The sequence below is a fragment of the Phoxinus phoxinus genome, assembly GCF_949152265.1.
Source record: "Phoxinus phoxinus genome assembly, chromosome: 4".
Classification (NCBI taxonomy): domain Eukaryota; kingdom Metazoa; phylum Chordata; class Actinopteri; order Cypriniformes; family Leuciscidae; genus Phoxinus; species Phoxinus phoxinus.
This window is the reverse complement of record NC_136879.1, coordinates 38,603,599-38,891,956: the sequence shown is the minus strand read 5'-3', so window position 1 is coordinate 38,891,956 and position 288,358 is coordinate 38,603,599. Positions and strand designations below refer to the sequence as shown.

The 288,358-nt window shown below is 39.5% G+C and overlaps 12 protein-coding genes and 2 long non-coding RNA genes across 49 annotated transcripts in view; 9 read left to right on the top strand and 5 right to left on the bottom strand.

Moving 5' to 3' along the window:
- LOC306997034 (uncharacterized protein) overlaps window positions 1-28,579 on the bottom strand; it is a 56,029-nt gene extending 27,450 nt beyond the window's left edge. Inside the window, exons 1-2 of one of the 2 annotated variants that reach the window (XM_079610043.1) lie at window positions 28,331-28,579; window positions 25,228-27,818 (exon numbers count right to left, since the gene is read on the bottom strand). In XM_079610043.1, the coding sequence (XP_079466169.1) occupies window positions 26,812-27,818; window positions 28,331-28,415 (1,092 nt within the window). In that variant the 5' untranslated portion in view covers window positions 28,416-28,579 and the 3' untranslated portion in view covers window positions 25,228-26,811. Of the gene's footprint in view, window positions 1-25,227; window positions 27,819-28,330 lie in introns of those variants that run through there. The other variant, XM_079610042.1, reaches the window with a different exon arrangement.
- LOC306996627 (uncharacterized protein) lies at window positions 6,584-12,593 on the bottom strand. Of its 2 annotated transcripts, XR_013797130.1 has the most exons (4): window positions 12,445-12,593; window positions 12,156-12,267; window positions 8,138-8,386; window positions 6,584-7,881 (listed from the first exon to the last, which is right to left on the bottom strand). XR_013797130.1 is itself a non-coding variant. In XM_079609350.1 (2 exons), the coding sequence occupies exons 1-2, from the start codon at window positions 8,220-8,222 to the stop codon at window positions 6,860-6,862; spliced, it is 1,107 nt and encodes a 368-aa protein (XP_079465476.1). In that variant the 5' UTR covers window positions 8,223-8,386; the 3' UTR covers window positions 6,588-6,859. The 2 variants fall into 2 exon arrangements, 1 of the variants encoding a protein (XP_079465476.1); XM_079609350.1 differs by lacking the exons at window positions 12,156-12,267; window positions 12,445-12,593 and having other exon boundaries at window positions 6,588-7,881.
- LOC306996626 (uncharacterized protein) lies at window positions 15,486-23,106 on the bottom strand. Of its 2 annotated transcripts, XM_079609349.1 has the most exons (4): window positions 22,779-23,106; window positions 21,663-21,899; window positions 20,364-20,494; window positions 15,486-15,817 (listed from the first exon to the last, which is right to left on the bottom strand). In XM_079609349.1, the coding sequence occupies exons 2-4, from the start codon at window positions 21,745-21,747 to the stop codon at window positions 15,806-15,808; spliced, it is 228 nt and encodes a 75-aa protein (XP_079465475.1). In that variant the 5' UTR covers window positions 21,748-21,899; window positions 22,779-23,106; the 3' UTR covers window positions 15,486-15,805. The 2 variants fall into 2 exon arrangements, with proteins under 2 accessions (XP_079465475.1, XP_079465474.1); XM_079609348.1 differs by lacking the exon at window positions 15,486-15,817 and having other exon boundaries at window positions 19,332-20,494.
- Window positions 28,580-32,136: 3,557 nt separating the features above from the next.
- lamtor1 (late endosomal/lysosomal adaptor, MAPK and MTOR activator 1) lies at window positions 32,137-56,030 on the top strand. 4 transcript variants are annotated; one of them, XM_079610047.1, is made up of 5 exons: window positions 32,137-32,369; window positions 44,829-44,974; window positions 48,826-48,903; window positions 53,390-53,513; window positions 54,002-56,030. In XM_079610047.1, the coding sequence occupies exons 1-5, from the start codon at window positions 32,328-32,330 to the stop codon at window positions 54,092-54,094; spliced, it is 483 nt and encodes a 160-aa protein (XP_079466173.1). In that variant the 5' UTR covers window positions 32,137-32,327; the 3' UTR covers window positions 54,095-56,030. The 4 variants fall into 4 exon arrangements, with proteins under 4 accessions (XP_079466173.1, XP_079466174.1, XP_079466175.1 ...); XM_079610048.1 differs by having other exon boundaries at window positions 44,832-44,974; window positions 54,002-55,939; XM_079610049.1 differs by having other exon boundaries at window positions 32,138-32,369; window positions 44,841-44,974; window positions 54,002-55,934.
- On the bottom strand, window positions 55,928-60,537 carry lrrc51 (leucine rich repeat containing 51). The gene is made up of 4 exons (XM_079610045.1): window positions 60,201-60,537; window positions 59,192-59,397; window positions 58,941-59,089; window positions 55,928-56,404 (listed from the first exon to the last, which is right to left on the bottom strand). Exons 1-4 carry the CDS (start codon window positions 60,250-60,252, stop codon window positions 56,266-56,268), a joined length of 546 nt encoding a protein of 181 aa, XP_079466171.1. The 5' UTR covers window positions 60,253-60,537; the 3' UTR covers window positions 55,928-56,265.
- A 76-nt stretch (window positions 60,538-60,613) lies between these two features.
- numa1 (nuclear mitotic apparatus protein 1) lies at window positions 60,614-82,880 on the top strand. 2 transcript variants are annotated; one of them, XM_079610016.1, is made up of 24 exons: window positions 60,614-60,760; window positions 61,236-61,285; window positions 61,733-61,818; window positions 61,911-61,990; window positions 62,722-62,807; window positions 64,808-64,879; window positions 65,020-65,110; window positions 67,076-67,214; window positions 67,958-68,094; window positions 68,174-68,285; window positions 69,093-69,210; window positions 69,295-69,435; window positions 69,545-69,658; window positions 70,139-74,521; window positions 74,667-74,876; window positions 74,970-75,133; window positions 75,216-75,501; window positions 76,661-76,856; window positions 77,858-77,994; window positions 78,071-78,412; window positions 78,541-78,627; window positions 79,834-80,064; window positions 81,991-82,030; window positions 82,458-82,880. In XM_079610016.1, exons 2-23 carry the CDS (start codon window positions 61,244-61,246, stop codon window positions 82,000-82,002), a joined length of 7,266 nt encoding a protein of 2,421 aa, XP_079466142.1. In that variant the 5' UTR covers window positions 60,614-60,760; window positions 61,236-61,243; the 3' UTR covers window positions 82,003-82,030; window positions 82,458-82,880. The 2 variants fall into 2 exon arrangements, with proteins under 2 accessions (XP_079466142.1, XP_079466141.1); XM_079610015.1 differs by lacking the exon at window positions 81,991-82,030 and having other exon boundaries at window positions 82,458-82,658.
- Window positions 82,881-83,555: 675 nt separating this feature from the next.
- Window positions 83,556-103,032, top strand: LOC306997030 (nuclear mitotic apparatus protein 1). Of its 16 annotated transcripts, XM_079610023.1 has the most exons (22): window positions 83,557-83,615; window positions 83,710-83,784; window positions 84,364-84,413; window positions 84,497-84,582; window positions 84,990-85,069; window positions 85,798-85,883; window positions 87,638-87,706; window positions 87,789-87,879; window positions 89,576-89,729; window positions 91,155-91,288; window positions 91,369-91,480; window positions 94,150-94,267; window positions 94,356-94,496; window positions 94,595-94,708; window positions 97,758-98,021; window positions 98,136-98,492; window positions 98,571-98,654; window positions 99,805-99,852; window positions 100,927-100,995; window positions 101,508-101,690; window positions 102,762-102,812; window positions 102,892-103,028. In XM_079610023.1, exons 3-21 carry the CDS (start codon window positions 84,372-84,374, stop codon window positions 102,771-102,773), a joined length of 2,244 nt encoding a protein of 747 aa, XP_079466149.1. In that variant the 5' UTR covers window positions 83,557-83,615; window positions 83,710-83,784; window positions 84,364-84,371; the 3' UTR covers window positions 102,774-102,812; window positions 102,892-103,028. The 16 variants fall into 16 exon arrangements, with proteins under 16 accessions (XP_079466147.1, XP_079466157.1, XP_079466146.1 ...); XM_079610021.1 differs by lacking the exon at window positions 102,762-102,812 and having other exon boundaries at window positions 83,556-83,615; window positions 101,508-101,768; window positions 102,892-103,032; XM_079610031.1 differs by having other exon boundaries at window positions 83,556-83,615; window positions 97,758-98,492.
- Window positions 103,033-104,225: 1,193 nt separating this feature from the next.
- nlrc3l (NLR family, CARD domain containing 3-like) lies at window positions 104,226-120,637 on the top strand. 5 transcript variants are annotated; one of them, XM_079610033.1, is made up of 7 exons: window positions 104,226-104,416; window positions 104,518-104,584; window positions 105,812-105,919; window positions 106,779-106,919; window positions 106,996-107,287; window positions 113,611-113,857; window positions 118,293-120,637. In XM_079610033.1, exons 2-7 carry the CDS (start codon window positions 104,553-104,555, stop codon window positions 119,876-119,878), a joined length of 2,406 nt encoding a protein of 801 aa, XP_079466159.1. In that variant the 5' UTR covers window positions 104,226-104,416; window positions 104,518-104,552; the 3' UTR covers window positions 119,879-120,637. The 5 variants fall into 5 exon arrangements, with proteins under 5 accessions (XP_079466159.1, XP_079466163.1, XP_079466162.1 ...); XM_079610037.1 differs by having other exon boundaries at window positions 104,239-104,385; window positions 104,521-104,584; XM_079610036.1 differs by having other exon boundaries at window positions 104,239-104,385.
- Window positions 120,638-121,903: 1,266 nt separating this feature from the next.
- On the top strand, window positions 121,904-129,238 carry chordc1a (cysteine and histidine-rich domain (CHORD) containing 1a). The gene is given in 12 exon segments (XM_079610008.1): window positions 121,904-122,005; window positions 123,727-123,776; window positions 124,127-124,183; window positions 124,446-124,525; window positions 124,527-124,604; window positions 125,083-125,186; window positions 125,297-125,355; window positions 126,213-126,283; window positions 126,365-126,467; window positions 126,555-126,674; window positions 126,804-126,866; window positions 127,974-129,238. Coding segments are annotated over 12 exon segments (1,008 nt in total). The 5' UTR covers window positions 121,904-121,941; the 3' UTR covers window positions 128,133-129,238.
- A 6,779-nt stretch (window positions 129,239-136,017) lies between these two features.
- LOC306997003 (NACHT, LRR and PYD domains-containing protein 12-like) lies at window positions 136,018-231,859 on the top strand. Of its 4 annotated transcripts, XM_079609988.1 has the most exons (15): window positions 143,428-143,640; window positions 143,938-144,032; window positions 144,194-144,307; window positions 144,931-145,044; window positions 145,333-145,428; window positions 145,505-147,301; window positions 155,935-156,105; window positions 159,647-159,817; window positions 174,266-174,433; window positions 175,119-175,289; window positions 208,923-209,093; window positions 209,777-209,947; window positions 215,204-215,374; window positions 223,645-223,823; window positions 226,937-231,859. In XM_079609988.1, coding segments are annotated over exons 2-15 (3,546 nt in total). In that variant the 5' UTR covers window positions 143,428-143,640; window positions 143,938-143,982; the 3' UTR covers window positions 226,939-231,859. The 4 variants fall into 4 exon arrangements, with proteins under 4 accessions (XP_079466113.1, XP_079466114.1, XP_079466115.1 ...); XM_079609989.1 differs by lacking the exon at window positions 174,266-174,433; XM_079609987.1 differs by lacking the exons at window positions 143,428-143,640; window positions 208,923-209,093; window positions 209,777-209,947; ... (1 more) ...; window positions 223,645-223,823; window positions 226,937-231,859 and adding exons at window positions 136,018-136,045; window positions 142,553-142,614; window positions 201,576-203,554.
- Window positions 231,860-236,441: 4,582 nt separating this feature from the next.
- LOC306997025 lies at window positions 236,442-251,231 on the bottom strand. 5 transcript variants are annotated; one of them, XR_013797240.1, is made up of 8 exons: window positions 251,072-251,231; window positions 250,587-250,660; window positions 249,515-249,630; window positions 247,764-247,957; window positions 244,992-245,068; window positions 244,520-244,791; window positions 238,496-238,637; window positions 236,442-236,955 (listed from the first exon to the last, which is right to left on the bottom strand). It is a non-coding gene; the product is annotated as an uncharacterized lncRNA (long non-coding RNA). The 5 variants fall into 5 exon arrangements; XR_013797242.1 differs by lacking the exons at window positions 236,442-236,955; window positions 238,496-238,637; window positions 251,072-251,231 and adding exons at window positions 242,571-243,739; window positions 243,916-244,198; window positions 244,289-244,405 and having other exon boundaries at window positions 250,587-250,722; XR_013797241.1 differs by lacking the exon at window positions 251,072-251,231 and having other exon boundaries at window positions 250,587-250,722.
- Window positions 242,141-243,096, top strand: LOC306997027. Its single transcript, XR_013797246.1, has 4 exons — window positions 242,141-242,276; window positions 242,440-242,498; window positions 242,822-242,881; window positions 242,967-243,096. It is a non-coding gene; the product is annotated as an uncharacterized lncRNA (long non-coding RNA).
- Window positions 244,776-251,250, top strand: LOC306997018 (uncharacterized protein). 2 transcript variants are annotated; one of them, XM_079610006.1, is made up of 14 exons: window positions 244,776-244,924; window positions 245,012-245,090; window positions 245,205-245,316; window positions 245,412-245,537; window positions 245,657-245,704; window positions 245,783-245,836; window positions 245,954-245,995; window positions 246,100-246,174; window positions 246,544-246,600; window positions 246,847-246,924; window positions 247,161-247,351; window positions 247,792-247,951; window positions 249,545-249,648; window positions 251,103-251,250. In XM_079610006.1, the coding sequence occupies exons 2-14, from the start codon at window positions 245,013-245,015 to the stop codon at window positions 251,133-251,135; spliced, it is 1,158 nt and encodes a 385-aa protein (XP_079466132.1). In that variant the 5' UTR covers window positions 244,776-244,924; window position 245,012; the 3' UTR covers window positions 251,136-251,250. The 2 variants fall into 2 exon arrangements, with proteins under 2 accessions (XP_079466132.1, XP_079466133.1); XM_079610007.1 differs by having other exon boundaries at window positions 246,847-246,912; window positions 251,103-251,230.
- Window positions 251,251-266,459: 15,209 nt separating this feature from the next.
- On the top strand, window positions 266,460-288,040 carry LOC306997007 (NACHT, LRR and PYD domains-containing protein 3-like). Of its 2 annotated transcripts, XM_079609993.1 has the most exons (11): window positions 266,460-266,609; window positions 266,852-266,946; window positions 267,116-267,229; window positions 267,532-267,645; window positions 267,926-268,021; window positions 268,097-269,899; window positions 271,482-271,652; window positions 277,560-277,730; window positions 279,655-279,825; window positions 280,798-280,976; window positions 287,381-288,040. In XM_079609993.1, exons 2-11 carry the CDS (start codon window positions 266,897-266,899, stop codon window positions 287,392-287,394), a joined length of 2,883 nt encoding a protein of 960 aa, XP_079466119.1. In that variant the 5' UTR covers window positions 266,460-266,609; window positions 266,852-266,896; the 3' UTR covers window positions 287,395-288,040. The 2 variants fall into 2 exon arrangements, with proteins under 2 accessions (XP_079466119.1, XP_079466120.1); XM_079609994.1 differs by lacking the exon at window positions 271,482-271,652 and having other exon boundaries at window positions 266,592-266,609; window positions 287,381-288,038.
- The last annotated feature ends 318 nt before the right edge of the window (window positions 288,041-288,358 follow it).

Sequence of the window (288,358 nt, the reverse complement as noted above, 5' to 3'; positions counted from 1 at the left end):
AAATGTGGAGACCATAACTATGCATTTAGGTGAGTGGACAGAGGCAAATAATGAATGAACACAAAAAGAATGGTTGGATAAATCAAACAATTTATCGTCGTATAATTTAACCCATTGTACTGTATAAATGGACTGAGGTATGTTCACTGTCGTGTAAGCCACTATAAAAATAATTATAATAAGTAAATTTGTGTGGTGCAAGGTTTATGCAAACAACAAATAAAGGCATAAATAAACTTCTGACATCCTCTTATAGCAGGTAATCATGTTTTTTTATTTTTTTTTATTGTACGGAGCAACGGAGGATATAGATTCTTATGTTAGGGGGGTAACAGTTATAAGACCCGAGACCAGATATGATGAAAGAAGACCAGGAGCCGTGAAGTTCAATCAAAAGGATAAAAATTTACTGAAGAATAATTTGCAGTTTCATCGGTAGAGCGAGCGTCAAAGTCTCACGAGGAGGTCGCAAGCCAACTCTACCTTACACAAAAATAATACACCAATTATACCATTTTACAAGGGCAAGCATCGCATCATCATACATCTGATTGGCTAAGAGAACATAAAACCATAAACAATTTCACACATGTGAGCAGATAAAAGGTGCCTATTGCCATTAGTTAGGATAGCTGTCACCAATCCTTAGATTTAGGTCAGCGTTGACCTCACAAGTTAGAGGAGAGCGTCGATGAGGCTGAGCGTTGGGTCCCAAATGCCTACGTAGAAAGTCAAACACACACACACATAACATCGCCAAGGCCGAAGAGTGCTTGAGCTTCGTATTATCAGTTAGCCAAAACATAGCTCCTCAGGAAGAAAGGCAGAGAAATTGCATTGCTCTCAAGAGAAAAATATAATTTCACAAGCACAAAAGAATATAGAAATGATTATGTGATAATGCATATATTTGATTATTGATTTGTATAAAAGTAATGTAAGCATTCAAAAGGAATTAAATATATATATAAATGACTGAAGAGACAAGGGATTTTGACCAACCCTTCACTTAAATTATGGGAAAAAATATGTCATACATAATTTGAAAGATATTTATAATCTATAAATTGCAACAAACTTGTAATTAACACTAAAACTTAAAATTTTGAGTTATTCTTAGACATTTGAAATAGCAGTTTTAGCCATTAAGTCTCAGGAATATGTTTTTATTTCACATGGTTGTGAAATTCTATAGAGGTATAGAGGGTTAACTGAAATTATAAGATTTATGTTGTCCTCCTGGCCTGCAGGCAATTTCTGATGACACCAAGGCAGGCCCTAGTCAGTCAAGTGAGGATCTGCAGGAGGAGGGCAGCCACAGTAGAAAAAGACAGCATGAGGAAGGAGAGACAGTAGTTACAGACAGAAGAAGAAGGGACCGAACAACAAGGAGGGACAGGAGGCAACACAGAGAGAGAGGATGTTGACATGATAATGACATATACAAAGCCAAATCAACCTGACCCTAAAGTTTAGCAAAAACAAGTGATGAAAGACCGAAAATCATGGTATGAGAAGTATCCTTGCCTGCATGTTAGTATGGGTACAGGTGGTGTTCTGTGTTTTCATTGCTCTAAGTACTTCAAGACAGGGAAACCAGCACAAGCCAAGACTATAGACCCAGCTTTTGTCAGTACTGGATTTAAAAACTGGAAAAAAGCACTTGAAAATTTTTCCATACATGAGAAATCAGAGGGTCACAACATTGCTGTTACAACTGCTGCCAATGAAAACAGGCCAGTTATTACACAGTTGTTCCTGTGCTATAAACTATATAACTCATTCTGTGTTCATTAAATAGATCAAACGAGACAAGATGCTGTTTCTGTTTTATTTATCTTAATAACATGTATCATCAGAACAATTTAGTACACTAAAGTAAATATGAAAATTACATGAATATATCTAATTCTAGAAAGAACCAATTAGCACACAATTCCCAACCCCCCGACCCCCCCCCCCCCCGCCAAAAAAAGGATCTTTATTTACACTGTAACAATGTGTCCTAACCAGACATGATGCGATGAGATTCCAGCGACAAATTATTTGTCTGACCACACTAGACGCGACGCACTGCAAAATCAATCAAATCCCACAGTGTGTGGGCGGAGTCTCGCGGCAAGTGTGCAGAACCAGAGAGTAATCTTGACGGCAGTCACTAGAAAATGGATAAGTAGGCTACATAATCATATTCACAAATATTACACTATTCAAACATTATTAAAATACATGTTGTTTGTTCACAGTTTGAACGTTCTTGTCTCCAATTGTTTCATTTCAAGATCTGATGTGAATTATCCATTGTTGCTACAAAGCTGGAGCACTAAATGATAGGGAAAAATGGTGGAGTCGGAGGGACGAGGGTCTATGGTGGAGCCGGGGGGACGAGGGTCTATGGTGGAGTCGGAGGGACGAGGGTCTATGGTGGAGCCGGAGGGACGAGGGTCTATGGTGGAGCCGGAGGGACGAGGGTCTATGGTGGAGCCGGAGGGACGAGGGTCTATGGTGGAGCCGGAGGGACGAGGGTCTATGGTGGAGCCGGAGGGACGAGGGTCTATGGTGGAGCCGGAGGGACGAGGGTCTATGGTGGAGCCGGAGGGACGAGGGTCTATGGTGGAGCCGGAGGGACGAGGGTCTATGGTGGAGTCGGGGGGACGAGGGTCTATGGTGGAGCCGGAGGGACGAGGGTCTATGGTGGAGACGGAGGGACGAGGGTCTATGGTGGAGACGGAGGGACGAGGGTCTATGGTGGAGACGGAGGGACGAGGGTCTATGGTGGAGCCGAGGGTACGAGGGTCTATGGTGGAGCCGAGGGTACGAGGGTCTATGGTGGAGACGGAGGGACGAGGGTCTATGGTGGAGCCGAGGGTACGAGGGCCTATGGTCGAGACGGAGGGACAAAGGTCTATGGTGGAGCCGGAGGGACGAGGGTCTATGGTGGAGCCGGAGGGACGAGGGTCTATGGTGGAGCCGGAGGGACGAGGGTCTATGGTGGAGCCGGAGGGACGAGGGTCTATGGTGGAGCCGGAGGGACGAGGGTCTATGGTGGAGCCGGAGGGACGAGGGTCTATGGTGGAGCCGGAGGGACGAGGGTCTATGGTGGAGCCGGAGGGACGAGGGTCTATGGTGGAGCCGGAGGGACGAGGGTCTATGGTGGAGTCGGAGGGACGAGGGTCTATGGTGGAGTCGGAGGGACGAGGGTCTATGGAGGAGCCGGAGGGACGAGGGTCTATGGTGGAGACGGAGGGACGAGGGTCTATGGTGGAGCCGAGGGTACGAGGGTCTATGGTGGAGACGGAGGGACGAGGGTCTATGGTGGAGCCGAGGGTACGAGGGTCTATGGTGGAGACGGAGGGACGAGGGTCTATGGTGGAGCAGGAGGGACGAGGGTCTATGGTGGAGACGGAGGGACGAGGGTCTATGGTGGAGCAGGAGGGACGAGGGTCTATGGTGGAGACGGAGGGACGAGGGTCTATGGTGGAGCCGGAGGGACGAAGGTCTATGTTGGAGCCGGAGGGACGAAGGTCTATGGTGGAGCCGGAGGGACGAAGGTCTATGGTGGAGCCGGAGGGACGAAGGTCTATGGTGGAGCCGAGGGTGCGAGGAGCCACGGCGGCACCGACAGGTCGGCGGGCCAAGGTGAAGCGAAGGGATCAGCTCCATATTTTATCTCACAGTATTTACTATATGACATTAAAAAGCTAATTTTGCTCACTTGCAACATTTTTTTTACATGAGTGAGAAGGCTTGATAAACGTGTAAAACTCTTCTCATACTGAGTACCGTAGTACGGCTTCTCTCCAGTATGAAGTCGCTCATGTGATTTCAGGGTTCCAGACTTAGTAAAACTCTTGTTCAATTCACATATATTTGCATAGCGCTTTTCACAATACATATCCTTTCAAAGCAGCTTTACAGAAAATGCATTTGTTTAGATTACAATTTAGAGTGATCTGTTATCAGAGGTGACTGTGTCCAAGTTATGCATTTCAGAAATGTACATATACAAATCACGCAGTTAGCTAACAATGAATTCTTTGGAGCTGTTTCAGTCAATTAGCCTAGATGTTGTAAAGCTCTTCCCACAGTCACAACACACATGACCTTTCACTTGATTATGTGTTTTCTGGTGCTGTTTAAAACTGTTCAGTCGTGAAAAACTCTTTCCAGAGAGAGAACACACATAAGGCTTCTCGTCTGAACGAACTTTCAGACTGTGGAATTACAAATTGAAGAATCTGTTTAAGATCTGCCAATGTACAATCGTATGCCCTGTTACATAACATAACATAACATAACATGAAAAACTAAGGTAGAGTCCATTGAATTTAAAGGATAATTCCGGTATTTAACACCTTGAGTCTATATTGTAGTTTGTTTTGGATGAACAAGAGTGGTGGACAACATTTTTTTGACAATGGTTCCTCTCTCGAGTTTTTGATTATAAAAGAATTGGTCCATGGACCCATTTAACATTGGAGTCAATGGGCATGTCTGAAAATGTCATTAAAACAGCCAATAATGTTCGTTTACAAAACTGTGCAACTCACTGAGTGGTTAGTGGTGTTCGTTGATGTTCCAGAAACAAAAAGTGTTGCGAAATACAGTTTCTGTCGTGTTTTATTCGTCATTTTGTAAAATCCCATTGAATTCTGTTGAAGGACTGAGTGCTCGTTAATATAAATGCGCTACCGGAAACGGAAAGGGGGCTGTTTACATTTGGTCGATGTAGTCTTTTTGCTCGCTTCCGTTTCTCATAAGGCTAGCGAGCAGAGCAACTGTGCTCCGGGAGAGTAAGCGAAATAAACAAACAAAACCTTGAAAATATTGAAAGACGTGACCACTGACCAGTGCAATATGAAGTTGAACTCGACTGTGACCGTGAGTGTCCCGCGAGACATAAACATCGGTTATCGCCATCAAGTGGTCGGGAGTGTGCTAACGCTTCAGATTCAAATATTGAGCGGAAGTTACACGGTTGTGAAGTGTCTGAAAAAATAGTTCCACTATAGCAAAATAAACGGATTGGAATCATATATTGCGACGATATATTGTTTATAATCATCAATGAACACCACTAACCACTCGGTGAGTTTAACAGTTTTGTAAACGAACATTATTGGCTGTTTTAATTACATTTTCGGACATGCCCATTGACTCCAATGTTAAATGGGTCCATGGCCAATTCTATTATAGTCAAAAACTCGAGAGAGGAACCATTGTCAAAAAAATGTTGTTCATCCAAAACAAACTACAATATAGACTCAAGGTGTTAAATACCGGAATTATCCTTTAAGGTTCTGATGATGATATCAGCTGTTAAGCAAAGTTTCCAGCAAGAGATTTCTGCCAGTCCTGTAAATTAAATGAGTCAGATTACTTAGACTCTCACCCTTTGTCTTTAATGGCTCTTGGAGCACCTGTCCCAGTCTTTGAATAGTTATGCTAATTGGATTAGGATTGGTAACACTAGAGTCTATGGTGGGTTCCTAAACATGAATACTTCATTTGCATGCTGTGTTTAAGGTCATCACCCAGGTGCTTTGTCTCCATTTCTAAGCACTGCCCACTAAAAGTATATAAACTACAATGTACACGGCGTTAGACATGATGACTGCAGCTACCGACAGCTCGTGTTCTCAATAAACAATCCTGATGAAGGTACGACCAAGTCTCCTGGGGCCTCATTTATAAAACTGTGCGTAGGATACTTACTAAAAGTGTACGTGCGCCCGAAAGCCAAAAATGGCGTGCACAAAAAAATATTCAGACTTATAAAACCGTGCGTACGCCAGAACCTGCGCAGGATTCACTTTATAAATCCCACTCAGCGGAAGATTGTGCGCACATGTCTCCTCCTCGAGATAACCATATATGGAGCTTACAACGCCTAGTTTTACTATGCATATCCTCATCTGCATATCATTTGCATGTGATTATTCATTCACGTGATAACATGTTTAACGGTACAAGACATTAGGAAAATATGAAATCGATGTGCCGTCACATTACATTACATTCCACTGGCCAAATAGTATTTTGAATTGATTTATATTTGTAATGGAAACAGATCGACCTTGTTGTGCATTATATTTGCACAATCTGCTATTATCATGATAAGCAATTATCTCTGTAGTTAAAACATTAAAACACAGCATGCCTAAGGAAAAATGTTCAAAAGCATTGCATCCACAACAAATATTTAAAGGCTATTTATTGAATATAATATATGTATATATATATATATTTTTTTACTTTTCAGTAAATGTCATCATGTAGTTTAAGTGTTTAACTCCGTTAATGAGAATGGCATATTTAATTTAAATGTGTATATCAGAAATAAAACATAGTTTAAATCATTGTTTTATATAAACTGTAGCCTATTTATAATTAGGACTCATTATGAAGATTTACAGTTTTACTTCATCTGCCGTTAGATATGCGTCAGTTTCACTTAACGGCCCAACACGCTCGCTGGCGCGGACATTTAAGGTATGGATATTTGCTTCAAGTGATAGGCTTGGTGAGTGAAATTATATTTGTATTATCTTTCTGTATATGTATAATTTTATTTCGATTTTCTGTCTAAAAGTGACCAAAAAGACATTTAACTCCAGCTCACCATCGGTGTCGCCAAACTGCTCCGTCTCCAAAACGTTTGTACGCATGGGTCAGAGTTTGCGTGCAGGTGCGCACATTTTCCCATCAAGTTTGTTTTTATAAATCACAACTTATGCGTCGGAAGTGGCGTACGCCTCTTTCAGGGCCTGTTTTGTGTGTACGCAACGGTTATAAATGAGGCCCCAGGTCTTCGCTTTTGAGTTTCCTACAAGGTGTTGTTTTAGACTTGATGACAAATTTAAATTGGGTTTTTTTCAGTGTGAATAAACATATGCCTTTTTAAACCTGTTGCATCTTTGAAACTCTTCTCACACTGAGTGCAGTTGTACGGCTTCTCTCCAGTATGAATTCGCTCGTGTGATTTTAGGCGTCCCAACCGTTCGAAACTCTTGTCACAATATGAGCACTTGTGAGGTTTTTCTCCAGTATGAATCCTTTGGTGCTCTTTCAGTTGCTCAGATGTAGTAAAGCTCTTCCCACAGTCACAACACACATGATCTTTCACTCCATCATGTCTTTTCTGGTGCTGTTTAAAACTCTTCAGCCGTGGAAAACTCTTTCCACAGAGAGAACACACATAAGGCTTCTCGTCTGAATGAACTTTCATGTGTTCTTTTAGACTTGATGACAAAATAAAATCTTTCCCACAATGAACACAGTTATATGTTTTTTTTCCAGAGTGACGGAGCAGATGAACACTGAGAGTTGATGCTCGAGAAAAACTCTTTCCACACTGAGTGCATGTATACGGTTTCTCTCCAGTGTGAATTTTTTGGTGCCGTATCAGTTCACCAGATGTAGTAAAGCTCTTCCCACAGTCACAACACACATGATCTTTCACACCGGTGTGTGTTTTCTGGTGAAGTTTAAAACTGTCCAACCGTGAAAAACTCTTTCCACAGAAAGAACACAAATAAGGCTTCTCATCTGAATGAACTTTGAGGTGTGATTTTAGATTTGATGATGACTTAAAACCTTTCCCACACTGATCACAGTTAAACGGTTTTTCGACAGAGTGACGGCGCCGATGAACACTGAGACCTGATGCATCTTTGAAACTCTTCTCACACTGAGTGCATGGATACGGTTTCTCTCCAGTGTGAATTCTCATGTGTTTGTTAAGTTTTCCTTTCTTTTGGAAACTCTTTCCACACTGAGAGCAGGAGTGCAGCTTTTTGGCTTTTGTTCCTTGAGTTTTGAAGTCGCAGTGTTTCTTTACATCATTTAGTTTCTGTCCTTGCTCCTTAACTTCCAGCTGGTCTAAAATAAATGTATTATTAAGTTACAATCAGTTCAATGAGGTTACATGTGAGAATTAAAAACACTTAGCAAGCAGAAAACAAGACACCTGTCTGTATAAAGTATCATTAATGTGCAGAGTTCGGTTCTGTCATTTACTTGTTAATGCGATTAAATCTGGGTTATGATCATTTAGATGCATTTCTCTATCATTTGTCATTCATATTTCAGAACTACTAAAGCAGTCAACAATGAAGAATCAAGAATGGACACCAACCTATTTGTTCCTCAGTATCTTCATGTTTTATTCTGGATGGTTCTGGATCACTCATGTCTTCAATCTCCTCTTTAATAAACTCCATCTTTAACAGTCACACAGATTTCAGCTGCTACTCCTGGAGTTTGTCCTTCTCTTGTAGGATGATGGGAATATTCCCAGTATTTATTGGTGAATTGTTGTGGGAGGGGCTTCACTGCAGGTGTGAACTGTGATCACTGTGTGATACTGACGCCCACAGGACCAGATCTGGAAAAATTAAAGATAAGTTACTGAATTTATACTGGATTACTTTAACAGAAAACGCATATGGTGCCTTTAATGTAGTTCATTTATAGAGCATTTTGATGGTTACATATTAGTAGCATATAAAACAACTGTTGGTTGATCATTTTTATGTAACCCAGGATATAATAAGGATGAAACACAGCACATATTATATTATTCAATTAATATCTAAACTAATCAGAAATCTAACATAAGACGACAGAAATCAACCATTGATTAAGGGACTGAGATTGATGTTGTTAAAGCAGCTCTAGGTAACTTTTCAACCTTCATAATATATTTCTAAGTCTCTTGTGATGGTACATCGACTTACAATAAGTTGAATGACACGTCTGCCATAGCCTGACGGGGTCTGTAGCGTTTTTAATCGTACTTTTAAACTTCGGGTTTCGGGTAGTAACCGGCGAACAAAGAGAACTACAAAATTCGACTGCTTTACGGCATATACGTCACTTCCACTTCCTTAAAGTCGGACGTGCGAGCCAAACTAGCGTTTGTTTGCCAAATGTTATAGTCATGGCCGAAGCAGCACAGAAAAGCAAGAAAGCAAAGGTTTTGTCGGAGGAAAGCAAAAAGAGGAAACGAGAAATTATCAAATATCAAATGAAATCCTATGTCTAAACAGCATGTACAAGTTTGGTAGGGGCTACATTCTTGCAAGTAAATATATAAGATGTACAAAATCATATTTTAGGATACCTAACATGTCTGTTATATTTGTTTATGTGTCTTGCCTCAAGCTAATGCAAATCGATTTGTAAAATTTTCAGATTCATCTATGGTAGCTTGATATTATAATATTGACGATATATGGTTATTATCTACCACTCAAACATTGCATTGAAGTATCATATAGATTCAGTAAAACGGTAACCAATACACTAGGCTACTATAATGACGCTGGCTTGTAAACGTGAGCATCGCGATCATTTGTCGTTTGAAAAAAAAATAAAACCCATGAAATTATATTCATATGACATCCTGAAATATATGCCACTGTACCTGGGATGAAGACATTTCACACGCGACGCAAGCAGAACACCTGCATGTGAACTCCTCCTACAGTGTTCAGGGCCAGGCGCGTCGTTAGACATGAAGCCCCGGACGTTTTTTTTATAGCCCCAGATCTCAATTTTTTTTTTTTATTGATAATTATTATTTTTTAAATAATTTTGTATTTATTTAAAAAAAATTGACCAGGTCTTTTAATCTATCCTTCGGAATCAATCATGTATTAAAGACGATTAAAATGTGTTCAAGCAGATCAAAGTTACTATGGGGTGGTGATGGCGCAATGGATAAGACACATGCCTTTGGTGTGAGAGACCCGGATTCGAATCCACTGTGAGACACCAATGTGTCCCTGAGCAAGACACTTAAAGGTGGGGTATGTAATTCTCTTTTTTGGCCATTTTTTCAAAATTACTTAAAATCCTATTCCTAACCCACTTACAGCCACTGAGTTAGAAGCACTGCAATAAAAATTAAGCAATTTAATCATCTGTGGAACGGGCAGGACTCGAAAAACTCCAGCCAATCATTTCCAAGACCACCTAGAATCATTGGACAGTAAGTGTGTCAATCAAACGGTCGTACCATCCCCCCCTCCCCCCATCCATGTCCATGTTCTTTGAATGGGTGGAGTCAAAGGAAAGAAGGTAGGACCATTTGAGTTGTGTATTTTCAAAATCTGCCGGCCGTTTTGCAAATCACATACCCCACCTTTAACCCCTAGTTGCTCCAGAGGTGTGCGACCTCTGATATATAGCAATTGTAAGTCGCGAATAAATGTAAATACTATGGTTACAGCATGCTTGTATTTAGAGTGCGCACCAGAGGAGAGAGCCTGAAAGAGCCATCTGTTAACTTACAGCTATAGGGCTTGACTGTCATTGTTGTTTGTGGCTTCTGGTGGTAACTAGCTATTATGGACATTAGACACTTTTTAAAAAGTAAAATAAGGAGTCATGATGAACGATACGAGGCGGATGAGAGTTATACTACTGGCGCCATTCCCTCATCATTAAGCTCAGGTCTGTGAAGGCTCTTTAGCAAACCCTGGTCTAACTTATCTAGCCCTGTACTCAATGTGGTATTAATGCAGAACATGTATAAGTACGTGGGACCTTACAATTTTGCCTATAGCTAATCCATTTTGTGAGCCATATTCCGTTTCTCGTGAAGAATGTAGATGAAGTAACCTATTCAACTGATTTGTGTAAATTAACGTTAACGTTATTCCCCTCAGATGGATAGCTAGCTAGATATCAGGGGCCGTATTACAGGAAGAGTCTAAGATAGGATTTTCCCCAATTGGTATTACCGATGCAAATACTAAATAACTTTAGGAATCTTATCTTGCTTCATCCTATCTTATTTCAGGTTAGGAAATCCTAACGTCGCTAGCATCAACTTTTCTGTCTGATACCTATAGCAACCGATGTCACTTTTCTCATCTCGCGAGCTAAACGGCCTTTAATCGCTGTTTTGCCGCCATTTTTTTTAATGAAACATACACTGAAAATGGAGAATTAACAACAACTCAATCATTGTTTCATTCCTATCATTGAACTTCAAGTCAGATGACTATGCGTTCAGACAGGACGCGAATAGCGCGTCAGGCGCGAGTGATTTCTATGTTATGTCAATGCAAAGACGCGTACGCGCGTAAAAAATTCCCGCGGCGCGGTTGATTTGGTTAGTGCTATTTGTGCATTCATGCGTTTGACGAGCTGAAAAATCTGAACTTCTGCGTCTATTCGCGCCGCGTTAATCAATCAGGAGCCTGCTTGCTGCTGTCACGTGGTGAAGTGACACAGTTAGTGTTATATTATGTTTGGCCTCAATAAATTATTTTGTAATATGACTAAAATGCCTGGTGTGGTTCTAATGCACAACAAAGCAAATCTTTCACATAAAAACTAGATTTTAATATATGAGAGATAGGCTACTCATTTTGTATTGAATGCTATTTATTCCATATATACTCTAGATTATATGAAACATTATTATTTGAATGTAAAGACACAGTATATATATATATATATATATAGTTTTGTATTCATTTTTTTAAATATTATTTAATATTCATGTATTATTTATTTGTGTTTATGTGAATAGCTGTTACAGTTTTACAAATAAAGCATTCTATATTTTACCTATCATTTAAAATGCTACAAAAAATGCACCTGAATGCAGGAAATGAAGTGTTTAATGCCCAATGTTTCCTGGGGGAGGTCCCCCAGACCCCCCATTTATATTATTATTGCTTATTATGTGCCTATGCTATGAGTAGAAGAGTTACTAAAAGCGCAGAGTTACCAAAATTTGGTCAGATTCCAAAGCGCTCTTGATCAGAACCAAGGAGAGCGATCGCGGATAGGTCCGTCCTGCACCGAAACTTTTTAACAATGCTACAAAATATTTGAAGAACATCAAGCTATTAAAATCTATATAATGTATACGTACAGATAATATAACAGTATATTAGTCAGTAATTTTTATTTTGGTTTAACAGTGATTGGATAACGTTTTTAATTTAAGGCCCACCCACAATTGGTCTGGCCCATCCAAAACTGGAATCCTGGCGCCGTGCCTGGACTAGGCTACTATAATGAGGCTACATATAGATCAAAACTAATTTAATTCTCTGTACGTTACGTTACGCTACGAACAATGTTAGGCAACACAACAACATACATTCTTACATGATAAATATAACATCTCTGACCTGCAAACTGGAAATATACGACATCCGGAGAAAATATTCCACATTTGTCCTTCATTCACTTTCAGCTTCAAATGGTTAAAATTTCAGCGCTCGTCTCGTGTCTCTCGCGCTTCTATAGTAGTGAGAAAGAAAACACAAATCGGTAAAACAGAGGATTAACCAGTGTTTTCGCTATATACACTAGCCAAAGTAGTGTCTCGGCCCGCCGCTGCGCTTCAGAATCGGGTCGGGCAGACGCAGGCTGACACACAATAATAATCTACACCGGTCACCATTACTTTGTACCCACGTTCTCACTACACGCTGTTCTGTTGTCAATAAACACACGATGCCATCGACGTTTACACACTCTCTCTCTCTCTCTCTGTGTGTGTGTGCTACGACTCTTGAGTGACGCCGGGGTCCTATGAGGAGCTGGTAGCTGTCTCAATCGTGCCTGTAGGAGCGGTAACCATAGTGATAATATACCATCTATGACTGAGCTGAGTCGGTGATTTTCTGAACTGAAAAAAAATCGACTGTATAAACATAGACATGTATAAAGGCTAGATGGCTCAAGGCGGAGTCAGCTGTGTCGTCACTTTGGCGGCCATCTTAGGTCAGGAGACTGCGCTGCTGCTCCCTGCTGCTGTGGACGGAAGGTGAGTGACAAATGCTCGTAACTTGCTGAATTCTTGACGGATTTACAAACGGTTTGGTTTATTACAAACCTTATTAACGTGGCTATGATTTGTGCTGATGCCGATGTTTAAATTGTAGCTTCACGTTTTGAGAAACGCTTAACATTGCAGCGTAGATGTGTGTTTCATGGCATCCCTGACGTTTATGACACACCAAGCCGTTTGAAAATCGGTTGAAAATTGAGCAAAATATAGTTATTTCAGCACTACATGCACAATAGACTTTAATGTTATAACTGGACGAGCGGTCCTGTCCTAAGATGGCCGCCGTGTGACGTCGTCGGGTCCCATTGGCTCTCAGCGCCGGTAAGCCATCTAGCCTTTATACATGTCTATGTGTATAAATCAGGGGGGCAGTGTTCCGAAAGATATTGAAGCCGACCTGGGCGCCGCCATTGGCTAGCGGACCCCCACCTGCTGTTAGCATTCCATTGACTCCCATTCATTTTGGCGTCACTTTGACAGCGAATAACTTTACATCTGAGGCGTTTAAAGACACCGTTTGTCCATTGTTTATTTCTAAAGAAACACGAAAATGTATAAAAGGCTCCATTACCTTGTATCTTACGTTATGGCCCCGTAGAAGCAGTTTTTGTAAAAACAGGCTAACGATTGCGTCATACCCGCGCGACTCTGTCGCACAAGTCGAAAAATTACCGTATGGACAGGCAGAGAAGCTCGCAAGGAATCGGGAGGACGTGGAGGCATAAAGTCAAGGGAGAAGCCCATAGAGAGTGATAAAGTTGCTCCCGTTGCTAGCTCATGGACAGCAAATACCCACGCTCTCCGTCTCTGCGAGATTCGGAAGGGAATGATTCAGATTTCTCTCGGCACAGCTACTAGAAGACCTACAGGTTGCTCACGTCACATCTACGTCGTCAAGCTCAGTTTGAGCCTGCGCAGTTCGCCTTGCGATCAGGAAGTAAGTGCTTCTAATTGACTTCACTGCTCTCCGTTGAAACCTATGGGGTCGCTGTGTCCAGTTTATATACTGTCTATGGTATAAATGCCACTCGCTCCGTGCACAAAATGGCGACCGTTGACGTTCGAACCCTGAGTGTGCGGGCCAGTACTTCCGGTGAAAACTTCTGACATCAAGAGCGGGAGACAGCGAGAGCAAGAGACAACAGCGACCGAGTTCCATTACTAGAGAGATAATTTTTCACAATGAGTGTTTTTTAGGAATCAAGAGAGACGACTTGCCTTTCGGAGGGTAACACTTCATTGTTGTGTGCCGTTATGTACCGTTTCGTCACGTTACAACAAAGTCAGCTTTCATGCATCTGTTTCATTAATAATTATCGGTCTGGTGTTTATAAGCAGCGCATACAGTATTTTACTATGTGTAAAATATACACAAACTTATAGTACATTTTTGTGGTAGTGTTACCAACAGTTAAAAATGTAAATGTAAAATATGTGATGATACTGATCGAGTAAGTGAAAATATATAGGCTATGCAGAAATGAGAAAATAGTATTTATGGAGATAAATTGTAGCCTATCACAGGGCAAACATGTGAATGTGCACGGGGTATTTTATTTAACAACTTTAATCGTAGTTGTAATTATATTTACAGTTGTCATTGGGTATGCAGCATGAGTCCAATACAATCTTCTGTTCGTGAACAGTTGTATTTCATTCATTAATCTGACTATGCATCCGTGCATTTAATTGCCATTGGCTCGTGTGATAGTAATATGGATCTTGGTAGTATTTTAAGTTATATAATTGATTCTATAAACAACTATAAAAGGTAATTTTCGGCTTTCTCCGGCTCCCTGCACCGGGCATAATGCGAAACCGGAAGTGTCTAACCGCACACTCGCTGTTCAGAAATCCAAAATGGCGGCCACGTGCAACTAGTCCATGAAGAGACAAAAAACAATCACCTCGTTTTTTCAAAAACCAAACAATGTAAGTATCCTTTGCCTGTTGACTTTCCCAGATCATGTGGCAGATTAGATTTGTTAAGGGGAATAGCTAGTCTGACAATAATGGCAAGAAGGCTTCTGCACTTTGCAAACACAGCAAAATGTGGAGACCATAACTATGCATTTAGGTGAGTGGACAGAGGCAAATAATGAATAAACACAAAAAGAATGGTTGGATAAATCAAACAATTTATCGTCGTATAATTTAACCCATTGTACTGTATAAATTGACTGAGGTATGTTCACTGTCGTGTAAGCCACTATAAAAAATAATTATAATAAGTAAATTTGTGTGGTGCAAGGTTTATGCAAACAACAAATAAAGGCATAAATCAACTTTTGACATCCTCTTATTGTCAGGTTTGGTGCAGGATGCCGAAGACGAGGACACGGGTATTCGAATGCAGTTAGTTTATTAAATGAATAAACTCTCAGGAATAACAGAAAACAATCAAGGACTTCAGAACACACTACCTTATACTGACGACGACCAACAAACACTAAGGGAAAACACAGGGCTTAAAAGAACTGGGGTTAATGGGAAAATTAACAAGATGCAGGTGTCGGGAATTACTAATTAAACAGGGGAAACAGGGAAAAACTAACAGGACTAAACCAAAAATCACAAAGACAGGGGGAAACAAGATCACAACACAGAACAAAACACATTAACAATGTGACACTTATAGCAGGAAATCATGTTTTTTTTTTTTTTTTACGGAGCAACGGAGGATATAGATTCTTAAATTATGGGCTATGAAAAACATTTCTTAATATGTCATACATAATTTGAAAGATATTTATAATATATAAATTGCAACAAACTTGTAATTAACACTTAAACTTAAAATTTTGAGTTATTCTTAGACATTTGAAATAGCAGTTTTAGCCATTAAGTCTCAGGAATATGTTTTTATTTCACATGGTTGTGAAATTCTATAGAGGTACAAAGGGTTAACTGAAATTATAAGATTTAAAATGTTGTCCTCCTGGCCTGCAGGCAATTTCTGATGACACCAAGGCAGGCCCTAGTCAGTCAAGTGAGGATCTGCAGGAGGAGGGCAGCCACAGTAGAAAAAGACAGCATGAGGAAGGAGAGACAGTAGTTACAGACAGAAGAAGAAGGGACAGAACAACAAGGAGGGACAGGAGGAAACAAAGAGACAGAAGATGTTGACATGATAATGACATATACAAAGCCAAATCAACCTGACCCTAAAGTTTTGCAAAAACAAGTGATGAAAGACCGAAAATCATGGTATGAGAAGTATCCTTGCCTGCATGTTAGTATGGGTACAGGTGGTGTTCTGTGTTTTCATTGCTCTAAGTACTTCAAGACAGGGAAACCAGCACAAGCCAAGAGTATAGACCCAGCTTTTGTCAGTACTGGATTTAAAAACTGGAAAAAAGCACTTGAAAATTTTTCCATACATGAACAATCAGAGGGTCACAACATTGCTGTTACAACTGCTGCCAATGAAAACAGGCCAGTTACTACACAGTTGTTCCTGTGCTATAAACTATATAACTCATTCTGTGTTCATTAAATAGATCAAACGAGACAAGATGCTGTTTCTGTTTTATTTATCATAATAACATGTATCATCAGAACAATTTAGTACACTAAAGTAAATATGAAAATTACATTAATATATCTAATTCTAGAAAGAACTAATTAGCACACAATTAACCCCCCCCCCAAAAAAAACAACAACTTTATTTACACTGTAACAATGTGTCCTAACCAGACATGATGCGACAAATTATTTGTCTGACCACAAAATGCAAAATCAATCAAATCCCACAGTGTGTGGGTGGAGTCTCGCTGCAAGTGCCCAGAACCAGAGAGTAATCTTGACGGCACTCACTAGCAAATGGATAAGTAGGCTACATAATCATATTCACAAATATTACACTATTCAAACATTATTAAAATACATGTTGTTTGTTCACAGTTTGAACGTTCTTGTTTCCAATTGTTGCATTTCAAGATCTGAGGTGAATTATCCATTGTTGCTACAAAGCTGGAGCACTAAATGATAGGGGGAAAAAGCCAGAGAGACGAGGGTCTCTGGTGGAGCCAGAGTATAACTTTTAAGTCCGCGGCGCAGGCATGGTCTATGGTGGAGCAGGAGGGACGAAGGTCTCTGGTCGAGCCAGAGGGACGAGGGTCTCTGGTGGAGCCGGGGGGACGAGGGTCTATGGTGGAGCCGGAGGGACGAGGCTCTATGGTGGAGCAGGAGGGACGAAGGTCTATGGTGGAGCCGAGGGTACGAAGGTCTCTGGTGGAGCCGGAGGGACGAGGGTCTCTGGTGGAGCCGGAGGGACGAGGGTCTATGGTGGAGCCGGAGGGACGAGGGTCTATGGTGGAGCCGGAGGGACGAGGGTCTATGGTGGAGCCGGAGGGACGAGGGTCTATGGTGGAGCCGGAGGGACGAGGGTCTATGGTGGAGCCGGAGGGACGAGGGTCTCTGGTGGAGCCGGAGGGACGAGGGTCTATGTTGGAGCCGGAGGGACGAGGGTCTATGGTGGAGCCGGAGGGACGAGGGTCTATGGTGGAGCAGGAGGGACGAAGGTCTATGGTGGAGCCGGAGGGACGAAGGTCTATGGTGGAGCCGGAGGGACAAAGGTCTATGGTGGAGCCGAGGGTACGAAGGCCTATGGTGGAGCTGGATGGACAAAGGTCTATGGTGGAGCTGGATGGACAAAGGCCTATGGTGGAGCCAGAGGGACAAAGGTCTATGGTGGAGCCGGAGGGTGCGAGGAGCCACGGCGGCACCGACAGGTCGGCGGGCCAAGGTGAAGCGAAGGGATCAGCTCCATATTTTATCTCACAGTATTTACTATATGACATTAAAAAGCTAATTTTGCTCACTTGCAACATTTTTTTTACATGAGTGAGAAGGCTTGATAAACGTGTAAAACTCTTCTCACACTGAGTACCGTAGTACGGCTTCTCTCCAGTATGAAGTCGCTCATGTGATTTCAGGGTTCCAGACTTAGTAAAACTCTTGTTCAATTCACATATATTTGCATAGCGCTTTTCACAATACATATCCTTTCAAAGCAGCTTTACAGAAAATGCATTTGTTTAGATTACAATTTATAGTGATCTGTTATCAGAGGTGACTGTGTCCAAGTTATGCATTTCAGAAATGTACATATACAAATCACGCAGTTAGCTAACAATGAATTCTTTGGAGCTGTTTCAGTCAATTAGCCTAGATGCAGTAAAGCTCTTCCCACACTCACAACACACATGATCTCTCACTTCATCATGTGTTTTCTGGTGTAGTTTAAAACTCTTTAGCCATGAAAAACTCTTTCCACAGAGAGAACACACATAAGGCTTCTCATCTGAACGAACTTTCAGGCTGTGGAATTACAAATTTAAGAATGTGTTTAAGATCTCCCAATGTACAATCGTATGCCCTGTTACATTATGGCGCTTTTCCACTGCATGGTACGGTACGGTTCAGTACGGCACGGCACGCTTTTCCACTGCATGGTACGGTACGGCTCGGTTTGGTACGGCTCACTTATGGCGCATTTCCACTGCATGGTACGGTACGGCACGGCTCGATTTAAATGGTACCACCTCTGTTGAGGTTCCAAGCTTACCGTACCGATACTAAATGTGACGTGAAAACACTGCAGATCACTGATTGGTCAGACAGAATCGTCACTTCAGCGTCATTGTATTTGCGATACGAGACACTAAACCCGCTAGATTTAAATAGCCAGACAACAGCCAACGCAGTAGCACCTGTTTTTAGAGTATTTACTTGACAAAAGAAGTAAAAAAAAATCAAACAAGAAATGGCTGAATCGTGGTCAGTGGACGAGGTGCAGACGTTCCTCTCGTTGGTTGCCGAGGAGCGGATCCAGCGAGAGCTGGATGGGGCAATACGGAATGAAAAAGTGTTCCAAGAAGTAGCACAGCTCACAGCCGCACACGGCTACCACCGGACCTACAAACAGTGTAGGGAAGGAACAAATAAAAAAAAACTAAAAAGTGACTACCGAGCCAGTAGAGGCGGCAACTATTAACGATCAGTCCCACCAACTTTGAAGCGGTACTAACTGCAGTGGAAAAGCAACCGAGCTAAAGCGAACCGAACCGTACCGAGTCGAGTCGTACCACGCAGTGGAAAAGCGAAGCGAGCCGAACCGTTCCGCGCCGAGTCGAACCGTACCGAGCCGTACCATGCAGTGGAAAAGCGCCATTACATAACATGAAAAAATAAGGAAGAGTCCATTTAATTTAAGGTTCTGATGATGATATCAGCTGTTAAGCAAAGTTTCCAGCAAGAGATTCCTGCCAGTCCTGTAAGTTAAATGAGTCAGATTACTGAGACTCTCACCCTTTGTCTTTAATGGCTCTTGGAGCCCCTGTCCCAGTCTTTGAATAGTTATGCTAATTGGATTAGGATTGGTAACACTAGAGTCTATGGTGGGTTCCTAAACATGGATACTTCATTTGCATGCTTTGTTTAAGGTCGTCACCCAGGTGCTTTGTCTCCATTTCTAAGCACTGCCCACTAAAAGTATGTAAACTACAATGTACACATCGTTAGACTTGATGACTGCAGCTACCGACAGCTCGTGTTCTCAATAAACAATCCTGATGAAGGTAAGACCAACTCTCCTGGTCTTCGCTTCTGAGTTTCCTACAAGGTGTTGTTTTAGACTTGATGACAAATTGAAATAGTTTTTTCCCCAGTGTGAATAAACATATGCTTTTTTAAACCTGTTGCATCTTTGAAACTCTTCTCACACTGAGTACAGTTGTACGGCTTCTCTCCAGTATGAATTCGCTCATGTGATTTTAGGCGTACCAACCGAGCAAAACTCTTGTCACAATATGAGCACTTGTGAGGTTTATCTCCAGTATGCATTTGTTGGTGCTGTTTCAGTTGCTCAGATGTAGTAAAGCTCTTCCCACAGTCACAACACACATGATCTTTCACTCCATTATGTGTTTTCTGGTGTTGTTTAAAACTCTTCCGCCGTGGAAAACGCTTTCCACAGAGAGAACACACATAAGGCTTCTCGTCTGAATGAACTTTCATGTGTTCTTTTAGACTTGATGACAAAATAAAATCTTTACCACACTGATCACAGTTATATGTTTTTTTTCCAGAGTGACGGAGCAGATGAACACTGAGAGTTGATGCTCGAGAAAAACTCTTTCCACACTGAGTGCATGAATACGGTTTCTCTCCAGTGTGAACTCTTTGGTGCCGTTTCAGTTCACAGGACGCAGTAAAGCTCTTCCCACAGTCACAACACACATGATCTTTCACACCGGTGTGTATTTTCTGGTGAAGTTTAAAACTGTCCATGCGTGAAAAACTCTTTCCACAGAAAGAACACACATAAGGCTTCTCACCTGAATGAACTTTGAGGTGTTGCATTAGATTTGAAGATGAATTAAAACCTTTACCGCACTGATCACACTTGAATGGTTTTTCTCCAGAGTGAATGTGCAGATGTTTACTTAGATTTGATGTTTGAGAAAAACTCTTTCCACACTGAGTGCATGTAAACGGTTTCTCTCCAGTGTGAATTCTCATGTGTATCATAAGGCTTACTTTCTTTTGTAAACTCTTTCCACACTGAGAGCAGGAGTGCAGCTTTTTGGCTTTTGTTCCGTGAGTTTTGAAGTCGCAGTGTTTCTTTACATCATTTAGTTTCTGTCTTTGCTCCTTCACTTCCAGCTGGTCTAAAATAAACATATTAATCAGTTAGAATCAGTTCAATGAGGTTACATGTGAGAATTAAAAACACTTAGCAAGCAGAAAACAAGACACCTGTCTGTATAACGTATCTTTAAAGGGGTCATGACATGAGAAACCAAATTTGCCTTGATCTTTTGGTATATAAGAGGTCTTTGTACCATTAAAACGTCCTGCAAGTTTTATAGCTTAAGACGTCCTCCCCATTATAAACGAATCATTTATTTAATCAAGCTCTAAATACAGCTCGTTCTGGATCCATGGTAAGAAGTGACGTCACGGTACGAAGTGACGTACCAGCGTTTGCATATGACCGCCTCCAGCGTAAGGCAACTACGCTCATTTCGTATCATCGTCGCGCCCGCGCGCCTCACAAGTGTTCAGTCGACGGACAGCGAGTGGGTCTGTGTACAGGGAAATTACGATGCCACGCAGATGTGCTGTTCCTGGCTGTGGACAAACAACATCTTTGAATACGCTACGAAAGATCCAGTCGTCAGGGAAAAATGGATGCACTTTATTTTTTGCGGACGTCTCAGTAACGGCAGTGTTAGTTTAAGCGTTAGTTAATCCTTTTGAAGGATGACTGTTTTGAGAACAAATCCCAAAATGATGCTGGCTTTGCCAGAAAACTGTTGCTCAAAGATAAGTCCGTGCCGACTATTCTGGCCTCAACATCGACGACGCAAACTGTAAGTAATGTATTTAAAACTTTAAACTACTTTTTAAATACGCTGAATCCGCAAATGTTCTGGCTGGGGGCGTTAATAATTGATGCATAGGCACTGACGTTAGCCAATCATAACAGTGGGCGTTAACACTGAACTCTTAAAGGGGAAACACCCCCAAAACAGACTGTTTGAATCAGAGGATGAGAAACAGGGTGGGAAAAGGTCATAAATCACTACATTTTAAAAGTTTTTTGTAAAAAAAAACCTATAGTAATACTATAATTGCACCTAAGGGAACATAATAATAAAATTTAAAAAAACATGTCATGACCCCTTTAATGTGCAAAGTTCAGTTCTGTCGTTCACTTGTTAATGCGATTAAATCTGGGTTATGGTCATTTAGATGCATTTCTCTATCATTTGTCATCCATATTTCAGAGCTACTAAAGCAGTCAACAATGAAGAATCAAGAATGGACACCAACCTATTTGTTGCTCAGTATCTTCATGTTTTATTCTGGATGGTTCTGGATCCCTCATGTCTTCAGTCTCCTCTTTAATAAACTCCATCTTTAACAGTCACACAGATTTCAGCTGCTACTCCTGGAGTTTGTCGTCCTCTTGTAGGATGATGGGAATATTTCCAGTATTTATTGGTGAATTGTGGGAGGGGCTTCACTGCAGGTGTGAACTGTGTGATACTGACGCCCACAGGACCAGATCTGGAAAAATCAAAGATAAGTTACTGAATTTATACTGGATTACTTTAACAGTAAACACATATGGTGCCTTTAATGTAGTTCATTTATAGAGCATTTTGATGGTTACATATTAGTAGCATATAAAACAACTGTAGGTTGATCATTTTCATGTAACCCATGATGAGGATGAAATGGGGCACAGATTATATTATTTAATTAATATCTAAACTAATCAGAAATATAACATAAGACGACAGAAACCATTGATTAAGGGACTGAGAATGAAGGTCACAAAATGAAATAATCTAACACGACCATCAAAATGTGGATAACAAGTACTACAAGATTATGATCATTTAAATGTTTTTTTTTTTTGTTTTCAGATTAATTTAGCATATATTGCTCATTATTTAATTTAATTGATCATATATTGCAATTTTCGGTTGAACTAAGCTAAAGCTTTCTTAATTGGTGAATTGTTGTGAGGGACACCAGATCTGCCAAATCTGAGGTTACAGAGTTTATACTGAAGTACTTTAATAATTACACTTCTTAAATGAATTACCATGTGTGCTTGACTTAAGAATAATAGATAATTTTGATACGGTTATATGGTAGCATTTAAAACGGCTCTATATGAAGGTTGTTCATTTTTATGTGACTTGTATGTGATTTTATAAGGATGAAACAAGTCCCATGTTAAATTATTTAATTAATATATCAATTAAACAGGAATCTAACAAAGATAACAGAAATATTGTAATACACAATATGCCTTTATACATCAGACTACATAGCGAATAGAGGCTGATCAAAACTAATGATTTAATTATCTGTACGTTAGGCTACGAACAATGTACATTTAGGCAATTCTTACATTAGAAATATAACATCTCTCACCTGCAGATTGGAAATATACGACATCCGAAGAAAATATTCCACATTTGTCCTTCATCCACGATCGTTAACAGCGTCACTTTCAGCTTCAAATTGTTAAAGTTTCGGCGCTCGTCTCGTGTCTCTCGCGCTTCTATCTTTTATTGCATTAACAAGAACATTAACATAATATACACTTACAGGGGATCACAACGTGTTCGACTTTTACATTCATAGTAGCGTCAAAGGAAACAACAAAAAAAAAAAGAGAGAGAGAAGAAAGAAAACAAAACTATAGAGGAGAAGAAAGAAAACAAAACTATAGAGAGGCTCTCGCGCTTCTCTCTTCTGCGCATGCTCAGTGCGCGCGGTGTCTTTCTTAAAGGGGCCGCATTCAGTAAATCACATCAGATCTGTGTTGCTGGGCTCCAACATGTAGAAGAACAAAAGTCAGTCAATCTCCAATAATGCCACATGTTTCTTAAGGGACCGTTCGGAAATTATGGAATGGACCACCGGAGGAAAATAGTGTAGGGAGGGTCTTCATTTTTTGTTGAGGGGAGGGTCATCCAACTTTTTTTAGTCTAGGGGGAGGGTCACCCAAATTTTGTATTGTATTTTGTATTCATGATAGCGCCATATGTAGCGCCATATAGCTCTCTCAGTCTCGGCCCCCAATCGCTAGCAGATGGGTCTGACTCAACAAAAATCGTTTGACAGTGCGTCCGCGTGTACGCGCTCATAAAAAATGCATCATGTCAGAACAGAATGCCAATTAAATGTTTACCCGGCAAAGCTTTAAAGCACGTGGAAATTGTGAATAATTGTATAGGCTACAATTATAATGATATGACAGTCCCAATCATAGCTTTAAATGTTTTGTTGTTGCTGCTTGATCGCGCGTGCTGAAGCTGAAGAGAACGAGCACCGGGAAACTGAAGAACTTTTCTAGCAGGTTGTTTAAATCAACTGAATGCATAATATAATAATCAGATATTTATATTACATCAAACTTAAAATTACGACTTATATCTGCACAAAACGACGTGAATGCACAAGCGAACTTGACTGTGCTGGTCCGAATGTGTAATAATGTTCTGGATGCGCTATTCCCACAACAACGCGCTGAAACGGCAACAAAGCCCAGATAATTCACAACTTTTTATTACAATAGTGTTCTCATTATAATGGCATGTATATGACAGTCCCAATTATAGTTATAAATGTATTGCTGTTTGAGCTGCGCACGCTAAAGGATAAATCTCGGTCTAGAGCCGGAGGGACGAAGGTAATGGTCGAGCCGGAGGGACGAGAGTCTATGGTGAAGCCGGAGGGACAAGAGTCTATGGTGGAGCCGGAGGGACGAGGGTCTCTGATGGAGCCGGAAGGATGAAGGTCTATGGTAGTGCCGGAGGGACGAAGGTCTATGGTGGAGCCGGAGGGACAAAGGTCTATGGTGGAGCCGAGGGTACGAGGGTCTATGGTCGAGCCGGAGGGACGAAGGTCTATGGTGGAGTCGAGGGTGCGAGGGTCTATGGTCGAGCCGGAGGGACGAAGGTTAATGGTGGAGCCGGAGGGACGAAGGTCTATGGTGGAGTCGAGGGTGCGAGGGTCTATGGTCGAGCCGGAAGGATGAAGGTCTATGGTAGTGCCGGAGGGACGAAGGTCTATGGTGGAGCCGGAGGGACAAAGGTCTATGGTGGAGCCGAGGGTACGAGGGTCTATGGTCGAGCCGGAGGGACGAAGGTCTATGGTGGAGTCGAGGGTGCGAGGGTCTATGGTCGAGCCGGAGGGACGAAGGTTAATGGTGGAGCCGGAGGGACGAAGGTCTATGGTGGAGTCGAGGGTGCGAGGGTCTATGGTCGAGCCGGAAGGATGAAGGTCTATGGTAGTGCCGGAGGGACGAAGGTCTATGGTGGAGCCGGAGGGACGAAGGTCTATGGTGGAGCTGGAGGGTGCGAGGGTCTATGGTCGAGCCGGAGGGACGAAGGTCTATGGTGGAGCCGGAGGGACGAAGGTCTATGGTGGAGCAGGAGGGACAAAGGTCTATGGTGGAGCTGGAGGGACAAAGGTCTATGGTGGAGCTGGAGGGACAAAGGTCTATGGTGGAGCTGGAGGGACAAAGGTCTATGGTGGAGCCGGAGGGACGAGGGTCTATGGTGGAGCTGGAGGGACAAAGGTCTATGGTGGAGCCGAGGGTGCGAGGAGCCACGGCGGCGGCGGCGCCGACAGGTCGGCGGGCCAAGGTGAAGCGAAGGGATCAGCTCCATATTTTATCTCACAGTATTTACTATATGACATTAAAAAGCTTATTTTGCTCACTTGCAACATTTTTTTACATGAGTGAGAAGGCCTGATAAACGTGTAAAACTCTTCTCACACGGAGTACAGTAGCACGGATTCTCTCCAGTATGAAGCCGCTCATGTGATTTCAGGGTTCCAGACTTAGTAAAACTCTTGTCACAATTAAATTAAATTAAATTCACATTTATTTGCATAGCGCTTTTCACAATACATATCGTTTCAAAGCAGCTTTACAGAAAATGCATTTGTTTAGATTACAATTTAGAGTGATCTGTTATCAGAGGTGACTGTGTCCAAGTTATGTATTTCAGAAATGTACATATACAAATCACGCAGTTAGCTAACAATGAATTAAGGCAGAAACTCTGATTCTGCCGCAGAATCAATAAATTTGCTCATTGAAGTAATTATTACAAGCTGTTAACATAATGAATACAATGTAAAAAATATGAGCAATATGAGCACTTGTAAGGTCTTTCTCCAGTATGAATTCTTTGGAGCTGTTTCAGTCAATTAGCCTAGATGCAGTAAAGCTCTTCCCACAGTCACAACACACATGACCTTTCACTTGATTATGTGTTTTCTGGTGCGGTTTAAAACTCTTGATAAACTCTTTCCACAGAGAGAACACACATAAGGCCTCTCATCTGAACGAATTTTCAGGCTGTGGAATTAAAAATGTAAGAATCTGTTTAAGATCTGCCAATGTACAATCGTGTGCCCTGTTACATAACATATCATAACATAACATAAAAAACTAAGGTAGAGTCCATTGAATTTAGCATTTAAGGTGATGATGATATCAGCTGTTAAGCAAAGATTCCAGCAAGAGATTTCTGCCAGTCCTGTAAGTTAAAGGAGTCAGATTACTTTACAGGGACTCTAAGGTCGTCACCCAGGTGCTTTGTCTCCATTTCTAAGCACTGCCCTCTAAAAGTATATAAACTACAATGTACACTGCCTTACACCGTGTCCTAACTACACGCGACGCGACACCGCAATAAAAGGTATCTTTTCCATTTTAATCAGAGTTTTTGTCCTAACCAGCCGCGACGCGCCGATTCTATTTTAGAAACAGTTTTTATTTTTCTGCGACGTCGAGCTGGAACAACAAACGAAATAATAATCTCAGGTAGTGTTTATGTGCTTTATTTAATGTTAAAAGCGTGTAATGTAACTTTGAATATCATTTAGTGCTCCAGCTTTGTAGCTGTAAAAGCAACAATGGATCACCTCAGATCTTGAAATGAAACAAATGGAAACAAGAACGTTCAAACTGTGAAGAAACAAATGTATTATTTGACAAAGATTATTTTAGTAACTCAGTGGCCTATGTAATTGAATACTGTTTAAATGGTGTAATATTTGTGAATTTGATTATGTAGCTACTTATCCATTTTCGTGCGCGTGCCGTCAAGATTACTCTCTGGTGCCGTGCACTCGCCGCGAGACTCCGCCCACACGCTGTTTTGATTGGCTGTGGGTTTTGATTGATTTTTACGCATCTCGCAGTTGCGTCACGTCAAGTGTGGACAGACCAATTATTTGTCGCTAGATCTTATTGCATCGCGTCTGGTTAGGACACGCCGTTATGACCGCAGCTACCGACAGCTTGTGCTCTCAATAAAGAATCCGGATGAAGTTATGACCAAGTCTCCTGGTCTTCGCTTCTGAGTTTCCTACAAGGTGTTGTTTTAGACTTGATGACAAATTGAAATCTTTACCTCATTGATCACAGTTAAATAGTTTTTTTTCAAGTGTGAATAAACATATGCTTTTTTAAACCTGTTGCATCTTTGAAACTCTTCTCACACCGAGTACAGATATACGGCTTCTCTCCAGTATGAATTCGCTCATGTGATTTTAGGCGTACCAACCGAGCGAAACTCTTGTTACAAAATGAGCACTTGTGAGGTTTTTCTCCAGTATGAATTTGTTGGTGACGTTTCAGACAATCAGCTCTAGTAAATCTCTTCCCACATTCACAACACACATGATCTTTCACTTCATTATGTATTTTCTGGTGTTGTTTAAAACTCTTCAGCCGTGGAAAACTCTTTCCACAGAGAGAACACACATAAGGCTTCTCGTCTGAATGAACTTTCAGGTGGTCTTTAAGATCTGATGACAAAATAAAATCTTTACCACACTGAACACAGTTAAACGTTTTGTTTCCAGAGTGTCGGAGCAGATGAACACTGAGACCTGATGCTTGAGAAAAACTCTTTCCACACTGAGTGCATGAATACGGTTTCTCTCCAGTGTGAACTCTTTGGTGCCGTTTCAGTTCACAGGACGCAGTAAAGCTCTTCCCACAGTCACAACACACATGATCTTTCACACCGGTGTGTATTTTCTGGTGCAGTTTAAAACTGTCCATCCGTGAAAAACTCTTTCCACAGAAAGAACACAAGTGCGGCTTCTCACCTGAATGAACTTTGAGGTGTTGCATTAGATTTGAAGATGAATTAAAACCTTTCCCACACTGATCACACTTGAATGGTTTTTCTCCGGAGTGAATGTGCAGATGAATTCTTAAACCTGTTGCATCTCCGAAACTCTTTCCACACTGAGTGCATGTATACGGTTTCTCTCCAGTGTGAATTCTCATGTGTTTGTTAAGGTTTCCTTTATTCTGGAAACTCTTTCCACACTGAGAGCAGGAGTGCAGCTTTTTTACTTTTATTCCTTGAGTTTTGAAGTCGCAGTGTTTCTTCACATCGTTTAGTTTCTGTCTTTGCTCCGTCACTTCCAGCTGGACTAAAATAAATGTAATAATCAGTTAGAATCAGTTCAAACGAGGTTAAATGTGAAAATTAAAAACACATAGCAGAAAACAAGAAACCTATCTGTGTATTAAGTATCAGTGACACTTTACAATAAGGTTTCCTTGTTGTAGTTAACATGAACTAACAATGAATAATACTTCTAGTTACCTAGCTGGGGACTATTTTCAGGCGCTTTGTTAATTTTTTTGAGAGAGATGCTAACGGCCTAATCAGATTCAATTATCTATGCTAAGCTATGCTAAAAGTGCTACCGCCAGACCCGGAGATCGGCTGAATGGATTCAAAAACGGTCAAACTCAACTGTTTAACTCTAGGGGAGTTGGAAAATGAGGAAAGTGGAAAAGTGGAGTGCTCCTTTAATACGATTGAAACTGGGTTATGATTATTCAGATGCAATTCACAATCATTTTTCATCTATATACTAATTATTATTTCACAGCCACCAAAGCAGCCAACAATAAAGAATCAAGAATGGACACCAACCTATTTGTTCCTCAGTATCTTCATGTTTTATTCTGGATGGTTCTGGATCCCTCATGTCTTCAATCTCCTCTTTAATAAACTCCATCTTTAACAGTCACACAGATTTCAGCGGCTACTCCTGGAGTTTGTCCTTCTCTTGTAGGATGATGGGAATATTCCCAGTATTTATTGGTGAATTATTGTGGGAGGGGCTTCACTGCAGGTGTGAACTGTGATCACTGTGTGATACTGACGCCCACAGGACCAGATCTGGAATAATCAAAGATAAGTTACTGAATTTATACAGTAAACACATATGGTGCCTTTAATGTAGTTGTTCAAATATAGAGCATTTTGATGGTTACATATTAGTAGCATAAAAAAAAGCTCTAGGTTGTGTATTTTTATGTAACCCAGGATATAATAATGAAACAGGGCACAGGTTATATTATTCAATTAATATTTAAACTAATCTGAAATCTAACATTAGATGACAGAAATCCACTTAATTAACAATATGTACAGACTGAATAGAGGGGGTGTCGGGGGTATAACTTATTTATTTATTTATTAAATAAATACTTAACTTATAAGTAACAATTCTTCTAAAAATTGTGAAATAATTAAAAAAAAAGTTCTGATATTAGAACAAACATGTTTAGATCACAAAGTTGTTTTGAATCAAAGTCAATGTCTGGTAACATCATAAACTGTAAAATGACAATTTAAAAAAACTTTACAGTTGTTACCAAATAAAAAGTTATTAACAAAAAGGATAACCCTCACATTTGAGCCTATTAAATTATTATGTATGTAATGTTAATTAACTTAAAGGCAGACAGGCTGAATGAAAATGCAAATTCACTCTCTGGCAGAAGCTGGCTTTATGGAAAAGCAGAAATACAGCGGTTAATCCTGAACACAAGCAGCGCTGCGCTTATAAACAATATTATCAGGCATTACTGAGGAAAAATAAAAGAAGATTGAAACTTTTATAAAGACAGTAATTTCTCTTCAGATATACATTCAAATAAAAACTCATCAGATCTGCACTAATCATGAATGGCCGATTTCAGTGTCAGAAAGAGAGTTTGCAGGTTTGGTTTCTGTTGCCTTTAATAGTATTTTAGTCTTGTACTTGAGGGGTAAAACATTAAAAACACACATTGATAGGTGATTAACACATAAAGTGATGATCCTGTAGTTTGTCAGACACTAATGACGAGCTTGATGTGCCAATTTACAGAAGATCTCAGACATCACCATAATGATTAATGAATGAGGTGAAAACAGGGACTATTGAACGAGATAAAGAGGCTTCTCAGAAGCTCAACCGTTATTACTTTCATAAATTACTTTGAGAATACAAATGTACAAATATTTGTCTTGCCAATAATGTACTTGAAATGTGACTATGTTTTAATTCTCTGTACGTTACACTACGAACAATGTACATTTATACAACACAAACATCAATTCTTACATGATAAATACATATCTGACCTGCAGACTGGAAATATACGACATCCGGAGAAAATATTCCACATTTGTACTTCATTCACGATCGAAAGTTTCAGCGCTCGTCTCGTCTCTCGTGTGTATCTTGTTTCTTCTCTTCTGCGCATGCTCAGTGCGCGCGGTGTCATCTTTCTTAAAGGGGCCGCTTTCAGTAAATCACATATCCGCTCTGTAACTTATGAAGCAAGTGTTTTAGTTATACTATTCTAAACTATATTCTCCAGCTTTCTCCTCAGATGAGTCTTATTTTATATAAAAAAAATTGTGCTAAAATCCAGAACAATATTCCACGTACTGAAGACTCTTTTAAACGTTTTATCTGATTCAGATCTTAGGATTGAAGAATTGGATTCAGTGGAGAAGATGCCTTTAAAGTTTAAACAAATCCCCAGGGAAAGATGCCCTCACTAATAAAAAAAAAATTTCTGGGGGGGATTTGAGAAATATGTTATTCAGTGCCCTAAAAGAATGTATTGAAAATAAAGAGTTGATGAAAAAGAGTTGAAAGTGAAGGCTTGATTAATTTGATTCCCAAAGCTGATAAATATAAAAGAGTCTTAGACAATCTGAGGCCTATTACTTTGCTTAACATCAAAAATTCTGGGGCCATCGCTGCTAGGCTGAAAAAAGGATATTTCTACTATAATTAGTGGGACACAATCAGTGTTTCAGAATTTTATTCAATCCATAATAATATTAGATTGTTTTTAGATTTACTCGATTAGTGATGTGGTTCAATGGAGTGGGTTTCTTATTTTTATTTAATTTTATTTTAAAAACATTTTACAAAGCATTTGATGTCGTTGAGCATCCCTTTATTTTGAAAACCTTGCAGCATTTTTGGTTTTGGAGTAAGATTCATAAATTTAAATATAAATTGATCCGTATAGGCTGGCTCTGCACAAGATTTACCATTATTATCTACAATGGTTGCAGAGCTATCAAGATAGAAACGACATTTTGTAATCCTAAGGCTCCCCAAAACTGAGACAGCTCTCCTTAGACGTTTGCGATTAAAAAATGTACAAATAAAGTAATTAGAAATTAAATTTTACAGGCTTATTACCCAAACCCTATATTAGGCGGGAATACATTTTGATACAGTTTAAATAAAAAAAGGAATAAATTATCTGTCTAATAATTAATTAGTGAACTTCAACATTTTAAATGAGATTTATCCTACTAAAAAAGTTTTTTTTTTTTTTTTTTACAAATATTGAAAATTTCGAGCATATTTTCTTTTTGTTGTGATATGGTGCAACCATTTTGGAGAGATGTGCAGAACTGAGGTTGAACCCCCCTTTCTGGTTTGTTACTGGCTATGCTATAAGCCTGATCAAGTGTTATATTCAAGTAATATAAAGTACATCCTGTTATGAAGCAAATACACTATCATAATAATTTATAATACACAATCACATAATAATTAATAATATATTAAGATTTAATACATAATCATATATTCTATTCAACTTCACTCAATTTCAGTTGCAGTATTGTTTTTTGCAATACGTATTATAAAGTAGCTGAACTTTATTACACAAAAGCTAACACAACTATTTAACCATGAAACAACAATTACATATTGCAGTAACCTCAAAACACAAACCCATCTCCATATGCTCTAATGACAAAATTAAGATGGAAGAGTAGTGTGTTTATAGTATTTTCAGTCATGTAAACCTGAGGGATAAAACATTTTTAAAATACATAATTAAGTAATTATCACATAAAGAGATGATCTTTTTTTTTTGTCTGTTTACACCAATACAATTTGCATAGACATTAATTAAATAATCTGGTAAACAGGGAGAGAGCGGTGTGACTTTATATTGTGTCGCATTTAATTATGCCACCATATTAAATATGGTACTTTTGGTAAAGTTACTTTATAATCCCATAATCATCCCACAACGTTTTAGTTTTACTATAATTAGTAGAACTGCAAACATTGCTACAGTAAATATATATAAATATATAAATATATGAAAATAGTTAGATAGGGAGCTAAACTTTTACTAAGCCAATATGTTTGTTCTTATTATAAGCCAATATGTTAATTATAATTACGTTAATATATTATGAATAACGTTATATTTGTCAACATTTTCTTCCAACAAAAGTGTTTTACAAAATATCACGCCTGAAATTAAGCCAACGAGAAACAATCGCGTAGGAGGACTTTTTTTGTTGTTTAATTTAGAAACTAATAATAAGAGTAAAACACTGAAACCTCTTACGACGCCTTTATTTATTTATTTTTTATCAGTCTGTTAAACGAACATAACGGCTCTGCTCGGTCACGCGACGGGCGGAAATGACGTGCCAGGGGTAGTTGTGTGAAAACGGAAGTAACGTGACACGACTGGGAGTGCTGTCATGTGATGGTCCCTGCGTTTGCAACGAACCTCTCTACACAGCCAACAAACAAAATACTAAAAACCGCTCGGGGGACGAAAAACGCACTCAGAAAAGAGACTGAACCCGCTGAACGTGTATCATGGGGTGCTGTTTCAGCAGCGATAGCGAAACGTCGGACCAGGTAGAGGAGATTTGATCAAAATACACATATAACGGCTATAAAATACTGCTGAATGTGGCGTTTGTGTTCCTAAAACAATAACACACATCACACATTTGTCATTACTGGTGTGTGTTTGTAGCTCTGGCCACACGAACAGGCCAATACTGTGTGTGTGTGTGTTTCAAAACTACACCAAACTTATTACTCTAATGCCATTTGATTGTTTTTCTATTCAGAGTTATTGGCTTCACTGCTGGATCCGTTATGATTAGATATTATGAAATGTCATAAACTGAGAGTATGTGTGCATCTGACCCCTAGATCTGACATGTGATCATGTATGAGGAAATTATGTTTTCAAGGTTCCCAATGTCATGGAAAGTGTGTGATATTAATATCAGTGGGTTTTCATATCCAGGCCTGGAAATATATAGCCTGGTAATACCAGACTCTGCTACTTCACTTTGCTTCGTAGACAGAGTCTGGAATGGCATAATAGAGAAGTGTTTTCTCTCTCGCTAGGGGGCGATTGTCTGAAGTTTAAAATCATTGGTTACCCGTAAACCAATCAGATAAGTTTAGTTAGGACGTATGTTATGCGCCTGTACAGCCGCATCGAACCACAGACATCATGCATCGAACTCAAATCTATGATCGAACTTACACTGTAAACCTGCTGTAAACGCATGATGATGCGAGCGAAATACCGGAGTGAACATGGCTGTAAACGACTTTTGCAGATTATGCGTCGTTAATCTACGCATCCACGGTACAATCACGGCCTCTAAATTTATTTTTGACAGAGTGAAACAAGAAAATATTTGTAGCCAACACAAACACAGCCAGTGCCGCTGCTAGCCATTTCAGTGTCCTAAGCATAACTCCTTTATGATGCCCTCTACCCCGAGAAGCTTCATGAGGCACACACACTCTTGCTCTCTCTCCCTCTCTGCCGTGCACGCGCTACGCGGTTTGGAGCCAAGGGGGTAATCCATCCGCCGGAAACTGAAGCCTCCGCGGGCGCCGCCATTGTAGCAGAACATCACCTGCTGTTAGCACTGCATTGACTCCCATTCATTTTTGCGTCACTTTGACAGCGAATAACTTTACATCTGAGGCGTCCAAAGACTCCATTTGTCCATCATTTATTTCTAAAGAAACTCGACAATGTATAAAAGGCTTCATTACCTTGTATCTTACGTTATGGCCCCGTAGAAGCCGTTTTTGTAAAAATAGGCTAACGATTGCGTCATAACTCACGCGACTCTCTGTCGCACTGTAGAGAAATTACCGTATAGACCGGCGGAGAAGCTCGCAGGCAATCGGGAGGACGTGGAGGCATTAAGTCCGATAAAGTGAAGGGAGTAGCCCACAGAGAGTGATAAAGTTGATCCTGCTGCTAGCTCATGGACAGCTAATGCTCACGCTCTCCGTCTCTGCGAGATTCGGAAGGGAATGATTCAGATTTCTCTCCGCACAGCTACTAGAAGACTGACAGCTGTCAGACACGTTGCTCACATGTTCAAGCTCAGTTTGAGCCTGCGCAGTTCGCCTGGCGATCAGGAAGTGAGTGCTTTAAATGGGCTTCACTTTTCTCCGTTGAAGTCTATGGGGTCGCTGTGTCCATCTTATATACTGTCTATGTTTGGAGCACAGTCAGTGTCTTGCGGGCACGCTCGCTCTAGATTCCGGAGATTTTAACTAATTCACGGGCATCAGAGAGCCGCTATCAATATGCGGGAGACTCCCGGAACGCTATTTTTTTTGGTGCCTCCTCAGCTCTTGGTTCCCTACGCACAGCGCGTGGTGGGAGCGGCGGCACTGGTTCTCCATAACAGAGCGAATTGCATCCCGTGTCTCGTTTCGGTTTTCGATTTCTCTGACCTACAATGTAAAACTCGGCGCTTAGCGTCTACGTCACGGCTCTCAGCCCGCCCTCTGTTCGTTGATTGGCCCGGCCGTCCGAAGGCCGGTGGAAAACTGAAAGATAGGCCGCTGTCTCAGACTGAATACAGGAGCGAAATGAAAGTAGCGGAAGTAGGAAGTCTGACGTAGTCAGGCTAGGAAATATATGTAATTATTGAGAAAATGTCATAGAGTACATTGAAAAAAATGTGATTCATGATTTTGAAAAGTTTAATACAAATTCATTCTAAATATTATTATTATAATTTTCTCTAAATTCTCATATTTTAACCATGTATTATTATTATATCAAACGTTTAAAACATTATTTATAAATGGTTTGTACTCTTGCACCACACTGTATTTTTTGTACTTCCTTTTAAGCCATAAAATACTTAATAGACTTGTTTTTTTTAGCCAAATCTCTATAAAATGATCTTTATCAGTGGTGTAAAGTATTTGAGTAACTGTAATTAGTGTTAACTAATAATAACTGTATCTTTTTTGGCTTCTTCTTTGTGGTTTTACTGAGTGTAGCGCCCCCTTTAGCGTGTCTTAGCTATTTTATTGAAGTGCGCTTCGCAAAATTCCTACTTCGCAAAAGATCTCTCTTTCTGTTATTAATTAATTAATGCACCAATGTAAATTACTAGCTTCTCACTATATGTCCACTTTTATTCCTACTTAAATGACTATACTACTATAAGTATAATATTACTTTGACTGGAAAGGAATTATTATGTTAATTTAACACAACTGATTACATCCACTCTAAACCAAATTATTATACGCTAAATTATATTATTTACTTTCAATATAATCACCCGTATAAATATATAACCCCCAAAATATAAAGACAATCTTCACAGGAAATAGTTATGAACTATTTACTTAAAGAAAATATAAAATATGTACAAATATACAATTAGATTCAAATAAACAAATTCAAATAATCACAATTTTCTATCACATTCAATTCCCCAAATTAAACCAATTTAAATTATAAATCTAATGCCGGCAAGTGACTAGATGGCCATCAAAATGAATAAACAAAATGAATACCCCGATAGTCAAATGAATACCCGTGGCAGCAGTGGCGGAACTAGAATTTTATACATGGGGTGGCCAGGGGGTGGCCACTGCTTCTTTCGGGGGTGTACACACACACACACACACACACACACACACACACACACACACACACACACACACACACACACACACACACACACACACACACACAGTAATCAGAGGTATTTGTGTCCTCTTTTGATACATCTATGTATAACACAAGAACCATTAGTGTATAATCACAATATAAATACCACAGCCATCAACAAGAACACACATGAACCAACATTTTAAAGGTCCAAACCTGTATGAACTTCTTCTGCGGAACACAAAAGAAGATATTTTAAAGCGTGCTGGTAACCACACAGTTTTGGTTCCCATCAACATCCATAGTATAGAAAGAAAAAATACTATGGAAGTCAAAGAGAACCCAAAACTATTTGGTTACCAACATGCTTTAAAATATCTTCTTTTGGGGTGAACTAACTTTTTAATTTGACAAAATCATCTCAACTTAAATTCCTGAATTGAGTGTGTGATTGACTGCCTGTGTCTGGGCTCTGAGCGGTTGGTGGTCCTGAAGTCTGACCACACTGACTCTGACTAGCCTCAGTATAGGGAGCTGCTCTGGGGTCCAGTGGTGATACAAGGGCTGGGGTCTGTTTGTTTCTTTAAAAAGAACTGATATCTCTCCCTTTCTTTTCATGTTTAATTGATCCTGTGCAAAAATATGACAGCCTATGGTTACATCTAATCATCCAATTACCAATTTTTGTTATCTTAACTCTTTCCCGCCACCATTAAATATAAAATAAAAAAAATTTAAAAAAATTGTCAGCCACCACCAGCGATGTTTGTCATTTTCACAATTTCATGGCACCCCATGATGTTGTTGTATGAATATCTGAACATGCAATATATCTAAAGAAAAACAGACCCTATGCTTTTAAATAAAATAATCAGTTTTATTCTAGCTTTGTGCATCCTTTTTTATCAACTTAAATGTTGGGAAGTTTCATTAAAAAAGCAACATGAGCAAAAGCTGAGATTTTTATTTATTTATTTATTTATATAAAAGACTACATCCAGATCAGATTCAGAATGATGATCAAAACACGGATGAGTAGATCGAGTCCATCAACGCCCCCAAAACTTCAGTCCTATAGTGATCACATTACGATATCGCTAGTTTCTGCTTCTTTGCCTGTGTTTTGATATGGAGGTAGGCTAACGTTCAGGAGATGTGTAATAGTGCCCCATACCTTATAACAGTGAAAACACAGAAAGCCATAAACTCGTCAATGGCGGGGAGAGAGTAATTTAAATTACACTCATAACATTAAAATCAACTACCAGTCTAAGTTACCAATTTGATCATTGCTAGCACTATTCTGAATTGAAGTAACTTAACTGAGCTAATCGATTTCAACCAAATCTTAACTCGCTGAACACTGACAGCTGTAACCTACTTCCCCACAATATCTAAACATTTGTATAACTTACTGTAACCTAACGTACACACGGCATGGTAAATTATATGCGTGTATTACTTGCACAGGTGTATGCGTACGGATTGTTAAATTGCGAACCGATCTCTCTCTAGTCTGATCAATTGGTAGCCTATTGCAGCCTTACTCACACAGCGTCTCATAAAATGTATTCAGAGCAAACAACCCTGACGTTAAACCTTAAAAACGTACTTCAAATATGATTTTTTCTTATTCTTCGGTATCTGCAAACATCTTCTCTCGTCCTCTGAATACGAAATATTTTGTCCGTTTGAAAACTGCGCGCGCTGCGTAACGTAAAAAAAAAAAAAAAAAAAAACGAATACAATTTTGGGGTGGCACCCGGGGTGGCCAATCGGATGTCAGGGGTGTCCACTGCGTGGCAGGCCTGTTGTGTAGCTTGAGATCGTTGAGACCTAAAACACAATGGTCGCTTCACGCCTCGGTGCAACAAACAAAATAAAACTCACGCGTCCGAACTGATGAGTCACCGTGTCGTCTTTCAGCGCTCCGGAACACGATGCTTCCAATGCTCAACAGCCCGAAAGAGTCCCTCCGAACCTTCACAGTCTTTTCCTCGAGGATTAGGCTTTTCAGGCGATGCACTCAACACAGCAACCGAGCAGGCTACTCGCTGGCAAAGTCTGTTTTGCTCGTGCGTGGTAACTAGCCGTCCACACTTTCTCCTCGGTGCGCGAACTATAACCGCAAAATCCACGACATGCACTATCACACTGTAACTTATTTAAGTGTCTGTAACTCACTCTCCACGCAGTATACAATGTCACTTATCATAAAACATTTAACTCAGTGTTTTACCAACTTTTAGCTCGTATCTCTCACAGCACAATCTTCACATGTCTCTCCATCTCATTTGTTCATCCTTTTTTCCTCATCACCTCTCACCCCGCTCCTGATTGGACACTCTCACGGGTAAGTGCATTTTCAAACAAACTTAATATATTAACACATGTAAACATAATATAAACACTTGTAGAACAGTTAAATATATATTACAATGAAAATAACCAAAATAAAATATTGGCTTATGGAAATATTATTTTTTCCATAGGGCTACATCCTCCCCTTACTAAATGTCTACATGTCCTCATACAACATAACACATAACCCACATAGGCGATGTAGATAGATTAACTTAACTTTTGTTTCTAAGTAGAACTATCAGTTCCTACTTATAACTAAGTGGAAACTTTGGTTTTGCCTATAGTAATAGTTACTCCTCTATGAACTATAGTAATAGGTTGCTCACTGGCTTTTCCAGGTTCATCATAGGTTAATCTCAACACTGGTTTTATTCTTCTCTTCTCAGTTACTCTGGTGCTAGGTACTCTATTAACTTCTGTCCTAGAGCTCAGACTCTCTCCAGGTACTTTAACAGAATTTCTTCCAGCATCCATGTCCATTTCGGAATCATCTGTATCCACATCTCTCTCTGCTTCTTGACTTTCATCATCATCATCTCTTTCGTCAGAATCCAGTTCTTCCGCTGATTGCACAGTATCAGGTTCTCTGTCCTCTTCATACTGCGAACGTACTGAGATTCCATCACGAGTTTCTCTCCTCTTCAGTAGACACTCCCCATACTCCATGTATGGTCTACTGACATATTCATACTCCACTTCAGATGATGAATCAGTTACCTCTGGTATTTCTTCTCTTTGATTCACGTTCTTTTGTCTTTGTCTTGTTCTGCTTGAACGTGTTCTAGGTCTCACGTGGGTTTCTTCACACCCTTGTTCCACTGGAATCCTCACCGATTGTCCAATTGGTAAGATATGATCTCGATGAATGGTTCTCTCCCTACCTCTTCCTTCCTCAGGTTTCACCCGGAATACAGGTAAGTTCGGCATTTGTCCAACCACTACATGAGGTATAGAACTCCAACGGCTTTCCAACTTATGTTTCCCTTTGAGTCCTAGAATTTTCAACAGAACTCTGTCTCCTTCCGGAATTTTCTGAAACTTGACCTTCTGATCATAGGCTCTCTTGTTCCTCAGATGAGTCTTGTCTGCAGCTTGACCAGCCAGTTTATATGCTCTTTGTAAATCACGTTTCAGACAGTCAACATACTGCAAATGTTTTCTTTCGTCGTGCTTTCCATTGTGGTGATATGGGTGAATCGCCAAACTGGATCAGATGAGGGTCTAACTCTGCTGGTACAGTCACTGTTTCAGTTTCAACCTTCATGGATGGACTGACTGGATCAGCGTGACACAGTTGACCTAAGACAGTTCCAACTGGAATGACGGTGTCTCTTAGAGACTCATTTTGGATAAGTACAGTGAGGTGACCATCCACGGCAGTGCCATGTACCACCATAGGCTGCAGCAGTACTCCTGCTGGTAATGGCGTAGCGGGTGATGCATCCACCATCAACATGTCTTTACCCAGCGGTTAGTGAGCCTGGGCCCATCCATTTCACAGATGCCACTTCACCCTCATCTCTCTCTGTGATTGGTGTGTCTGTGCGAACATGGGAGTTCTTGGTTCTTATGCCAAGGGTCTGTGCAAGGTCTACTCCTGTGGTCTCTCGGCAGAGCATAGACAATCGCTGGAACAGATTGGCATTGGTGCCTAGAATCACAGGTGTCTTTTCAGGGCTTTTGGAACTTGGACAAATCAGAGCAAGGACGGAGAGTGTCTCCTTTGCGCCCGTGACCTTCTCTGGAAACTCCATTTCCACTACTACATATCCCAAGTAAGGGTAACTTGTGTCACTCAGCCCCCATATCGCCAACCCTGACACTGGCTGAATTGGGATATCAGATAAGTGGTGTTTGTACCAGGTCTCGAAGATAATAGTGATTTGAGAGCCACTATCCAGAAGTGCTTCACAGTACTGGCCATTAATCTTTACTGGTATGATTGAACAGGGGCCGATCAATCCTTGAAATACCTTTTCCAAGGGTGATAACTTCACTCTTCTTAGCTGAACATTCTGTGTGACGACCTCCTGCCGTTTCCAACGATGGATCACTCTGTTTAGCTCTCTTTAGAGCGTGTATCAGCTTTTGTATCACTTTGGCCTGATTCTCTGCGTTTTGGCATTTGACAGAGTAATGGCCGCTCTCACCACAGCGATAACAGAAATTTCCATCTGAGTCGTTATAGGATTGTCTTCTACTATCACTAGATACTTGTCTCGATGACTCCACTCGAGCTACTGAAATAGGGGATTCAGAGTTCTTAAGTTTCTGGTCTGTCAGTTGCTTTTGTAGGTCGTTCACCTGTTTTCTCAACAACGCTACTTCAGTCTCGTTACTTATCTCTGAAGTGTGCATCTTTGTCATAGCCTTAGGTCTTTTGCGGTCTGCTACTACCTGGCTAGGCAAAGTACTCATGGCAGTGAACATGGACTTGAGTTCTTGAATTTCTGTTCTCAATCGCTCGACATCATCCTGCCTACTCTCTGTAGTCGGATTTGTGTGGACACTTCGGACAGAGGTGTTCAACTTCATCCTTGATGACTCATATTCTTCTTCACTCCTTATCTCACTCAGCAGTTCCAAGAATGATGGAGGGTTTTCCTTTCTCTCTCGGAGTTTAAGCTGAACAAGCATCATATCTGCGTGGATAGCTCCTCTTAGCAGCTGCTCCACTCGGGCACGGTCAGTACGACTTGTGGGTAAACCTCCCCGACGAACTACTTTGGTCAATGACAGTTCTATGCGTCTTAGAAAGTCAGACATCTTCTCCTTTGGCTGCTGCTGTAGCAATCTAAAGGCAAAATACAGGTCTTCGCCAGTCTCAGCAGAACCAAAAGCACCCTCGAGGGCTTCTAAGCACCGAGCAGGACTAACCTCTGGATCAGCAGTCCGCACAGCCTTTACAACAGCGAGAGCAGGACCTTTCAGACTTTCCATGATGCGTCGTCGTTTCTCCTTATTTGAACACTCGCTCTCCTCGACCATTAGGTGTGCATGTTCCAACCAATGTTCAAGAGACTCTTCTCCCACTGGCGTCGGCACAGTTCGAGAACACTCTCAGTCGACGGTAACTGCTGTTTTCCCCTGACGGTGTCCCTATCTTGGTAAGCAAATCACCTACTGCACGAATAATAGACTCAGCCGAGCCACTCTCTTGTGTTTCCTCCAACAAGCTCTTTAACGGGCTAGGAGGAGCATGACTTTCAGAAGCAACGACAATCCTCCAATTTTTCGTTTTACCTTCGGGCAACAACTCAGGAGGGACTTTGGTGGGATCCACCATCTCTTTGGACTCGCATAGCACTCTGTGGCTATCCAGCTTCAGACTGATTGTCCGTCCCCTCACTCGTACTCGCCCTAATGCTTTTATGGCTCCTAGAGCGTCTTCGACCTGGGCATTTGTAACATCTTCTGGTATCAGTACCATGAGAGCATGGGCATCATCCAATTCTTCTCTTCTGCACCTGTCTTTGAGCTCTTGGACTAACTCAACTGCACTACACTTAGCTTCCATTTTCTATACGTTTTTTTTATTTTTTTTATAGCTTCTCAGTAATTAGTGTTTAATTTCTCTGAATGCTAACAAACTTCTCTCTAATTGCTAACTGTATTAGCGAAACTCACTAATTAATTACTTGCATTAATTAATTATCCCGGACGAGCCCCCATTTTATGTAGCGCCCCCTTTAGCGTGTCTTAGCTATTTTATTGAAGTGCGCGTCCCGAATTCCTACTTCGCAAAAGATCTCTCTTTCTGTTATTAATTAATTAATGCACCAATGTAAATTACTAGCTTCTCACTATATGTCCACTTTTATTCCTACTTAAATTACTATACTACTATAAGTATAATATTACTTTGACTGGAAAGGAATTATTATGTTAATTTAACACAACTGATTACATCCACTCTAAACCAAATTATTATACGCTAAATTATATTATTTACTTTCAATATAATCACCCGTATAAATATATAACCCCCAAAATATAAAGACAATCTTCACAGGAAATAGTTATGAACTATTTACTTAAAGAAAATATAAAATATGTACAAATATACAATTAGATTCAAATAAACAAATTCAAATAATCACAATTTTCAATCACATTCAATTCCCCAAATTAAACCAATTTAAATTATAAATCTAATGCCGGCAAGTGACTAGATGGCCATCAAAATGAATAAACAAAATGAATACCCCGATAGTCAAATGAATACCCGTGGCAGGCCTGTTGTGTAGCTTGAGATCGTTGAGACCTAAAGCACAATGGTCGCTTCACGCCTCGGCGCAACAAACAAAATAAAACTCAAGCGTTCGAACTGATGAGTCACCGTGTCGTCCTTCAGCGCTCCGGAACACGATGCTTCCAATGCTCAACAGCCCGAAAGAGTCCCTCCGAACCTTCACAGTCTTTTCCTCGAGGATTAGGCTTTTCAGGCGATGCACTCAACACAGCAACCGAGCAGGCTACTCGCTGGCAAAGTCTGTTTTGTGCGTGGTAACTAGCCGTCCACACTTTCTCCTCGGTGCGATTCGCGAACTATAACCGCAAAATCCACGACATGCACTATCACACTGTAACTTATTTAAGTGTCTGTAACTCACTCTCCGCGCAGTATACAATGTCACTTATCATAAAACATTTAACTCAGTGTTTTACCAACTTTTAGCTCATATCTCTCACAGCACAATCTTCACATGTCTCTCCATCTCATTTTTGTTCATCCTTTTTTCCTCATCACCTCTCACCCCACTCCTGATTGGACACTCTCACGGGTAAGTGCATTTTCAAACAAACTTAATATATTAACACATGTAAACATAATATAAACACTTGTAGAACAGTTAAATATATATTACAATGAAAATAACCAAAATAAAATATTGGCTTATGGAAATACTATTTTTTCCATAGGGCTACATGAGTATAAATATATTATTTAAATTGTACTCTCTACTTGACTACATTTTTTAAATAATTATATGTACTATTTCAATTACATTTGTAATGAGTAATGCTTTAACTTGGTACATTTTTAATGGCACCTAACTTTTTCTGCAGCAGTTTATTTCTGCTATAAAGAAGGAATATAATAATAATAATACGTTTTATTTATAGGTGCCTTTCATGGCACTTAAGGACACCTTACAAAATCCATAAAGTAATCCCATTAAACAATAAAACCAGTACAGTGTATCTGATATCTCCATCTACAGGGCATTGAAGGTACGAGATCATGTGTGTTTTGTACTTTCTTATCCAAACTTGTCAACAAAGCTACTTTACACGAGTGCGAGTGCATTAGCAGGTCGTTTCTGAATCACAGGCTTTCCATATATGAGATGAGGCCGAAGCCAGCTTGTCCAGTGCAAGTAGCGGCTTTGACTATTTCATTTTACATATCTGTCATATGGACGAGACCTTTTTGAAGGATGTTGTATTTTATGCCATTTTTTAGGCACTTGAGCTTAACTGAGATTGAGTGTTTGTTGGCGTTTAAGAGGCTGTTGTGTCGACCTGACCTTGATTTATTGTAATTTTTAGGTTTTATTTTTATTTATTTTATAAAATAAACATGATTGCTCTCCTCACAAACCAACATTTTCTTGATTTTCACTGGTATGTCTCTCAGGTGTTGATGAATAGTGCATCTGAGCCTACATTCAGTATGAGAAAAATACTTAAAGGTATAGTGAAAGATTTTCCCGAATTTTAGAGAAGAACCGCCCTCTCCACTTTTGAAAAAAATGCACATGTGCAACACTCGACCTGCTCCCGAGAGGGAACGCCTATTAAACGTGTGCACGAGAGAGCGTGCACGAGCCTAGTTCTCCTCGTGCACGCTCTGTTTATAAGTTGCTGTCGGCATTTATTTACTTACTATACTGATCGATTGAGTGAGGACTCGACATTATCTGCAATGGAGAAGTAGCTTGTTGCATTTGTGTAATAAATACTATGGTGAACACATTGGAATTATCAAAAATGAACACACGGTTTTATAACATTTCAGCGTGATACCTTTTACCTTTTGGTCACAAGACTAACTTAATTTTGACAAACTGAGATGTTTACTGTGTCTGCGCGGTGCGTGACTTGTGCCAGGGCTATCATCGCTAATCTTAGCTTACATTAACTTTTACTAGCAGTAATTTTAAATGGACTTCTCCAAATAGCATGCCCAACTGTACCTGTTGAGTAGAAACTTCGCGACTGAGGCATCAGTGAAGCCCAACCTGTGCTTCTAGCGCACGCCAGCGTGTGAAATATTCTCCCAAAAACACTCTGGTCTTGTTTCTTTCTTCAGAGGCCTTTCTCTTCTTGTCATACAATTCGTAGAAACTTTTTCTCTTGCAACCTTTAGACATTTTGAAAAAAAAAAACCCGGTGAGAACGGCGAGCTTCAATGAATGGCTGAAACCGTAGCTCACCACATATACACCTGAAAGTGCGCATGCGCAGAAAGCGAAAACTACCTAGCGACGAGCACGTACGACGGCCTTACGTAAACATATCACATTAATGATTGACAACTAGGAGGACCAATAGTCTTGATGATCCACCCGGAAAGAGACAATCTTCCACTATACCTTTAGTACTGTTAATATATCAGGTGCTTAAAGACATTTTCTAAAGTCTTAACGATTTACTGAGATCGGTGACTTGTAATGAGTCATTTCTGCTGTAAGGTAGATCTGTACTTTTACTTAAGTATGGTGTTCAGGTACTCTTTATACATGATTCACTAACAGTTGGGAAAAGCAGTGGAAATGCTTTCTCTGTATAAATCACTTCTGTGCCGGTTCGAGTTTGGTCAGGTGATGCAAGTTTGTAAGTAGTTGGAGAGTCTGGGAATATGATGGAGGAAGTCATTTAGCTGACATTGTTCTCCAGAGCAACTTACACTTACATTTATGACGGGTTCAGTCCACCTGAAGCAACCTGGGGTTAAAGTCAGTGGTCAGAAGGCAGTGTTGCCTTCTTAAAAATGTGTGCCGGTGGTCTTTCAGTGATTTTGACCTCTTGACCCTTTTGTGCAGAAGAATGACGAGGTGAGGCCATTGATTCCTGACCCAAACCTGGACCGAAAACCCACCAATGGCTCTGAGCGAAACGCAGACAGCCTGACGTCCAACCGCACAGACGAGCAGGCCTTGCTCACGGGCATCCTGCAGCGCACAGCCCTGTACGGCACACTGCACACTGTCCTCATGTAGCACACACTGCACACTGCCCTCATGTAGCACACACTGCACACTGTCCTCATGTAGCACACACTGCACACTGTCCTCATGTAGCACACACTGCACACTGTCCTCATGTAGCACACACTGCACACTGTCCTCATGTAGCACACACTGCACACTGTCCTCATGTAGCACACACTGCACACTGTCCTCATGTAGCACACACTGCACACTGTCCTCATGTAGCACACACTGCACACTGTCCTCATGTAGCACACACTGCACACTGTCCTCATGTAGCACACACTGCACACTGTCCTCATGTAGCACACACTGCACACTGTCCTCATGTAGCACACACTGCACACTGTCCTCATGTAGCACACACTGCACACTGTCCTCATGTAGCACACACTGCACACTGTCCTCATGTAGCACACACTGCACACTGTCCTCATGTAGCACACACTGCACACTGTCCTCATGTAGCACACACTGCACACTGTCCTCATGTAGCACACACTGCACACAGTCCTCATGTAGCACACACTGCACACTGTCCTCATGTAGCACACACTGCACACTGTCCTCATGTAGCACACACTGCACACTGTCCTCATGTAGCACACACTGCACACTGTCCTCATGTAGCACACACTGCACACTGTCCTCATGTAGCACACACTGCACACTGTCCTCATGTAGCACACACTGCACACTGTCCTCATGTAGCACACACTGCACACTGCCCTCATGTAGCACACACTGCACACTGTCCTCATGTAGCACACACTGCACACTGTCCTCATGTAGCACACACTGCACACTGTCCTCATGTAGCACACACTGCACACTGTCCTCATGTAGCACACACTGCACACTGTCCTCATGTAGCACACACTGCACACTGTCCTCATGTAGCACACACTGCACACAGTCCTCATGTAGCACACACTGCACACTGTCCTCATGTAGCACACACTGCACACTGTCCTCATGTAGCACACACTGCACACTGTCCTCATGTAGCACACACTGCACACTGTCCTCATGTAGCACACACTGCACACTGTCCTCATGTAGCACACACTGCACACTGTCCTCATGTAGCACACACTGCACACTGTCCTCATGTAGCACACACTGCACACTGTCCTCATGTAGCACACACTGCACACTGTCCTCATGTAGCACACACTGCACACTGTCCTCATGTAGCACACACTGCACACTGTCCTCATGTAGCACACACTGCACACAGTCCTCATGTAGCACACACTGCACACTGTCCTCATGTAGCACACACTGCACACTGTCCTCATGTAGCACACACTGCACACTGTCCTCATGTAGCACACACTGCACACTGTCCTCATGTAGCACACACTGCACACTGTCCTCATGTAGCACACACTGCACACTGTCCTCATGTAGCACACACTGCACACTGTCCTCATGTAGCACACACTGCACACTGTCCTCATGTAGCACACACTGCACACTGTCCTCATGTAGCACACACTGCACACTGTCCTCATGTAGCACACACTGCACACTGTCCTCATGTAGCACACACTGCACACTGTCCTCATGTAGCACACACTGCACACTGTCCTCATGTAGCACACACTGCACACTGTCCTCATGTAGCACACACTGCACACAGTCCTCATGTAGCACACACTGCACACTGTCCTCATGTAGCACACACTGCACACTGTCCTCATGTAGCACACACTGCACACTGTCCTCATGTAGCACACACTGCACACTGTCCTCATGTAGCACACACTGCACACTGTCCTCATGTAGCACACACTGCACACTGTCCTCATGTAGCACACACTGCACACTGTCCTCATGTAGCACACACTGCACACTGTCCTCATGTAGCACACACTGCAAAACAGGCTTTTCTTACTTAGTATTTTTAGCAGGGCTGTAATCAACCAAAGAAAATCTTGAAGTCCTGAAATTTTCAAATAAAAATGACGTTAGGAAAAAACCCCCGTTAAATTAATTAGCTGCGCACCGTGAGCAGTACTTGGTAGCCTTGTTGTCCGCCTAAATGAATTATGCAGAAACATAAAAAACTAGTAGGCTATTCCAGTATATTAAATCGGTTTTGACCTAATTGTTTTGCACTGAAATGAGTCTGACACACGAGTCTGTCGGCTCTGACAGCGTATAGACTATTAGACTATTAACTTAAAGCTTTTACTCTTAAACACAAAAGGCACGTCCACTTTAATAAAAAAAGAATATTTATTAAACCAACCAGATCAAGAGCAGAAATGAAATAAAGTGCATAACTGAAAAATAAAGCATAGGCTCAAAACTAATACAAACAGTGGGCACAGCGCATTGCGCATTAGGCTCCAATCCTTTTTCCCTTTTTCTTTAAAGAAAAATGCTGCCACACTGCCGATGTCTTTGTTGACATGGACTGACTATGAATTAAACGCTCTCAATTAAATAAATAATATTCAGCAAACCTTCTAGTGGCCTACTACTTTCTTCAATCTGTCTCTCTTCTCCGGTGAGTTGGGCTAATCCAAAAGAAGTGAAAACAAGAGGGGTGTTCTGAAGACAGACTGTTACCTGTGAAACAGGGGTGCTCTGAAAACACCCCCATTAGCAATTAGTGCTTTCCACCTGATGAAATAAACGCGGCAAAACTAATGAAATGAACGCGGCAAAAAATCGACCAATCAGAATTTTGGTCGAGCCAGAACGTATCGAACAACAATCGACTAATCAACTGGGAGATTACAGCCCTAATTTTTAGAGATGCACCGATTGATCAGCTGGTGACCGGAATTGGCTGATTTTCAGGTGATCAGCCATGATGTCAGTCTGATATATGCCGATTTTATGCCGGTCAAATGCTCTCAGGCGCCGCATGATTAACATCGCGCAACATCAGCATCACACGTGCACACAGACCACATGTAGGAAACCTCGTGAAGTACGGCCGTTTCACACCGCAAGCGTCAGCGGCGTGTATTTTTTCCGCCGTGCATGTTAATCAATGAGCGCATTCACGCCGCGAGCAGGAGCAGAGGGTTCGGCGCGAGTCTATTTCTGCTGCGCTGCTCACGCTCAATTAAAGTGAAATCACACTTTTGATGGACAAAATAAATATGATTTCACTCAAAAAGTGCTTAAAATGCACAGAATTTGCATTTCTAGTGTGTTTTAACAAGAACTGGAGTAGGCTAGAAAATGAAGATTCAAAAAAAAATTATAGCAAATTTACCCATTTAAACTTTTTATTATTCAGTTTGGGTAAAAGTATATGGTGTTTTAGAATTTTTTTTTATAGAAAATACATATTTGTGTGTGCTGTAAAGTGGTTAGGAAAAATGAAATCGGTATCGCTGGTCAAACTCAATGAAAAATCGGAATCGGTGCATCTCTAGTATTTTTGTCTTGTTTCCAGTCCAAATATCTAAATATTCTTAAAGCATGATGCATTTACTAAAGTAGTAAAAGGCCATACGATATTATGTCTTGTTTTCTAGGGAAATAAATCAAGAGAGTTGTTGCTTAAAACAAGCAAAATGATCTGCCATTGGGGTAAGAAAAATAATCTGAATTCAAACAGAAACAATCGGAAACCCCATTGGTAGATAGTTTTGCTTGTTTTGAGCAACAACTCTCTTAATTTTGATTTACTTCCCTAGAAAACAAGACATAATATCGTATGGCCTTTTACTATTTTAGTAAATGCATCTTGCTTTAAGAATATTTCGATATTTGGACTGGAAACAAGACAAAAATACTCAGTGCACAGTTTTCTGCGATTAGGGCTGTTGGTCGATGAAAACTTTCTTTTTCTCTTGGGCAGGAACATAATCGACGTGTCGGCGGTGGATTCTCAAGGCATGGAGCAACATGAATACATGGACAAAGCGAGACAGTACAGGTGTGTTTGCTGTTCTGAAATGCCATTGATATACAGTAGACCTCACGTTTCTCTTTCTTTGAGGTTTTTATACGGATAAAAAAATACGCAAGATGGTTTATTTTAATTTTTTATTACGATGTACTAACAGTGTTCAGGTTTGTTTGTTGCCTAAATAACCATGCAACGCTAGATGTGGAACATCTTTTTGGTAAATTTTTTTAATATGTCCACTTTAGATATTCTATTATAGAGCCCGACCGATATATCGGCAGGCCGATATTATCGGCCGATATTAGGCATTTTCCAAACTATCGGTATCGGCATTTATAATGGCCGATAAATGAATATTTCAAAAAACAAAATCGGACGAAACAGCCTTCAGGGATATTACAGGCACACACGCGCGCGGTCTCTTGCTCTCTCTCCCTCTCTGCTCTGCCGTGCACGCGCTACACGGTTTGGAAGCACAGTCTCGTGGGCGCGCTCGCTCTAGATTCCGGAGATTTTAACTAATTCGCGGGCATCAGTGAGCCGCTATCAATATGCGGGAGAGTCCCGGAACTTCCGGGAGGCTATTTTTTTGGTGCTCCCTCAGCTCTTGATGCCTTACGGACAGCGCGTGATGCGCGTGGTGGGAGCTGCGGTACTGGTTAAGTGAGTTCATGGTGAGTTGGTCACGAAACATATACATTCATTGCTTGAATAACAATTAAAATAACATCCCCATCAGTTGTCTTAACTCAAATAAGCATGACAAAATTTGTGACTATCATGTCCAGTTTTGCTGCTGTTAAATAAGCAGAGAGTGAAGCGGAATTAGCTAGTAACGTTACGTTGTTACAGTGTAGTTGACTGACTGTCCTTTAAACTTTTGACAATGTGACTGAAATATTTCTTTAATAGCGTGACAGTTATAGCAATGAGACGTATCATCTCTCCTTGGTCTGTTATATTGAAAATGTATGTTTTACAATTTGCAGTATGACGTTATCCATTGCTAAATTATGGCACATCATAGACTAGCTAATGCCACTATCAGTGGAAGACCGCTAACGTTACGAGCTTGGAAACCACAACGAACTTATTCTGCCTAAATAAAGTAATGATTAATGTATTTATAACTAGCATATCTCTAGTTAGAGGCCCTGCATTGTAAAATGTAAGTTGGACTTGCGAGGAGTGAACATTTAGACATAGAGAAAAAGTATCAAACGTAGCTTGTGCATAAAAGTTAGCTTTTCTTTTACACGTGTGTGAAATCCAATGACGCCAAGTGTGCGTTGCAGACTGTCATTCAGCCGCAGCATTAACGAGTCACATAATGGATTTAGATCGCTAAATAGTAGGTTTTAGAAGGCAGGCAGCAACTGATGATTGAAAATGGTTTGATGTAGCTTGATGGAAAGAATTTAAAAAGTGCAGGTAAAGGGATAAGCAAGCTGACATTGTAGTATACCGGAATATAAGACAAGGTTTTTTGTCCTAAAAATAGGTTGAAAAATGTTTGTTTTTTATAAGTTACTTTGCAACTACATGCAGTCATTAAGTATTAGTAGACTGTCTGCTTAATATCTGCTAACACTTTAATTTATTGTTCCCACAACAGATTATCAGTGACTATAAGTCAGACTATATAAGTTTAAGTACTGACTATAAGTAACTTTGCAAGTACATGTCAACTTATCCTACTAACTCGAACCCTAACAGTCTACTAATACTCTAATGAGAGTTAGTTGACTCGTAGTTACATTTACAGGTGAAACTTTAAAAATTTTAATATGGTGCAAAAGTTCATTTATTTCAGTAATTCATCTTAAAAGGTGACACTAATATATTATATAGACTCATTACATGCAAAGTGAGATATTTCAAGCCTTTATTTGTTATAATTTTGATGATTATGGCTTACAGCTTATGAAAACCCCAAATTCAAAATTAGATTATTGTGAAAAGGTTTTCATAAGCTGTAAGCCATAATCGTCAACATTATAACAAATAAAGGCTTGAAATATCTCACTTTGCATGTAATGAGTCTATATAATATATTAGTTTCACCTTTTAAGTTGAATTACTGAAATAAATTAAAAGTAAGTTTTAACCTGTATAGTTCGTAGAAAATCTAAAGTGGACTATCGAAATAAAGTGTAACCAACTTTCTTAAGGCGAGACACGGCAGGCAAAAACATTGTTTTTTTTTCACTGGTCAATTTTGAGATTTTGGGCTATTTGTCTTCAATAACATGTCTTCTTTCAGACTTGTGGTGAAAAAAAGTCCAAAATACACATGTAGGTCTTTATTTTACTACACTTTGTCTATTTGCGTCTGTAGATTTATCCGAAATTCAACAAAAGTTGGCGTTCTTAATCAACGCGCTGCTCCGCGATCTCTGTGTTCTTCCTTTAATCACGCACATCGTTGGAAAGCTCTCTCTCTTCTGTACAATGCTGTCGGATCCAAATATGGTCATTTCCTTTTAATCAGCAACCAATCGTGAAAGTATAATGGGCATTTAACCCTAAAAGCGAAATCTCATTGGCTGATGTCAAGTTCTGACACCGTGATTGGTTCAGATGCATCACGTGACGCGCTCTGACGTTTAGATGTGTGTTTTTGACTGTTTTTCTGCTCAGTTGAAGGCCATAAATGCTGTGTTTATACGTTTTGATGTGATTTAGGTGGTTTGTATTGTTGTTGCTAATGATTTGATAAGATATTGTGTCAGTAAATATTTGTTTCCACTAAAAAAGTATGATTTTTTACATTACAAATCTTTAAATGCCTTTTTCTCAAAATGAGTTTTTTGTCATTCTCCAGTAGAAACATCTCAGCCTATGTAGCAGCCATGTACACCAAACTTTCCAGTTATACACTTAGCAGTATTATGAAGATATGTTCAGAGGGATTTGTTAATAAATCATTCCTGGCCTGATTTATGTGACATTTTAATAAAAAAATTATGAGGAAAATCGATTTTTTAAGGCTATGGACAGTATATTTTGATTTCCTAGGTAATGAAAGCATATATCCTGAAATCCCTCTGAACATCTTTTTTCATCTTGTGTGTAATCAAAATGAAAAAAGAATTTTGCACCTGGCTTTATCATATGTTCAGATCTATCTACCGAAATTATATGCAAAATTGCACATATTTAATGAGATAATGCCTAATTTGCATAATTAAACATACAAATTTCAAAAACTTGAAATACATTTTTTTTATGAACTTGTGTAAGTAATCAACTGAGGAAGTTTCATGGTGATATCTATTATTTTAAAATTGTACCCTATTCACCTGTAGTGTCTCGCCTTAACAACATCAGTATTTTAGGTTCAAATTTAAACGAATTACAAGGTTAGTTCTCCCAAAACAAATTCTGTCATTAATTACTCATCATTATGTCGAATTAAACCTGTAAAACTTTCGTTCATCTTCAGAACACAAATGAAGATATTTTTGATGAAATCTGAGAGCTTTCTGACCCTGCACCTGTATGCGTCGTGGTTCTCTCGTGAATGCGCGTTGGAGATTTAAAATTTTGTAAATAAAGTGGTGAATAATGTTTTTTTGCACAAACAAAGCACTCGTGTCGCTTCATAAAATAAAGGTTAAACCCCTGGAGTCACATGGATTACTTTAATGATGTCTTCTTTACTACCTTTCTGGGGCTTGAAAGTGTCAGTTGTGTAGCTGTCAATGGAGGCACAGAAAGCTCTCAGATTTCATCATAAATATCTTCATTTGTGTTCTTGAAGATGAACGAAAGTCTTACGGGTTTGGAACGACATGAGAGTGAGAGTAATTACCGTATTTTCCGTACTATAAGTCGCTCTGTAGTATAAGTCGCATCAGTCAAAAATGCGTAATGAAGAGGAAAAAAACATTTATAAGTTGCATTTATATTTAGAAATATATTTCACAAAATCCAAGACCAAGAACAGATATTTTATCTGGAAAGGCAAGTTACTCAACTACACAGTAGCACACAGAACAACAGGCTGAATAGGTGTCCGGTATGTTAGCGTAACACATTAACAGTTATTCAGCGACACAATAGCATAAAGAACATATACCTGGAAGGCTGAATAAGCTAAACTAACATTAGCCAGCGAGTCCACAAGTTACCGGTAAGCAAGTTCACCAAGCTCTCGATCTCATTCCTCAACACTGAATCCATTGAGTTCTTCCTCGGTGTCGCTTCTGAACAACTCCGCTAACTAGAGTGCCCTCTCGCGGCTGTAGACGGTAATGTTTTCTCTTGGTTCATCTCAGTATGAAGTAATTTTTATATATAAGTCGCACCGGAATATAAGTCGCAGGACCAGCAAAACTATGAATAAAAGTGCGACTTATAGTCCAGAAAATACGGTAATGACAGAATTTTTGGGTGAACCGATCCTTTAACAAGGGAAAGTTCTGTAACTGTTCACCATTTGTTAAAGTGTCCTGTGTAGTGCATGTTTAAATGTGTGTATTGAGCTGAATGATGTGTGTTTATGTTAAAGCACCAAGCTGGAGGTGTTGAGCAGAACGCTGTCCCAGAAGAAGCCGGTTCCTCTCCCGTCATTGACCAGCCAGCCTCACCAGGTGCTCGCCGCTGACCTGGTGCCCTACGCAGACGTACAGCAGGTCAGATTCACGTTACTAAATCACCCTATGACTGACATAAAAATGCTTAACTTGTAAGGCTAGTCTTAGCGGTTTATGCAACCGGAGGCGTATACAAATATTGCAAAGACATTCCTTGGGAGGCACTTCAGTGTCACATGATCCTTCATAAATCATTTTAATATGCTGATTTGCTGCTCAAGAAACATTTCTGATTATTATCAATGATGAAAACCATTCATATTTTTGTGGAAACGAGAATATATTTTTGTTCCGGATTCTTAAATTAATCAAAAGAACAGTATTTATTTGAAATGGAAATCTTTTGTAACATTATAAATGTCTTTTGCGCAAATTTTTTGATCAATGTAATGCATCCCTGCTAAATAAACCTCTACAGGGTCACAGTACTGTATTTATAATCACAGTAGTGTATATAAATGAATAATTTAAGAACATTAATGCACTGGACATGTTTTGTTTGATTTATTGCGCTCTTTCCTCCTCAGGTCTCTAAGATCGCGGCGTACGCCTACAGCGCAATCTCACAAATCAAAGTAGACGCCAAGGAAGAGCTGGTGGTGCAGTTTGCTATACCGTGATTCTCAAGAATGGACCCTGTCCTTCCCCACACTCTCTGTTTCTGTCTCTCTTTCTGGCCCTGTTCACTCCTCTGTTCTCCTTCCAAAACTTCTTGATATGCAGACGCCCATGTCTTTGTTCCTCTGAATGTCCTGCAGATAAATATAATTCACCCCAACCCAGAGCTCTTTGTGTAAATCCGTCACCCGAGACCCTTCAGGGCCACAGCACAGACCTGAAAGGGATCCCAGCGGGTTCTGTGACGAGTTGCATTTGATCAGTTACCGCTAGATCTCCAGGTGTGTTCATGCATTAATCAAACCTTTTCCAACAGAAATGTCAAACTCGACAGTCGTGTCAAGCTGCTACATATCTTAGTTTTGTTTGTTGTTGTTTTTTTCAGTTGGGTTAGACATTGTTAAACCCGAGTAGCACATCCAGACTTCACAATTACACTTGTACTAGTTTTACTCAGTTCGGCTGGGTCGTCTTAACACACATGCTGTGGGGTTCAGCATCATTCTGCACGTTAATTCATTCGGATTCTGGAATCACTGTGGTTTAGAGTTCATTATTAAATCCCATAAATGTATGCACTGTGTTTCAAGATTTGGGATGCGGATGAATATGGGCAACATGCATAAATAATACCTCGGTCTAACCAGAGTAACACACACGTAACCCTTTTACTTTTTATATTTGAAATCTTTATTGGAAGCAGAACGCCCTTGTTTTGTGTGAATGCTTGAAAGTCAATCAAATTGATTCCCGGCTGGTTTAGATTTGAGTCTATTACTGTTACCTACTCAAAGTATGGGATGTCCTGCAACTTTACACCTTGTTAATTCACATTTTTAACTAGTCGGCATCATTTTTCCTCCATTTGCCATGTCGTGGCGGAGTGTAAATATAACAGAACAAGTGACGTGCCGCACCACGCCATGCCATATCAATAACACTGGTTCATATGCGGCGAGATTTTGAATCCTTTAAAGCGGCTCTGCTGTGACTGGAGAGAAAGCAGGAAGAGTTTATTTTACTGTCAGGCGGTCATATCGTAAACTACGAGCGCTGGTTGAACCGAGCCAGGGCAGTGAGGCCCGTCTAACAAATAAACATACTGTCAAATCAGAGAGTTACGGATGGGGCGGTGGGTTTGAATGGTTGCGGTGGGACGGTAGTTTGTAAATGAAGTCAATGCCTTTAATGTACAAAGTGTAAAATGATTCACGAAGAATGATTGGCGGGAAGCGTAAACGGCTCTACGGCGCCCCCTGGCTTTATTATGCCTTAGTTGTAAGGCTTCTCGATCAGTGGCTTGTTTTTAGCTAAGCAAACAGGGACACTTTTACCTTGCCCGTTCCACTTTTAATGTAATAAAAACAATTAAAAATATATATTATGAAGTTGCTTTAACATAGTCAAACTGTTTTTTTTTCCTTCTGTTGTGCCGAAAAACGAGGAAAGCACTAGTGAACTGCCATTCTTTCCTGACCGAGTTTGAAATGCCACACAGTACTACGTTTGTGTAATTATTTATTTTTGATTTTATGTATTTTTGCACGCATACAGACCGTGTGGCACCATTGGCTCTCTAGATCGTCGCAAGGCACATTTCTCTTTCTTTGAGGTTTTTAAAGGGATAAAATACGCTGCAAGACTCAAGATGGTTTCTTTTTATTATATTTTTTTGTTGCAGTGAACTAATAAGTGTTCAAGTTTGTTTGTTATCCTAAATGTGGAATACTACCTGATTTACAGAGATCTCGTTTCTTAGGCTAGTACCAAAAATTTAATCTCAATATTCTGTTAATACTGTTTTGTTGAATGAAATTATGCATTAAAGACTTTCAAAATTGTAAAGTGTTATTTTATTGTATGGAATGTGCAGACATACATCGGTGGCGAGTACAGTGAGAATATTTAGTTCATTCATTGTCGTGCATGCAACACTTCTAGATTGCTTTAGTGGACGTTTCTGTTGCTTAAAATGTTTCACCACTTATCCATCTGGCTTCAGCAACAACTAATGAAGAAACATTCTAGTTGACTAAAGTAACTCCAGCAACCATTATACGGTTATGGTAAAGGCAACTTAACTGTAGTAGATCAAACCGTTGCTAATAAACATTGTTTATTAGACATAAAGCCAAGCCATCTGTAACATGACCGGGTGTCGGATGAGGGAGGCTCAGTCCACTTTGCTTTGACTCGTGGATTTGCGTGGGTTTCTGCTCTTTTGCCAAACTGAAGTCAACGTTCGTTCCTGTTTGGTCACTGCACTGAAATCAATCATCTTCACATGAGGAAGGGTGGCGATCAAATGTGACCTAGGAAGAGAGGCAGAAAAGCAACTTAGTGGAATAATCATTGCTCTAATACAGAACATTTGTCTGTGATTTTACACACAATTCTGAGCAATTCAACACTTCATAACAGAGAAATTGGTAACACGTGACTTTACAATAAGGTCCTGTTTGTTAACTACCTTTGTTAAAGCAACACTAAATAATTTTTTTTACCTTAAAATAATGTTTTAAAAAATTGTATCAGTGGTTCATCAAGTCGTAACATGGTGAAACACACTTCTGGATTTGCTTTGCGGTCCTATATCTGCTATAACCGCACTGCAAGTTTGCCAGATCGGATCGCGTTTCTGTAGTTCAAATGAGACATAAGAAAACTACAAATTTGGCTTGCTTTGTCAAGCGTTACTAAAGTCATTATTTTGTTTTTCTTCGTTTCTGATGTCACAATAATACTTTTGTTTGTTAACTACCTTTTGTTAAAGGGTCTGTGTGTAGAACTCAGAAGCCCTTGTTATTAGCGACACCGGTGGCCGTTAAGTGAACTGCATTCAGCAACTTAATGCTCGACTGGTGCAGTCACTTTGTAGGCCAATCGACAGTTAGCATCACGCTGGTTTCCTCGACACAAACCCATAGGATTTTCCCATAGGCAGTTGGATTATCGCTAAAAAACAAGCTCTGTGATTAACAAAAGTTTAAATGATACTTTCACGTTTTGTCCATCAAGATAATTATCACAGATGAACACAACTTTTATGAATTTTGAAGCTAAATGCAGTCGCCTGAAGTAAAAAGCTAAAGGTAGGCTATAAACGAACTACACAGCGGTCTCACGAATTTGACCCCAAAAGCAAGATTTTAATAGTTTCAAAGCACCTTCATAATTAAATTTTTCATTAATTAACGGAAGTACAACAAATAAATCCATGATGTATAAATATTTTGTTTTCACATTACAGTAATCTGTACGGTAACATACTTTCAATGCAAAAACTCTTAACGGTGCATAAAATAGGCTTTGTTGTGCAAAATATATGGTCTTCTTTCTTTCTATTTGGTTGTGAGGTGAGACCAGACCTGGACATGTCCTTGATTATAGACCATTGGCTGGGAAAGGTCCTAACACATGCACATGCCGCGTGTGTATCAGAACTATATGTGATTACTGTTGCTGTGCACAGGACAGCAGAGGTTTGTAACTGGATCCTAACCGCAGTTTTAGCACCTGTTGTACAGAGATCCACAGTGGAAACTCACAGAGTTCAGATACGGCAGGATGTGTTTACATTACTGCATGAACACTGTGCGGAGGCAAAAATTATAGTTATGTTATCAACTCGCCATCAGTCATGTCATACTGCTTTCTTTCTTTTGAGTTGCACAGAACAAAATAAGTCAAAATGAGGACAAAAAGAGTGAAAAATTAGGACATAATTGTTAATTTTTGGAAACTCTTCTGCTCCCTGAATTGCACAGGGCCTAAAATGAACACTCGCCAAATTGGCAAGTATGAAACGGTGTCACTCGCCAGTTGGCCGGTAACATTTTTATGAATTCTAACAATGCATGAAAGTTACAAATGTGAACGACGCTCGGGACAGTCGATGGGCTGGCACTGCATCATCACGAGAGTTTAAGCTTTGACAATTTAAATATTCAAGCCCAAGAAGACGCGGAAGGAGCTAATTTCATTACTCGCGCGCTGCACTGTGTGTAAAGTTTTGTGCGCGCACCCATCCAAAGCGCTTGCTCAGAAAGTGCGTCTCAGACAGCGTGTGAATACTAAACTAATCACAGCGTGTGAATACTAAAGCGTGTGTGACAATTTCACACAAAATTATGTAAAAAATAGCGAGTATACTAGTAAACATAGTCGGTTATGTCTTAAGTGAACGTAAACGTAAACTGAACGCATGTGTATCGGTATATTAGATCCGTGCATTCGCTCTCAAAGTGACAGCAGCCTAATATTCCTTCTGCTGCCTGTGTTTTTAATGTTGGACAAAGAAAAAAATCACTGTGTTCTTGACTGAATAACCTTTGTAACTTTAATAAACATTCATTAATAAGAATGTTTAATTTATACAGTGCAGACTATGCAGTGCTATCTTACATTTGATCACTTTATTACATTTCTGTCACTGAAAACTACTGTTAGGCCTAAAAACCTGAAAAACACTTGTATTTTTACAATATTGTGTTTATTTTTGCTTTTGCTTGTAATATGATTATTTGTTCTTATTTTATTACTGACTGTTTACTTGTCTTTAATAATGTTTTTAATTTATATTAGTTAGGCTAGTAGTTTTAGCTGTGGTATCAAAATTGGAGTAGAGAATTGTGAATTTGCAAAGGTGTCTAAAATGTTGGTGTCATTACTGCCTGTGTTTACAAAACAGTTTGTAACCTGTAAAAATAAATAATAATATGCCCAGACAGTACATTTCCTTTTCGCCACACCTGCCAGTGGCCGATACAAAGTCACCGGCCATTGGCAGGTGTGACAAAAAGTTAGTTTTAGGCCCTGATTGTGTATCTAACTGCCCTTTGACCTTACCTGTAGTCAGGCTCGGTCACTATGGGGTTGCCGTGCAGAGTAATGGTATTGAGGGACGGCAGCACAGTAAGTTTATCCACTTCCGACAACTTACAAATACGATTTCCATGGAGATACAACAAACGTAACTCTTTAAGTTGAGTGAGGACCTGACGGAAAGAGAGAGAATGACATGTCAATGTAGATCCTCTAGTATACAGTGCATAATCTGCACAAACTCTTCTGCTAGACACAGGTGGTGAAGTGCGTACTGGGTTGATGTGTTCAATCTCATTGAAGGAGAGGTCGAGCCAGGCCAGACGGTTCGGCTCGGCAAACAGAGCAGAGACTATGTCCGTCAGACCCGACAAGTCTGAGATGAAGTTGTTGTTGAGTCTGAGCGTCCGGCTGAGGAACTTCTGCTCCGAGTCGCGCTTTAGGCGAAGAGCGCCTGGATTCGGCACATCAGAAAGAATGTCTGAAGAAAAAGAGATGGAAAGAAAGAAAGTTAATAGTGCTTTAGAGGAAAAGCAACGCACTGCAATCAATAATTGTGCACATAGATACAGACTGATAATAATTTGTGTATAAATGTCTTTTCTGAGGAAATTTTTTATAAATTACTTTAACCTCTTCACATTTCCATATGTTTTTGGAAGAAGTCTCTTCTGCTCCCCAAGGCTGCATTGATTTGATCCAAAAACAGTAATATTGTGAAATATTATTACAATTTAAAATAACTTTTCTATTTGAATACATTTATTCTAGTGATCAAATCTGTATTTTCATCATCATTACTCCAGTCCTGTGTCACGTGATCCTTCACAAATCATTCTAATATGATGATTTGCTGCTCAAGTAACATTTCTGATTACAATTAGGCTAATGCTAAAAACAATTGTCCACTTTTTTCCCCCTCAGGATTCTTTGATGAATAGAAAGTTCAAAAGAACAGCAATGTTTTTTGTTCAAGGTTAACATATTTTGCAAGGTTATAGGCCTATATAGCCTATATATGTATATAATGTTATAAGTGTATAATTATGTTTTTAAACTAATCAGTCAAAACCGCTCTGACCGATTCTGTGAACCGGTTGAACCGATTCATTGGAAAGATTCGACTCATTTGAAGGACTCGTTAAAGTATTCTATTCTATTTTGTTTCACTCGAAAACGTTTCGGGGAAATAAAATGCGTTTCTAATGTTGAAAATGAATTCTGACCTAAAAATGAAGAAGCAAAAACTTTCAACAAATATATAAAATTACTGTAGAAACACACCTGGAATTGTGTTGAGCTCCTTAAAAGAAAAGTCCACTGGAGATCCAAACATGTTCAAACCCCAGTCTTCAGAAAACAAGATCAAAATCTACAAATACCAATCAGATGGAAGAGTACAAACACTGATTGATCTTGAAACGAAGTTTAAGTGCATGAAGCAAAAAAAAGAAGATGGATTTACATAGAGTTACAATTAAAATGTAAACACATAATAAACGAATCTTTTTTTAATCCAAATTGTCGTAATTTTAGGTGTTCTTTAACTATAGAAAGTTAGGGTCACGCCAGCATGGGCGGACCACAACAAAGTTACCAAGGAAACAACGCGCATAGCATTGGATTCTGGGAGATGTATTTCATTTTTAAACGGAGACTTTTGAAAGACTTCCTACAAGGGCGTTGCGGAAGAAGCTGCGCTTTCATTGGCTACTTTGATTTGCGTCATCACGCGATGACCAATAGCTGTTCAGATACAGTTCTACGTTGTGAGTTTTGAATTTGAAAATGTTTCAGTGAAGGATTCAATGTGCGTCTTTGCTTCGACTTAGCCCGAAATCACGGTAAAACACATAATTCATTCATATATAAGTATATTCAGCATTTTGGTTGTTTTATGAGGACAGTATTTCTGCCATGGTCGATGTGTTGTTTAAACATTGGTAATGTTAGCGGGCAAAACGCTGCAGAGTAAACAAACAAACAAAGCAAAACCTTACGTTACTGGTTGAACATAATTATACTGTAATGCCAATTATATTTGCGTTTATTTGCACTGCATGTCATATTAAGGCTGTTTATGTGCACTAAAGTTTACGGATATGTATCATAGGTTTGAGTTTTGTTTATTATGATTAAAATGATCAAATGTCATGCTATATCCTTGAAGAAATGTTATCTTTGTGCTGTTTTAGTATCTGTTATACAGTAGTAACTTATATTTAACAACAACAGTGTAAACATCAAGCACGCACACTTCGTAATCTGCATGACATCTTGCTGGTTTAATTGCATCAAAGGATTTCAAATGTTTAATAGAGTCCACCATGAAGTTCAACAGGACCAAGGCGGGACCGCTTTTGATATGGGTAAGACAGTTCCCCAATTTTAATGCATTTTGACACAAATGTCTTTCTTTTGGATTTCATACAGAATTATAAGTAATATTTTTGTTTACAATTGATTTATTTTAGGTAAATAAATAAAAACTCACAAAGTATTGCTTAAATTCTACTGTGTGTGTCATCCACAGATGTACAGAACTTACATTATTGTATATCAATTTGTTTTCTTTATGAATGATGATGAATAATGACAGATAGCAACATGGTGTCGGCCCAGATCCGGGCCACATCTGGCACATGTGGATTCCACGCATACCAGATGTGGACCGACATTATGTTGCTGTCTGGGTAGTTATTTGAATCTATTGCCATGTTTAACGTTGTAATGTCTGTTTTATAGTTTTAACAACTCAAATGTTTCCTCTGTAAAGTTTCAAGAGATCTTAATATTGACGGTTGTCCTTTTGACAGATGAATGCCATGTTTCCTGAGAAGCCAATCTGGGAGTTTGTTCATATGAGAGATGGGATCCGACTCCTGGAGATCTTCGGCAAACTGTGAGTTGTCATTTTGAGATGGTCATATGGAAATGCCACGATAACTTTGCAACATAATTTGCCTCTGACTAATGCCTCATCCATTACTGTAGAAACGGCGAGGACAACATTGAGGTTTTAAAGACTTTATCCCTGGATGAGAAATTGAAAATCATCTTCAGTTATGTGCATGGTGAGTTTCAAATCTGTGCTTGTGTCTTTCTTTTTATAATTTCATGCTTGTACCACATCTGTAGTTTTGATTCATTTGTCGTAGACGTTATGAAATTAATGAGACATTTTTTTTTGTAGTAGTGACATTATGCTCTAATGCCAGTATTTGTATCAAAATGTTGGTTAACGCAGAAAATACTTTTACTTGTCACTCGTTTAAATATAAAAATGTGCTTGTGGTACGGCACTTACATTTAAAGTAACTTGGGCTGTTTAAATTTTGAAATCTCAACATCGGTCATAACTACGGGTGAAACTCAAAAAATGTGAATATAGTGCAAAGGTTCATTTATTTCAGTAATTCAACTTAAAAGGTGAAACTAATATATTATATATACTCATTACATTCAAAGTGAGATATTTCAAGCCTTCATTAGTTTTGATGATTATGGCTTACAGTTTATGAAAACCAATAAATAACTTTATAACAAATAAAGGCTTGAAATATCTCACTTTGCATGTAATGAGTCTATATAATATATTAGTTTCACCTTTTAAGTTGAATTATTGAAATAAATGAACTTTTGCACCATATTCACATTTTTCTATTTTCACCTGCATGTGCACAAATGTTTTTTCTTCTTCTTTCATTTATTTAAAATTAATTTAAAAAAAAAAATCAAGCATTTTTTGCATTTAGAATTTAAGGTAAGAACTCCTTGTTTAAAACTTTCTCTTTTCCATATGCAGATGAATTTAACCTCACCAAAAGACAAAGTTTCCTCATCTTGCAGAAACTCACTCAAGGGACTGACGTGGAGCTCCAGCTTGCCAAGGTATGTGTGCTCTAAATCAGGAGGTTTTAAACTAACTACATATGAAAGACCATTAAAATGTATAATTATAGTAAATAGATGATGATAAATTAAAGCTGCAGTCCGTCGTTTTTCCTCTTTGTCGCCATCTCTGTTCGAAATCTGCAATTGCAGTTATTCGCGGAATTATTAACTGTGCGTGGGTAGTAAATCGGCATGAAACAGCGCGGATGAACACAATGTATTGAGGAGAACCTGTCGCGTCGCTGTGGATACTGTACTGTCATCAGCAATGTCAGAGTATACCTTTTGAAAGTGTCAACATTAGAATTTTCATCGGTAAATGTCATCTGAACAAGTAAGTAACATTCACTTTTGTTCTGACCAAATTCGGGGGGTGGGGGGAAGCATTGCAGTAGGCTATAGCATGCTGATTAAATCAAACGATTGCTTATATCACGTCAAAACGTGAAAAATATTTTTTTTCTGAAGTCCGAAGTCTTTGGGTTTTACAACTGGTGAATCTCCAGTTGTCACTGGTGATTGTCGCTTTAAACTTTCGGGATCCGCCATACTAAGTGCTAAGCTAAATCTCCACCTCCATCATCCACACACGCTATAATAGCCGACTAGCCGGGGACTCCTTCTCTATGTGTACAGAAGTGACGTAATGACGCAAAGACATGCTCGAAATTCCCGCGGAAATCCACCAGTACCACTGGAATTAAAATCATTATTACAAGCTTACCGTTTTGAATCGAGGTAAGGCAAGCAGATCGTTTTGAACACTGTCTGGTTACGTTTTTTTTCAAAAATTTATTTTTTGATATTTTTAAACCCAAAAAAGTGCCGGACTGCAGCTTTAATTAAAACAAATATTAGATATTGATTAAAATATTATCTAATTAAAGTAAGTAAACAATTACAATTAGATTATGATGAATACTACATCTAACAATACTGTACTATAGTCTGTAGAAGAAAAGACCTAATAAAATGTCTCTATTATGTTATTTTAAAGCCTCCTAATTTCAATAGATTTACATGGATCCAAGGTAAAAAAAAAAACATGTTAGTTTTCTCATAATATACATTGTACATCACCTAATTTCTCAAAGAGTCTGAAAATGGTTTGTTTGAAGACTCAGTCTCTAAACTCCTCCTATCTGAGGGCCTGCTCTGCTCTGATTGGTCAGATGGCTCGGTCTGTTGTGATTGGTCTACTGCTTGCAGCACACGTCGGGAAACGAAACGGCCATCACCATAACTGAACTTTAGCTTCGGATCTTCCTCAGCACTTATATACACAGTGATACAAACAGTCACGATGGTGTCGGTTTTATTGTATCAATTCCTGCGCGAGTCCTCATCTTTTGAAGTTTCGAAACTACAGTCTCAGCTACAACTAAAGTATTTGAGGGCGGGGCGTAGTACACATTGTTCACAGGCGTGAACACCATGGCATTGAAGACCATAGGCTGGAATTGTGCAAATTTGTTACATGGGTTTTGTAACAGGAAGTGAGACTGGAAGACAATAACTTTATCTGTTGTGCACTTTGATCTTTAAAACTTTGCAGACATATTATATTATTCACTGCATTAAAGAGCATATTAGGGGCACTTTAATAGAAACTATAGTCTGTATTATGCCAATTTAAATTAGTCTTTATACATGAAAATATATAGCTGTCTTTTTAAATTTTTGGATGGGACCCCTTGCATGAGAATGATCATATTTGATGGTCTGTAGCATCTAAAATATTGAGATCTTTTATGAATATATCATAGTGGTCTGCATAACAAAAAAGAAATCCAGCTATAATGTGCTCACTTTTAAAGGGGGCGTATTTTAAAAGTACATTATTTTGTTTATTGGAATACGTTAGCATGTTTTAATGTCCATTATATAATGTCCCCTTCTTCTGAAAATTATAGATGGAAGGCGTGTAAAATAGTTCTGGGGTAAATTGTTCCTTTAATGATATGCTGGTTAAATGTTGTGCTTGTATTTGTGCACAGGTGATGCTTCTGCTTTGTTACTGCAGTTTTAAAAAGGGCAACTTATTACCCTTGGTTTCAAGAACAGAGTTGGTGAGTCTTCAACGGCCGCTGGATGCTTCGCTCTACGTAGCTCTATATCTAAAATATTGAATGTTCTGGCTCATTTTGAAAGTGTCACTCTTTAACGAAGCTCTTTTGTGTGTGTCTCTTTCTCTGTCTGTCTGTGTCAGCCGGAGATTACATCCATATTTCGTTTTGTTAAAGACGGCGCTGATGGTTTGTCTTTAGACGAAGGCTTAGATCAGTTTCTAGAGCAAGACGGTAAGTAGCCACGTGATTACGTGATTTAACACATTATCATTATTCAGCATTATTGACTGTGCATCAGTGTTTTCAATAGAGATATGGATAATGCTTAAGTAAATGAAGGCAAGGCACTACATTTGGGCTTTTTTTTTTCTTCTTCATAACATTTAGTTTCACACTAGTGGAAAGGAAACATCCAAAATACACACGTGTTTATTTTAATGCACTTTATCTAACTTACTTGTATCTGTAGATTTCAATTACAATACATATCTTTAAAGGCTTTTTTCTCATTCATGGAGTCAGAAATCTCCACTTCAGCGGCTTTATTTACAGGTGAAACTCGAAAAATGAGAATATGGTGCAAAAGTTCATTTATTTCAGTAATTCAACTTAAAAGGTGAAACTAATATATTAAATAGACTCATTACCTGCAAAGTGAGATTTCAAGCCTTTATTTGTTATAACTTTGATTATGGTTATGAAAACCTTTTCACAATATTCTAATTTTGAATTTGAAGTTTTCATAAGCTGTAAGCCATAATCATCAAAGTTATAACAAATAAAGGCTTGAAATATCTCACTTTGCATGTAATGAGTCTTTATAATATATTAGTTTCACATTTTAAGTTGAATTACTGAAATAAATTAAGAGTTTCACCTCTACACCAAAATGTACAGTTGTATTCCTACAGAGGGGTTTATTCATACATCATTACCCTCATTTTATTTTATTTTATTGTGAATTTTTTCACAAAAATACTGCTGTTGACAGTATTTTCTGATTTGAGTGATAAAAAAGATCAAAATCCCCACAGTAAAAACTAAGGGTGTCACGATTTCGATTTTAAATCGAAATCGATCGAAATTAAGTCACAATCTCGATCATCGAATTAAAAAATGGAATCGACGATGCTGCCAGCTGCCACGCCCCCATGTCACGTTCGGTCGGCTTGTCAAGCGGAAAAAAACACGCGTGTTGAAATGCTGCGAGTCAACCTCCTCTGGGGGCCGCACACCCGACGAGAAGCGCCGCGTCTATGACAACTCGAGGCATCACACACACCGGACGAGAAGCGCCGCGTCGCGTCTATGACAACTCGAGGTATCGCACACCGGATGCTCGCACTTTCTCTACTTCAGCACCGGATGCGCGCACTTCAGCACAGTGTGAAGTCACGAGACAAATAAATGTATATAAAACGTATTAATTTAAAATAAATTAAATATAAAACTATGTAAATGGCGCTCTGTGGCGCGGCAGGATTAATTTTGAACAAGGTCCTGAGCCGTTGCTTGGCGCCGCGGACAGACGCCGAATGGCGCCGCCGGTAGCCTATGTGTGTGTGTGTGTGTGTACACTCAGAGAATAAAGTGTTAGAATTTTAAAGACGTGGCTCTGCGCGACGCATAGATTTATCTGTTAAACTGTTTGTTTGTTTGTTTTGTTGTGAACTTGAATGTCATCTTCTGTGAAGAAGGGGTTACAAAGGAGAAACTATCGCAGGTTATTTTGCTTAAGTTTCCAATTGACTGAAGATATAAGTTATTGTTACATTGTGTTCTTAATAAAAGTTTTAAATTTGACATTTGGTCTAAAAATGGCATAGCAACCTGTGCTTTAAAAAAAAAAAAAAGTAAAAACCGAGAATCGAATCGAACTGTGACCTTAGAATCGAAAATTTAATCGAATCGAGGATTTGCAGAATCGTGACACCCCTAGTAAAAACCTTTAACTTTTATGTCAACAAAAGGAATCTTAAACCTGGCTTTATCCAGTGTTTGGATTTCTGTTCTGGAAATTATGACAATTGGTGCATATCTAATTAGATAATGCCTAATTTGCATACTTAAACATAACATTTCTGATAATCTGTAATACAAAAAAGAGATCATTCTTAATGTGATCATTCAAATGGAAAATATATCTGTAATATTCACACTGAATGTAATCCTTGCTTATCGATGATCTGTCTCTAGCGGTTGTGAACTCCAGCGGCGGGAGCAGCGGCAGCTCGTTATTGTACACTGACGATGAGTCTCCGTACTTCAGCCGCTTCCAACGGCTTCCCAGAGTTCAGTTTCAAGAGCTTTGCACAGTGGCTTCCAGCTCAGACAGGTCAGTGCCTTTTGTGCGGATCCCATGGACAAGGACAAAGCGGCTTCTTAACTAAAACAATCCAAAATGTTAAATGAGTCACAGCTTCAGAAAGTTATAACTGTATTATCAACTGATGCTGACAAGCAAGCAAGTACTTATTGAAAATACTTTTTGTTTACAATAAAAACAATAAGTTCAGTACAAGTTAATCTCAATCAACACATTTGTGGCATCATGTTTATTTCCATTTTTTTTACCTCCCATGTTATCATGGTTTTATTGTGTAAAATGGCTCACTAACCGTATCTATGCAAAAGTTAAAACTTTTTTGCCATGACAGCACAATGCCATAAATCCAAAAACCCTAAACCGACTATAAAAATTAGTTCACAGCTCAACGAATTCACACATTATAACAGAATAATTTATGTATGTGATTTTAGAAATTTAAAAACTTAATTTTCTGATTTTAAATCCTCCAAAAATGGGTCCCATTCGCTTCCATTAAAGGTGCCTTCCTTTTTAAGAAAATGAGGGACGAGTCAAAACTATTTTTTTATGGTAATAAACATTACACAACAAATGTCGTAGATTAAGCTTAACTCAATGACAGAATAGTTCTTTAAGCATCAAATATGTACTGAGTTGTTGCATTTCCCTTTCATAAAAATATTGTTTGATGTCGGAAACTTAGGATTTGAAAATGCTAATTTACTGAATGATAAACGCCCAAATAATCCCCATGCATCCCTGATCTCCAGCTCTCCAGTGCCGGATGTAATGAGCACGCCACATTTCCAGCTGAAGAGACTCCGGAAAGAGTTGGCACATGAGGGAGATGTGAGAGACGAGCTGGAGAAAGAACTGACCGATCAGATCAACGTCATCTCAGAGAAAGGTATCCTATATGCCGTCTGGAGGGAATGAAGTAAACTGGTGTGAATTTGGTTTAATTTCTCTCTCTCTTTTGCACACAGAGGGTCTGATAGTCCAGCTGCAGCACAGGGTGGACCGAATGCTGAGAGAACAACGAGAACTGGAGAAAGACCATAAAGCTGCTCTTCTGGAGCTGCAGGAGAAGAATGAGAGGTGAGACGCAAGGAGGGGAAGGTGGACGATGGCCCTGTTCACACCTGGTATTAAGATGCGTTTTTGTCGATCGAATCACAGGTAGACGAGGGAGACACATTCCCGTTTACATCTGGTGTTTTAATCCGTATCTTTTGTCCTTTTTTGACCACTTCTGTCCTGATTTATTCGAGTTGAGGGTCTATGTAGTGTAAATATATGGGTTTTTATGGATGATATTAGCTCACGCAATTTACATAGGAAAACGCGACCGTAGACGACGGAAAAACATCAGCTTTTGTTTCTGCTCTGATAGACGCAAGAGTTCGCCAAACGCTGTGTGTTAGAAATCAGGAATAGTGAGAGAACATTGTGCTTGATACGTTTTTTAGTTTTTTAAACCAACTTGTGTCTCCAGCCGACAAAGTTTAAACCCCGTCTGACTAGCGCTCTTCCCATAATGTTTACGAGGCAGGTCAGCAGGCGGAGAGTAGACGGTCTTTTGTGGCTGTTTGAACACATTCGATCACATGAGCGTTTACAATATTTACCCCGGGTCGGGTACAATATTTTCTTTCTTTTTTTTGCGGTCCGAGTTGCGGGCGGGTTAGTTGAAATTGTCGGTCGGGTGCGGGTTGTTTATACATTGACCTGCACATCACTGTCGCCCACCCTTAATAATACCAGGTGTAAACGGGCCGCAAGCATGTCTGTATTGGCTAAAAAAGGTTAATAAATACTATGAAATATATTGCTAGTTCATGTTAGTTAATGCATTCGCTAATTCTAAGAAATAAGACTCATTGTAAAGCTGTTTTTCTTGTACAGTCTTCTCCGCAGAGTGCACGAAGTTGTGAAGCAGTGCCATGATTTAAAAACCGAAAACTCTCTGAAGGACAAAAAGATTGATGAACTAGCAGAGGAGAACCAAACTTTTGCTGCTCAGGTGAGAATTTTATTTTCCCCCCCCTTCCTTTCTGTCTTGCTAACCTGTTTAAAACTAATTTCTTCATCACACTGGACTCATCAGGTGCGAAACACATTCGCTCAGCTGGCGAGAGCCGAGGAGGAAGTTACAAAACTCACGTTGGCTCATGAATCATCTCTGGCTGAGTGGAGGAGCAGAAAGGAGTTTCTCGAGCACGAGTTGAACGAGGCCGTCACACACAGGGTAGATCATTTCAGTTAAATTCATCATGTTGTGTTTTTTTGCTTTGTACTCTCCCTGACTGGTATTTATTCATCTGTATTGTTTTCTTCCTCCTGTTCTCCTCGTTCAGGAGTGTCTGAGTGAGCAAGTGCAGATCCTTCAGGGAAAGATCTCCGTTCTGGAGGATGAACTCCTGAAAGCTCAATCTCAGGAGAGAGGAGAGGTTTTGGGACCCATCATGGAGGTGAGATATTTTGTCTTTCTGTCATAATAATGTTTACACAGGGTTATATTTTGTTTTCTGATGGAAAGATTGTTCATAATTTGATCAGTAAGTCTAAAATGTTATGTTCAACGAGCTTACAAACAGATTGCGGTTCAGGTCTTTTGTATGTGCTTTGCTAAATATTTAGCTGTTTTATTCAAGATGCCTTCAAAGGAGCTACTAAATATTAGCATGACTGAGGTCCATCACATATGCAGATTGATATCTAATTTTTTATTATTATAATTTATCATGATGATACACAACATTATCTTTAATCTAAAATAATCAGGGTTAATCAGAGTCTAAAGCTCATATTTCATTCTCTCTTAATACATGCATTGACTGTTAAAAGGAAAATATTGTAAGAAACAACTATTTAGTTCTTACTGAGCTGAAAACATCTTCATAGAATTGACCAAATGTTGACTAACATTAATCTCTTTTTGTTTTTCTCAGTGGGAAAAGCTTAAACAGGAGCTGGCAGATCTGACTCTTAAACTCGCTGAGCTTCAGGACACAATTTCCCGTCTTGAGAAGGAGAAGACGGAAGTTGAGGCTTTGCTGGCTGAGGAGAGAGCCTCTTTTGAAAAGGAAACCAGAAGACTACAGATGGTTGTGTTCGATCTGGAGCAGTCAGTCAACAGCATCCGTTTGGAGAGAGAAACACTGGAGGAGGCATTACGGAGTCAGAAAGAAATGCTCACTGCGCAGATATCAGCTCTGGAAAGTGATGTTTCTCGTCTGCAGCAAGTGGAAGTGCAGCTGACAGCAGAGATCAAAATCTCTGCGGACCTCCGCCAACAGAGAGAAGAGCTGGAGGGGAAGGTTGTTTCTTTAGACAAGATGGTTCATGCTCTGCATGCTGAGATCCAGGGTTTGAAAGTGGAGAGAGCATCACAGCAGGATGCCCTGAATGCCCTGATTGTTGAGTTGCAAAGCACCAAGAACACAGTTCAGGAATATGAGAAAAAGCTGGAAGAGCATCAAAAAGTGGTAACAGAGAATATTTCGTTGAAAAAGGAGGCATGCACATTGGAGCAGGAGCTTGATGAGCATCTGCAGGTCATTGGAGACCTTCAGGGGCAAATAAATGTTCTCAGACAGGAGAAAACTGAAGGAGAGAACCAGGTTCTGGAACTGTCCGAGCAGATTTCCCTAAAAGATGAAGAAATCAGAAATCTGAGGAACGAGTATAACTCTGTTGACCACGAGCTGAAGCTTGTGAAGGAACAAAATATTGAAATAAACGAATTGATCAAATCAAATCGCAAAGAGCATGAGGAGACTGTTAAAAAACTTCAGCAAGAGCTTCACTCTGCTTCTTCAGCCGCATCAGAAAAACAAGAGGAAATGCTGGTTCTGTCAGCAGAGGTAACCTCTCTTAAAGAGCAGATCTGCCGTTACAGTGAACATGAAGTGCAGAAACAACAAGAAATGTCTTTTTTAGAGACCCAACACAACTCTCTTCTGAACCAGCTGGCTGAGGCGACAGCTACAGCTTCACATAAAGATTCTGAGCTTCTCTTGCTTCAAAATGAGATTCACCAACAAGAAAGCCTTAGAAATAAGGCTCAGGAGCTTGAGACTGCCAAGCGTGAGGAACTTGAGAGAACAGTGAGTGAACTTCAAGCTAAAATCCTACATGTCTCCACTCTTGCCTCTGAGAGAGATGCTCAAGTAATTTCTCTTCAAAATGGGATGAAAGATCAAGAATTGAGTGCCAAGCAGGCTGAAGATGATCTCCGTAGAGAGCTAGAGGAGAAGGTTGGCAACCTACAAGGAGAATTAGATGCGCTCAGTCGTTGTACTGCAGACAAAGACAATCAGCTGGGCTCTTTAGATCAAAAGCTGAAGGAGATGGAAGGGCTTTTCCTTCAAAAGGAGAAAGATGTCCTGGAGATGCATCAGGCAAAGGAGGATCTGGAGAAGAGGCTTGTTGATGAGAAACAACAACTGGAGGAGTACCAGCAGAAATGGGAGATTGTGATAAAGGAAAGGGACCACCTGTCAATTGAAGTAACATCTCTCAGTGATCAAATCTGCAGTTACCAAGACACTGAAGTGCAGAAGCAACAAGAGATGTCTGTTTTAGAGGTAGAATGCAACCAGTTAAAAGAAAACATGGCTGCCCTTGAGAAGAAGTTATTAGAGGACACAACTACAGCTTCACAGAAAAATTCTGAGCTTCTCTTGCTTCAAAATGAGCTTCACCAACAAGAAAGTATTAGAGAAAAGGCCCAGGAGCTTGAGACTGCCAAGCGTGAGGAACTTGAGAGAACGGTGAGTGAACTTCAAGCTAAAATCCTACAAGTCTCCACTCTTGCCTCTGAGAGGGAGGCTTCTCTTCAAAACGAGTTGAAGGATCAATTGAGTGCCAAACAGGCTGAAGATGATCTCCGCACACAGCTAGAGGAGAAGGTAGAAACCCTACAAGGAGAACTAGATGCGGCCAATCGTTGTGCTGCAGACAAAGACAATCTGCTGGGGTCTTTAGATCAAAAGCTGAAGGAGATGGAAGGGCTTTTCCTTCAAAAGGAGAAAGATGTCCTGGAATTGCATCAGGCAAAGGAAGATCTGGAGAAGAGGATTGATGAGCTTGTTGTTGAAAAACAACAACAACTGGAGGAATACCAGCAGAATTTGGAGACCGTAAGGAGGGAAAAAGATCACATGTCAACTGAAGTAGCCTCTCTCAATGATAAGATGTGCAGTTACCAGGACACTGAAGTGCAAAAGCAACAGGAGATGTCTGTTTTAGAGGTAGAATGCAACCTGTTAAAAGAAAACATGGCTGCCCTTGAAAAGAAGTTGGTAGATGAGACAACTACAGCTTCACAAAAAAATTCTGAGCTTCTTTTGCTTCAAAATGAGCTTCACCAACAAGAAAGTATTAAAGAAAAGGCTCAGGAGCTTGAGACTGCCAAGCGTGAAGAACTTGAGAGAACAGTGAGTGAACTTCAAGCTAAAATCCTAGAGGTCTCCACTTTTGCCTCGGAGAGGGAGGCTTCTCTTCAAAGTGAGTTGAAGGATCAATTGAGTGCCAAACAGTCTGAAGATGATCTCCGCAGAGAGCTAGAGGAGAAGGTTGGCACCATGCAAGGAGAACTAGATTCGGTCAATCGTTGTGCTGCAGACAAAGACAATCTGCTGGGCTTTTTAGATCAAAAGCTGAAGGAAATGGAAGGGCTTTTCCTTCAAAAGGAGAAAGATGTCCTGGAGATGCATCAGGCAAAGGAGGATCTGGAGAAGAGGCTTGTTGATGAGAAACAACAACTGGTGGAGTACCAGCAGAAATGGGAGATTGTGATAAAGGAAAGGGACCACCTGTCAATTGAAGTAACATCTCTCAGTGATCAAATCTGCAGTTACCAGGACACTGAAGTGCAGAAGCAACAAGAGATGTCTGTTTTAGAGGTAGAATACAACCAGTTAAAAGAAAACATGGCTGCCCTTGAGAAGAAGTTATTAGAGGACACAACTACCGCTTCACAGAAAGATTCTGAGCTTCTCTTGCTTCAAAATGAGCTTCACCAACAAGAAAGTATTAGAGAAAAGGCTCAGGAGCTTGAGACTGCCAAGCGTGAGGAACTTGAGAGAACGGTGAGTGAACTTCAAGCTAAAATCCAACATGTCTCCACTCTTGCCTCTGAGAGGGAGGCTTCTCATCAAAATGAGTTCGAAGATCAGTTGAGGGCCAAACAGGCTGAAGATGATCTCCGCACACAGCTAGAGGAGAAGGTAGAAACCCTTCAGCGACAATTGGAAACAGCCGCTCTTGACGTAACAGACAAAGACCAACTTCTGCAGACTTTGTATCAGAAGCTGAATCAGATGGAACTGCTGTGCCAACAAAAGGAGAAAGATGTCCTTGATATTCATCAGGTAAAGGAGGACTTCGAGAAGAGGATTGATGAGCTTGTTGTTGAGAAACAACAACTGGAGGGAAACCAGCAGAATTTGGAGATGGTGAGGAAAGAAAGAGAGCATCTGTCAACCGAAGTAACATCTCTCAATGATAAAATCCGCAGTTACCAGGAAAGTGAAGTGCAGAAGCAACAGGAGATGTCTCTTTTGGAGGGTAAACACAGCACATTAATGGAGAACTTGGCTGCTCTTAAGACGCAAGTGACAGAGCTGACAAAAGCAGCTTCTCAGAAGGAATCTGAGCTTCTGTTGCTTCAAAAGGAGTCTTGCGAACAAGAGAAACTTCGAGAAAAGGCTCAGGACCTCGAGAAGGACGTAAGTGATCTTCAAGCTAAAATACAGGAGGTCTCCACTCTCACCTCTGAGAGGGAAGCTCAGATAAGTTCTCTTCAAAATGAAATGAATGATCAACAATTAAAGGCCAAACAGTCTGAAGATGATCTCCGCACTACGCTTGAAGAGAAGGTTGAAACACTACAGAGACAACTAGACACTGCCAGTTGTGAGGTCACTGACAAAAAACATATTTTGGAGTCTTTGGATCAAAAGCTAAGGCAGATGGAAGTGCTGTGCCAACAAAAGGAAAGAGTTATCATTGAGATGCATCAGGCAAAGGAGGAATTGGAGAAGAGAATGGTTGAACTTCATGCCGACAAACAACAACTGGATGGCTACCAGCAGAATTTGGAGATGCTGAGGCAAGAAAGGAGCCATTTGACTTCTCTCAACCAGTCTCTCCAGAGGGAGTGTGACGCCTCCCAGAAGATTCGAGCTGAGCTAGAGTTGAAGGTTGAGGAGAAAAACGGTTCAATCCTTGCTCTTAAAAAGACTTCCCGACAGTGGGAGGAACAGAATCAGGAACTCCTGGAACAGCTGAAGACAAAGTCAGAAACAGTAGAGCACTACAAATCACAGGTCTGTGTTGAGTTAGATCTTACATGTTTCTTTCATGCATTTTGATGTTTTGAAGAATCCTCATTGCACAACTGAATTTTGCTCCAGTTTGACATCACCTGCCCTTGTTTAAAAACTCAATGGCTGTCTTATGTTTCTTCCTCAGGTGGAGAAAGCCAAGAATCACTACAACGGTAAAAAGCAGCTGCTGGTGGAGGCTCAGGAACTGAACAAAAATGTTGAGCAATCACTTGAGGCCAGTAAGAGGGAAGTTAAAGCTCTGGAGGTTGAACTGAAGCTAGCACGCATGGAGCTAGACCAGGCAAACGCCAAAGAGAAGAACCTTGCGGCCAAAGTGAAAAACTTGGAGGCACAAGTTAGTTTACATTCTTAATGTTGCAATAATGTGAAAATGAAACGGGTTAGAGTTTCTTGTTGAATTTCATGCTTGATTGTGTGTTGGTCTCAGGTTGACTTTGCTGATCGGCAACTGCGAGAGCATGGGAAGACGACTGATGACATTGAGCACATGAGACATAGAGATAGTCAGTACATCAGAGTCCCAGAGAAACGTCAGGACACCAGCACCGACAGCTTGGAGTTTGAGCTGAACGATTCGCTCAACCCTGACCGGTAGCTAAACCAGCACAATTGTACAGGTTTCTCACATGGTATTCCAGGTAACTCATGCAGTGTCATTGTCCTCTTTTCCCAGTCGTTCAGCAGTACCGGGTGAATCCAGCACTCCGCTAGTACGCAGTTCTGACCGCTTGGCTGCTAAACGCCGTGCCTTGGGGGCCGAATCCCTGGAGACTCTCTACTTCACGCCAATGGGTCAACAGGGCAACAAGCGTAAAGCAGATCACAACAATGCCTTTGAACGCAAACTAGAGTCCAGCATCACTTCCATTGGCGATCTTGTGGTTGACTCCGCAAAGAAGTTGACCGCTTCGGCTCGCAGGCGACGCACTACACAAGTTATCAACATCACACTTGCTAAGGTAGAAAATGCACAAATGTCTTCTTGCTTTCTACACTTCATTGGGTTAAGAAAAGTTGAGTTGGCTATCATAATGTCAGTTCCACCTTCAACATTAAAGAGCCAATCAGTAAAATCACTGTTGGGTCTTTTCATAAAACTTTGACTGGACCAACACGATACATACAGTTTTTAGCATAATTTTCTCACATTACTGCAGAGGCTGTTGCTCACGGTTAGGGCTGCACGTGCATTGGTTGGACCAACCTGAAATATCCACTTTTTTAATTCTATATGTGCGCAAGAAACTGGATTTGAGATGTTTTACGTCAGATGTTATTTCTGATTTTAAATGTTATTTAGTTGTACGTTTGGCAAGCAGATTTAGCTATTTCCAAATAGAGAGCCTAAGTCCCGCCCCTCCGATTCCGGCTCATGGTACCTTATTTTGGAAAAAATATGTATGGTAGTCAATGGTGAGAGACAACTTATCTTTATATATAACTGTGCCCTGAATTACACATATGATGTTTATCAATTTAAAAGATAATTATGAAAGTCAAGAAAGTCGCAGTTTGTCATAAAACAGAAGAGTAACATTTAGTTTTATGTGGAAATCGCTCAATGAACTACATCTCTCGTCTCGCACTATACGTCACCGTTGCTCGTGTGTGTGCAGTCTCGTACAAAACACTCAGGCATGACGGCGTAACGTTACGATTATAACGTAAGACTATAGAAAAAATGACAGACATTAGCTTCAGTAAAGTTAGCTTCAGTAAAGTTAGCTTCAGTAAAGTTAACTTCAGTAAAGTTAGCTTCATTCATTGAGAGAAAAGGTATGACGTCACATGTGCGCCTTTTGGGTTTGTAGTCTTTGTAATGACGTATTTTCACAGTCTTACACCTCAACAGTTTTACATCAAACTGCGACTTTCTCGACTTTAAAATGTATCTTTTAAATTGACAAACATCATATGTGTAATTCAGGGCACAATTCAAACGAGATCAAAATATTTGTTGTCTCTCGCCATTGACTACCATACAATATTTTTCCGAAGTAAGGTCCCATGGTGGTCCACCGGAAGGGGAGGGACTTAGGCTCACTTAATATTACTCTTCATGGCTTCTTGGGTTGCAAAGGTTATAAAGAGTTTATTGTTTTATTCTTACTTGTTTAGAAAACACCAGGAAGCGCTGAAGGTGAGGAGTCGTTTTCTAGTCTGCACTCTGCCCGATCTCAGCCCAACTTGGCAGTCCATCACTCACGACCGTTCTCCATGGACCTCTCAGAGGAAAGTTTATCAAAAGCAGACACCCTTCAAAATCTGCCTGGATATCGCAGAAGTGCCGTGCATACCATCGCCCCACCAAGAGGTGAAATGTTGTCCTTAGACCTCATTGCTTTTAGCTACTTTGCACAATACTTTAGATTAGGGCTGCACGATTAATAAAAATAAAAATTGCGATTTGGCGTAATGAGATTATCAAATTGCATTGAAAGTATGTGCTGCGTGTTTGAAGCGCGTGCGTCACTGTGTTCATTTACACGTGAGCAGCTCACTGTGTTTTCACTGGCTCAGAGAGGTTTGGTTCACAGTAAAAGTATCTTCACACAAACTCATCTCTGCATATCTGCTTTGAGTTACAGTCGCTTATAACGTGCATTTGCGAACACAACATGCGCCAAACATCTTCTCATACTTGTAATGAGAAGTGCTTATAAACTGGCTTTAAATACTTTAAAGGAAAAAGTTTGATGGTTTAATATTTGAAAAAGAAAGACAGCCATAAATATTAATACTGTAATTTTGTAGTTGTAATGTAAATTTTATTTTATTATGTACTTGTTTTTTATTTTCTAATGAAATATTACAATAGTGATATTTCTTATTTTGCTTTTTTTTTTTTGTAAATTAATCAAAATATATATTTTATAGTCATATTTATTATTTTGATTAATTTACAAAAAAAATAAGCAAAATTGTTCTGTTCTTGAATCATTAATTGTATATATTCTTTATCGCATTCTAAAGCACAACTTTTATAATAAAAATGGCTGTACTGTAAAATATTATATTTTATTAAATACTCTTTAGTTTAAACTGAAATGTTACAATAATAATATTTAATTTTTTATAAATTGTATTATTAATGATATAATACAATCATTTTTGTCATTATTTTTATTTTATTGTCATATTGATAATACAAATTTTGGGCCAAATTGTGCAGCTCTAAAAAGAAGCAAAGTAAACCTGGAGTTTTTTTTATTGCATTTTAAATCAGTCACAATTTTTTATCAGGGAAGCTACCAATTTGCACCACCAGATCATGCAGTCATACATAAGAACTAACATATTTTGTGTGTTGTGTAGCCACCAGTACGTTCTGTATCGGAGAGGAGAATGAACCCGAACATGCTTCTGATGATTGGATGCGGATCGCCGAACTGCAGGCACGAAACAAAGTCTGTCTGCCTCACCTGAAGAGCAGCTACCCGTTGGAGTCCAGGGTAAGCTTGTATTAGTTAGCTTTAGCTGCGTTGTTTGTATAAAACTAGAGCCAAACGTATTGTTCTGCCTCCGTAGCCGAGTCTCGGACCCTCGTTCACCGTAACCGACGATGACCTGCGCATGGGTGACCCGGATGAGACGATCCGACGTGCTTCCATGGCTCCGGGTCAAATACTAGAGACCTTGAACTCTCGCCGCTTCTCTCTTGCGCCCGGAGCAAGTTCGACCCAGGGTCCTGCGGTCTCCCAGCCTCAGCGCGCCACCATGTTGCCGGGTCAGATCCGGTCCAGCACTGCTGCTCATCGGTCCTCTCAGCTCACAAAAACAAGCTCACACCTGCGTGCTTCAGAAAATAAACGCAGCCCGTTGGCTCCCAAACGCCCTGGATCCCAACTGCAAGGCCCAGACACCCCTGAGGTACGAGAGATCGATATGCAGGGGCAAATGTTTAATCCCACTTGATGAATGTTTAAGTATTTTCTTTTGTATGAGAAACCTTACTTAAAATGTAAGACTGTTGGTTACAGATGTTGTTGTTTCCACAGGCGAAGAAATTGGCAAGTTGCTTCCCGCGACCAATGACACCTAAAGGCAGGTTCGGCAACAGTCAAAACAGACCTCCAAACTCTCCGGTGAAGTACTTTTGTTGAACACTTGTGGTTGTTACTAACCTAGACTTTATTTCAGGACAAAATTGCTGTTAAATATCTCCAGAATTGAGATAAATAGCTATTTGGACACACTGCTACTAGTGGTTTATAAAGTAGTGTGTTCAAAATGTAAATATGAAGCTTTATTGTAGAGTTTGTGGTTGGCGTTATTATAATCAGCTTTATTTTAAAACAATAGGAATATATTAGGCCAACTTTGAAAGATAATTTGCCATGTGTTCCCTTAAAACGGGTTTTTAAAACAGCAGCTAAAACGTTGCTGCATAAAGGCTACAACGGTTGTCTAATGTATGTACTTTATTTTTTGTGGTAATGTTTAATTTCGTGTTGTAAAGCAAAATGAGGAAGTATATTATATTTCAGACCTTATTTAAAAAAGAATATATATACAATAGTGGCCAAAAGTGATGTAGGGTAATTAAAAACAAATATATTTGCCAGACAAGTTTGATTAAACCAAAATATGAGGAAAATATTTTGTTTTAAATATGAGGGAAGAACAAAACACTAAACTTGACAATTATTTGGCAAAAATCTACAGCTAGATGTTTTATTTTACTATGCAAATAAGAAATGCCTAGAAACACATACACTTACTAAATCTTAGTCAGTTATTAATATTTCATTGGTTTTCTAATTTTCTCACGTTTGCATGACAGCCTGGCCAAAAGTAATATCCGCACAATTTGGCATGTTTCATTGCGTTATCACAGATACATAAAATTGGCTCAAAGTGAACTACGCAATATGCTATTAAAAAAAAAAAAGAATATATATATATGTATTTTTTTAATTATTTTTTTTTATTGTCAATTTTCCTAGGCTGAACATTACTTTTGGCCGCTACTGTATATAATAAAGACCCAACACCTCAAATAGTAGCATTTTAGACATTTAAATAAATAAAATAATAATGTGAATTATTTTGATTATTTCATAATACGCCTTTTACGAAAATAAAGTTGGATTGATTATTCAATATTATGCCTTTTTGTAATATTATTACAGTAGTGCTATTCTACAAACAAACTCATTAAAAACTGAAACATGTCCCTCACAAATGCTAAATGTTTTTTGGTTCTCAGCTGTCCTCGTTTAGATGGCTAAGTTAAAGGGTTTGTTTTACACAGTACTAATATGTCTGTTTGCTGTCACTTTCACCTGTAGGCCGAGCGAAGGCAATCTGTGGTGTTCACCGTTGTAAACACCCCGAAGAACAGCAGTCGAGGTGACAGCAGGCTTCAGCGCGGCCTCAACAAGCTGCGTAACAGCGCCCGCAAGTCTCCCGGCGTGGCCAGCCGTGCCCTGCGTTCAGCGGTGAGCGCCCGGTCTCCTCTGGACTCCACACTCAGGAAGTCTCCCAGAAACAAGTCCCCCAAATCATCCAACGCCAAAAAGGTACAATAAACACTTCTGTTTAAGAAAACGCTCTCTCTGTAGACATGAACCCAAGACCATGTACAGTAGTCAACATTTGAAGTGGATCAAAAAACTTCATCAAAGTTGTTCTAAGACAAGAACGGGTATTGTTGAAAATTCATGTATAACTTTGATGAAAGGTTTTATCCACTTCAGATGTTGACTACTGTAGTTATTATCTGGTGTGAGGATCCAGGGCACATGGTTATTTATAATTAGTGATGCATTGAAAGTTCTGCGGACGAAAAATTGATTTTCAGTTTCTGCCGAAACAGTTTTAGAAGATCAAAATAATCGACCGAAACGATTGTTTAATTGATCACACGTGGATAGGCTGGGTTGGCAATATTGATTTCTCGTTTTTAATGGATTTTCAGTTTGATCAACTGCAAACAGCACAGACTAAAAGATCTTGGTTCATGTATGAGGGGAAATCTTTACTAAACATGATGTAATGTAGCGCAATAGTCACAGTAAGCTTTGTGCTTAGTTACTTTTGCTATGAAACACTGTCTGATGTTTCAAATTCTGTCAATTTTCTCACAAAATTCAAACAATAAACAGATCATCCTTCTCTTTATATACAGGTGAAACTCAAAAAATTTTAATATGGTGCAAAAGTTCATTTATTTCAGTAATTCAACTAAAAAGGTGAAACTAATATATTATATATAGACTCATTACATGCAAAGTGAGATATTTCAAGCCTTTATGTGTTATAATGTGTTATAAAGAATATTGTGAAAAGGTTTTCATAAGCTGCAAGCCATAATCATCAAAATTATAACAAATAAAGGCGTGAAATATCTCACTTTGCATGTAATGAGTCTTTATAATATATTAGTTTCAACTTTTTAGTTGAATTACTGAAATAAATGAACTTTTGCACCATATTCAAATTTTTCGAGTTTCACCTGCAGTTATAGCACCAAGTTAAGTCAATTTATTTATAGAGCACAACATAAACAAAACATTTGTTGATCCAAAGTGCTTTACAGACGGTCAATCTTATATATTGTTAAAAACAAACTAATAAAAGAACATTTCTACGTACATGTACACAGTGTACCATACACAGCGTCACTCAAATGCAATAGTATAAAAGTGAGTCTTTAAACTAGATTTAAAAACGTTGAGCGATGGAGAAGCCCTGATATTAAAGGTTTAGGTGCAGCAACCGCGAAAGCTCTGTCGCCTTTGGATTTGCAACGTGAACGAGGGACTGATAAAAGAAGCTGGTTACAGGATCTTAATGACCTAGAGGTTGTATATGGCTGGATAAGTTCACAGAGATAATCCGGGGCTGATTTAAACCAAATAAGCATGAATGAACATCTGAAGTTATGTTGAAAGATACACTACAACTTACTAAAATTAGTATCTTTTACTAAACTAGTATCATGTTTTATGCAATCGCTCGATCAGTGTTTTAACTGCGGGAAGATGTCAATAAAACCGCTTGTAAACCGTGTCGTGTTGTGTTTTATTTACCTCAGAAAAACTATTATCATTTTTTTAGTTGGCTAGAAAAATAACTAGTGAGGAGAGGAGCATACTGATACTTATATGCACTATTGCATATTTTTACTTAACCTGTTTTCTTTTTTTTAATGTATGTCTGGAAAAGTATGTAAAAAAAAAAAGTTTTTATTGCAATCGTTTAATGTTTACATTTCAAAAATGAATTGGAGTACAAATAAAAAAGTTTAAGTTTTAAGTGCTATTTAAATAACTGCAACTTTTAGTGTTGATTTATTAAATAAATGTGATTTAATTGGTTATTCAATAAATAATAACTTTCGGTGCATCACTAAATATAATGCATAGGAAAGTGTTTTATTTCTTTATATTCCAATATTAATGTTTATAAATTGCAGGTGTGTTGAAGTATTTGTGTCTGTTTAGGGAATCCAGTGAGTCGCTGCGCTGATCTAAGTATTGAACTGTATGTGTCGACTGTAATATCCCTGTAAGCCTGCGGGTGTCTTTCCTCTGGGCTTGTTTCACTCTCGCTCTGCTGGTCATGTGCTCAAACACACTGTGGCTTCGGGAGCTTGGTGGCCGCTGTGATCTCATTTTATGTCATGAAATTTAGAAATATGGTTTAGTTAATTACGTAAATGCTCAACTTTACATGTTTTTAATGTCATTTTAATGATTTTTTAAATTTTTTATTTGTTTTTTTTACTTGCTTTTGAACAAATCATGGTGGTGGTGTCTCTGCTTTTCTGATCATTTCACCAGATGTTGGTGTTATTCAGTTGCTCTCTGTCCAGTTCTATTCTAGAGTAAGAGTTTTTCACTTGCAATATCTATAATGCAATCTCTCTCTCTCTCTCTCTCTCTCTCTCTCTCTCTCTCTCTCCCCACAGATGAGGTTCAGGATTAAGGTGTAAATTTGAGGATTCAACACATGCCAATGATTCCCTTTTCTTCTCTTCTCTTTGCAAATAAGTTATTTTCATTATGGGATGCAGTGATCTTAATTACTGTCCTGTTTATGTAATTGGTTGTATATGTATCATATTTAAGTGTATTCCTTATTCTTTGATGAATAAAATCTTTTCTATCATATCATTGATTGACTGGTTTGTCAGCCATTGCTAAATAGAAGCAGTGTATGTATAAATGCAGCGTTATTTAGCAATTCTGTGTTGTTTAGAATGGTTTAATACTGAGCATTTGCATTTTTTAAAGCCACAAACACAACCAAGTTTAATAAAGACTAGGTTTCTTTAAATGTACAATGTTTTAAAATGTGCAATATTTGTAAAAGAAAGAAACTTTTGTATATCAAATTATGACTTGCGTATTTTTTCCCATATTAGTTATATTAAATAAAATAAAAAACATACCATTTCCGACTGTATTGAATCTTCAAACTATGAATTATCCAGATCTTCAAAAAAAAGCATTTCTACCTGAGATCGTCGATTTAGTTGCTATGTGTTTTCATATTTGGTAAGATACCTGTCAAACTATATGATTCCCGGAGGATTGCGATCAAACTTGTATCATCAGGTAACAAATGATTGAATATGAACAAGTCAGCTAAATATTTTGTTATTAAGGGTGCTACTTATTTGGAAGATTAGAAACAACTTTTTCATTTTTAAGCATACAAAATGAATCCATGGAAATGTTTGTGCAAAAAACAAAAGGTTAAACTTTAACATTGCTAGAAATTAAAAAATGTGTCGAACCAAGTTGTCCCAAATTTTAGGCTTATCACAATTAAATTGAGGTTTTTAAACCGTGCCCACAGTTAATGGAGGTTAATGGTTTATACTTTTTTGTTAATTCAAATTTAAATATGAATATATAAACGTTAGTAGCGTTGATTTCTATGATAACTTGTGCCGCTTCGGAAAGGGAGTGTTTCCATTGGCCACGTAATTTATGATAGCCAATGAGCATAGAGGACGGAGTATTGCGTCATCATATATTTAAAGGACCAATGAACGCCCTGCTGCGTCTTTATTAGTTTTGTTAAGAAGTTGTGGGTCGAGTATTTCAGTCAAACAAATGCGGTAAAACATCTCGTGTTCATTTATTCATATAATTATACCCACATGTATTGATTATTTCATGATTAAATTTCTTCTGCCATTGTTGAAAAATCAGAGATAAACCAAACCATCTGTCTGCGCGTTTCTGAAGCGTTTGAAACTGTCGACGTTCGCTTTTCACATTTTGGAGGTAACTTAAAACGTTTTAAAATACCCAACATATTTAATATTTGGAGTTACAATTGCTTTTTTTAATAATATAATATTAAGGATTTGTATGCGCCTAACAAATTGTTTTGTAACAACAGATGTTTAAGATATCGAGTTTATTTTAATTGTTAGGAAACAGTAGCCTACTATTCTTTTGACTAATACACACACACACACACACACACACACACACACATGGTGGTCGAGAGAGCTCAACACGCTGAAACTGAAGAAAACTCAAGCAAACAGAAAAAAACATCATCAGTTTGATAACATGTGCAGAAAATAATCACAACGCAACCAAATACAGAAACGCGATGCAAATACTCACAACGCACACATGATCAGGAAGGATGTCAAACTAAACAAAAACTCGCATTTCAGGTCATTGTCTTGTGAGTATTTGCAGCACATGTGTTGTCAAACTGATGAAGAATGTTGTCTTAATTTGCTGTTGTTTTGTTCTATTTGCACATGAGCTCTATTGGCCACCGTAGATATATCTATTCATTCACATAAATCCACATTCTGTGTAATGAATGTAGTTGTTTATTTGTAGTGTCCATCATGGAGTTGAATGGCATTAAGGAGGCAGCACTTTTGTCATGGGTAAGTTGACTCCGTCATATTTAATGTATCGCACCACATGACATTTAAAGGCATGTTTACAGTGACTGATGTTCTTCTGACAGATCAACAGTGTCTGTCCTGAGGAGCCCATCAACAAAATCACCCATATGATGGACGATCATCGACTCCTTAAGCTTGCCTACAAAGTGTGAGCTGTGATGGTTACGATAGAAATGCCTTTTCGTTACTTAGTTTGTTACTTACTTTAATTTGAGGCGTTTCTGATGCAATACACACACACACACACACACACACACACACATGAAACCTGATGTTCGCAAATCAGATGCAAACTAAATTCTTATCCGTTTTAAAAACCTATTGAGAAAATATAAATATCACTAGTCATTGTTTAACTCCTTTATTAAAAGAAATAATTGTATTTCTGTTCTAGCTTGTTTACTAGTCAATGTTTGTTTTACTAATACTATGAATATTGCTGGAAACATGACAGATTACTTGTGGTGTTCCTCGTTTGTAAGTCACTGGTTTGAAGCATCTGTTAAATGAGTTTATTAAAATGTCTTGGTTAATGTGTGTCATCTTGTTCTGTAGACGAGGGAAAGAGTCCCGTGATGATTTATTGGTGTCACCAGCTCCTAATGTGATGGAAATGCTCTCCAGGATACTGCGGGGTGAGTAGCAAATCCTAACTTGTCAGACCAGTCTTTTAAAGAGGACATATTATGCCCTTTAGTACGCTCTACTAGAACAGGTTTTCATGCTTAAATGTAAAAAAACACATTATTTTCCTCATATTTGCCATAGTTGCAGCTCCTCTCTTCCCAGTCTGTCAGTAACGCTCCATTTAGTTCCTGTCTCTATGAAGCCCCTCCTTCTGAAAGCACACTGTTCTCTGATTGGTCGGCTGGATCAGTGTGTTGTGATTGGTCAAGCGCTTCGAGTGTGTTTGGGAGATGTCCTGCCCCTTATCATAACTGCCAGTTTCAACACTCTACTAACTCAGCCAGGCCCCGCCCCTTTATTCTGCATATTAATTATTTAAATGAGGAATATTGTGACTTGTTCGTTCCCGGAAGAAACTCAAAACTACAATAGGGGGTGTCAGGGAGTTCAGAAACCGTGAAAGTGTGACAGTAGCAGTGGCTCAGTGGATAAGGAGTTGGCCTGTGGATGGAAAGGTTGCAGGTTCGATCCCAGGTCCCGTCACCATGATTGTACTGTGGTTTGTCCCAGTGTGTCTGTAGAGCTGAGCAGTGCCGCAGTCCTGGACGCCACACAGAGAGATGCTGGTTCCTGCCGACAGGGCCTGTCGAATAATCGGGCTCCCTGTGCGATGGCTCCACACACACATGTGCGTTTACATAAACTACTGCTTACCTTTACTTCTGTCTACATGCAGATGAGTTTCAGTTCAGCCCAAGACAGGCATCCCTCATCTTCCAGAAGATCAGCCAGGGGATCGAGCTGGAGCTTCAGACTGCCAAGGTGTGTTTCTGTTTCTGTTGTTTTTTGCTCTGAATAAGAAACTCATAGAAAAAGAAACTATTCTTTATGATGTTGTCAATGTGACACTTTTTTTTTTTTTTTACTTTATTGTGAATGCACAAAAAAACACATGAACATTGTCCTGAGACTGGGCTTCATACATTATTTACAATCAGAAACACAAAGAATTTAAGGCATAGGCTTATGTCCCATTTCAGAAAGTCAATAGCAGGACCCCATCTTTCAAAAACTGGGATTTTTAATTGCAGTTGTGCTGTCAACCGTTCCATTAAATACATATTTTGTGTCCATTGCGTAACGGTAGGTGGCTCAGGTTTTAACCAACAGATTATAATTTATTGCCGTCATTAAGAGGAGATGGAGAAGAAATGCTTGGTCTTGAGAAAGCTTGTCTGGAAAGATATCCAGTAAAAATGTTCGGGAGTCAAAAGAGATGTTCATTTTATTTCATTTATATTTTCATTATTTTTTTAATTTATTTTTTATTATTATGTGTGTGTATATATATATATATTTTCTCTCTCTTTTTCTACTTATTCTTGTTTATTATTTTAGTATGTGTATGTATGTACATATATATATATATAATTTATTATTATTATTTTTTTATTTATTTTTTTTGTACGTGCCTGTATTGGTGAATGTCTGTTGGTATGCATGGGTCTGTATGTCTGTCTTCGTTTATGGGCCTGTGGTGGGTTAGTTCATGGGTTGGGTGGGGAGGGGATCGGGTACAGTACAGGTGTCATCTCGGTCCCATTTTGTTATGTTTATTGTTAATTATACAATTGTCACCTTTAAAATAAAATCTACTCAATAAAAAAAGTTGGAAAAAAAAAAAAAAAGAGATGTTCATTTTTAGTAGATTTTCCAAAATGCCCTTAAAGTAATGTATGGTGGGACAGTCCCAAAAGATGTGAGTTTGATCACCGACCGATCCACAGTTTCTCCAACATTTGTCACTCGTACTACTCTTGGTGAGGAAAGATTTCCAGAAAAATCAGATTTTAGTTTTCCAATCAAACTCCCTCCAGACCTGACTGCCCACACCAATGGGAAATACGTTTAATATGACAATGCATTAAAAATGCAATGAACATGGTGTCAGTTTCTGAATGAAACCCCCCCCCCCCCCCCACCCGTTTTTTTTTTTTTTTTTTTTTTGTGCAAAATGTTCTGTCCTTGCGTTGCATTGAAAGTATATATTTTATCAGTTCATGCATGTGCTGGGAATCGAACTCATGACCTTGGTGTTGCTAGCACCATGCTTCAATGTTTGAGCTACAGGAACAGTAAAGACATTTACATTTACATTTATTCATTTAGCTGACGCTTTTATCCAAAGCGACTTACAATTGCTATATATGTCAGAGGTCGCACGCCTCTGGAGCAACTAGGGGTTAAGTGTCTTGCTCAGGGACACATTGGTGTCTCACAGTGGATTCGAACCCAGGTCTCTCACACCATAGGAAAGAAATGTTATACCTAATATTTTACCTCCATTTGGAAACGTATTTAAAAATAATTATGAAGATGTTGCTTGTATTCAAGACATTAAAACTTTTCTTATTCATATAAGTGTTTTATTTAAAAACATGAAAGCCATTAATTTGGTGAATGTGTTTTTAACTAGACGTTTAAAAACCCTTTTCTCTTTTCTGTGTTGGGAATGTTTTGCACTTTTAGTGTTTAGGTTAAAAAGAATAGTTTTTATGTGCTGTGTGTGTGTGCAGGTGGTGCTCGTTCTGTGTTACTGCGGTTTTAAAAGGTACAACATGGTACCTTTGGACACAAAGACGGGGGTGAGTGTTCAACACTGACCGACAGTTTGTGACGTCTGTGAATTTTCTGAACTCACCCTCTTGCTCTGTCTTTCTGTGTCAGTTGATGATCGCATCCATGTTTCATTTTGTTGAAGACGATGCTGATGGTCTGTCTTTAGATGATGACCTGAATAAATTCCTCACCAAAGCCTGTAAGTAGCCACATTATCACATGTGCAGCTTATTGAATTGTAGTGATGGTAATCTTTTGAAGAAATCAGTGTTTATTTATTTTCGCTTATACACTACCCTTCTAATGTTTTTAATAAAATCAGTCCATTTAAATGTAAAGTGTTTTTATTTTTTTTATTTTTTTTACCCCTTTGTTTTAACCCGTTTTTCACAATGAACTTGGTGTTAGATGCTAGCATGGCATTAACAAATAAGTAGGGTTGGGTATCGTTTTAATTTGAATGATTTCGATTCCAGTAAGGTAAAAATAAATCTTGGATATTATTCACATTTAGTCTTATTCCAAAACATTTAATTGTAGCTTAATAACACAAAATGTAATGGTAGCTGAATAGAACAAAAATCAACTGGCTAAAAAACACTTGCGCAAGGAACGTTTGGCTGTGGTTTAATTAAATTAAAAAAAGAACAAATAGAAAATTAGTTATCGCAACAAATACAACTGAACAAAGATACAATTTAAAATAGTGTTTTAAGATTTTAGGTACAGAAACCTTTATCAAATGTAAAATATCTCTGCACTTTATAAATAAAATATACATTAGAAAGTTACACAAGTTATTCAGTCAAGAACGAGTGAATTTTCTCTTTGACTTGATAAGTGTTATAGAGACTGTAGCAGGAATGTTAGTTAAAGGGTTAGTTCACCCAAAAATTAAAATTCTGTCAGTAAATACTCTCCCTCATATTGTTCCAAGACTTTCGTTCATCTTCACACAAATTGAGATATTTTATAAAATCTGAGAGCTGTCTCACTCCTCCATAGGCTTCTATTGTAATTGAAACGTGCCGGCCCAGAAAGTTAGTAAAGAGTAAAGACGATGTTTAAAATAGTCCAAGTGACTACAGTGGCTCAACCTTAAGTTTATCAAGCGATGAGAATACTTTTTGTACGCAAACAAAGCAAAAATAATGACCATTCATTTTCTTCTGTGGGTCTCTGAGTTCACGTAGTGTAACAGCGCAGCGCTTCTGGGTTGTACGTCAGAACGTCGGCTCACTATTGGCCAGCATCACACGCATCATCACATATGACCAGCGTCGGCCAATAGTGAGCCTCCATTCTGACGTACTCACTCAGAGGCCCACACAGAAATAAAGTCGTTATTTATTTATTTTCCACAAAAAGTATTCTCGTCGCTTGATAAACTTAAGGTTGAGCCACTGTAGTCACTTGGACTATTTTAAACATCGTCTTTACTAACTTTCTGGGCCGGCAAGTTTTGCTTACAATAGAAGCCTCTGGAGGAGTGAGACAGATCTCAGATTTAATCAAAAATATCTTAATTTGTGTGAAGATGAAGGAAAGTCTTACAGGGTTGGAACAACATGAGGGTGAGTAATTACTGACAGAATTAAAATTTTTGGGTGAACAAACCCGTTAAGAGCTGCACGGATCCAATATCCGGATACACATGTCTGCACAGAAAACGCCGTGCGAGTCGTCTCGCGCTTGAATGGTTTAAAGTCATATTGAAATGCTCATAAAAGAATCGAAAAGAGGAATCAAAATTAATTTTATAGTATCTGATTCCTGACCTCAAGTAATCCAGAATCGATTTTTGATTCCCAACCCTACAAATGAGTGAGGTGAGCGTTAATGATTGTATTGTATGCGCACAGGTGTGTTAACCTTCTCTCTGTCTCACTCTGTAGCGGTCATGACCTTCTCCACCTCCAGCAGCGGGAGCAGCTGCTGCTCGCCTTTATACACTGATGATGATGGTGATGAGTCTCCGTTCACCAGACACTTCCAGAAACCCAGAGTTCAGATTCAAGAGCTGGTCACAGTGGCCGGCAGCTCGGACCGGTAATGCCCTTCTTGCTTCATTGCATCATCTGATATCGTGTAAACCACTCAAAATTTATTTTATTTTTATTGAAGGAAAGAAATTATAACTTTTACTCAGCAAGGACCCATTAAATTGATCAAAAGTGTCAGACACATAATGTTATAAAATATTTGTTTCAATATGAATGCTGTTCTTTTGAACTTTCTATTAATCAAAGACTCCTGGAAAAAAAGTGTATCATAGTGAATTTGTATTTGAGCTACATTATAGCTGTATAATATCCAGCTTGTTGTAAATGCATGGGTTCACTTATTTTCCCTGCTATTGTATAATGGAGTGATGAGTTGACAATGTAAAATCCCAGAATAAAGAGCCTTTCACACTGAGCTTGCGATGAAGGGATCAAAGTCATCAGGACTTGAAGATTGAAGTCGAGATTACTCTTGAATCGAAACAATAGATCCTTATGGAGATACTCACAATTGCAGATCATTTGCAGCGCGACACAACACAATTTATTTCGCCGTCCAATTAGATTTGAGCTTACCCGAGCCGCTGCTGTTGCACACAAGTGTGAGAGTGGTGCTTTTTGTTTAAAAAAAACCTGTGTAAACACCGAAGAAAAGTATTTCGGAAGAGAGAAGAGGATGGATGTTGAGTTCTTCTTATCATTTGTGTTTAAGAAACAGTTTTATTCTTACATTTTCTTTATCTAGATTATCATTTCTATTCCTTTTCCACTGAATTATTCGATATGAAGAGCTTGAAACCACGTACAGAGTGCGGTTTTCTTCCGTGCGTGTCTAGAGCTCCTTCGCTCTAGAGCTGTCAATCATATGTGATCACAACTCCTGCACTTCTGAATGATGACGTTTTGTTAATTTCCTCGCTCTGACTTCTGTACATAAACTACTGAAATAAACGAATCTACAGATGAAGCATGCAACCAAATAAATATGATTACGACGATATATGTTCTGCATGTGTTTTTCATGCGGCTCTGCGTATTTTTATAACAGAATGAGAAATGCTTACATAAGAAATACTAGGCAGGTGTAGCGTTCAGTTTTTTATAAAACACAAGTCGGCCCTTTATTTAATCAAAATCCACTTTAGATCGCAGTCGGAAGTTAATACACGCACTCGATGATGGTTTCTGTGTTGTACCAAACTTTATTTATCTTAATTTACTGTTGAATGTTGTGCAGCAGACGATGTTAAAGACCAACGGGAAGATCACACACACACACACACACACACACACACACACTAGGAGAAATGTATTCTTGGTCAGCGTCACCAATCGTGCAGGTGTGAATTAGCTGAAGGCAATCAATCATTCCGCGTTCAGTGTGAAAACTTGGTTCATCGGAGATTCGCTCGGCTTTATATCACGTCGTGCTGCTTGTGAAAAGGACTTAACTCGCATTCTTGATCTCCAGCTGTCCAGTGCAGGATAAAATGAGCACGCCACAACTGTTGAAGAGACTCCGGAAAGAGTTGGCACATGGGGCAGATGTGCGAGACGAGCTGGAGAAAGAACTGGCCGATCAGATCAACGTCATCTCAGAGAAAGGTTTCATTCATGCTCCCTCGAGTGAATTAACTCTGGTGTGAATTTGGTTTAATTTCTCTCTCTCTCTCTTTTGCACACAGAGGGTCTGATAGTCCGGCTGCAGCACAGGGTGGACCGGATGCTGAGAGAACAACGAGAACTGGAGAAAGACCATAAAGCTGCTCTTCTGGAGCTGCAGGAGAAGAACGAGAGGTGAGACGCAAGAAGGGGAAGGTGGACCTATTATGTCCCTTTTTAAAAGATGTAATAGTCTCAGGTGTCCTCAGAATGTGTCTGTTAGATTTCGGCTCAAAATACATTTATTATACCAGCGATGAGTAACGTCGGTCCTAGAGAGCCGCTGTCCTGCAGAGTTTACCTCCAACCCTCATGATAAACTCTCCTGTCTTTAGCCTTAAAGGATTGGTTCACTTTCAAAAAAAATGTTGCTGATCATTTACTCTCCCTCATCTCATCCAAGATGTCCATGTCTTTCTTTCTTCACTCGAAAAGAAATGAAGGTTTTTGAGGAAAACATTCCAGGATTTTTCTCCATATAATAGACTTGAATGGCAACCAACGGTTTAAAGGTCCAAATGTCAGTGTCAATGCAGCTTCAAAGGCTCGAACCAATCACAGTCGAGAAATAAGGGTCTTATCTAGCGAAACTATCGGTCATTTTCTAAAAAAAATATATACTTTTTAACCACAAATGCCCGTCTTGTACCATCTCTGAGATGCGTCATCACGTTGGAAATGTCATGCAAGACGTGTTTACAAAGTGAACGGGCAAAGACTAATACACATAACAATGATATGCACACGTAAGGACCATTTTAAACGATAAACTGACACAAATATATATAAATGTGTCATTCAACATGCATGCATCATACTTGTAAACACTGGGTCGGTACTTCCGATTACGTCGTGCGTGACCTTTCCAACGTGATACGTGACGTTTTTTTTATTTGAGCTTCTTTAACTTGAACGCTGCGTTTTTAGAATGCAAATTTCTGCGCTAAATGTTGTAAAAGATGCAAGACACGAGTGCAACGGTCAATCACACGTCTAGTGCGTTTACTTAAAACACATTTTCCATTCCACTGCACTACTTTTCCATTGTTTTTTTTGTTCATTGATGCAGCCAACAGCAGTCACCTTAGCTGAGATATTCTTGTGTTTTCATCTGCTCTTGCAAGGAGATAAACATTCGATGTCAGAATGTATAGAAAACGTGACCAACTCATTGATAAACTGATTTAAGGGGAATATAAAAAAATAAGTGGGTGGATTTTTATCATTATACGGTGGTTGTTGACACACAACACACGTTAAAGTTAATTTTGCATAATAGGTCCCCTTTAATGTTCAGTAAGCATGTCTGTGTGGACTCAAATTTGGGTTTCCTGTAATTAGTAGTAAACAAAATAGTTTGTTTTTTGGTACCACTTTATAATGTTTCATTTTGTTAACTTTAGTTAGTTATCTACATTAGTTAAGTGAACTAACAAGGAACCATGCTTCTAGAGCATCTATCAATCTTAGTGTTCATTTCAATGTTTACTAATATTTTTAAATCAAAAGTTGTATGTTAACAAAACATTAATGCACTCGAACATGCTTTTTTTATTTTATTGAGGGCGACACTGATATAGAGTAACTTCTAACTTTATCATTTTTAATGCTCAAACCACAACATCACACACTAAAGAAAGATCAATCATTTCTAAAATATATTGCTTATTGTTAGTTTTAGTAAATGTGGTAACACTTTACAATAAGGTTCATTAGTAAACATTAATGTATTAACTAACTGTGAGGAATACATTTGTAACTGTATTTGTTAATGTTAATTAATAAAAATACAGCAGTTCATTGTTAGTTCATGTTAGTTGACAGTGCATTAACTAATGTTAACAAGATTTGAATAAAGTATTAGTAAATGTTGAAATTAACATGAACCAAGATTAAATGCTGTATAAGCAGAGGTGGACAGTAACAAAGTACATTTACTTGAGTAAGGTACTTAAGTACACTTTTTGAGTATCTGTACTTGAGTATAATTTTTTCTGGAAACTTTTATTTTAACTTCACTACATTTGAAAGACAAATATCGTACTTTTTACTCCACTACATTTCTGTCGAGGTCCATGAGTAGAAAGTAGTAACGTCAGGGATGATTTTGGTTGGAAAAATGAAAGTCTGGTTGATGTCAGAACTCGACTGATGTTGGTTTCTGACGTCATCCCATTTTCAACCACAATACAGTCTGTCCAACGTTGGAGATTAACGTCAATCTGACATTGGATTCTGACATCAACATGATTTTAATTTTCAACGTTGGGTTTGGTCTTCTAAATGCAAATGTTGTCATTGTTTTGGAGCGCACTAGCTTATAGATAACCGTAAGGCTAACATATTCATACTAAAAGCCAAAAAACTGGGAACAGCCATTTTGGTGTCCGAAACCATTGTGGACGTTATTGAGTGACTTATTCAATCCCACGACTGGAACTGTGTTCTAGAAATAAATGTTATATTGATATGAGGGCAGGCAGAGATTCAGAGGCATAAGGTACTGTAAATTGGTTATTACATGCAACAATGCAACAATAATAAAACAATGAATTGACATTTACTTTTATACTTAAGTACTTTTAAAAAGGAGTACTTTTACTTGAGTAAAAATCTGTCTTTACAACTTTTACTTGTAACGGAGTAATATTTGACCAGTAGTATCTGTACTTTTACTCAAGTAAGGAAGTTGTGTACTTTGTCCACCCCTGTGTATAAGTATTGTAAAGTGTTACCGTAAATGCTTCAACTAATGTTAACTAATGAGACCTTAATGGAAAATGTTACCTTTTTTTCTCGTACAGTCTTCTCCGCAGAGTGCATGAAGTTGTGAAGCAGTGCCATGATTTAAAAACCGAAAACTCTCTGAAGGACAAAAAGATTGATGAACTAGCAGAGGAGAACCAAACTTTCGCTGCTCAGGTGAGCTACTTTTATTCCCCCCCATTCCTTCCTTTCTGTCTTGCTAACCTGTTTAAAACTAATTTCTTCCTCACACTGAACTCATCAGGTGCGAAACACATTCGCTCAGCTGGCGAGAGCCGAGGAGGAAGTTACAAAACTCACGTTGGCTCATGAATCATCGCTGGCTGAGTGGAGGAGCAGAAAGGAGTTTCTCGAGCACGAGTTGAACGAGGCCGTCACACACCGGGTAGATCATTTCAGTTTAATTCATCATGTTGTGTTTCTTTGCTTTGTACTCTCCCTGACTGGTATTTATTAATCTGTATTGTTTTCTTCCTCGTTCAGGAGTGTCTGAGTGAGCAAGTGCAGATCCTTCAGGGAAAGATCTCCGTTCTGGAGGATGAACTCCTGAAAGCTCAGTCTCAGGAGAGAGGAGAGGTTTTGGGACCCATCATGGAGGTGAGTGTGGAGGACTAGGAGTGATGCTTAAAAATAAAAGTCAGTTATCAAAGTTCAGACATAAAAATGGAAAATGCTTTAAAATGTTGTTAAACTATTTTTTTTCTGTCAAAAATAACTAAATTTTAAAACATGAATCAAATAAGCAGTTTTAAATGTTGAATTATGTTTCTCTTTTTTTATTTTATTAAATTGGCTATTTTTAAACTGTTTAATTCATGTTTTAAAATATTGTTAATTAGTTTTTTAAAATCCATTAAATAAACATTTTTAAAATGTAATTTAATAAAACATTTAAATTAGTATTATTAAATTGACATTTCACACTGTTTAACTTGTTTTACAATTTTGGTAAATAAAATAGTTTTATTAGGGCCCAAGCCCTGAAAGGGCGCAGAGCCCTATTGTTCTTCTAAGGATTTTTTCTTCTTCTTCTTCTTCTTTATAATAATTTTTTTTTCAAGGTTTTTGCCACTTTTGGGGGCCTTAACGTGCTCAAAAACTCTTGAAACTTTGCACACGGATCAGAACCCGCGGCCATTAGAGCCGGACTGAAGCTGGTACCCGGGCGTGGCAGGGGGGCTCGACAGCGCCCCCTGGAACGGGGTCCGAAAACTTGGTCCATAAATCAAACACGCTTGCATAAAAATAATATGAAACTCGGTACACTTATAGATCTCATCGGTTCATATATCCTTCGTGCTCTGACTTTTTACCCCAGCCCAACAGGAAGTCGGCTATTTGGCGTAGTTTAAAAAACACATGCAATGGAATTGCAGTAACTAAACCTATGCGCGTGAACTCGACAATCGACTACTTTGGACTTCCACCGAAAACAGGAACTAAATACAGGTATGTGGCTGATATAACATCATTTTTATTCATATCTTTCACATCTACTGCAGTCAGATTCACTCGTGTTCACTCTTAAGGAATCACTCAACATGGCTGGGCACTTGTAATGACACATCAAATATGTTAAGAGGATAAAAGCAGGTTTAAAACTTGCCCCATTCAAGTCAATAGGGTGCAAATTTTAAAAATAGGATAACACAGTGTAGGCAACACCGATTTTTGTCGTTGTTCTCTGTATTGACAGCACTCCAAATTTACTCAAAATTGAGCTCAATGTTAAAATTGACCGGAGTTCTCCTTTAACATGCTCAAACTCTTGAAATTTTGCACACAGGTCAGAACCCGCGGCCATTAGAGCCGGACTGAAGCTGGTACCCGGGCGTGGCAGGGGGGCTCGACAGCACCCCTGGAATGGGATTCGAACACTTGTCCGTATATCAAACACGCTTGCATGAATTAATATGAAACTCGGTACACATATAGATTTAATCGGGCCGAACAACTTTCCCTGGGTCAAGTTTTACGCCAGCCCAACAGGAAGTCGGCTATTACGGGTTGATTGGAGAACGCTTGCTCTCGCATTTGAAACACTTCTCCTAGAGAATTCATCCGATGACCACGAAACTCGGTCAGCATGAAGTCAAGACATGGAAGATGATAAATTGCCAGGGGATTTTTGATATCTCTAACGGTTTGGCCGTGGCGAGGAAACAAATTTATGATTAAAAAAGGATGCATAAAGTGTGTTATAACTTAGTTATAGTTTTACCTACAGTAACCAAACTCGGTACGTATATTCTTCTCTTCGATCCGGACAACTTTCTAATTTACAGTCATTAGCTCCGACCAACAGGAAGTCAGATATTGTGGTTTGAATGTGTATTTTCTCTCTCTCTGTCTCTCTGCCATTCTGTGTGTGTGTGTGTGTCTGTCTGTGTGGGGAGGGGAGGGGAGGGGGGATGTGTGTGTGTGTGTGTGTGTGTGTGTGTGTGTGTGTGTGTGTGTGTGTGATTTTGGTTGGGTGACAGTTGTAGGTTACAGTTTGACAAGAGTTTATAGTTTAATAAAAGCACAATGTTGTGTTTCATTGCGAGTGTACACAAATATAAGGAAACACTTTGCATTTTGAATGATGGTCTGTATGAACAAAATGACGGAGTATGTTTTTATGTCTCCATTGTTCGATCGAGCCTCACACACACACACACACACACACACACACACACACACACACACACAGCATTCCAGCATTGCAATCTTGACATCGCAGCATGTTCATTATAGCCTTAATAAAATATAATAATAAAATAGTCAACCTTACATATAAAAATTACACTGCTCTGTTTAAATAGTCATTTGTACAGTTTGTGCCGTTCATAGTAAGCACCGCTCCACTGTGATGTTTCCAAGCACATTTTTGCGCATTTGAAGAGGATAATTTTTCTATATTGGAACGTGAGTGTACAAAGTGTACAAAGTACAAAGCCTATAAAAAGAATAGTTTAGCATCCAAAAATTTTAATAATATATATAATAATATATATGTTAAAAATAGGGGGAAAAAAGAATTTACATAATATATATATATATATATAATTAAAGCTGCAAGCAGCGATGGAGGGCCCAAGCCGGTGGCACCGCCACCCGGTGCCTTTAGTTCCACTAAAGGCACCAGGGTGGCGGTGCCACCGGCTTGGGCCCGCAATCGCTGCTTGCAGCTTTAATTATTGTGTGTTCTTATTCTAACAACGTTATAACATGAATTAAACAGTTTAAAATGTTTTTTTCCCCTTTAAAAATGATTTGGAGTTTTATTAAATTGAAAAATAAATGTAAAACTTTAATTAATGTTTTAAGATGTTGTTTTATTTAATGAAATGGCATGACATGTATTTTTTTATTTAAGTGATTTATTAATGTTTTATTACATTAAAATTAAATGAACATTTAAAAACATTTAATTCACATTTTAAAATCTAGTTCTATAAACCGTTAAATAATAAATGTAATTGTTTTAGAATTTACATTTTTTAAAAAATCTTTTTTTTTTGTCCATTTGTAAGATGGATTGCTCTTCAGTTTAAATTATAATTTAGCTCTCTTTAATAGTCTGAGCGAATCTCACTTTATTGTTTTTATTGTATAAAATGCTAGGATGCAAAAATAAATAATTTGCAAACTTGTCTCTTGTCAGGCTTTGAACAAAATCGAGAGCTTTCAAACCCGCATTCTGGAACTGTCCGAGCAGATTTCCCTAAAAGATGAAGAAATCAGAAATCTGAGGAACGAGTACGACTCTGTTGACCACGAGCTGAAGCTTGTGAAGGAACAAAATATTGAATTGATCAAATCAAATCGCAAAGAGCATGAGGAGACTGTTAAACTTCAGCAAGAGCTTCACTCTGCTTCTTCAGCCGCATCAGAAAAACAAGAGGAAATGCTGGTTCTGGCCGCGGAGGTAACCTCTCTTAAAGAGCAGATCTGCTGTTACAGTGAACATGAAGTGCAGAAACAACAACACATGTCTGTTTTAGAGACCCAACACAACTCGACCTCTCTTCTGAACCTGCAGGCTGACTTGCTTCGACATGAGCTGTGCCACCAAGAAACCCTCCAAGAAAAAGCTCAGGAGCTTGAGAAGACCGTGAGGGAACTTCAGGCTGAGATTTCAGAGAGGGACTCTCACATAAGCGCTCTTAAAGCCACCGTGAAGGATCGACAGCCGAAATCTGATGGGCTTCGAGCTCAACTGCAGCTGAAGCTGGAAAAACAAAACGCCTCCATTCTCGCTCTGAAAAATCTCGCTGGACAATGGGAGCTGCAGAATAAGGAGCTCCTGGAGAAGCTGAAGATCACATTCAAGCAGTTACAGCATTACAGCAGCGGACACCAGGCTCTTCAGAGGGAACGAGACCAGGCGAAGGCCAAAGTGAAAATCTCCAGACACTGAATCCTGTATTGAGTCATTTTCAGTTTAGTTTAACATGCATTAACATGTTTGTTTCAGGTGGACTTTGCCGAGAAGCGTCTGCAAGAGTGGAGGAAGATGATCGATGACAGTGAGGACGTGAGATGCAGAGAAAGTCTAAAAGTATATACATGCACATGCCTGGCCATACATGAAGACACAATACTAACTTAAAGGGATGGTTCGGAGTAATTTCAACCTAGGGTCCTTTGCACCATGACCTCGAGCCACACACACAGACACACACAGAAGCTTTTTTTTCCCTTGGTTGAACATTATTAAAGTTAGAGCTTATTTAGCTCTATGGCTAGTCCAGGCGTTAATGGATCCAAGGTTGTATCTGGTAAAATACTCCACTAATAATGCCTGGGATGGCACCAAACTTCTACAGTAGTACAAATAGGTTCTGTACTCATAAAACGAGGCATTGGAAAGTTTGCAAGTACATCAGGAGTTTATTTAAATAACACTTGCTTGACGGCTCATGCTACTGCTAACCCGGACGTCGAGGTCACTTTCTGTGATTTGGGAAAAGCCCGTAAAAGTCTTTTGCAAAACTCACAAGTGTAAGGGTAAAGTTTTTTGGTATATCCAATTTTTTTTTAATGTAGTTACTCGGTGTTAACTAATAATTGTTGCAAAACTAGTACTACCAACAAAATATTAGTGCATTCCTGGAACTGGGCGTCGTTACACTTCATCCTTACGCATCGCTTTCTGCCAGAACTTTTCCCAAATCACTGAAGTGACGTCACCGTCAGGTTAGCAGTAAGCAATCATGCAAGTGTTATTTAAATAAACTCCTGATGTACTTGCACACTTTCCAATGCCTTGATTTATGAGTACAAAACCTATTTGTACTGCTGTAGAAGTTTGGTACCGTTCCAGGCATTATTAGTGCGGTAATTTACGAAATACAACTTTTGGATAAGTTAGCGCCCGCACTAAACCATTCGGCTGATATCTCTAAAAAAGCTCTAACTTTAATAATGTACGACCAAGGGAAAAAAGGCTTCTGGGGGGGTGGTTTGGCTCGAGGTCATGGTGCAAAGGACCCTAGGTTGAAATTACTCTGAACCATCGCTTTAATTACTATTCCATTTCCTGAATAGTAGAGCATTTTTCATATTGAAGTGAACTAATCCTTCAATTTTCATATTAGGGTTAACTATCCCTATAATCTATGTTCTGATGTAGATCATTTCCAGTATATATGTGATGGTTACAGTGCCGCTTTGCTCTTGCGTGAATCACTGAATTGTCGCACACACAGGTTCGGAAGAGGCCGGGATTTCATCTGCATGTCCCGGACACACCTGAGGTACGGCAGAACCAGAACATGTACATGTGTTTTTTTTTTTTTATAGGATCAGTTAATTTGTTGATTTGTAAAGGTACATTTTAATGTGCTTTCTTTAACCCTTTAAAGTCTGTATCATATTTGATACACACATTTCTAAGGCTTCAACATGATCAAAACTTTGCTGAGAAACCGGTTGCACACAGTCCCCTACATGCCTTCTGTCGTCCGATTGATAGTTCATACTTTTTAGCAAGTAAAAAGCCTTTTTATTTCAATTGTAAAACGTCCACCATCAGCTCGTGATTTAAAAGTATTTTTGCTGTGAAATTTGTATAAAGTAAACATAACCGTAAGTTTGATCTTGTCAGTAATATTTCAAGATCAACACTTACTGGATTGAAGCAACTTGGGTTTATTTGATTATCCAGATATCATTTTTTTTAGAAAAATCATGAGCCTTTTGAGGAAGGTTTATTTGTTCATCTCTCAATGATCATTGTATTGCATTGTTTTAAAACTACAGAGCTTTGATCATAATACAAATCATTTACATGTATTAAGACATTATTGGCAGATTCAGAGTGACGAATGATATTTATATGCATTTTATGCAAGTATCTGCTATACTGTTATAAAGATCTGATGGATTTCCCAGACAGCAACATGGTGTCGGCCCAGATATGGTACATGTGGATTCTTCGCGTACCAGATGTGGACCGGATCTGGGCCGACACATGTTGCTGTCTGGGTAACATTACAAGCATCATAATTTAATCTTACTTATTGTCCATATAAATATCAGCATCTGCACCAAACTGCATGTTTTGGCCTTTGATTAAAACTGAGGTGTGCCCCCCCCCCACCTATATATTCTCACTATATCATAATACATGATGCTGATGCATCTAATATGATGTAAAAAAAAAAAAAAAAAAAAAACGCATGCAGACTTATTGTCTATAGGTTTAATAAACTGTTCCATTTAAAAAAAAATATATATAATTTAGAATTATTTTTCAAATGTCAGTTTTAAGGAAATGTATTCTGAATTATGTGTAAATGTGCAATCCATGTGCCCTGTTGCTGCTGAAGTCGGCGAACTGCATCTCTCGGAAAGCAACAATTAAGAGCAAGCATGCCAACAGACTTTCAAACTCTCAGGTAAGGTAGTTTATACACACACACACACACACACACACACACACACACACACACACACACACACACGACCCTGGACCACAAAAACCAGTCACAATGGTCAATTTTTGTGAAATTAAGATTTCTACATTAATAATAAATAAGCTTTCCACTGATGTATGGTTTGTTGGGATAGGACAATATTTTGGGCGAGATATTTGAAAATCTGGAATCTAGGGTGCAAAAAAAATCGAAACATTGAGAAACCGCCTTTTAAAGTTGTCCATTTATGTTCGCGATTGTGCTGCATTCACTCTCAAAAATATTTTGTTATATTTACAGTAGGAAGTTTACAAAATCTTCACTGAACACGATCTTTACTTAATATCCTAATTATTTTCGGCATAAATTGACCCATACAATGTATTGTTGGCTATTGCCACAAATATACCCGTGCAACTTGAGTGGTTTTGTGGTCCAGGGTCACAAATTATGTCCATAGCCACACACATGAACCTAACTCTATTCATCTCTAGTCTAAGCAAAGGCAATCTGTGGTGTTCATGATTCCTAATACGCCGAAGAGCAGCGGTGGAGGTAGTTTGCTTCGGCGAGGCCTCAGGCTCCACGAAGACGCCTGCAAAACCCCCCCAGGGGCCGGCGGTGGCCTGAGAAAACGTCCCCGCAACAAGTCTTCCAAAACCTCCAATGCCAAACCGGTACAAACCACTAGAGTTGGGGGAAATTGTTCATGAGACTTCAGTTGAGCTGGGAGCTCTTGTTTGATTAGATTTAGGGTACGTTTACACAACAACGATAAGCTTAAAACAGAAGTTTTTCACATACATACAAATTTTCGTTGTCAAAACGATCCCCATTCACACGGACCCACGAAAACAACTAAAAACGCTGTATTCTGCCTCCAGGCCATTAGATGGCGATGAAACATTAGACTGAACACGTCGTTGTCATCAAATATTCACGTTTTTGTTGTTTAAACGTACCGTTTTCAAAAACTTGCGCTTCAAAAACCGTTTTCAAAACTTTGCTTTTTCAGGCTGTGTTTACACAGAAACGATCTGAAGAGAAAACGCAAAAGTGGCGTTGCGTTATCACTTTTTATTCTGCGTTTAGACGAGCGTTATTGGGGGGAAATCTGCGTGCGTATGGTGACACAAAAGTGTGTGAAATTGGATGTAGTGTGCACTCCAGGCGGCTAGGTGGCGATGTGAAGCACTGAGAGTGAAAGAGCCGCTGACACAGTTCTTGTTTAATACGGTAAAGCTGCTGCTTTAACCCTCGGTGCTCTTCGCGTGTCGCTCAGAATTTTTTTTTTTTTTGTCAATGAAATTAATGCTATATTATAGTTTGATAATGTTTTGTTAATTTCCTGTACTGGCGCATGCCTGTGACGTAAACGCGTACGCGACGCCTTCATTGTCTTGCAGACTTTTGCGTTTTTACCTTTAGACAGGAACACGATGGTGGAGCGTTTTTAAGATTTCCACTCTGGAGGGTGGTTTCACTTTTGTGCGTTTTTAAGCCCCAAAAACGCCGTCGCCATGTAAACGAAAGGCACATCCGATAAAGTATTTTACGTTTTCACCCGTGAGCGTTCTCGTGTAAACGGGGCCCGAGACACCCAATACGCCAGGCAAAATGCATACCTTTTTTTTTCTCCCGTTTTTAGTTGAAAACGGCGTCGTATAAACGGCCCCTTTCGACTAATGCATGGTTAACGAGCACAATATTTAAGTGTAGGTTAAGAGAAGTATTTTGTGTGTGTTTAGGGAGCGCAATAGAAGTAACTGTGCCGACCGTCTTCCCTGAAGCGTTTGACTGTATGTATCTGCTGTTATGAGGCAATACCACTTTTTATTGTATTTAATGAACTTTCTGAAACCACTCTTCTCTCCACAGGTGAACTCCAGGATGATCTGTGAACAAATCCTCGACTTATTTTTATTGGCCATTTTCTTGTTCGTTTGTCTTCTGTTCACTTTATAGATTTGAATTTATTGTTTTACAATGTATTTGAAATAAAATATTTTTATGACATTTATTTTGTAGTGGTGTTTTAAGGGTTCATTTTTACTGTTAGCAAAGATTTTATATAAAGGTAAGGGATTTTGCTATCAGCCTTTTATAGGGATAGTTATTTTTACAGATCCATTTAGTTTGTGTTCTGTCTGTCTCTGTGTCTCTTTCTTGTCTTAACATCTTACTGCCTTTTCATTTTCTTTCTGTGTCTGTCCATCTGTCTAATGTAGTCCTTTTTTTTATGTCCGCCCGTGTCTTTTTTTATTTTTTTATTTTTTCACTGTTTGTATTGCTTTCTGTGTCCTGCATTTAGATGCATAGGTGTAAGTTACAATTAAAATGCAGCTATTTAAAAGCATGGAGGTATATATCTGTGCAATGTTATGACAGGTTAATTGATCACTGCAGTAGTAGCCTACTTTTTTTAAAATAAAGCTTTATAACAAATATTAAACTAAAATGTGTAATAGTTTTTTTTATTATTATTGTTAAAGAAATCCTCTTCAAAGACAATGCAGAAATTGACTGTTCTCATCATTAAAGGGATAGTTCACCCAAAAATAAATTCTGTCATTTACTCACCCTCAAGTTGTTTCAAACCTGTATGAGTTTCCTATCTTCTGTTGAACACAAAAGATGATATTTAGAAGAATGTTGGTGACCAGACAGTTGATGGACCCCATTGACTTCCATAGTATCTTTTTTTCCTACAATGGAAGTCAATGGGGTCCATCATATGTATGGTCACCATCATTCTTCTAAATATCATCTTGTGTTCAACAGAAGAAAAAAAAAAAAACTCATACAGGTTTGAAACAACTTAAGGGTGAGTTGATGTTTTAAGCATTGTCAATATTAAAAAAAAAATTGTCATTTGTAATATTAATATTATCTTTTAATCAGTCAATAGTAAAAAAAAATATTTATCTTTTAATCAGTCAATAGTAATACATTTAGATTGTTTTGCTTTTTAAGTTATAGTTAATAATCATAAATGTATTTATTCATTTTTGGCATAATCATTCATAAATGTGGTATTTATTATGTAGAAAATAGTAAAAAGATTAAACGTTTTTTTAACATATATCTTTAGTCAGTAGTCATAAATTTAGTATTTTTAATATTCAGTTGATATTCATACATTTAGTATTTTAAGTCAAGAAAATGACACAATTTTCATTTGTGGGTGAACTATCCCTTTAAGGTTTCGGTGTACGCGTCACTAATGACGTCACCGACAGGAAGAAATGCGGAAGTGAGAAGCGCAAGGCTGTAACGGAAGACATTTCGGGCGAAGTTTCAACTCAATTTGACAGCGAAATAATCAACGACATGACTTCAGTTTAACGCTCGATCGCTTCCTAAATGTTTCGGGTACGTTTTAGCCGCTTCATAAATGTTTTTGGTAAGTTCTGTCGCTTTGTTTGAGTTGTATAGCCCCAAAATATGGCGAAGAGAGATTTCACTGTTCGGCAATAAAAGAGTTTCCATGTGCCGTTTCTGAAGCAGGAGCTGTGCTGTAATCGTTTATAAGGACCATCATGAGTGAATATAGTGATTCTGATGTGGATGGGTAAGTGTTTGACGAATGTTAAGCTTTTCTCACTTCAGTCTGGTTCAACCGGCCTGCTTTTCTTAGTTCTGCCAAGCAAGGGTTAGTTTGGTTACTTGTCAGACCGGATCTGCAGAGCAAATTAAAGCACGAATAATAACCGAAAATCATAAAGTTAGTGATCAATTGTTATCCTTAAAACGTGTCATACCTTTAAGTCACCTACATTTAAAAGGTATGTGGACTGAAAAGTGATTCCACCTTGTCTAACTCCTAGTTGGGCAGAATAGCTATTTAAAAGACTAACACAGCAGCTACAGTGTGTTTATGCAAACATACGTTAATAAATATATCTGTATATGGGGTGTAATGGTTTAGGATTGCATCTGAAATCGTCACAAAACTGCAGAGATCTTTAATGTCATATCAGTTCAGGACACATTTGTATATAGGGGTGAACTCGGGTTGATTGTGACCCTTTTTGCCATTGAGATTACTGGGAGAAAGTGTCCCAATCAACCGAAATCCACCCGATTTACATAAATATAATATTTATAAATGGACAGGTGAGTTTAATCTGAGCTAGTAGTTGTTGATCGATATGATTTTGTTTTAGGTAACTTATCTACACTTTCTGTATTTCATCATTCAAACATTTATTATCAGTGTTCTCACATTTATATCTTGACATTTTGGTGCAAATTGTCTAATTCCATTTAAAACTGACAATCAAACTTGTTTATTGTTGGGAATTGGAAATATGAGGATGCTTTTTCTCACCTGATGTGTATCTGTTCAAAGATTATCAGGATTATTGCTTCATTCCCACAAGCATGTGCACTAGACCCCTAACCTGACTGATCAAATAACAAGCCACTTAGTTGGAAAGAAAACAGTTTCTGTCAGCGAATATTTTTTTTGTGTGTGTGGCTTGAAATACAACCTGCATTTAAAGAAGCAGAGTCTTTGACTCTCTTAGAGAACAGGTTAGTTCAGACATTTCGTGGACAGTCAGGTTGGTTCACACATGAGTTGCTTTGATTTTCTTGTACATTTAAATACAGAAAAGGTTCAGCCATCAGTGTTTTAATTATGCTTTTAATTTTGGCCTCTGAATTACAGGTTTCGGTTATGCATGTGCGAAAGTTTGTTGTGCGGAGCTTTTTACGATCACTTCTCACTGCTGACTTGTCGTTTCAACTGCTGTCATTTTGTTTGTTTTAACTTTGATGTGAACGTGTTTTGAAGGGTCATGACAGACCGGCCGCCCAGCAGTTATGGCTCCATGCATAGTGATGATGAGGAGGAGGATGGCAAAGATGACTTTGAACCTCCTCTCGAACCAACAGAAACAAAGTACAGTAATATACAACTTATCCATCACATTTGAGCAAAAAAAGCAGCTTAGTCTCATTCTATGAATAATAGTAATAAAACAGTTTGATGTGATGGAGTGAATGTAGTTTCTATCAGTTTTGACATGATTAATCAAGCAAAAACAAGTTATTTGGATTAAAGTTGGATCTTGTCAACTTTTGAACATGGTACAGGAGAACTCGTCACCTCTTTTTAATTTTATCATTTTAAATTGATTGTTCGTTCTTGTTTTGAGGTAAATAGGTGTGACCGGGAGAGAAATTATCCTGATGTAATTAAAAATGTTCAGCATCATTACTCAGGTCTTCGGTGTCACATGATCCTTCTTGATAAAAAGTGATAGTAAAGATTTATATTGTTAGCAAAGGTTTCCATTTTGAATAGGCTGAATGCTGTTCTTTATTCAGGATTCAATGAGGAATAAAAGTTAAAGTATCACCGGTTATAAAAAAAATATTAAGGAGCACAACATTGATGAATCATCATATTATACTGATTTCTGAAGGATCATGTGACACTGAAGACTGGAGTAATGATGCTGAAAATACAGCTTTGATCTCAGGAATAAATTAAATTTTAAAGTATATTAAAATAGAAAACCATAATTTTAAATTGTAGTAATATTTCACAATATTGCTGTTTTTACTGTTTTTTTTTTTTATCAAATAAATGCAGGCCTTGAGCATAAGAGTTCTTTCAAAAACATTAAAAATATTTCTAAACTTTAGTACTGTATGTTAAGTTTAATTTTAGTGTAGTACTTATTATGTGGTGGCCACAAGTGTGAATGATTTCATAGTCCATTTATGTATTTATATCATATTTCTATGTTGTACAGGGTCAGGCTTTACCGCTCAGGGTCACCAGAGACTGCGATTACTGAACGAACACACACAAATCGGTCCAGCATATACCAAGATGGACCGTTTCTGCGACAGCAGTCCATCATTCACAGAGAAGCCTCTCCTCCAAGACACGAGTAACTACATCCACAACACGCATGCATCTAAATGGTTTACTTATGGTCAAAAGACTCACTTCATTGTCCTTAACAGAGAGCCCATGACCCTGGAGCAATCTGAGGTGCGGAGCGACGTGAGGACAGACCGAGCGCTGAATGAGGAGCTGGATGACCGAGAGATGTGTGAGACAGAAATGCAGGAGCCGTCCAATGAGAGTGCTGCAATGGAGGTGCAGGAGGAGCAGAGCAAGGAGCCGGTTTATGATTTCGATGAAATTGTTGTACATTTTGAGGAACCGATGGAGCCTCCGCCGCCGCCTCCAGAGGGCGCCGGTCTGCAGTTTCGACACACTCACAGCTCCCTCACCCTGCGCCACGTGCTAATGGTCAGTAGCTGGTTTTAATTATGCGGTTTTGTTTCCTCCTAAATAGGGCTGTGCAATTAATCGCAATGAAACCGCACGCGATCTGGTAAAGGCTGTGATTATTTTATGTGCAGCTTGTCAGTGAAGTACGGCTCTGTGATCGGTAGTAAATGCTGCTCGATCTGAAAGCCAGAGGACGTCTTGCACACACACACACACACGCCAAAAATGCCCCACCGCAGAAGAACGATAACACGCATAATTCCAGGAAATTCCTATGGGCATCATACTATCTGTAGCTGAATAAACAGAAGATCGAAACGCTTTGATTAAACGCGACTAATAAACACGTCTGCCTTGTTCTGTATAAGAAGCCACATCTCACAGAAGGATGAGCTCAACTGTCATTATAAAGTGAGTTTGGAGTAAAAGCATGTTATTAAATGTAGGAGTGTAACAATTAGGGCTGGGCGATATGGCCAAAAAAAAAATCACGATATTTTTTTTTATATCAGTCGATATCGATAATTATCGATAAATGTCAAATCTTTATTTATTTCAAGTTTAAAGACAGATTTTTACTCCTAAGTGAAAGCTGTAGAAACCAGAGCGTTGTGTTTTTAAACTACTCTTTATTGTCAGAACATATCATGACAAACACTTGCCAAACAGGTGAACATTCACAAATCCGAGGTAGAACATTCAAACATTTGACATTTTTCCTTAACAAAATAAATATCTTTATTTCAGTAGTATTAGCTTGAGTTAGGATGCAGATTTACTTTATACAATTTATGTTCATTAACAAAAACAGTAACATCTGTAAAAAAAAAAGTAACAACATTATTTTTATTTGGTAAAATGTAATATTCTTTAGTTGTATTAAAATTAACCATTGGTCATCCAGCATCATGCATTTAGATCATGATAACCACAGATAAAATGTAACTTTATAGTTTCTATGGTATTTATGAAAACCAGTAGCCTAAATACATTATTAAAAACTGTAATTATAATCATTAGTCCTTTAATACATTGTCTACATTAATAATATTATACAATTCAATATATATATCCCACATTTCATGGTGCAGTTAATATTACTAGGCTAACGTTACAGTAAATCCGTGGTGCATGATGGGTATGTGTAGCCGGAAAAGCTTCTGACTGTATCGTTGCGCACAGTGTTTCTCATGTTCGTCAGCGCCGCTTCATCTGCCTTTAAACTGGTGTAAATCACTGAGACATTTGTGTTCTTCGCTGAATTCAAGCGCTTCTCACTGGATCTAGTGACCGAGACCGATCAGAGTAAACGCGTCTGCTCGAGTGAGCTCGCGCTCGCGCTGCCGTTTGGACTTTGAGCCGAGCGGATAAACGGTCCGTGTGGCGCGCGGTTCAAATGAGATTCGTTCCGCTTTTGGCGCAAAAACATTATCGAACATTTATCGAACTCTTGATATCGTTTTATCAAGAAATTATATCGCGATAATTATCGTTATCGTTTTATCGCCCAGCCCTAGTAACAATACATCGATATGGATCGATGCATTGATCAAACGTCTAGCGATACGATGCATCGATGCCACACATAAAATATTGATATATACGGTACCTTTATTTTGACACTCTACACATCCTCACGTAACTTTTCTCAGCTGAAATAGACGCCTGACAAGATTGACTAAACCCTTTGTCACAAAAGCCGGTATTTTCCACTGTTAAGGCATCGCGAGTTCATGTTTTACAGCAGAAACGACAAGACCCGAAAAGTCTGTTTTAGCGAATCAGTGCGCAGTATTCAGGTCAGGTGACAAGGCTGCTAGTCACTTTGAAAAGACGCGCTAGCTGAGAGGAGTTTCGTCAAAGCTGGCTTAAAGTGATCGAGGATGGATTTCAACGAGCTTGATATTTTCTCCGGGGCGTTAAAATAAAAGCGGAAACTTTTTCACGGAATCTTTCTAAAACTTTCGTTAGTGGCGAGGGGACAGCTCTCTGTATTGCGTGTACGTTAATCACAACAACAAAGTTTGACAGGCGTCTATGTCTGTCAGCTGAGGAGATTAACAATAAAAAGATTAACCAAGTGTTTTATTATGTATCATAGCAATACTTGGCTTTGTTTAACTCTGAAACATGAAATGTGGAGTTATCTGCTTTTGCCACAAAGAGAAAAAAAAAATATTTAAAAAATTATTTCAATGAACTTTAATTTTGTTAGGCCTACCTGTAAGTTATTATTACTTACAACCCAGCTGCAGTTTGATTAATATTCAAATGCACAATAAATAATAAAACATGATATATGAAAAGGAACAAGAACAGTGTTATCTGCTTTTGCAAATGAACTCTTCTGTTCATTTTCATATAACGTTATCTTGTAAATGTCCCAATTGGGAGAGAATTTTCAAAGAGTTTAATTAAACTTTCATGTTACATATTTTTGGTTGCATTTGTGAGTTAATAAATGTAACTGGTTGTGTACACTTGGCACATAATATCTAAATATCGATGAATCGATCGATATAGCCCTGAATCGACAAATATCGTATCGCTGGCTGAGAGAATCGATATCGTATCGTGATGAACTGTCCGATTTACACCCATAATTGAATGTTGTCTTTCGTTGGAAAAGAGGTTAATAAATGCTTATGTTTGGAAATATGTCTGACGCTTGTTGCTTTTTCAAATGCACGTTATAAGTGACTCAAACTCAGTGCTTTCAGAGTGAGCAGCGTTTACGGAGCCGTACATCAATGACAAGCTGCACTTAAAAAATAATCGCGATTTCAAAATCACGATAAGCCAAAGTGCGATTACATGTAAATTGCGATTAATCGCGCAGCTCTATTCCTATATGGTGGTCCTACGTCGTACAGTGAGAGCGGTTCAGAGACGGCCGTTGTCACGGTCTTGCAACCAAAGATAGACTGCGATCATTTTCTGTCATTTTTCATGACCATCTCAGTGTTTTTGCTGCTACGACCTACGTCTACTGACTAACCATCAAAAATGCAACATGACGTTTTGATCAATCCAACATGGCGCTAAAACTTAAAACTACTTGCCTCAAACTCCATTTGCTAAATTGTCATGCCAAGTTGGCCTCTTTTCCCAAGTCATAGTTCATATTCTCCTTTCGCTTCCTCTTTTTTTCAGCGAAACTATCCAAATACACTGTGTGGAGGCTATCCTATAAGCCTCGGCATGGATGGCATGGTGTTCTCAACGCGTAGCAGAAAATCCTCAGTCCAAACATTAGCGCTCTTTGGGTGGTGTTCTCGTTTATTATAAAGATCAAAAAGGGATCATTTACATAGCACTGGGTGAAGTACCATTTTAAGTAATAAAGTGCTGTCGGTAAATTGGGTGCTCACGGCAACGGTAAGAACCGTGTGTTCCCCGCCATCCACACCTTTTCCTAACTGATGGCCACACCTGTAAATATACCTAACTCCCAGTGACGTGTCACACCCAGTGCAACACTCCCACCAAGTGGCTAGAATAAATAATAGCAATATTAACCTATCCAGAAAGGGTGAATGTATAAATGGCTCCTACACACTGCAAAATCATGAACTTTGAATTCTTCTCCAGTCTTTTGTCATTAATATACAGGGACAAATCCATTCAACTTAGCTATGGAGTGTGTATCCTCCTACAATCAGAAATGCACCAACATTGGGACACTTCAAAATGTTGATTAAGACACATTTGTTTAAAGGGCACCTATTATGACATTTAAAATGTTCCTAATGTTGTTTAGGGAGTCCCCAACAACAGTTTTACGTGCATACAATGACAAAAAACACTTTTGTTGTCGTATAATATGCATTTATTTTTACCTGATTTGCTCACCGACTCCCAAATGATTCGTTCAACGACTCCTTTTTCCAAACCCCTCCTTTGCGCGACGCTAATCTGCGATTGGTCAGATGACCCAGCAGTGTTTACATAGATAATACTTATTGTTTAACACAGAGTACAATGATGCTTTTATCAATTAAATTGTGTTATAATAATTATTATAGTCCACTGCTTTGTAGTTTGTAGTAAAAAACTAAAAATAAGATAAAGAATTGAATGTTATGTTAGCGAGCAAAGCCCAGAGTTCATATTGTAAAAGCACAATCAGTCTTTGTTTGCATTAGCCCGATGCATAAACATAACGTTTTTACAACAACAAAAAATGCAGTTACGTTACTACGAGGTATTACTCTATTCTTTAGACAACTCCGAAAACAACAACAAACACTTCACATATATCAATACAATTTAGGGGTGTAACGGTACGCAAAAATCACGGTTCGGTACGTACCTCGGTTTTAAAGTCACGGTTCGGTTTATTTTCGGTACAGTAAGGGAAAGAAATGCAAACATTAAACTGCAGGTTGTTTATTACTATAAACTTTTTTTTAACAGTTTGTTTACACTTTTTTAAACACTTTTTTAATAAAATATAATAACATATATATAAAATAAAAAAAGAATAAGAAATAAAATACTGCTGCAAAGTTCTCCACTAAATAAAATACTCTCAGTCTCAAACCAATATCACATAATAAAATATAATGAAAAATATAAATAAATAACTATGATTACAGTGCAGCATTACCAATCCCAGCTTGTAGGCCTGCTCATATTTAAAAATTAAGGCTGGGAATCGATAAAAAAATGAACTAATTAATTGCACAATTTGCTGTTATAAATTGCAATTCCTCAAATATATATAACTATACCAGCTCAGCAAATAGAAGTGTACTACTGAGAAATTTCACCTTATTTGAGCGGACTTTGCTTTTCCAGTGCGTGATCGGTACATGATTGGAGTGTTTGGGCCGTTAACGACAGAGCAGAACGCGCAGCGCAAACACGGACTCGAACATTGAGCAGAGAGCGCAGCGGGCCGACACACACACACACACACACACACACACACACACACACACACACACACACACACACACACACGGAACGGAGAGTGCGGCGGCGCACGCACACACACACACACACACACACACACACACGGAACGGAGAGTGCGGCGGCGCACGCAGAGCGGAAAAGCTTTTTTTCGCCCTGCAGTCTATTTCATTGGTTTAGGTTACAGTGACGACGGGTAAAACACTGGTAAAACTTTAGAATCAGCTGCAGGGCGGGATTTGCGCTGAACGCGGAGACTTCTGCCACTTAATATGTTCGTGTGGAAACACGAAAATGTACCTATGTTCCGCACACAAAATATTGCATTTGGTCATTCGGTACACACGTGCACCGAACCGAAAGCCCTGTACCGAAACGGTTCGGTACGAATACACGTACCGTTACACCCCTAATACAATTGTCATTGAAGACCTAGAAGCTAAACGGTGCGTACACAACAAACAAAATAATAATTAAGCATACTACATAAAACATAAATGCAACAATTATTAATAACCCTTACAGGTTGTGATACGGAGGAGGAAGCTGATGCAAATACACTTGGAACTGAACCTTCCTTCAATATCAGCCGGCTCGCGAATCCAAGCTTGATTGCATTTAAGTTGGTAAAGCAATCGTCTTCAAAATGGCGCGAACAAAGCACAAGGCTCGGACTATACTTCTGTGGTATAGTTGTATATATGAATTGTAGCCACTTAGTCTTCAAATGCTCCTCCTTGGGCAGATGAAAAAAGTTGGCTTTTGAGTCACACTTCAGAACACAGCGTCTCGTCGCCCTGATGTTTTCCCTGCTGGCCTTGGAGAGCAATAAGTGGGCGTATCGTATTCAAATAACTTGACAAGTTGACGTCATCTAGTCAGAGAAAAAGCTTCGGTCTTCTAACGATTCATAAAAATGATTCAGAGTCGACTCTTACTTTTGAAAGACAATAACTTTATATACGGTGCACTTTCATATTTCAAACTTTGCAGGATGTTTTTGTTCACTTAGAACTATGTTACACACTACATGAAAGGTACATTTCAAAATTCCATAATAGGTGCCCTTTAAGGCTGCTTTTCCTTAATTGTTTTATTGCCCTTGTTGTTTGTTTATTTTACTGTATGCGCTTTGGGTTTAAGAAAGCGCATTACAAATAAAATGTATTATTATTATTAGCTTTTCAACATTTATAACTTTTTTGTTTCACTTTTTATACTTTTTTGTTTTACTAAAAAACCGGCCTATGGTCTTTAAAATGAGATCAAACTTCAGTCTGAGCTCCAAAGCTTAACATTTTTATGACCGTTTTTTGAGGACCTCAGAGTAACTTTTGTTTTTAAATTGATGCACAGGTGTTAAACTTTATCTTGCACTGTATTTAGATAAATATTACAGATGTTTCTGTGTCTTTGTCTCATTCAGGCCATGGTGAACAGTCTTGGTCAGCTCCGTCGGTCAGAGATGTCATATTATAAGCGTAGTCTGAGCACTCACTGCAATTTCAAGAAGAACTACTCGGTGATCGCGGATCTTACCGACGCGCTGGATGTGGCTGATAAAATGATCGAGGTCTGTAAGCTGGGAGAGGCTCTATATCTCACTGTGCGAAACCTCCAAAGCATCGGAAGGGACGATCTGGCCAAAACCCTGAGGAAGACCTGTAGAAGAGGTACAGATCTTTAACACGTCACCTGACAGATGCTCAAGGAACAGTTGCCCCAAAAAATAAAACTGGCATTGATATTCAAACTTTAGAGCTTTTGGTGTATTCAAACATATTTATATTTATCATTTTATTATGTGTATATATATTTCTTTGATCAAAACTGTAAAAAAGTAATTTAGGGCGGTCAATGTTCACACGATTCATTCAAAATCCTTAATGCATTCATTTAATGCAAGTAAATGATAGAAGGACATGAAATTGCAGCATTAACGTAATTTGTCACGCAGTTAGTAGGGATGCACCAAAATTAATTTTGGTCGATGCCGATAATTCTTTATATTTGAAAGCCGATAACCGATATATTGGTCATTACCGATAATTCTTTATATCTGAAAGCCGATAACCGATATATTGGTCGATGCCGATAATTCTTTATATTTGAAAGCCGATAACTGATATATTGGCCGATACCGATAATTCTTTATATCTGAAAGCCGATAACCGATATATTGGCCGATACCGATAATTCTTTATATTTGAAAGCCGATAACCGATATATTGGTCGATACCGATAATTCTTTATATTTGAAAGCCGATAACCGATATATTGGTCGATACCGATAATTCTTTATATTTGAAAGCCGATAACCGATATATTGGCCGATACCGATAATTCTTTATATTTGAAAGCCGATAACCGATATATTGGCCGATACCGATAATTCTTTATATTTGAAAGCCGATAACCGATATATTGGCCGATACCGATAATTCTTTATATTTGAAAGCCGATAACCGATATATTGGCCGATACCGATAATTCTTTATATTTGAAAGCCGATAACCGATATATTGGCCGATACCGATAATTCTTTATATTTGAAAGCCGATAACCGATATATTGGCCGATACCGATAATTCTTTATATTTGAAAGCCGATAACCGATATATTGGCTGATACCGATAATTCTTTATATTTGAAAGCCGATAACTGATATATTGGTCGATACCGATAATTCTTTATATTTGAAAGCCGATAACCGATATATTGGCCGATACCGATAATTCTTTATATTTGAAAGCCGATAACCGATATATTGGCCGATACCGATAATTCTTTATATTTGAAAGCCGATAACCGATATATTGGCCGATACCGATAATTCTTTATATTTGAAAGCCGATAACTGATATATTGGTCGATACCGATAATTCTTTATATTTGAAAGCCGATAACTGATATATTGGCCGATAAACCTAAATCCAAATTTTTATATAATTTGAGAGCCTGATAACAATTTTATGTAACCTTTTTGAATTGATTCCAATAATATTTCAAGCAATTCAAAACCATCATGTAGAACTGTGTGCATCTCTCTGCTGAAGGAAAAATTATTTTACATTTTCTTGCTGGATAAACCAATCCAGCATCTCGCTAGTAAAGTTTTGATGGATAAGGATGGTTATCAAGGTAAAGATGATTGTGATGTCGTACAGGAGTCGTACAGTAAGCACATGAGTTCTGTATATTAATGCGCAAACAAACAGTTTGTGCATTCTCGACACTGATATACATTGTTTATGCACAGTCAAATTTCAGTACACATGCGTTGCTTTCACACACATTCAGGATAATCATTTGATTTGTCTGGTGTTGTTGCTGTGTTTAGTAATTCTGAATCGATTCTGATACGTGTAGGCATTTATGCAGTCAGGCCAATGAGGTTGGTTTAGTTGTTTTGGCTTCTGGTCTTGTTCTGTATCACAACATTACTTATCTAACATGTAAATAAGGTCTTTGCTGTTGCACTGTACACATGCTGAATTTTTTTTTTCCATGTGTGCATAGGCCTGTCACGATAACAAATTTTGCTGGACGATAAATTGTCCAAGAAATTTTCGCGATAAACGATAATATTGTCGATCTGAGACCATTTTCATCTAGAATAATGATAATGGCATAATAATGCACATACACCTTTCAAAATTCAATAAACATTTATTTCCAAAGACTATTTAACACTGAAAATGGAAAACATTTTCAATATCCACAATAACAATGAACAAAACAACCAAAAACAATAAAAGCAATGGACTCTTAGTCTCTCAGTTCACACAGATGATAATGAACTAGTTTATGTTCATAGTTCTTCTTTTTTTTCACATATCTAAAAATGAACCTTTTCACGTTCATTTGTTAAATTCTTTTAACAAAGATTTAGGCTATTATTAATAATAATGTTATTTCAACACAATATCTCGTTATTTCGAAATAATATGTGTGCGTGCATCTGTAAATCCGGTAACGCGTGTATTGATTTTTATTAATAAACAAGTGTTTTCTCTAAAAGTGTCGACTCTGCTGCAAAGATGAAGTTGACGATCGCCTTCTCCGTGTGAACGCGCTTATAGAGAGAAATGCACATAAGCCTAATAATCGATTACATAATCAGAGAGTAGCCTTTTTCTTTTTTCGTTTTGAATTATTTCGTTTAAAGACATTTCAAGCTTTGTGTATTTGATGTATTTGTCATGTCTGTGTGAGGCATACACTGAGTTTCGTTAAGTTAGGATGTGCTCTAGTTCACGTGCGCAAGTGAGCGCGCGGGCGCCTCCGTTATATTTATTTCGTCGGCCTATTCATTAAATACAGGCAATTGGTTGATGAAAAATTGATTAAAATTAAGATACAATTTATACAAAACGAAATTCACTTTAAAGAAAGGCTTTCTATAACAACTTCAACTTCAACGGTCGAAATCATGTCTGACCCGCTCCATGTCTCATATTGCGCATCCGATCTCGGTCGGGCTGTTCACTTTTCATAAATCAACATAAATGGGAAAAAAAAATAACATTATAATATTTTAACAAATATGAAACGCGCTTTTTTTAATGGCTATAGTATAGTAGGCCTACATATCCTACTCTCTATTTGTACACATTTCTGCACATTAATTTAATTCTGAAGTTTGCACACACAAGTTGAAAGGCATTTGTTCAAATCAAGGTCACGGATAATTGTGCGTGCATTTATTAGCCTAATCATTATGATACTAAAATCCTAACAAATAGGCTATGCTATTTACAAAAAAATCAGATGAGTTCTCTCGAAAAATCTCTCGTTCACATTCATTGTATGAAAAGTGATTCGTTCAGTTCAGCGTTCGGCGAAAATATGAACGCGTTCAGTGAACGTCGTTCATTGAACGCGTTCAGTGAATGTCGTTCATTGAACGCGTTCATGCACAACACTGGTTTTAGTCGATACTGTTTTACAACAAATGCGACATACCGGCTCGCTCAGGTTAAGTGGTTCACCACGGTCATTCGGTTCCCTCTTCTCGGCAGTCGCCTCAAGCACTCCCGCCTTCCCACACAAAGTCCACGTGACTGACAAGCGCCGCCTGCCCACACAAAAGACAATGCAACTGACAAGAGGGTTCACTTCTCCTACGCTAAGGAAACGAGAGTTGTCATTCAGTCGCGGATAACAAACAAGTATGCAAATGAAATTATCGCGGCTAGAAAAATTATCGAGGTCATTTTTTTTATCGTGCGATTAATCGATTTATCGACTATCGCGACAGGCCTATGTGTGCATACATTTCTGAATTATATGGACTCCTTATATAGTTTGCTTATTTGGTGTCCTTTCGGAGTCCCCAAGTGTCCTTTTAGGGAAATCACCTAAATTTACCTTGAGAAAACCTTGCTTTAATCTGATGGTTTACTTTGCTAAATATAGCAAATTACAAAATGAACGTGTTATGTAGATAAATGGTGTATTAATTTCACGATAAGTGCGCCATTAACTGTGATTAAAAAAAAGTAATCTATTGACCGCCCTAAGTATTAGTTTAAAATGCTTTTCTATTTTAATATATTTTATTCCCGTGATCAAAGATGTATATTCAGCATCATTTCTTTAGTGTCACATGATCATTCTGAAATAATTCTAATAAGCTGATTTGCTGGTCAAGAAACATTTCCATCAATGTTGAAAGCAGTTTCCACAGAAATCTGAAGCATCGGACACTGATATTTTTTTTCAGGATTGATTAGAAAATTCAAAAGAACAGCATTTATTTGAAATGGAAATCTTTTGTAACATAATAAATGTCTTTATTGTCACTTCTGATCAGTTTAATGCATCCTTGCTGAATAACAGTATTAGTTTCTTTGGGGGGAAAAAAAGTTTTGATTGGTAGTGTACATTTTTTGTCTTCTAATTCCCAATATTGATTAAACAGACCGAAACGAGTAATCAGTACATCGTTAAAAAAAATTTTTTTAGTTAATTCACAATAAATTATAACTTTTGAGTAAACTGTTCCTTTCATTTGAATATGGCTAATTAGTTCAGTATAGAATGTGGTATAAAATAAACCTAGCATGTAAAAAAGCATAATACATTTTCTGTTTTGTTTCTTCACAGCTTTGTTAGTGTATGATCTGAAAGAAGTCCTCGACAGGCGCTATTACTATCTTTACGAGGGTCGATGCCGTCCAGGTCAGCAGCGCTACATCAGTGACGTCTACGTCGAACCCGTGACCGTCATCAGAGGCAGCAGGGAACCAATCAACCTTGAGAACGAGGTCCAACGCATCCCGTACACGGTCGAGGAGACGCCAATCAGGGCCGCCGACATCTTCCGGCCCCTTCCTCCCGAGCAGAAACCAATCCGTACGGTCATGATGACGGGGATCCCTGCCTGCGGTCTAACGGTGGCCGTGAACAAGTTCGTCATAGATTGGATGGAGGAAAAAAACAATCAGGACTTTCAATTCGTGTTCCCAATTCCGGCGAGGGAGTGGCACATTGGGAAACGTGGACAGCTGAGCTTCCTAGAGACGCTGTCAAGCTATTTCGGCGAAGCCGAAAACATCGGATTCCTCGAGAAGGAAGATTGCTTGAGTCTCTTCATTATTGATGGGTTAGAAGTTTGCCGTCATCAACTGGACTTCGAAAACAATGAAACCGTAACGAGTGCCAGGAAGAAAGCGCCGCTCGATGCCCTTCTCACCAGCTTAATCAAAGGCACGTTGCTTCCGAACGCTTGTGTTTGGATCACCAGCCACGTCACCGCCGCCCACAAAATCCCTGCCAATTTAATCGACAGGTTTGTAGAGTTGAGAGGACTCACGGATGAAAACAAAGAGGAGTACTTTACTAAGAGAACCACCGAACCCGAGGTCGGCAGGAAGGTTTATAACCAAATGAAACGCTCCAAAGCTCTTGAAATCATCTGCCATCTTCCTCTCTTCAGCTGGATGGTGGCGTTCATCTTCGAACGGGCGTTTCGAGATCCCGAATACGGCAAACATCCGCCTGGCATCACGGCGTTTTATTCGCAGTACATCGTCGTCCAAATGAACCGCTCGTTCGAGAAGTATCGCGGCTGTAACGTGGAGGCGCAAAGGTGGAAGGATGAAGATAAGACGTTTTTAGACATGATGGGGAAGATGGCGTATCGGATGATTCAAGAGGGACGGGACTGGTTTAACGTGGCCGATTTGAGAAGCGTTAACCTGACGTATGAAGATTTGCGCACTCGGGAAGAGTTAACCACCGAAGTCAGGCGGGCGAGCAAAGATGTAGAGACGTGGGTCTTCAAGTTCGTCCACGTTACCATACAAGACTACATGGCCGCCATGCACGTGTACGTGGCGTTTAGGAAACACGCGAAAAACGTGTTTATATCGAGCCAAATGTCTTGGTTACAGGGTACAAGCAAGGATCGCCCCGTGATCGAGATGTACCGTCCCGCCATCGACCGCATGCTGGCTTCTCCGAACGGACATCTGGACATGTTTCTCCGCTTTTTGATCGGACTGGTGACTCCGGGAACTGAGGATAACCTCCGTGGATACCTGCTCAATCACTATCACCCCAAAGCCAAAGGCACGGAGGACGTGGTCAAATACATCAACAAAAAGATGAAGGAAAGCATCCACCCCGACAGGTGCAGGAACCTGAAGTTGTGTCTGGTGGAACTGGAGGAGGGCAAAGAGGAAAAATGAGTGGAAACCGCAGAAAATGGATCAATCTCTCGAGCGGGACTGTGGAACACTAAACTAAAAGCAGCGTCCCGCACTAATCGATCTGTCCAAGGGTTAGTTCACCCAAACGTGCACAGAGTTTAGTCACTGCTGCCTTCATTGAACACCGATAAAATAAACACTTTGTTTATGAGGTAAAATAAGCATGTGTTTGAATGACATTATGATGTTATTTGCAAATTCGGGTGATTTAAACCTGTATTTGTTTGGTGAGCTGTTCCTTCTTTTTGGTGCTGAGCAGAGAACATTAGTTTGCTTGTTTGTGTCAGTCTGATGAGAACAGATGATAAAGCACTACTATCATTAAAGTGCGCTGGGGCTGAAGAACTGGACGTCCAGAGTCACCAGCACCCAACGCAACCTCTAGTAAACACGCTATTCAGTGAGCATGCATAACTAGAGTTTATTATCCTGACTCGACTGTGTTCTGAGGCTTGTTTTTCTTCCGGTTTGTAATCACAAAATAATCATTCATCATTTTACTTATGCTTCAGGTTTAGACTTGTGTAAGAAATCATGTAGTTAGTTACTGATCCAGAATATATGTTCAAATAGTCCAGTCTGCTTGGATACACTGACATGCATTTGAGCAACATTTTATTTTTATTTTTTTATAGGTAGTGTGACTAAATATGGGTTGGAAAGCCATGGGTTGTTGATATATGTGCCTTTATTGCCATTTTGTTATTGAGTAATGTATAATAAAAAATGTCTCTTGTAGTGGTGGAGTATGGTATTTCTTACCATAGTAAATACATTTATTGTGTGAGAGAGAGAGTCTGTGTGTGAGCTTGTGTCTGCGTCCGTGCGTGCGTGTGTGCGTGCGTGTGTGTGTGTGTGTGTGTGAGAGAGAGAGTCTGTGTGAGAGAGATAAGGTAACATTTGAGGGGAAAGGTCTCTTTTTTTATGTTTTTATTGCCACAGAAAAATGTCAAGGCTAATTTGATCAGGATTTTTAAATCATAAAAAAAAATCTAATGTAAAAAAACTTTACCAGCTTGTCACATGTAAATGAGCATATTTGCTTATTTGTAGTGATGGGGTGCATTTAATTACTGTTATGTAATTAAATGCACCCCATCACTACAAATAAGCAAATACAGTGATGTATTCATATTAGTTTTTTATAATACAAAAACTTCTTTGCACATAAAAAAATAACTGATTTGCACATAACATATTATACACTTATTGTTGGTGCTTAAAACTTTCATTGAGAGGGGAGCCTGAGCCAAATCTAGAGACCATTTTTCCGATCTTTGCCGATGTTGCACGAGTCCCTGCCATGTGCTGGTTCGGGTGTATCGCGGAAAATTCTAGAGGTAATATTGTTTCTCGTTGGACATAAAATGATTTTCCTCCAGGGGGCGTTTGGCGGCTCAGAAAGGCGAAACCTCCATCCAAACATTCAAATCTCAAGACATTTATTACCTTTTTATTGGAGACTCGTGTACAATAGAAAGCTACAAAGTTTAAATGTATTGATTTCCAAGAATTGGTATCTGTGATAGAAATGTAAATCCGTCAAAGCAATTTTTGAGAAAATAATTTTTATAAAATATCATATCGTATTCGTAATCAACTGTGATTGGCTCATCCTGACGAGCGCTGAGAAAAGTAGCCGCAACCACGTGACAACGCTTATTTTAGCAGCGTTTAGGACAATAATTTACATTATGTGTTGGCAGCGAGAAACCCTAAAAGACATAAAATTGAAAACACAGTGAATCGTTGTAATATAAAAATATCATTATACACGGACCCACCACATTTATCGCATGTAGATTCATTCTGACCGCCGATCTACCCACTTATTTCCGTTTCTGCGGTCAAGTGTCAGAAAAGTTCGCGAATTTTCCCGAACGCGTCGCGAGTTTCCGGCAGAGGAAAGATCCAGCGCGAGGCACAATATACACGCGCGCGCCAGACATCAAAAACCGAACATTCAGTGTAATAAAATACAAAACCATTGTTTATACATAGGCCTATTGTGAATACTTCGTTTGTGTCGTGAACCGTCCGTAATGTCTGTGCTGTGTTATAATAAAGGCTGCGGGCAACGATTTGATCCAGAAATCAATCCGGAGGGTGAGTGTTTGTTACACTAATCTAGTTACAAAGTTTATTCATAATCTAAAGTATTATTATTTGTGTATACCGCGCTATCTATTATTTACCTTCATACTCTTATGTTTCAATGACCTAACAAGAGCATGCATGACTCTGTTTTCTGTAAGAAACAACAGTCAGAAATATGCAATTTTGTTAATAGAAATATAAGGCTTGCTTTGTAGAATATAATGCATATAAAGTGTGTTACTGTGAACTGGACAGCACTGCATACTACTAGAGCTCAATTAATTATGTACTGTCCTTATCAAGGGCTCTTGCATTATAATAAATCATCACCAAACATTATTAAATGTAAAAAAGATGATTCATTTGTAAAGAGAAATTCCACATAACTTACAATATTTTCCATATTGTTTTACTGAAACATTACATACTTGAAGCATAAACTTACAAATCATTTTAGATTTAATATTTTTTATATGAATTATCTTTATTATTATTATTATTATATAATTATACTATACAGATATATTAAACTGATATTTGTGATCACATGCCACACTTGACACTGCTTGACAAACATGCATATAATGTTAGTTAATATTATTTTAAGTGTTACCCAAGTTTACGTCTAATTATCTAATTATAATAAAGAGCTTTTTTCCTGAACTTTCCTGAGGAAAAAAAATATTTTTTACAGAAAATCCTTGAAACATTGTTTTACATTGATGTTGCTCCCTCATTCAGGTTCAGCTCTGATTCAAGAAAAATGTATGTAGGAAAAAAATAACAAAAATATGAATTTAATAAAAATAATAATGTAAAAAATGTATTCATGAAAGCTTTTTTTTCTACATTGGAATACTTGATCACTGGAGCGTCACTTCAGAGCGTCATCAGCAGCGCTCAAAAGATCTGCCCTTATGTTGTTGAAGTTTGATTATTTAATAAATTCATAATAAATAATAATAAAGCAAGATACCCTGTTGAAATATGTGAAATGTGTAGTTTACCGGTATATAAACTGTAAAGTATAAATGAAAATGATTGTGACCGATGTGAAGGGGGAGGAGAATTTATACGTGTGTCACGACTCACGTTTAGTGGATAAAACTCTTCCGCAAAGGATCCACCCGTGTATCCCTATCATGGTGTATCCTCGCTCATGACTCCTCAGGAAGCTCCTCGATCCTCGCCTCCTCTCGTGTGAATTAGAGAATCGAGATGTCCTGCAAGATGGCTGAGCTCGATCGGTTTCCGGGTCATAGGATGGAGGACAGAGGAGCGAGGAGACGAGGAGGGACATTGAGAAGCACCCTAAGTGTTTTAAGTGTAAAATCATTTCAATCATGACAACTCTTGGATAGTTTTAGCATGTTATTGAATAATGTTAATGTATTTGGTCTTAGATGTGCTTCACTGCTGTTGGTTATTACTGTTACCGAGCAAGTATGGACTCACTGCTAATAGATACACAGTAAGATAATACACATAAATCCTGTAGCAGATCTAGGCAGGTGGAGCTGGGGAGGTGGAGGCGTTCAGAGGAACTTCAGGACCAGCTTACAGCAAACTAACAACCAGATCATTTAAATGTTGAGCAAGCGATCTCATTGGCTGCAGGATCAGCAGAGGCCAATCAGCTTGTGCCTTGCGGTAATGATGTGATTGCTTGCATGTTGCATGTAAAAGACCATCAGCGCCCTCTAGAGTTTCATGACTGCTATGTTTTGCAGATGCGTGTACGTACCATCCTGGAGTCCCTGTGTTTCATGATGCTCTGAAGGTGAGTGCCTGAAGATAGTGGATATATTAAGTATTCATTATTTTTTTTTAATTCTAAGCCCTGTTTACATCTGGTGTTAATATGCGTTTTGGTCGATCATTGAACGCATTCGACCACATGAGCGCTTACAAAAGCTTACGAAAGCAATCCGGCCGAATGTGCCTCTAGAAAGGGTCGAAAGTGGACCAGCTCAAAACACTGTATTTAGTGTCGTCCACTTGTGACCAAAATGCATCTTAATACCAGCTGTAAACGGGGCCATAGTGTCGATATTGCAGTATTGCATAATTGCAACTTAAGTGCACATCGCTTTTATTCAGTCTTTCTTTCTTTATCTCTTTTTTCTTCAGGGTTGGTCGTGTTGTAAGAGACGGACAACAGACTTCTCCGATTTTCTTAGTATTGCGGTAAGAGTCTCATTCTCAGATCTCAGCAGAACATTTTACACACAAATAAATGTGTTTTTGTGTTTGGATGGTGTGTAAATACAGCACGCAGCTTCAGAAGAAAAGTTTTGCATTGATGTGCTTTAATTCTCAAACTGTCAGTTGCTAACCGATATCTGAACCATGTAAAATACTTTTATCTCTTCGATATCGCTGAGTTCTGTCACTAAGATAAAGCAAATGCGTGCGACTGTCTCCTGTTTTACGGCTTGTTCTCTGTCAGGGCTGCACTAAAGCTCCTCATAACAGCGAGAAGCCGCTTGAACCCGTGAAACCGGACGTGAAGGTCTCCGGAGAGAAGAAAGCTGGAGGATCTGAAACCCAGGTTTAATGAGTATATCATCCAGGCCCCCAAACCACTGGAGTTCATCCAGAGACCCAGGTGACTCTTCCTCATCTTCATCTTCATCATCACCATGCATTATGCCAATGCTACATTTTCTAAATGTTATAATCATTCGTTAACAAACAAGTATTCATTACTTCAATGAGTTCATTGTTTCTGGATTAAATTATTACAATGTTTAAATTAATACATCTGTGATTTTGTATATGTCAGTTTCTGAAATAACTTCAGTTAGCTCTGATATCCGATCACTCTAAATTGTAATATGGACTCTTTCTGTAAAGATGCTTTGAAATTGTGAAAAGCGCTATAGGCCTACAAATAAACGTGAATTATAATGGCTGCTAACCTCAAGTTCATCTAAACGTCTTCTGTAGAGCAGCTTCACAGCAGAAATTGAACTCATTTTTTAATTAAACTGTTCAATGTTTTTACTTTATTTTCTTGTTTACTTCTGTGAAGCTGCTTTTGTAGGATGTGTATTGTATAAAGCGGTTTATAAATGTTTTTTCAGCGCCGAGGAGCCGCTGCTGGAGCTGCAGAGGAAAGTCTCCTCGTCTCTGATCCAGACGCTGGAGAAACTCAGACTCGCAGACGCCGCTCGGCTCGAAGAGAAAGGTGACGTTACATCATTATAAACTTGCAGGAGCTTCTACATTCATTCTCGTTTTATTTAGTCACATGACCATCTCATGCAAAACCTGAAATGTGCATCTCTTGACCTTCAGAAGAGGAAGGAAGTGAGGTCAAAATTGGGACGGCGTGTAAAAATGGAGGCTGCTCGAAGGTTAGAAAGCATTTCTTCTGTATGTTATTGTAACTTTACAATAAGCTCCTGTTAGTTTAAAGAGGAACTATTATGCTTTTTTTCATATTCATCTTTCTTTAGTGTGTAATGTTTCTGTTTGAGCAAGAGCTCTATATCAGTGTCAGTGTTTCTGAACTTCCTGAAACGCCTCTATTGTAGTCTTGAGTTTCTTCCGGGAACGAACACGTCACAATATTCCTCATTTAAATAATTAATATGCAGAATAAAGGGGCGGGGCCTGGTTGAGTTAGTTAGTAGTGTGTTGAAACTAGTGGTTATGATAAGAGGCGGGACATTTCCCAAACACACTCGAAGCACTTCACCAATCACAACACACAGATACACTCGACCAATCAGAACACAGTGGGCTTCACAGAGACAGGAACTAAACAGAGCGTTACTGACAGACTGGGAAGAGAGGAGCCGCAACAATGGAGAATATGAGGAAAATAATGTGTTTTTTGAACATAAAAGCATGAAAACCTATTCTAGTAGAGCCAGAAAACTAAATCAAGACATAATATGGCCTCTTAAACATCATTAAATGCATTAACTAACGTTGAGTGATACATTGTCAGTATTTTTAAATCTTTGTAAAAAAAAAAAAAAATCAGTTAATGTCAGCTCAGGACCATTACATAATATTAACAGATACAATTTTAGATTTGATCTATTAGCATATTTGTAAATGAAGATTAATAAATGGTTTAGAAGTATTTTTAGTTCGCGTTTACTAATATACTTAATGTTATCAGATCGAACATTATTGTTTACAGTAGTATTAACCTTTTTTAAATTAAATATGTGTGCTAATATTATGCCATTATGATTATCAGACATACAACGGACCGAAGACTGATGCAGAAACGTGTTCATATCATCCCGGAGTGCCCGTCTTCCACGAGGGGTGAGGAGGATTCATAAATGATGCTGAAAAGCGACTATTTCATCTTTTTAGACGGTATTTCATGTGCCTGTATCGTTTCAGGATGAAGTACTGGAGCTGCTGTAGGAGGAAGACGTCTGATTTTAACTCATTCCTGTCTCAGGACGGCTGTAATAAAGGATCACACCAGTGGAGGAAAGACACGGTGAGCCGAGCAATGGCTTCACATCCATCAGGTCAATATCACATGATATATATGATTCTCAAACGCGTGTGTTTTCTGTCCCTGCAGGGTAACAAAGTGGCTCCATGTCGATTTGATTGGCACCAGACAGGAAGTCATGTGACCATGTCTATCTATGCAAAGAACTCGAATCCTGAGCTTTGCTCTGTGGAAGCGAACAGCGTCTCGGTGAGGGAGCTCGACTGTTTAAAGTGATATACTGTGCAATATATGTGTGTTTTTGCCATTGTCCAGTGTGCTGATGTTAGTTATTAATTGTCTGTACTTTTGTTGTCTGATGAATGATTCTTTCGGCAGCTGAAAATGCGTCTGATCTTTGAGGGAGAAAAAGAGTTTGAGCTGAAGATGAGCCTGTGGGGCGTGAGTTTCAGGAACCATACATTATCTGGCGTTGAGATCACATTATTGATTTATTCATATTTTGAACTAGCTTTTATTTTTATATTTTGCATTTTAATGTTAGTTAAAGGTTTAGTAATTGTGTGTTTTTGTCTCTCTTTTTTTTATTTTTTTTATTAACTTTATTTCAGTTTTAGTTTGATATTTTAGCACTAAAATGTTGTCTTGGCAAACGGCTGAAATACAATAAGTTAATGTTTTTTAATATTTCATTTTATTTCAGTAGATGTTTATTTTAATTAAAGTAACAAATGTTTTTTTAGTTTTAGTAACTATAATAAATATGTATTTAAAAGTTTGATTTTGTTTATGACCTTAAAAAAAAAATCTCTAAATTCTGTGCATGAAATTAGTTTGTTGACAACAGTATTGTTGAAATAAAGCTAATATAAATATTAGATGAAAAGTAAAAAAAAAAATGTTGAAAGAACTGATAGAAATAATTTCAAGTTGAAGTGCTGAAATTACTAAAGCTGAAATGAAAGTTAATTAAAGCTTAAAATAAATAGAAATGACAAAAGCACATAACAAAATACAAAATTCTAAAACAAACAAAATAATAAACCTGAAATTAAAAATGAAAGCTGGATTATTATTTTTTTTAAATCTAATTCAAAATAATAAATATGAGAGTATATAAATAATACTATAACAACACTGGTAGACAAATATAAACTGTGTCTACACACAAACTTGTTTTCAAATGTGACATTTAGTTTTTTATTTTAAATGAATAAGTTAGTGGAAGGAAAAGTAAATGTAATTAACTTATAACATATTACATTAGTTGAACTATGTAATTCTCATACTTCCATTTATTCATGCCATATTTGATTGGATTACATTAGTAAAAAGTGTGAAAAAGAGACTCAGCACTTTCAAGTCAATGATTTATAGTGTGAATTTCATCCATTAACTGGCAGTACAGCACAAATAAGAGGAAAAGCACAAAACCTGTTGTGTTTATTAGACATGAGTTGTGTTCATAATGACAAAAGAAGAATTCAAAGTTCATGATTTTGCAGTGTATTTGGGTCGTTTTGTTGATAAATGATGTGTGTTTGACAGGTGATTGACAGCAGGAAGAGTGTTGTTAACATGATGGCCTCTAAAGTGGAGGTGGTCATGAAGAAGGCGGAGCCTATAACCTGGGCGCGGCTGGACACGCCCCCTCCAAAGCCTCAATCGACCAATGAGAACCAAGACCAAGAGAAAATGATCGCTTGACTCCCGCCGACACGCTCAGGCTCTCAGACAGCAGTGATCAACTAAACCTGCATCCTCAAATCAGCGAGATTATTGATTTACTTTATTGGAGTTCATAATAATCCGATAATATAGATTGTGTAGGATGAGTGCAGTTGCAGACTGTTCTTGCTTTACACTTTAATCAGTTTAGATGTGAATGAAAACGAAGCTGTGAGGGTCCGGGATAAAAGTACTTTTAAACAAACTTAATATTAATATAAAAACTTTATCAAAATATAGTAAATATAGCATATGCAACTAACTACTTTTAACTGTTGGAGCTGCTGCAATTTCAGTTATTTTTTATATCACATCACAACAGTCAACTAGTAACTCATTTTACTAGTTGGTTTTATTAATCAGGAACTTGTAATTACGGTAATTTTAACATGACATCAATGTAGCATCACTTCTTTTGTTTCCTTCCCCCCTGCACTTAATGTTTTCCACTTAATTTGTGGAAATGCTAATTTCATTGGGTGAACAATTCGTTTAATATCTCACACAGCATTGTTTTCAGTGGTGTCTGATTCAATACGGCATCTAAAGTCTTTCCAACATGATTTCACTGAATTATAAAATTTCAATATGGCAATAAACCAGATTTGGTAACTCTAGCTTTCCTACTGTAGAGGTGAGAGTAAGATGAGTCAAATTACTGCGCATCAAAATGTTTTAAAAAAAGTGTTTTGGTTATTTCCTCTGTTATGTTAGTGCTGTCAACATTTATACAAGCAAATATACCTGTTGCCTTTTTGTTGTTTTATCTTTCCATGTTGTTTTGATGATTTACAGCCTTAATTTTCATGCAGATTCTCTTCCTAAACAACAGTGTTATCTGAGTTTAAGTTTAACAGTCTCAATTCAGCCTGGATTAGGTTTGCTCCTGTCATGGATTGGGAACTTTTGTTCATGTCGTGTCATGAATGTAGTCGATGGAAGAATGAAGCATCTTCAGACTCGGGTTTGCCATTCTAAAAATAAACTGCAGTAAAATCACTGAAAACTAAATGAAATATAAATGTGTTTGTGTGCATCTGGTGGAGTTTGTTACTGTAAACATTAAATTATTTTACTGTACTCTCAAATTTGTCTTTTTGTCTGATCATTCAGTCTAACTTAAGGAGATTTTACTTGCTAAATCAAATGCTAAAATACCATTCATTCTCTAGAGATTTTGTTTTTGTAAAACATAGTGCTTTATTAGGAAGAATTTATTAGGAAGAATAGGAGGATTTTTTTAGAAAACCATTCCATCACATGAATGCTTTATTAACTATTTTTACATTAGTTTAACTATGTAAAAGTCAAACTTATGATGAGACCCTCATGTCAGTAACTATATTAGGCTACATCATATTTTTTGTCCTAACCAGCCGCGACCACGTGACGATTATTTGTTTATAGCAATATGGCTTGCGAAGTCGTGGCTGGAACAACTTACAAAGTATGACAATAAAAATCTCAGGTGTTAATGGTCCGTGTATCATCTGATCATTTCATTTCCTATTTGGAATTGACTTGTTTATTGACGATTTAACTTGTTAAAAGTTTAAATAATGTAATTTAAGGTGTCGTTTTTCAGCCAATTCAGAAAAAATATTGTTTTATCATTATTATTACGGAAAAGACCGAGCTGATATAAATAACGTTAGCTAATACTGCTTTCTTTAAACAAAGACGTTCGTTGTTTAGCAGTTTAATGAGATGGTTACAAAACTTCTGTAAATTAAAACGATTTTATTTCTCCTTTACCAGTGTTGATATTATTAAATATTTGTTGGCTCACTATGGTACCTCAGCGTAACATTAAAGCTACAGTATGTAAGATTTTAAGCCACAAGAGGGCGCTGTTTCAAACAATAACAAAGGGGAAACTTGATGACGCTATGAAAGAGAGTGGAGCGATGGGAGATGTCGTTTTCAACATCCAGAGACGTATGGAATTAATGAATCATGATCACGGATGAGGTCATTTATTAGTTTTTGTATTACCTGTACGTCTGAACGCGAAATTTTATGTCATGATAATGAATTAACTACAAGGAACGCGAAATGTTATGCTATATTATCCTGTTACAGCTATTTGTCAAATGATTTGTTAGGTTAATGCTGTGTAGTTTTAGGATGCTTATAGTTAATGAAGTGTTGTTTTACGTGTTCAAACCAATCGTAGTTAAAATTAAATTTGAACGGACATTTGCAAGTAATGGCTTAATATTTTTTTAACAACAGATATCCGATTGTATTTAATTGCACTCCCATAATCTCGGTCACGGACTGGCCGGCCAATGTGGGTACACAAATATATTAAAATAATGACGGAAATCATAATAGGCTATTACATGCGTGGGTGCGGGGACGCGCAATTTTGTATAATTCACGATAGTGTCATGGGCAAGTGTGCCATCATATAATGTGGGAGACCCGAGTTCGTGTCCCATCTAGAGGAACTTTACTGATTTTGTCACATTTTTCCCACACCGATATTTATCCTTGTTCTATTCCTCCGTTTGTCACAAATTCTGCGTGTATCCCCATATGGACGCTTACGTTTAGTTGGCACTTCAATACTCGCCAAAGAGTAATCGTGATCCATGATGTACACATAGACAGTATATGGATGTACACAACAGCTATAATCACCACTTCCGCATTTGTCCACGTGATATTGCGGAAACCAAGGATAGAGCGGATATTAATATCCTGGCACTGACAGGCGACATTTTTTTTCCGGGATGGGCAATTATTTAAAATTGGAATTTCTCTGAAATAAAAAATCTTTGGAGACTTTTGGGATATTGTAAGTACATAACTGCAGGAAATATATCACACTGTCCAAGTGATTTTTGGATCTTTTATTACAAAATTGTTACATATTGTATCTTTAATAGATTGACTATGGTTCATCACATGTTAAATTCTGTGTTGATTTTGCATGATAATAGAGTGGAGAGTGGCTAATGAAGCCCTCTTCACTGGAAAAAGAAATGCTGCAAAAAAAGGCTTCGAGTAAGTATACAAGACAAATGTAATATGTAATTTTATTCAAGTGCTGTATATGCAATGGTAAGTTAGTTGTAGTTGTAAATATTTCTACTCAAGCTCTTACTGCATTCATTTTATGCTTGATTTATGTGCATTTATTGCAGAGTTTTTATCACAGAGCAGAGGCTAGAGGGCAAAATGTCTGCTGTTCAAAAAACAAACAAAAGGAAAAACCTTAAACAGAAATAGGCTACAAAGAAATCTTACTCTGTATTTCTGTTTAAGGTTTTTCCTTTGTTTTTTGTTTTTTTGAACAGCAGACATTTTGCCCTCTAGCCTCTGCTCTGTGATAAAAACTCTGCAATAAATGCACATTTATTTATTTATTGTAGTTCACACCAAAATAAAATGTATGTCATGATTTAATCATGCTCATGTTTGGCCCTGTAATGCAATAATTTAACAAATCACAAGTTTTACAATAATTGACTGTCTTGATATTCTGTTTACAAATATTTGTAGGATCCGAAATGTCCACAGACTGGCGTGAGCACTGAGGCGATGGCGATGTAACCGCAGAATCCTGGAAATGGTATTCTGCCATGGATGAGGCAATAGGGAATTGCTTTATTTTTGTGTATTTAACTTTTAAATGGATTCAGAATACAAAGCTTAAAACAAAATCACATAACTTTGGCATCCATCACATGGTGGCCCCGCAGAGATGGGAGGAAGTATTTCAAAGTGTTCTCGACCGCTATCATCTCCAGACAGTCTATGTGAAGGCACTTCTTCGAGTCTGACCAGAGGCCAAAGACCGGTCTGCCCTCGAAAAGACCGCCCCAACCCAGGTTGGAGGCGTCCGTCGAGATGACTTTTCGGTACGAGACAACCCCCATTGTCATTTTCTGCTGATACCAGTCGGCCGCTATCCAGAGCTGCAAAGCTGAAACGCAGCTCTGAGTCACTCTGATTTGCAAGCCGCCGCCGGCCCAGGCTCGGTGAGGCACATGAGCATTCAGCCAGCGTTGCAGAGGGCGCATACGCAGTAGACCCAGCCGGGGCACTGCTGCGGCTGAAGCCATAAAGCCCAGCATTCTCTGAAACGTTTTCAGGGGGGCGACACTGCCTTTTTGGAAAGACACGGGCAGACGCTGAACACGGCGCGCGCGTCAACCAAAGAGGTTGACTGACGGGGCAGCAGTGAGCTCTTGGCCCAATTGACTGTGAGACCCAAGCTTTCCAGATGACTGAGTAGCACTGCTCTGTGAGACATGAGTTCCACCTCTGATTGTGCTAAAATCAGCCAATCGTCCAAATAGTTTAGAATTCGCATACCCTGACTTCTCAGGGGAGCGAGAGCCGCGTCCATGCACTTCGTAAATGTACGGGGTGCTAACGACAGGCCGTAAGGCAGGACGGTGTACCGATATACCTGACCGTCAAAGGCGAATCTCAAGCATGGCCTGTGACGGGGTATGATCTGGATCTGAGAGTATGCGACTTTCAGATCGAGAGAAATAAACCAGTCCCCCGGGCGAATTTGCGCGAGGATTTGTCTGGTCGTGAGCATTTTGAATGGTCTTCTCATGAGAGCTTTGTTTAAACGTCTCAGATCTAGTATAGGTCTGAGTGCTCCGTCTTTTTTGGGTACGAGAAAATAACGGCTGTAAAAGCCTGACTCGCTCACAGACGGATGTAACGGCTCTATTGCCCTCTTGCACAGCAGTTTTGCTATTTCTGCGCGAAGTAGGTGTGCTACTTCTGAGTTCAGAAGTTCGTTGACTGAATAGGGTGGCTCGCTGAAAGCGGCGGCCGGCTGTTTCATATTCAATGACTCGATCGCTTTGGGCGGAGAACATTTTGTGGCGTGAACAGCGGAGCGCGTGAGTGGCATTGGGGATACAGTGTTTGTTAGTAAGTGTGAGCGCGCTTGAGCAGTCACAGGGCTTATGTTTACAACATGGCCAGTAGGCTTTAATGGTTTCACCCCCTGGGATAACTGTGTAACAGAGCAGGCAGTGTGTAAGTGTGGGCACTGAAGCGCGGGCACAATTCCTACATCTAACACTCGAGCGGCGCGTGCCCGCTTTATGTGAGTGGGCTCTGAGACCAAGAGAAACACCGGGGGGACGTGCTTGTGTGTAGGGGTGAACACATTGGCGTGGGCACATTTTCTACACTTATAACACCATCGGCGTGAGCCGTATAAACAGACAGTCCGTCGCGCTACACAGATCCGTGATGACGTCCTGATTCGGGCCCTTCTCATCCATACGACGGAGGAGGTCAGCCTGGAGGATTTGGAGGACTGCCATCGAGTGCAGGGCGGAAGCAGCCTGTCCAGCGGCGGCGAATAAGGGCTGAAGTGGTCCTGCAGGCTTTAGACGGGAGGGCAGACTTTAAGCGCCATTTTGCAGATGGCCGGCAAAGGTGCACTGCGACTGCCTCCTCCACTGGGGGAATCCGGCTGTAACCTTTCTCGACGGCTCCGTCCACCTGGGAGAGAGTCGAGGAGGCAGGAGAGCGTAGTCTCGTGGAAAATGGAGCGTTCCACGATTTCGAGAGCTCAGAATGAAGCTCCGGCAGGAAGGGTGCTGACCTAGAAGTGGGCGCTTGGCAGCGGCTAGGCAGAAAACACCCGTCGAGCCTGTTAGGCGCGGGTGCTGCGGGCGGTGACCACTCAAGGCCAAGTTGGTCGACGGCCATGGTGAGGAGGCGAAGCAGTTCCGTGTCCACATTAGCCCGGCCAGATTCCTGTGTGAGGGGCGGAGCGGAGGGATGCGGACCACTCTTCACTTTCCGATGCCAGGAGGGAACAGCTGTCGTCGATGTAATCCTCTTCCGCTTCATCCTCTAGGGCGACGGCAGTGAGGACCGAAGCCGGCATCTGCGCGTCGGGGAGGGGGAGCGGTGAAGGGGAGCGTGAAGCTCGATGGGAAAGTTCCGGCAAGCGTTTGCACGTGACAACGGGCTCCGGTGGTCTCTGGGCACGGCGTTTCTTCTTCTGCGGGCCACTGGAGAGAGGCGGAGTGACAGCTTCGGCGTCGGACACGGCAAGTCGAGCCCGCAGGGTCGACATTGGCAGTTCTTCGCAGTGGATGCAGCCTCCCGAAGACAGAGCGAGGGCTGCATGGTCACGGCAGAGAGCGCAAACCACGTGGCGGTCTCCGTCGCTGAGCGCGGCTCTGCAAGAGCCACATGAAAACCGAGGCATTTTGCAACAAACGCCTCGCTCTTTTAGACACGTGAGTCGCGGCGGCGAGATCACGGAGAGAGAGAGAGTTTTCTAAAAAGGATACTTTGTTACCGGATAGCGTAGCAGGCACGGATGGCTCAGGGGGCGAAGACGGCTGGCTTCCTCAGACGCTTTCCTAGACTTGCTGGTCGCTTGATTCGACGGTGGCGGCTTCTCTCGGAGTCCAGCGATGTGTAGAGCTTGCTGAAGAGATGAAAAATCAGAGAAGCAGCCCCCCGAGCCTTCCTTTTATACGCTAAGCCACCCCCATTTTGGCGGGCTATGACGCATGAGGGCGCGAAGTCACGCCCGGCTCAGTGGTAGGCTGCTGCAGTTGCCGCGGGGCAGCTAGACAGCCTGCTCTAGGTCTGCCTGCTGCTACACTGCGTTGACAATATATACAAATTTAAGGATAAATTTTGGCTTCATATCTTGAGCAAAGATGACTTTACCCGTAGCGTAATTCTATTACGCAGTACGAGAGAACCTCTCGTAAGAGAACGTTATTCACCTCAGATACTGAAAATAAAACAAACAAGAACATTGAAGCTGTCCACTCGGTGTGATCAAATAAGTTTATTCTATGACAAAGATTGTTTCCGTCACTCGATTTTTAATCATGTTAAAGTAGTGTTATATTTATGAATTTGATTAAGTAGCCAATTTGTCCGTTTTATTGCGAGTGCAGTTAGCAGAGACTCCGGCCGCAAGCTCTGATTGGCTGTGACTTGAGATTGATTTTGTCGCGTTGAATCTTATAGTATAACGTCTTATTTCCTTTTACACTCTATGCTTATTTCACAATGAATTCACGTTCAGAGTTCTTTTTGCAATTTTTATAATTCTACATGTTTGTAAAAATGGTTTTACAAATAATTATCTCAAATGTCACAATTTATGCAAGATTTACAAGCAAAAAAAAAAAAAAAAAAAAAAAACATTGCTTCCACAATTTACAATGTAGGCTAAGTCAATACAAATAGTCAACTTTATGACACGTAGGCTACAGTAGGCCTACACTTTGTCAAAAATAACACGATAAAACCTGCAAAATATGTCGGTAGTGATTGGCTATAGGATGTTTCTGACAGTATTAGTAACCTTAACTGAATAAGATTGTGTACTAAATAAAATAAATTAGCCTGTATGGGCAGATTTGTAAAAAAGTTTTGTAGGTTTTGCACGTTCCCATCTTTTTCTTTTCTTTTTGGCTTATTACCACCATGTTGAGCTGTGCCTGCGTGTCTATTTTCCTAATGCATCAACTCAGAATGACTTTGGTTTGATTTCTTGTTACATAATCTTTTTTTCTTTTCTTTTTTCTACCTGCTTTAATGCGTGTGCTCATGTTCGGGTCTTTGTCAATCGGGTCGGGCACGGAATTAAATTAGCGCTTCTATATATAGGCTATATATGTGTGTAGTGTTTGGGGTTTTCCTGGTAACTGTTCCAGCAAACTTTTATTTGTTCAATAATTAAAGTAGTTAAATAGAATTATTTACATTATCAATATAATCTTTATTTTTTCTGAAAGACAGGAAAATATGTATTTTTATTTATAATTCATATTTTGAGTTTGTTCTGTGAGTGACGTCATCAGTTATGGACCGGTCGCACGGCTCGCGCCAGCTGTCTCTCAGAACAGCCTGTGACTGGAGTGAGTCAGGTATGTCTGCATTTAAGAGAGAAAATATGTTGTATTAAGTGAAGTTTGGAGTTGATAATTGTTGTGGAGGTGTTATAAAACGGGAACAAGTTTATACATTCGTTTTTCTGCCTAGAGTTCAATGTATTTTCGGAGTTTTATAAACGCACGTGTTTTAGGCCGGGAACCCGGTCCACTTCTCAGGATGTTTTTTGCTACCTTTTTTTCATTATTATTTCCTATTATCTTATACCTTGGGCCATCACAAGTTGATAATGACCACCCCCATCTCGGCCCCGTTTGGTCTCAGGGGCCAAAAAACTCCCTTTTTGGGAAAAGCTTTTGACGGAATTATGTATTTGTGAATATTAAGCTACTGCAGCTACATAAATGGTCATATAACCCTAAAATTTAACATGGAGTATCCTGACACATAGGAGAAACTAGCAGAACAATATTCTGGGGATTTCTGCCTTTTTGCTGTCAAATATCACCCTCAACATACCCCAAAAGACCAAAAAATGTCTGTCCGCCTGACAAATTGTCATCAAAAGTGATCATTTTCAAGCATTTTATTATACATATCACTGCCTCAAATGTACTTCCCAAGTTTATAAGCTTCAATTTAAGACCAAGATGACCTTTCTGTCTAGTGGATTACAGCTGGTATAACCAAAGTTCTCCCCTGTACCCCAAATCGGAGAAAACACAACTTTCAAGCATTACCATTCCAGATATGGGATTAACCCCTTATATTGGCATCAGCCATTACATATTTAAAACAGTAATATTCTAAAATAAACCTAAACTAATCTTGACAAACTATATATAATTTGAAAGCTTACAATCTCTATTTTACTTATTTGGTAAATGATTTTCAAAATAAATTACAGAGGAGCCGTAATTTATCAATTTGCAACAAGAATATTTTCATACTCCTAAGGCGTGTTCAGACCTTTATTTTGAAATAGTGATGAACATGAAAAATCATGAAAGAATGGTAGAAACCTCAGTTTGTTTTCATGCCGAGAGTTCAAAAGATAGCATCCATTCAATTATTTTAGAAAAAAAGGTCTGAAAATGTTTTTAACCCTTATGTGCTGTTGGGGATGTTTTCAGCCACTATGGGGTATTTTTGTGTCTTAATTTGGCCATAAATTTTTCCGTGTTTCAGCAAATGGAATGATTTTTGGTGACAAATCTTATTTTGACACATATATTTTAGGAAAATGCTTTGAAAATGTTCAAAAACATAACAGTACACTGTGGGAAAATTCACTACCCTTTCGTTATGTTCGTGGCTGAAAACAGCCACTACTATAAACTGCTGTAAAAAATGATCAGATAAATATATATATATATATTTTTTTTGCATAAATCTATTAATCAACCTCAGTCCTGTTCAAAACTACTAAATGTTTTTTTAAAAATTCAGGATTTTAACTCTTTAATTGCCAAATTCATAAATTATGTCACTGATTTTGGGGAAAAAACACACAAAATGACTTATTTTCAATATAAAATGTGATTGTGGACTGGATTTTTTAAAAAACCTTTTATCACAGTCTTGGACCTGTCAAAGATTAGAAACAACATTGGTTTTGATGCATTGTTAGTCTGTGGTGTCAGAGGGAGAAGACAATACATCCTGCAGCTCGCTGGAGGGGTCAGGCTGCATCTCTAAAACTTCACTGCAAGTCAAGCCCTTTCTCATGTTGCTTGCTGCTCTTCTCACCATCAAATGACCAGCAGGCTTGCATGCAAGTGTTTAAATCCACTTGCTTAGTTTTTGTTTAGTCTGCATTTCTCACCATCAAAAGGCAGCAGATGCATAAATACACTTACTTTGTTTTTGTTTACTCCATGTAGTTCTGAGAGCTGAGGTGCATATTTTGATTTTCTCAGACACATCAAGGTGAGCTCTCTCTCTCTCACTCTCACTCTCACACTCACACTCTCTCACACACACACACACACACACTTTATTATGCTATTATACTCGATATAACTCCATGTAAAAGCCAGAAACTAAGCTTTTTTTTGCACAGGCCTATCTAAAGGGTTAATGGTGCCACCTGGTTATCAACAGTAAAATGCATAATGCATCAAAACCAATGTTGTTTCTAATCTTTGACAGGTCCAAGACTGTGATAAAAGGTTTAAAAAAATCCAGTCCACAATCACATTTTATATTGAAAATAAGTCATTTTGTGTGTTTTTCCCCCCATCAGTGACATAATTTATGAATTTGGCAATTAAAGAGTTAAAATCCTGAATTTTAAAAAAACATTTAGTAGTTTTGAACATGACTGAGGTTGATTAATAGATTTATGCAAAAAAAATTGCAAAAAAATATTTATCTGATCAATTTTTACAGCAGTTTAAAGTAGTGGCTGTTTTCAGCCACGAACATAACAAAAGGATGAGAATTTGAACAATGCACAAGGGTTAATAAAAAGAAAAAAATAATAGATTCACCATTTGTGATGTGGCAGCGAGCTATAATGCACATACGGGATCTTTTTATGTTTCTTAGAGGTTGAATTCATTTCAAAATCTGCCAAACTTCCAATACTAATTCTGAACAGGATGTCTACTTCATAAATTGTATGAAAATTGTAAAAATAATGGTTCAGATCACTCAAACAACATATGAAAATGGAGGCGCCCTTATATGGGCAGTAATGTCAACTACTGAAAAAGTTTGGTACTGCGCCAAAACAAAATCTTACTGAAAGCTTATTTTTTGAGATATCAACCTAAAATTTGAAACACAACTTGTTCAGATTTTTGGCTTTGATTTTTTTTTTGTGTGCCTTTTTAGAGTCCACCAGGTTTTGAAAATATATATTTTATATAAAATATGAATAATATTTTTTTTTTTAAATCGGATCATTGAGAAAATCACCTTTAAAGTTGTGCATTTATGTTTGCGATTGTGCATCACTCACAAAAATAAATGTTTTATATATTTATGGTAGGACATTTACTAAATATTTTAATGGAACATGATATTTAATTTAATATCCTAATGATTTTTGGCATAAAAAAAAAAACTGACACTTGTGACTGGTTTTGTGATCTAGGGTCACATTTATTAAAGTCCACAAAGTCCTCGCAACACAAGGAATAAAGATGACAAGTGTGCAGTCTGTTATCAAAAAGCCAACCTTCAATAGAGTAAACGTTAGAAACCTTCTGTACAGGTAAACATTCTTTACAGCCAAATTGCGAAACTAAAATACAGCTCAAAACATTTCTTTGGTTCTTAGACCTTTTTGCTGCTTATCCATGATGTCGCCCTCAGACCATAGTGGTTTTAGCTTGCCGTTCTGTGTGTTTATGTGAAATCCATGTTCTGTTATTGAACTTCTGTGCTAGTTACAGCTTGTCCATAACGAACACCATGTTCATCAGTGCTCGTGGCACCAGGACACCCTAGGCCGGAGGTCGATGATCGACTTTGTGGTCGTTTCATCTGACCTCCGGCCGTATGTCTTGGGTGAAGAGAGGGGTGGAGCTGTCAACTGATCACCACCTGGTGGTGAGTTGTATCCGAAGGCGGGGAAGGAAGCTGGTTAGACTCGGCAGACCCAAACGTACGAGTCCCCTGTCAGAGAGATCTTCAACTTCCACCTCTGGCGGAGTTTCGACCGGATCCCGAGGGAGTCTGTGTTATGTTTCGATCTCAATAGAAGTCAGGCCACAGCAGATGAACGATTACATATTCTCTTTATTATTAACTCTCCAACACATATACAGAGCTCGTGTTCAGAACTCTCTTCCTCTCCCCTTCTATCCATCTCTTTATCTTCACAACTACTTCCCCCTAGTGGTGTCAGTAAGTATTGCACTGAATAACAGGACACCACAGTCTGGAGATATTGAGTCTAAGTGGACAATGTTCTCCACCTCCATTGTCGAAGCGGCTGCTCGGAGCTGTGGCCGTAAGGTCTGCGGTGCCTGTCGAGGAGGCAATCCCCGAACCCGGTGGTGGACACCGGAAGTAAGGGATGCCATCAAGCTGAAGGAGTCCTATCGGGCCTGGCTGGCTTGTGGGACACCTGAGGCAGCTGACTGGTACTGGCAGGCCAAGTGGACTTGTGGACAGGTGGTTGTGAAGGCAAAAAATCGGGCTTGGGAGGAGTTCGGTGAGGACATGGAGAAGGACTACCGATTGGCCTTAAAGAGATTCTGACAAACCGTCCGGCGCCTCAGGAGAGGGAAGAAGTGCCCTACCAACACTGTTTACAGTGGAGGTGGGCAGCTGTTGACCTCAACTGGGGATGTCGTCGGATGGTGGAAGGAATACTTCGATGATCCCACCTACACGTCTTTCATTGAGAAAGCAGAGGCTGAGGGCTCGGAGGTGAACTTGTCCATCACCCAAGCTGAAGTCACAGAGTTAGTCAAGAAGCTCCTCGGTGTCCCCCCAGAAGAGCTGGAGGAAGTGTCTGGGGAGAGGGAAGTCTGGGCATCTTTGCTTAGACTGCTGCCCCCGTGACCCGGCCCCGGATAAGCGGAAGATGGATAGATGGACATTTGGTTTATTGATTTTGTGTGATTGTACCCTATGTTGCACCCTGACCCCAGTCCACCTAGGGGCATAACATTACTGAATAAACATCATGCAATTCACTTCATATAGTATAGCAGTACGTAAGTCAAGTCTCAACTCTTTTTAGAAGTATTATTCATATGCAAAAAATATGCTTAACCCCTTAAGCGGCACCCGGCTTTTTTTAATAGACATGAAAATGCACATTCCGAACTTAAATGGTTGTAATTCAAGAATGCTTTACATCTGCATATAGATGTAAGATTGGTCTTGTTGTAAAGAAGACATTTGGCAGATTTTTGTAGAAGTGAAATAAATTAAGAAAGTTTAACAGAAAAAAAGTTATAGAAGTTTGAGTTTATGAAAATGTACAATGTTAAAAATGTTATTATTCATATTTTATATAAAATATATATCTTCAAAACCTGGTGGACTCTAAAAATGCAAAAAAAAATCAAAGCCAAAAATCTGAACATGTTGTGTTTCAAATTTTAGGTTGATATCTCAAAAAACAAGCTTTCAGTGAGATTTAGTTTGGGCGCAGTACCAAACTTTTTCACTAGTTGACATTACTGCCCATATAAGGGCGCCTTCATTTTCATTTGTTGTTTGAGTTATCTGAACCATAATTTTTACAATTTTTATACAATTTATGAAGTAGACATCCCATTCAGAAGTAGTATTGGAAATTTGGCAGATTTTGAAATGAATTCAACCTCTAAGAAACATAAAAAGATCCCGTATGTGCATTATAGCTCGCTGCCACATCACAAATGGTGAATCTATTATTTTTTTTCTTTATATTCAAAACATTTTCAGACCTTTTTTTCTAAAAGAATTGAATGGATGCTATCTTTTGAACTCTCGGCATGAAAACAAACTGAGGTTTCTACCATTCTTTCATGATTTTTCATGTTCATCACTATTTCAAAATAAAGGTCTGAACACGCCTTAGGAGTATGAAAATATTCTTGTTGCAAATTGATTAATAACGGCTCCTCTGTAATTTATTTTGAAAATCAGTCACCAAATAAGTAAACTAGAGATTGTAAGCTTTCAAATTATATATAGTTTGTCAAGATTAGTTTAGGTTTATTTTAGAATATTACTGTTTTAAATATGTAATGGCTGATGCCAATATAAGGGGTTAATCCCATATCTGGAATGGTAATGCTTGGAAGTTCTGTTTCTCCGATTTGGGGTACAGGGGAGAACTTTGGTTATACCAGCTGTAATCCACTAGACAGAAAGGTCATCTTGGTCTTAAATTGAAGCTTATAAACTTGGGAAGTTTTTCATGTACATTTGAGGCAGTGATATGTATAATAAAATGCTTGAAAATGATCACTTTTGATGACAATTTGTCAGGCGGACAGACATTTTTTGGTCTTTTGGGGTATGTTGAGGGTGATATTTGACAGCAAAAAGGCAGAAATCCCCAGAGTATTTTTCTGCTAGTTTCCCCTATGTGTCAGGATACTCCATGTTAAATTTTAGGGTTATATGACCATTTATGTAGCTGCAGTAGCTTAATATTCACAAATACATAATTCCGTCAAAAGCTTTTCCCAAAAAAGTTTTTTTGGCCCCTGAGACCAAACGGGGCCGAGTTGGGGGTGGTCATTATCAACTTGTGATGGCCCAAGGTATAAGATAATAGGAAATAATAGTGAAAAAAGGTAGCAAAAAACATCCTGAGGAGTGGACCTGGCTCCCGGCCTATTTGTTTTATGTTGCCGCCTGCGCGCCAAATTAGAGTGTGGGTTTTTCCCTGTTAATCATTTTCTCCACCTATAATTTTGGTGGATTGAGTCTGTGGAAATGTGTTTAGTATATTAAATGTGTGTAATTTTCATTTGGATGTTAAAATGTATGTATGTTTTTAGCCATATGTGTGACCTGTGTATTAGATGAATTGCAGTTGCTGTTATAGAGGACTATAAACGTTTCTTTTCTCATACATCCTTCAGCTGAAAGAGAGTGAACCTGAAGGCTTGTGTTTGAGTTACTATCCTCTGTTAATAAACTGCAGGTATGTTTCACAACAACAAGAAAAGAAAAAAACTATACGATCTAACAAATGTAGTCATTTTGTAATTTTGATGGAATTTAAATTTCTTTAAAGGTGGGGTATGTGATTTGCAAAACGGCCGGTAGATTTTGAAAATACACAACTCAAATGGTCCTACCTTCTTTCCTTTGACTCCACCCATTCAAAGAACATGGACCAATCAATGGTACGACCGATTGATTGACGCACTTACTGTCCAATGATTCTAGGTGGTCTTGGAAATGATTGGCTGGAGTTTTTTGAGTCCTGCCTGCTCCACAGATGATTAAATTGCTTAATTTTTATTTCAGTGCTTCTAACTCAGTGGCTGTAAGTGGGTTAGGAATAGGATTTTAAGTGATTTTGAAAAAATGGCCAAAAAAGAGAATTACATACCCCACCTTTAATTTAATTTGATTTGTGTGAATGTGAATTTTCATAAATAAGACAGAAAGAAATGTATTGTTGTAATACAAGACTTTATTGTATAAAAAGCTCTCTCTCAGAACAGCCTGTGACTGGAGAGAGTGAAGCTGAAAGAGAGTGAACCTGAAGGCTTGTTTGAGTTACTGTCCTCTGTTAATAAACTGCAGACGTGGTCCATCTGGCTTCCAGTGGTGTCATGGGAGTTTCTTTGTGGTGCGAGGCGAGGTCCGCTACATATATATATATATATATATATATATATATATATATATATATATATATATTGTGTGTGTGCGCGCGCTATATTCTGTTTACTGCTAGTGCGGGTTTACCAAACAGAACCCGAGCACGCGCAGGACTGAGCGCGCGCGTAACGTGATGCCATTTTCTTGTTTTGCGAGTAAAAGTGAAAGTAAATGATCGGAGTTGATGTTTCGCCATTTGAACCGCCAGAATCGATTCTATTCCGAGTATTAATTCCAAAGTGTTTCATGGAAACCTTCATAATATGAATAAGACACGAATTTAATTACTTGATAGAAACGGCGGTGGATTTTGTGATTCTGAATGTGATAAACGTTGGTGAGTGTTCAGGTCTCGAGACGTTTTACAGGTGACCTCCGCATGTAGGCCAATATTAGCCTATTTCCCCTAAAGGAAATTTCGCCTATTTTATGTGTTTGATATTTTTCATTTTAGAGCAAAACATGGTTTCATTGTTTCGTGTTGTCTGTGGTTTATTTAGCATTTGTGTTAATATACGACTAACATTGTGTGTTTGAGTGAACGCCGCGTCTCATGATCCTGTTTCTCTGAATCTCAGGTTCCGTTCAGATGAATTATTGTGAATTATTGTGTTTGTTTGTCATTTCCATTCAGAGTCAGTGGTGAAGATCAGATTCTGTTTCAACTGTTCAGCTCATCATGGATAAAACTCAAACATCCAGAGATGAAGATTTGTATCCAGGATGCAGGTATTTTGAATAAACTTCAGATTAAATAATCTTTAAATTATAGTAAAGAAGATGTTTTTCTTAAGTAAAAAACTTAATTGAAAGCAATTAGACCAGCCAGTTTTACTTTTACGAACATATAATAAATCTGATCACCAATATATATTTTTTTAATGTTATAGTTCAGTTCATCAGAAGAGATCAGAACCAGAGCCCAGCTGTGTGTCTATGAGGAGTGACGCGTCTATGGGTCGGCCAATAAATTTTAAGAGTGAAGATACACAACATGATCTCAGGTATTACATTTCTATAAAAATATGATTATAGTATGGCATTTTATATTATCAGAACATTATCAGTAATACATTTTACAAGATATAAGAAATTATTTTTGGACATTGCTTACAGTTATTATATGTGTAGATAATATTTTAATGTATGTGGTGTTATTCGACGTATATGAGAGCACTTAATTCATTTTACAGTTTTTTTTATCAACATTGTGAAAATAAATTATTTAAGGATAAATGAATATGTGATTTTTGGTAACACTTTATTTTGATGGTCCCTTTTGAACATTCTGTTAACTATAAGTAACTGTGCAACTACATGTCAACTAACTCTCATTAGAGTATTAGTAAACTGTCTGCTTAATATCTGCAAACTCTTTATTGTGATGCTCCTCCAACAGAGACTCAACTGACTAAAAGTAACTTTGCAACTACATGCCAACTTATCCTAACCCTAACCCTACCAGTCTACTAATGCTCTACTAACACTCTAATGATAGTTAGTAGACATGAAGGGGCAATGTTACTTATAGACAACAGAATGTGTTAAAGGGACCATCCAAATAAAGTGAAACCTGATTTTTAATACAGTAATTCAATATATTAACTTTAATCTATTTCTGTTATAGTTCAGTTCATCAGAAGAGATCAGAACCAGAGTCCAGCTGTGTGTCTATGAGGAGTGACGCGTCTATGGATCAGCCAATACATTTTAAGAGTGAAGATACACAACATGATCTCAGGTATTTCATTTCTATAAAAATATGATTATAGTATGGCATTTTATATTATCAGTAATATATTCTACAAGATATAAACAATGTACAAGAAGAATATTTTAATGTAATATTTTAATGCACAGTATAGTGTTGCTCACACAGAGACACATCTGTGAAAAAACTAATTTCAATGTACAATTTTTGTAATAAACGTGTAAATTAATTAATCATGAAGAGTGATTGTTTTATTGATAAATGGATATGTAATATGTTGAATATGGCAAATATGTATAACTTTAATCTCTGTTATAGTTCAGTTCATCAGAAGAGATCAGAGCCAGAGTCCAGCTGTGTGTCTATGAGTCGGCCAGTAGATTTTAAGAGTGGAGATACACAGACTGTTCTCAGGTATTACATTTAAACAAAATATATGATTAAAAAAATACGTTGTGTTTATTAATACTGTGGTATTTTAATTTTACAGCCATGAAGTCCTCAACAGGTTTAGATCAAATCTGAAGAAGAAGTGTGAGAGTCTGTATGAGGGAACAGCACAGCAGGGAAACCCAACACTCCTGAATGAGATTTACACAGAGCTCTACATCACAGAGACTGAGAGTGGAGAGATCAATAATGAACATGAGGTGAGACAGATTGAGACACAATCCAGGAGAGCAGGAACAAAGGACACACCGATCAAATGCAATGACATCTTTAGACCTTTACCTGGACAAGACAAACCCATCAGAACTGTGCTGACAAAGGGAGTCGCTGGCATTGGAAAAACAGTCTCTGTGCAGAAGTTCATCCTGGACTGGGCTGAAGAGAACGAGAATCAGGACGTCCAGCTCATATTTCCTCTTCCTTTCAGAGAGATCAATCTGATGAAGGACAAAACACTCAGTCTTTCAGATCTTCTTCATGTGTTTTTCCCTGAAACTAAAGAACTGGAAATATCCAGTGACAATTATAACATGTTGTTCATCTTTGATGGTCTGGATGAGTGTCGTCTGTCTCTGGATTTTCAGAGCGATGTGAGGTTGTGTGATGTAAGTGAATCAGCCTCAGTGGACGAGCTGCTGATGAACCTCATTGTGGGGAATCTGCTTCCCTCGGCTCTCATCTGGATCACCTCCAGACCAGCAGCAGCCGATCTCGTCCCCTCTGAGTGTGTCCATCGAGTGACAGAGGTACGAGGCTTCAATCATCCACAGAAGGAGGAATACTTCAGGAAGAGAATCAGTGATCAGAGTCTGGCTGACAGGATCATCACACACCTGAAGTCCTCGAGGAGTCTCTACATCATGTGCCACATCCCCGTGTTCTGCTGGATCTCAGCCGCTGTTCTGGAGAAGATGTTGAGCGAAGCAGAGACTGGAGAGATTCCCAAGACTCTCACTCAGATGTACACACACTTCCTGATCCTTCAGATCGACATCAAACATGAGAAGGACTATGAGAAGAACGTGACGAATGAAGACATGATCCTCAAACTGGGGAAACTGGCATACGAGCAACTGGAAAGAGGAAACCTGATCTTCTATGAGGAAGACCTGAGAGAGTGTGGCGTTGATGTGACAGAAGCATCAGTTTACTCAGGATTGTGCACTCAGATCTTCAGAGAGGAGTTTGGCTGGTATCAGGGGAAAGTCTTCTGCTTTGTTCATCTGAGCGTTCAGGAACATCTAGCGGCTCTATATGTGCATCTCTACTCTATAAACAACAACATAAATGTGTTTGACCCAATCACCAAACAGAGTTCGCTGTCTAAAGTCAAGGACAGGTTTCCACTTATGTTTAAACATGTGTCATTATCTGCGCTGCATCAGAGAGCTGTGGATGAGGCTCTACAGAGTAAAAATGGACATCTGGATCTTTTCCTGCGGTTTCTTCTGGGTCTGTCAGTAAAGTCTCATCAGATTCTCCTACAAAGACTAATGAAACAGAAAAGCAGATCTGACAACAATGAGGGAACAGTTCAGTACATCAAGGAGAAGATCAGGACCATCGACTCTCCAGAGAAATCCATCAATCTGTTCCACTGTCTGAATGAACTGGGTGATCGTTCACTAGTGGAGGAAATACAACAGTATCTGGAATCTGGAAGAATAAAGAAAGCCAAACTCTCTTCATCTCAGTGGTCAGCTGTAGCCTTTGTGTTGTTGACATCAGAGGAGGACAAGTTTGATATTGATGATTTTGTTGGAAGAGACGATAAAACTGAACGACTAAAGGCTCTTCAGAAACTGCGTCCTGTGATTAAAGAATCCAGATCAGTTCAGTAAGTATCAATCAGAACAATCAGTTCACTGTTAAAACATCAGGAAAATAAAAGTTCATGAATCTTCAGTGCTGCAGATGTTGTCTAGAGTTCAGTGGTCAGTATTTGATGCGTTTCCTAAAACTTGACAATGCAAAATTCCTTCAGGCATTCAAACAAAGTCAGAAAGTTGTGTATGAATAAATAGTTCAGGTTTATTAATTGAGAGTTCTTGCACATAAAGAAGGAATTTAAATATTTAAAGGAACACTCCGACTTTTTGGGACTTTAGCCTATTCACCTTATCCCCCAGAGTTAGATAAGTCCATACATACCTTTTTCATCTCCGTGCGTGCTATAAGTCTGTTTGACGCACCCACCGCTAGCCTAGCTTAGCACAAAGACTGGATGTAAATGGTTGCAGGTAGCATACTAATCCATACTAATGTCTGTGTCTCATGTGACTTTGTTTTTGTACACTCTGTGACTATACAAATCACAACATGTAAATAGGAAAATGTTTGCGTTATTTTGTCACTTATTTGGATTAGTATGCTAGCTGCAACCATTTACATCCAGTCTTTGTGCTAAGCTAGGCTAGCGGTGGGTGTGTCAAACAGACTTATTTTTGGCAATCAATGTACCTCAGCCATTCGGACCTCTAAATCAAATTATTATCTTACTTTAACTAATGATAATTTTAATAATCCATCCAAATTCTGGAAAACAATTAAAGTATTGCAGAATAAAAAGGTTTCAGATTTTCCTCAGAAATTGAATATTGGAAATAATACTATCACAGATAAATGTGACATATTAAATGCCTTTAACGTTCACTTTGAGAAGGCAGGTCATTTATTTGATCAGCAGTTTCCATCAATTTCAAGTGATCTTTCAACACGTTTTTTGCTACCTAGTACATCCTCTGCCACTGGTTTCTCATTCGATTTTGAAGCCATACAAGTTCAAGAAGTTATGCATTCGCTGAATTCTATAGATCCCAAAAAGGCGCCCGGACCTGATGGTCTGGATCCCTTTCTGTTTTTTTTTTTTTTCACAAATATCTTTATTGAATTTTTTACATTTTTCAGACATACAAAAGAAAAAATTGTACAAAGAAACTTAAAAAAACAAAAAGGAAAAAAACAAACAAACCAAAAGACAAGGCCTCCCCCCACCCTGGAACCCCATGCTCACTCCATCAGAAAAAAATATATACCGGTAGTTTACATGTCACCTGCTTTTACAAGGCGCAAGAAAGGCAACCACATATCTTTAAAATCCTCAAGTTTTCCTCTCGCAATGTAGGTCAGTTTCTCCAGTGCCAGGTTGCTAGACATTAGTTTAATCAATTGGTTTATCTTTGGTCTTTCTATGTTCTTCCAGTTCAGAGCAATTACATGTTTAGCCTGCAATAGGCAGAAACTAACAAGCTTCCTCTTTTTTGTAGTCCCTTTAAAACCATTAGAAAAAATGTGCAGTAAGCAGAGTTTACCGTCCATAGGCATGTTGCATTCAATCAAACGAGAAATAAATGTAGTAACCTCCTTCCAAAAAATTTGAAGTTCCGGACACTGCCACATACAATGAAGAAGAGTGCCCTTGTCTACACCACATTTTACACAGACATCAGGAATATTAGAATTAAAATGGTGAAGTTTTACAGGAGTAATATAGGTTCTAAATAACCATTTGTACTGCAGCAATCTAAACCTGGTGTTAATAGTTTGCGTCTGTGCCAACAGGCAAGAATTGTTCCACTCATCATCTGAAATTTCTGTTTGTAAATCAGTTTTCCATGCTTGTAAATATGAAAGACTACTTTCTTTTGAGGAAAGTAGTAAAATATTGTAAAATTTGGAAAGCAGGCCTCTACTCTGATGATGGTTAACGGCTATATTCTCTATAGTGGAGAGTGGGGGTTTCACAGTAGACTTTAGTTGGGTAGTGATGAAGCTTCTAACCTGTAAATACTTAAAAAAGTGTTTTTTGGGCAAACCATATCTATTTACCAATTGCTCAAAAGACATCAATACTCCTTCACTATATAGGTCCCCAATTTTATTCAAGCCATTCAGCCAAATTCTAAACCCCATATCTGCTCTTCCTGGTTTAAATCTATCATTTCCCCAAATTGGCGACAAACATGAGAGCCTAGATACCTCCGACAAGGCAGAATGAGATTGGTGCCAGATTGATATTGTGTTTTTGAGAAAAGGATTTTTCGTATCTTTTAATAATTGTTTAGTTTCGGCTGCATAAAGATAAGATGTCAAAGGTAGCTTTAATGTATTGTTCTCAATGTGTATCCAAGATGGTGTATCAGTGGTAGAAAAATAATAAGTAGCAGCACAAAGTTGAGCTGCCCAATAATACAACTTGACATTAGGCAATCTAAGCCCCCCTCGGTCATAGGGCAGATATAGCAGGGAAAGCCGCAGCCTGGGGCGTTTACTATTCCATATAAATTTGGTTTTATTCAAGGAGGAAAAGAAGGAAGCTAGAATGTGTAAGGGAATGGACTGGAAAAGATATAAGAATTTTGGGAGAATGGACATTTTAATAATATTAATGCGACCTATCATAGAAATTGGCATCCCACCCCATCTTTCTAAGGAGTCCAATACCTTTTTTACTAAGGGATCATAATTAATAGATACAATTGTCTTTATGTCCGGATTTATTTTAATTCCCAGGTAAGTGAAGCCTTCATAGGTACATTTAAATTGTGTTTGTATTGTAGAGTTATTTTTGTTCAGCATTAACAGGGAGCTTTTCTTTTGGTTAACTTTATACCCTGAGAATTCACCAAACATCTTCAGAATTTGGCCTACAGCCTGGACAGACCTCTCTAGATCAGTTAAAAACAAAACAACGTCATCTGCAAAAAGAGACAAGCGATGTTCTGTTCCTCCGATTTGAATACCAGTAATATCAGGGGAATTACGCATTGCCATAGCGAGTGGCTCGATAGCAAACAAAAAAAGAAGTGGCGATAATGGGCATCCTTGTCGTGTCGATCTACATAGACTAAAAGGTCTCGATAACTGGCTGTTTGTTACCACTTTGGCTATGGGTTCTGTATATAGTAATTGAATCCATTTCAAATATTTTTCTCCCAAGCCAAATCTTTTGAGTGTCCCAAAAAAATAGCACCATTCGATCCTGTCAAACGCCTTTTCGGCATCTAATGACAGAAAGGCGTGATCCATGGCAAATTGTTTTTCGTATAATATATTCAATAATCGGCGGGTATTGTGAAAAGCTTGGCGGCCAAGAACAAATCAATTTTGGTCGTTCGAAATTAAGTTAGGAATATGTGATTCAATCCTCCGAGCTAAAGCCTTGCATAGTATTTTGGTGTCACATGACATCAAGGATATAGGCCTGTATGAGCCCATATCTGTCGGGGCTTTACCTGGTTTTAACAGAAGTGAAATGGTTGCCAATCTTAAGGATGGGGGTAGAATGCCATTCTCATAGGACTCATTATACATTTCAAGTAGATGGGGTAATAATTTATCTGAAAATCTCTTATAAAGCTCAATAGGCAGGCCATCAGGGCCAGGGGCTTTGCCTGTATTCATATGGGTGAGTGCCTCCTTAAGTTCTTGAATGCTCAGTTTTCCATCTAGATAATTTTTAGTCTCCTCTGACAAGGTTGGGAATTGAAGTTGGTCCAGAAACTGATCCTGTTTATCCATATTATCTGGATATTGGGATTGATATAAATTTTCATAATATTCTGCAAAAGCGTCATTTATACATTTTGGATCCACTAAATTCTCTCCATTGTCAAGTACAATTGAGTTAATAGCCCTACTTGACTGTATTTTTTTAAGCCTCCAAGCCAGGAGTTTTCCTGCCTTCTCACCCTGATCATAGTATGACTGTTTCAACCACAGTAAACTAGTTGCTATTTTGTTGGTAGTAAGTTCATTATATTCAGATTTTAATAGGAGAAGCTTATTATATTTTCCAGTGTCGTCACAGTAATACAGCTGGTCCTGCAGTTCCTTTATTTGTTTGTCAATGTCTTTCAATTTGTTTAAATGTATTTTAGATTTATGCCTAGTGTAGCTCATTATTTCCCCCCTTATATATGCTTTAAATGCTTCCCACTTTATTGATGCACTGGTCTGGTCTTTATTAAAATTAAAATATTCTGTTATTTTTTTCTTCAAGAAATTCCTCAAATTCTGCAGACTTCAGCCATTTAGCTTGAAACCGAAATGGAAGTGGAGATGAATAATAATTGGGAAACTTAATTGACAGAATAATTGGGGCGTGGTCAGAGAGTAGTATAGTCTCATACCAGCAATTCTGAATCATAGATACCAGACCAGAGGAAACCAAAAAGAAATCTATCCGAGAATACGTTTTGTAGGTAGCAGAAAAACATGAATACTCAATCTTGTCCAGATAAAGTTGTCTCCAAATCTCCACTAAATTAAGATCGTTCATACATTTTTCAATCGTTTTCCTGGCTTGTTGGTGGGAAGTGTCGGAGCTATTTGAACGATCTACTGCAGGATTTATCACACAATTAAAATCTCCTCCGATGATGCACTGGCCCCTATAAGCTGACATAGTTAAAAAGAAATGTTGGTAAAAGGCAGGAGCATCCCCATTGGGGGCGTATAAACATACCAAGTTGACTAATGTAGAGATTATAGTTCCACTAAGTATAATAAATCTCCCAGATGGATCCAAATATTTATCTTTTAGATCAAAGGGAACTGATTTATGAATCAATATTATGACCCCTCTTGCATGAGTCGTAAAACTAGAGGAGAATACCTGACCAGGCCATCTAGATCTAATCTTATTCACATCTTCATCTACCAAGTGTGTCTCTTGTAAGAAACACACTGTACTCTTCATTTGTTTAATTCTGCCCAGCACCTGTTTAAGCTTAACAATTTTGTTCAGACCTCTTACATTCCAACTAGACACATTTATAACTGAGGTGTCAAACATAAATTCTTCTTAATCTCAATTTCAGGCCATGTAAAGTCATCAAACACAAAAAAAAATAAAAAATGGAGTGAGCCCCTTATTACAAAACCCCACACATTTCCCAAACGAAATGTGTTGCTAAACCCTTTAAGACTAAGAACTTGGGTTATATAAAACGTTTCATCCACATAGTGGGTAACGTGTAAATATGCACACATAACATAGCCACGCATGAGCTAGCTGTAGTAGAGATGTTTGGACCATAATAAAACTTGACGCACATAAACGTGCACCCAGTGCGTTATAAAATAAAATAAAACATACCTTAAGGCAATCATGCCAGTAACGTATTTTAACAATAAGGTGACTTGAAATTATCCGTTGAATTTTGTCCATTTTCATGGCTATTACTCGTCAGTGACTGTGAGAAGAAAAGCGGTGAGCACAAAGCGTAACGTTAGTTTAAGTCTCGGAGTCGTCACCTGTCTGCGAACTTATTTCCTGAACATATTCTTCAGCCTCAGCGACCGATTTAAAAATCCTGCGTTTGTCATTGTGCGTGATGATCAGATGGGCTGGATACAGCATGCCATACCGAATATTCAGTGCACGAAGCTGAGTTTTCACACCGTTGAAGCGCTGCTGCAGTTTGCGTGTCTCCGCGGAGAGATCAGGGAAAAATGCGACTCGTTGATTCTCATAGCGTACCTCCGTCATCTTCCTGGCGGTTCTCAGAGTTGTTTCCCGGTCCCGGTAGTTCAGAAACTTCATTATTACCACCCGTGGCGATGTAGATTTAGAGTTAATAGGCCCGATCCTGTGTGCTCTCTCTATGATGGGGGACAAGGTGAAACCTTCACCTAGTGTATCTCGGAGCCACTTCTCCAGAAAACCACACAGATCTGAGCCCTCCGATTTTTCGGGTAGCCCAACCAGTCTCAAGTTGGAGCGTCTGCTCCTGTCTTCTTGCTCTGTAATTCTGTCGCAAAGAGTCTCCACAGTTTTCTCCAGTATTTTAACTTTGCCTTGAAGAGAGGTTACATCATCTTCTGTTTGCGAGATTCGCTCCTCCGTCTCATAGATTCTTTGAGAGTGTAACTGTATATCCCCTTTTATATCGTTAATTGCTTTCAGCATGTCGGTAGATTGTTTAGCCATGTCACCTTTCAACGACAGAATTTCCTTGAGAAGGTCACTGTTTGTCGGATTCGGCGCTATCGGTGTTTCGGGTGCCTCTGGAGTCGCCGATGCCTCCCGTGTATTGACATCATTGGAAATATCCAGCGGTGTTTTGCTAGCATTAGCCGTGTCCACATTAGCCCCTTTGCCTTGTGAAGCCGTTTTACAAGGTTGTTGACCAGTTTTAGCGTTTTTTGGTGGCATGTTGTGCAGTAGAAGCGCGTGGGTCAAGAACAAGTAGAATTATGTTTATTGGTCCAAGTTAAGGATAGTTTCAAGGAATTTAACAGCGAGCCTCACGCACATGCAGCCTCTCACTAAGACGCCATAACCGGAAGTCGGATCCCTTTCTGTTAAATGTGGCTGCACCGGTTATAGCTGAGCCCATTACTCACATTTTTAATATGTCAATAAGTTTTAATCAGGTTCCAGCTATCTGGAAGCAAGCTTACGTTACACCCTTACTTAAAGCTGGCGATCGACATGATATGAATAACTATAGACCAATCTCTAATCTCCCTGTTCTTTCAAAGATATTGGAATCTTTAGTTGCTACTCAACTTAAATCATATTTGCACTCGCATACCTTTTAAATGAAATGCAATCTGGTTTCCGGTCGGGGCACAGTACAATATCCGCCACTTTAAAAGTCATGGATGACTTCAAAGAGGCTATAGACAGTAAATTTACCTGTGTTTCTCTATTCATAGACCTCACAAAGGCATTTGATACTGTGGACCATCTAATACTGGTTAATACACTGCTGAGAGCTGGTATTAGATGTAATGCGGTCAAATGGTTTCATAGCTATTTGACCAATCGTTCACAAATGGTAAAATATGGCAATGATATGTCAAATCCAGTTTTTGTTACGAAGGGTGTTCCACAAGGTTCGGTTTTGGGACCCTTGCTTTTCCTAGTTTAGATTAATAATATTTGTGATAAGTTTAAATTTTGTAAGTATCATTTGTATGCAGATGATACAGTTCTGTATTCCTTTGCCCCCACAGCTGAGTTAGCCTTTTCTAATGTGCAGGCAGATTTTGATACCCTACAATATGCTCTACTAGATCTGAAGCTGCTGTTAAACCCACATAAAACTAAAGTTATGGTTTTTACTACTGGGCGAACAAAGCTACCATCCTTCTCCATCATATCCTTCGATGGAGTTTGTATCCAGTCTGTAGATAATTATAAATATCTGGGATTTTGGATTGATAAAAACCTAAATTTTAAATACCATGTTGAATATCTTGCAAAGAAATTAAAATTTACACTGGGTTTTTTGTATAGGCTAAAATCCTGTTTTTCTCTGCCTTCACGAAAAAGCTTAGTTGCTTGCCTTTTCCTGTCACAGATTGATTATGGGGATACTATCTACAGATTTGCCTCTCTGTCCACCTTGTCCAAACTTGACCCCTTTATCACTCTGCTCTCAGATACGTTACTAACTCTAGTTTTAGGACACATCATTGTACATTGTATAGTTTGGTAGGATGGTCATCCCTTCATTTGCGCAGGCTTGAACATTGGTACATTTTTATTTATAAGGTTATTTTAGGAAAACTTCCAAACTATTTAAATAGGACATTTTTATCATTTCAAAGCTGTCACATAATCTCAGGTCACATAACTGGCTAAAGTTTAAAGTACCGGCTATCAGAACAGAGGCTGGAAAGCTAAGCCTGTTCTACAACATCTTGTTGTGGTGATTTGTTTTGTTGTGTTGTATCAAATGATGAGGTTGTTATTTGTTTTTATTGTGTTTTGTTACCTATTTATTCCTGCTATCGGACCCTGTCTTGACTAGGTCTCACTTGTAAAATAGGTTTTAACCTCAATGTGACTTTCCTAGTTAAATAAAGGTTAAGAAGATACAAAATGCAGAACCACCACAAATATAAATTGGTTACACTGACACATGTGCACAGACAGACAGACAGAGAGAGAGGGAGGGAGGGAGAGAGGGAGAGAGATATAAGGATGAGACATAACAATTTAGACTTTTCAATCCAACTTTTGAAACTATATCTTTCAGTAATTCAGTAGCATATAGGCATAGTGGAGCTCTATAGCCATCTAGTGGTTAAAGTGATTTATTAACATTTTTAAACTGTATTTTCCAAAAAATGGGCAAAATTATCCATGGTATCCCAGGAATTAAATTTTGAAATCTGGGTCTTTTATAAAGTGTATTTAACACAAAACGCTGTTTTTTTGTAAAAAGCCTATTTAAATAAATATTTATTTATAGAAATTTTAAATATATCATAAATCCTCCAAAAACTGCACAAATGTTGAGTAAAAACATTAATAAACAGAGTAAAATTATATTTGTAAAAAAAAAAAATATATTGTTCTGTTACAAAATTCAATGTTATCGTCTGGGGTCCAATAGACTCCAAAGACCATGAGTGCTGCTTTTTTACAAGACCATCAGAGGGTTAATAATGGATTCACTGCTAAACTGATCTGATCTGAACTGAGAGTGAAGTGTGTGTCATTGTTCTCTACAGGTTGAGTTATTGTGATCTCACAGATGAAGGTTTTGCTGCTCTGACTTCAGCTCTGAGATCAAACCCTGAACACCTGAGAGAACTGAGTCTGTCTGCGAATAAAATAGGAGAATCAGTGAATCTGCTGTCTGATGTCCTACAGAATCCTCACTGTAAACTGGAGATACTGAGGTAAGATCATATTTGACTCTCACACATGAATCACAATGTAAAGTATATTTGAAGTGTTCAGCCTCTTTCTGCTGCTGTGATTATTCAGATTCAGATTATTGAGCTGTAAATGATTGAACACATGAGCTGATCCTCAATAACATGAAACTGCAGGACTGAGAGTCACACTGAAATACACACTTTCACACACAATCAACATTTCAGTGTCTTGACTTTAAACAGACTCGAGCTCAACACAGTCAGAACTGAGAAATGTAAAGAGTTAATATTGTGCCATAATTAAACAAACAAATCCAGCATTTTGCAAACAAGCTCAAAGAAAATAAACAAACTGAAAGCAATGTCCAAGTACAAAGGTCAATCTGAGCGAAAATGCAGTGGAGTAACAAATATGTATTGTGTTTTACAAATATAAATAAATGAGCCTAGATAATATTTCACAAATAAATACAAACCATCCTACAAACTGCATGTAACATTTGAACAAATGCCAAATCAAGTGCATACAAATGCATATCTGTCTGTTATGATTGTGACACTTGGCTTTTTATGAGATCTCTTGATTTTCTCACTAATGCAGTCGAGCAACTTCCTCTTCTAAAACTGTAGATGACAATTTGGACACTGTGTAACAGAGGCCAGCTAGTAGTTGCTGTGCGAGTAAAACAGACGCTAGAGGCTGCAGTCTTTAGCCTCCTTTGTTAGAGTGCCTGACTCTCATGCTGGAGACCCGGGTTCGAGACCCGCACGGAGCGGGGTGAGAAGGACCCGGGTGGAGGGGTTACAACTGCATATATGTCACAGGCAAGTTAAGAAACAATTGTATATTGTTTGTTTTGTTCATTAATTATTTTATTACATTATTAAGCTGACTGAATTCCAACTAAATACATAAATAAATAAATAAATAAAGTGGGCTGAGATCCTTTCAAAAAGTAGACAGAAAGGGGTAGTCAGAGGAGGACAGGTACAGAGTGAAAGATATTTTTATCATGTGTTGTTTTTTCCTTATTCCATTTCAGGTTCTTAACCGTCTGATGGTCTTGTAAAAAAGCAGCACTCGTGGTCTTTGAGGTCTATTGGACCCCAGACAATAACATTGAATTTTGTAACAGAACAATATATATATTTTTTTTTACAAATATAATTTTACTCTGTTTATTAATGTTTTTACTCAACATTTGTGCAGTTTTTGGAGGATTTATGATATATTTTACATTTCTATAAATATATATTTAATTAAATAGGCTTTTTACAAAAAAAACAGCATTTTATGTTAAATACACTTTATAAAAGACCCAGATTTCAAAATGTAATTCCTGGGATACCATGGATAATTTTACAAGGTTTAATGTAAGATTTTTTGCCCATTTTTTGGAAAATACAGTTTAAAAATGTTAATAAATCACTTTAACCACTAGATGGCTATAGAGCTCCACTATGCCTATATGCTACTGAATTACTGAAAGATATAGTTTCAAAAGTTGGATTGAAAAGTCTAAATTGTTTTGTCTCATCCTTATATCTCTCTTACTCCCTCCCTCTGTGTGTGTGTGTGTGTGTGTGTGTGTTTGTGCGCACATGCGTCAGTGTAACCAATTTATATTTGTGGTGGTTCTGCATTTTGTATGATTTTATTTGACAAATGATAACACTTTTTTGTAGCCTTACAAATGTGTTCCTGCGTGTGTGTGTGTGTATGAGTGTGTGTGTGCACATTTTCAATGTGTCTTAGTGTTACCAATTTATTTTTGTGGTGGTTCTGCATTTTAGATTATTTTATTTTACAAATGATAAGAGAATATTTTTTATAGTCTGTATGTATTCCTGTATATTGTATTCCTCTATATGTGTGTGTGTGTGTGTGTGTGTGTGCGTGTGCGTGTGTGAGAATGATCATTTTGTGATTGTGGATGTTTTTTGCATTGTTGGAAGTGTGCCACTTTATTTCTGCGTTGGTTCTGATTTTGATGATGAATTTTGTCTATTTTGAGTCCAATGATAAATAAATATTTATTTATTTATAGATATTTAAAATATATCATAAAACCTCCAAAAACTGCACAAATGTTGAGTGCTGCTTTTTTAGAAGACCATCAGACGGTTTAGAACCTGAAATGGAAAAAGGAAAAAACAACACATGATAAAAATATCTTTCACTCTGTACCTGTCCTCCTCTGACTACCCTTTCTGTCTACTTTTTGAAAGGATCTCAGCCCACTTTATTTATTTATTTATTTATTTATGTATTTAGTTGGAATTCAGTCAGCTTAATAATGTAATAAAATAATTAACGAACAAAACAAACAATATACAATTGTTTCTTAACTTGCCTGTGACGTATATGCAGTGCCCACAGAAAAATGAAACACTCCTTTCAATTAAAGGAAATGTTCTCATTAATTTTTGATGAATAAAGAAATTGACTCGCTCAGTGTAGACATAATCACTAATTTAGTAATTTTTCACTCGTCCGATGTAGAAAATGTAAAAAGCAACATATGATGGCAGAGCTTTCAGTTTATAGGCTAGATCCCCCTGTCCTAGAGAGAGTGAGTGCTACTAAGTGCTAATGTGGATTTCTGTCTAGATGTGTAATTAACATTTTGCAAAAGAAAACCTCAAAAAGGTTCATTATAGATACAGTAAGACATAAACTCATGTTCACCGGTCAGTTTCCTCAGCTGTAGGCAAAGGCAAGCTCGCGATTCAAATCAGTGTTTCTCCCGGGAGACAAGCGCTAAATAGCGCCATCTACAGTTTTAGAAGAGGAAGTTGCTCGACTGCATTAGTGAGAAAATCAAGAGATCTCGTAAAAAGCCAAGTGTCACAATCATAACGGACAGATATGCATTTGTATGCACTTGATTTGGCATTTGCTCAAATGTTACATGCAGTTTGTAAGATGGTTTGTATTTATTTGTGAAATATTATCTAGGCTCATTTATTTATATTTGTAAAACACGATACATATTTGTCACTCAACTGCATTTTCGCTCAAATTGACCTTTGTACTTGGACATTACTTTCTGTTTGTTTGTTTTCTTTGAGTATGTTTGCAAAATGCTGGATTTGTTTGTTTAATTATGGCACAATATTAACACCATTGAAATGAAGAAGATGCTGGATTCATTCTTTCTGGTAATTATGTTCATCTTTCTGCATTAAGACTTTCTAAAGTATTGTTTTTAATTTTGACACACACACACACACACACAAACACAAGCACACTGATTGACACTCCATACATATTGCGTAGTACAGATCTAGTAAGTAACAGTAAAACTAACCTATGTTGTGAATAGTCTCATTTATTAAAGCAGATTTTGCACAAGACTGAATTTTATTATAGTGCAAATAAGAGATTATTTTTCCTGATTGAATGATACTTTAGATGTTTTATGATCATGTTTTGTAACATTTTAGATCTCAATCTAATTATCCATCAAACATATTAATTTGTGCTTTAAGTTTGAACTTTCTCTTTAATAATGTATTCACTGCTAAACTGATCTGAACTGTGTGTCATTGTTCTCTACAGGTTGAGAAATTGTGGTCTCACAGTTGAAGGTGTTGCTGCTCTGACTTCAGCTCTGAGATCAAACCCTGAACACCTGAGACAACTGAGTCTGGCTTGGAATAAAATAGGAGAATCAGTGAATATGCTGTCTGATGTCCTACAGAATCCTCTCTGTAAACTGGAGAAACTGGGGTAAGATCATATTTGACTCTCACACATGAATCACAATGTAAAGTATATTTGAAGTGTTCAGCCTCTTTCTGCTGCTGTGAGTTCAGATTATTGAGCTGTAAATGATTGAACATGTTTTACATCATCTATCAATGACACGTTTGGTGATGTGAGTTGCGTTACACGCGGGATTGAAATGGTGGCTTCACAGAAATCTCTAATGTTTATTTTGGTCATGGCTTGTCTTGAAAAACGAAGACAATGTGACGGTTGTCGTAGGAGAATCACTGCAGGACTGTGAGTCAAATCTGCTGACACTGCCAGAATCTCGTCCGAGGTCAAATTTGACGTTCATTAATCGGCTGTCGGCGAACACATCAAATAGAGCTGCACGATTAATCACAATTTACATGAAACCGATTTTGCTTATCACTATTATGAAATCTCAAAAGCTGTGATTATTTATTATGTGCAGCGTGTCAGTGACGTACGGCTCTGGTCAGTAGTAAACGCCGCTCCATCTGAAAGCACTGGGAGTCTGAGTCACTTTTAATGTGCATTTGAAAAAGCAACACACATCAAACATCTTTCCAAGCATGAGAAGCATTTATGAACCTCTTGTCCAACAAAAGACAACATTTAATAAATCAATCAAAGCGTTTCAATCTTCTGTTTATTCAGCTACAGATAGTATGATGCCAATAGAGATTACCTGGAATGATGTGTGATATCCTACTAATGCAGTGGTGTGTGTGTGTGTGTGTGTGTGTGTGTGTGACGCCCTCTGGTGTTCAGATCGAGCAGCATTTAATATAGTGCAAATAAGAGATTTTTCCTGAGTGAATGATACTTTAGATGTTTTAAGATCATGTTTTGTGACATTTTAGATCTCAATCTAATGATCCATCAAACATATTAATTTGTGCTTTAAGTTTGAACTTTCTCTTTAATAATGGATTCACTGCTAAACTGATCTGATCTGAACTGAGAGTGAAGTGTGTGTCATTGTTCTCTACAGGTTGAGTGATTGTGATCTCACAGATGAAGGTTTTGCTGCTCTGACTTCAGCTCTGAGATCAAACCCTGAACACCTGAGACCAGGGGCCTGTACCATGAAGCCGGTTTAGGTGGTTAGCCTAAGTTTAGTTTCCGCCAACCCTGGGTTTTAGGAACTATGAAAGTAGCTCGGCTTTAATCTGTGTTCGTTGCCATGGTATCTTACGCTGCACGGCTAACCTGCTCCAGGGCTGGTTAAGTTCTGGATTCGAGATCTCAGACTGAAGTTTGACCAATCAGCTGTGAGCAAAGAAACATATAGGTGACGTAACTAATTCCCAGTGTCTGTTGCAATCGCTTCACATTTTCTTCCAAATCCTGTGGACATCTCAGTGCAAATCGTTAGTTTTTTTGGGACAGACAAAATCCCCTTGCCTTTCCTGATAGTTACTTGTATGAAAGATACAGATTTTCCGCGGAAGGAATATCTTATATTTGCGAACTTCTTGAGCCGCACATGAAGAATGCGTTTTTTGTGTGCAAGTGGTGCATACTTGCACGGTCGGTGATGCACAGAACCTAGGGGAAAACACGGTTTGTCGAACAGGTGGTCCTCGCTCTGCAGGAGTACATTAATAGTTTCATTAATGGTGTTCCCGGGACATTTATCGACCATGTCCATAAAAGAGGGCTTTTTATAAAATTGCCGGTAAGATATATTGATAGGGTGACATCACATGAACAAATTGTTTTCTTTCAAAAAGCAAAGTTCACAAATTTACTATACAATACAGTACATCATAAGAATTATTTTAAATATATTTGTATTATTATGCTGTTAATCTTATGATAGGATTCCCTAGAGTCATTGGAGCAATAGACTGCACACATGTTGCAATCTCCACTTCTCTGGAGAACATGAGGCAGATTATGTTAATAGGAAGTCCTTTCACAGCCTTGATGTTCAGGTAGGCATAATGATTATTTTCTGTGGGATGAATCTTTAAATTAATATAGTAATATTAACAGATATAACAATGATGTACTAAACATTTAATCTGCAGATGACTAGTGATTATGAACGTATGATATGAATTTTCCGTAAGTGTTGTGTCAGCGCTTTGAGGAAAGCAAGTTAAATTTGGTACAGTACAAAACACTATTAATTTGAACTGGGACAGCAAAACCTACACAATAACCCCCTATCATGACCCTCAGACAGGGCCACAGAACCGCTTCAGTGTGGCCCTCAGTAAACCAGAGTGAAGTTAGAGATGACCTTTGGCATCCTAAAGGCACGTTTCAACTGTCTTCTTTACTTAAGGGTCACCAGAGCGGGCATCACAGATATAGTGTCTGCATGTGCCATTCTGCTCAATATAGCCACCATTAGAAAGGAGCGAGAACCACCACAAAACTTCTCCCTGATGAAACTGACCCGATCACAGTTGACCACCCAGCTGGTGCAGATGTAGATGCAATCACCGTACAATATTACACTTAATAAAAGCACGAAACTGAAGATAGGTCTCAGTTTTCTTGGTTTTGTGGGATTGGAGGGAGAAAGAGAGTTGAGTTCATAAATATTCATGCTAAAGTGTTACTTGGTTAAATAAGTTCACATTCTGTGATAAATTTAATCCAGCTGATTTTTTATATATCCTCCTCAGCTCACAGTCTGGCTCTTTTAGTGTGCAGTCTAGCTCTATAGGCTCCTTTAGTGTGCAGTCTAGCTCTATAGGCTCCTTTAGTCAAGTCAAGTCAAGTCAAGAATATTTGTATAGCGCTTTTCACAATACAGATTGTATCAAAGCAGCTTCACAGTATTAAATTAAAAATAATAATAAAACGTCCATTTTTGGTAATGCTAATCAATAGTAATATTGATTGATTCATTAAATTGAATATCCCCAACTGAGCAAGCCAAAGGCAACAGTGGCAAGGAAACGAAAAACTCCATCAGGTGACCCAATGGTGACCTAAAATTCCATCAGGTGACCTAATGGAGAAAAAAAACCTTGGGAGAACCCAGGCTCAGTCGGGGGCCAGTTCTCCTCTGGCGGTTATGAACTAGAGGCCGGATTTAACTGCAAGATTAAAACATTTATATGAATGCCTGGTTAAAGAGATGCGTCTTTAATCTAGTTTTGAACTGGGAGAGCGAGTCTGAGCAACGAACAGTATCAGGAAGGCTATTCCAGAGTTTTGGAGCTAAATGTGAGAATGCTCTCCCTCCTTTGGTGGACTTAGATATCCTAGGTATAACCAAAAGCCTCGAATTTAGCGATCTTAAAGAGCGCGATGGATTATAGGGCGATAGAAGATCCGTTAAATAAACTGGAGCTAAGCCGTTTAGGGCTTTATAAGTCAGTAACAATACCTTATAATTAATACGGAACTTTATAGGTAACCACTTTATAGGTACTTTTACTGTAGAGGATAAAGTAGCAGGACATCCTACTATGTTAAAGTTGTATTGTGAGAGGTTTTGTGGGCGGTTTTTTGAACCGATGAGTAGTACCTCCGTCTTGTCTGGATTTAATAGAAGAAAATTACGCGTCATCCAATCTTTTATATCTTTAACACACTGTCAATTTTGATAATTTAGCGTTTTCATCCGGCCGTATTGAAATATATAATTGAGTGTCATCAGCATAACAATGGAAACTAATTCCATGTTTCCTTATAATATTTCCAAGTGGCAGCATATATATTGAGAATAATAGAGGGCCTAGCACAGATCCCTGCGGCACTCCATAGTTTACTGAAGTTATGATCGATTTTTTTCCATTTAAATAGACAAAATGGTAGCGGTCAGATAAGTATGATCTAAACCAGCTTAATGCTTGTCCTTGAACGCCAGTATAATTTTGTAGTCGATCTAAGAGTATTGTGTGATCTATAGTATCGAACGCAGCACTAAGATCAAGTAAAACTAGTATTGAGATACAGCCTTGGTCCGAAGCTAAAAGTAAATCATTAGTGATTTTAACAAGCGCAGTTTCAGTGCTATGGTGCGGCCTGAATCCTGACTGAAACTTTTCATAGATGTCATTTTCTTGCAAAAAAGAGCTCAGTTGAGCGGACACAACTTTTTCTAATATTTTAGACATAAATGGAAGATTTGAAATGGGTCTATAATTTGCTAGATTATGTGGGTCTAATTGTGGTTTCTTAATGAGTGGTTTTATAACTGCCAGTTTAAATGTTTTTGGAACGTGACCTAAAGATAGAGACGAGTTAATAATATTGAGAAGAGGCTCTTCCACTACAGGTAACACTTCTTTCAGTAGTTTAGTTGGTATAGGATCTAATAAGCACGTTGTTGTTTTAGATGAAGTGATAAGTTTATTTAGCTCTTTTTGTTCTATAGTTGTAAAGCACTGTAATTGTTCTTGCGGGGTGATAATTGAGGCTGATTTATAAGGCGCGATTGAAGATTGAGTGTTTACAATTGTGGTTCTGATGCTTTCTATTTTCTCAGTGAAGAAGTTCATGAAATCATTACTGCTAAACTGTAACGGGATATTTTGGTCAGGTGACGTTTGTTTATTTATTAGTCTAGCCACGGTGGTAAATAAAAATCTTGGATTATTTTGGTTGTTTTCTATTAGTTTGCGGAGATGCTCAGCCCTTGCCGCTTTTAGGGCCTTTTTATAACGTGACATACTGTCTTTCCACGCGATTCTAAAGACCTCTAAATTAGTTTGTTTCCATTTACGCTCTAATTTACGGGTTTCTCTCTTTAGAACATGCGTAGTATTGTTGTACCATGGTGCTTTACTTTTCTCTCTGACCTTTTTTAATCTAATGGGTGCAACAATATCCAATGTTCTAGAGAGAATGGTGCTCATAGTGCTAGTTACTTCCTCTAATTCGTCTGTTTGTTTGGGTTCAGGCAGTAACTGAGACAAATCAGATAAGCAATTTGAGAAATTATCTATGGTGGATGGAAGGATTGTTCTGCCTGGTCGGTAACGCGGCGCAGTATGACATAGTACTGTAGTCCGTAATATACAAGTTACCAGGAAGTCGTCACTGACACCATCACTTTGTGGAATGATATCTATATCGGTTGCTTTAGTGTGCAGTCTAGCTCTATAGGCTCCTTTAGTGTGCAGTCTAGCTCTATAGGCTCCTTTAGTGTGCAGTCTAGCTCTATAGGCTCCTTTAGTGTGCAGTCTAGCTCTATAGGCTCCTTTAGTGTGCAGTCTAGCTCTATAGGCTCCTTTAGTGTGCAGTCTAGCTCTATAGGCTCCTTTAGTGTGCAGTCTAGCTCTATAGGCTCCTTTAGTGTGCAGTCTAGCTCTATAGGCTCCTTTAGTGTGCAGTCTAGCTCTATAGGCTCCTTTAGTATGCAGTCTAGCTCTATAGGCTCCTTTAGTGTGCAGTCTAGCTCTATAGGCTCCTTTAGTGTGCAGTCTAGCTCTATAGGCTCCTTTAGTATGCAGTCTAGCTAGTGTGCAGTCTAGCTCTATGAGCTGCTTTAGTATGCAGTCTAGCTCTATAGGCTCCTTTAGTGTGCAGTCTAGCTCTATAGGCTCCTTTAGTATGCAGTCTAGCTCTATAGGCTCCTTTAGTGTGCAGTCTAGCTCTATAGGCTCCTTTAGTATGCAGTCTAGCTCTATAGGCTCCTTTAGTATGCAGTCTAGCTAGTGTGCAGTCTAGCTCTATGAGCTGCTTTAGTATGCAGTCTAGCTCTATAGGCTCCTTTAGTGTGCAGTCTAGCTCTATAGGCTCCTTTAGTATGCAGTCTAGCTAGTGTGCAGTCTAGCTCTATGAGCTGCTTTAGTATGCAGTCTAGCTCTATAGGCTCCTTTAGTGTGCAGTCTAGCTCTATAGGCTCCTTTAGTATGCAGTCTAGCTCTATAGGCTCCTTTAGTGTGCAGTCTAGCTCTATAGGCTCCTTTAGTATGCAGTCTAGCTCTATAGGCTCCTTTAGTGTGCAGTCTAGCTCTATAGGCTCCTTTAGTATGCAGTCTAGCTCTATAGGCTCCTTTAGTGTGCAGTCTAGCTCTATAGGCTCCTTTAGTATGCAGTCTAGCTAGTGTGCAGTCTAGCTCTATGAGCTGCTTTAGTATGCAGTCTAGCTCTATAGGCTCCTTTAGTGTGCAGTCTAGCTCTATAGGCTCCTTTAGTATGCAGTCTAGCTCTATAGGCTCCTTTAGTGTGCAGTCTAGCTCTATAGGCTCCTTTAGTATGCAGTCTAGCTCTATAGGCTCCTTTAGTATGCAGTCTAGCTAGTGTGCAGTCTAGCTTTATGAGCTGCTTTAGTATGCAGTCTAGCTCTATAGGCTCCTTTAGTGTGCAGTCTAGCTCTATAGGCTCCTTTAGTGTGCAGTCTAGCTCTATAGGCTCCTTTAGTGTGCAGTCTAGCTCTATAGGCTCCTTTAGTGTGCAGTCTAGCTCTATAGGCTCCTTTAGTGTGCAGTCTAGCTCTATAGGCTCCTTTAGTGTGCAGTCTAGCTCTATAGGCTCCTTTTAGTATGCAGTCTAGCTAGTGTGCAGTTTAGCTTTATGGGCTCCTTTAGTGTGCAGTCTAGCTAGTGTGCAGTTTAGCTTTATGGGCTCCTTTAGTGTGCAGTCTAGCTAGTATGCAGTTTAGCTTTATGGGCTCCTTTAGTGTGCAGTCTAGCTCTAGGTTTGTAAAGGGCCCTGACTCTGTTTCCACCTGAAACATAATTCCACCACAAACATGATCATTACAAGTTTTCTGGAGGCTAATCAAATCACAAACTTTACCTTGACTTCCTACAAACACAGGACTGTAATTTATGTCAAGTCAAGTCAAGAATATTTGTATAGCGCTTTTCACAATACAGATTGTATCAAAGCAGCTTCACAGTATTAAATTAAAATAATAATAAAACGTCCATTTTATGTCAAGGGTTTTAAATCCTTACCTTGTTCACATTTCTTCTGAAGCCTATTGAGGTAGAGGCTTCAGTGTCTGGGGCAGGTTGTGAAAAATCCTACAATAAAAGAGATGTGTAAGGGCCAGTCCCTCTTTTATGCCACATTCAAATGTTTGCCATAATAAAAAGCCCTGTGCATTCACCTCAGCAACTGTCTCAGAACACAGACAGTGTCTTCATCATTTCCTCCACCCTAATAAATAAAAGTAGGCCAATATAAAGCATAACTGTTGTAAAGTATGTTTCTGGTGTTCTGTCTGCTGCATACTGACCTCTGTGTGTGAGACTGTGTGTGTGTGTGTGTGTGCTGGCTTCAACAGGGACACATTATTACCCTCTACTGCAGAACATACAGTCAGCCATATTTCAAACTTAAAATAGTAATGTATCGCACACGTACCCAGTGTTACTTGTCAGATTGTACAGCACCTTTAATCCCATCCATAATCATCCGTCCCTTATTGTTACTCAGAGCCAAGCCAACTCAGTGTATTCTGGAGGAGTGGCCCTCCACCGGTTTTCTGAATTTCACTCTTTTTTCGGTTTGCCTCAAACAAGTGTTTGTGATCAAATGTTCACATAAATAATAAAATGTTGTGTGTAAATACTACTTTGAATTATATTTTTATATTTTGTCTTTATCTGCTGCCAAGAACGTTTGGAGTCGCATCTAAAATCAATGAATATTTATCTTTATTAGTATATATACATGCACATTTTTTATATATTATAAAAATATAGGCTATATTTCACACACACACATACATTCATACATATATACATATGAATAGAACGTATTGTTTAACTTACACATTAACGCAATCAGCAATCTTTCTCCAACAGTCTTCTCTTGCTTTGGCAGCAGAGACCGTATTGTTTCCAGCTTGTAATACATATTTAAATTCAACGTAATTCTGAATGATTATCTCTTGCTCCTCCGCGGTAAAATCTATCCATATCGAACGCGATTGTTGTCCGGTGCCAACGTCACTTTGGTATGTGCACGCGCTCGGGGAGTAATTATAGCTTAAGATCAAAGCCTGAGTTGACAGAGAAAGTTGATGAGCTGCGTCATGGTACCAATAAAGCCTGATTGCATCGGTTTGGTTTTGTCAACTCAACTAATCCTGTAACCTAGAGTTTGTTCAGCTACCTTCATGGTACAGGCCCCTGATATATTGATATGAACATTTTTCTATTTATCCTGTAATTGACCCTTCGCAGGGAGCTTGATTGACAGGTGATCTGACCAATCATACTTCGCCATCCGCCATTTTGTCCGACAAAGCAGTCAGGAGAATTAGTAGAACATGGGAGGATTTGAACTTGAAAAGCGGAGTGTACTGACGCCTTTCCGCGGTTAAAACAACATTTCTCCTGATGTTTATTTGATAATGAACTAGAAGGAAGAGATGATCGGTTCACGAGCAGCTTTAACTGAGGCTCTACAGCGATCTGTCAGGCACATTAAAGAGCCACAAAATGGTATTTATTGTTTAAATTTCTTTAAAAAAATGACCAAATTTGAAAGGTGAGACTTTGTTTAATATCAAAAGTAACCTGGTCTGTCAGCGTGTTGTCAGTGTCCTCTCTGCTCTGCGATGTATTTTTCACTGCGTGAGAACATGGTGTGTGTGAGAGCGGCGTAGCTTGTTGGACACAAGCGGCAACCTCCCCGTCTCTCTCTTGAAACCAACACGGAAGTGAGTTAAACTGCAATTCATTGACTGGCCGCTTGAGGCTGGCTGCAGAAGTGAGTCAAATCTGTATCTCCCCCATGTTAAAATGACCAACTTTACAGCAGAAAAAAAACATGTTTACAGCCTGGTTCTCTATGTGGCTTTGGTCTATACAGCTAATTTTGCCCTTCATAACAACTGTAAGGGGGGTGAATTTTTTTATAACTCATCCGTTTAGTTGATTATTTAAAGTTCTGCATAATTAAGGGTGTGTCCACTTTTGAGTGACAGGTGGATTCCCGCTGCTGTCGTTAGTCATCATTAGCCGTGTGTCTGCTGTCTGTTAGCCGTCACGTTACCTCAGCTAATTTATCGTAAAGATAAATACATTCCAGCCACTAATCTTAGCATTTCTGCCGTGTTTGTGATTTTTCCACGTCTTTGGATTCCGTCGTTGTCGTTGAGTATCGTTGGAGAGAACACCAGCGCTGTATTCCAGCTGTTCTCCTCATGGATATCTGACAATTTCTTTGCTTTTTGGAGTTTTCAGGTTTAAAATCGTCAATAGAAATAAAGGCTCGTTCTGCCCTCACGGAATATATAGATTATAATCTGTTTGTACCGTCAGATGAAATCCTCCAGGTGTCGGTGCTTTCTCCGTCCATGCAATAAATGTACATCCTTGAATGAGTGCGGATTTCTAGCGCATTCACTTGAACTTCATAGGTAACATATCTATTGTTTGACCCATTTGAGAGGCGGCCAAAATCAGAATTTGAAATGGACTGAATAATAAAGCTCTCTACGAACTTGACGAGCAATGCCACGCTGACGGACCATAGACTGTAATAAAAGAGTGACTGACATGTAACGTTATGCACATAAATCACGGTCACACACACTCTCAGAGTAATATTAAGTTACTGCATAATACATTTTCAACTAGCAGAATAGCTGTACAGAATCACGATACACAGTCTCACTTGTAGCTATGTCTTTTAACTATAATATTTCGAAGAGCAAAAACAGGACCTTTTAATTGGCATTCTGATTTCTATCATCAACGGTCACTTTAGCGCGAGGCCCTGTGGAGTCACAGACGTGGTACTGTGAGTAGCATATAGCATTAGCTCCGATGAGCTCAGCCTCCCCCAAGCCTGAGCTAACTCGATAACGCCGCGCTAGGTGGGCGTGGTTTCAGACAGCCAGGCTCCTCAGCTCCGCCTCTTTGCCCATATTCTGTTATCCGGGAGTGATGAGCGGTGACGCGAGGCCAAGATGGCGACGGCCGGCTCTGCCTACTTTAGGCTTCAAAAATGCTCTTCAGAAACCTACGGGTGACGTCACGGACACTACGTCCATATTTTTTTACAGTCTATGGTTGGACACAGCAACAGTAACTAAAGGAGGCGGGTCTTTGCGAACGGTCAATTGGCCATCGGTCCTCTCAGCAGCAAGAAAAACTAAACTTTTATTCAATGGATAGAGAGCCTAAGTATCCCCTCCGCTTCCGGCTCGTAGGACCTTATTTCGGAAAAAATATGAATGGTAGTCAATGGCGAGAGACAACTTATCTTTTTATTCTGTCTGAACTGGGCCCTGAATTACACATATGATGTTTGTCATTTAAAAGATAATTATGAAAGTTGAAGGATAACAAATTTATTAAATGTTTAATTTAGTTTTTCCACTGCAATAGTATATAAACTGATGAAGTTTAGTAGACTGATTTCAGAGGATTATTGAGATTCCTGCAATGCCAGCAAGAGATTGCTGCCAGACCTGTTTTCTCCATTGTAAGTTAAATGAACAGAATCTCACCTTTTGTTCTCCTAATGGCCTTTGGAGCCCAAATGGCTCTTGGAGCCCCTGGCCCAGTCGTTGATTACTCGGGATGATTGGATTAGCATTTGCTCTGAATCACTGTTATGCTGATGAGATCAGGAAATCTCTGTAAGAGATTTGACTCAGGTACGAACCTCATTTACATGCTTTGTTTAGAATCTCCTCCTTTATGTAAATCCCTCCCCCTTGGAATGTATAAATTACAATGTATACTGTTTAGAGTTAGACTTTTTGTTGGAAGACCGTTAGGTCTAGACTGATTTTGGAAGAACTGCAGCCATGCTCAATAAATAACAACTTCTGAACGCGATCCCAACTGTCTCACTGGTCCTTGCTTCGATGAAAGAAAACTTTACAACAAAGTCAAGAAAGTCGCAGTTTGTCATAAAACAGAAGTTTTATGTGAAAATCGCTCAATGAACTGCATCACCGGGAAGAGAAACAACGAGCATCCGTTGCTCGTGTGTGTGTGTGTGCAGTCTGATACAAAACACTCAGGCATGACGGCGTAACGTTACGACTATAACGTAAGACTATAGAAAAAATGACAGACGTTAGCTTCAGTAAAGTTAGCTTCAGTAAAGTTAGCTTCAGTAAAGTTAGCTTCAGTAAAGTTAGCTTCATTCATTGAGAGAAACGGTATGACGTCACATATGCGCTTTTTGGGTTTGTAGTCTTTGTAATTCCGTATTTTCACAGTCTTATACCTCAACAGTTTTACATCAAACTGCGACTTTCTTGACTTTAAAATGTATCTTTTAAATTGACAAATATCATGTGTAATTCAGAGCACAATTCAAACGAGATCAAAATATTTGTTGTCTCTCGCCATTGACTACCATACAATATTTTTCCGAAATAAGGTCTGGTCCCATGGTGGTTCACCGGAAGGGGAGGGACTTAGGCTCTCTATTATGTATAGCCTCGAAAGAGCGCTTCCTTTACAATCATTATAAAGCTGTCACTCATCTCAGTTCACAATCTCACAAAGTTACATTATAAACAATAAAGTTGTCTACACTGCATAAAGAAAATCTATCTTGCATCATTTCTTTTTGTTAATTAGAGGATTCGGGAGCGTGAAGAACTCGGCACTGAACAAAAAAGAGATCAGCAAACATGTCTGTGATTGGCTACATTTCTTACATTTCTTACGTAAATAGAAACATTTGACCATGAACCTTGGAAAATAATTTTACATTACATTACATTTACAGTTGTCAATGTCACTGCACTTTTATTTGTATAGCACTATTAAAACAACATGTTGTAGCAACATTGACATCTGGTCAGATTGGTGAATCCGTGATTCTCACACACACACACCAACATGGCTCACACAAAGAGACGTAACGTGACACCCACACATTCCGTTGAGACTGGAGCACACACACACAAGAGACTTTTCATTGAACGAATCATATTTAAAACATTACCAAATGCATTCTGTGTTGCCATTTATATGTCGCGACAGGTTTTGGGATTTAATGTAAGTTTTAAAGTGTACTAATCAAAATCTAAATGCTTCTAATCTGTATATTTTATGTAACTTCGTTATCACATAACCTTAATTTGAAGTGTTTGATGTCGTTGTAATTCTCTAAATCTAACGGAGTTGAATCTCGATAATAGACTGCAATGGTATGATTATTTCGATATGAATTCTTGCCAGTCATAGAAATGACTAGTCCCGGAGCTCTGTCATAAACTACACAGACTGGGGTCTTGACAAGACAAAGGAAAAGTCTCCCGCTCTCAAATCACTGAAGGTGATTGGACCATCCACCAGGAGAAGGCGTTATCCTTACATTCCTTAAAAGCCAAACGCTCTTCCTGCCCTGCCCCTTCCTGCTCTTACTACCCGACCTGGTCATGTAAAGTCTCCGATCTAAACTCCCTCACGGAGTTCCCTGCTTTTATTTTCTTTATAAAGTTTCTTTTGTTTAATTTCCAAATTCCACTTTGTTCGTTTCCACCTACGAGTCGAACGAACGGAGCCTGAATTCCTTCAGCAACTTCACTTTCAACCAGCTTTCAAAGCTCCCGCGGAAACGTGCTCTGGCAACGAGCACGCGCCCTGCTCCGAAACGACCCGAGAGAACGCGCCTCAGACACGAGAACGCGCGCTCCCCTCAGATCCAGACATGCACACACACGACCTTTTTGCAAGTATCCACTCTAACGAGTTTTTAATGTTTTAAGGTTCGATGCATTTTGGTTGGCTCTCAAAGGTCTGTGATTTCGTTATTCTATGATGTTTGCTGTTCTATGGTCACACGTGACCATCCTCTCTTTATCTCTCTCTCTCTGTCCCGCAATCAAATCGAGCGCGGGCCCCAGAGCACTCTCTCCCTCTCTCTCTCTGTTCCGAATTCAAATCGAGCGCGCCCCGGCCCTCGATCTCATTCTCTCCCTCTTATTCTCTCTCCCAAACGCACGACCAAAACCCTCTGTAAATCGCTCCCCGCGCGTGCGAGGTGTGCGTTACTACTGCTAAATAGCACCAGCTTAAAGCAGAATAATCTCTCTCTCTCCTTATCTCTCACTTTCTCTCTCTTATCCGCTATTCGTGTCTTGTATTGTTACTGTAAATTATGTACATAGATATAATCGGTGTATAATCAATATGTGTAATCCGTTATATTCTGTAGTTTGCATTTATTAAAACAATATATTCAAGACTGTGTCTGTGAAAAAACGCTCGTAAAACCACAAACGTCAATGAGATTAAAAGATCCAAGAGCTGCCAGAGCTCTTATTATTTACTAGTTTTAATTTTATAAACACAGGAAAATTAATGTTCACGGCCAGAAAATTAATGTTTCTTGGAGGTTATAAGGAGATAGCTTTACTGAGAGGTTGATGGGTGATCTTTGATGGTTTTTGCAGGACAAACACCTATTTGATCATTACATGAATTTCCCTTAAAGGTTATCTCATAATCGAAATTAAATAAGATTATTGATATCTGAATGAGGAATTATAAGACGTTGTGATCAATTATTCATATATTCGTATAATCTAGACATTTTCAATTTCGATAATTTAATGTAAAGTAATATGCAGAATATTAATCATATTCATGATTAGTTATTAAAATTCCCTATAGATCATTTGAGCTAATTCATACGGACCAAGAGTCCGAGGCATATAGATTACAATGTTGACCAATGTGCTTTACATAATCTCATTAAAATAGACCGAATAATACATTAGTAATGGAATAAAAATTAAATAAATAAAAAAACATCAAAAGGATGAATAGGCCATGGCAAACAAATGTGTCTTAAAACATGTAGAGAGTCAGTGTCACTAACATGTAATGGTAAGCTGTTCCAGAGTATTGGCGCTACTGCCCCAAATGCACAATCCCCTTTCTGGCTTCCTGATCTCAAAGTTCTTCCTGTCTGATACTCCATTAACAGATCTGATAAATACGTCGGTGTAAGGCCATGAAGAGATTTATACACCAGTAAAAGAAGTTTAAAATCAATCCTATATTGTACAGGGAGCCAATGTAGAGAGACCTAGGATGGAGTGATGTGTTCACTTTTTTTAAAAGTATTGCGGAGGATCTTTCCTACTTTTAGAAAAGACCCGCCCTCTCCAATTTCTATTTGCTCCCGACCGAGAGGGAACGCCTACTAGCAGTGATTTTAAATGGATTTCTCCAAATAGCATGACAAACTTTACCTGTCTAGTAGAATCTTCGCGACTGCGGCATCAGTGGGAAGCCCAACATGTGCTTTTAGCGCACGCCAGCGTGTGAACGGCCTTACGTAAACATATCACCAGAATGATTGACACTTAGGTGGACCAATAGTATACACTACCCACCCGGAAGAAGAAAATCCTCCGCTATACCTTTAACATTCATTAATAATCTAGTTGCAACGTTTTGAACCTTTTGCAGTCGTATAATAGATGCCTGACTAATACCTTTATATACAGTTAAATTATATTGGAATTTAAATTTGTTGGAAAGCTCTTTGATAGTGTTTAAATTATGCTATTTGATTTTCATCTCTCTACAGGTTGAGTAATTGTAATCTCACAGATGAAGGTTTTGCTGCTCTGACTTCAGCTCTGAGATCAAACCCTGAACACCTGAGAGAACTGAGTCTGACTGGGAATAAAATAGGAGAAGCAGTGAATCTGTCTGATGTACTACAGAATCCTCTCTGTAAACTGGAGAAACTGTGGTAAGATCATATTTGACTCTCACACATGAATCACAATGTAAAGTATATTTGAAGTGTTCAGCCTCTTTCTGCTGCTGTGAGTTCAGATTATTGAGCTGTAAATGATTGAACACATGAGCTGATCCTCAATAACATGAAACTGCAGGACTGAGAGTCACACTGAAATACACACTTTCACACACAATCAACATTTCAGTGTCTTGACTTTAAACAGACTCGAGCTCAACACAGTCAGAACTGAGAAATGAAGAACATGCTGGATTCATTCTTACTGTTAATTATGATCATCTTTCTGCATTGACACTTTCTAAAGGATTGTTTTTAATAAAAAAATAATAAAAAAAAAACACACAAAAAAACTAATTGACACACCATACATATTGCATAGTACAGATCTAAGTAACCGTAAAACTAACTTATGTTATGAATAGTCTAATTTATTAAAGCAGATTTTGCACAAGACTGAATTTTAATATAGTGCAAATAAGAGATTATTTTTCCTGATTGAATGATACTTTAGATGTTTTATGATGTTGTTTTGTGACATTTTAGATCTCAATCTAATGATCCATCAAACATATGAATTTGTGCTATAAGTTTGAACTTTCTCTTTAATAATGGATTCACTGCTAAACTGATCTGATCTGATCTGAGAGAGTGAAGTGTGTGTCATTGTTCTCTACAGGTTGAGTCATTGTGATCTCACAGATAAAGGTTTTGCTGCTCTGACTTCAGCTCTGAGATCAAACCCTGAACACCTGAGAGGACTGGATCTGTCTGTGAATAAAATAGGAAAATCAGTGAATCTGCTGTCTGATGTCCTACAGAATCCTCTCTGTAAACTGGAGACACTGTGGTAAGATCAGGGCTTAATTTGAGCCGGAACAAGCCGGAACATGTTCCGTCACCTCCGACATTGGATCCGGAACCTTTTTTATTGGATCCGGCACCTCCTGTGTCACTAAAATTAAATGCCTAGATGAAAAAAAAAAAAAATACTGTTTGTGTAGTGTTCAATGTTTGTGACACATGACTTGCGCGCTTGTTGTACGAGTTGAGATTGCTGTTAGCCTCGATCGTTTCACTCAGGGGAAAAATGTCAAAAAGACAGGAAAGTTTGCTTAACTTTTTCAAATACGCTGGACAGTCAGATCCCAAACAAGCAAAAATCGTTTCCGCTGATCAAAAAGGAGACCACGGTGGACACAGTAGCCTATCGATATCTCGTTATTTCGACATAATAAGGGGACATTCTAATCTGCATTAAGCCACATTATGGTTCTCTATGGGAGGAAAATGCTTAACCGTTCATATTATGGGCTCATCTGATTTTTTGTACATAGCCTATTTGTTAGGATTTTAGTATCATAATGATTAGGCTAATAAATGCATGCACAATTATCCGTGAACTTTTTTTTGAACAAATGCCTTTCAACTTGTGTGTGCAAAATTCAGAATTAAATTAATGTGCAAATTTGTACAAATAGAGAGTCTATGTAGGCCTACTATACTGTTGTAGCCATTAAAAAAAGCGCGTTTCATATTTGTTAAAATATTATAATGTTATTTTTTTGTTCCATTTATGTTGATTTATGAAAAGTGAACAGCACGACCGAGTAAGAGGATGCGCAATGTGAGACATGGAGCGGGTCAGACATGATTTTGACCGTTGAAGTTGTTATAGAAAGCCTTTCTTTAAAGTGAATTTCGTTTTGTATAAATTGTATCTTAATTTTAATCAATTTTTCATCAACCAATTGCCTGTATTTAATGAATAGGCCGACGAAACAAATATAATATAACGGAGGCGCCCGCGCGCTCACTTGCATTGCACGTAAACCAGAGCACATCCTAACTTAACGAAACTCAGTGTATGCCTCACACAGACATGACAAATACATCAAATACACAAAGCTTGAAATGTCTTTAAACGAAATAATTCAAAACGAAAAAAGAAAAAGGATACTCTCTGATTATGTAATCCATTATTAGGCTTATTTATGTGCATTTCTCTCTATAAGCGCGTTCACACGGAGTCGACAATTTTAAAGAAAACACTTGTTTATTAATAAAAATCAATACACGCGTCACCGGATTTACAGATGCACACACACATATTATTTCGAAATAACGAGATATTGTGTTGAAATAACATTATTATTAATAATAGCCTACATCTTTTAGAATAGGCCTATTTGATTGAATGCTGAATGTTGCGCTTGTTCAATTTAATAAAATTAAAACTTTAATTGTGATCATTAACATAACTGAATATTAAATATTTAGTGACCAAGTTTTGCGCAGCTCCCCGTCAATGATCTAGCAGCACCCACTCAGCACATATGCCTGTCCCTGCAGAGAAGCTACGTAGGCAGTGTATTTTTTTTTGTTTTTTGTTTTTTGTTCCGTTACCTCCAACCCTCGTTTTGAGTCGCCGGATCAACCCCCCCTCTGCGCTCCGGGACCTCCCACTTTACAAATTAAGCACTGGGTAAGATCATATTTGACTCTCACACATGAATCACAATGTAAAGTATATTTGAAGTGTTCAGCCTCTTTCTGCTGCTGTGAGTTCAGATTATTGAGCTGTAAATGATTGAACATGTTTTACATCATCTATCAATGACACGTTTGGTGATGTGAGCTGCGTTACGCGTGGGATTGAAATGGTGGCTTCACAGAAATCTCTAATGTTTATTTTGGTCATGGCTTGTCTTGAAAAACGAAGACAATGTGACGGTTGTCGTAGGAGAATCACTGCAGGACTGTGAGTCAAATCTGCTGACACTGCCAGAATCTCGTCCGAGGTCAAATTTGACGTTCATTAATCGGCTGTCGGTGAACACATCAAATAGAGCTGCACGATTAATCACAATTTACATGAAACCGATTTTGCTTAGCACTATTATGAAATCTCAAAACCTGTGATTATTTATTATGTGCAGCGTGTCAGTGACGTACGGCTCTGGTCAGTAGTAAACGCCGCTCCATCTGAAAGCACTGCGAGTCACTTTTAATGTGCATTTGAAAAAGCAACACGCATCAAACATCTTTCCAAACATGAGAAGCATTTATGAACCTCTTGTCCAACAAAAGACAACATTTAATAAATCAATCAAAGCATTTCAATCTTCTGTTTATTCAGCTACAGATAGTATGATACCCATAGGGTTTCCTGGAGAGATATGTGATATCCTACTAATGCAGTGGTGTGTGTGTGTGTGTGTGTGTGTGTGTGTGTGTGTGTGTGTGTGTGTGTGTGTGTGTGTAGGCCTGTCGCGATAGTCGATAAATCGATTAATCGCACGATAAAAAAAATGACCTCGATAATTTTTCTAGCCGCGATAATTTCATTTGCATACTTGTTTGTTATCCGCGACTGAATGACAACTCTCGTTTCCTTAGCGTAGGAGAAGTGAACCCTCTTGTCAGTTGCATTGTCTTTTGTGTGGGGAGGCGGCGCTTGTCAGTCACATGGACTTTGTGTGGGAAGGCGGGAGTGCTTGAGGCGACTGCCGAGAAGAGCGAAAAGCCAAACGCGACAGCTGCAGTGTGGGAGCACTTCGGATTCAAACCGAATGACCGTGGTGAACCACTTAACCTGAGCGAGCCGGTATGTCGCATTTGTTGTAAAACAGTATCGACTAAAACCGGTAGTAACACAGCAAACATGCACATGCACCTAAACCACAATCATCCGTTGCAGTTTTGCCCGTTATGGAATGCATGTTGAGCCTATTGTTTAATATTTTTTGAAGTGCAATTTTGTTTACATCCATTTTATTTATTGTTTTTGGTATTTATTCAAGTGCATTTTTTGTTAACAGAGACTGAGAGTCCATTGCTTTTATTGTTTTTGGTTGTTTTGTTCATTGTTATTGTGGATATTTAAAATGTTTTCCATTTTCAGTGTTAAATAGTCTTTGGAAATAAACGTTTATTGAATTTTGAAAGGTGTATGTGCATTATTATGCCATTATCATTATTCTAGATGAAAATGGTCTCACTCTCAGATCGACAATATTATCGTTTATCGCAATAATTTCTTGGACAATTTATCGTCCAGCAAAATTTGTTATCGTGACAGGCGTGTGTGTGTGTGTGTGTGTGTGTGTGTGTGTGACGCCCTCTGGTGTTCAGATCGAGCAGCATTTAATATAGTGCAAATAACAGATTATTTTTTCTGATTGAATGATACTTTAGATGTTTTATGATCATGTTTTGTGACATCTCAATCTATGATCCATCAAACATATTAATTTGAGCTTTAAGTTTGAACTTTCTCTTTAATAATGGATTCATTGCTAAACTGATCTGATCTGAACTGAGAGTGAAGTGTGTGTCATTGTTCTTTGAGATATTGTGATCTCACAGATGAAGGTTTTGCTGCTCTGACTTCAGCTCTGAGATCAAACCCTGAACACCTGAGACCTGATATATTGATATGAAAATGTTTCCATTTATCCAGTAATTGACCCTTCACAGTGAGCTTGATTGACAGGTGATCTGACCAATCATACTTCGCCATCCGCCATTTTGTCCGACAAAGCAGTCAGGAGAGTTAGTAGAACATTAGTCTCACGTAGCCAGACCTTCTGACTGACGGCTGAAGGTCTGGAATTCATAGCAGCTTTCTTTGGCCAAGGCCCGCCCATAAGGCCGTTTGACCGACATGTCAAACAACCAATTACAGTTCGTTTCGTTCAGCGTCACGTTTCGGCGCGTGGAAATGTCCCCACAACAACAGACCGGCGTGCAACAAGTCTCCACTAAGTGCCTCAAACAAAACTCCTGGACATCTGTTAAAGAGTCTATGCCGTGAACCTCGCATACTTTCTACGTTTAGCTGATCTTGATAAATGCTCATTGTCACTCATGTAAACACAACAGTTTTTTCTTCCGCAATCACACGTCTGCGCTTTGTTTCCCGGCGGACCGAAAATAAACGCGACACTCGCGCCCCCCGGGAATCCGATAAAATTCAACCAATCAGATGACGACTTCAACATTACTGAAGTGTTTCCAGTTAAGTGTACCATATGCATCAGACGTTTAGCCAACGTTCCGTGGGCGTGACGTCTGAGGCTGAGACTAGTAGAACATGGGAGGATTTGAACTTGAAAAAATGGAGTGTACTGATGCCTTTCCGCTGTTAAAACGACATTTCTCCCGATGTTTATTTGAAGCTATAAATGAACTAGAAGGAAGAGATGATCGGTTCACGAGCAGCTTTAACTGAGGCTCTACAGCGATCTGTCAGGCACATTAAAGAGCCACAAAATGGTATTTATTGTTTAAATTTCTTTTAAAAAATGAGCAAATTTGAAAGGTGACACTTTGTTTAATATCAAAAGTAACCTGGTCTGTCAGCGTGTTGTCAGTGTGTCCTCTCTGCTCAAATGATCTATAGGGAATTTTAATAACTAATCATGAATATGATTAATATATTGCATATTACAGTTACATTTAATTATCGAAATTGAAAATAGATTATATGAATATATGAATAATCAATCACAACGTCTTATAATTCCTCATTCATATATCAATAATCTTATTTCAGATCGATTATGAGATAATCCTTAAGGGAAATTAATGTAATTATCAAATAGGTGTTCGTCCAGCGAACGACCATATAAGATTAACCTATCAATTTCTCAATAAAGTTATCCTTTCTTACAAACTCCAAGAAATATTAACTTTCTGGCCGTGAACATTCATTTTCCTGTGTTTATAAAATTAAAACTACTCAATGTAGTAACTAATGAGCGCTGGTAGCTCTTGGATCTATCTCATTGACTTGTAATTATGCACATGTACACAGAAACAGTCTGTACAACGGTTTTAATAAATGCAAAACTACAGAATATACGGACTACACAATATACACTGATTATATGTCTATGTACATAACTTACAGTTAAACAATACAAGACAAAACGGATAACAGATGAGAGAGGGACATGTGGAGAGAGAGAGAGAGAGAGAATGCTCTGATTTAGAATGAGAGCGACTTAGAGCAGAAACGCACGCCGGGCACGCGGAGAGTGTGTGCGGAGGTTTTGGCGTGCGAGAGAGAGAATAAGAGAGAGCGAATGAGAGCGAGGGCAGGGGTGCGCGCTCGATTTGAGTGCGGGAGAGGGAGAGGGAGAGAGAGAAATAGAGAGAGAGAGAGAATAGATCACGAATGATCATAGAATAGCAAAATCACAGACCTTTGGAGAGCCAACAATGAATCAAACCTTAAAACATGAAAACTCGTTGAAGTTATACTTGCATAGTCAGTTTGTGTGTGGCTGGGATTCGGAAAGGAAACGCGTGTGCGTGTGTCCTCGGAGCAGAGCTCGTTCACGTGCTCTCGTGTTTTTGAAGGCCTCTTTTGGAAGGGAAGTTGCCGAGGGAATTCAGGCTTAGTTCGTTTTACTCTTAGGTGGAAACGAACAAAGGAGAATTTGAAAATGAAAACAAAGACTAAGATAAAGAAAATAAAAGAAGACGGAAACTCCAAAGGGAGTTCAGGATCGGAGACTTTTCACATGACGAAGCAGTGATGAAGGCAGGAAGAGAGAGAGCTGAGAGGGAAGTTCCGGCTTTTGAGGGAATCCTTTCTCCGCCCCGTTTTTCGGGAAGGGCAAATCATCTGCCGAGATTCGCACGCGGGAAGATTCCTTTGTTTACTGGGAACATCCTTCTGGCTTGAATTACAAAAGTGTGTGGCTTAAACCTTTCGGCTCCAGAAATACGACATGTGTAAAACAATGTACATTACTGCATTCTGCTATCGGAATTCGACCCCGTTAGATTTAGAGAATTACAGAGATATCAAACACATCATCCTAAGGTTATAGGAATACAACGTTTGATTATTATGCATTAGTATAGACATTTGCAGTTCGATTAATGTTACACTAGGACATATATATGCTTTCCTATGGTTTATAAACACATCTTAACACAAAAATGGCTATATTTAGTACATTTAAGAGTGACTATGGGTAGAAGTTATTTTTTGTGTGAAGACATGTGGGTGTCCGGTTGCGTGTGTGCGTGTATGCGTACGTTCCAGAGGGTGATAGAAAGCAGGGTTTCTTCTGTTTTATGGCAGTGTCTCCCTGGGGGAGCCACAAAGATGCACTTTTGACAGTTTCCACAGACTTACAGACGCCAGTGAGGCCTCGTGAACATCTGTTAAAACAATGGTAGCTTGTTCGAACATCTTGGTCAGCAGAACCGTCAAACAGAATGCTTTTTGTTTGTTGATTGGGATTCATTGATTGCAAAGCAGCAGTCATTGTCGCTACAACGCTTCTCATTGGTTAGTGGCACAGTAATGACGTCGACACCACGGTAAACAGGAAATGCGGTTAACGACAATGCGGTCTTTAAAACGCATGCGCCATATCGCACTGACAGACGCATCCTCATAAAAACAAGTGCGCTGTTTCATCCTAAAAACAAAAAATTCACACTGGATTTCTTACATAACAGGCCCTATAATGTAAAACGCAATTGCATAAAGGTATAACAATATATATTGTCTCGCACTGAAGGTCTTAAGATAAGTTATTTTATGCTGTTTATGTGCATATGCTTTGTTTCTTGATTGCGAGTTCCTCAAGTCACTGATTCTTTTCCAGACGGTCTTCAAAACGCATGGGAAAATTTGAAATAATACTGTAATAAAATAATAAAGTATAAAAAAAAACCTCTAAAGTAATAATGAAAGCAGCAAAAAGGAGAACGCATATCCATAGTTTTAACAATGCCTGATCTAAGGTAAACTTATAAGGAATTACAGAGTAATATCTGTGTAGTATTTTTAAAAGTTTTTCACATTCTGTTGCACTTCACTGAGTAAATTACAAAATTACTGTAAACATTGACATAATGTTTATATAAACATATATTTCCTATTTTAAATTATCCGTCTATCTCTGTGAAGCAGCTTTGAAACAATCTGCATTGTTCAAAGCGCTATATAAATGAAGATGACTTGACTTGACGTACGTGTGTGTGTGTGTGTGTGTGTGTGTGTGTGTGTGTTTTGGTGGGATTAGGATCTAGTGTTAAAGGGGTCATGACATGAGAAATTTGCCTTGATCTTTTGGTATATAAGAGGTCTTTGTACCATTAAAACGTCCTGCAAGTTTCATAGCTTAAGACGTCCTCCCCATTATAAACGAATCATTTATTTAATCAAGCTCTAAATACAGCTCGTTCTGGATCCATGGTAAGAAGTGACGTACCAGCGTTTGCATAATGACCGCCTCCAGCGAAAGACAACTACGCTTTAAGCGCAAGGCAACTACGCTCATTTCGTATCATTGTCGCGCCCGCGCGCTGCGCGCCTCACAAGTGTTCAGTCGACGGACAGCGAGTGGGTCTGTGTACATGGATATTACGATGCCACGCAGATGTGCTGTTCCTGGCTGTGGACAAACAACATCTTTGAATACGCTGCGAAAGATCCAGACGACAGGGAAAAATGGATGCACTTTATTTGTCCCAGTCACGGCAGTGGTAGAGAACAAATCCCGAAATGATGCTGGCTTTGCCAGAAAACTGTTGCTCAAAGATAATCATAAGTCCGTGCCGACTATTCTGGGCTCAACAACGACGACGCAAACTGTAAGTAATGTATTTAAAACTGTAAACTACTTTTTAAATACGCTGAATCCGCACAGGTTCTGGCTGGGGGCGTTAACAATTGATGCATAGGCACTGACGTTAGCCAATCACAACAGTGGGGGTTAGCACTGAACTCTTAAAGGGGAAACACCCCCAAAACAGACTGTTTGAATCAGAGGATGAGAAACAGGGTGGGAAAAGGTCATAAATCACTACATTTTAAAAGTTTTTTGTAAAAAAAACTATAGTACTACTATAATTGCACCTAAGGGAACATAATAATAAAATAAAAAAACCCATGTCATGACCCCTTTAAAACAAGGCCTTAAAAAGAAATACAGTGACAAAACTAAACCAGGAGAAGAAATATAAGATTTAAGAGTTATTAGTAACAATATACAAAGTTATATTTTATATTGTAGAACTTTCTTTTTTTCTATGAATAAATTGATTAAATGTAAACTATTTTGATATTATTGTTAATAATAAGTATACATGTATTTAATTGAACATGAAACTACATTCATTAGTAATACAAATTCAAAACTCCTTGAAAGATGGGCTTCAGTCGCAACCTCAGTCTTCCTCCTCTGCCCAGCAGTCTCTTCCTCCTCTGTCCAGCAGTGTCTTCCTCCTCTGTCCAGCAGTCTCTTCCTCCTCTGTCCAGCAGTCTCTTCCTCCTCTGTCAAGCAGTCTCTTCCTCCTCTGTCCAGCAGTCTCTTCCTCCTCTGTCCAGCAGTCTCTTCCTCCTCTGTCCAGCAGTCTCTTCCTCTTCTGTCCAGCAGTCTCTTCCTCTTCTGTCCAGCAGTCTCTTCCTCCTCTGTCCAGCAGTCTCTTCCTCCTCTGTCCAGCAGTCTCTTCCTCCTCTGTCCAGCAGTCTCTTCCTCCTCTGTCCAGCAGTCGCAACCTCAGTCTTCCTCCTCTGTCCAGCAGTCGCAATCTCAGTCTTCCTCCTCTGTTCAGCAGTCTCTTCCTCCTCTGTCAAGCAGTCTCTTCCTCCTCTGTCCAGCAGTCTCTTCCTCCTCTGTCCAGCAGTCTCTTCCTCTTCTGTCCAGCAGTCTCTTCCTCTTCTGTCCAGCAGTCTCTTCCTCCTCTGTCCAGCAGTCTCTTCCTCCTCTGTCCAGCAGTCGCAACCTCAGTCTTCCTCCTCTGTCCAGCAGTCGCAATCTCAGTCTTCCTCCTCTGTTCAGCAGTCTCTTCCTCCTCTGTCCAGCAGTCTCTTCCTCCTCTGTCCAGCAGTCTCTTCCTCCTCTGTCCAGCAGTCTCTTCCTCCTCTGTCCAGCAGTCGCAACCACAGTCTTCCTCCTCTGTCCAGCAGTCGCAACCTCAGTCTTCCTCCTCTGTCCAGCAGTCGCAACCTCAGTCTTCCTCCTCTGTCCAACAGTCGCAACCTCAGTCTTCCTCCTCTGTCCAGCAGTCGAAACCTCAGTCTTCCTCCTCTGTCCAGCAGTCTCTTCCTCCTCTGTCCAGCAGTCTCTTCCTCCTCTGTCCAGCAGTCGAAACCTCAGTCTTCCTCCTCTGTCCAGCAGTCGAAACCTCAGTCTTCCTCCTCTGTCCAGCAGTCTCTTCCTCCTCTGTCCAGCAGTCTCTTCCTCCTCTGTCCAGCAGTCTCTTCCTCCTCTGTCCAGCAGTCGCAACCACAGTCTTCAGAATAAAGCTCTTTCGCGTCATCACTCTTATTCAGATCTATCCATATGTCTGCTCTTCTCTTTCTCCAAGACGTTTAATTTTTTTTTTACGATTTATGAGACATGCATCAAGCGCATGCCAACTCGTGTGCCGGCGGTAGATCAGCACGTTACAGTTCAAATGTGCGCATCTTCCACAAACGCAAATCAGTTCTGACTGGATCTCTTCCCCAATCGTCCCTCCCTAACATTTCCGTCTAGTTTTTATTCGTTGACGAAAATGTCAATACATTTTCGTCATAGTTGTCGTCATTTAAATTTTTTTTTACTTAATTATCGTCTCGTTTTCGTCTGTGAAAAAATGTCGTTGACGAAAATTATTCGTCAATGAAATTAACACTGGGCTATAAATACTCGAGCGTAGCTGCTCCACACTGATTTTCGCCACTGAAGCGACGCAGAGTGGGCATGCACGGCACTGAGACGCAGTACTCGTTCCTCTTCTAGAGAGTTCTCTCGTACTGCGTCGAAGACGCTACGGGAACCCCATGTAAAACGCCGTGCGTGCTCGGATCCAGCACAGAGTTTTATAAGGAGAGCGGCTAGAATAGCATCATCCCTTTAAAATAGCATATATATGTAACAAAATAGATATATATGGCGGGTCATAGCATGCTCATGGGACATAGTTGTCAGTGAGTGATGCTTAAACATAAGGTGATCTGGGCCGCGATGCGGGGCAGGGACACCGTTTGAGTCTCCTAGACCGAGAGCAGTTTAGCCTGCAACGCGGGAACCTCTAGGTTATAGAACCTTATAAATGTAGACGGGGAGGCCCAGCCTGCCGCCATACAAATATCTTGCAACGAGATTCCACTATACCAGGCCCACGAAGAGGCCATGCCCCTTGTAGAGTGTGCTCTGATGCCCAGTGGGCATGTTAAACCTTCTGATGCGTAGGCCAGCGCTATGGCATCCACCACCCATCTAGACAGGCTTTGTTTCGTTGCGGCTCGCCCTTTAGAACGCCCACCGAACAAAACGAAGAGCTGCTCCGTCTGTCGAAAAACAGCGGAGCGGGACACATAAGCTCTTAATGCCCTGACCGGACAAAGGGAGCTATTTCCGTCCTCGGAGGTACCCATGTTTCGGTTTTAATACGACTTTAGAGTCGTTAGGCCCGAACTCCATACATGACGCTCTCACTGAGAGTGCCTGCAAATCCCCCACACGCTTCACTGAAGCAAGAGCCAAAAGAAACACGGTTTTGAAAGACAAGTGTTTCATGTCAACTGAGTGTACAGGCCCAAATGGGGCACCCTTCATGGCATTCAGTACCGTAGAAAGGTCCCAGACGGGGACTGAAGGAGGTCTGGGAGGATTCAGCCTCCTGGCTCCTTTGAAGAAACGAACCACCAGGTCCGCCAAGCGTCGGATTAACGAACGCTGATATGGCCGCCACGTATACTTTAAGCGTGGATGGGGTCCTACCCTTATCCAACAGCTCTTGTAAGAAAGAGAGAATCTCCGTTTCCCCGCAGTGCAGGGGTGACAGACCCCGGTCTGAACACCAACCAGAGAACACAGACCATTTAGAGGTATAGAGCCGCCTAGTGGATGGGGCTCTAGCCTGCTCGATCATGTCTAATACTCCCTTCGGGAGGTTAGCGGGTACCCGTTTATGGCCCACACATGTAGGGACCATAGTTCTGGGTGAGGATGCAAAATCGCGCCCTTGGCCTGAGAGAGGAGGTCCCTCCTCACTGGTATCGGCCATGGAGCAGTGCTCGTCAGCTGCATCAATACTGGAAACCATGCTTGGCTCGTCCAGTATGGGGCAACGAGTAGCACTGAGCATCCACTTTCTCTGATTCGCTCCAACACCTGAGGCAGGAGTGAGACAGGGGGAAAAGCATAGAGCGGACAGCAGGGCCAGACACTGGCCAGCGCGTTCGTGCTCTTTGAAAAGAATTTCGGGCAGTGAGCATTCTCTTGAGACGCAAACAGGTCTATCTCTGCTCTGCCGAACCTCTTCCACAGCAGCTGTACTGCCTGTGGGTGTAGAGACCACTCTCCCGTAAGAACGTTGTTCCGTGAGAGTCTGTCCGGGCCTACGTTCAGGTGCCCTGGCACGTGTACTGCTCTCAGTGAGCGCAGGTTGTGCCGGGCCCAGACAAAGAGGCGTTCCGTCAACCTGTAGAGGTTTCGGGATTTTACACCCCCCTGGCGGTTTATGTAGGCCACTACCGACATGTTGTCCGAACGGACCAGGACGTGGTGTCCCTTTATTCGAGGACAAAAACGCCTCAGCGCTAGGTCCACTGCCAACATTTCCAGGCAGTTTATGTGTAGTGACCTGACCCGTTCTGGCCACTGGCCAAAGAGCGGTCTGCCCTCGAGCAATGCTCCCCAGCCCGAGGTGGACGCGTCCGTGGACACCACCTTCACACTCGAGGAAGTCCCCAGGCTTACACCTGACCGGTACCAGTCTGACGCACTCCATGGTGTCAGGGCTGCCATGCACACCTGATCGACCTTAAGGCGATAACGACCGTGGACCCATGCTCGGCGCGGCACTCGCGCTTTCAGCCAAAACTGCAGTGGGCGCATGCGCAGCAGACCCAGCTGTAGTACTGAAGAGGCTGAGGCCATAAGGCCCAGCGTCCTCTGAAACTTCCTGAGCGGGACTATGCGACCGCTGCGGAAGGATTTCAGCATATGCAGGATGTTCAGTCTGCGCTGTGATGACAGCTGTGCCGTCATGGACAGCGAGTTCAGTTCCGTTCCCAGAAAAGAGATCTTTTGATTGGGAATTAGTGAACTCTTCTCCCAGTTGACTCTGAGATCCAAACACTCGAGGTGATCGAGTATTAGGGTTCTGTGGCGAGTGAGTTCTGAACATGATTGAGCTAGAATCAGCCAATCGTCCGAATAATTCAGAATTCGAACGCCTCGGAGTCTCAGGGGTGCCAGCGCCGCGTCCATGCACACTGTAAATGTACGAGGTGCTAGAGACAGGCCGAATGGCAGGACTGTGTACTGATATGCCTGGCCCTCGAAGGCGAATCTCAAGAATCGCCTGTGACGTGACGCAATTGGTATTTGAAAATACACGTCTTTCAGATCTATTGCCATAAACCAGTCTCCTCTGCGAATCTGCGCGAGGATTTTTCTGGTGGTGAGCATTCTGAACTTTCGCTTCATAAGCGCTCTGTTCAGATACCTCAGATCTAAAATGGGTCTGAGACCCCCGTCTTTCTTTGGCACCAGGAAATATCTGCTGTTCAAACCCCCTTCGCTTTGAGCTTGAGATAAAGGCTCTATGGCACCTTTGCCAAAAAGCTTCGCTATTTCGGCTCGAAGTAGATGTGCTACTTCTGTTTTTACCGTGGTCTCGACCCTCGTCGTATAACGGGGAGGGCGTCGAGAGAACTGTAGCTTAGCACCCATTCTGAAACCCCGGGGAGTTTTCCCCATGCATCTGTACGAGTAACTAGGGGTCGAATAAATTCCGGGCCCTGGTCGCGAAATGGCGGCGACATGCGAGCAACCGTGTGCTGTAACATGGCGTGGCGTCTGAGGCGGGGGGCGCGCTTAATCGAGCGGGCATCCCGCGCGCGCTCAACTCTCTTGGTTGAGAGAGAGCGCGGGGGGGAGCCCCGCAGGGCTCGTTATGTTTGTGAATAAATGTGGGCGCGTGATAGCGGGCACATTTATAACACTGGGAATACTGTGTATTAGAACTGACTGACCGTGCGTTGGTTTCGTTTTTACAGAAACCGTGGGACGTGCAGTGTGTAGTGGTTGTGGGCACTGGATAGTGGGCACGCTTACGACATGTGATGCACAATCGACATGAATCGATTTTATGTGTGCAGACCCTGTGTTGTAGCTAAGCGCCCTCATTGGGTCAAGTGTCACTTGAGGCCTCGCATAGGCTGCTGCTTTTCTGGCAGAGCAGCCAATAGGCGCGCAAGCAGAAATGCGTTTTACATTAATACAAAATTAAGGATTAATTTTTTAGGCTTCAATATCTTGAGAAATAATCTTTCCCGTAGCGTCTTCGACGCAGTACGAGAGAACTCTCGTAAGAGAACTGTTATTTTCCAGCTAAAGTTAGTTTTGATTGATTCACTTCCGTCGAAAGGATAATTTATTAAATTAGAGACCGCTAAGACGACACCGTTCTCTCTCTACACAGACTTTAAACGCGAACCTGTGATAAACACTGATGGCGATCACGTGCGCATCAAGAATTAATTCTATAGTTATGTGCGTTTGAATACATGTGCGCATATTTGTAATTCCCTACAAACCAAGCCTTAAACTACTTGTCCTGCCTATACATTTCATACAGAATTTCTTTATTTTATCACTACGGGGGAGATACGCAAATTTTCCACAACACTTTATCTGTAGAGTTGTAAAGGGATCCTCCATAGGGAGAGGCTAGTTGGCACTTCAGAACTGCGTTGTCATCGGGTCAGGCGAAGGTCCTTCGTCAGATCTGGATACGGCCTGGATCCGGCAGGCTGCGGGAAAACCTCGGGATAAACAAAGACACTAAAATTAGCATAGATGCCATTCTTCTTATGATGTAACGAGTACATCAGGATTTAAGGGAAGTGTTCCCAGTTCCGGCTGACCTAATCTATGCAGCCTAACATTGTTATTATGTGGAAGGATGAACCCAATCGCAGACAGTATGAACTCACACAACGTTTAATATAACAGAAAAACGGGGGAAAACAAAACCCACGAGGGGGTAAAACGAGGGCAAGACTGACAAGGGATGACTAAACTTGATACACACTAGACAAACTTGACAATAAACTAACAACAGGATCAGGATAAGGCACTTACTAGACAAGACTCTCACAAGGTATTCACAGGTAAGTAGACACAGGAAAGAATCACAATGAACCGACACAGGACAGCAAACACATGGGGATTAAATAAGGAACACTAATGACGAAGGCAGGTGAAACTGACTAGACAATTATCACAAGACGAGGATAACAAGGGGGCGGGGTTACGTAACAAGACAACACAAGCACATGGCCCAAACAGGCCATGTGTTTGCACACAAAACATGGGTCTGTCATGATCCTGCCTCAAGACTAGAGAAAATCAAGGACACAAGGGCAGAATCATGACAGAACCCCCACCTTAAGGAGCGGCTTCCAGACGCTCCTCAAGGGGACATTAAACACGAGACATGACAGACTGTGACAAAGACACAAACCAACAATACATGACAAAAACTAACAAAGGCAGACAATAATATACAAAGACACGGTTGGGATGGAACAATAAAAACAACAAACATGGCAGAGGAGGTGAAGGAATAACAGAGTTCATGGGGGAATGTCCAGGGTGGGTGGGAGGGACTGTGGTCTTGGGTCTTCCGGACGAGGGCTGTGGACAAGGAATCCGGGCGGGCTTGGATGGGGACACACGAGGAGGGAACTTGGGCGAAACAGTATGGGGTCTAGTGGCGACAGGGGAAACAGTCCGGGGACAAGAGGAGACGGGGAAACAGTCCGGGGACAAGTGGCGACAGGGAAACAGTCCGGGGACAAGTGGAGACAGGGGCGACCGGGAAGACAGACTGGGGTACTGCATAGGTGGACGCAGCAACAGACTCAGACATAGAGGACATAGAGGACGAGGAAACAGGACTCCTGACGGGAGACATGACAGGCGAAGAGGCAGGACTGGGTGCAGCGCTTACAGGGACAGGATCGGGTGCAGTGTTCACAAGGGTGCAGTGCTCACAGGGACAGGATCGGGTGCAGTATTCACAAGGGTGCAGTGCTCACAAGGACAGGATCGGGTGCAGTGCTCACAAGGACAGGATCGGGTGCAGTGCTCACAAGGACAGGATCGGGTGCAGTGCTCACAAGGACAGGATCGGGTGCCGCGCTCACAGTTGCAACCTCAGGAACAGCGGTCGCGGCTGCAGTCTGGGGTACGGCGCTCACAGCAGCTGAGGACTCGGGACAGGGCAAAATGACAGAACTGACAGGGACTTCTAGGATCTTGATAAGGGTCTTTAGGTATTCGGACAAGGTTTCAGCGGCGACGCGGACAGGCATGTGTTGACGGGCAGAAACAGACCGCAAAACCTTTTCGGCAGCTGAATCATCGGCCCTCTCTGCAGCGCCCACAACTGTAGACTGGGACAGCGTTCACTGCTGCAGCGGGCTCTGGGACAGCGTTCACTGCTGCAGCGGGCTCTGGGACAGCGTTCACTGCTGGAGCGGGCTCTGGGACAGCGTTCACTGCTGGAGCGGGCTCTGGGACAGCGTTCACTGCTGGAGCGGGCTCTGGGACAGCGTTCACTGCTGGAGCGGGCTCTGGGACAGCGTTCACTGCTGGAGCGGGCTCTGGGACAGCGTTCACTGCTGGAGCGGGCTCTGGGACAGCTTTCACTGCTGGAGCTGGCTCTGGGACAGCTTTCACTGCTGGAGCGGGCTCTGGGACAGCTTTCACTGCTGGAGCGGGCTCTGGGACAGCTTTCATTGCTGCAGCGGGCTCTGGGACAGCTTTCACTGCTGCAGCGGGCTCTACACCAGGCAGAGACGAAGGACGGGGGGCTCCCTTCCTCCTCCTCTTTCTCCTGGGTCGCGGTGCCGAGACCGTAGTTGAACTAGTGACCGGTTGAAGGATCTCCGCGGGGACCGTAGCAGGCACTGGGAAGACAGTACCAGGAGGGGTAGACTCCGTCGAAGAGGACTCCGATGACGACTCCCATGACAACCGTCTTCCCCGCTTTCCGCGAAGAGTGGTAACTGCGGATGACGCCTCGGGAGTCGAGGTGGAAAGAGTCCGGTCCCCCAACGTAGCCACGGCGAGAACGCGACCCTCCGGGATCACGGGGAGCAAGCCAGGTGATGGCGACATGGTGGCACTCGGCGGGTCTTTCCGCGACAAACAGACCACCATATCCCGGAACGGACGAAGGACCAGCCTCTCCCGTTCAGCCAGAGGGGGAGGATCATTGAGGCCAGCAATAAGGTAGCAATTTAGGAGGTTTTCAGGTAAGAGAAACCTCCCCTCATCCACAACCCGGGCATACTCGTTCAAAGAAAGCTCTCCCTGGGGGGGAATCGGAAGCTTGCAACTCCTAGAATCGGAAATGGCCTTGAGCCACCAATCTTCTAGAGGGTCTGACTGGCATTTGTTGGGCGAGGACATACTGACTGCTGGGTTCGGTCTTGTTCGGTTCATTCTGTTATGATGTGGAAGGATGAACCCAATCGCAGACAGTATGAACTCACACAACGTTTAATATAACAGAAAAACAGGGGAAAACAAAACCCACGAGGGGGTAAAACGAGGGCAAGACTGACAAGGGATGACTAAACTTGATACACACTAGACAAACTTGACAATAAACTAACAACAGGATCAGGATAAGGCACTTACTAGACAAGACTCTCACAATGTATTCACAGGTAAGTAGACACAGGAAAGAATCACAATGAACCAACACAGGACAGCAAACACATGGGGATTATATAAGGAACACTAATGACGAAGACAGGTGAAACTGACAAGACAATTATCACAAGACGAGGATAACAAGGAGGCGGGGTTACGTAACGAGACAACACAAGCACATGGCCCAAACAGGCCATGTGTTTGCACACAAAACATGGGTCTGTCATGATCCTGCCTCAAGACTAGAGAAAATCAAGGACACGAGGGCAGAATCATGACAAACATTGAATTATAGAAGTCAATAATGTGTTATGTGAATGCTAGGGCAAAGAGATGTGTCTTTAATCTAGCTTTGAACTGAGAGAGTGTGTCTGCTTCCCGGACAATGGTAGGAAGAATGTTCCAAAGTTTTGGTGCTAAATAGGAAAAGGATCTACCGCCAGCAGTCGATTTTGATATTCTAGGTATTATCAACTGGCCGGAATTTTGCGATCGCAATAGACGTGAAGGACTATAATTCAATTCAATTCAATTCAAGTTTATTTGTATAGCGCTTTTCACAATACACATTGTTTCAAAGCAGCTTTACAGAAAATGCATTTCAAAAAATATACATACAAAAATACAGTTAGTTAATCATGAAATTTAGGGCATAACATATCGCCGGCGTTGGGTCGTCTCTTCACAGGCGTCGAGTCGTCTCATCACAGGCGTTGGGGCATCTGAAGTCTCCATGAGAGGCTGGATACATAACTGGAGCTGACGAACTCTATTTGAGTTATCTCGGGACAGGCGTCCCGAGATAACAACAAAAAAGGCAGATGGGAAATAATTAGCGTAGCTGCTGTTCATAATATGAATGCATTTGATCTGATTTAACTGTAGTATAAAAGGTATGAGATGCATCATGTGAATGCTTGGCTAAAGAGATGCGTCTTTAATCTAGTTTTGAACTGGGAGAGCGAGTCTGAACCTCGGACAGTATCAGGAAGGCTATTCCAGAGTTTAGGAGCTAGATGTGAAAACGCCCTCCCTCCTTTAGTGGACTTAGATATCCTAGGTACGACCAGAAGCCTCGAATTTAGCGATCTTAAAGAGCGCGATGGAATATATGGCGATAGAAGATCTCTTAAATACACAGGAGCTAAACCATTTAGGGCTTTATAGGTCAGTAACAATACTTTGTAATTGATACGGAACTTAATAGGTAACCAGTGTAGAGATGATAAAATTGGTGTTATATGATCATATTTTCTTGACCTAGTAAGAACTCTAGCGGCTGCATTTTGGACTAACTGTAGCTTGTTTACGGAGGATGCAGGACAACCAGCTAATAGAGCATTACAGTAATCTAGTCTCGAGGTCATGAATGCATGAACTAACTTTTCTGCATCAGAAACTGATAGCATGTTACGTAGCTTAGCAATGTTTCTAAGGTGGAAAAAGGCTGTTCTTGTGACATTTGAAATATGATTTTCAAAAGACAAGTTGCGGTCTAGTATAACACCCAGGTCTTTTACTGTAGAGGATAAAGTAACAGGACGTCCATCTAGATTAAGGTTGTATTGTAAGAGGTTTTGTGGGCAGTTTTTTGGACCAATCAGTAATACCTCCGTTTTATCTGAATTTAATAGAAGAAAATTACACGTCATCCAATATTTTATATCTTTAACACACTCTGTTATTTTAGATAATTTAGTGTTATCATCTGGTCTAGATGAAATATATAATTGAGTGTCATCAGCATAACAGTGGAAACTTATTCCATGTTTTCTTATAATATTACCAAGTGGCAGCATATAAATTGAGAATAGCAGGGGGCCTAATACAGATCCCTGCGGCACTCCATAATTTACTGACGTTATCGTTGATTTTTCCCCATTTAAATGGACAAAATGGTAACGGTCTGATAGGTACGATCTAAACCAGCTTAATGCCTGTCCCTGAACACCAGTGTAATTTTGAAGTCGATCTAAGAGTATTTTATGATCTATAGTGTCAAACGCAGCACTAAGATCGAGTAAAACTAGTATTGAGATACAGCCTTGGTCAGAAGCTAAAAGTAAATCATTTGTAATTTTAACCAGCGCAGTTTCTGTGCTATGATGTGGCCTGAATCCAGACTGAAACTTTTCATAGATATCGTTTTCTTGCAAGAAAGAGCACAATTGAGCGGACACAACTTTTTCTAGTATTTTAGACATAAATGGAAGATTTGAAATGGGTCTATAATTTGCTAGGTTATTTGGATCTAATTGTGGTTTCTTAATAAGAGGTTTTATAACTGCCAGCTTGAATGTTTTTGGAACATGTCCTAAAGATAGAGACGAGTTAATAATATTGAGAAGAGGCTCTTCCACTACAGGTAACACTTCTTTCAGTAGTTTAGTGGGTATTGGATCTAATAAACATGTTGTTGGTTTAGATGCAGTGATAAGTTTATTTAGCTCTTCCTGTCCTATAGTTGTAAAGCGCTGTAGTTGTTCTTGAGGGGCGATAATTGATGCTGAATTGTCACGAGGTGACGAAAGCGAAGCGGAACTGAGTTCCCGCTGGAATTATGTTCAGCCCGGACCGGTGTTACGGTAACACCGGCCCACTTCCGGGTTGCGCGTTATGTCACCATAACAACCCTGATTTGACCGATTGACATCTGGTGCGGAGGATCTGATGTGGCGATCTGCGAGAGGATTATGGAGGCGGGGCAGCTCTATAAAAAGGAAGTACAGAGGCCATGGAAGCAGGCAAGGAAACAGAGAAAGGAGAGGAGAGGAGAGGAGAAGGGGGGCGGACGATTCTTCCTGTGTGCTCTCCCCTCGGAGGGGGGTGGACTCCTCCTGTGTGTCCTTCCCTCGGATGTTTGATTTCTTCGGATGGGCTTTTCCTTTGGACGTGTCCCTCGAGAGAAGTGGATTTTCCCTTGCTACTGAACTGATGTGTGAAGGTAACTGAAGATTATTGTGGGGTTGGCTGTGCGGCTGTGGAATGGATCTAGTCACGATTAAATCGTCCTGAATGGAGATGTGGGAGAAGGAATGAGATGTTGCTGTGAGAGAGTCAGTGAAGACTAAGCTACGCTTTATCCTTGGAGGACCGATAAGTACCAAGATCCGAACATTGTTTGCACATATGTACCTGCACCGAGACTGAACATTGACTGTAAAGCGAACTAAGCACGAGTGTCGCACCGCTTGGGAGAGCGGGTATTGAGTGAGTCATTGAACCCCTGTCTTTCTCTTCTGAGTGTGAGTGAATAAGTGCTGATTCCCCGTGCTAGTGACGGAGTACCCTGACTGCCTCGCTACTGGGTGTGACCGGAATCCAGCTCGACATGGGAGCTGGCGATCGTGGGGTGAGTGCTGGCCTTAATTCACCGAGTGTGGTTATGCAGTGTCTGAAGTGGAGAGTTTACACGACGATTGCTTGAAGTGGGGTGATAGAGTGGATTGAAAGTTTCATTGTCTTAATTCGCCGTACACTCATCATTCTGAAAGCCTACCCCTGTCTCAAATTAACAACCCGGAGCCCAGTAAGAAGAAGTTTTTATTGTTATAACTTGGAGAGCTGTGCATGTTGTGTTGAATCCTGTGGTACAGAAGACGGATCCTTCTGCGGAGACTTCCTGTAACTCCTGTGGAGGACAAAGAGGACATTAGCAGCATCTTTCATCGGTTTTGCCGGAGCACCCCTCTCAGCCGTAAGCCCCCACCAACGAATAAAGAGTACCTACCTGTCTTGATCCTTCCTTTTGTCTTATAGACGACTGATCTCTCTGCCGAGACGTCCTGTGGCGCCTGTGGAGGAAGAAAGGGGACGTTAGCAGCATCTTGCATCGGGTGCGCCAAAGCTTCCCTCTCAGTCGTAAGCTTCTCTTACCTGATTGGAATATACCTACCTTCGGGGTAGAAGGCCCCGTCCGGGCAAAACGGCCGTCTGCACAGTGCTACGTCCCTCCGGCCCTTCGGCAGAATCCAGTTCTGCTGGAACCTTGGTAAAGGAAGACTGACCGGAATGCGCGCCCACCTAGGAGGACCGTTGATCGGCTCCGCATCGTGCGACAAGGCCCGTGCGGCCCGAAGAGTGCTTCACGCTTTCCTGGGTGTCCAAGGCCCGTTCCCGTCCTGGTGTGGGGAACACGGAAGAAACTTTTGAGACTTTCCTTTTAGACTGATTTTACTAAATAAAACTTTGTTTTACTTTTATCCTCTTGTCGGTCTGGTTCCTTCTGGCACGCTCCCCGGGGTGGTCCTTGGTCTCAGCAGGGGAGGGCGCAGCCTGGTTTTGGCCCCCCCGACCTGTGACAGAATCATAAGACGCTGTCAAAGATTGTACATTTACAATTGTGTTTCTGATGCTTTCTATTTTCTCAGTGAAGAAATTCATATAATCATTACTATTAAAATGTAACGGAATATTTTGTTCAGGTGATGTCTGTTTATTTGTTAATCTAGCCACGGTGTTAAATAAAAACCTTGGATTGTTTTGGTTATTTTCTATTAGTTTGCGGAGATGCTCAGCCCTGGCTGCTTTTAGAGCCTTTTTATAACGTGACATACTGTCTTTCCACGCAATTCTAAAGACCTCTAAATTAGTTTGTTTCCATTTGCGCTCTAAGTTACGAGTTTCTCTCTTGATAACATGCGTAGCACTGTTGTACCATGGTGCTTTAGTTTTCTCTCTAACCTTTTTTAATCTAATTGGTGCAACAGTTTCTAATGTACTAGAGAAAATGGTGCTCATACTGCTAGTCATTTCCTCTAGCTCATCTGTTAGTTTGGGTTCACTGAGGAGCGGAGATAGATCAGGTAAGCTATTCAAGAATCTATCTATAGTGGTTGGAAGGATTGTTCTGCCTGGTCGATAACGTGGCGCAACATGACACATTTCAGCCGTACGTAGTATGCAAGTTACCATGTAATGATCAGTGACATCATCACTTTGTGGTATAATATCTATATCGGTTGGATCGGTTCCATATGATATAATTAAATCTAGAGTATGATTAAGACGATGAGTGGGACCACTCTTAATAATGCGTTAAGAGCTCGCTCAAGTACTGCGGAGCTAAACCATTTAGTGCTTTGTAAGTAATCAGCAATATTTAAAAATTTATACGATGTTTAATAGGCAGCCAATGCAGTGTTGACAGAACGGGGCTAATATGGTCATACTTCCTGGTTCTGGTAAGAACTCGAGCTGCTGCGTTTTGAACCAGCTGTAGTTTGTTTGTTAAGCGTGCAGGGCAACCACCCAGTAGAGCATTACAATAATCTAGCCTTGAGGTCATGAACGCATTAACTAATTGTTCCGCATTTGTCAATGAGAGCATACGGCGTAATTTAGATATATTTTTAAGATGGAAAAATGCGGTTTTACAGATAATAGACACGTGACTTTCAAAAGAAAGATTGTTATCAAAGAGCACACCCAGGTTCCTAACCGACGACGAAGACTTAACAGAGCAGCCATCAAGTGTTAGACAGTATTCTAGATTATTAAGTGAGGAAGTTTTTTGTCCAATAATTAGAATCTGTTTTTTCAGAATTTAGTTCACACACACACACACACACACACACACACACACACACACACACACACACACACACACACACACACACACACGCGCACACACACACACACACACACACACACACACACGCACACACACACACGCGATGCTTTTGGGAAACGCTAGCTATTTGTGTGATATGGTGAGTAAAGTTACATGATCTTATTTTTACACCACTTCATTTTAACATCACACTAAACGCCACTCCAGAATTAAAAATTGTTTAAATATATTAAAAAAATGTTTTAAAAAGAGTAGCTTGTCTGTTCTCGTCATGCAGCGATGAACAGCAGAAATGAAAACATGCTAGAATCGACGTCATGATTTCACGCCACTAATTTACCAATGAGAAGAGATGTTGGCGGGAAGAGCCGTGCAGCCCCGCCCCGATCTGCAGGCTGCAGCCAGGTGCTTCTCGCTTGAGCCTGGCTGCAGAAGTGAGTCAAATCTGTATCTCCCCCATGTTAAAATGACCAACTTTACAGCAGAAAAAACATGTTTACAGCCAGGTTCTCTATGTGGCTTTGGTCTATACAGCTAATTTTGCCCTTCATAACAACTGTGAGGGGGGTGAAGTTTTTTATAACTCATCCGTTTAGTTGATTATTTAAAGTTCTGCATAATTAAGGGTGTGTCCACTTTTGAGTGACAGGTGGATTCCCGCTGCTGTCGTTAGTCATCATTAGCCGTGTGTCTGCTGTCTGTTAGCCGTCACGTTACCTCAGCTAATTTATCGTAAAGATAAATACATTCCAGCCACTAATCTTAGCATTTCTGCCGTGTTTGTGATTTTTCCACGTCTTTGGATTCCGTCGTTGTCGTTGAGTATCGTTGGAGAGAACACCAGCGCTGTATTCCAGCTGTTCTCCTCTGTGAACGCACTCATGGATATCTGACAATTTCTTTGCTTTTTGGAGTTCTCTTACGTAGAGTTCTCTCCTACTGCGTCGATATAGCGACGCTACGGGAAAGATATTTCTTTTTCGAGATTGAAGCATAAAAATGAATCCTTAATTTTGTAAAATATGTAAAACGCTTTTCTGTAGCATACAACCTTAGGCGGAGCAATATCGCGCGCCCATTGGCTGCTCCGCCAGAAAAGCACAGCCTATGCGAGGCCAGTGACGCTGACCAATGAGGGCGCTTCGCGCCCTTCTGCGTCATCTCCCGAAACAGGCGTGGCCTAGGTCTATAAATACCAAGCATAGCTGTCTCCACTCCGATTTTCTATTCTTCACGAAGCTACACGCATCGTAGGACCGGATTCGAGCCACCACAGCCGTCTGATACAGCACCTCAGCAGGACGAGCCCTTACCTGAAGCCGCTGGTCTTCGCCGCCTTCAGCCGCCGTTCCCTGCTGCGCTTCTCCGGCGTGGAATATCCTTTACATTATGTGTGTGTGTTTTGTGTGTGTGTTCGCCGTTGCGACACACAGTTTTTCCACCACTAAAAGAGCCGAGCGTCTTTTTCAAGATGCCTCCGCACCTCCTGTGGCTCGTGTAGAGCCCCGCTCAGCGACGGGGACCACGTGCTTGTGTTTCCTGCCTGTGAGGATCACGCAGCTTCAGCTCTCGTCGATGGCGGCTGCCATCACTGTGATTTGATGCCTACGGTGACTCTGCGGACTCGCCTGGTGTTCATTTACTGAAGCTGCATCTTTCCGCTCGCTGCAGTGCCGCGCCGTGAAAAGCGCCGTGCTCAGCGGAGCCCGGAACCTCCCTCCACCACGAGGTGCTCGCCGCTGCTGCCGCCAGCTTCTCCGCCCGCTTCGCTGGACTCTCTGACCGACGGACAAGGGCCGCTGTGTGCCGCCGCGTCCGTCATGGACGAGGAAGGTGAAACCGCGTCTGTGGGGGACGACTGCTGTTCTCTCCTCGCTTCGGGTAGCAAGGGATGGGCGAGCTCCGAGGATCTCCCCTCCCCCGCCGCTCGTGAGCGTCGACGGAGAAAGACCAGCATCGATGCTTCGAGGAAAGCTAACGTTACAGTGCTAAAATCCCGCCGCGGCCGGATTTCACTAAAATGTCTCGCTCGCACAGTCCCAACATACACGACCGTGCCAGTGTATTTTGCAGTCACCAAATCGGCATCAATGCCCGTTTGCCTGCACACAAACGCCGTTTTCACGACGCCCCAGGTAAATCTGAAAATGTATTTTCTGGTGTCCCGGCCACGGCCGATGGTGTAATGTGTGTATCCGTAATGCCCACGACCCAGTGCCCATTCGTACACACAAGCACAGCCCTACACAATACAGGGCTTGCACATCACGATTGTGCATCACATGTAAGTTAGTGAACGTGCCCGCTTTTCAGTGCCCACAATCACTACACACTGCATGTCCCGTGGTTTCTGTAAAAACTAAACGAATGCACGGTCAGTTGGTTCTGATAGACAGTACTCTCTGTGCTACACGGTGTCCCGGCCACAGCCGATGATGTAATGTGTGTATCCGTAATGCCCACGACCCAGTGCCCATTCGTACACACAAGCACAGCCCTACACATACGATTGTGCATCACATGTAAGTTAGTGAACGTGCCCGCTTTCAGTGCCCACAATCACTACACACTGCATGTCCCGTGGTTTCTGTAAAAACGAAACGAATGCACGGTCAGTCGGTTCTGATAGACAGTACTCTCTGTGCTACACGGTGTCCCGGCCACAGCCGATGATGTAATGTGTGTAACTGTATGCCCACGGCCCACATTTATTCTCAAACATAACGAGCCGTACGGGGCTCGCACCGCGCGCTCTCTCTCTCAGCTGAGAGAGCTGAGCGCGCGCGGGCTGCCCGCTCGATTAAGCGCGCCCCCGCATCGCTGCAATGGCGCCCATGTTACAGCACACGACTGCTCTCGTGTCGCCGCCATTTCGCGACCAGAGCCCGGTTTTTCAACCCGTGCAAGCACAGCCCCGTACAACACAGGGTCTGCACACATAAAATCGACTCATGTCAATTGTGCTTTACATGTAGTGAGCGTGCCCACTGTCCAGTGCCCACAACCACTACACACTGCACGTTCCGCGGTTTCTGTAAAAACGAAACTAACGAACGGTCAGTCAGTTCACAAACACAGTGTCCCCGGTGTTATAAATGTGCCCGCCACCAAGCGCCCACGTTTATTCACAAATATAACGAGCCCTACGGGGCTCGCCCCGCGCGCTCTCTCTCAACTCAGAGAGCCGAGCGCGCGCGGGATGCATACTGTGTTAAACATGCCCCCCGCCTCAGACGCCACGGCGTCCATGTTACAGCACACGGTTGCTCTCGTGTCGCCGCCATTTCGCGACCAGGGCCCAGATTACATTCAACCCCTAGTCACACGTGCAGATGCATGGGAAAGACTTCCCGGGGTCTCAGAATGGGTGCTAGAGACTATAAAAAGAGGCTATTCGCTACAGTTTCATCGACGCCCTCCCCGTTTCGCGGAGAAAGTCGAAACCACGGTGAAAACAGAAGTAGCACATCTACTTCGAGCCGAAATAGCGAAGCTATTGAGCAAAGGGGGCCATAGAGCCTTTATCCCAAGCTCAAAGCGAAGGGGGTCTGTACAGCAGATATTTCATGGTACCGAAAAAAGACGGGGGTCTCAGACCCATTTTAGATCTGAGGCATTTGAACAAAACGCTGACAAAGCGAAAGTTCAGAATGCTCACGACCAAAAAAATCCTCGCGCAGATTCGCCGAGGAGACTGGTTTATGGCAATAGATCTGAAAGATTAATAATAATGCTCATATTATAGCTGTGATAGGTTGGGGGTACAGTAGCAATCTCAGCCATTGTTATCTTATGTGGGAAATCAAATACAAAAACACTATTTGATCTGATATGTATGATCTAATATTTTGCTTTATTTGTTTTACAGTCATGATAATGAAGAAGACACCAGCCCACCCAGCCGAGCCAGACAGGAAAGCTTCCATTCTTCCGATGAGGAGGGCCCTTCCACTTCTGCTGCAGCATCCCAGCCTTCCACTTCTGCTGCAGCATCCCAGCAGCTGCCAGGAATAGGTCATGGACGGCTGCAGTCACGGTCTAGAGGGAGAGCACGGTCAAGGTCAAGATCCAGATCCAGATCCAGATCCGGCAGCTTGAGGGGTCGACAGAGTCCTGAATCCACAAGGTCGAGATCTAGATCACCACAGCCAGCAGCCCCAACTCCATCATGGAACAGTGAGAGTCAGCCAGACATCCCTCCAGTGCCCAAAAGGTTCGTCCCAGCAAGAAAGCCAGGACATCAGCTCAGCCCCACATCCACATACACCCCATTGGACCTTTTCAAACTTTTTGTCAGTGACAGTGCAGCAACCACTTTGTGTAATAACACAAACACAAACGCTGCAAAAAACATTGCCAAGGGTAAAAAATATTCCTGGAAAAACTTCACTGTTGAAGAATTTTTCAAATATTTAGGACTGACTTTCTTTTTTGCACTGGTGAGACTGACAAATATCCGGGACTACTGGAGGACAAACACCATTTTCAGCCAACAGTTTCCCCACTCAGTGATGGCACGTGACAGGTATCAGGTAATTTCCTGGAACATCCACATGAGCGACCCTGATGAAGATGTCCACAACGACCGGAAGAGAGGGACACCAGCTTATGACCGGCTGTTTCGTCTGAAGCCCCTTTTAGACGACATCAAACATGCATGCAGAGCATTTTATCACCCACGGCAGAACCTTTCAGTGGACGAGAGGATGGTGGCAACAAAGGCTCACACTGGCATGACCCAGTATATGAAGGCGAAGCCAACTAAGTGGGGCTTCAAACTTTTTGTGCTGGCAGACAGCAGCATTGGGTACACTTTAGACTTTGCTGTATACACGGGGAAGTCTGTGTTTGCTTCTGGTGTAGGACTGGCATACGACTCTGTTATGTCCCTCATGAACAAATCATTCCTAGGGAGTGGCTACAATTTGTATGTAGACAACTTCTACACAAGTCCAAAGCTGTTCATGGATCTCTACAGCATGAACTTTGGAGCATGTGGCACCTACAGGGACAACAGACGAGGATGCCCCCGCACAACCACAAATGCCATGACCAAAAAGGATCCTAGGGGCACCATCAGGTGGATCCGTGACGGCCCTCTGGTTTTTGTAAAGTGGATGGACACTCGGGAAGTCTCTGTCTGCTCCACAATTCACCCGGCCTTCTCTGGCAACACAGTTCAGAGAAGGGTAAGAACTCGGGATGGAGGCTGGAACACCAAATCCATTCCATGCCCAACCCCTGTCACTGAGTACAACAAGAATATGGGAGGTGTTGATCTTTCTGATCAACTCATCCAATACTACTCAGTTCACCATAAAACTATGAGATGGTACAGGACACTGTTTTTTCATTTTTTGGACATTGCTGCGACCAACAGTTACTTACTTCACAAGGAAGTTTGTGCAGAGAAGCAGCAACAGCCCATGACCCACAGGGCTTTTCTGGAGGAGCTGACAGCCCAACTCTGTGGTGTTACAGTTGCTGTTCCCCCCACCCAGCAACAAAGTGACCATGTACCTGTGCCAACATCAGATCAAACAGAAGCAAGCAAGAAGGCCTTCTATGGTAGAAGGCAATGTGTGAACTGCAAGCAGACAAAGCAGGTCAAACAGGCCACCCCCTGGAAATGCAAAGCATGTGATGTGGCCCTCTGTGTGATTCCTGATAGGAACTGTTTTGAGGCTTGGCATCAGTGAATTTCATGAGGCCCAAAACGCCTGGACTTCTTTTGTAAAAATGTAAATAGTTTTGGTTCTGTTCAAGTTATAATGTTTATTCCTGTGCTCCAGGACTCCAAAGACATGAACAAACTGTTTTCCAGAGGAAATTTGCTTAGCTTTTATTTATTTGTGTGTGATTTCAATAAATGTTTGAGTGATTTCAATTTCCGTTTTATTTTTTCATTTGTCTTTGTGGTCCCATAACTTATTTTACATTCAGGTGACATCAATGCAACACAAATATGCTGAAAGTTCAATTTGTCCTGAAAAAAAAGAGGTGAGTCAATTGTCTGTGCACAAAAGGGTTGATGTTTTACAAGCTTTTTTAGTAAATGACACCAGACGGAAAAATCTGGGTAAAAATACCCTTAGGTCTCAGAGGGTTAAATCCTCCAAGGCCTCCTTCAGTCCCCATTTGGGACCTTTCTACAGTGTTAAACGCTATGAAAGGGGCCCCTTTCGAGCCTATTCACTCAGTTGACATGAAGCACCTGTCTTTCAAGACCGTGTTTCTTTTGGCTCTCGCTTCAGTGAAGCGTGTGGGGGATTTGCAAGCGCTCTCAGTGAGAGCCTCTTGTATGGAGTTCGGGCCCAACGACTCTATAGTCGTGTTGAAACCGAGGCATGGGTATGTACCTAAGTCCCTCAACACACCGTTCAGGGCTCAGGTCATCTCCCTGTCGGCTCTGCCGGCCTCTGGGGACGGAAATAGCTTCCTTTGCCCGGTCAGGGCATTAAGAGCTTACGTGTCCCGCTCCGCTGTTTTTCGACAGACGGAGCAGCTCTTTGTTTCGTTTAGTGGGCACTCTAAAGGGCGTGCTGCGACGAAACAAAGTTTGTCTCAATGGGTGAAGGACGCCATTGCGCTAGCCTACGCATCGAGAGGTGTGGAATGCCCTCTGGGCATCAGGGCACATTCTACGAGAGGCATGGCCTCTTCGTGGGCTTGGTATAGCGGAATCTCGTTACAAGATATTTGTATGGCGACAGGCTGGGCCTCCCCGTCTACATTTATAAGGTTCTATAACCTAGAGGTTCCTGCGTTGCAGGCTAAACTGCTCTCGGTCTAAAGACTAGGTATGGTGTTCCTGCCCCGCACTGCGGCCCAGGTCACTCCAATGTTTTAAGCATCACTCACTGACAATGTGTCCCATGAGCATGCTATTACCCCTCATATATATCTAATATTTACATATATATGTTATTATGCCCTTAGGGGCACTATTATAAAGGGATGATGCTAATTCTAGCCGCTCTCCCTATATACTCTTGGTGTAGGCGCTTGTATGCCAGGGCGCGCGCGCCCTTGGGTGTCTGTGTCGGTCCAAGAACACGCACGGCGTCTTACAGGGGTTCCCGTAGCGTCGCTATATCGACGCAGTAGGAGAGAACTCTACGTAAGAGAACGTACTCGGTTACTAACGTAACCTCGGTTCTCTCTAGGAGAGGGAACGAGTACTGCGTCTCATGCCGTGCGTGCCCACACTGTGTCGCTTCTGTGACGAAAATCGGAGTGGAGACAGCTATGCTTGGTATTTATAGACCTAGGCCACGCCTGTTTCGGCGGGAGATGACGCAGAAGGGCGCGAAGCGCCCTCATTGGTCAGCGTCACTGGCCTCGCATAGGCTGTGCTTTTCTGGCGGAGCAGCCAATGGGCGTGCGATATTGCTCCGCCTAAGGTTGTATGCTACAGAAAAGCGTTTTACATATTTTACAAAATTAAGGATTAATTTTTATGCTTCAATCTCGAAAAAGAAATATCTTTCCCGTAGCGTCGCTATATCGACGCAGTACTCGTTCCCTCTCCTAGAGAGAACCGAGGTTACGTTAGTAACCGAGTACGTTTTCAGGTTTAAAATCGTCAATAGAAATAAAGGCTCGTTCTGCCCTCACGGAATATATAGATTATAATCTGTTTGTACCGTCAGATGAAATCCTCCAGGTGTCGGTGCTTTCTCCGTCCATGCAATAAATGTACATCCTTGAATGAGTGCGGATTTCTAGCGCATTTACTTGAACTTCATAGGTAACATATCTATGGTTTGACCCATTTGAGATGCGGCCAAAATCAGAATTTGAAATGGACTGAATAATAAAGCTCTCTACGAACTTGACGAGCAATGCCACGCTGACGGACCATAGACTGTAATAAAAGAGTGACTGACATGTAACGTTATGCACATAAATCACGGTCACACACACTCTCAGAGTAATATTAAGTTACTGCATAATACATTTTCAACTAGCAGAATAGCTGTACAGAATCACGATACACAGTCTCACTTGTAGCTATGTCTTTTAACTATAATATTTCGAAGAGCAAAAACAGGACCTTTTAATTGGCATTCTGATTTCTATCATCAACGGTCACTTTAGCGCGAGGCCCTGTGGAGTCACAGACGTGGTACTGTGAGTAGCATATAGCATTAGCTCCGATGAGCTCAGCCTCCCCCAAGCCTGAGCTAACTCGATAACGTTGCGCTAGGTGGGCGTGGTTTCAGACAGCCAGGCTCCTCAGCTCCGCCTCTTTGCCCATATTCTGTTATCCGGGAGTGACGAGCGGTGACGCGAGGCCAAGATGGCGACGGCCGGCTCCGCCCACTTTAGGCTTCAAAAATGCTCTTTAGAAACCTACGGGTGACGTCACGGACACTACGTCCATATTTTTTTACAGTCTATGGTTGGACACAGCAACAGTAACTAAAGGGGGCGGGTCTTTGCGAACGGTCAATTGGCCATCGGTCCTCTCAGCAGCAAGAAAAACAAAACTTTTATTCAATGGATAGAGAGCCTAAGTATCCCCTCCGCTTCCGGCTCGTAGGACCTTATTTCGGAAAAAAATATGAATGGTAGTCAATGGCGAGAGACAACTTATCTTTTTATTCTGTCTGAACTGGGCCCTGAATTACACATATGGGGCCCTATCTTGCACCCAGCGCAATTGACTTTGAACACCGACGCATGTATCATTCCTATTTTGCACCCACGCACAGCGGACTTTTCCCTCCACAGACGCACGTCGTTAAATTAGGGAATGAACTTGCGCTCGCGGGGGCGGTTCAGCGCAAAGAGGAGGCGTGTTCCGGCGCAAAACTGCCCTGGTGCTATTTTCCAGTTTTAGAAAGCAATTGCGCCACTGACCAGGAGAAAAACAGTCTAAAGACAGTGGCGCGTTGCGCGTTAGTGATGTGGTATTTTAAGGGCGCGTGCTTGGCCATAATGTAGTGTGTTAACGCGCATCCACTTTGATTCTCTAATAATTATAAACAGACGCAGCAGTTTTCATTTTTGCAAATCATACATTATTACAAGGAAAAATATTAACACACAAGGGAAATCATTGTTGTGTCCGTGAAGATGTGAAAAAGATCTATCTAGATTTTTAAAAAAAATCTAGATTAGGCTACACATTTACCCAAATTATACGCCTGTTTAACCGAAGCTAATTTGAGTGAGTTTCTCCCATCATCCCCAATGTCACTTCTCTGTGTTTTACAGCCCTGACGAGAACGTCGGTTTCCTCGGCTGTGAGCCGCTCCTGGCGTGCGCCGGCAAATCCGCCGTTATAATAGCGATCCGCCGTGGAACAAGCGCGTCTGCTCTTAAAGGGAATGTGAGAGGACGCTCTGATTGGTTTATTTCACGTTACGCCCAAACCACACCTATGAATAATGAAGCGACTTCAGACCAACCCCTTTTAGATTTGCGTCGGGCGCAAGAGTCGTTTATCCGCCGGGAAAATAGCAACAGCGCCGGGATCCGCCCACAAAGTTACTTGCGCTTTGCACTTTGACACTTGCGTTTCAGATCGTCAAAATAGGGCCCATGATGTTTGTCATTTAAAAGATAATTATGAAAGTCAAGAAAGTCGCAGTTTGTCATAAAACAGAAGTTTTATGTGAAAATCGCTCAATGAACTGCATCACAGGGAAGAGAAACAACGAGCATCCGCTGCTCGTGTGTGTGTGTGTGTGTGCAGTCTGATACAAAACACTCAGGCATGACGGCGTAACGTTACGACTATAACGCAAGACTATAGAAAAAATGACAGACGTGAGCTTCAGTAAAGTTAGCTTCAGTAAAGTTAGCTTCAGTAAAGTTAGCTTCAGTAAAGTTAGCTTCATTCATTGAGAGAAACGGTATGACGTCACATATGCGCTTTTTGGGTTTGTAGTCTTTGTAATTCCGTATTTTCACAGTCTTATACCTTAACAGTTTTACATCAAACTGCGACTTTCTTTACTTTAAAATGTGTCTTTTAAATTGACAAACATCATATGTGTAATTCAGAGCACAATTCAAACGAGATCAAAATATTTGTTGTCTCTCGCCATTGACTATCATACAATATTTTTCCGAAATAAGGTCTGGTCCCATGGTGGTTCACCGGAAGGGGAGGGACTTAGGCTCTCTATTATGTATAGCCTCGAAAGAGCGCTTCCTTTACAATCATTATAAAGCTGTCACTCATCTCAGTTCACAATCTCACAAAGTTACATTATAAACAATAAAGTTGTCTACACTGCATAAAGAAAATCTGTCTTGCATCATCACAAAAAAGAGATCAGCAAACATGTCTGTGATTGGCTACATTTCTTACCGCTGCAAAAACACCAGAGGTGGAAAGTCCAGGTTCAGAAAGTAAAAGTCCTCCTCAGTATTTTGTTCCAATCACCTGGATTTGCTAATTAGCACAGTTTTTCAGCCAGGAGATAGAACTAATTAGTGAAATCAGCTGACTGAGTTTATGGGTGGAATAAACATATGGCAGGACTTTTACTTTCTGACCCCTGGACTTTCCACCTCTGAAAAACACGTTGTAAATAGAAACATTTGACCATGAACCTTGGAAAAGAATTTTACATTACATTACATTTACAGTTGTCAATGTCACTGCACTTTTATTTGTATAGCACTATTAAAACAACATGTTGACCAATGTGCTTTACATAATCTCATTAAAATAGACCGAATAATACATTAGTAATGGAATAAAAATTAAATAAATAAAAAAACTTCAAAAGGATGAATAGGCCATGGCAAACAAATGTGTCTTAAAACATGTAGAGAGTCAGTGTCACTAACATGTAATGGTAAGCTGTTCCAGAGTATTGGCGCTAATGCCCCAAATGCACAATCCCCTTTCTGGCTTCCTGATCTCAAAGTTCTTCGTGTCTGATACTCCATTAACAGATCTGATAAATACGTCGGTGTAAGGCCATGAAGAGATTTATACACCAGTAAAAGAAGTTTAAAATCAATCCTATATTGTACAGGGAGCCAATGTAGAGAGACCTAGGATGGAGTGATGTGTTCACTTTTTTTAACATTCATTAATAATCTCATTGCTGCGTTTTGAACCTTTTGCAGTCGTATAATAGATGCCTGACTAATACTTTTATATACAGTTAAATTATATTGGAATTTAAATTTGTTGGAAAGCTCTTCGATAGTGTTTAAATTATGCTATTTGATTTTCATCTCTCTACAGGTTGTATGATTGTGGCGTCACAGTTGAAGGTTTTGCTGCTCTGACTTCAGCTCTGAGATCAAACCCTGAACACCTGAGAGCACTGATTCTGTCTGTGAATAATATAGGAGAATCAGTGAATCTGCTGTCTGATGTCCTACAGAATCCTCTCTGTAAACTGGAGAAACTGTGGTAAGATCATATTTGACTCTCACACATGAATCACAGTGTAAAGTATATTTGAAGTGTTCAGCCTCTTTCTGCTGCTGTGAGTTCAGATTATTGAGCTGTAAATGATTGAACACATGAGCTGATCCTCAATAACATGAAACTGCAGGACTGAGAGTCACACTGAAATACACACTTTCACACACAACCAACATTTCAGTGTCTTGACTTTAAACAGACTCGAGCTCAACACAGTCAGAACTGAGAAATGAAGAACATGCTGGATTCATTCTTACTGTTAATTATGATCATCTTTCTGCATTGACACTTTCTAAAGTATTGTTTTTAATAAAAAAAGTAAAAAACTAACAAACTAAAAAACACTAATAGACACTCCATACATATTGCATAGTACAGATCTAAGTAACAGTAAAACTAACCTATGTTGTGAATAGTCTAATTTATTAAAGCAGATTTTGCACAAGACTGAATTTTAATATAGTGCAAATAAGAGATTATTTTTCCTGATTGAATGATACTTTAGATGTTTTATGATCATGTTTTGTGACATTTTAGATCTCAATCTAATGATCCATCAAACATATTAATTTGTGCTTTAAGTTTGAACTTTCTCTTTAATAATGTATTCACTGCTAAACTGATCTGATCTGAACTGAGAGTGAAGTGTGTGTCATTGTTCTCTACAGGTTGAATTATTGTGGCGTCACAGTTGAAGGTTTTGCTGCTCTGACTTCAGCTCTGAGATCAAACCCTGAACACCTGAGAGAACTGGATCTGACTGGGAATAATATAGGAGAATCAGTGAATCTGCTGTCTGATGTCCTACAGAATCCTCACTGTAAACTGGAGATACTGAGGTAAGATCATATTTGATTCTCACACATGAATCACAATGTAAAGTATATTTGAAGTGTTCAGCCTGAAGTGACGACAGCTTCCTTGATTTAAATGTGTCTAAAGCTAAATAATTAATCATAGACTTTAGGAAGCACAGTGACAAAACAAAACTGAGTGTAATACACAATGAAAATGTTCAAATAGTCCAAACATAAGTTCTTAGGCACAGTGTTTGACTCGCAACTGAAATCCAATGAGAACATTGATCATTATTAAAGGTGCCAAGTGTAATTGTCTGGCAAAAAAATCAAGTCATACTCCACATTCCATACCAGATGGGGGCAGTATACCTCCATAAAGTGAATTGGTCTACTCTATAGTAACAGACGAGAAACGGCATAGTCTCTATGCTCCGCCCCTACCTTCACAACCATAGACATCATATAGATAGACGCCCTATCGACCGCTACTGCCTACTAGCGCGGTCGAGCCGTGGGGCCGCCATCTTAGACCGGTCACCCGCTCCACTCAGTGTAATCTGTATGGCAGGTGCAATGAGCTGTCAGCGCATTTAATTAATCATATCTCACTGAATACCGAACTGATTTTCACGCGGGGTTTTTTTCTGCAAATGTCATTCATGTAGCTATGATACAGGACAAATGGTTCGGCATATTTTAATATTCATAGTAGCTTAACAGTAATATAATATTCTGATATAAGATATAAAGGGACCAGACGTCCAAAATCAAAATATGTGATGTAGGATATAATGTATTTTATAAATCACACACTATAAATATGATAAAGAAGCAGAAACAGATAGTTGCAGTAAAGTAAGATATTTTAATAAGTTGAAGAAACAATAATGATTTGTGACACACACACACTCGATTTGCGCATCGCCGTCATGTGTGTATTACAGGCAGAGGCGGACAGAGTACACAGCTTCCTTACTTGAGTAAAAGTACAGATACCCCTTGCTAAATTTTACTCAAGTACAAGTAAAAGTACTACAGTCAAATGTCTACTTAAGTAAAAGTACTGAAGTACTTGTTTTTAAAAGTACTTGAGTATCAAGAGTACAAGAGTACATTTTCTAAATATTGCATTACTACTGCCACAGTGCTTACATTTATGTACAGAAACGTCCTACATGGAGTTATGAAAAATGTTAATACCTTGGAGAATGTAAAAGGAATTGAAAGTAAAATCAAGTAATTTTCATCTTTTTACCATGTTGCTTTATTTAACGTTAAAATTTAATGTTAAATAAAGCAACATGGTAAAAAGATGAAAATGTTTATTTAATTTAAATAAATGCAATACAAGGCAATGGCAACGCTCTGACAAAAATTTAATGCATTTTTTGCACCCACATTTGAACCTGACTGTGTTAAACACACCGCATACTCAAGAACATCAAAGCAAATGCTCAGTTTACATTAATGTGTAATATCAGAAAAGAAAATTCAGCTAACAATTGTGTGTACATGTGAGTTTCTCTGTTTTTTCATCAATCAAATCAATAAACCTAAACCAGCAAAGAAGGCAATATAGCAATGTTCTGACACACCTCTGAACCTGAACCTGAAAGCTGATTGCTGATAGGCTGTCCCAATCAGTGGCGCCTGCACAATCCAGTCACGTTTGAGAGGGAAACAACAAATTGAGGGTTTCCGAGATTTTTCTTTTTTCCTTTATTTTTTTTTTTAGAAGTAACGGGTACTCAGTACTCACGATTATGGATAGAAATGTAGTGGAGTAAAGAGTACAATATTTGCCTCTCAAATGTACTTGAGTAAAGTCATGAGTACTCCCCAAAAATGATACTCGAGTAAAGTACAGATCCCTCAAAATTGTACTTAAGTACTGTACTCAAGTAAATGTACTCCGTTACTGTCCGGCTCTGATTACAGGTAACGTTATTACATTGCTTCCTGATATCACGTGCGCAAACACAAATAACCTATATTTATATATGTTTATACTACAGGGCAGTTGAATGCTTGTATCTGATAACCGTGAAGCTCTTGTAATTATTACTTTACCCAACCTCTCCATGTCGAGTGATGCAGTAAACATCAGACAGCGCACGTGAACCGATCATCTCTACTATAGAGATTGCTAATGTGACGTCACCAGTGACGTATTACCAGTGGTGAACGCAAAGCATTTTGGGAATCCGCGGCACAAACAGAAGGCTCCAGACTTGATTGCATGGAGGGAAGAAAGCAGTGTACAAGATGCCGTCTACCTGCTGTGTTGTAAACTGTAATAGCCGTTCTCACGGTAGAAGTGGCATACAGCTTAAGGACTTTATCGGTTTCCAGCGTGGAAAAAGCACTGAGTGTTCAGAGTGTGACAAAAGCACAATGTTGTGTTTTTTTGCGAGTGAACACAAATATAAGTAAACACTTTGCAGTTCTGTTTGAATTATGTCCTGTATGAACAAAATGACGGAGTATGCTTTTATGTTTCCACTGTTCGACGCCCGCGACCCCTCCCCTCTCTCTCTCTCACACATACACACACACACACACAGTGCGCCCGGGCCCGCACCTCTCTCTCTCTCTCTCTCTCTCTCTCTCTCTCTCTCTCTCTCTCTCTCTCTCTCTCTCTCTCTCTCTCTCTCTCTCTCTCTAGCGGGAACACACGCACACTCCTAAATTGCAATCTTAACATGAATTCTGACTGCATGCTGCATGCAGATAGACGAGAGAGTGCGATGAGTGTGTGCTTAAAACAGTAGGATACCTTTGAACGGACGACAGTTTTCTGCCCCACTTTTACAATCTCCAGTCCTGGACCCACCCATCAGTAAAAAAGACTTGGGCCTGCTGCAGCGACTTGAAGTTACTGAAAACTTTGTGTGTGTATGCACTAACATTTAATATAATGTAGTTATATATAACGTTATATGGGTGCTGGAAGTTGGGCAACAGGTTGACGTCTCCTGACCAGTCACTATGCTCATAAGGATCCAGTCCTTTGATTCCCTTTATTTTCTCCTCGTATCTCGTCTTTGCATTATGATTTAGCTTTAGGCGGTATGGTCCGACAGTGTTATCTTTAGGCCGCTGCATTTTGTAGGATTAATGTTTTTCACACTAATGTTTTTTTTTTTTTTTTCATGCCAGAAAGCAAACCTGCTATGCCAGCCCATGTAAACTGGCCAGACATACCCATAATTCTTTGCGTTCTGATGACGTTGCCGCCCAGTTGGTCAGTCACATGTCTTAGCGATCTCTACAGTAAAAAAACACAAACACTGTTGAAAGATACAGTAGGCTACAAATGACCTGTTCGCGCCACAAATTGTTCTCCGTCCTTAGCGACCGAGTCATTGAATGTGAAACAGCCGGCTGCTGTCGTCAGCGAGCAGCAATATTCAGACAACGAGGGCGCGCGCGCCGCGTTGATACCTCCGTTTCAGTTTCTCGAACCCGCGCAGTGCGGCGGTCAGAACACGGAGACCATTCTTCTGCCCCTAGCTATGCGTGCGAAAGCATGGGAAGCGATCCCGGGCGTGTCCGAATGGGTGCTGAACGTTGTAAAACAGGGCTATGCGCTGCAGTTCGCTCGCCGTCCCCCGCGCTTTCGAGCCCGGACCGTGACGAGCGGTCCTTTTCTTATCTGATTTGATTTGTGCTTCAGAGCGCGTTTTTTTCCCTGCAGCGGGTGGTGGTGGTAAGGGTCTCTTGCCAAGGGCTTCAGCCATCCTTCCGCTCTCTTCCCTGAATTGAAATGAAGTAGTGGGCTGTACTTTCCACACGATTGACATCAGGTTCAAGTATGCCCACAAGCCGTGCGAGTTATTCGTGTATTGCAGGTTGGCTGGTGGTTATGTTGCCCGCATACCGCCTCCCATGGCCGAAACTGGTATTACGACACCTGTCGGGCCGTGGCTAGTAATGCTAATGCTAATTAAGGTTGATATCTCTGCAGCACTATAACTTGACATTTTTTTAATGACATCATTGCCCTTATTTCTTCTCATTCTTTTGATGCGTGTAGCTCATTTTTTGGATATGTTTACCTAAATTTTTACACATGGCACCTTTAAGCGAGAGACCAGAGAATATATCTACTGAGGAAACTTAACTCTTTTGGGGTCTGTAAAATAATTTTATGCACATTTTATCAAGCCTTCATTGAGAGCCTAATAACATTTTCTTTCTTGTGTTGGTTTAATGGACTCTCTGTGAAAGACAAAAAGAGCTTGAGGGACATTGTTAAGGTATGCTCAAAAATCACTGGTACCCAGTTAAGAGATCTCTGTTCTCTCTGGAAAACACGAGTTGTCCAGAAAGCAGAATATTGTGCCAACCAGATCATGTACTCAGTGATGTATTTGTTATCATGCAGTCAGGTCGGCGGTATCATGAGCCAATACGGAAAAATAACCACTATGCAAACATATTCATTCCCTCTGCTATAAGACAATGAAGAAATGAAAACACAACTACAACAAAACTGTTTTTTGCACTCTGAGTGAGTGAGTGAGTGAGTGAGTGAGTGAGTGAGTGAGTGAGTGAGTGAGTGAGTGAGTGAGTGAGTGAGAGAGTGAGTGAGTGAGTGAGTGAGTGAGTGAGTGAGTGAGTGAGTGAGTGAGTGAGTGAGTGAGTGAGTGAGTGAGTGAGTGAGTGAGTGAGTGAGTGAGTGAGTGAGTGAGTGAGTGAGTGAGTGAGTGTGTGAGAGAGAGAGAAATGATTGGGTCATGTCTGTGTGTGATGTTATGGGAGAGAGAGAAGCATCTGTATACAGGGAGATGTATGACTGTACTTATTTATAGTTTATTGTATTACATTATATACATTGCATGCTAATGTACTTTTTAACGTTAACCCTTAATGAAAGGGTTGTCTGTAAAACTGAATCTCCCCCTTGGGGACTAATAAAGTAATCTGAATCTGAATCTCTTTCTGCTGCTGTGAGTTCAGATTATTGAGCTGTAAATGATTGAACACATGAGCTGATCCTCAATAACATGAAACTGCAGGACTGAGAGTCACACTGAAATACACACTTTCACACACAACCAACATTTCAGTGTCTTGACTTTAAACAGACTCGAGCTCAACACAGTCAGAACTGATTGAATGATACTTTAGATGTTTTATGATCATGTTTTGTGACATTTTAGATCTCAATCTAATGATCCTCAAACATTAATTTGTGCTTTAAGTTTGAACTTTCTCTATAATAATGGATTCACTGCTAAACTGATCTGATCTGAACTGAGAGAGTGAAGTGTGTGTCATTGTTCTCTACAGGTTGAGTAAGTGTGGCGTCACAGATGAAGGTTTTGCTGCTCTGACTTCAGCTCTGAGATCAAACCCTGAACACCTGAGAGAACTGGATCTGTCTGGGAATAAAATAGGAGAATCAGTGAATCTGCTGTCTGATGTCCTACAGAATCCTCTCTGTAAACTGGAGATACTGAGGTAAGATCATATTTGATTCTCACACATAAATCACAATGTAAAGTATATTTGAAGTGTTCAGCCTGAAGTGACGACAGCTTCCTTGATTTAAATGTGTCTAAAACTAAATAATTAATCATAGACTTTAGGAAGCACAGTGACAAAACAAAATCGAGTCTAATACACAATGAAAAAGGGATTTGTTTAGTATAAAACCTACATACAGCACCTTTAACTCTTTTGGGGTCTGTAAAATAATTTTATGCACATTTTATCAAGCCTTCATTGAGAGCCTATTAACATTTTCTTTCTTGTGTTGGTTTAATGGACTCTCTGTGAAAGACAAAAAGAGCTTGAGGGACATTGTTAAGGTATGCTCAAAAATCACTGGTACCCAGTTAAGAGATCTCTATTCTCTCTGGAAAACACGAGTTGTCTGTTCCGTCACTGGCAGGTAAGTGTGTGTGATTTTAAAGTATTATTACTGGTATATTAACCATTTAATGGCCTAGGACCTCAATACATTGCAGATATATCCGCTGCTCTTTTCCGTCACTAGTGTGTGTGTGTCTTTTCAGGCATTTTCTGGAAACATCACTTTAATTTATTAAACAGTTGATCTCAAATTTTAATTCTGACTCCATGAAGAATTTAATCTCCAAATTTAAGTGGCTCTTTGTTTTTACAAGTTTTCTATCAGCTGATCCTCAGATTAGTTGTGATTTAATTTAGACCACAGATTATTCTGGGCATTTCATCATTTCAAATATTGGTTCATTAAAGGGCACCTATTATGACATTTAAAATGTTCCTAATGTTGTTTTGGGAGTCCCCAACAACAGTTTTACATGCATGCAATGACAAAAAACACTTTTGTTGTCGTATAATATGCATTTATTTTTACCTGATTCGCTCACCGACTCCCAAATGATTCGTTTAACGACTCATTTTTCCAAACCCCTCCTTTGCGCGACGCTAATCTGCGTTGATTGGTCAGATGACCCAGCAGTGTTTACAGAGATAATACTTATTGTTTAACACGGAGTACAATGATGCTTTTATCAATTAAATTGTGTTATAATAATGATTATAGTCCACTGCTTTGTAGTTTGTAGTAAAAAACTAAAAATAAGATAAAGAATTTAATGTTATGTTAGCGAGCATAGCCCAGAGTTCATATTGTAAAAGCACAATCAGTCTTTGTTTGCATTAGCCCGATGCATAAACATAACGTTTTACAACAAAAAAAATATGCAGTTATGTTACTACTAGGTATTACTCTATTCTTTAAGACAACTCCGAAAACAACGACAAACCCTTCACATATCTCAATACAATTGTCATTGAAGACCTAGAAGCTAAACGGTGCTTACACAACAAACAAAATAATTATTAAGCTACATAAAACATAAAAGCAACAATTATTAATAACACTTACAGGTTGTGATACGGAGGAGGAAGCTGATGCAAATACACTTGGAACTGAACCTTCCTTCAATATCAGCCGGCTCGCGAATCCAAGTTTGATTGCATTTAAGTTGGTGAAGCAATCGTCTTCAAAATGGCGCGAACAAAGCACAAGGCTCGGACTATATACTTCTGTGGTATAGTTGTATAGCCTATATGAATTGTAGCCACTTAGTCTTCAAATGCTCCTCCTTGGGCAGATGAAAAAAGTTGGCTTTTGAGCCGCACTTCAGAACACAGCGTCTCGTCGCCCTGATGTTTTCCCTGGCCTTGGAGCGCAATAAGTGGGCGTATCGTATTCAAATAACTTGACAAGTTGACGTCATCTAGTCAGGGAAAAAGCTTCGGTCTTCTAACGATTCATAAAAATGACTCTGAGTCGACTCTTACTTTTGAAAGACAATAACTTTATATACGGTGCACTTTCATATTTCAAACTTTGCAGGATGTTTTTGTTCACTTAGATCTATGTTACACACTACATGAAAGGTACATTTCAAAATTCCATAATAGGTGCCCTTTAAGGACCCGGTGTCGCTTTGAGATGTCACGTCGTGAATGTGCGCTCACGATCACAATCTAGCCAGTCCTGAAATATTCAGAGTCCAGTGCAACTATTTTACCCTAAGCGGCCGCTCACTGCTGACCCGAAGGTGTCATTGTTTGTAATAGCCGCGAGTTTACAACATGCTAAGTCAGGGATAATCAGAAATCGGGAGATCTCCTTAATGAAGGTGCCTGTGCTCCATCCATTAGTGTCTTAGGTGTGATCTATCCTGGACAGAGATTTGCGGAAACCCCAGACTGCACATTCATCTACTAGAAATAATGATTTCAGAAAAATGCAGAATATATCAAGGTTAACATTTATTTTTGCCAGGCAGAATTAAACATCAAATAAAATAATACATAGTACACAATTGATCAGTATAAAATAAAACATTCAAAATGCAATATCAAAAATAGTTTCACAGAGTCGGCGTACTCTAGCTCCCAAATATGTATTCAGCTTTCGTTGGACCCTTTCTCGTGACCCAAGTGGTGACGCCTGAGTTTGGGGGAAGACAAATGGTTATCAACTATCTTTATTGGGGCATCTCCCACATCAGAAGAACAGGCATTGTTTTCTTCTTCTGACTGTTCTGCTGCTGCGGGAATAACACCACTTCACCATTCGCACCAGAAGTATTTATTTTGCCCTCTTAACACCGCTGGAGGCAGTAGGTTCGTGAGATTTGCATGACTGAATGAGCCCTGAAGGGGAGAAGATAGTGTGCAGAGTCAGGAACTCAGCATCGGGGGAGAGATCAGTTGTGTTGTGCTCCCTGTCCCTTAGATCTCTCTTGCAGATTAGTGAGTTTTTATTGTTTCATTGCAGGTTTGAATTCTTGAATTCAGTCTTAGGAAAAACCTGTGTGTGTGTGTGTGTGTGTGTGTGTGTGTGTGTGTGTGTGTGTGTGTGTGTGTGTGTGTGTGTGTGTGTGTGTGTGTGTGATGTTATGGGAGAGAGAGAAGCATCTGTATACAGGGAGATGTATGACTGTACTTATTTATAGTTTATTTTATTACATTATATACATTGCATGCTAATGTACTTTTTAACGTTAACCCTTAATGAAAGGGTTGTCTGTAAAACTGAATCTCCCCCTTGGGGACTAATAAAGTAATCTGAATCTGAATCTCTTTCTGCTGCTGTGAGTTCAGATTATTGAGCTGTAAATGATTGAACACATGAGCTGATCCTCAATAACATGAAACTGCAGGACTGAGAGTCACACTGAAATACACACTTTCACACACAACCAACATTTCAGTGTCTTGACTTTAAACAGACTCGAGCTCAACACAGTCAGAACTGATTGAATGATACTTTAGATGTTTTATGATCATGTTTTGTGACATTTTAGATCTCAATCTAATGATCCTCAAACATTAATTTGTGCTTTAAGTTTGAACTTTCTCTATAATAATGGATTCACTGCTAAACTGATCTGATCTGATCTGAACTGAGAGAGTGAAGTGTGTGTACAAGCCATCTCTCCCACACTTCTACCAGCACTCACACACATCATCAACTCATCCCTCCACACTGGCACTTTTCCTACAGCATTCAAGCAGGCTCGGGTTACTCCACTGCTTAAGAAACCCAGATTAAACACATCACTCTTAGAGAATTATAGACTTGTCTCTCTCCTACCATTCATTGCGAAAACACTTGAACGAGTTGCTTTCAACCAAGTATCATCTTTCCTCTCTCTGACCAACCAACTAGATGTAAACAAATCTGGCTTCACGAAAGGGCATTCAACCGAGACTGCATTGCTGTTGGTCACAGAAGCCCTACGGATCGCAAAAGCTGCCTCCAAATCATCAGTTCTCATTCTCCTGGATCTGTCTGCTGCCTTCGACACTGTGAATCATCAGATCCTTCTGTCCACCCTCTCATCACTGGGCATCACAGGGACTCCTCTCCACTGGTTTGAGTCCTATCTCACAGGTAGGTCCTTCAGAGTCGCATGGAGAGGCTGAAACGCATCAACTGACCACAGGGGTTCCCCAGGGCTCAGTTCTTGGACCCCTCCTCTTCTCCATTTACACCACATCACTGGGACCCATCATACAGGCACATGGTTTCTCTTACCATTGCTATGCTGACGACACCCAGCTCTACCTCTCATTTTAACCAGATGATCCCACAGTAGCTGCACGTATCTCAAGCTGCCTGGCGGACATCTCGGCATGGATGAAGGAACACCACCTGCAGCTCAACCTGGCAAAGACTGAGCTTCTCGTCCTCCCTGCCAATCTGTCTCTACAGCACAACTTCACTATCCAGCTTGACTCAACTTTAATCACCCCATCAAGGTCGGTCAGAAATCTCGGAGTAACATTTGATGACCATCTGACCTTCACAGACCACATTACAAAGACAGCTCGATCATGCAGGTTTGCACTGCACAACATCAGGAACATCAGGCCTTTTCTCTTTTCTAACTGAGCATGCAACACAACTTCTCGTCCAGGCCCTGGTTATCTCTAGGTTGGATTACTGCAATGCTCTTCTGGCTGGCCTTCCATCATGTGCAACTAAACCTCTACAAATGATCCAGAATGCTGCAGCCCGTCTTGTCTTCAACGAGCCCAAAAGGGCCCACGTCACTCCTCTGTTCATCTCTCTGCACTGGCTACCACTCGCTACTCGCATCAAGTTCAAGGCATTGACGCTTGCTTACAGATCGACCACAGGCTCAGCTCCCTCCTACCTTCACTCGCTCCTACGAGTCTACATACCTACCAGAAGCCTGCGATCGGTCAATGAGCGACGGCTCGTGGTACCATCTCAGAAAGCCACAAAATCACTCTCCAGAACATTCTCATTCACGGTTCCATGCTGGTGGAATGATCTCCCTACCCTCATCCGGAATGCAGAATCCCTGACAACATTCAAAAGACAACTGAAAACTCATCTCTTCCGTGAGCACTTATCTTAAAAAAAAAAAAAAAAAAAAAAAAAAAAAAAAAACTTTTCCTTTATTCCCCCCTTGTCTGGCTTATGCTACTCTCAGGAATGCCTGAACTTTGTATTTTGAGCACTTCTTGCGTTGTTTTTTGCCTCTTCACAATGACTCGCTTGCTGTAGTCCTCAGTTGTAAGTCGCTTTGGATAAAAATGACTAAATGTAATTATGATCATCTTTCTGCATTGACACTTTCTAAAGGATTTTTTTCACACACACACACACACACACACACACACACACACACACACACACACACACACACACACACACACACACACACACACACACACACTAATTGACACTCCATACATATTACATAGTACAGATCTCAGTAACAGTAAAACTAACCTATGTTGTGAATAGTCTCATTTATTAAAGCAGATTTTGCATAAGACTGAATGTTAATATAGTGAGAGATTATTTATCCTGATTGAATGATACTTTAGATCAGGGGTCCCCAACTAAATTGACAAGAGGTCCACTAACCCGATCAGCCCAGTAAACGAGAGTCCGGACATACAAAAACACCCGGCAATAATTCAGTTTTCTTTCCTTTTATTAAATTGTAACAATGTCAACAAATTGACAATAAAACCTTTGACAATAAAAGGACAATAAAAGGATACAACTCTTTATCTTTAAATGTATTGATTTTGTTTAAATTCATTCAAGTATGTTATTTCATTTTAGTGCAAATATTCAAATGTCAAACAAAACCATTCAACATCAATAACAGCAACAGGAAGCATGAAAATAAATGCTGAAAGTCACAATCTTAATATATTAGGTGCAAATGATTTACCTTCATAACCACTCAAAGAAAAATACATTCAGTGTTGTGAACAGCTGCTATTGCACATAAACTTGCAAACATTGTATTTCAAAAGTGCAAAAAGGGAACAAATAATGCACCTCATAATGCATTATATAATTTTTTTTTTTAAAAATAGTGCAACAAAAAATAAAGTAAACATTTTTGTAAACAAGCAAGTTTGTAAACTTAGCTCAGTGTGAGAAATTTGCATTGGCACTGGCAGCCAATCTCTTAAATCTGGGTTGGAATGGAGTCAAAGCAATTCTCAGACATGCATGCACATGATCATTGGTCAGTTGTGAGCGGTACTTATTCTTAATGATGTTTAGTGTAGAGAAGGCTGACTCACAGCTATAGGTAGAGCCAAACATTGTTAATGTGTACACTGCCACTTTGTTAAGTACAGGAAACTTTGCCTTTGGCACAGTCTGCAGCCAAAATGTGACCGGGTCAGAGGATTCACATTGCTCTCTAAACACTACATCAGCCTGTAAATCTAATAGCTCCATTTGAAGGGTCTGTGCATTAGCCCATTTGTACGTATGTACTGCCTCCTTTGAGAAAGAAATAACATTCTTAACCAAAAATGGACTCCTAACAAAGAGCATCAGCTGATCTCCCAATGTAAAGCCATCAAAGCGAGCCTTAAAGTTTTCAATCAACTTTTGGATAAAGTCAGAATGAGCAGTGACATTGCTCTCCTGTATCTCCTTCATTGAAGGAAAATGTGTACAGTCCTGCTCAAGATCCATTTTCAGAATGTCCAGTTTCCTCTGAAAAGACTGGACTGCAGCCACCAAGTCACACACAGAATTGTCTTTCCCTTGAAGCTTCAGATTGAGGTCATTTAAATGCCCTGTGATGTCAACCAGAAAGGCCAGTGTGTCCATGTTATTTTCCTCTTCTAAAAAGTGCAAAAACACCTGAGCCTTGTGACTCTTTTGTTGTGCAAGGAAATCTTTAAATTTCATTTCTTATCTTCCAAAAGCGAGCCAGCACTTTTCCTTTACTCAACCATCTGACATTGGAGTGCAAGAGCAGGTCGTTGGCAGGAGCATCTACTTCTGCTAAGAACTCCCTGAGCAGACGATGCTGGTGAGCTGATGAAGCCCTGAGAAAGTTAACTAGTTTGGTGATGGTGTTCATAACTTCTGCGTGGTGCTCTGAAAGTGTGGAGCAGAGAACAGACATGTGAATAATGCAGTGATATGACAAGAGCTCTGGGTTGTCCTCTTTCAGTCGACTGACTGCACCCTTTTCTCTTCCCATCATAGACGGTGCCCCGTCAGTGGTGATGGAGACAACATTTTTTACATCGATTCTCCTCTGTGTCAGCATTTCCTTTATGGCCAAATATATATGTCCTCTCCCCTGGTATGCGTTTTTAAAGCTGTGACGCCTAAAATGTCCTCTACAAATGTTTTAGTCTCCTCATGATAAAATCGGACAACACCAAGAGCTGAGCGTTGTCACTCACGTCAGTTGATTCATCAGCAGCTAACGCAATGCACGGGGCGCTTTGGATGGCGCTGTCAAGCTGGGAATGCACATCTTCCGACAGTAGCTCTGCTCTTCTTGTTGTTGTTGTGGATGATAAAGGAATCTGACGAACCTTTTGTTTTAGCTGCTGTCCTTCTTTACCCTCAAACAGCGTGTCTGCCAACGCCTCCATACATTCTTTCACCATTCCGGAGTCAGTAAAAGGTTTTTTATGTTTGCCCAAAATCCACTGTACTCGAAGTGAGCACTCGTAGGCTCGCTGCTGTGCTGTAAGGGACTGTGTTATCACCCGTGTTGCACGCTCATACTGTCCTTTCAGTTCACCAATTTTCCTCGTCCTCGCGGGTGATCCTGGCAGGTAATTTTCATTGAAAGTTTTGTGTCTTGTCTCGAAATGCCGCTTAATGTTTCCAATGTTTCCAATGTAATGTTTCCGCAACAGACTCCGAACAAATAAGACACACGGGCCTCGTAGAGCTCGATGACGGCAAAATGAACGCGTACGCTTCAGTCCACTCATCTCGAAAGATGCGGTTTTCAGAGTCCACTTTTCTAATTTTTGACAAAGCCATAATAATCCATTCACGAATCTCATAGTAATGTGTGTACAAGCCAAAGTTTGATCTCTCCGGACCGCAGCTCTTTCAAAGGACCTGACACACACATAGCTGCCCTCGCGCACGCCTGTTCAAAAATGACTTTCGGTAAAAAACATTTTTTTTTTATTCCAAAACTTTTTAACAAAAATGTTTAGAGGTCCGGATAAAACGGTCTTGGGGTCCGGACCTAGACCCCGGTCCACCAGTTGGGGACCCCTGCTTTAGATGTTTTATGATCATGTTTTGTGACATTTTAAAATCTCAACCTAATGAACCATCACACATATTAATTTGTGCTTTAAGTTTGAACTTTCTCTTTAATAATGGATTCACTGCTTTACTGATCTGAACTGAACTGAGAGAGTGAAGTGTGTGTCATTGTTCTCTACAGGTTGAGTGATTGTGATCTCACAGAGGAAGGTTGTGTTGCTCTGACTTCAGCTCTGAGATCAAACCCTGAACACCTGAGAGAACTGAGTCTGACTGGGAATAAAATAGGAGAATCAGGAAAGAAGTTGCTCTCTGATCTGAAGGATGATCTACATTATAAACTGGAGACATTACTCTACTGTGAGTATATCTTTATTTAAATTTGACCCAATTTCAGTGACAGGTCTCATGTGTGTGTAACTGGAGAATATAAGAGTTTAATTCTGTGATGTGAATATGATCTATGATAGGTCTATATGAATATTTTCATCCCTTACATGTTTACATGCACAACTTTTGTTTCAATTGGAATTAATTTATTCTGATTGATGAATCCAAACGTTGTTTACATGAACGATAAATAAAATCGGGTTGATGTGTGTTTATATGTCACAAGCTTCAAATCAGAATTGAGTTTTTGACATGCACACACTACACAAATATTTCCCGCTGTTTGCACACACTATTCTCCTACTTTGTTTGTTTTAAACAGCAGACTTAATATTTATATATTACGGGTCAGGTCCTAATTAGGAGACGATGAGCACATGACCCGTTGTGCCGTGTTGTGTCTGAGAGAAGGACGTGTGTGTGAGAGTCTGAGAGAAGGACGTGTGTGAGAGTCTGAGAGAAGGACGTGTGTGTGAGAGTCTGAGAGAAGGACGTGTGTGAGAGTCTGAGAGAAGGACGTGTGTGAGAGTCTGAGAGAAGAACGTGTGTGTGAGAGTCTGAGAGAAGGACGTGTGTGAGAGTCTGAGAGAAGGACGCGTGTGAGAGTCTGAGAGAAGGACGCGTGTGAGAGTCTGAGAGAAGGACGCGTGTGAGAGTCTGAGAGAAGGACGCGTGTGAGAGTCAGAGAGAAGGACGTGTGTGAGAGTCTGAGAGAAGGACGTGTGTGAGAGTCTGAGAGAAGGACGTGTGTGAGAGTCTGAGAGAAGGACGTGTGTGAGAGTCTGAGAGAAGGACGTGTGTGAGAGTCTGAGAGAAGGACGTGTGTGAGAGTCTGAGAGAAGGACGTGTGTGAGAGTCTGAGAGAAGGACAAGTGTGAGAGTCTGAGAGAAGGACGTGTGTGAGAGTCTGAGAGAAGGACGTGTGTGAGAGTCTGAGAGAAGGACAAGTGTGAGAGTCTGAGAGAAGGACGTGTGTGAGAGTCTGAGAGAAGGACGTGTGTGAGAGTCTGAGAGAAGGACGTGTGTGAGAGTCTGAGAGAAGGACGCGTGTGAGAGTCTGAGAGAAGGACGCGTGTGAGAGTCTGAGAGAAGGACGCGTGTGAGAGTCTGAGAGAAGGACGTGTGTGAGAGTCTGAGAGAAGGACGTGTGTGTGAGAGTCTGAGAGAAGGACGTGTGTGTGAGAGTCTGAGAGAAGGACGTGTGTGTGAGAGTCTGAGAGAAGGACGTGTGTGAGAGTCTGAGAGAAGGACGTGTGTGAGAGTCTGAGAGAAGGACGTGTGTGAGAGTCTGAGAGAAGGACGTGTGTGAGAGTCTGAGAGAAGGACGTGTGTGAGAGTCTGAGAGAAGGACGCGTGTGAGAGTCTGAGAGAAGGACGTGTGTGAGAGTCTGAGAGAAGGACGTGTGTGAGAGTCTGAGAGAAGGACGTGTGTGTGAGAGTCTGAGAGAAGGACGTGTGTGAGAGTCTGAGAGAAGGACGTGTGTGAGAGTCTGAGAGAAGGATGTGTGTGAGAGAGTCTGAGAGAAGGACGTGTGTGAGAGTCTGAGAGAAGGACGTGTGTGAGAGTCTGAGAGAAGGACGCGTGTGAGAGTCTGAGAGAAGGACGCGTGTGAGAGTCTGAGAGAAGGACGCGTGTGAGAGTCTGAGAGAAGGACGTGTGTGTGAGAGTCTGAGAGAAGGACGTGTGTGTGAGAGTCTGAGAGAAGGACGTGTGTGAGAGTCTGAGAGAAGGACGCGTGTGAGAGTCTGAGAGAAGGACGCGTGTGAGAGTCTGAGAGAAGGACGCGTGTGAGAGTCTGAGAGAAGGACGCGTGTGAGAGTCTGAGAGAAGGACGCGTGTGAGAGTCTGAGAGAAGGACGCGTGTGAGAGAGTCTGAGAGAAGGACGTGTGTGAGAGTCTGAGAGAAGGACGTGTGTGAGAGTCTGAGAGAAGGACGTGTGTGAGAGTCTGAGAGAAGGACGCGTGTGAGAGTCTGAGAGAAGGACGCGTGTGAGAGTCTGAGAGAAGGACGTGTGTGAGAGTCTGAGAGAAGGACGTGTGTGTGAGAGTCTGAGAGAAGGACGTGTGTGTGAGAGTCTGAGAGAAGGACGTGTGTGAGAGTCTGAGAGAAGGACGCGTGTGAGAGTCTGAGAGAAGGACGCGTGTGAGAGTCTGAGAGAAGGACGCGTGTGAGAGTCTGAGAGAAGGACGCGTGTGAGAGTCCGAGAGAAGGACGTGTGTGAGAGTCCGAGAGAAGGACGTGTGTGAGAGTCTGAGAGAAGGACGTGTGTGAGAGTCTGAGAGAAGGACGTGTGTGAGAGTCTGAGAGAAGGACGTGTGTGAGAGTCTGAGAGAAGGACGTGTGTGAGAGTCCGAGAGAAGGACGTGTGTGAGAGTCCGAGAGAAGGACGTGTGTGAGAGTCTGAGAGAAGGACGTGTGTGAGAGTCTGAGAGAAGGACGTGTGTGAGAGTCTGAGAGAAGGACGTGTGTGAGAGTCTGAGAGAAGGACGTGTGTGAGAGTCTGAGAGAAGGACGTGTGTGAGAGTCTGAGAGAAGGACGTGTGTGAGAGTCTGAGAGAAGGACGTGTGTGAGAGTCTGAGAGAAGGACGTGTGTGAGAGTCTGAGAGAAGGACGTGTGTGAGAGTCTGAGAGAAGGACTGAAGGCCGTGAGATTGTGTTGGTCATTCATGACATCATTCAACAACTACAACATCTCATACGCATCATACGCCATTACGTCATTGCACACACACAGTACTTTCCAGATTCGGTTTTCAATCTGATCGAGTTCATTCGATTAAAGTGTTTACATGAAGACTTTTCAGTCCGAGCCGTCAATCTGATTACTAACAGATTATTTAGTTGCATGTAAACGCGTGTGTGTGCGCGTGTGCGCGCGCGTGTGCGTGTGTGTGTGTGTGTGTGTCTGTGTGTGTGTGTGTCTGTGTGATAAAGCGATATTTGTTTATCATTTGCTGTTATTAATCTTTTCCAGTTTATCATTAATATCTCTGGCTGTTTTTCCTGAAATGTTCTCCAGATGTGATGTGACTCAGTAATGTCTCACACTCATATGTGTCTGTCTGTGTGTTTTATTGCAGGACTCTCAGTGTTTAGACGTCAGTTCAGTTTCCTCAGGATCAGCTGATGGTGAATAAAGAGCCGCTACAGAGACTGAAGACACAGAAACACACTGACACTGTGTGCGTGTGTGTGTGTGTGTGTGTGTGTGTGTGTGTGTGTGTGTGTGTGACTTCACACCAGTTTCTTGTTTTATAGTAATGGCTCATGAAAATGAGTGCTGAAAATAGCAGCTTTGAATTGTTTCAAATATGTTAGATATTGATTACAATGTAGATTGTGAAACACTCAAAATACGTGGCAAACGGTAAAAGCAAAGTGAAGGGTCTCTCATTTTCTCCTACAAACTCAGGTAGACCATTTGACACCAAGTGGATCTCTATCGATTCTATGAGTTTACATTTGAAGGCCTGGTACTCCCAAAACGCACAGGGTACAGCTACATATTCAACCACCACGGTAAACTCTTCTACCTTTTCACCTTGTACTAAAGATCCCACATTGACTACCTTCACTAAAAAGGTGTCCTATGAAGTAGAAAAGCTTTACAGTAAACAAAAAAAGATCACACGGCATAATCTCACAAAAAAGAATCTCAAGCACTTAAATGGCTTTCGGAGAGATGATATAATAATAAAAAGCGCTGATAAGGGGGGTGCTGTCTGTGTGTGGGACAAGAAGTATATAAGTTAAGCTCTTCGCCATCTAGATAATACTCCGTACTACTCAAAGCCCTCATCAAATCCAACACTATGAGAAGAGAGCTGGAGCAATTGCTAAATAAAATCACATAATTGGATCACTAAGAAAGAATATGAGTTTTTGCTCTATCAACACCCACGCTATTCTTATTTTTATATGCTCCCCAAAGTCCACAAGGATCTGGAAAATCCACCTGGTAGACCGATAATCAGTGGGTATGATTCAATAACAGAACCTGCTTCCAAGTGTGTGCATTAATTCAACAAGCCATTTGTTGCAGATTTACCTTTTTATATTCAAGATACTACACAGGTTTTAAAGAAAATTGAGCAAATGTAACATAGGTTCCTCTATGACCACAATGGATGTGGAGTCTTTATATAGCAATATTGTACATGACGAGGGTCTAGAGGCTTTAAAACACTATCTCTCATCCACACCTGAACATTTGATGCCTCCCAGTGACTTTATAGTGCAACTTACTGAGTGGACCTTAAAGAACAACATCTTTCTCTGTCAAGTCAAATTGTATAGACAAGAAAAGGGGACCGCAATGGGCGCATGTTTTGCTCCCCAATTATGCCAATCTGTTTTTAGGCTTGTGGGAGGAACACTATATATTTTCCCAAGATAACCCTTTTAAAGATAAAGGGCCCTATCTTGCACCCAGCGCAATTGACTTTGAACACCGACGCATGTATCATTCCTATTTTGCACCCGCGCACAGCAGACTTTTCCCTCCACAGACGCACGTCGGTAAATTAGGAAATGAACTTGCGCTCGCGGGGGCGGTTCAGCGCAAAGAGGAGGCGTGTTCCGGCGCAAAACTTCCCTGGTGCTATTTTCCAGTTTTAGAAAGCAATTGCGCCACTGACCAGGAAAAAAAACAGTCTAAAGACAGTAGTACGTTGCGCGTTAGTGATATGGTATTTTAAGGGCGTGTGCTTGGCCATAATGTAGCGTGTTAACGCGAAAGATCTATCTAGATAAAAAAAAAAAAAATCTAGATTAGGCTACACATTTACCCAAATTATACGCCTGTTTAACCGAAGCTAATTTGGGTGGGTTTCTCCCATCATCCCCAATGTCACTTCTCTGTGTTTTACGGCCCTGACGAGAACGTCGGTTTCCTCGGCTGTGAGCCGCTCCTGGCGAGCGCTGGCAAATCCGCCGTTATAATAGCAATCCACCGTGGAACAAGCGCGCCGGCTCTTAAAGGGAATGTGAGAGGACGCTCTGATTGGTTTATTTCACGTTACGCCCAAACCACACCTATGAATAATGAAGCTACTTCAGACCAACCCCTTTTAGATTTGCGCCAGGCGCAAGAGTCGTTTATCCCGCTGGGAAAATAGCAACAGCGCCGGGATCCGCCCACAAAGTTACTTGCGCTTTGCGCTTTGACACTTGCGTTTCAGATCGTTAAAATTGGGCCCAAAGTGTTGTGGTGGGGTAGATATATTGATGATGTGGTTCTGATGTTCTCAGGCTCAGAAAAATAACTTGTAGACTTCCATGTATGTAAACGGCTTAAATGAGAACCTTAAATTCACCTTTGGCTAAGCCCCGCCCCCCTTAGTTACTGTTGCTACCTCCGACAACTTCATCTGGGCTCTGGTTTGGTATCAACATGGCTTATGCTGTGACAGCTCTTCCTGCTGAAATTTTATCAAACTTTTATAAAGCAGCAAATAAAGTGTCCGATAGAAGTAGGCAAAAGTGTCTGCAGTGTGCGTTTGAAGGCTTTATTTAAGACAAACGGTGAAACGCAAGCAACAACAAGGCATCCAAATAGAGGCAAAAGCATAACGGTCACAGTCAAAAAATGAACCGCAGCATATCCTAATCGAGACGGAGGCTGTGACTAACAATATCAGGAGAAACACTGTCATGCAAAGCTGGGTAGGTCTCTATTCACTTCTATAATCGTTATTATTTACAAAGCAAACGGACTACGCGAGTATAAAGCTGTATTTATTAGCAGCGTGTGCTAGCGTATCAACAATTAGGGCAGAGAACCGAAATCATAACATAAACCAGCATAAAACTGTCTAACTAGTATAACTTCACAGTAAGGTTAAAAGCTAAATGTATCTTAGAGACAAAAGTGTGCTTGTTGATCTTTCGCTGACTGAGGACGTCCACACAGTTTAATCCAAATACGACACTTGTCAGTATTTAACTTCGGTTTTGGGAAGGGGAAAAAACGGACACCCCCTTCCAACCTCTCTGGGAAACGCGTATCTGTGTTACAAATGCCCCAGGCACAACGTTTAACCATATTTTTTATAAAACGACGACGTAATAGCCTGCCGAGACCAAAAATATGAGCCTCCTGCGTTGAAGTCAATGGAGCGCCGTGAAAAAGTGTCGGAGCCTCTGTCGGAGCTCGTTCTTGGCTGCGCTGTGATTGGTCAATCTACATTCTAGGGCGTGGCTTAGCCAAAGGCGAATTAATCTGGACTATGGTTTACACCAGGGGCATAGCCATCATTTCAAAATTGAGGGGGACAGAATGTCAAGCATTATACCAGTTTTTTTTTTCAGACCTTTGTAGACAGGATATTGCTTAATTGGCTTATTATGCTATTCATGTTTAAAGCAATAAAACGGAAAGAAAAAAAGGAATACAGATGTTCTGTAATCTATATTGCACATTGTATTGTATATTTTACTATATTGTTTACATATTTTTAATAGTTTTTTTGTGTACGTTGTTTTGTATGTGAATGGCACACAGTAATGGATACTTGCACATTCACACTTTACTGTATTCTAGTCCACATTTAAGGAAGGAAATAAAAAAAAGTCACTCAAAACACACATTCCTTAGAGTGTTTGCAGCCTCAGTAGTTGACTGATAATCGTACTTGGACTTGAACATTGCTAATTGCACCCTCAGTGAAGCGCAGTGCAATTCTGGATATTGTTCCAACAGACCAGCATCAGACTCTCCTGTCAACAGTACCTTTTCAATAGAACTGATCGTAAGCAGCCCCTCTTGCTCAAATCTTTCTTGAAACTGCATATTGACAACATCCAAGACCTTGAAAAACTCTGTCCTGAAGTAGTCTGCTGAGGAACTAGGTACATGTGCTGAACCCTGACCAGACAGGCGTTTCGGAGGCTTTCGAGCACGGGGCATTTCTATTGGAGACAGATTTAGGGAGTTACACATTTCTGTTGCTTTTGTTATATACTCTTTGGAATGAATCCTCTGTTCATTTTTTTTTCCAAATGTGTCCTTCACACAGTTGACAGCAGCTAGCATCCCATCTACTGTCTGAGTGCGGCTCTGAAGAGAAGCATTGAGACACTCCAGCTCTTCTGTCACTTCTAAGGCAAGTAAAAGGCCAAGCAAAACATTGCCTTTTTGAAATCTATCAAACAAACCATTTGCCCTGCAAGCTGACTCTGAATGACCACACGCCATTTCCTCTAGAGCAAGTAACATCGGCTGATACTGGTTTAGCACAGCACCAATGCCACAGGTGCGCACTGTCCACCTTGTAGGACACAAAGGTCTGATCGCTTTGACAGATCCACTCTCTGACTTTGAAATATCCTGGAAAGTTGAAAAATCATTTTCACAGATTGGCCAAACAAAACTCCCACTTCATGAACCCACTGCAAAGAGTCACGGATAACAGGAGATGCTGTACACGCATGCTGAGTAATTCAATTTACACAGTGTGGACCACAGTGGACATATAGTGCAAGTGGCTGACTCTCTTTGATGATGGCCTGTGCCCCTGAATACTTTCCTGCCATGTTCGCAGCACCATCACAAATTCCTCATGGACTATTAGATCGTGATCAACATATCTAAGACAGACTGATTCCTGTTCCTTTCCTGATATGTCTTGGGTACCATCCATGATGACACAAAACTGCAAGTTAGGAAGTGAATTGATGTTATGTGCAATTCCACGAATTATAGAATTAGCCTACTGAATAGATTCAGGATTTCATTTTGAATTTGTGGATAAGTATGTAGCGCCCCCTAGGCCTATCTCCTGGTACTAAAGGGCGTTCCTGGGTTCTTAAATTAATCCTAGTTAACTGTATATAATATATAGAATTCCTGCTGACCTCCTATTTAAATGTCTGCTTGTTTATCTTTACATGTGCTTTGATTAACTAATAAACTTTTAAACCACAACCCTGTGTGCTTACTTTTGTGTAACTGACTTAAACCATTTTCACATAAAATATAATTCACCTATTTCAATCTATTACTCAACGATATCTTACACTAAATGAATACTCGGGACTCAGTTATTAAAATGTTAAATAAAAATAATGTTTACTGAATAAATAAAATATTAAATTCAGAAAGAATGAATTCTCAATATAAACAAAATAAAAATAATAATATACAAGTGTCTTAAATGAAGAAAAGTATTCAACAAATACTTACTAAGGTTATTGAATAAAATGAAATCACCTCAAACCTCAAGTTTGAATTATCCTCAAAATGTAAAAGAAATCAAAAGGTTACTGTACCTCAATAGCCTCAAAATGTAAAGAGCTTAGAAACTCGTTGGCTACATTAACCTTACTTTAGCTACCATTCAACAATAGACTAAAATACAGTAGGCTACATAACACATCAACATGAAACACACATGCGGGCCCACACGCACACACACACACTCACACGTGATTCACCCACCCCAGTCCTAGCCGGCAAATGAGCTAAAATCTAACCGTTGCAGGCCTGGAGCGACGCTTGCCCAGCTAACACACGACGTCGCAGTTACGTAATTTATTCGTACTTTTTGGTCATTTCATGACTTACCAACTGACAACGTAGTCTCGACGTCGCATGTCTGTAATTTTATTACCATCAAATTGACCGTTCGCAAAAGCCACGCCCCTTAGTTATTGTTACTACGCCCGTCAAACAATTGAGAACCAGACGCATGACTGGGTTGAGCTCCATACATTAAGTGATTGGTTTTGGAGTAATGCAGCAGACATATCCTCCAAGGCACGACAGAAAGTGTAGACAGAATAGCACACGGGAGCACATGCACTAAACAGTTTTGTAAAATTATATATCAATCATTTTTATTTGATCATATATCATTTTACAAAACTGTTTTGCGCATGTGCTCCCGCGCGCGCTATCTCAGTCACAACACTGCAATCAGAGGACGCGCTGAAACCATCAACTATCCATGCTGTTCTCTTCATAACTCGTAGCCGACTGAGAAGGACATATTTGTGTAAATAAATAGTTGTGCAACTGCGCGAACTTTGTTTTGAAGTTTAATGTTTGAGTTCCTGAGGAATTTGTGACTGTGTACCTGTTAAACCACATCTAAGTTTCGTAATTAGTGAGTCCGTGCTCTTTCTCTTTTTTCTCTCTTGTTTGCTGACTGATGAGGGGCCGCAGTGCCGCAGTGAAACGGTGTTTGTACATGTAGCCTATTTTTTAATAATAGTTGCAAGCAATCATAAAATACAGCAAGTTTTAAGCCCGTGCAGACCTCACTGCCATAGGCGCATCATTGCACTATCTTGCTGAAATCGGAATGTTTGACGGAGGTCCTTCTCCTTAGTTACAGCTGCTGAGCTAGGATTGGACGAGAACCGTTCGAGGGCGGGGTTTTGCGAACGGTCAATTACCAACTGACAACGTCGTCAGTACGGTCTCCTAAGGTTACAAAACAACCAACTACGTCCCAGTTACGTGACGTTTTGGTAATTTCATGACTTACCAACTGACAACGTAGTCTCGACGTCGCATGTTTGTAATTTTATTACCATCAAATTACCAAACTGACAACGTCGTCAGTACGGTCTCCTAAGGTTACAAAACAACCAACTCCTGTCCCAGTTACGTGACGTTTTGGTAATTTCATGACTTACCAACTGACAACGTAGTCTCGACGTCGCATGTTTGTAATTTTATTACCATAACATTACCAACTGACAACGTCGTCAGTACGGTCTCCTAAGGTTACAAAACAACCAACTACGTCCCAGTTACGTGTTTTGGTAATTTCATGACTTACCAACTGACAACGTAGTCTCGACGTCGCATGTTTGTAATTTTATTACCATCAAGTTACCAACTGTAATAATGACCTGCAAGACACTATTTAAATATGAAAGATTTTTCGTGATTTTTACCATACAATTTATAAGACTATAGGGAAAGACTAAACAAAATGACAATACAACTACAGAACAGGCTTTAATTTTTTTATTAAAAAAGGAACAAATGGAACAACAGGGCAAATAGTTTAAAGCAGGACCAATAAAAGGGGGGAAATATCTGCAGAGGAGCTGAGATCTGCATTTTGGAGCCAAATAGTTCCAGCTTCATGCACACAAGAGTGAGAAAAAACATTCAACAGAAAGAAGATTGCTGTAAACTCCGTCTCAGTGATGGGCAGTCAGGGATAGAATCCATTTAAAATTGAGAGCTTTAACAGTAAAAGGGGTATATAAATTAGAAGCATATTGAAAACACTGTAATGTTGGCAAATATTTAGCTATTAAAAGTAATTAAGATGAAAAAAACAAAAATAATTAACTGATAAATTGTTACAACTTTTACTCTACGGTGGTCTTAAGGGCTTTGTCGATCTTCTCACTGTGTTGTGTTCCATGAAACAGAGTCATACATGTTTGGAGTGACAATGTGACATTAAGTAAATAATGAACGAATTTCCATTTTGGTTGCACTATTCCTATAAAAAAAAATTGTCACTTGTAATAGAGTAAATTTAATATAGGTTTATTACATAAAATTTACTCTAAGGATAACACACCGTTGCCATGGACACGCAGGATTCTTACCGTTCAGGCGAGATATATCCAGCTGCAGACCCGCAGCACCACCAGTTTCAGAACCCCAGCGCCAGAACCGGAAGTGAGGGGCGGAGTTATTGACAATGAGACAAGCAATACAAGTCTACAATAACTACAAATGAATGTAAAATATATTCCTTCTGGAGATGCCCGAATGTTTTGTTCAAATATTTGACTTGCTGTATCCACATTATAATATAGGATCTACAGATGTACACTACTCTGCATTGTGAAAAGCCAGTGTCAAGGTCCAGCACACTTCTGAATGATTGGTGCCAGTTTTCATAATTAATTTAACAATGGTATGTGTCACTTTACAATAGTTTGTGGCATTTTCTCTCATGCTAGTTTACAATTATTTGAAATACCTGATTGGTAAGTGTCAATTTGTGGTGCACAAACAACATACTCCTGCTTGTAGTAGGCTACCACTTTAATAAGAACATTTTACTAAAATAGCTAAATAGTTTCTATATTCTTGTATAGTTACAAATGACAGCTTAACTGTCCTATATACAAATATAAATAAATGTGTTATCATAACAACTGTATTTACAATATGTAGGTAAATACATTGTCAAAATTATTATAAAAAAATAACCATAGTAAATATAAATGCATACAACAGGCCACGATATTAAAAATATGGTGAAGCTCAATGTTTCTGTACCTTAATGTATCATTATAACATACGTATTAAGTATGACGTTTCGTGTCTAAGCAAATTACGCTCTAAAACGTTAGGTGGCGTTACTCGGTTAAGAATGTAAGCTCCGCCCCCCCCACTTCCGTTTCTGGCGCTGGTGTTAGAACGTAAGCTCCGCCCCTCACTACCGGTTCTGGCGCTGGGGTTCTGAAACTGGTGGTGCTGCGGGTCTGCAGCTGGATACTATAGGTTCAGGCTGATTCAAGACCCCTCCGCTTCCTCCTGATCAGCCTGTCGGTGTTGTATTCGCTATAACAACCGCCTTGCTCTACATTATCCCTTACTTATTATCTGCAGTTTCAAGAATTTGTTCAGAACGACACATAGACCTACATAGTCAAACAGGATTAACTAGTAGCCAGTTAGTTTGGTTTTACACTTCAATGGACACTCAGAAAATGTAATGTTTAAAGGGTTAGTTCACCCAAAAATGAAAATAATGTCATTAATGACTCACCCTCATGTCGTTCTAAGCCCGTAAGACCTCCGTTCATCTTCGGAACACAGTTTAAGATATTTTAGATTTAGTCCGAGAGATTTCTGTCCCTCCATTGTAGCTGTATATGCAGTATAACGTTACTGTCCATAAAGGTAATAAAAACATCATCACAGTAGTCCATGTGACATCAGTGGGTTAGTTAGAAGTTTTTGAAGCATTGAAAATACTTTTTGGTCCAAAAATAATAAGACCTCTCCCGGGTCTGTTGTGAATCTGCGTTCAGGACTCCGCAGTGACGCTGCTGACGTAAGACGCTGATGACGTGTTATCTGGTGCGCCCGAGCTTCGTTTACAGTCTGAGGGAGACGCACGCTATATTCAAGCTATTCTACATTGTTTGCGTGGATATCATTTTTTTAATGGTGCGTAAATGTGCATGTCGCGGATGAGACACTTTTACAGCGTGCGTTTCCCTCAGTCTATAAATGAATCTCGGGCGCACCAGATAACACGTCATCAGCGTCTTACGTCATCAGCGTAACTGTGAAGGATTGACAACAGACCCGGGAGAGAATACAATGCTGAATAAAGTCTTATTTTGTGTTATTTTTGGACCAAAAAGTATTTTCGATGCTTCAAAAACTTCTAACTAACCCACTGATGTCACATGGACTACTTTGATGATGTTTATATTACCTTTATGGACATGGCCAGTATACTGTATACAGTTTCAATGGAGGGAGAGAAAGCTCTCGGACTAAATCTAAAATATCTTAAACTGTGTTCCGAAGATGAACGGAGGTCTTACGGGCTTAGAACGACATGAGGGTGAGTCATTAATGACATTATTTTCATTTTTGGGTGAACTAACCCTTTAACTAAACTTTGGTACTTGTGTTGTATTTCATCTGCCTCTGGTAAAGAAATGAAGTAAAACCCCTTCTGCTCTCTTCCTTGTCAGATATCCTGTTTATCTGTTGTGCACACACGTGTGTGTGTGTGTGTGTGTTGGACTGAGTATGTATATGCCCTATTCAACTACGCCACTGATTAATGCATATAGAGGAAACACACTTGTGTCATTCACCAGCTTTCACCCATCTGTGCCTTTCCTGTAATGCTGACACTCGGTCCTTCCAAACCAGCCAAATGAGGAAATCTTTAAACAGATGAATACCTGTAAAATAATGATAGGATATTAAATTACTAATGGTAATGATAATTATTATTATAATAATCATTATCATCATCATGTATTTATCTAGCATTTATTAGCCTCTTGTTTCAGGTGAAGAGATGTGCCTTTATTGTTATCACGGACGTCAGAATGAGAACCGCACCATGCAGAAGGGCAGGATCATGGCACCCTACAGAACCAGGGAAATTAATCAGTAAAAGTATAAATGTACTTGTTCTTCGTAGTCCATAATAATAGAGCCGATTTTACTCATTGAGAGATTTATTTGTGAGGGAATAATTATCTTAATTTTATTGGAGCCTTACACATTAAAGGGACACTCCACCCATTTGCATTAAGAGGTCCATTGTTAGGAAAACCAGTCATACTATTGAATGGTCGTGCAACATTCTCTCATTTTCCCCTGAGACAAGAGAAATCCACTATTTACCTTTTTCCCTTCCTCCTACAATGACGCAAAAATCGTCATTTGACGTCATTGTAGGAGGAAGTGTAAAAAGGGGGGATTTCTGTAAAGACTACAAGCACAAGTTCCCACCCTTTCAAACACGCCCATAGGGGGTTGTACCTAATGCGCTAACAGACCTATCACAGATCAGTGCCAGTGCGTTTGATTTCACCGGGAGAAACTTTTCGAAAATATGGAGGAAAATACTGAATTTTCAGACGGATGCATTGGGGAGGATTTTTATTTTGACAAAGTTATGTTAGAAACGGATGTTCGTGGCTACCTTTATGAGCCACATTATAGCGACAAGCAGCTGAGGTCTATGGAGGAACAGGAGGCGCCGGCGGCTTCTGCAGAGTGCAGCCGAGGCAGAAGACCTGCCTGTCGCAGACGAGAAGCCCGGAGTGGCTCGAGCTGGGGCGGAGTGGTGGTGCCTGTGCGCATACGGACACAGAGATAGAGTCCGTCTGCTGCTAAGAACTTCAACGATGCCAATTTCTCCTGGACGAAATCTGTTCTGACTGAACATCCCGGTACCATGCAATCATTCACCATTTCGAAAGAAATACAAACGAGGAGTAATTCACTAATGAGTTCGCCAACTAACTTTAATGTTTGTGTGAAATTAATTTCAAGCTCTGGTGGTTAGCTAGCTTTGTAGACGGAAGAGCGATGTCTCTGCGCCTCATATGCGCCGTTCTAGATTAGTGGGAGTGGCTTGCGGAGCTTTGCAATGTGGTGCATTGTGGGAGTTGTTGTCTTTCATACAAACGCGCCCTAAAGTTACTTTCTGTCTTTTCTCGGTCAAGAAGGCACCAAATTCGAAAATTATTTTACATTTCGACTACATATATGAAGCACTTTCAATAAAGATTAATGTTCCCACGGGTGAAATGCTCCTTTAAATACTGTAAAAACTATGCTATTAATTTGTTCCTGGCCCTAAAGAAATGTGAATTGCTCATTACAATAGGCCATAGTCTTGAAACTGGAAAAAAAAAGTAAAGCCTGTTCAAATACACAAATTAGTGAACATTTTTAATAATTAGGAATCATGTAACAATCATTTATACATTTTATTTATCTATTAGACATTTCATTTAATTTTGCCTGCTTGGCCGTTTCCTTTTTTAATTATATGATGTTATGTTGCTGTCTTGATGCCAGCCAATCGTTGCATTGCTGATCATGGTATAAACTTTAGAGTATTGATACATCAATACAAATGCACACAGAAGGGCTTTCTGGGCGAGAGACTTACCCAGAGGTGGACAACCTCACTGTACGCACAAATGACACATTGTGCTGAAGTGACCAGACGCCAGGAGACTGAGGACATCCAAATGTCTCCCTTCTTGAGCCTCCCATTGGACATGGTAGAGCAGTTTCCAAACCAAGCCTGCCTGGGTTAAAAAAAAATCAATTTAGCATACGATATGTATTTTTCAGACCATTAATTAAAATGGTAAAATTAATTCTTAGAATTAAACAGTATAGGTCCTTCAAAATGATGATACCAAAATAACATTTTGTTAAGAAAAAGAATTAAAAAAGGATATTAAGATGTCTTTAATATTTATTAGAATACAATGCAACAAAAATTCCTAAAGTCAACAGATTTTACTAATAGATCTATAAATGTGTTAAAATAAAATAACGATGCTGCCATTTCTCTAAAGGCAGTTGTGGCCTAATGGTTAGAGTCAGACTTGTAACTCAAAGGTCTCAATACAGACAGGAAACAACGGAGGTGCCCTTACCCCCGATCTCTCCCCTGGCGCTGCCTACTGTCCAAGGTTTGCAAAGTTTGCTACTCCTAATGTGTAAACTAACTTGGATGGGTTCCAATTCCGAGTATTTGGCCTTCACTTTAACTAAAGTCATTTTTTACCCCTGTCATTTTGGCTTCATCTCAGATGAAAATAGTACAATGAATTACTTGTCCATGTCATAGACAAAGTTGATATTTTTATGGACGATCTTATAGTTGAACACCTCCAGACGGACAACGCAAAAAGAGCCACAATTCAGGTAAAGACTTTTACATGTTTGTTATTTTTGTCTTTGTATTGTTCTAAATATTTTTTAAAGAAAACAAAATCACGTTGTGATGATTCATAAAATTTTTAAACAAGACTAAGAGTACTTTTCCCCTATTAATACTAAATTCATTTTAGTAATAAAATAGTAATATTAGCAAACGCCCCTAGCAACCGAACCTAGAACTGAACTGGTTAGATGCTCCGCTGACGACCCTGGATTGACATCTTGCATCTTTAATCTAAAGGTAAGGGCAATATTTGATTACAGGGGATTATGAAAATGTTTTAGAAGGATCTAGGTATTACAGTGGAATAGAAATACAACACTTCCCAAAAAGACCATAAAACAGTTGCAGCTCATACAGAACGCAGCTGCTAGATTGAGGAACCAGAAAATATGAACATATCACACCAGTCCTCAGATCTTTACACTGGCATCCAGTTACATTTAGATCTAATTTATAGAGTCTTATTAACTCACTGTATGCAAAACATTTCTTCTCCCTCTTCGTCTTTCTGTCATTTTCTCCTCTGCTAAAAAAAACTCTTAAGCCTCTTAAAAGTCCTCATCCTTACTCCTAACAATGTTGACCTTAGGACCTCTTTTAAGGGTAAAGATGTTTTCTGAATTACTTTACTAGGATTTTTTATTTAAATGTAAGAACACCCACATTTTTTAGGATTTTGTCACTAGGTGACAAAATCTTTGCATTAACTCTTTGCATTAATAATTTGTATAAATACGGGCCCACATTTCAGTAGTCACATTCAAATCCAGACTCAAAACACATGTTTAGCTGTGCATTTACTGAATAAACACTGTGCGTGCCACTGTTCGTACTTTAATTTTTCTCATTTCTTTTGATTATTTTAATTTCTTCTATGTACGCACTTTGAATTACCATTGTGTATGCAATGTGCTATATTAATAAACCTTGCCTGTCCCTGCATGTTTCTGTTGTACTGAAGGGTTCTAAAACCTGTAGAAATTTCCTGCACATATTGTCAATGTATAAATAAAACAATATCATGCAAAAAAAAACACCTGTAGGTTATTTTTGTAAGGAAAACTGTTTCATTCACAACTAATTAACATATGGATGCACCTTGCACTTCTCTTACATGTTTAATTTACTTTAAATTCTAAAAGATAGATTTCATCACTGCATTTTAAAAATGATAAAGCTCCTTTAACAGGGCCGCGTGCAAAACGCGTTAGACAGCTCTGGGAAAACGCTCACAATCCCACAAATCACCACACTATGAAAAACCATACATTTCCACTTATTATTCCATATCATACTAACGTTCCTTACTTCTCAACCTGCACATCATATAGCCAAATGCTTCCACCGATAAATGCTGCCACGCGTTGATAAGAGTAACTCGCGTCTGTGGGCTAGCTGGTTCTTCACTTGCGACCTTTTTTACAGTCTATGCTTGCGACTCGTATATATCGCCACCTATAGGTTGTTGAATATGTATGTATTATATGTATATCCATCCCTTCCAGGTACCCAACACTGACTGCACAACCGATTCATTTTAATTGTTAATTAATTTTGTAAGTTATCACAACTAAATTAATTTAGTTAACATATTTATATTCTAAAGTTTATATATAACTTATTTACTAAATTATTGTGGTGTATCACTTTTTGGCAAGGTAACGCAAGGTATCATTATATACATGTACATTTAAAAAATATAAATAAAATAATATACATTTGTGCGCGTGCCAAGCCCGCGAAACCTTCCAGCGGGCATATATAAGCAGGGGTTGTGACCACCGCGCGCAGAACCCGGTTTTCATTGTAAGTGGACATCCTATTCTACCAGCATTTCTGAGGTAAAGTACTTTTTACTTAACCGATTTAGGTACATTACTTTTAAAACATACGAACCCCCTACAAAGGTAAATGACACCTAAAACTTTGAATAAAGTAAATAATAAAATCTAATTATAGCATATAGGGTATGGGCCCCTACTCAGGTAACCAGATAAATAAGATAAATAACTGCCACTTTCACCTAATGAACGTTTTTAATTGTCACAAAATTGATTAACTGTCTTTTCCAGTAAATGTACCACTACTTTTCACATAAACAATGGTTTTCGGGTTTTTTTCCCACCGTCCAAGCTATATTATAGTCGCTATAATTAAATACCGTTAAATGCCGTTACGTCTGTGTGACGTCATTTGGGATAATAGAGAAAATCCGCTCATATTGAAATTAACTTTTTCGTTTCATCAGTCATGTCTGTGATGGTATCGTTAGTTTAAAATAAATAAAATATACAATTATTAATAATACTATCTTTACTTTGTATGGGAAGCGCGTTGTCTCACAGGCTTGGCTGCGAGCGCGTGCGCGCTGGTGGTGTACGCGCCGGTGATGTACTCGCCAGTGCTCACGCGCTCGCAGCCAAGCCTGTGAGAGCGAGAGACGTGGCTTGTAAAGATGAGATCAGATCTATAATGAAATCGGAAATCCGTCTGTCTGTCATATTATTAATACCACTACATTAAATCATATTTATAAATATAAATATTGTTTTATTAATAACTAATTATTATTATATTTTATTTCAATCATTATTGTTAACAGTGTTAATAATTATAATAATTATTAGTATTACTACTACTTCTACTATTAATAATAATTAAACTCAAATAATAATAAAATAAGTTATTATTATTAATACTATTCATAATTACAATAACAATAATTATATTTTATTACTGTTAACAGTATTAAAAATAATAATACTAATTTAGTAGTATTTTCAAGAAAGAACATTTATTTTACTGACTTAATATGGTGTCTTATTTGTTAGTGGGTTGTAAAGTCTCATCAGATGCATTACTGCATTCTTGCTGCATTCTATGCAATTGATATATTAATAAATCAAGAGCCTTTATTAACTTTTGGAATTTCAACCATGAAAATAATTATTCTCTTCTCTTTTTTTTCAGTATATATTGCAGTCTGATTATTGTAAGTGATACATCACTTAGTGTTGTCATCAATTAGTCTTGCAGTCATCCTGATTAGTCAAAAATCATTGCCGAAATTGAATGCATTTTAATTTGTACAGATATATCTCACTCATATTTAGACATGTTTCTACTTTCTCTCCCCTTTCCTTGTGTGTCAACAGCAGCTAACTACACCCCAAAGGCTCTTTTAAGAGCCCTAGCACATAGCGACTTTGTCTTTGTAAGTATATGTTTTGAATGCCTACCAGATACATTCTTAGTATTTACAAGTTATAAGTCAGATGTTGGCAGTTTCTGATCTCTTTTTCGATTCATGATACCAATGCATTTACCTAAACCAACCCAATGATTATCTTTTTATTTATTTATTAAACTTAACTTCATGTGTTTTTAATGATGGGTTACCATTTGCACAGTGAATTTTACACATTAATCAAAATAATTCAATAAAAAATTACGAGACGTTGGCTTGGGACTGAAACAGATTTCATGATTAAATTTCCCCAAATAAAGGGATTTCTATGCTCTGATTGTCTCTGACAGACATATTTCCCAGAAATTGCTTCTTGAATTTCTCTGGCAGCCCAGCAGCCACTGATCAAGGTAAGTGTCAAATATTAAGAGTGATGACCTTCATTAAATTGTTTTTAGAAAAACACATTCAGACATTACACTAAAATATTTACAGGCTTAACAATGAGTGAGGACAGAATAGAACGTTCAAGGCAATATCTAAGATCCTGGAGAGCAACTAAACGTGTTTTTCAAAAGATATCTAATAACAACACTGAATTGGACAGTCTGGAAGAGTCCGAAACAGTCACAGAAGGTCAATGGAATGCAGGTGATGCCTTAGATTCCACGGAGAACACAATGAACCTTTCATCTCCAATGTCCTCTGAAGCATCCTGGCCTTCAGAAGAAACTGACTGGGACTTAGAGGAAGTCATGGACGTTGCAGAAAAAAAAGATGGTACATCTGACCAGGAAGACAGCATGGCGAGCTTATCCCTGGCAACAGAACTGGCATCCTGGGCTTCTCAGTTCGAAGTAAAGAACAATGCTGTTGACCATCTGTTGAAGATTCTTCAGAAACATGGACACACTAATCTTCCATCCTCTGCTCGTACTCTGCTCAAAACACCTAGGAAAATAACCACAATGCAGAAATGTGGCATGGAGTATTTGCATTACCCACTGCGTCAACAGTTGCTGGACAAACTGGATAAGTACCCTGTTGAAGAGATCCTGGACCATGACACAATTAATCTGTCATTCAACGTTGACGGCCTGCCATTGTTCAAGAGCTCAAGTAAAGTTGTGTGGCCTGTGCTCTGTGCTGTCCACCTCAAGCCCATCATCGTTTTTCCAGCAACTTTAACATGCGGAAACAAGAAACCCACCGATCTGACTTTCCTAGATGATGTTATTGCAGACCTCAATGATCTGATGTCTCATGGCCTTCAGTATAAGGAGAGAAATTTCACTATTAATGTTCTCTGTATTGTGTGTGATGCTCCAGCAAAAGCCTTTACACGAGGCACAAAGCTGTGCTCTGGGTACTATGGATGTGATAAATGTGACCAGAAAGGTGAATGGTTTAATAAAGTAACATTTCCAGCCACAGAAAACCTCACCTTGCGCACAGATTATTCATTTAGGAGCCAAGTTCAGCCTGACCATCACAATGCTAATACTCCACTCATCCAGCTGCCCATTGATATGGTCAAAAGCTTTCCAATCGACTACATGCATCAGGCATGCTTGGGGGTGACGAAGAGGCTTCTTGTCAGTTGGACCCGCGGAGAAAGAAGAGTCAGGCTCTCCACCACCCAAAAACAAGAAGTCAGCTCTAGGTTGCTTCAGCTTAGGAGTCAAATTCCTTCCATTTTTGCTCGGACCCCTCGAGGCCTGGATGAGCTGGAGAGATGGAAGGCAACAGAATTCCGTCAATTCATGTTGTATACAGGCAAGCTTGTGTTGAAAGGAATTCTTGGGCATGACATGTACCTGCATTTCTTGGCATTCAGTGTGGCAATGTGTATTTTAGTTTCCCCAACACTGGTCAAAAAGCACTCCGAATATGCAAGATGCTTGCTCAGCTACTTTGTGAGCAGAGGACGAGAGCTCTATGGAAATGAGTTCATAGTGTACAACATCCACTCAATGCTCCACATCACTGATGATGCTGTACAATTTAATGGTCTGGACAACTGCAGTGCATTCAAATTTGAAACATACCTGCATACAATCAAGAAGATGGTACGAAGTGGAACACACCCTCTTAGCCAGATTGCCAACAGGATTGAGGAAAGATGTGCATCCACAATGAAAAACACCAAAGACAGACAAACAAAGAAGAGCAAGGATAGAGCATTCATCCTAGACGATGACAATGGCTGCGAGATCACCAACGATGAGGAGAAAGATGGACATGTTCTTTGCAGAATTTATCATAGTCCTGCACCATTGTTCATTGAGCCCTGCCACTCATTTCTTGTGGGGGTTTACAACTTCAACAAAAAACAAACGACAATGAGGTGGATCTCCAAAAAACGAATTGAAAAGAGAGCAATTAAGATTGAAAATGGAGACACCGTGACATTCATGGCCATCTTACACCAGCAGTGAATCTTTTATAACAATGTAGGAGAACTTTAATGTGCATATTCTTTGAGATGTAATAAGTTAAATGTTTTGACAAATCACTGACCTTCCTTATCCCTTCCTTAGCATGTATGTCATCGTTGAATTCACAGAGGAGGCGACGGTTGGCATCGTAGCACAGTGCTGGACACACAGGGAAAATGGGGTACAAGAAAAATTTTCATAACATCAACAATATAATCTTGATCAAAAATATAAAAATTAAGAAATGTATATTTATATTTTAACAATGTCTCTGACTTCACCGGACGTATGCTAGCAACAATACAGCTACTGGCCACCTACAAACCCCACTAAAAGAGCAAAAAAAGAAGAGATTCCTGATAAACAAAATTGGATTTCCAGGAAAATACGTGTATTGGCAAATACTGGTAATGTTTCATTTATTTGAGGATACTTTAATTATCTGATTGTACATTATGATTATTATATTTTAATTGTTTTACCATTGGCTTTATATTTTCAGACAATTTTGTAAAGGCCCTCAAGTGGTGTAAAGCAGCAGAATACAATTCTGCAGTGGAGAGTGATGTTGACACCTACACAAAAAGGCCACAAAAAAAACCTGTCCGCTATGATGACAGCAGCGATGGTATGCATTACTTTCAGTCTTTGAGTGTAGTGTCTAATGTAGTCCATTAATATCTTCTGATAGTGAAACAGAAAAAGTCAGATCATTATCAACTTTGCACATTAATAATCTCTATTTAGATGAGACACCACTGAGGGCATCCACAACAAGCAAAAGAAAGCATCAAGGTACCATTGTAAATACCATTCAACAAATGGCAATTTAAATTCAGGTTAAAGTAAATTAACATTTTGCATGCTATTTAGATGGACCATTTCCTAAAAAAAACACATCAATTGTTGAGAAAAGGCCATACAAAGGTATAAGTATATTTGTATGCTCTTTTTAAACAACTAAATAAATTATTTAAAATTAATGTTTACAATGAAAATTCCCCCCCTGAAACATATTTGTTATTTTTCATTTCTTTGATACAGCACCAGAGGCTACACTTCCCATCCCACCCCAGCATAAACCAAGTACATTAGTACAAACACATCAAACAGTATAGTACCATAAGTATACAAAATATATTTTCTGCAATTACATGTAATTATTTTTTGTCTTTGTATACTCACAATAGAAAAAGTCAAAGAGTCTTCACAGAATGCAACCTATGACCATTCAGATCCCAGTACATCAAATGATTTATCTAAAGGTATAATTGAATAAATGATTTAACCAAACACTATGGGGTGAATTCACTAAGAATTAATTGCGAAATTATTATTGGATAAATTACTGCTGCCATGATCTATACAGAAACTTAATTTAAATAATTGTCACGATAAATGTATTATTTTAAATTATTTAGGAATAATTTGTATATAAATGTTGTACTTGTTGTACAGTAAAGAATGACACTGACTTTATTTAAATACTCAGATTTCAGCTGCTTAAAACATTCTACTGGTGCCTACTAAGACAGGTTTTTGTAGCAAAAGTGGCACATCCGTTTAGTGGATTCGTCTCAATATGATGTTTTTCAAGGTTCAAGTTGACAACTGTGTTTTTATCATGCTTGCAGATCTTGATGAATCACCCATATCTACTTCTGTGTCTGTGGCAGAATATATTACTGAAGGTAAAATGTAATTTGAATTCAACATCTGTAAACTTTATTTGAATTGATTTTAGATTGAATTGAAAGTAACTGATGTTAGAAGTTAGATGAGGCAATGATAATAACATTGCGTTTTGCGTATGCAACAAAATAACAGTTAAATAAGTAATATCATGAGGAATCAAATTGTCCATACAAGATAACTTTTCCCACACAGGATAATTCAAAGTTGAGTGCTTGTTGTATAACATTACATAACTTTTTTAGAGGAGAGACAAACATCTGCAAGGGCTGACCACATGAAGACCCAACGACCCAATGACCCAACCAAGAGTGAGCTTAAAGGTACATTTTATAGGCCTAAGAAACAAATGCATTGAATGTAAATTATAAAAAGAAAAAGAGTACATATTGATACCGAGTTTTTCCTTTAGATAGCGTTTTAAGTGAATTACGGTGTAAAGTTCATTTTTCCTCCAATTAGACAGGTTTATGATGTTTGTATTGTAGTTAATATATTACACTAACATTAGGCTACTTTTTGGTTCACCAAGTGTGTAACTGGTGCTCTCTAATTGCAGAAACACTAGAGGTTCTGCTACGAAAAGTAGACAGCCTGGCAGCCACCCAGAGAGAAATACTGATCCTACTTAGGAGACGCCAGGGTCATCAGAGAACGGAAGACATCCTGGAGCTCAATATTGCTCAGAGCAAAGAGGAGCTTGAGGCCCTTGACCACCGTCTTAAGGACTCTGATTTCAGAAAGAGTGTGGTGAGTATTTGGGTTATTTCCGGGGCGCATGAAATTACCTTGATATTTAAAAAAAAAACTGTATTATATATTTATTTAAATATGATTTAACAATTACAAAAATACATTCATGGTTATGTCATTATTGTTTTGTTTAACTCTAATTTACAAGCAATGGAAAGTTGCATTAATATTATTTCAATTATTTTTATTAGTCATATTTATTTAAAAAATATATATTTAATGAATTCCTCCTCATTCCTAATAAATAAAATCTATAAATCGGTGATACAATTCTATAGTATGTATTTCTGTAGCAAATATGCACAATTCCTTTATTAATATATACAATTATGTAAGTTTCTACTTTTACATATTCAACAACTAAATTGTGACAATTTGAAATGACTATGAGTTTGTTGACTCTACTAACCTGCATGCCAAACCATGATGTTTCACAGATTCACCATCTCAGCCTTATTGGTGGGGCAAATCCAGGGGATTGTGTGAGGAGAGTGATGAGGGCAGTAGCTACAAACATTGTGTGGAGCCACTTCAGTTTGAAGGGGAAAAGGGAGAAATTGCCTCTGATTGACACAACTCTGTGTAAAGTCATCAAACGTGAGTCTGAAAAAATAAATAACATTGTAAAGAATTAATATTTCTTTTCATTTCTGGAAACATTTGCTTGGCCTCATGTCATTCAAAACTGTATTTCTTTCTTGCATATAACAAGGGATACTTTGCAGAATGTTAAGCCATTTAAAAGTATAAAATCACTGTGCACTTTTTTTGTGTTAAAAATATGAGCATCATATATCTTTAGTGTATCAGAAAATAAATAATTAATTGTTTTAAGGACATCGAGTCAAGTAAATAATAATCAGGGCTTCACAATAAGTACTGCCCGATGGCCCGACGCTCTGGACAGTTGACAGAACTACTGTAGGGGTTAAAGGTGTCCATTGTCAGGTATTAATGGACGACGGCGAGGCGTGGTTGCTTCCGGTTTTAGAAGCAAGCAATAAGGTACTCAAGGCAAGTGCTGTATCGTGAATAAGTCACAGCTGAAGGGTGTTGTTTGCCGACGCGAAGCGGAGTAACCCCTTCAGCCATAACTTATTCACGATACAGCACTTGCCTCGAGTACCTTATTGCTTTTATAAAACGATTGCCACACAATACAATTATTAAAGCCGAAAAATATGTATCTATGCAACTTTCATGAAGTAAAATCACTAAAAGCCTTCCTTCCATAGGAAAAAAATTGTAACTGACCGTAAACAGCAAAATAAGTTACATAAATTATTTCTCCATTAGATGGCAGCAAAGACTGTCATTATGAATGAGTCAGTCTGTAGTGAAGAGTTTTACATTGAAAGGACTCAAACTTGTGATCGTGGAGAAGGAAGACGCAACTGATAAATGGACAAATTCAAATGGATTGTTGACCTGAAGGAAAATGCTATATCTACAGTAAATGCAGGTACACTCGCTTACTCGATCTCTCACAATACTCTACTATAGCTTTAATGAGCAATATCAATGAGGTCAAACATGTGTTTAAGTTGCTAAGAGCGGTTGCTAGGGGTGTTGTGCAGTGATACATAGAACCATTGGGTGAAGCGGTCATAGCCGTGTTTTATCGTGAATAAAACACAGCTATTGACCAATCAGAATCAAGGATTGGAACTAACCGTTTTATAAAACGGTTAGTTCCAACACAACACCCCTAGCAACCACTCTTAGCAACTTAAACATGTTTGATCTCATCTATATTGTTCATTAATGCTATAGTAGAGTACTGTGAGAGATCGAGAAAGCGAGTGTACCTGCATTTACAGTAGATATAGCATTTTCCTTCAGTTCAGTCCTTTATTCATAATAAAAAAATATATATATTTCCCATCCGCTGCTATATCTTGTCCTTTTCACCGTTAAGGGGTTTTCCCGTGCCTATAGTCATGTCAGTTGCGTCTTCCTTCTCCATGATCACAAGTTTGAGTCCTTTCAATATAAAAGGTGTCTTTATTGAATGAATCAGCTTTTTGAACGAATCAAAAATTTGTAATCATTAAGTCTGATAATAACTTTTGTAAGTGAAATACCTTTACCAAACTTAAAATGATAGTATTATATTGATAAAGTGAATTTGAGCACATAAATAAATGGTAGGCTACTTACATAATATTCGTGATTTCTGTTTTGTTCCAGATGCTGTTATGAAATGCAAGTCTGATCTGGGAGAGAAGGACGTAGAGTGCTACATTGCAGAGACACTGAAACATGTGCCAGCCCAACTGAAAAAACATGTTCAGGTATTGAATATAGGAAAATAGGGGGAACAAAGTCAAAATATTTCATATTAATCAGACAATGGTTCGATTTGATTGAAATGGAGGGCAAAACCTGCAAAACCAATATATATTTAAAAACGCAAATAAATATATAAATAAATCCACAAAATTCTACATAAATAATTAAATGTGCGAGAAAAAAAGAGAGAAAAAAACTAATGTTGGGGGGAAATGCAAAACGGAAAGTTTTCTTGAATTTACAACACAAAATAAATCAACGTGCACGTCAAAGTTACACACCATACACAACTTGCATGAATAGTAAACTTCCATATCAAAGAAATAATCAACTCACTCTGTACTGACGAACACAATCTGGATCTCAAAGAGGGCCTATTCAGCCTATTTCTCCCCTCTGTGTTAAACAAGAAATGTAGCATATCTACAACTACAACAGAACTTACGCTCTGATTGGCAGTGATTGTGTGTGTTTTTGACACTTCAGATGAATCACGTTAAGTTGTCATCAATCGTCACATATCACAACGTAATCGCCTCAATATCTCACCAATTATATATAAATAAGTGAATATTTTTCACCCTTTTGGTGTTTTATCCAGTTATCACTTATTTATTTCCAACGCATGGGTCGGGTGATGCAATACACACACTTAGTTAAGCCCAAAACACAATTTCCACGTTAGTCAACATTTTCACAGCATTTTTGTTACAAACTGCTTTCATCACCCTGGACAGCTCCCATAACTAAGCTCATGTGCAGGTTTAAATATCAATAAATATAATATTATCTCCTTTAATTTAATTTGCTAAATGTACTTTATGTGACCTTAAGCCTATGAGTTTCCTCACAATATGCAACATTTAATCTACAAACATAAATCATCACTGCAGTTTGATGTATCCTACACGGGATAAGGTTAGATCAAAATCAGACTTACCTTTGTCTTTGAGAAGATTTAAAAATGGTATATTATTCCTGAATAATTAGCAGTAGCAAGAAACTGAACATTTCCTGTGAAGAGGGGAAAAAAACGTTACATGGGAAAAATGTCCTGTCCTCTGCAGAGTCGTTACAACAGACGTTATTTTAATATAGCCTACTTAAAGGCGGATAATAACAACCAATCAGCAATCGCTCCTTCGGAGTAATTTCGGATTTGTTTTACTGTTGCTGCGGGATTAAGGCAGCGTGCGTGAATTTCATAAGCCGGAACAAAAAAAGCTTGTAGTGAGAATGCAAAAAAAAAAAAAAAAAAGATGCTAATTTTTATTCCAGCTAATAAAGTGTCCTTCAAAGACATAAGTTAATTTCGCCGTTTAGACCAAAAGGCCAGTTTATAAATTGCATTATTTGCAAAACATAATGTGACAGAACGGTGACAATGAAATACTTTCAATGACAGTGACATTGACAATGACTAACCTGTTGTTTTGTTGTTGTGCCGTTTCTTTAGGATCGACTGCCAGTACCTGCAGAATTGGAGTAGTTCGCTTGGTCTACATTCCTCGAAGTGTTCCCGTTGTTCAAACAAATTATAATTGTTATAATTATAATTAAAATGTTAATATGTACTGTTGTTTTCGAAATAAATGAGATGAATTTACCTAATTTTGAGTAGCCTATGCATTCATCATTCAGCAGATTTAAATAGTCTTTAAATGAGGTGTGGGCAAATAAGGACAAAAACTGTCCGCCTTGAAAATTACATATTTAGTACCAGCACAGGACGTTGTCACAACGTCGTGCTTACTAACTGGTAACGTTGTCACAACGTCGTGCTTACTAACTGGTAACGTTGTCACAACGTCGTGCTTACTAACTAGTAACGTCACAAAGTTACGTTGTAGCAACGTATCTGGGAATTTCACTTTTCCGGTTGCCACGACGTAACTAATTACGTCGCCACGACGAAAGTTTGGTCACCATATTACGTTGCAGTTACGTAACAGTTACGTATTTGTGTTAGCTGGGTGTGTTCGGTGTGGCCAAACAAAATGACCCCTTCACTCCCTTTGGAGCAAGATAAACAATTAAAGATACCTTAATCCCAAGTGAGAATTATCTTCCGTCGCACCGTCACGAGCAGGCAGTCTGTCACACGCGATGTCCATGGACTGGAAATCACTCACTCAACAGGCATCCTCTCAGCGGCGAGATGTTAACTTTGTCAAACGTCAATAACTAAAGTCTTCGATTTCCAAGTTCACACTTCAGTCCGATTGTGTGCACAAACATAAACAAAAACCAACTGGCAAATATACGTTTGTCACGTTCTATTTTACAGTTTAAACACTAAAGCACGGAGCAAGTCATCGATGCAACTTCTCCTCAGCTATTCATTCTCTCTCCTCCCGCGGTTTGCGATCTTTTACCTCACGTCATTCCCAGCCTACAAAAGTCATACAATCAAATATATTCTACCACCAAACATCGAAATATCACATGTTACATTACACATTTCACTTTACCAACGAAATTCTTTAAACAAAAACCCTTAGAATAAATTTCAACCCATACTTGAAACAAACACAATTGTATATCAAACTACAACTCCCATAATCCCTTTCCTTTACCCAAATGAATAGAATGGAGATGAAACTATAATAAATTTGCTTCTTGCGCTTACTTCTAAATTCTAATTTTTGTATATCTTTAAAATAATTTATTTAGTCATAATGTGCAATTATGAACTTTATGTAATTAAGTTATTTAGCACTTAGATAACTTATATGCTTTTTAGCACTGCGCTACAAGTATAGGCTAATCAGTTTTGAGAGACAACCATTTGCTTAGGCTGGGGTCATCTTCTGACTTGTATTTTAAAAGCTGATTAAAGTTTCCCTCATCACCATCATGGCGTCTAAAAGATAAACCTTGTCTTGCCAGAAACTGCACAGCACAGCATCTTTAATAGGCATTTCCTTGCCTCCTCTTGCTGGGATGCCCTTACATTGGACAGCTGAACATCTATTGGTCTTGATTCATAGATGTGTGTTGTTATGGCTGTCTTGTGACACCTGACACACAATAGTCTTGGGATCTGGTTGGTGAGGACAGGGGCGCCGCTAGAAATTTTAGGCCCTATGAAAGAATATGAGGTTGGGCCCCCCACCGCACCTATTCCATTAATAAAATCAATCTCTGGGGGCCCCAAAAGTGCGTGGGCCCTTAGAATCGTCCTAACTTTTCCCCCCTTAGTGGCGCCCCTGGGTTTTAATACAGGTACTGAAGACCCATCTCCTTCTACAACTGTCAACATGTCTGATTCCCTCTGCCCTGTCTATAAAAAAGTACAAATTAGTCTGATTAATAAAAGGTATCAGAAATATTTCAACACAGACTTTCTGCTGCTAAATATGTTGTATATTCATTTCAGTTTACACATTCAATAAACACATTGGTACACAACAAATCTCCAAATCCTAAGACTCAATTTTATAGTTATAACTTGTCACAAAATGTGTAGTTACTTTGTTTTGCCTATGCAAGACAGTGTAGACAACATAAAACACATAATGAATGTGTATTGAAAAAAAAAATTCCAGTCATTTGTTTTTCCTCACCTCTGAGGCCTTCTTGAAACTTTCTGCTTAATTCCCTGTCAACTCTAAAGTAACTTCTGGCTCTGTCTATTGACAATAAAGAAGTGTTTGAAATATGTAGATACAGGGAATTGTGACATACATAAGAAATCATGTACACTGCTGAACAATAACCAATAATTTAAATCCTAAATTATGTTTCCTATACTTTCCTAATGGTAATTTTATGATTGGTCTATATATGGTACTACAAACACCTGTTGTAGATTTTATACAATAAAAATGCAATAGCAGGTGTTTTTAAAAGCCAGTCTATCACTTTTCACCTGTAAAGTTTCTTTTTTTTGTGTGGTGGGTCATCCTCTTTCTGACCTGACCTAGGGCTCCCTGTTTCTTGATCAATCTTGGCAACACAGAAGAAAAAAAAAAAACATTAAATTAGTGCAATAATACGTATAGCCTACGACGCTGTCCCCGCGTAACGCCTATGGTTTACACGCCATAACTTTCTGGATCTACTGATCTCAAAAGATAATGAGGGATTCTTAGAGTTCAGGAACATTTTAATAAAAACATGCCTATAGAGAGCCTAAGTCCCGCCCCTCCGCTTCCGGCTCATGGGACCTTATTTCGGAAAAAATATGTATGGAAGTCAATGGCGAGAGATAACTTATCTTTTTATTCCGTCTGAACTGTCCCCTGAACTACACATATGATGTTTGTCAATTTAAAAGGTAAATATGAAAGTCAAGAAAGTCGCAGTTTGTCATAAAACAGAAGAGTAACGTTTAGTTGTATGTGAAAATCGCTCGATGAACTACATCTCTCGTCTCGCACTATGTAGCCTACGTCACAAGATCCGTTGCTCGTATGTGTGTATTCTGGCTCAAAACACGAGTCAGGCATGACGGCGTAACGTTACGATTATAATGTAAGACTATAGAAAAAATGACAGACGTTAGCTTCAGTAAAGTTAGCTTCATTCATTGAGAGAAAAGGTATGACGTCGCATGTGCGCCTTCTGGGTTTGTAGTCTTTGTAATTACGTATTTTCACAGTCTTATACCTCAACAGTTTTACATCAAACTGCGACTTTCTTGACTTTAAAATGTATCTTTTAAATTGACAAACATCATATGTGTAATTCAGGGCACAATTCAAACGAGATCAAAATATTTGTTGTCTCTCGCCATTGACTACCATACAATATTTTTCCGAAATAAGGTCCCATGGTGGTCGACCGGAAGGGGAGGGACTTAGGCTCTCTATAGTGTTTGCTCCCCTTTAAGTGATTCACTCGCTCGCACGTAAGCGAGAGAGCAACGGCAAAAATGTAACGGCAAAATCAGTCAGACAGGAGAAGCGGAGAGATCATTTAATTAATGGAGATTAATATTGAATTTAACTTTTTAGAAGTTGATTTTAAGAGTCTATATGTACGATGATGCTTACCTAGTCGGCAACCTAAAAGGAATACAACGTTGTTTGGTGAGTTTCATTTTGTTGAATTCTTTTGATATGCTGTTTAACGTCATTGAAGAGTCGGCCGTTACACGGGGAAATCTATAAATATCGTATATCATTTAGTCGTTCATGTGAAACAAATTTTTTAATGTATGCTGTCTATAGACTCTAGTGAAAGTTGTTTGTAATTAATTGTATAAAAAGACGGAGTTGTGAGTACAAAATGCCCACTCCACTGCAATTTTGAGCTGCTTGAGTAACATAGCAGAGACTGTATGCTCTATCTATGGTTTTGTATTTGTTTTGGAGTTACATTGTATTAGTTGTAGCCTATTTATTGAGTAATATTCTGTATTTTATGACCTGTTGTGCTGGTCAGGTTTTTCAGTTAAAAAAGTTTGATATTTGGACAAAGATTATTCCGTGGTGACAAAGACCCGGAATGTGCATCTCATCTCCTTTCATCAGCGAGAAGATCTGCTACATCGCCGCTAAACTCACTGCCAGAGCGGTAGGAGTGATTGGATTCAATTTAATTGTTTGATGACGATTCTTTTTCTACCTTTTACTTTTATTTTTTTTTACTGAACTGGATTCAAAACATTTTCTTTTTCTAATTTATTTTTTATTTACCTTTATTTTACCAGGAAATAATCCCATTGAGATTCAGAATCTCTTTTTCAAGGGAGTCCTGGCCAAGACGGCAGAATAATAGCTCCATTTTAAAAAGACATATACAAACATCAATTTAACATCATCTCAATATAATCACCAGCAGCACTCAGTAACAGTAGGCTACATGTGCATTTAGTACTCAAATATTTCTTTATCCTCATTTTAAATTGTGTCATTGTCGGTAAATAGTCAAATTTTAGCTCGTTCTGCAATTTATACCAGGAAAAAGGTGCAAAAACCTTAAAAGCACTTTCACCAAAGACAGTTCGCGTCCGTGGGATATCATACATGATTTGCCCATATGATCTAAGATTACATTTCCTGGTAGTGACTTTAAGAGTCAGAAGAGAACATAAATAGGGTGGCAGTTTACAAAGTATGGCCTTAAAAAGAAAAATATAGGCTACCAGTGCTTTAGCCTGCGATTGTGCAGAGATGGCCAACCAACACTCTCATACAAGTTGCAATGATGAGTACGAAAATTGGAATTAGTCACAAATCTTAGTGCTACATAATATACTGAATCTAGCATTTTCAAAGAAGATTTGTTTGCATGCATATATAAAATATCCCCATAATCCAGCATTGACAAAAATGTTGTTTGTGTTTTTTCTCGTACTAAAAGAGAAACAGCCTTTGTTTCTATAATAGAACCCCAACTTTACTCTTAGTTTTTTTGTTAGACCCTATTAGCAGGCGAAGCACTGCTACTTGGGCGGAGTGATAACCGCAGCACCTGAGACGCGCTCTGAACGAACTCTCTGCTCCTCACCACGGCGTGTCTCAGGTGCTGCGGTTATCACTCCGCCCAAGTAGCAGTGCTTCGCTTTCAGAGAATATAGTTCCCAGTATTTATACGGTTAAAATATGTCTGTGTCTCATGTGACTTTGTTTTTTGTACACTCTGTGACTATACAAATCACAACATGTAAATAGGAAAATGTTTGTGTTATTTTATCACTTATTTGGATTAGTATGCTAGCTGCAACCATTTACATCCAGTCTTTGTGCTAAGCTAGGCTAGCGGTGGGTGCGTCAAACAGACTTATAGCACGCACAGAGATGAAAAAGGTATGTATGGACTTATCTAACTCTGGGGGATAAGTTGAATAGGCTAAAGTCCCAAAAAGTCGGAGTGTTCCTTTAACAGTGTTCAGCGACATAGTAACTTACGCTCCACGGCTTACCTGGTCCGGGATGCTCCAGGTAAGAGGTTGCAAAACCAACTTGGACCAATCAGCTGTGAGAAGTGACGCATTTCTGATGCCATAATGTCCCCCCCCCCACCCCACCCCACCCCACCCCACCCCACATCACCCCACCTCACCCCACCCCACCCCACCTCACCTCACCTCACCCCACCCCACCCCACCTCACCTGTTTCTACTCCAAATTAAAGGTCACTACATAGCAAATGATTTTTTAAAGACAAAATCGTCTGTCTTTTAGTAATGCTTATTTAGAATAATAGATTTGTATGATTTAGATATTATGTAATTATTATACCCTTAATCGATCACACATGTACAATTTTAGTTCATCAATTATTATTACGCAGATTTCAAATGAATAAATATATAAAGGTAAAATAAATACGCTTTAGAATCAATGAAGCTATAAAATGACTACATGTGAGCTTAAATGTTCAATTCTCTCTTTTACCTTTATCACTTTATCACCTTTATACCTTTATCAACTGTATAAACTAACTTCACAACTTTTACTTGCACTGATATACAGAAGCGAGACTTTTTCTTTTAGTTGTCCTCTTTCATAGACAGCTATTTTCTTCTTGCTGTGTAAATTTGTTTAAATTCTTAATATTTTAATACTTTTATTTAATAAATGAATTGCGCTGCTTCTCTCGCGAGAAATTAATTCCAATGAGTTTTGAATGAGTTCTCAGCATGTGATTGGCTGTTCGCTACTGATGTCACACCTAAACTCAGACACGGACACAAGGCGTTCTTCTTCACGAGCATTTATTAGTCAAACTATGTCATCCTCGATGCCATCAAACATGCCGTGAGAACTAAATAAAACATTAAACCACAGCCTACTTTACAGACATAAGAATATTCTCACAGAGAATAGCACATTAATAAATAAACAACACTACTTTAGATATACTGTTAATAAACCGTCACACAGTTATGCTTTACATTGATAATTACACATTAAAAGAACTATGCATACCTCGTTGGCCACGTTAACTCCAGGGAGTGAAAAACGGGTAACAAAGGCAGCTTCTGTTCCGTGTGTCTCTCGGTTAACTTACAAATGTAATGACATTACCAAAAACTTAACGAGCCACAGTTAGCTTGGCATGCGCTCAAGCGGCAACCTCCCCGTCTCTCTCTTGAAACCAACACGGAAGTGAATTAAACGGCAATTCATCGATTGGCCGCTTGAGGCTGGCTGCAGAAGGGAGTCAAATCTGTATCTCCCCCATGTTAAAATGCCCAACTTTACAGCAGAAAAAAAAACATGTTTACAGCCTGGTTCTCTCTGTGGCTTTGGTCTATAAAGCTAACTTTGCCCTTCATAACAACTGTGAGGGGGGTGAATTTTTTTATAACTCACCCGTTTAGTTGATTATTTAAAGTTCTGCATAATTAAGGGTGTGTCCACTTTTGAGTGACAGGTGGATTCCCGATGATGTCAATGCTAGCCGGTTAGCTGTCACTTCACCTCAGCAAATTCCAGCTGCTGAACTTGCCATCTCTGCCGTGTTTGTGCTTTTTTCCGGGATTATTTCATATAATTTAATACACCCATTACCTCGCCCACGGCTTTGGATTCCGTCGTTGTCGTCGAGTATCGTTCGAGAGAACCAGCGCTGTATTCCAGCTGTTTTCCTCTGTGAACGCACTAATGGATATCTGACAATTTCTTTGCTTTTTGGAGTTTTCAGATTTAAAATCGTCAATAGAAATAAAGGCTCGTTCTGCCCTCACGGAATATATAGATTATAATCTGTTTGTACCGTCAGATGAAATCCTGCAGGTGTCTGTGTTTCTCCATGCAATAAATGTACATCCTTAAATGAGCGTGGATTTCTAGCGCATTTACTTGAACTTCATAGCTAATATATCTATGGTTTGACCCATTTGAGATGCAGCCAAAATCGGAATTTGAAATGGACTGAATAATAAAGCTCTCTACGAACTTGACGAGCGATGCCACGCTGACGGACCATAGACTGTAATAAAAGAGTGACTGACATGTAAGGTTATGCACATATATCACGGTCACACACACTCTCATAGTAATATTAAGTTACTGCATAATACATTTTCAACTAGCAGAATAGCTGTACAGAATCACGATACACAGTCTCACTTGTAGCTATGTCTTTTAACTATTATAATATTTCGAAGGGCAAAAATAGGACCTTTTAATTGGCATTCTGATTTTAATCATCAACTGAGTCACAGACTTGGTACTGTGAGTAGCATTAGCTCCCAAGCCTGAGCTTAGCTAACTCCATAACGTCGCGCTAGGTGGGCGTGGTTTCAGATAGCCAGGCTCCTCAGCTCCGCCTCTTTGCCCATATTCTGTTATCCGGGAGTGATGAGCGGTGACGCGAGGCCAAGATGGCGACGACCATTCAAAAATGCTCTTCAGAAACCTACGGGTGACATCACGGACACTACGTCCATATTTTTTTTTAGTCTATGCATGCGAATTTTCCAGAGCTCCTGACCAAACTTTACTATTTTAGAAAGGCTAGCTGTATCTACAGATTCATTTGTTAAATTTGTTAAATCAGGTGTCAGTACGTTAAATTACGAGAGCTGCAAACATGCCAAAGTTTGAATAACGCAAAGAATGAATAGAGACTGATGTTGCCGACATTAGTATGGATGTCCACGATTATGCTTCTCCTGAAGGAAAAGAGGCAGATCTATGCGCGACTCCGCTCCCTGTCACTCCAAGCAAGCCACCTGTTAATAAAAAAGGTAAACACTCAAATCCAGATGATCAGGCTGATTCTGCCGTCATTTCAACACTCTCCTCGTTGATTAACTCGGTCTGACGCACTTGAAGGAATGATAAATGCCCATGCCCTCAAGATAGAAGGGCTGAAGAAAACGGTAGATTTTGTGTGTGCCGAAGTACAAGATCTAAAGAAGAATGTGAAAGATGTAGATTCCAGGCTTAAAGGAACACTTCACCCATTTGCATTAGACTTTGTATCTTTAGAAACCCAGTCACATTTTCGAATGGTCATGGTTTATTCCCTTATTTTCCCCTGAGATGGGAGAAATAAGGATTTAAGTGTTCCACTTCCTGCTTTTTATGACGCAAAAATCGTCATTTTGCGTCATAAAAAGCAGGAAGTCAAATTTCTTTGAATAAGGGTAAGACTACAAACACTAGCTCATCATTTATCCAGTAGAAGGCGCTAGATCTGCATGTTTTCAACCCACCCATAGAGGGTGGGATCTCACTCACAGAATGTACATATAGTGTCAGCCATTTTTTTATTTGGAAGCTAAGCTAACAGTTTCTTATTCTGTGGAGAAAGCTGAGTAGTAGGGGTTACCATCCTCTTTTTCCCGGACATGTCTGGCCGTCGAGATCGTCCAAAATTTCCGGGATTCGGCTTTTGAATTTGTTCAAAATTCAACATTGTTTTAACATTGCTAAGAAAATTCCCGCTCCTCCGTGAGAGATACGAGACCGGTGCGCATAGACATGTATAAAGGCTAGATGGCTCAAGGCGGAGTCACCTGTGTCGTCAACTTGGCGGCTATCTTAGGTCAGGAGACTGCGCTGCTGCTCCCTGCTGCTGTGGACGGAAGGTGAGTGACAAATGCTCGTAACTTGCTGAATTCTTGACGGATTTACAAACGGTTTGGTTTATTACAAACCTTATTAACGTGGCTATGATTTGTGCTGATGCCGATGTTTAAATTGTAGCTTCACGTTTTGAGAAACGCTTAACATTGCAGCGTAGCTGTGTGTTTCATGGCATCCCTGACGTTTATGACACACCAAGCCGTTTGAAAATCGGTTGAAAATTTAGCAAAATATAGTTATTTCAGCACTACATGCACAATAGACTTTAATGTTATAACTGGACGAGCGGTGCTGTCCTAAGATGGCCGCCGTGTGACGTCGTCGGGTCCCATTGGCTCTCAGCGCCTGTAAGCCATCTAGCCTTTATACATGTCTATGCCGGTGCGTGCGTCTCACAGGCGCCGGCGCCACTCATCAGTAATCACGCCACCGGGCTCGCATCGTTCACCCGTGGCCGTCAGTCTCGTTCCTGCTCGTCACAGTAAACATAATGAATGGCGACTGTAGAACGCAAAAGCCGCGAATCCTGGACATTTTGGGCGACATCAAAATACCGGGCAGACTCACGGAGACTCACTAGTAGCATAGCCTTGTTGTTTACTGCGATCTCTTACCGGTAGGCGTGGCCTTCTAGGGCAGCGAAGCAAGTGCATTCTGGGAGTTGTTGTCTTTCATCCCCATAAGCCAAAAATAAATTTTATGGCTTTTCTCAGTCTAGAAGGCTCCAAATTCAAAAATAATTTCACATTTCTTCTACATAAATGACCCATTTTAAATACACATTCATCTTTCCAGAGGTGAAGTGTTCCTTTAAAGCGCAAGAACGTCTCACGGACACCTGTGAAACACGCATTTCTGATCTGGAGAGATACTCTCGCAGGTGGAACTTGAGATTGATTGGGGTGGCTGAAAATCACAATGAAGATGTCAGATCCGAGGTAATTCGCATCTGCGGTGAGACTTACCCCGAGGCCAAGAGGAAATACCCTGACGTCGTTGACACCGTGCATCGGCTGGGGAGGAGAGGCGACAACAAGAGACCTCGGGCCATCATCATGCAGTTTACCTCACGGGTTGTTCGTGATGCCTTGTGGAGAGCTGCCAAAAAGTCCCAGTTTCTTAAAGATAGCAGCTTGCACTTCGTGGAGGATCTGACTTCAGCAGGCCGGGAAAGACGGAAGACCTTGTGGCCGAGAGTAAAAGAGGCGAGGGATGCTGGAATAACTGCGTATTACATCGGAGCGCATGCGTTTATTGAAGGTGTGGAGATTACTTTGTGAATCCCATCAAGTGAGTTACGTATAACTGTTTTTCGAAAACGGTGACTGTTAACTGTCACTTTTGGCATTTGAGTTTTCATCATATTACAGCTGGACCTTTAATTTGGTTATTTTAAATGGTCACTATAAGCTCTGTTCTTTTAAATTTTCTTCTCATTATCAGTAAATTTTGACTTTTTGCCTTTGCTTTGATTCTTGTTAATAACTGTTCTCTGTTGTTCATTTATTAATGTCAATATCGTTCATTTCTCTTAAAGCCAGGGGATTAAGAAACAATGTGAAACGCAAAGCCCTTTTTTTGTTTGTTAAAAACCACGGATCAGATTTGTGCTTTTTTCAAGAAACCCATTCCACGCAGGATGATGTCACATTTTGGAGGTCCCAGTGGGGCAGTGATATATGGATGTATCACGGTACAGAGCGACAAAATAAGTTTGCTGGTGCAATACTTCATCTTGTCAGTGACCCTAAGGGTTACAGGGCTTGACATTAACTTTTTGAGGCACTTGTCCTTCGGACAAGTAAATTTATGTTTCACTTGTCCATGCACAAAAGTCACTTGTCCGGGTAAAGATTTATAATTTTATCATTTATTTTTGATAAATGCCACTTTCTACCCGGCAGAGGCTGATTTTCCAAGGGGTACTTTAAACCGTGTAGCTACTTTACATCTGAACATTAGCTAATATTTAACTATGTTCATTTAACCAATACAAATGCTGTTAATGCTTGTTTACAGTACACGGCTGCTGACGCTAGCTAGCTAACGTCACTTACTTGTCAGTCGGTTTGGCTTGCCCCCGACAGACGCCACAGACCATTACTCCATCTTCATAAATAACCCAGTCGAATTCATTTCCATTTGGTGACAAATTTTCGTTCCCGTTTTAATTTGTATGGTGCTGTTGGTGTAACTGAAAGGTGACTTGCTTTTCCTGGCGCTTTGAGGCAGGTAAAAATATTCTCCTGATTGGCCAATCAAAGCATTCTGAGTTGGACGCTGGTTCGACGGATTGTGGGGAAAAAATGTGTTCGTTTCAAATCGGTAAAATTAAATCTGTAAAATAGACGTAATGAGTGGCACATAACGTGAAGTAACGTGGCATTTTATTTTGTTTGAAATTTAACTTCTCCAGTGGGACAACTAATTTTCACTTCCACTTGTCCTACAAAAAAATCCACTTGTCCCGGACAAGCCTTAATGCCGAGCCCTGGGTCATTTTATTTTGTTGGTGATTTTACTTGGCCAGACTACCACAATTCTTCTAAATATGCATGGATACAATTCTTCTAAGGAAAATACCACCTTAATGGATGTGATTAGTGATCATATACAGTACTGGATAAATAAATACCCAAATGCTGGTCTTATTTTGGGTGGGGATTTTAATATGGTATTAAATAGTGATTTTAGGTTTCCTTCAAAAGCGGATTCTGTTTGTCCAATTATGAATACATTTATGATGCGATTTAGTCTTGTTGATATATGGAGAGAAACAAATCCACAGCAGAGACTCTATACCTGGAGCAGCAATAACCACTCTAAACAGTCTCCAATAGATTATTGGCTTATTTCCCAAAGTCTAGCGAACAGTTGTAACTCAACCAGCATTCACGCTACGCCTCTTACAGACCACAGTGCTGTCTCTCTTAAAGGTCCCATGACATGAAATTTTCACTTTCTGAAGTTTTTTAACATTAATATGAGTTCCCCTAGCCTGTATATGGTCCCCAAGTTTCTAGAAATTTCAATCAGTGTAAATCAAGCTTTTGCTATCTTTCTCTGCCTTTGAGAAAGTGGAAGCTCAATCGGGCTGATCTTGAATCTCCTCCTTATGACGTCATACGGAGGAAATGTTACCTCCCCTTTCTCTGCTTTGCCCGCCCAGAGAATATTTCTCGTCCATGAGAAAATGAGCTAGGAAGTAGGAACGCGTGCGCGCGATTTTAGTTTGTCCACGAGAGAGATATCATGGCTTTTGAGCGAGCGAAGCATAATAATTGCTCAATATTTGGATGTACAAATGAACACCGAAGCCTTTTTTTAGTTCCTTCATCCAAGCCCCAGAAGAACCAGTGGATTCATTTAATTTTCTCTGGAAATGCGCCGACACAACTCCCCAAAGTTTTGCATGTCTGCGGCAAACATTTCACCGACGACTGTTTCCTCAACTTGGGTCAATACAGAGCTGGCCTCGACGAACGTCTGAAAATAAATCGATCGAGCTAACGTTACCAAGCAACACTTTCTGATGTGTAATTGTTCAAGTTCAGACAGGTAATATTTCTCTCAAAATCGTTCAATACTGCTGTTTGTGCCTCAGTAAGTCAAGCAGTGACTAAAATATCAACTTCACATCGTTTCTTTTAGTAGGACGAAAATAATCGTATTTAAATTGTGAATAAATTATATACAGAAAGCGATCAAAGAACAATCTTTCCACACAGCGCGAGTTTATCTGGACACTTGCCAAACTCATTATGAAATCAATGACGCACGTTACACTGCACAACGAAGCTCTTATAGCTACTGTATTTACATCACCGTGTTTGCATTGGTGAAAGCATTAGAGAGAGTGCAGAAACTGCGTTGCCATGATAAGATCTTCATTCTCGCGATCAAAAACAGACTGTCATCTGCTCAATGCTCATCACGGCAACATTTTATGTGATGGGAATAGATCTAAATATTTTAAAAACTTCTGATGATTCGCTAATCTTGATAGCTGTAATAGTAAAAACGTATAATAGCTGTAGTAAAAGTATTCGAGAGAGTTTCACATGCAATATGTATAGCTATTTCATATGCAAGCATGTCAGCCAATCACAGCAGTGGCCGGTTACACTGAATCTCACACAGACACGCCCCTTCAAACAGAGCGTTCAAATCAGAGGCTAAAATCAGGCTAGGAAAAATGCCTTTTATTTCTAAATTATGACTATTTTTGATCTAAAAAAACATACTAACATTATAAGGGCAACCAAGGAAACATGGGACCTTTAAGGTTAGCCTTTCAGCGTCAAAGAATTCAAAGAATTTTTATGTAGATTCCATTTCCCAGTAACTCCCAAGGAATCTTATAATGGACGCTATTCCTAAAGGAGCTATTATGCTTCCAAAGGACTCAGTTAGATCATCTAACACTTTTACTACTTCTTTAGACCCATTTGAACTCCCAATAGGAAAATTGTGCTTTGTCACATCCTTCATCTCGTAATAAGATAATTAGATCTCTCCTTCAAAAGGAGCTTGTTACAATTCCATATGTGGCGTCATATTGGAAGAACTTGTTTGACCACATTGATTGGAAAAAAGTATGGACTCTGCCTTTGAAATGCATAATTACTAACAAGGTTAGAGAAATTTCATTCAAACTATTACACAAATATTACCCTGCTAAAGCTTATTTGGAAAGGTTTAAATCAGATATAGACACAAGTTGCCCCTGATGAACCTGCTCTTCATATCTTCTGGGATTGTCCTCGCACACAGTTATTTTGGGTTGAATTCTTACATTTAATTAAACACAATGTGCTTCCGGATTTCTCCTTGCTTTTTAAGGATGTATTGTTTGGCTTCTTTGATATACAAAAATTATTATTAATCTGTTATTGTTCCTTGCAAAATTTCACATTCACCGTAGTAAATTCACTCATCAGAATCCCTTATTCATGGTTTTTAGAAAAGAGGTCCAGCAGTACATCCAAAGCATTTCATCATCTAAGAATCTTAAAGCTCTTGTAACGGTACGTTCACACCGGGCATCAGCGTCAACGCTTGACGGAAGGCGTGGCTGAAGTTTGGCACGACGCCATGGTCATAGCAGCGTCAGCCAATAAAATTAGACAGGAATGACAGGATGAACGTGATTGGCTGCCGCCTGGCTACTGTATTTGCATAGAGCGATCCTGATTGGCTGACGCTTCCATCTGCGGCGATTCACTGGCGTTGCTCGCGGCAGAAGTTGAAAAATTCTGCCGCGAGCAACGCCAGTGAAGCGCCGCCGACGGATCCACAATTCTTTTCGGCAACGCTTGACGTCAAAGTCAATGGGAAGCGTTGACGCTGACGCCCCGTGTGAACGTACCGTTAAGACAATAAACTTGCTTCAACTCTTTAATTTATTTAATTAAAGTTTTCTGTCCTGATTTTTATTTAATAAAAAAATGTATGAGTAGGCCTATGTACAAGCTATAACCCATGTGTATATGTGTTGCTTTGCTTTCTTTATTCCGTTGTATGTAATTTGTACTTTTTTGCTATGTACTTGTGTTTTTGATACCTTGGCATTATGAACCTTATTATAAACCTCTTGCAGGATGCTGCGAGACCATTCTCTGTAAAAAACAAACAAAAAAAAGTACAATCGGAAACCGCGAATAGCGCGGATATTGCGTAATTGACGGGCACATTTTTTTCCCAGGAAGACCAATTATTGAAAATTGGAATTTCTCTGAAATAAAAAAAAATATTTGGAGACTTTTGGGATATTGTAAGTATACAACTGCAGAAAATATATCACACTGTGAAAATGATTTTTGGATATTTAAAAATTACATATTGTACCTTTAATATTGACGATCTATTCGCTCGCTTGTGAAGGACAGATCTGCATGTCAGGTCCATATTGCTGCGTGACGTAACTTATAGCCTGTGTGTGCAGATCGTTCACATGATTGTTAAAAAGTTTTGTGGGTTTTGCACGTTCTCGTCTTTTTTTTCTTTTTGGATAATTACCACCATGTTGGGCTGCGTGTCTATTTTTATTATCAACTCCGAATGACTAATGTTCGTTTGGTTGCTTGTGTTATAATTTTTTTTTTTTTAACCTGATTTAATGCGGGTCGCGGTCTTTGTCAAGTCTGGCACGGAATTGCACGAGTCTGGCACGGAATTAAATTAGTGCTGATATATAGCCTATATATATATCTAATCACTGCTATATTCTATTTTGCTACTGCGAGTAAACCGTGCACGTGCAGGGCTGTGAGCGCGCGCGTAACGTTACGCCATCATTGTTTGGCGCGTAACAAATAAAAAGTGAAAGTACATTATCAGAGTTGATGTTTCGCCATTTAAACAGCCAGAATCGATTCTGTACTGCGTATCAAATCCAAAGTGTTTCATGGAAACCTTCATAAAAGAACACGAATTTACGTTTAAAAACGGCGGTGGATTTTGTGAATCTGAATGTGAGTTCAGGTCTCGTCTCGAGACGTTTTACGGGTGACTTCCGCATTTAGAGCAATATTAGCCTATTTCCCCTAAAATACATATTAGTTTTAGTGTGGTTTATTTTGCATTTGTGTTAATATACGACTAACATTGTGTGTTTGAGTGAACGCTGCGTCTCATGATCCTGTTTCTCTGAATCTCAGGTTCTGTTCAGATGAATTATTGTGAATTATTGTGTTTGTTTGTCATTTCCATTCAGAGTCAGTGGTGAAGATCAGATTCTGTTTCAACTGTTCAGCTCATCATGGATGAAACTCAAACATCCAGAGATGAAGATTTGTATCCAGGATGCAGGTATTTTGCATAAACTCAAGATTAAATCATCTTTAAATTATAGTAAAGAAGATGTTTTTATTAAGTTAAAAACTTGAAAACAATTAGACCAGCCGGTCTTTTAATTAAAGAACCTTTTAAGAACTTAATAAAATATTATCACCAATATTTTTTTTCTTTTCTGTTATAGTTCAGTTCATCAGAAGAGATCAGAGCCAGAGCCCAGCTGTGTGTCTTTGAGGAGTGACCGGTCTATGGATCGGCCAGTAGATTTTAAGAGTGGAGATACACAACATGATATCAGGTATAATGTTTCTGTGAAAATATGACCACTACAGCATATTTTTTATTATCAGAATAATATTTGTGATATTTTCTTCAAGATATGAGAAATTCTTATTTATGTGTAGCTAATATTTGAATGCTATATTTTATTATTTTATTATATTTCAATAGTGTTACATGAGAGCCGTATATGAGAGCACTTAGTTCATTTTACAGTTTTTTTAATCTACATTGTGAAAATAAATTCTTTAAGAATAAATTAATATGTGATTTTTAAATACAATAATTCAATGTATTAACTTTAATCTATTTATGTTATAGTTCAGTTCATCAGAAGAGATCAGAACCAGAGCCCAGCTTTGTGTCTATGAGGAGTGACGGCTCTATGAGTCGTCCAGTACATTTTAAGATTGAAGATACACAACATGATCTCAGGTATTACATTTCTATAAAAATATGATTTTAGTATGGCATTTTATATTATCAGAACATTATCAGTAATATATTCTACAAGATATAAACAATGTACAAGAAGAATGTTTTAATGTAATATTTTAATACACAGTATAGTGTTGCTCACACAGAGACACATCTGTAAAAGAACTCATTTCAATGTAACATTTTTGTAATAACAGTGTAAATATTGTTTTATTGATAAATGGACATGCAATATGTTGAATATGGCAAATATGTTTAACTGTAAACTCTGTTATAGTTCAGTTCATCAGAAGAGATCAGAGCCAGAGTCCAGCTGTGTGTCTATGAGTCGGCCAGTAGATTTTAAGAGTGGAGATACACAGACTGATCTCAGGTATTACATTTCAACAAAATATATGATTAAAAAAGACATTGTGTTTCTTAATACTGTGGTATGTTTATTTTACAGCCATGAAGTCCTCAACAGGTTTAGATCAAATCTGATGAAGAAGTTTGAGAGTCTGTATGAGGGAACAGCGCAGCGGGGAAACCCAACACTCCTGAATGAGATTTACACAGAGCTCTACATCACAGAGACTGAGAGTGGAGAGATCAGTAATGAACATGAGGTGAGACAGATTGAGACACAATCCAGGAGAGCAGCAATAGAGGACACACCGATCAAATGCAATGACATCTTTAGACCTTTACCTGGACAAGACAAACCCATCAGAACTGTGCTGACAAAGGGAGTCGCTGGCATTGGAAAAACAGTCTCTGTGCAGAAGTTCATCCTGGACTGGGCTGAAGAGAACGAGAATCAGGACGTCCAGCTCATATTTCCTCTTCCTTTCAGAGAGATCAATCTGATGAAGGACAAAACACTCAGTCTTTCAGATCTTCTTCATCGCTTTTTCCCTGAAACTAAAGAAATGGAAATATCCAGTGACAAATATAAAGTGTTGTTCATCTTTGATGGTCTGGACGAGTGTCGTCTGTCTCTGGATTTTCAGAGCGATGTGAGGTTGTGTGATGTAAGTGAATCAGCCTCAGTGGACGTGCTGCTTACGAACCTCATTGTGGGGAATCTGCTTCCCTCGTCTCTCATCTGGATCACCTCCAGACCAGCAGCAGCCGATCTCGTCCCCTCTGAGTGTGTCCATCGAGTGACAGAGGTACGAGGCTTCAATGATCCACAGAAGGAGGAATACTTCAGGAAGAGAATCAGTGATCAGAGTCTGGCCGACAGGATCATCACACACCTGAAGTCATCGAGGAGCCTCTACATCATGTGCCACATCCCCGTGTTCTGCTGGATCTCAGCCACTGTTCTGGAGAAGATGTTGAGCGAAGCCGAGACTGGAGAGATTCCCAAGACTCTCACTCAGATGTACACACACTTCCTGATCCTTCAGACCAACATCAAGCATGAGAAGGACTATGAGAAGAACGTGACGGATGAAGACATGATCCTCAAACTGGGGAAAGTGGCTTTTCAGCAGCTTGTGAAAGGCAATGTGATCTTCTATGAGGAAGACCTGAGAGAGTGTGGCATTGATGTGACAGAAGCATCAGTTTACTCAGGATTGTGCACTCAGATCTTCAGAGAGGAGTCTGGCTGGTATCAGGGGAAAGTCTTCTGCTTTGTTCATCTGAGTGTTCAGGAACATCTAGCGGCTCTATATGTGCATCTCTCCTGTACAAACAATAACATAAATGTGTTTGACCCAATCACCAAACAGAGTTTGCTATCCAAAGTCAAGGACTGGTTTCCACTTATGTTTAAACATGTGTCATTATCTGCGCTGCATCAGAGAGCTGTGGATGAGGCTCTACAGAGTAAAAATGGACATCTGGATCTTTTCCTGCGGTTTCTTCTGGGTCTGTCAGTGGAGTCTCATCAGATTCTCCTACAAAGACTAATGAAACAGACAAGCAGATCTGACAGCAATAAGAAAACAGTTCAGTACATCAAGAAGAAGATCAGGACCATCGACTCTCCAGAGAAATCCATCAATCTGTTCCACTGTCTGAATGAACTGGGTGATCGTTCACTAGTGGAGGAAATACAACAGTATCTGAAATCTGGAGGAATAAAGAAAGCCAAACTCTCTTCATCTCAGTGGTCAGCTGTAGCCTTTGTGTTGTTGACATCAGAGGAGAAAATGGACAAGTTTGATATTAATGATTTTGTTGGAAGAGACGATAAAACTGAACGACTAAAGGCTCTTCAGAAGCTGCGTCCTGTGATTAAAGAATCCAGATCAGTTCAGTAAGTATCAATCAGAACAATCAGTTCACTGTTAAAACATCAGGAAAATAAAAGTTCATGAATCTTCAGTGCTGCAGATGTTGTCTAGAGTTCAGTGGTCAGTATTTGATGTGTTTCTTAAACCGTGACAATGTTAAATTCCTTCAGGCATTCAAACAAAGTCAGAAAATTTGTGTATGAATAAATAATTCAGGTTTATTAATTGAGAGTTCTTGCACATAAAGAAGGAATTTAAATATTTAAAGTAAATGATAAAAGAAATGAAGACCAAGTAAACAACTGGAGGAGCGGCTCATTTATCAAGTAGCTCAAATCTCCTAAAAACATTTGCTGTATGGTTTACACAGCAGAGTCATACATTTACATTTTACTATTAGATGAACAATTAAAGATTTACTTGATGTTTTGATGAAAGTTAAACATTTTAATTTTACTGTGAGATGGACAATAAATAATCAAATCACTGAGTGTGAAATTAGTGGTTCTCTAGTAAAGTGCAGATTTAATGTGTAGCAACGACTCTTACATAACAAGAATAGCAATGTACAATGAGACATTTAGGATTATTTACAAGTCATTACTTTTGCTAATATTTGGAATATAATTTAAAAGATATATTGATATGAATATTTGTCTATATCTATTAATCTGTTGTGCGTATCTATTTTGACATGCCGTTCTGCAGCGTGTAATTGGCCATCGGTCCTCTCAGCAGCAAGAAAAACAACTTTTATTCAGTGGATTATGTATAGTCTAGAAAGAGCGCTTCCTTTACAATCATTGTAGAAGAGTGTTATGTTTTATAAACATAAATTATGTTTTATGTTTTTTTATTTTTATGTATAGCCTCGAAAGAGCGTTTGCTTTACAATCATTATAAAGCTGTCACTCATCTCAGTTCACAATCTAGATTAAATTGTTTTTAATCTTTTTCCAAATGGTATGAAACTTCCTACAGCTCTCAACACTTTCTAGATCTACAAAATGGAATGTGATCTGTTTTTATGTAGGCGTGACAAAAATCGTGACACTCGTGGTCTTTGGGGTTTATTGGACCCCAGACAATAACATTGAATTTTGTAACAGAACAATTTTTTTTTTTTTTTTACAAATATAATTTTACTCTGTTTATTAATGTTTTTACCCAACATTTGTGCAGTTTTTGGAGGATTTATGATATATTTTAAATATCTATAAATAAATAAATCTAAAATGCAGAACCACCACAAAAATAAATTGGTAACACTAAGACACATTGAAAATGTACACACACACACACACACACACACACACACACACACACACACACACACACACACACACACACACACACACACACACACACACACACACACACACACACACACACAGGGTGTTTAGAGTAAAATGATATTTGTAAAAAAAAAAAAATATATATATTGTTCTGTTACAAAATTCAATGTTATTGTCTGGGGTAAAAAAAAAAAAACAAAGACCACGCGTGCTGCTTTTATAGAAGACCATCAGAGGGTTAATAATGGATTCACTGCTAAACTGATCTGATCTGAACTGAGAGTGAAGTGTGTGTCATTGTTCTCTACAGGTTGAGTTATTGTGGCGTCACAGATGAAAGTTTTGCTGCTCTGACTTCAGCTCTGAGATCAAACCCTGAACACCTGAGAGATCTGGATCTGTCTGGGAATAAAATAGGAGAATCAGTGAATCTGCTGTCTGATGTCCTACAGAATCCTCTCTGTAAACTGGAGATACTGAGGTAAGATCATATTTGACTCTCACACATGAATCACAGTGTAAAGTATATTTGAAGTGTTCAGCCTCTTTCTGCTGCTGTGAGTTCAGATTATTGAGCTGTAAATGATTGAACACATGAGCTGATCCTCAATAACATGAAACTGCAGGACTGAGAGTCACACTGAAATACACACTTTCACACACAACCAACATTTCAGTTTTTTTACAGTCTATGCTTTAAACAGACTCGAGCTCAACACGGTCAAAACTGAGAAATGAAGAACATGCTGGATTCATTTTAATTATGTTCATCTTTCTGCGTTGACACTTTCTAAAGTATTGTTTTTAATTTTGTAAAATGAAAACACACACACACACATTTTATATACATATATAAAGGCACAGTTTTGACATTTTACTTTACCCTCCAGCACTTACATCATGTCCCATTATCAAACACTCATAAGAGTGACTCTGACTATTACTGTATATTTATTGTCAAGTCATTTTACTGTATAGTTTTGGAGAAAATGAAAGGCAAACGCACCCCAAACATGAAAGTGCATTATATCACTTACACCATGTCCCATTTTCAAACACTAAGTATTCCTTCATAGGTTTGCTGATTCTTTCATTTGATTACTCTTTAGAGTGACCCTGACTATTATTGTATTTATTGTCAAGTCATTTTACTGTATCGTTTTGGAGAAAATGAAAGGCAAACTCACCCAAATGTCAAAGTGCATTATAGTACACATCAATGCGAGTTTGCCTTTCATTTTCTCCAAAACTATACAGTAAAATGACTTGACAATAAATACAATAATAGTCAGGGTCGCTCTGTACAGACATCCATTGAAAGTACGAGCAAACCTATGAAGGAAAGATTTTTATGAGTGTTTAAAAATGGGACATGTGCTAGAATGCACTTTGATGTTTAAGGGGAGTTTGCCTTTATGTTTCTCCAAAACTAAACAGTAAAATGACTTGAAAATAAATACAGTAATAGTCAGGGTCATTCTTATGAGTGTTTGAAACTGGGACATGATGTAAGCGCCGGAGGGTAAAGTAAAATGTCAAAACTGTGCCTTTGTGTGTGTGTGTGTGTTTTGAGTATCATATTTCATACATCAGGTATGAATTTATGTTTCATAGATTAGGGTTTTTATAGCTCATATATGCAATTCAATGATAATTAACAGATTAAAAGCCACCAAAAGCCTGTTGTGTCATATTTGTCATTTACATTAACATGAAAAATGTAAGAAAATAAATGAACTTATTCTTATCTTATTATATTATCTTTTATTATTATCTAACTATCTAAAAATGTATTTGTAGAGTGCTGACAATGACAATTGTTACGTGGGAGAAAAGATAGAAATGAAAATAGGCAGTATACAATGTTGGCAGTATGATGGTAGTGAGGAGTGGTGGTGGTGATGGTAACACACACACACACACACACACACACACACACACACACACACACACACACACACACACACACACACACACACACACACACACACACCTATACATTTACACACTATTATTTCACTTCTGGAATTATGGAATTACTAGATTGTTCGTTACTGCACTATTTTGTTCTGCATGGTGTCTGTAAAAAAAAAAAAGAAACATTAATAAATTATGTATAATAATGAATGTATACTTTATATTAGGGCTGCACGATATTGGAAAAAAATTACATTGCGATATTTTTTTCCCAAACGATATATATTGCGATATTGAGAGCCATAACTCCAGGCTAAAGACAATAATTACCATTCCATGATATTAATAATTTCACTAATAAGCAAGCTTCATTACAAGTGACAAAAAAGGTCACTTAATATTTTATTCCAAAATTAGAACATTTCTGTAAACACAAAAGCAGAACACATTTTTAAATAAAACAGCAGCTTTACACCAACCCCCTGATTGGTTTACAACAATATAACTTAAAATAAATATATTTTTTTATAAAACAACTTAAGCATTTTGGTTCACAATCTTGTAAGTCAACTTTTCTTAGCCAAAGTGCCAAAGTAAAACAGTGTTGGTCATCATAATCATATGAAATAAACAAAATGATATAAAACTTTAATATATTTTGTATTAAATCTTCTAAACAGATTAGAGAACATGTTTCTGTAAACAGAAAAGCCGAACACATTTAAACAGCAGCTTTACACCATACCGCCGGTCAGCGTCGCCGCTCCACGCGCATCAAGAGCTGAGGGGGCACCAAAAAAATAGCCTAATGAAAAATCAATAATTCTAATGCCGATATTATTTCAGTATAGAAATACAGACATCCCAAGTCCCGGGAGTCTCCCGCATATTGATAGCGGCTGATGCCCGCGAATTAGTTAAAATCTCCGGAATCTAGAGCGAGCGCGCCCGCGAGACAGAGACTGTGCTCCAAACCGCGCAGCGCGTGCACGGCAGAGAGAGCAAGAGACCGCGCGCGTGCCTCACGAAGGCATGTAATATCTCCCGCTGGTGCTACTGTGCTACTACCCTTCACATCGCATGTTCCGGCGATGTGACTATCGCTCACTCGCACATCGCGATGTCGATGTTAAAATCGAATATTGTTCAGCCCTACTTTATATATACAAAACATTAAAATCAACAATAAAAGTGCAAAAAATTTATGTATGATAATTAACATTAATATTGAATTTAATTAACATTAAAAAATACATTATAATAATTAATGTATAATATATAAATAAAAAAACATTAAAATTAACAATAAAAATGTAAAAAAATATGATGTATGATAATTAACATAAATAATAAATATTATAATATTTTATTAAAAAATATTAAATGTATATAAAATATAATTATTAAAATAATGATTACAATAATGTCATATATAGGCATACAAACATTAAAATAATAAAAAATAAACAAAACAAAAAAAAAGTCATGTTTTTTTTTTAAATCATGAAATTGTTTTTATGTCCTAATAAGATGGAAAATAGCAGAAAATAGTCTTAAAATCAATTTTGACCTCTTCCAGCGCCCATACCGTAAGTGCGCGATTTGACACGCATACTAAAAAAAGTGCGGCTGGCTTGACCGCAGTGTAAAACTAATGCAAGTAAACGGGTGAGCTACGGTTTTTCTTGATAAAAACAAAAATAACGTTAACATTTATCAACCGATTTCAGAGGTTTGTACGTGGTGTCCAAAAAGTTCCATCTCTAGTTATTCAAAATCTCAATAGTTAGACGTATAAAATATTTTTTTAAAAGGAATTGTCAAAGCTCAGGCTTGTCATGTATTTGACTTTTTATTCATGGATAATAATTGTGAAGACCCCCATACTGAGATATAATAAAAATTTCACATTAAATAAAATAAAGTTTTCTTATTGTGGAAAAAGCATTTTCTGGCTTTAACCCGATTTAAGCTTTTCTTGTGCTTAGAATTGACCGCCGTTGAGAAAATGAAACAAATCGGTAAATACAAATCACACCGGCAGGTGCTTTCTGTATTTTTATAGCACTAAAATGATAGATATTTACAGATAGATACTCCAAATATACAATAACAAAGATAACTGATGGATCCTTTATGGTAATATGATATGTTACAAATACAGTGCAATGCAAATCGTACATAAGATAAAGTGAGAAGTAATAGTAAATAGTTTAGTGTATAGTCAATAAAAAACCAGTACACAGTAAATACAATAATAGTAATGAATAGTATAATATCATAAGTACAATGATATAATAATAATATATTGATAATAGCATATCATTTATGTATAATACTATATTAATAGCAATAACATGAAATGTCAATGACAGAATATAGATGATAAAAAATAATAATTAAAAAATAATAATAATAAAGTTAAATAGTGACTAGTGAATAGTACAATAATTTAAAAGCATAACTAAAATAGATTGATAATCGCATGTGGTATAATATTATAATAATAGCAAATACAGTGTAATATCAATTGCAGAATAATATAGATATAGATAATATCTATATACAAGCAGCGTACAAATGTATGCTGATGATTCCACATTGTATTATGCTGCAAAAACTGTCAGTGAACTGGATTATGTTTTGTCAGCTGAGTTAAATATGGTTTCTGATTGGATAAAACAAAATAAGTTGGTGCTGAATATCTCAAAAACCAAATCAATTATCTTCGGATCGAGTCATAAATTGTCATTAATACCAAATATGAATTTAAACTTGTCTGGAGAACCTATAGAACAGGTAGATAAAGTAAAATTACTGGGCACAATAGTGGATAGTCACCTATTATGGGTAGAACATATTGATATCATCGTGAAGAAGATGGGTAGTGGTATTGCTATAGTGAGGAAATGTCTTTCTTATGTCCCTACACACATTGTTGAGCAGGTGGCCAAATCTTTAATTTTATGCCATTTGGATTATTGTGCCCCCGTATGGTCATCTATATCTAAAGGTCAACTAAAGAAATTACAAACAGTCCAAAACAGAGCTGCCAGGTTGGTTTTACATTGTCCCATTAGTACAAATATTATTAGTATGCACTGTCAGCTCTCATGGTTAATGGTGGAGAAAAGGCTGGTTTTTAATACCACTAAGTTTTTTAGAAACATTGTCTTTTCTTCTCAACCATCTATTTTATATAACCAAATTGTTAGGTGTGATCAGGTACATTCACATTTGACTAGGTCTGCAAATGATGGCCTGATGATGTTACCATGCCCAACATCAAATGCTTTAAAGAAAACTGTTATTTATCGTGCCATCACTCATTGGAATAATTGCCCATTGAATATACGAAAAATTAATGGCAAAGACTCTTTTAGGTACCATCTAAGAATGCATCTTTTAAAATTGTAAGGAAAGGACATATTTACTTTGAGTGTAATAATGGTTGTATTGAATTGTTTGAATTAATTTATGATGTGGTAATGATGTTTATAATTTTGTGCTGTTTTCGTTTTGACATTGTTGTGTGATTTCTTTTTGTGGACCCCAGGAAGACTAGCTTGTTTACTTTGGTGACAGCTAATGGGGATCCTTTTAACAATAAACAATAAACAATAAACAATAATAATAAAAATAGTAAATTAAATAGTGAGCAGTACCTACCCGAACCGAGTACTTGTCATAAAAGTCGGTTTTAAGAAAATATAGTTATATAAATATATAAAAATATATTTATATAAAAATATAGATATATAAATATCTTTATAATATAAAAAAGCTAAAACTATAATATAAATCATGTCAACTCATGTTTCAACTTTCACAGCTAAGTTAACTAGCGACATCGCTAGCTTTTTTAGTCTGACTGACTCCGGTGGTCAACTAACGTTATTACTAATTATATAATGACCAAATACAAGCAGAAACAAATGTTCAGTCTTGCTTGTGAAAGGTAATTCCCCGAGACCTGTTTTCAACTGTGTGGCGATATATGCAGCACGAAGCAGCCATTTTTCTCAATTCCCGTTAGGAGAGGTGTGGGAAAGTTGCCCTCCTCAATATGGCGGCGCCGTTGACATATGATCCAGCAGCCAATAGGGCGTCTATGTATTTATTATGTCTATGGGTTTCTTTGACGAATCAATGCTGATCAAAACTTGATGATGCAATCACACTCACTACAGAGCCTCTTAATGTCCAAACGCCAAAAATCTCCTGAATCTCCACTTTACGGGACTTTTTAAAGCATACAGATTGGATTAACGGTTCAAAAGTTATTAAACATTTAAGAACAATAGTTATTTTTAGCCGCCGGCAGCTGTATAGGTCTTTAAGAGTTAATCTAATGATCCATCAAACATATTAATTTGTGCTTTAAGTTTGAACTTTCTCTCTAATAATGGATTCACTGCTAAACTGATCTGATCTGAACTGAGAGTGAAGTGTGTGTCATTGTTCTCTACAGGTTGAGTGATTGTGGCGTCACAGATGAAGGTTTTGCTGCTCTGACTTCAGCTCTGAGATCAAACCCTGAACACCTGAGAGAACTGAATCTGTCTGAGAATAAAATAGGAGAATCAGTGAATCTGCTGTCTGATGTCCTACAGAATCCTCTCTGTAAACTGGAGAAACTGTGGTAAGATCATATTTGACTCTCACACATGAATCACAATGTAAAGTATATTTGAAGTGTTCAGCCTCTTTCTGCTGCTGTGAGTTCAGATTATTGAGCTGTAAATGATTGAACACATGAGCTGATCCTCAATAACATGAAACTGCAGGACTGAGAGTCACACTGGAATACACACTTTCACACACAATCAACATTTCAGTCTCTTGACTTTAAACAGACTCGAGCTCAACACAGTCAGAACTGAGAAATGAAGAACATGCTGGATTCATTCTTACTGTTAATTATGTTCATCTTTCTGCATTGACACTTTCTAAAGGATTGTTTTTAATTTTGTAAAAACACACACACACACACACACACACACACACACACACACACACACACTTAGCACTTACATACTGTTGTCCTACTGCTATCTTAATTGCTTCTATTGTTTCTCATTTGTAAGTCGCTTTGGATAAAAGCGTCTGCTAAATTAATAAATGTAAATGATTTAAGTAAATCTGAGTAGCTGCATCTGGTACATTAACAAATAAAATTAATAAAATAAATTAAATTTAAACATTTAAAAAACATTATTTTTGAGTAATATTAACTGTTTTTATTTATGAGTAATATTAACTTTTTTATTTCCTCTAAACCTTTGTAAAACAGTATTCCATACAACCACCAGTATACATGACATTGGCCTTTATTGTCGATGATGAATACAACAATATAGCATATTTTACACTTTTTTAACATGTATACAATATTTCCTACATTTAAACTCCTTTAACAAACATTTTAGAAGTAGAAATGAAACATTTAAACATTCAGGTATCCTAATTCAAGTGTAATCAACCGTTCTGTTATCCAATATCCACCGGATCAGCGCTGGTTCTCGTGCCGGAGACGGACTCGAGCTCTGCGGTGAACTTCTGACTTCAGACCGCCGTCCGGTTTCACTCACAGCCGAAAGATGCTGCGAGCGACTGACTCCATAACCTGCCAATAAACAAACAGTGCACAGTTCTGAGGACATTTTATCATCCAAATTAATTATATTCATTATCATTAGGAACAGAGTTTTGTGTTTTATGCAAGGCGTTTCAATCACACGAAAAGACAGGCGCGACTCTCGTTTAGGTGTCACATTACGCTTCTGTATGTTGTTTTGCAGTAAATAAAATGATTTAAAGCACATTAATGATTTTATATATATAAAATAAAACATACACAAACCTGAATTTCACAGAGGAAATGCACCAAATCTGCGACGCTGAGAAGAGAGAACTCAATTTCTTAAGTGTGTGTTAAATATATTAATAATATTGATTTGAATTAAGTAATATTTTTGGTTCTTTAAAAACAGATCTGTTTAATTCTCCATTCTCAAATATTTCAAATATTTTGATAGAAATTTCACAAATATAGAAATTTTATTTACAATAAATAATTGGTTAGTCAAATGCTAAATTATTTTAGTGACAAACACGTATATATAACTAAATTTTAGACAAAATTAAATGTTGGATTTTTAGTAAATTATTTTGGTATGTTCAACTCAAACCATCAAGTAAATGATATTCAGATATTTTAAGTTAATAAAGTTAATTATTACTGTGACATTTAATAAGCCCCTGAAATATTTTTTAGATCTAAAATGTCACAAAACATGATCATACAACATCTAAAGTATCATTCAGTCAGGAAAACTAATATCTTAAATTACATTAGTGAATAGTGTCATTTAAGAGAGAATTTTTCCTGATTGAATGATACTTTAGATGTTTTATGATCATGTTTTGTGACATTTTAGATCTCAATCTAATGATCCATCAAACATATTAATTTGTGTTTTAAGTTTGAACTTTCTCTTTAATAATGGATTCACTGCTAAACTGATCTGAACTGAGAGTGAAGTGTGTGTCATTGTTCTCTACAGGTTGAGTGATTGTGATCTCACAGATGAAGGTGTTGCTGCTCTGACTTCAGCTCTGATATCAAACCCTGAACACCTGAGAGAACTGGATCTGTCTGGGAATAAAATAGGAGAATCAGTGAATCTGCTGTCTGATCTCCTACAGAATCCTCTCTGTAAACTGGAGAAACTGTGGTAAGATCATATTTGACTCTCACACATGAATCACAATGTAAAGTATATTTGAAGTGTTCAGCCTCTTTCTGCTGCTGTGAGTTCAGATTATTGAGCTGTAAATGATTGAACACATGAGCTGATCCTCAATAACATGAAACTGCAGGACTGAGAGTCACACTGAAATACACACTTTCACACACAATCAACATTTCAGTCTCTTGACTTTAAACAGACTCGAGCTCAACACAGTCAGAACTGAGAAATGAAGAACATGCTGGATTCATTCTTACTGTTAATTATGTTCATCTTTCTGCGTTGACACTTTGTAAAGGATTTTTTTTAATTTTGTAAAATGAAAACACACACACACACACACTATACATATTACATACAGATCTAAATAACTTAGCAAAACTAGCCTATGTACACTCTAAAAAGTTTAACTATGATTTACAATTTTTTTTTGGTGAAACATTTTTACACTAAAAAAAAAAGTAGTACATTTTAAAGCTGAGAAATCAATGAAATATACTGTATGAATTGAGTAAATGCAAGTAAAAAAAAAAGTAAATCTGAGTAACTGCATCTGGTACATTAACAAATAAAATTTTGTAAAATGAAAAACACACACACACACGCACGCACACACACACACACACACACACACACACACACTAATTGACACTCCATACATATTACATACAGATCTCAGTAACAGTAAAAATAACCGATGTTGTGAATAGTCTCATTTATTAAAGCAGATTTTGCACAAGACTGAATTTTAATATAGTGCAAATAAGAGATTATTTTTCCTGATTGAATGATACTTTAGATGTTTTATGATCATGTTTTGTGACATTTAGAACTCAATCTAATGATCCATCAAACATTAATTTGTGCTTTAAGTTTGAACTTTCTCTTTAATAATGGATTCACTGCTAAACTGATCTGATCTGAACTGAGTGAAGTGTGTGTCATTGTTCTCTACAGGTTGAGTAAGTGTGGCGTCACAGTTGAAGGTTGTGTTGCTCTGACTTCAGCTCTGAGATCAAACCCTGAACACCTGAGAGTACTGGATCTGGCTGGGAATAAAATAGGAGAATCAGGAATGAAGTTGCTCTCTGATCTGAAGGATGATCCACATTATAATCTGGAGACATTATACTACTGTGAGTATATCTTTATTTGAAGCCTTTTAATTGACTCAATTTCAGTGACAGGTCTCATGTGTGTGTACAGATGGTACTCAACCAGAATGCCTATTACCGCCGCGACAGGCACCGCGGCGAAACTACCGCGGTAAAAATAATCCAGTCGCATTTCAAAGTCATTCGCGAAATGACCGCCAGGTGGCGCAGAGGGACATTGTGCAAAACAGCCGCTATTGCCGTATTTTGAAATGTAAGCGGGGTTAATGTCAATTAACAGATGAAATAGGCTACTGTAGAACATTGTTTAGGACAGAAAAATAGAATCATAATTTTAAAATAGAGAGACGAGAACAATATAGCCTTTATTTCATATTGTAGCCTAGACGTCGGTGGGCGACATAAGCCTATTGCCCGTTGGGAGCAGCGTGATAAAATAATAATAATAACAAAAATAACGAACAAAAATAAATTAGGTGCAAAGAAGCTGATTATTTGTTTACTACTCAACTGAGGAATGAGACGAATGATGAGCGCTTTTCTGGAAGAGATTGGATAAACCGGGCATTTTTAAATGAGTATATTCATGGCCGAGTCGTAGAACTTGCGTATCGGTCATATGGATGACACGGGTTCGAATCCCGTACAAACAAAGATTATTGTACATTTTATATTAGCCTATTAATGCATGTCATAGCCTATTATTAATGCAGACAATCAAACAAACAAAACTTTTTTTTTTATACAGGATAGCCTTTTTTTTTGGTTCATATAGGCCTAGAGTTTGTAAAACATGGTTTTAATAAGGTGCGATTTGCCAGGGGGACGGGGATTTCCTTCTGGTCTAAACATCCCTGCTTCTGCTGAATTATTTTAATCCCCCCTCCCTCCACAGTAATCAATGCTATAAATTACTTCACCAATAGACCATTTAAAATATATAAAATAAAGATATGCAACAGGCACGTTTAAACGACAAACAATAAAATCAGAACCAGTTTCAGTTCATGGTTCCAGTGCCTTAATGCATGCACGGCTTTCAAAATGTCACAAAGCGTTTTGAGATTATTTTGAATGAAATATTGAAGTTTTTAATTAAGTATTTTGACACACCACACCGAGTGGCGCTATCCATTGTTCTAAAGACGGGTTTTATTCTGGCATGTTGAATTAGTGTTCGGCAGACGCGGCTGCGCGTTCATTTGGATTTATTTTTCTCATAACAGACATCTAAAATAACTTAGGCTCTAATGGGCTACTCCGTAGTTTTTTAGTCATACAGATCAGAGTAGAGTAGCCTAGCCTACATCGGTCAAAACTGTAAACTTGTATTCATATTCAAACTTTTATTCAAAAGTTTATCTGTCGTCTCTGCATGTCTCCGGGAACTGCGCGTCACAAAAATGAACCGAAAGCCACTTTCCTCCGCTCAGTCACGATAAGAAATCGGCTATGTCTAAAGCTTTTAAATGTCTAAATATTTAATAAATGTTATCTGATTAGGTAATCCGTTTGAAACCGAGAGGTGCAGATCTACTCAAAAGCTGTGAGCGCTTCCCAATGATGAACGGACAAGGGTGAAAATCTCGCTATAATTAAATGTAGTCTCTAGGCTAAATCGCCCTGAATTAAATTGTAAAAATAGATCAGATAATTTATTTGTCGAAATGTTGCGATATTGTTTCATTTAAGTTCATAAATATTATATAAATGTTATTTAGTTTAGCAGCAGCACAAAGCACTGTGGTTCGAGATTTATATAAAAAAAATAATAATAGATAATTCACAAATCGCGCACCCTGGTTGTAAGGATCCAAAGATCCCCGTGGAATTTAACATTGAGTTGAACATTGTATTCATGACAACAAATGAACATGCGTTTGAACAAATTAGCATGCGTTTGTATTTAGGCTTGCTTGGAAAAAGCTGCCCAAACCGAGGTAGCGTTTTATTTCTTCAATTATTGAAATAATTAAATGTTTATTAATAAACTTTTATGACAGAAATATTAGCCTATTAGCTATTAGAAATTAAAAATTAGCAATTAGAAATAATTAAATTATTTCATTATCAACACTTTACTAGCCTAATGCTATGTCTAGAATTAATTGTGAATTGCGACTTCTCTTTGTTTTGAGTCGGTCTCGAGCTCAGATCGCCTGTGGGGGGTTGGGGGTTCAGGAGGTGTTAATGTTCCGTCTTTCATATGGAGAGTGAGCCTGATTACCAGGCAAAGGCAAAATACTTTTAAAGATAAATCTCTCGATGTGTCCAAATGTAGGCCCTTAAATTATAAATATTGTAGTTTTATGTAGGCTATTGTATTTAAAGGGATTTCACACACACTTTCAGTTGAAGTGTTCAATCCATTTGTTTCAACTGGTTTTGTAGAATTTTAACACGTTTGAGTAGTGTGTGTGTCAACAATCTGGCATTATCTAAACATGAACTATCGACGAAACGCGTTCTTGCCAACTAAACGAATGCAGAGCAGCAGATACAGAGCGCTTATTCGCGATCCACCTCGTTTTATTGTACGGTGAATTCAACCATGCATTCTGTTTGAAGCAAGACTCAATCATGTTACAGTTTTTTTTTCGTGATTTGTCTGGATGACACAGAGCGACATCAGTATTATCAGCTGTATAATGGGGTTTTACCCTGAAATCTTGTTTAATGTCGAGAGAGACCCGGCGCGCGCAGTGCAGGGAGACTAAATAAACTAAAATAAAAGAGATCCAGCGCGAGAGAGAAGCAAAGAAAATCTTAATTTATGTTGCTTTGAACTATTTTCGTTTTGTAGACTATAGCCTACTGTTTTAATTGTTTATTTAGCTGCAATTTCTTTGGCAATACAGATTTAAAATGTTGCAAGAATAAGATTCTGTTTCTTACTTAATAAACTCTAACTCGATGCAACCCTGTTTTAAATAAATAAACTGCCCCGACACTTTATTTAAACCTTGAAATGTCCAGGATCTGTTTTTAAAAATTTCTTCCTTTGCTATGACGGGTATCAATTGTCAGTCATCTCAATTTCGTGGATGATTCACAAAACAATAATTTAGCAGATTAAAGATAGCTTCCATTTTCATTTTCTGACGCGATCGGCTGATAATCTTCCTTCATCAGTTTTGTCGTCTGTGCAGCGGCTCTACTGGAAAGTAGCAAATTTATGTTGTAATGTGCCATTGATAATTAAACAAAACGCTTGACTTCAATAAACAGTTACCCATCTAAGCATCAAGAATGGTAAAACATTTAACGCTGTCAGCCAAAGCTAGTGAGATTCGATCTCGCATCGCTTGAAGCTCCATGAAGCTCGTGCTGGTGCGTTGTCCACTGCACTACCGTCGGTCCGCTGATGAGAAGTTGATCTTGCAAAGCTTCATTGATGTAGCCTAATATTTTTCTATTGCAATGTTTTGTGTTGAAATGTTTTCATTATTTATTAAATGTATTAGGCCTACATTTAATTTCAGTCTTGTGATTATATGAATTCATTTAACTACATGTTTAACTTGAATTGATCTGTTTTACCACATTTCAATCACTCTCAATGAGCCGCGGCGCGGCGGCAGATTACACAATAGAGAGAATAAACTGACACTTTTCAAAGTCTGCGATTGTAGCGCCTCTTAGCGGTCAAAGCCAGCAAATACACCCCCGCAATTTTACCGCCGCGGGAACGGCGGCGGTAAAAGTCTCATTCTGGTTGAGTACCATCTGTAACTGGAGAATATAAGATAATTATTCAGCTTCACTTTAGTCTCTTTAAACTGTCTTTTAATAAGAGTTTAATTCTGTGATGTGAATATGATCTATGATAGGTCTATATGAATATTTTCATCCCTTACACAACTTTTGTTTAATTGGAATGAATTAATTCTGATCGATGAATCCAAACGTAGTGTTTACATGAACGATAAATAAAATGATCGGGTTGATGTGTGTTTATATGTCACAAGCTTCAAATCGTAACTGAGTTTTTGACATGCACACACTGCACGAATATTTCCCACTGTTTGCACACACTCTTCTCCTACTTTGTTTGTTTGTTTGTTTGTTGTAAACATCAGATTTAATATTTATATATTACGGGTCAGGTCCTAATTAGGAGACGATGAGCACATGAACCGTTGTGCCGTGCTGCTTATATTGATCCCGCAGTAAAAACACCCGAAACAGCCTGTGTGTGAGAGTCTGAGAGAAGGACGTGTGTGTGAGTCTGAGAGAAGGACGTGTGTGAGAGTCTGAGAGAGAGAGACGTGTGTGAGAGTCTGAGAGAAGGACGTGTGTGTGAGTCTGAGAGAAGGACGTGTGTGAGAGTCTGAGAGAAGGACGTGTGTGAGAGTCTGAGAGAGAGAGACGTGTGTGAGAGTCTGAGAGAAGGACGTGTGTGTGAGTCTGAGAGAAGGACGTGTGTGTGAGTCTGAGAGAAGGACGTGTGTGAGAGTCTGAGAGAGAGACGTGTGTGAGAGTCTGAGAGAGAGACGTGTGTGAGAGTCTGAGAGAAGGACGTGTGTGAGAGTCTGAGAGAAGGACGTGTGTGTGAGTCTGAGAGAAGGACGTGTGTGAGAGTCTGAGAGAAGGACGTGTGTGAGAGTCTGAGAGAAGGACGTGTGTGAGAGTCTGAGAGAAGGACGTGTGTGAGAGTCTGAGAGAAGGACGTGTGTGTGAGAGTCTGAGAGAAGGACGTGTGTGAGAGTCTGAGAGAAGGACGTGTGTGAGAGTCTGAGAGAGAGAGACGTGTGTGAGAGTCTGAGAGAAGGACGTGTGTGTGAGTCTGAGAGAAGGACGCGTGTGAGAGTCTGAGAGAAGGACGTGTGTGAGAGTCTGAGAGAGAGACGTGTGTGAGAGTCTGAGAGAAGGACGTGTGTGAGAGTCTGAGAGAAGGACGTGTGTGTGAGTCTGAGAGAAGGACGTGTGTGTGAGAGTCTGAGAGAAGGACGTGTGTGTGAGAGTCTGAGAGAAGGACGTGTGTGTGAGTCTGAGAGAAGGACGTGTGTGAGAGTCTGAGAGAAGGACGTGTGTGAGAGTCTGAGAGAAGGACGTGTGTGTGAGTCTGAGAGAAGGACGTGTGTGAGAGTCTGAGAGATGGACGTGTGTGTGAGTCTGAGAGAAGGACGTGTGTGAGAGTCTGAGAGAAGGACGTGTGTGTGAGTCTGAGAGAAGGACGTGTGTGTGAGTCTGAGAGAAGGACGTGTGTGAGAGTCCGAGAGAAGGACGTGTGTGTGAGTCCGAGAGAAGGACGTGTGTGAGAGTCCGAGAGAAGGACGTGTGTGAGAGTCCGAGAGAAGGACGTGTGTGAGAGTCCGAGAGAAGGACGTGTGTGAGAGTCCGAGAGAAGGACGTGTGTGAGAGTCCGAGAGAAGGACGTGTGTGAGAGTCCGAGAGAAGGACGTGTGTGAGAGTCCGAGAGAAGGACGTGTGTGAGAGTCCGAGAGAAGGACGTGTGTGAGAGTCCGAGAGAAGGACGTGTGTGAGAGTCCGAGAGAAGGACGTGTGTGAGAGTCCGAGAGAAGGACGTGTGTGAGAGTCCGAGAGAAGGACGTGTGTGAGAGTCCGAGAGAAGGACGTGTGTGAGAGTCCGAGAGAAGGACGTGTGTGAGAGTCCGAGAGAAGGACGTGTGTGAGAGTCCGAGAGAAGGACGTGTGTGAGAGTCCGAGAGAAGGACGTGTGTGAGAGTCCGAGAGAAGGACGTGTGTGAGAGTCCGAGAGAAGGACGTGTGTGAGAGTCTGAGAGAAGGACGTGTGTGTGAGAGTCTGAGAGAAGGACGTGTGTGAGAGTCTGAGAGAAGGACGTGTGTGAGAGTCCGAGAGAAGGACGTGTGTGAGAGTCTGAGAGAAGGACGTGTGTGAGAGTCTGAGAGAAGGACGTGTGTGAGAGTCTGAGAGAAGGACGTGTGTGAGAGTCTGAGAGAAGGACGTGTGTGAGAGTCTGAGAGAAGGACGTGTGTGAGAGTCTGAGAGAAGGACGTGTGTGAGAGTCTGAGAGAAGGACTGAAGGCCGTGAGATTGTGTTGGTCATTCATGACACTTCATTCAACAACTACAACAGCTCGTACGCATCATACGCCATTACGTCATTGCACACACACAGTAATTTCCAGTTTGGGTTTTCAATCTGATCGAGTGTTTACATGTCCTCTCGATCGGATTAGAAAAGGAATAAACACCCAATCTGATCGAAATTTAATTTGGATCGAGTTCATTCGATTACGGCGTTTACATGAAGACTTTTCAGTCCGAGTCGTAAATCTGATCACTAAGATTGTGTGTGTGTGTGTGTGTGTGTGTGTGTTAAAGTGAGAGATGTTTATCATTAATATCTCCGGCTGTTTTTCCTGAAATGATCTCCAGATGTGATGTGACTCAGTAATGTCTCACACTCATATGTGTCTGTCTGTGTGTTTTATTGTAGACTTTCAGTGTTGAGACGTCAGTTCAGTTTCCTCAGGATCAGCTGATGGTGAATGAAGAGCCGCTACAGAGACTGAAGACACAGAGACACACAGCGATCACACTGACGTGTGTGTGTTCACACCAGTTTCTTGTTTTATAGTAATGGCTCATGAAAATGAGTGCTGAAAACAGCAGCTTTGTATTGTTTCAAATTTGTTAGATATTGATTACAATGTAGATGTGAAACACTCAAAATTCGTGGCAAACGGTTTAAGCAAAGTGAAAACAAGCCTTAGAGATTTATTGTGAAATACTGACAGCGTTGGGAATAGTGTTATAAGTTTTATCAAGAGTCTGACTGCAGAAGAGATGCTGTAAATTATACCAGCAGAGGAAGACAAAGATTATGCAAATAATTTTACTGAACATTTATTTCTGTTAAATATTTTATTATTAATCTATTTTTTATGATGATCTATTAATGTTTCCAAATAAATCTTCACATTATTTTACTGGTTTCTTGTTTTTACCCTCCTGCCTCTGAACACAGTTAGTACTACTAGAGATCAATGAATTATGTGCTCTCCTTATCAAGGGCTCTTACATTATAATAAAAGATCATCAAACATTATTTAATGTATAAAAGATCATTCATTTGTAAAGGAAAATGTCACATAATTTAATTTATTTGCCTTATTTTTTTACTTGAAGCATTAACTTTAAAATAATTTTAGATTTTATATTAATTCTTATTATTAACTGATAATAGTTAATATATTAAGCTGATATTTGTGATCACATGCCACGCTGACAGTGCTTGACAAACTTTATTTTTTATATTTTTAAACTTTAGTAAAATATTATTTTTAAGTGTTACCCAAGTTTACGTCTAATTATAATGGAGCTTTTTTCTTGAACTTTCCTGAGAAAAATTTAAAATTTAACAGAAAATCCTTAAAACATTGTGTTACATGTTTTTGCTCCCTCATTCAGGTTC

Excerpts from the sequence above, each read along its gene's own strand:
- LOC306996627 (XM_079609350.1), bottom strand. The coding sequence starts at position 8,222 with ATGGAGTTTATTAAAGAGGAGATTGAAGACATGAGTGATCCAGAACCA. Across the intron at positions 7,882-8,137 it reads AGATACTGAGGAACAAATAG|ACCAGCTGGAAGTTAAGGAG; the intron begins GTTGGTGTCCAT and ends CATTTATTTTAG.
- LOC306996626 (XM_079609348.1), bottom strand. The coding sequence starts at position 21,747 with ATGGAGTTTATTAAAGAGGAGACTGAAGACATGAGGGATCCAGAACCA. Across the intron at positions 20,495-21,662 it reads AGATACTGAGCAACAAATAG|ACCAGCTGGAAGTGAAGGAG; the intron begins GTTGGTGTCCAT and ends TGTTTATTTTAG.
- lamtor1 (XM_079610046.1), top strand. The coding sequence starts at position 42,486 with ATGTCTCTCCATCTCATTTTTGTTCATCCTTTTTTCCTCATCACCTCT. Across the intron at positions 48,904-53,389 it reads GACAAAGCGAGACAGTACAG|CACCAAGCTGGAGGTGTTGA; the intron begins GTGTGTTTGCTG and ends TTTATGTTAAAG. Across the intron at positions 53,514-54,001 it reads CCTACGCAGACGTACAGCAG|GTCTCTAAGATCGCGGCGTA; the intron begins GTCAGATTCACG and ends TTTCCTCCTCAG.
- lrrc51 (XM_079610045.1), bottom strand. The coding sequence starts at position 60,252 with ATGTTTGGATCTCCAGTGGACTTTTCTTTTAAGGAGCTCAACACAATT. Across the intron at positions 59,090-59,191 it reads AGATTGAACACATCAACCCA|GTCCTCACTCAACTTAAAGA; the intron begins GTACGCACTTCA and ends TCTTTCCGTCAG. Across the intron at positions 56,405-58,940 it reads GTGACCGAGCCTGACTACAG|GTCACATTTGATCGCCACCC; the intron begins GTAAGGTCAAAG and ends CTCTCTTCCTAG.
- numa1 (XM_079610015.1), top strand. The coding sequence starts at position 61,244 with ATGAAGTTCAACAGGACCAAGGCGGGACCGCTTTTGATATGG. Across the intron at positions 76,857-77,857 it reads TACCATCGCCCCACCAAGAG|CCACCAGTACGTTCTGTATC; the intron begins GTGAAATGTTGT and ends TGTGTTGTGTAG. Across the intron at positions 80,065-82,457 it reads AATCATCCAACGCCAAAAAG|ATGAGGTTCAGGATTAAGGT; the intron begins GTACAATAAACA and ends CTCTCCCCACAG.
- LOC306997030 (XM_079610027.1), top strand. The coding sequence starts at position 84,372 with ATGGAGTTGAATGGCATTAAGGAGGCAGCACTTTTGTCATGG. Across the intron at positions 91,481-94,149 it reads CTGCAGGAGAAGAACGAGAG|TCTTCTCCGCAGAGTGCATG; the intron begins GTGAGACGCAAG and ends TTTCTCGTACAG. Across the intron at positions 94,268-94,355 it reads ACCAAACTTTCGCTGCTCAG|GTGCGAAACACATTCGCTCA; the intron begins GTGAGCTACTTT and ends TGAACTCATCAG.
- nlrc3l (XM_079610033.1), top strand. The coding sequence starts at position 104,553 with ATGAGTGAATATAGTGATTCTGATGTGGATGG. Across the intron at positions 106,920-106,995 it reads GCCTCTCCTCCAAGACACGA|AGAGCCCATGACCCTGGAGC; the intron begins GTAACTACATCC and ends TGTCCTTAACAG. Across the intron at positions 107,288-113,610 it reads CCCTGCGCCACGTGCTAATG|GCCATGGTGAACAGTCTTGG; the intron begins GTCAGTAGCTGG and ends TGTCTCATTCAG.
- LOC306997003 (XM_079609987.1), top strand. The coding sequence starts at position 143,983 with ATGGATAAAACTCAAACATCCAGAGATGAAGATTTGTATCCAGGATGC. Across the intron at positions 145,429-145,504 it reads GATACACAGACTGTTCTCAG|CCATGAAGTCCTCAACAGGT; the intron begins GTATTACATTTA and ends TTAATTTTACAG. Across the intron at positions 159,818-174,265 it reads TGTAAACTGGAGAAACTGGG|GTTGAGTAATTGTAATCTCA; the intron begins GTAAGATCATAT and ends ATCTCTCTACAG.
- LOC306997018 (XM_079610006.1), top strand. The coding sequence starts at position 245,013 with ATGTATGTCATCGTTGAATTCACAGAGGAGGCGACGGTTGGCATCGTA. Across the intron at positions 245,705-245,782 it reads AAGCAAAAGAAAGCATCAAG|ATGGACCATTTCCTAAAAAA; the intron begins GTACCATTGTAA and ends CATGCTATTTAG. Across the intron at positions 246,601-246,846 it reads GGCAGAATATATTACTGAAG|AGGAGAGACAAACATCTGCA; the intron begins GTAAAATGTAAT and ends TAACTTTTTTAG.
- LOC306997007 (XM_079609993.1), top strand. The coding sequence starts at position 266,897 with ATGGATGAAACTCAAACATCCAGAGATGAAGATTTGTATCCAGGATGC. Across the intron at positions 267,646-267,925 it reads GATACACAACATGATCTCAG|TTCAGTTCATCAGAAGAGAT; the intron begins GTATTACATTTC and ends ACTCTGTTATAG. Across the intron at positions 271,653-277,559 it reads TGTAAACTGGAGATACTGAG|GTTGAGTGATTGTGGCGTCA; the intron begins GTAAGATCATAT and ends TGTTCTCTACAG.